The sequence below is a fragment of the Triturus cristatus genome, chromosome 4_1 (assembly GCF_964204655.1).
Source record: "Triturus cristatus chromosome 4_1, aTriCri1.1, whole genome shotgun sequence".
Taxonomy (NCBI): domain Eukaryota; kingdom Metazoa; phylum Chordata; class Amphibia; order Caudata; family Salamandridae; genus Triturus; species Triturus cristatus.
This window is the reverse complement of record NC_140585.1, coordinates 1,101,030,653-1,101,319,010: the sequence shown is the minus strand read 5'-3', so window position 1 is coordinate 1,101,319,010 and position 288,358 is coordinate 1,101,030,653. Positions and strand designations below refer to the sequence as shown.

General features: G+C 44.4%; 1 protein-coding gene and 1 long non-coding RNA gene across 2 annotated transcripts; one reads left to right on the top strand and one right to left on the bottom strand.

The window, feature by feature from the left end:
- The first annotated feature begins 58,874 nt into the window (after positions 1–58,874).
- On the top strand, positions 58,875–224,534 carry ABCD2 (ATP binding cassette subfamily D member 2). The gene is made up of 10 exons (XM_085654102.1): positions 58,875–59,928; positions 85,069–85,249; positions 104,140–104,261; positions 112,101–112,266; positions 147,915–148,009; positions 149,624–149,769; positions 158,841–158,986; positions 178,545–178,629; positions 184,341–184,466; positions 222,231–224,534. The coding sequence occupies exons 1-10, from the start codon at positions 59,017–59,019 to the stop codon at positions 222,439–222,441; spliced, it is 2,190 nt and encodes a 729-aa protein (XP_085510228.1). The 5' UTR covers positions 58,875–59,016; the 3' UTR covers positions 222,442–224,534.
- On the bottom strand, positions 188,262–258,355 carry LOC146856078 (uncharacterized). The gene is made up of 3 exons (XR_014981428.1): positions 258,236–258,355; positions 237,530–237,647; positions 188,262–188,979 (listed from the first exon to the last, which is right to left on the bottom strand). It is a non-coding gene; the product is annotated as an uncharacterized LOC146856078 (long non-coding RNA).
- Positions 258,356–288,358: the final 30,003 nt, after the last annotated feature.

Sequence of the window (288,358 nt, the reverse complement as noted above, 5' to 3'; positions counted from 1 at the left end):
ACATAGGAGAATAGAACCCATCTATACACCGGGGGATAAGGTGTGGCTTTCCACCAAACATTTGACGCTCAGTGGTTCACGCAAGTTCAATCCCAAATTCATAGGCCCTTACTGAGTATTAAAGGTGATAAACCCAGTAGCCCTGAAGTTAGAATTGCCTGCCTCCTTCAGGATTCACCCTGTTTTTCACGTCTCATTGATTAAACCTGTTGAGCCGGGCACTTCAGTACCAAGACGGCCCGCGCCTGTTATCGTTCAGGACAGCGAGGAATATGAAGTGGAAACCATAGTGGATTCTCGTATAGTGGGAAAAGCTCTCCAATACCTGTTGCACTGGAAGGGATATGGGGTGGAAGAACGTACGTGGGAACCGGCTAGCGCAGTGCACGCTCCTCGCTTGATTCGTCAGTTTCACCAGCGATATCCTGATAAACTCAAACAGTCGGGGGGACATTGTGGGGGGAGTGTGCTGTCATGCCCCGCGGTCCGCGAATCCCGACGCTGTAGTATTTAAGGAGCCTCGAGGCAAGGAAACGCGCTTAGCGTTCTTGCCTCGAGATTCACTTCCGTCCCGACGCTCCGCTGCCTGACTTCCGTCAACGTATTTCCTGGTTCCGGCTACGCTTTAAGGAACGAAGCCGGCTTGCTGTATATCGCTGCGTTGTTCAATCTCCGTGGCGTTTCGTTCCTGTCCGCTTCCTCACCACCGCTAGCGGGGCGGACTTTGCCCCTCTTCCCTTCAACCACAAGTGAGAGGTACCCCGGTAATCCTGGCTAGTGAAAGCATTTTAAGGATTGGTATTCTCTTCATTACTTCCTGGCGCTATAGTGGTGCTGAGAATATAAGCGCTTGTTGTCCCTTCACGCCGGGCGGTTCCCAGAGCTTTCCACGTGGTCTGGAGAGTGTCTTGCTCCGCTCATACCGGCTTCTATTGCCCTAGTTCTTCCCCTTCTTATTTTACCCTCATTGTTCCCTCCTTAAGACACGCACTCCATTGGCTGTCACTGCTCCTTCTACCAGCCAGGCGTGGTTTAGGAAAATAGTACCCTGAAGGTGTTCCTTCGAGTGCCCACTCTAGTGGGGTGTTTTCCAGTTCCTCTCCCCCTGCAGTAGTATCCTGTCGCTCCCTGGGGTTATTGCGTGAATCACTGTGCTGACCATCTTCACGACAGAAACACGGTTGTGTCATTCGTTTCAGTAGAACACCTACCTTCCACAGTGGTCACCAGGCAAAATAGAATCCAGTGAGCTGGTAGTTCCTCAGCAACATTACTGGGGGTAAGCAGACAGCAGGTATAGGGTAGACTCTGGGGTTGATTCTTACTCCCTTCTAACTTTGTGCTCTCCTTTACTTAGGATCTTACAGTGAACCCTTGACGCCTTCTCATTACAAGAATAGACTTCCTGACACAGGGGTAGGTGAGGTCAAGAGTTGAGTTTTACAAAAGGGTTGTTCGTATGTGGCAGTGTTTACACAGTCTTTGTTTTACAGGGTGTGTGCCAGGCGTAGATCTTCTTACTTGCTGAACCAGACGCCAGTTACACCATTGAAGTGCGAACACTCCTTCCCTTGTTTTGTTTCCCTGTTTTCCCCTGGCGAGTCTTCCGAGTCTCTAGAGTCTGATAGAGTCGGAAGGCCGCTGGGGAAGGCTGAGGTATTCTCTTCAGGTTCCTGACGCTCCTGCGGAACTTCTGACAGCCCTTACAATATGGAGGTGATAACCTCCCGAACAGTAGACTTGAAGGCTTCCCTACGAACATCCTTAGGAGTATCAGCAAGAGTATTAGTCGCAAAGAAGGATTCAATCTCCTTACGGATGTCCGCCACGTCCACTGGGTCTCGGAGAGCTTGGGGGGGGGGCAACCGCCACCGTGGAAGGGGGTCATCCCGGATAGTGGGAGGCAGAAGCACTTGATCAGAGATAGAGATGTCCGAGATGTCCACCGTGCAGAGGAGGTGGGCCAGGGAAAGCGAAAGAAAAAAGTTATCAATTCGCGAATAGGAACGGTGGACGTGGGATTAAAAAGAATAGTCTCGAGAGTCCGGATGCAGATATCTCCAGGCATCAACCAAACCAAGGTCAGTAATGGCATTCTTCAATTGCGCCGACATCGCCCCAGAGACGTGGTGCGCCTGCGCAGTGCGCTCTCGCTCAGGATCCCAAACCAAATTAAAATCGCATCCAAGGACAATAGGGGTAGAGACCGAGAGTAATAGCGTCCCTAGATGTTGGCGCAAGTACACATCCTGTTTCTGATTGGGGGTGTTTATATTAACGAAATTGCAAGAGCCCCAAACCATGTCAATCTTGAGAAATCTCCCGTCATCGTCAGCTATGCATTGGGAGGAGGTTGCTCGCCAGCCAGGTTTACAAAAAGATCGCCACACCACCAGTCTTATAAGGGGAACTTGCCCAAAATTGGGTGGGGTATTTGCGGTGTGGTACATAAGGTGAGTGTCAGAGGAAAGCAGATGGGTTTCCTGTAGAAAAACCACATCAGGATCATGTTGAGATAGATAGCGCCAAACCTGCCGACGCTTAGTGGGAGAGTTGAGGCCCTTTACATTAAGGGAAAGAAATGTGACGTGTGGGAGGAGGGAGCAGCGCACTTCAGCAGCAACAATGCGCAGGAAGGAGCGAGACCCCCAGTCCTGCCAGGAACATACCCGGGAAGCTAAAGAAGACAGACCCCAGGACTAGGAGCCCAAGAGCCCGCCAGAAACTTGCAGGAGAGGAGTAGAAGCCGGGCGACGGGGGCAGCAGCAGTGAACATAAAGCAAGCACAGGGGCGAAGGCCCAACCGACCCCACATAGTGACCAATAGTTCCTCTCCTCAACCCAAAAGTAACATCGCAGCCCAGCCACTAGAAAAGGCACATCCGGAAAGAGCACAGAGTAGAGGGAGCAGAAAAGAGGAAAGAGAGAGACGAAAAGGAATGAAGAATAAACAGGCCAACTGGGCCAATGCAACGTAGAGTCTAGTCTGGATAGTCCGGGTTCACAAAGGCGGACCTTCACGGTGAAGTCACTCTCCTATAGGACTCCAAAGAGGGGGGCAGCGGGTACTTACGAGGTGGAGAGCCTCTGCCGGGAGCGTCCCTTGCATAGATGTAGGAGAAGCATAATTGAGTCCAGTCACCAGGTCCTAGTCAGGGGATTCCAAAGGGAGGCGCAAGGTGAAAACATTGTCAGGCATGTCGCTTTGTAGAAGGCAACTAGTTCGTGAGAGACGGGGAGGCTCTCAGGGAACGAACTTGGTTGATGACTTCCTGTTTAGCTTGAGACGTTTCAAGATCCCTGGAGAGGCGCCTGGAGCGGGGAGGAGGAACAGTGGACCATTCCGGCCGGAGTGGACCCATAGGACGTGTACGAGAGGACGGGAGGTCATCATTATCAGAATCAACAGGAAGATGGAGAAGACACTGCGCCTCCTGCAGGCACTGGACAACCCCCCTCCTACCCTCCCAGGTAAACATCAAAGCAAAAGGGTGGCCCCATTGATATTTAACCTCAAGGTCTCTTAGTTTGTCTGTCACAGGTTTGAAGCTTTTCCTCCGTCGGAGCGTGGAAGGTGCGAGGTCTTGGAAAATTTGAATAGAGAGTCCACTGTAGGAGATCGTTTGAACTCCCTGTACCTTGCGGAGGATAGCTTCCTTGTCAGCAAAGCAGTGGACCCGCGTGATGATGTCAGGGACAAAATTAGGTTGATTGCGAGGACCAGGTATCTGATGGGCACTATCGAGCATAGGCGGGGAGGAGCCCTCACCTTCAGAAATGGCATGAAGGAGGTCCGCTGTGTATGCCAGGATGTCTTTTCCCTCCGTTCCTAATGAGACACCTCGGATGCGGAGGTTGTTCCGCCTACTGCGGTTTTCTAGGTCCTCCTGCTTCAGCTGAAGGGTGATGTTCTGTTTTTCAAGTTCAGATACCTTTTTCCAGAGTCCGTCGAGATCTTCCGTCCTAGCGTCCATTGTTTGTTCAAGGCCATCAACCCTTTCGCCAATCTCAGTAAACCTCTCTGCGAATATCTTGTAAACCAGCCTTGAAGTCCTGGTGAAGGGAGCCAATCTCAGATTTGATTTCCTGTAGGAATGTCAACATATAGGCCTGGGTGATGGGCCCCCAGAGGAAGGCAACCCAGAGGATGCTAAAGAGGAGGAAGGGTCCTCCTGCGCATGGGGAAGTGTTTTGGACCACAAGGAGGTCAACGGGTTCTTGCGGGAGGCTGCAGCGTCAGGATCCTTAGCGCCTCTGTGCTTAGGAGGCATATCTGCAAAGTTCGGAGGAGCTGGGGGCTCAGTGCTAGGGAGAGAACCACAATACAGTCAGAGAGCGGACCAGGGAAAACCTGAGGAGAATCAGCAAGGCCGCAGAGGATTGCGTGGCACCAAGACGGCGCGGACACTGGCAGCCAGGGCGAAAGCAGGGGCCAGTATCTCCCAGGTGCGTAGGGCAGGCAAGGTGGTAGAGAAGCACAGGCAGACGTGTCCCTGGAGGCCGATGAGAGGTGACCCGTGAGCAGCCAAGCAGAGCCAGCGAAGTAGAGGCCACTCCCAAGGCAGGGCTGCAGGCCCAGAGCAGCGAGGAGGTCGTTGGGCTGAGAAGAGGCGGAATGGGCCGGTAGAGGGGCCACCAGACCAAGGAGAAAGTCTCTAGGAGGAAGCAAGGCCGCACTTGATGCAAAACAGTTCCCCGCAGGATTCAAAGGGTCTCCAGGGGCCACATGAAGCAGGAGCGTGGCAAAGCAGGGCCCAGAGAGCAGGAGAGGCCAAGGCGAGCGAAAGGGAGGGGGGGTGCCGCAGTGCACGTCCCCACTCAAGCCGACCCCCACAGCCAAGGACTCAGGGAACAGACAGGGGCATCAGCGTTGGGCCGGGGGGAGGGAGGGCGCAGGCCGCAGGGAATGGCAAAATGGTAGGCTTGGCGCCAGGGAGAGCACTGAAAGTCACCCGGGCCAACCGCACCTTCAATGGCGCACCCCCCTGTTCCGGTACCTCCTGTCCCAGAGTAGAGTAGCGTAGTCCACTTTGTACGTAGGTCACATCGGTTGGGCCAGGTACTCACGCAGCAAGGCTCAGCAGGCCACAGGAACGGTTGCCGCTCACTCCCATGAGCGTCGGGGTCCAGTTGGGGTAAACAGGCTGCACACAGGGCCCCAGGCAGTGCGGGGTGGGGGCCGGGCCTTCAGGATCTCTCCGCAGCAAAAGCGTCATGGCGGAGCAGCCGGGGAAGGCGTCAGGCACCGCTCAAGGCTCCACCGCAGCCAGCAGGCAAAATGGCGGCGGGAGCAGAGCGGATCGTCGTCGGGCTAGAGCACCTCCAAACAGGGTCCCCAGGCAGCCCCGGCAATGGCAAATGGAAGCAGCAAGTTCCCTCAAAGGAGTCAGGGCTCCACAGGCGGCATATTGGACCCTGTGACCGAAAAAGGCTTATACGGGAAGCGCCGAGGCAGAGACTCGATGACACATGTCTTACTCCATGCGCGCCCAAGCCACACACCCCATTTCACATTAATTTAAGCATGCGTAAAGCTTTTCTCCCCATATTGGTGTCTGGTGCATATTCATTCCATTCCATTCATAGTTTTAACAGTTAGTAAATGTTAACAAGGATTGCTTCAAGCAAGTTTTGTGTTCCTTGCTCCATCAGTACTACCCGACGGACTCAACCATTGATGTAATGGGAGTTCCTATATTAAGCAAGTACTGGTCATGCAGGGAACCAGATGAGTGATAATTAAATATACCTTCAGGTATACCCAAACAATGTGTTTTATTCGGAGGGTACCTGGGTCATGAATAAAAATGTGAATATGTTGGGATTTACTGAATATAATTGTTCAGTTGTACCCCATTTACATTGCCAACATGTTTCGGCCCTCGCTAGGAGCCCACGTCGGTCTGGGGCCTTTGTCAGGGCTATTTATCTACATGCTCTCCCGTGAGGCCTAATGCGCTCACCTGTCTTCCCAGTGTCCTCAGTAGATTTTCAAGCAGGGGGAGAAAAATGGAAGAAGTCAAAATCTTACTTGTGTTAAGGCAGACTTGTTCCATCATGATTTATTCATCCCTATACACTGGACTGTGTTTTCCTAATCTTAACAAATACTTAGTGAATGAAATGAAAATGAAATGAAATGAAAAGGTGATTTGTATAGCGCGGCTGCTGCCCGAGGGCGTTTTAGCGCTGAGTAGAGGGCAAAGTACTCTCAGGAGGGGGTGAGGTGCTTAGTTTCTGAAAAGGAGGGTTTTTAGTTCTTTGCGGAATGAGGAGAGAGTCTGATTGGATCTTAAAGAGGGGGGAAGGGAGTTCCAAAGCTTGGAGGCCTTGAGCTTGAAGGACCTGCCTCCGGCGCTAGATCTTTTGATTCGGGGAACTGTGGCAAGGCAGGCGTTAGATGATCGGAGCTGTTTGCCGGGGTGGTATGGAGTGAGAAGGGGATGGTTGATCTGGGGGCCAGCTTTGTAGAAGGCTTGGTGGGAAATACAGAGGGCCTTGAATTTTATTCTTTCCCTGACAGGGAGCCAGTGGAGAGATCGTATCCCTGCCTTGACTGATTCTCTGCGGGGTATCTGTAATAGTGTCCTGGCTGCACAGTTCGTGGTCCGTTGAAGTTTTTCTAATACATATTCTGGTGCTCCTAGGTAGAGGGCATTGTTGAAATCAAGCCTAGATTGAATGAGGCCCTGAATGACGATTTGTTTGGCTTCGAGGGGTAGGATAGGGAGGATTTTTTTCAGCATCCGAATCAATCCGAAGCAAGTTGCTGAGGTCTTAGTTGCCTGGGTATTAAGAGTCAGGGATTTATCAAGCCAGACTCCTAAGCTCTTGATGTCCTCCTTTGGAGATGGGGGTGGGCCCAAACTGGGGGGCCATAGCTGTGCAATGGTAGTTGGGGAAGGGGGGCCGAGGAGCAGGATCTCGGTTTTGTCCCCATTCAGTTTTAGAGAGGATGCCGTCATCCAGCTTTTTATCTCTTCCATGCAGGATGCCATGTTGACTTGTGGGAGCCTGCTGTTCTTCTGTGCCAGGGAGACCACGAGCTGGGTATCGTCCGCATATGATATGATCTTGATACCATATTGACGAACGATCCCAGCCAGCGGTCTCATGTAGACATTAAACAGCGTGGGGCTCAGGGAGGAGCCCTGTGGCACCCCGCAGCTCAGAGGTTTGCTGGTGGAGCAGGAGTCGCCATCGAAGACCTGGAAGGTTCTTCCACTCAGGAAGGATCTTAACCATGCAAGAGCATTTCCAGAGACTCCAAGATAGAAAAGTCGATGCAATAGAGTTTTGTGGCATACCGTGTCGAATGCGGTGCTGAGGTCGAGGAGGACCACTGCCACTGATCCCCCTCGATCCAGGATCCTTCTTGATTCTTCTACCACGGCTAGGAGAGCTGTTTCCGTGCCATGTTTTGGGCGGAATCCTGTTTGGGTGACATCCAATAGGAGATTTTCTTCGAGGTGTTTGGTTAGGTGGTGATTAAAATACTTTTCCAGTATTTTACTTGCCCAGGGTAACAGAGAAATGGGACGATAGTTGTTAGAATCGTTCACGTTGAGGTTGGGTTTTTTTTAAAAGTGCTTTCACCATGGCCTTTTTCCATATGGGGGGTACTATTCCCTTTTCCAAGGAGCAGTTCAGTAGCTCTAAAAGGGTGGGGAAAATTGTTTGGCTAGCCATGGTCATCGTGAGGGGGGTGCTGGGTCAGAGGGAGAGCCAGATTTTATTTGAAGTGCAAGAATTAGAAGCGATTCCAGGTCTAACGGTGGGATGTCACTCATGGTTGCTAGACGCAGAGGGGTAGTATCTATTGAGAGCTGGGGCTCATTGATGATTGAGTCGGATGCGGAGGTGGTGAAGGAGGAGTATATTTTGTTGATTTTTTGGTGGAAGAAATCGGCTAGATCATTGCATCGGCCGATAGGGTTATCGGCCGGCACTGAAGGGGGGGAGATTTTGGAGAGGGTTTTGACGATTTGGTAGATTTCTTTGGCCTTGGATCTGGCGGAAATAATTTTTCCATTGTAATAGGTGGATTGGGCTTTAGTGATCCCAAGTTTGTATGCTTTTATGTTTTCCTTGTATCTGGCTTTGTCAGTGGTGAAGTATTCAAGGCGCCATTTCCTTTCCATCCTTCTACACTGACGTTTGAGTTCCCTTAGTTCTTCTGAGTACCAGGGAGCAGTTTCCTGGGCTCTTTTTAATACTGTTTTTCTGGCGGGAAGAACGGTGTCAAGGGAATCCTCGATCCATTCATTAAAGATCCCACTATCCAGTAGGGGATCCTGAGTAAATGAGGGTTTCGTGGCCGCAAGTTGGTTGCCCCATTCCTCTAGAGGGATTTTTGACCAGTTCCTCTGTGTGCGTGAGGTGGGGATTTTAAGGGTGGGTTTATGGGTGAACCAGGTGAGTGGGATGAGAAAGTGGTCTGTCCACGGGAGCTGAGTGATGGACCCTACTGAGAGGTTGGGACAGTTACTGAAAACAGGGTCTAGCAGATGACCTTTGTTGTGGGTGGGGTTTTTAATTAGTTGCTCTAGCTGGATGGTGGCTAGGCTTGAGACTAGCTCATTAGTAGTGTTATCAGACCGGTCGTCAAAGTGCAGGTTAAGGTCGCCAAGTATAGTGAAGTTGGCGGAGGACATGGTGGAAATCGCTACTTGCGAGGGAAGTGCCAAGTGAAAGTTGTTCAGAGGTCCTGGGGGGCGGTATATGAGTATACCTGTTAGGCTATCATTAGGAGTGAATATCAAGCAGAAGGACATACTTTCACAGTCCGGGATTGGATCCGGTATGTGGTGACACTGAATTGCGGATTTGTGTATGACAGCGATCCCTCCTCCTTGTCGCCGAATACGGTCTCTACGGGCGATCTGATAGCCGGGAGGGAGTGCTTGGATTACATCTGGGTCGCAGTCAGGAGTTAACCAGGTCTCAGTTAGTAAGACAGCGTCGGGTTTTTTCTCGTCAATTAGTAGAAAGATTTCTGCGCTATGTTTAGGCAGTGATCTACAGTTTAGGAGTAGTATGGTGAAACTTTGTTGCTCCGGGATATGTCGGTACAACTTGAGACTAGAGTTACAATGAGGGCAGGAGGTAGGAAGGGACAGGGGATGGTGGAGGTGGTGACAGCGGGCTTCCTTGGGAGGTTTGAGTTTGAGGAGGTCACTAATGCTATATTGGGTTCTGGTGGAGATGCCAGGGGGGATGGCCCTTGGTCCCTGTCGGTCGCGGACGGGCGCAGACGGGCTTGCCTTTGGCGCGCCTGTGGCGCGCTGGCGGCGCGCCCGCTGCGCGTCCTGGGGAGGCACATTTTTAATGCGGTGTAGGGGGCGTGGCCTCACGTTTGTGGGCGTGGCCTGCGGGCTTTTGGCACAATGGCGGTCGTTCTATCTCCACCCCGTGGCAGCGTTCAGATCGGCTGCTCGGGACTAAGGAGATCGGTGACAAAGGGTGGGAAGTACTCAGGAGAAGAAGTAAGTTTTTTAAAATAAACACACAAGTATTAAAAGCAATTTTTAGAAAATCGCGCTTTTCAGCGTGCTCCCGGCTTCCGCCTCAGGAGTGCAACCAGTCCCTGATAAGCAACAGGGATAAGGCAGAGGACGTGAACTTAAGGTAATCAAAGGTCAAAATCAAGACAGAGGCCAAGAACTCCCACACACAGCGAGGGCCCAGCGAGGTCCCGGTTTTACAAGCAGGTGAACCAGCAGGGGGGCAGCCTGCAGGCAGGATGAGGCTTAGTCTCCCTTAGCTATAAGCCCCCAGATGTCAGCCAACAAGTCCCACAGGACCACAATTCCACAGGTCTCACAATCCCCACGCTGCAGGTTTCTGCCAAGCACACCAGGTGCGAACCCCCCCTTCACCTCTCACCTCCGCGACTCCCCAATTTTTGCCTACGTCACCAGCACACGGCAGGTCGCAGGGGTCCAGTATCGATGTACCAGTGTGATCCGGATCGGAGCTGGACCGGAGCCGGCAAAAGCAGAGGCACCACGTAGGGGGCAGCGGAAGGCGGCAAGAAGTGCCAGGAGGCGGCGAGTCTTAGGGTCTTTGGTCTTTAGTCTTAAGCGGCGGATCTTTGATGGAACAAGCAGGAAAAAGCAGTATCTTTGGTGGAACAAGCAGGGCTCTGGCAGCGTAGCACACTGGGATACAGAGTTGTACGGCAATCCGGCAGCCCTGCCACGGAACAAACATGGAGCACAGAGCAACCAGCAAACAGTCAAGCCGAGCTGCGGCGGCGGCAGGCACTCCGGGCGGCAGGCACTCCGGGATACAGAGCAGTCCAGCCTCGGAGCAAAACAAACAGCAGGCAGTCAATGCGCATCAAGCCGCGGACTGCGGACCGCGAGCAGCAGGGGCAGTGGTGGTGGCGGCGGCCCTTGGGAGCAGCAGCAGTAACGGACGAAATGTGTGGCTCCACCTCTTCCTCTCAGCTCTTCATCTCCTCCTCCTCTACTGGAGAGGTGTAAGATTTCTGCTCCAACTTAGTGTTGTATATTCTAGTGGGCGAGTTCCCTACAAACTCTGTATTAAATATTGTGATCCAGGGAAAAGTACTATTTATGTGATGGGTGATCTGTCTGGGTACTGTTTTGGTTATCTTTCATTAATACCCACACCTGCATAGTTTGTGCACACTACACTAGGTCCAGATGTCAATTCTAGGTGTAGTGATTTGAAATTCTATCCATTCGTGATGTGACTAGCAACCCAACTACACAGTGCAAAAAAGGATGGAGTTACCCTTATTTATCAATCAGGGACAGGGTTAGTAGTTAAAAAAAGAACAAGGAGTCCCAAGTAAAACAGAGGATTGTAACTCAAGCTTTCTAGGGCAGTCTATAAACAGAAGTTGAGTGACAGAGTAGTTTATAGTTGTTACAATATATAACGGAGAACAATTGTAGTGAAACAACCAACTATAGAAAACTAAATACACAAAATATATCAATAAATAAAATGTATTACAAAATGGTGCACATTCAGGATTAAAAACATCACATAGTATAAAAAATCTTTTTAATTAAAACATTTCATTAAAAATTACTATGCAATACAATGTACAGAAAACAAAAAGTCGACGCTGCGTTTCGGTGAGAAGTGGATCGTTCACCTTCCTCAGGACAGTTTTCTAAATAATAGAAACATCATACTGGTATGGTCATTACACTTAATTATTCATTCACTGAACTCCATCACTAGCAATGTATTGTCTTTTTATTTAGGCTATAACATTTGTCACTACTCAACTTTAGAAGAAATGTAATAGAACTACTCATATAATTTCATAAGTTATTGGCATGTAAACTTTATCTATAATATTGCTAAAAGTTTGCAGATAAAGAAATACCATACCTAGATCATTCTTTAGGTCTTTATACAAAATTCAATCAGTTCAAGATGTCCGCATAACATACAATTTTTCGAATTTTGAGGGAATGAGAATGGTCCACTCAACAATAAGCCTACATAAAAAAAGAGAAAAATGGAGTATTATAAGATTATTATCGGTAACTCCAAAAGATCTTTTTTTGTTATTAGAGGGTGAAATCATTTTGAGATGTGTATATATATATATATATATATATATATATATATATAACTGACTCTGCTCCAAATGTATATATATTCTTTGCAAACTCAAGAATTTATGTTTATGTTTAAATTCATGATTGATTGTATGTCAGGGTAATTACCCATGAGATTTACGATGTATACATTTCTTCTATGTCTATGATGACGTATTTTGCTTTAAAATCGGCTGTGTGGAACCAACAGACAACTTGACAAAGGCCGTCTTACGGCTGAAACGCGTTGTTGTTTTGTGAGCGATTAAATACACCTTAAAACACCAGGACGGTGTGCCGCCTCTTTCCTACCTGTGGATCGAATCGTACTCATATATATATATATATATATATATATATATATATATATCATGGACTAAGCACGTATTTAATATCAAATAAAGACAATTTGTAAGCATTGGCGATTGGAGTTGTCCGTTCCTGCTGCTGTGCGCGACTGCACATTTGGGAAGTTTCTTGGATATATATATATATATATATATATATATATATATATATATATATATATATATATATATATATATAATCTACTGGCGGTCGCCAGTAGATAGTTATAGTTAGGACCGTGTTTCCATAGGAAATCTCAAAATTCTATTTTGAATAACTTTGGCGCCGGTTGACGAATCCTCGCGAAATTTTCAAAACTAATGGGGCGCTCCGCTCAGCTCCTGCCCTGAAAGTCTCGGGGTGATTCGTCAAGCGGGGGCCGAGAAAAAAGGGGGGTCCCACAACGCGTTTTCCCCATGCATTTTCCCATAGGACCTTTAGTCGAAGGTACAGCCCGAACGGCTGAACAGAATTACTTGAAATTTGGCAAAAAGGTAGTCCTCAGGTCAGGGATGTGCCTTTTGCATATATGGTGTCAATCTGTTCAGTAGTTCCTGAGAAAATTGCAGTTAAAAGCACATACATATCTATAGCCGCGCACCGTGCGCGCACGGTACACGCACGGTGCCGTGCGCGAGCGTAATTCTGATTGGTGGATTCTTGTCAGTCAACATTCGAATCGGACGAAATCAGGAAGTGTCGACCGCCATTTTGTGTGTTGTGTGTGTGACAGGGAAAAAGAAAGGTGGAGAACGTGAAAAGGGGGCAGGGTAGAGAGTTCCTGACCCCCTAGCCTTTGTCAGCGGGTCCCTGAAGGACCCCGAAGGGTGAAAAAAACATGAAAGATTTTTTTCAAAAAATCGCAGCCGCCATTTTGAGTTTTAGAGGCAGAAGAGAGCTAAAAACACAAGTGGAAAACGTGAAAAGGGGGCAGGGTAGAGTCCCAGACCCCCTAGGCCTTCTCAGGGGGACCATGAAAGACCCCTTAGGTCACAAAAAAAAAAAAAAATGAAAAAATATCGCGGAGTGCGCGTACGGTGCGCGCACAGCGGCAAAAAAATCATAAAAAAATAGAATTAAAAATCAAGTTTAAGTGTTTAGATGTTGGTTGGCTCTAAAAAGAGCCGTTGTGTTCATGGAGTGTTTTTTTGTACCTACAAGTAAGTACCGATGCAGAGTCTAAAGTTCAAGAGGAAGACTCTGTTGCCTTCATCTGTGAAATGAACACCGTCTCGTCTATAAATGCCTTGCATGTTGTAACGCAAGTTGTTGTGGTATATAGAACCCATACCATAGTCTCTGAGAAAAGCAGAAACAGACTTATTGACGTGCTTTCTTGCTTTGTCAATCTGCGGACAATATTGGTTGGACCAGTTCCACTTTTGCCTTTGGCATATATTAGAATATACAAAGGTAGTTTGTGGAAAAAGTGACATCAATTGCACAAAGGTGTCCTTAACAAGCATTTCCAGACCTACCCCAGTTAAAGTGCCTAGGTCATTTCCACCACAGTGCACAATTATAAGGTCAGGCTGTGGGAGATGTAGAAAGGATTTCACCAAAGGCATTAATTGGTGCCACTTTAACCCTCTTTGACCAATCCATTTAATGTCTACATTTGGCAAAGCAAGGTCTTTCAAAATACCTCTTTTTTCTGCATACTTTTCACTCCAGAAGACATAGCTATGACCTACAATCCACACTGTGAACATCTTTCAAGGAGATCTGGATGCACTCAGAAGGTGTCTTTCAGTAGAATGGCAATATGAAAAGAAAGATAGTTGTAAAATGGAGGCTTACATACTTTTTTTTAATATAAAGAGCTCATTGGCTGTTTCAGACCATTCTACACTAAAATCTAGGCTGTATGTTTACATTTGCATGTTTGCATGTTTTGTATTGGTTCAGAAAAATGTGTTCCCACAGAACATTACTATGGATTTTCTGTTAGGTTTGAAAAGTCAAGCACTCTTGCTCTTTGGATTAGAAACATTGTGTGCTGAACTTCTGACCTCTCTGCTCACACCAGTGTTCCATGACCTGTTGCTATGGTAGCAGGCAGAAGTCATGTTGGGGGTAGGGATCATTTGGAAAGGGTTGAAATTTGCAACCAATAGAAATGTATGTTTCAATTTGAAAAAATGTGGGAAGCACTGTGATTTGAAGTTAACATGTATATGTGTGAAACAAGAGAGGGAAAGATTGCCATTTACTGGTTCTGCTGAGAGGTGTACAGTTCAGAGATTCTGGCTCTGATAATCTTCTGTGTGAGTGCCACATTTCTTTCTCAACTAACTACTTTTAAAGGTGAGTTATGAATTTGAGAGGGGATGTATGTGGTGCATTTTGATATAAAAAATATAAACGTGATTCTTGTTTTAAAGTTGTGTTTTACATTTTATGTTTTGGAAGATATTTAACTGCCTTGAACTTGTAAGATATTATGGAGTATGCCTTCACCATAAGTTAAGGTGTACTGGTATCACCCAGGAATACTGTTTTCTGCCTAGAATCACACCATGAGTCTGTGTGCACAAAGGAATTGTTGTCAGAGATTTAATTCGTGGTGGTCTGGTTCTGTAAGACTTGCATTCGTAGGAAAGGGGCAGCTTGTTTTCTTGAAGTGTGATGGCTAGCATTCAGCACAAATCAATATTTCACAAATGAGAGGCAAATGCTAACACATTTGAAATCAACATGGTAGATTTTCCTTCCACTCCTGCAATGGGTGAGGTAGTTCCTACGTGGTACGAACTCCAATTAACCCTTACCACAGGTGATCTTACATACATCTGTGCAGTCTTCATGCAGTTGTGCAAGCGTCCATGCAGATCTCTCTTGCACCTGACAATACACAGTCTCCAGAAGCACGCTCTTAGCACACAGGCAGCTGCTTCTCCTGCACTCCCATGCTAAGTATTCAGCACTGTGTGGTATTTCAGATAACAGTGTGTAACGCTAACACATTCAACATCACCAAGGCTCATTTCCTTTGCTCTAGTCTAATCACTCACCCAGGTTCCACGTGCTTATGCTCCCAAGTAGCTGTTAGGACATGTGCTCTTTTCTGCCTCTCTAAACTATAAGGAAAATGTGTCGGGCTGTTTCAGTAATTATCACTTGCAAAACCACAGTGGTAAATGTGCTTTGAAATTGCCAATCAAATATCGTTTTCTGCCTAGAATCACACCATGAGTCTGTGTGCACACAGGAATTGTTGTCAGACATTTAATTCATGTAGCTTTTATTGTGTAAGACTTGTAGTCGTAGGAAAGGGACAGCTTATATGATAGGTTTTGAAAAGCTCATAAAAAATATAGTAATATATTTAAATTACATAAAGGTATTTTTTTTTAGTTTCTTTCAGGTATTGCTGAACAACACTGAAATAAATTAAAAATGCCTATAAAATCAAGAAAGAGAAAAGAACAGCAACAACATCTATATTTGAAGACAACTGGACAACAAAAATTAGTTGAAGAACCTCATGTTGGAAAAAAGAAAAAGCCTTCTGGTAAGCAGACTAAGGATTTTATAAAAAAAAAGTCCTCAAGCAAAGAAAAATGTAAAAAATATATCCACTGGAAATAGTGTTTCAAGGAGAAAACAACAAGACAATCGACAGAATATACTAAATGCTAATGTACAATCAGAAGTAAGAAAGAATGACTTCGTAGAAAAATGTTTCAGAGAAGAGTGATGTTTAATTTGCTAAAGGATGTGAAAAAATATAGGAAGAAAGCCAAATTTTATAAGAAAAAGAAACCTATTGAATCAATTGTTGCAAAGGCTTTGGAATTAAAAACAAAAATATTAATTTTAATTTTGAACAGGATCCGTACATTAGATAAATTAGTGAATGTAATGAAGTCAAAAAGCAAAAGAAAAAGAGAAGTGAAAAAAACATTTTTGTAAAGTGTTCTTAGGAGAATGGAAGCATAGTTCAAGTACTGAACCATTTTTTAATGAAGAGAGTTATCTTCTAAGTAATAGTTTGCTGCATGCAGTTGACACCAGTGGTCGAGCATATGAAGTGAAAGATGGTTGTGTAATGGAAAAGGAGAAAATGGTTCCAAGAAATGAGGAAGAAGTGTTAGCTGATGAGGTTATGGGGAGACGTCCTAAAGCCCCAGTGTACACTTGGAATTGTAGTAGTATTTGTACTGTCTGACCGGAATCTATTGATAAATTTCGTGACTTTCTAAGAGAATATAGTAAAAGTGTTAAACAGAAGATTAAGGTGCTTCAAAGACTAGATCCATGCAGTGTGAGAAAGAATACTGGTTTGCAAGGACATTCTCTGGCTTGTTTTTTTAGGAAAGTTTGTCAAAGTGTTTTTCACCATTTTAGGATGCTGGCAGTACATCATACTGAAATGAGAAAGTTTGTGAGAAGATTGTATTTTGCTAAAAGTCCAGCACTAAAGTTACATGAGTTGAATAGTGCTCTGTTCCATGGATCTGTATGTGAAGAAGGTTTGTGAGGATATTGAGTTTTGTTACTTTGGTCCAGAGCAAGAAAGTGCAGGAAATGATACAGTTATTGAAGAAAATGTGGAAGAGAATGTAGAACCCACTGTTAGTAAAACATTTGAAGATCAAATGACAAAATTTACTATCATCTCTAATGAAAGACCAAATATTACTTGTATTTGTTGCCGGAGAAGCCATTATAAAACTCAAACAAGGAATGTTGATCTCTATAAAAAAGTGAAAAAGAAAATAATTCTAAGTGGAAGGATTTTGCTACATATTTGTTTCTGGAAAATTGTTTTGAATTGGGTGAAGATCAGCGTATTTGTAAATACTGTTATAACAAGTTAGAAGAAAATAAAATGCCAGCTAGATCTGTACATAATAATTTAGAATTGGTTGATATTCCTGCAGAACTTAGTGATTTAAATACGTATGAGTCTATACTCATTCAATGTGTCCATCCGTTTCAGACTATAGTTCGTATGGAGCCCAAAACAGGTAAATTACCTCCTTCAGATTTACAAAGAGGTTTAAAAGGAAGAGTTGTCTATTTGCCATTAGATTTGAAAAAAAATATTGAAACAATTGATGCAGATAGTTTGGAAACTGAACCATTAGTTATTCTGGTTAATGGTGTACCTACAAAGAATAAGAAAATTTGGCAGGAGCTGGTAGATGTACGAAAAGTACAAAGAGCAAATTAATATTTGAAAAGAAATAATAAATGGTATGAATGAATTTATATGGATGAAGATGAAGAAGTTTTACTAGCAGACACAGGAATACCAACTGGGCAAATTGAAAAAGTGGATAAGTCAAAAGAAGAAGACATTTATGAACATTTCAGCATACATACTCTTCATTCTAAAGAAGTTATGGGAAACACTATTGATCTGTTTCAGATGAAAAAAGCAAAAGGAACTCCCGTGAGTGTATGGGAGGAGAGCTTGGAAGCTTGTTGTTTCCCCCAGCTGTTTCCTACAGGAAAAGGTGGACGATATGATGAACGTCCAGTACAGATTCCTGCTTCTGAGTATCGGACTACAAGATTATATGCAGAAGATCTGCACTATCTTATGCAGTAATTCACATTTTGAAAACTGGAGTACATCTATATAATGTGTCTGCAAAGGATTTTCTGAACAAAGTGCAACAGCGAGATGATCATTTGGAATCTCAATTGATTAATCTGATGGCTTGTCAGCGTGGGACTAATAAATATTGGTCCCGACGCCATGGAGAATTGAAATGTATGTTACGGAATTTAGGAACTCCTACATGGTTCCTTACCCTAAGCTGTGCTGAGTACGCTTGGGATGATTTACTGGATTTTCTTCGAGAGACCAATTCAAATATTGAAAACATCCAATACAAGACAGCAGGAGAATTGTGCTCATTGGATCTGGTTAATGTTTGCAGATATTTCAATCATAGATTTGAGGCTATGATGTCCTTCATCTGCAATAAAAAAAATCCACCTCTTGGAGAAGTTGTGGATTTCTTTTGGAGAAAAGAGTACCAAGCAAGAGGTGCTCCTCATATTCATATGCTGTTGTGGATCAAGGATGCTCCAAAATTTGGAACAGATTCTGATGATGCAGTTTTATCTTTCATTGAAGGGTATGCAACATGTGCTATACCTAAAAGCACAGAAGAAAAAAACTTAAAAGAGCAAGTTTTACGTTTCCAAAGTCATCGGTGTGGAAAATACTGTCGACGAAAGTACAAGAGTAAAGATAAATTCTACACAAAATGTCGATTTGGATTTCCACGACCTGTTCTTTCAAAAGGAAGAGTAAACAGTTTTATGTCAGCTGTGCGACATACTATTACAAGAACATCACCTAAAAATACCTACAACCTAAGAAGAAAAGAAGAGTCAAAATATATAAATGACTACAACCCAGTCATTTTATCCATGTGGAATGCTAACATGGATATTCAGTATGTAGCTGACGATTCTATTGCTGGTGCTCGGTATGTCACATCTTACATCACTAAATCTGAGAAAACGGAATTGAAAGAAATGTGGGAAGAGATTTCTCACGAGAAGACTGTCAGTAAAAAGCTATACAGTTTTAGGTTAAAGATGTTATCGTATCGAGAAATTGGGTCATACGAATGCTCAGATAGGTTATCATCTGCAAGTCTGTACTCCGAATCCAGAAGAATGATTTGGGTAAGTTTAGGCCTTGCAGGAATGCGAAATCGGGTATTGAAATCTATTCGCGAAATTGAATATTTAGCAGAGTACGAACCAGAAAGTACAGACATTTTAAGAACAAACATGTTGGACACATATTACCCAAAGAGAAATCATCATCTTGAGAACATGTGTCTCTATGAAGTGCTGCAGAACTACATTTTTAAACGGAATACCACAGAAGACATCAACAATGGAAAATATAAAGTCATTGGTGAGGAAGGATGTTTGGTAAAACAAACAAAAGGAGGATTGATTAATCACAGAAAGCTGAGTTGCGACACTACTGACAAGAAGGAATTTTACCACTTAGCACTTTTACAGTTGTTTAAACCATGGCGTTCAGAGGATGAATTACTTGGACATTTTCAAAGCTATGAGGATTCCTTTAATGCATGCAAAGATACCATAGAATGCAGTACTTTCACAACTTATGTACAAATGTTAAATGAAGAAATTGAACAAGAAGCAACAATTGCAGCTGAAGTAGCTAGAGACAGTTCTCAAGACAGTCAAAGTTCTGGGACGCTCAGTCAAGATCCCCTAGGACAACCAATCATAGAAAATGAAGCTGCAATAGCCATGACTGAAGTGGAAACAGCTATGAATCAAGCTGAGGAAGATTTAATAAACTTACCAAATTTGGAACAGCAACTGAATGATGAACAACAACAAATTTATGAGGAAGTCACAAAACAAATTGATCATGGATTACTACATGAAAATAAAGAGTGCTCATGCACATCATTTGAACCAATCGGAATGTATGTGAGTGGACAAGCTGGAACTGGAAAAAGTTTCTTAATTAAAGTAATTAGAAGCTACCTACAGAAAAAAACTGATTCAACTTTGTCTTGTGTTGTTACTGCTCCAACTGGGTTAGCAGCATATAACGTAAAAGGAATTACCCTCCATCGTTTGCTAATGTTACCAGTAGAGCATGAGAACAAAATACAATACCACAAGCTAACAGGAGAAGCATGTTTTGAAGTTTCAAGAGTATTGAAAAAAATGAAAGTTCTCATTATTGATGAGGTAAGCATGGTATCAAACTTAATGCTTGCCTTTGTGCATTTAAGAATGCAGCAAATTCTAAAGACAAACTATGACGTGCTGTTTGGAGGAAAACATGTTATAGTTTTTGGGGATCTACTGCAGCTCACTCCAGTTAAAGGACAACTAGTATTTCATACTCTTACACATGAAGACACGAAAAAGTCGTTAGGAAGTATAGGTAATGTGAATATTTGGACATACTTTGAGTACAAAGAACTCATTACCAATATGCGGCAAGCAAATGATGATGATTATGCAAGTATTCTCAAAGATATCAGAATTGGACTACTCACAGAACATGGCAGAAAAGCGTTACAGAGTCGATTGCTATGTAATTTGTTTCCAACAGAACAAATAGTTCCAGAGAAAATATACAAGAACATTGCTGGAAAAAATACTGTAATCTGCTTAATGCCAACACTACATGAATGCTCTATATTCAATCAAGAACTTTTGAAATTGGAAAATGAATTGATTATAAAACTGGAAGCTGTGGATAAAATACAGCATGAAGGAAAAACTGTTATATTGACAAGCAAATTGACAACTAAATTGGATTCTCTAGAGAAAAACATATCAAACAGCTGGTTTAGAAAAGAATCTTTATGTATGTATGAACTGTCGAGTACTTTTAAGATGTAATTTGGATGTAGAAAAAGGTTTAGTGAATGGAGCTATGGGTAAAGTTGTGGGTTTTGTTAATTACCAGAAAAAAGATGGAATTGAATTTTTAAAAATAAAATTTGATCAGATTGAAGAGGTTAAAGACATTAGTCGTTGTTTAGTTTGTTTCTTGCTTGTGAAAGACTTATATGTACGTAGGAAGCAGTTTCCGTTTTCTCTAGCATATGCTGTAACTATTCACAAATCTCAAGGATTAACTGTAGATAGTGCTTTTGTAAACATTGGATCTAGTGTGTTTAAAGAAGGTATGGCATATGTTGCTTTGTCACGCACGAAAAAAATATCTGGTTTATTCATGATAGACTTTGATGAGTCAAAAGTTAGTGCTGATGCAAACTGTGTAAAGGAATATAATAGATTAAGAAAAAGCTATGCTCTTCATTTAGGTCAGTATCCTGTGTTTGAAAAACGTGTTGTTTGTCGGAAAAGGAGAATTGAGAATATCTGTAATGAGGATGTACAGAAGAGTAAACAAATAGAGACTGATGTGATTGTAAGCAAAAAGAAAAAGGACAATGCTGAAGAGGTTGTTGGTTGTCATTTTGAAAATAGCTCTGGTGTCAACTGCTACGCTAATGTAGTGCTTAATGTTGTATTTTATCTTGAAAGTTTGAAAGAGCAGATACTAAATCATGAAAAAAGATTCTGTTCTCTGCTGAGTTTCCTTTATGAGAAGCTGAGTAATGATAAAACTAAAATAGAAAGTGCTTCTGATGTTAGAAATCTTTCAGATGTATGTTCTGGATGTACACAGTTTACTCAATGTCCAGCAAGATGCACAGGAATTCTTAATGTATATGCTTATGGTACTGGAAGATGAAGGGGTAGAAATAGGAAATATGTTTGGTCTCTCTTATAAATGGGAACATAGTTGTGAAAACTGTTTGAACACATGCAGCTCTAATGTTGATTCTGAAAGGTTCATATATTTAACATTACCAGAGAGTAAATCAGTAACTTTTAGTAAATTAGTTAAAGATGCAAATCACAACATGGAATGTTCTCAATGTAAATCAGAAATGTTATCAACGTTATTTTTAAAGAAATGTGGACAGTATGTAATTTTAATGATGCAACGTTGTAGAGCTTATGGAACAAAATTGGACACTTTAATAAAGAAGTTTACAGGAAATCAATTATCAATATCAGGAAAAACTTTTGTTGCAGTTGCAATAATTTTCCATGATGGACCTTCTATAACTTCTGGTCATTACACAGTTTATCTAAAATGTGAAAAAGGCTGGACACTGTGTAATGATTCACAATTGATTTTCAAGCAACGTTTGCCTGCAGAATTACCAAATTCCTACTTAATTTTTCTAAAACCAAAATTTTAGATACAAATTGCAGCATCTGAAGAAACCATTATTTCGATTTTATAGGATTACCATTGGATATTTCACCAAAAAAGAATTTAAAAATTACCATTTGGCCTCATGGAAAGGTAACTGTTTCTATTGTGGACTTCTTTGACAGATATTATTTTGGTGTATGAGCTTAACAACAAGATTTACAGACGTTATTTATTGCAAATAGTTATTGTTCTTAGATGATATTTTTAATATATATGTTACATTTCTATCAAGGTATGTTTAACTGAGGAGAGATTCAGCGCTTTTTTTAAACAATCTTTCAGATTGTAAATTTTTTTGCCCGCTGTTAAGTGATGAATGCAATTGATTTCACAATTTGCAGTGAAATTCAATATATTCTGAAAACAGCAAAAAAAGGGCAAAAAATTACTTTGTTAAATATGAAAATGTGTACTGTATTCTAAAATGTATTGTTAAATATTACTACTTTTTTTCTTTTTTTTCAGATCGAGAAAGAAAGTTTAGGAAATGTAATCCTTTTTTCTAGCAATTAAAAAAAAACATTTATTTATAATTAAGTTATTTTGTTGGTCAGGTAAGTTTGAAATATCTGTATCTCTCGCCCCTTCACTTTCATGCTCCCTTTTCTTCACTTCTCCTCACTCTGCTTTTCTCATTCCCCTTCTCTATCTCTTCTTCCTTTACTGCTCTTTCGTAACTCCCTCACTCCTTCTATACTACTCCCCTAGGTTTACTGCCTCCATCACTACTTTTTCAACCATGTATCTCTCCCTGTCTCCATGTGTCTCAGTCATTCTAACTGCCTTACTCCTTCTCAGTTCCTTGCTCTCTGTCTCTGTTTCTGTCTCTCTCCCTTTGTCTGTCTTACCCTTAATTTGCTTAACATCTCTGGGGAAGATTAACAAGGCCCCTGCGCCACCACTACGTCACTTTTCATAACGTACTGGTGGCGCAAGGAGCACCTCCATATTTACAAGGAGAGGAAAAGCCACCCTGCATGACTTTTCCTCTCCACATAAATACAGCCACTTCACACGCAGCACTGTGCGTTGAAGGGGCGTTCCATGGGTGTTGTTGTGGGTGTTCCCATGCAACACACAAAGAACTAGACACATCTCCAGGTTTACAAGAAATCGTAACTCTGGAGATGCGTGTGAATGCTACGCCACCCTAGAGGTGGTGTTGCGAGGCACAACGAGGAGAAATGTTTTTATTTCTCCTCGTTTTTTCCTCTTTTAGTGCGTCCTCCATTCTACAGCACACATTGAAAGAGGAAAAAGCCTCTTGTGATTGTTTTTGTGCAGGAATGTGTCCCTTCCTGCACAAGAACAATCTCCCCACCACGCAGGCATCCTTGAACCATGGTGCAAGGGAGCCTGCGCATGGCTGCAGTTTGTACGCCTGCGCAGAGGAAGCTTAGAGATGCGACAAAAAAATCGTATTAAAAAATAGAATTAAAAATAAAGTTTAAGTGTTTGGATGTTGGTTGGCTCTAAAAAGAGCCATTGTGTTAATTTCGTGTTTTTTAGTACCTATAAGTAAGTAGCGATGCAGAGTCTAAAGATCAAGAGGAAGACTCTGTTCCCTTCATCTGTGAAATGTACACCGTCTACTCTATAAATGCCTTGCCAATCCCTCACTATTTCTTCTTATTTCGTGGGACAAGGAGCAGAACAGGTATCAATTTTAGTTGTAAATGGCAGAAGAGCACTCTACTTCAGGGGGTGAGGAGGACATCTGGATGCACTCAGAAGCATTGGTTCATAGTAGTTTCTCTTCCAGAATCTTCATACACCATAGCCACTCCCCTCACTATTTCTTCTTATTACCTGGGACAAGGAGCTGAGCAGCAATCAATTTTAATTGAAAATGGTATAACAGCAGTGTATTTCAGGGAGTGATGAGGAGACCTGGATGCACTCTGAAGGTGTCTTTCAGTAGGATGACAAAATGAAAAGAAAGGTAGTTGTAAAATGGAGGCTTATATACTTTTTTTTTTTTAAAAAGAACTCATTGGCTGTTTCAGACCATTTTACAATAAAAACTAGGCTGTATGTTTAAATTTTTAAAAGCATGTTTTGTATTGGTCCAGAAAAATGTGTTCCCACAGAACATTACTTTGGATTTGCTGTTAGGTTTGAAAAGTTAAGCAATCTTACTCTTTGGATTAGAAACATTATGTGCTGAACTTCTGACGTCTCTGCTCACACCAGTGTTCCATGATCTAATGCTATGCTAGCAGGTAGAAGTCATGTTGGGGGTTGAAATCATTTGGAAAGGGTTGAAATATGCAAAAAAAAGAAATGTGTGTTTCCATTTAAAAGAAAGGTGTAGAACGTGAAAAGGGGGCAGGGTACAGAGTTCCTGACCCCCTAGCTTTTGTCAGGGGGTCCATGAAGGACCATGAAGGGTGAAAAAAACATTTTATTATATTTTTAAAAATCGCGGGAAAAAAACCATTAAAAAATAGAATTAAAAAACAAATTTAAGTGTTTAGATGTTAGGTGGCTCTAAAAAGAGCCGTTGTGTTAATTGAGGGACAGAGGAAAAAAAGACATGACAAAAATTATAGGGTGCCGCACGTGTGATGCTGTATCTTGCTCTCTATTATCGGAATGCTGGGGTCCGCATAAGAGAGAAGAGCATTACACGAATTGCACCGTATATGCACCCTCTTATACAGAGGGTGTATATCCAGAGGAACCGAAGAAGGTGAAGCTGCCGCCGCAAAAGAAGTGCTCGGCTGAGCTGCCGATGATTTGCTCGGCTGAGCTGCTGCGGATGTGCTCGGCTGAGCTGCTGGAGGGTTTTCTCTAGCAGCTCGAGCATAAGCCACAGGATGTACATCTCTAATGTGCCTGATCATAGTGAAGATACTAAAAGAGTATTTCTTTTTAGGATCTCCTCTTGATAAGACACGATCACAAAGAGTGCAGGTGACTTTGGGAGCATTCACTTTCTTCTGCCCAGTGGAAATGTAAAAAATTGCCATATAAGAGTCTTTCTGTTTCCTCTGTCTCACAAGGGTCTCCTGCTCACTCCTGGAAGATGACTGCTGCTCTGCCATTCTGAAGTACTGAAGTACTAGAAAAGCTGCTCAGCTCCTTCTCCCAGGGAATCAGAAGTAATAATGAGGGGAGTGGGTGTGGAACTGAAACTGCTATAAACCAATGAAAAGTGTTGTTTCTTGATCACATGACTTGCCGTGCGCGCACCGTGCACGTACGGTGCGCGCACGGTACAAGCACGCATGAGCGTACGGAGCACGCGCGCATGCGCGTACGCAGCATGCGCGTACGGATCACGCACGAAGTACGCATGCGCACACGGAGCACGTACGCATGCGCACACGGAGCACGTACGCATGCAAGCACCGTGCACGTACCGTATGCGTACCGTACACATACGGTGCGCGCACGGTGAAAAACCCTTAAAAAAAAAATATATATATATATATATGTTTAGAGGTTTATAGAAGATATTAACTATGCTGTTCAACTATATCCAAAATAAAAAAAACTGAGCCATTCTATATTGCAGGATACAGTAAATCTATAATTATATACATAGGTAGCTTATTGTAAAATAAATAATTAAAAAATATAATAAAACATTCGGAAATTAGCATTTAAAAAACCTTGCAAATTCACTTAAAAAAACATAGGTTTCACACTCATTAAAGTTAGGAGTTAGCATTTAAAAAAACCTTACAAATTCACTGAAAAAACCATAGGTTTCACACACGTTATAGTTCGGAATTAGCATTTAAAAAACCTTTCAAATTCACTGAAAAAACCATAGGTTTCACACACGTTATAGTTAGGAATTAGCATTTAAAAAACCTTGCAACTTCACTGAAAAAACCATAGATTTCACACACGTTATAGTTAGCTGGACATTTCACTCGAAAACAAACATTGAAATTCCCCTGTTATAGTTAGTTTAGCTAACTATAACTCGCGCGCCTGCAATCCACTGCTGATGACGTCACATTACATCACTCATGACATGGTCAGTGACATCACTGATGACATCACTGATGACATCTCAAATGACATCACTGATGACATCATCAATGTGATACATTACTGCATCTTCTCACACCCTAATTTAACCGATGATACACGAACTCAAAATTTCAGACGTCCATTCTCAAAACCATAGATACTCCAATACCATTAACTACATACCCGCTTATTAACTCTTAGGTTTACATACACCTCCACTCATTCATATGTACAGTCACTCATACTTACAGTCACTCCGTACAAGTCTATCATATGCATTTATGCACCTACACTCACACACCACCAATCATCCATAGAGGTACTGTCACACCTAGTCAGTCATGCAAATAATTAATCACACTCCCATTTACTCACCTATACAGTTATACACACACAAGTTCACTTAATCATAAAAAAGGTACCACATTCTTACGCTCTTATACAATCATTGATACAAGCACACACTCATCCATACAGCCACTCACAATCACACTCTCACATATACCTACTTATATACTCTTACACGCATATATACTGCCTTTCACATATGTAGTTAGTCACAAATGTACCACTGAGATATACATTCAATCCCTAACACACCCATACATACACTCACTCAACCATACAGTCCATCACAGATGCACTGTTAAAACCATGCACCCATGGAATCACCCACTCACACATCTATGCACAGAGTCATACACAGCCTACCCACACAAACACTCAAGCAACCATACAGATACTCAGACAACCAATCGATAACCCATATAGACACTCATTTAGCTATTCACAAAACCATGCAGCCACTTATACACCAACATACAGACATTCACACAGTTTAGTCACTAGTCTACGTTAGATACATTTAATGACTCACTTTTCCAGTCAATTACGCATGTAGAAAATCATCCATTCACACACTTGTACAGCCACTCATTCTTCCACAGGCCTTTCACTATAAATATATAAAACATATTTAAATTTTACAGAAACACAGTCACTGGATGATGTCATTAGTGATGTCATCACTGATGTCACTGACCATGTCATGAGTGATGTAATATGACGTCATCAGCAGTGGATTGCGGGCGCGCGAGTTATAGTTAGCTGAACTAACTATAACGGGGGAATTTCAATGGTTTTTTTTGAGTGAAATGTCCAGCTAACTATAACGTGTGTGAAACCTATGGTTTTTTCAGTGAATATATATATATATATATATATATATATATATATCTCACGATTTCCACAGCGTCTATGCTTTCTTTGCAGCAACACAGGGACACGGACCACGGAATAGTGCCAATAATTGTTTTTTATTTAGATGCCACCATAACGCGTTTCAACTCCTGCGAGTCTTGATCACATGGTAACGGTGTTTAGCGGCAAAGACACTTTTAAACTTGCAACGTGCTCCGTGATTGGTTCGCACAAATCAATGGGCATAGAAGAGGTATTTCACTTCATCATTTTTACAAATTCATTAACTGGAATTGATACTACGTTTTTGCGTTTTTTTGATATTCCAACAATTCAACAATTATTTTTCACCTTAAAGACAATTATATCTATATATCTTAATAACTTGTTGATTAATAATTGCATAAATGCGATTTACATTCTTAAAACATCATCAAAGGCCTACCATTTGTCAGAGTACTGCATCGTGAGTAATGCGTTTTTTTGATATTTCAACTGTTCAACAATTATTTTTCACTTTGAAGACAATTTTATCAATATACCTTAATAGCTAGTTGATTAATAATTGCATAAATGCGGTTTCCTTTTTTTTGCAACATCATCAGAGGCCTACCATTTGTCAGAATACTTCATCAAAAATAATGCCAATTGTTCGAAATAAGAAGCCCAGTGATTACACTTGTGCAAATAGTGCTATAAAGTGCTGTTCTAGTGAAAAGTAAAATGTGTCAGTGCATGTGTAGAATAAAAAATAATAATAAACATAAAATACAAAATTCGAATTTTTCCTTTGTTCTACAAATTTATATATGTATGAAAATTATTCTTAGTTTCACTGATGTCACTATTGGAAGTATTTTCCTTTTGGGTATTATGTCAGAATGATTTTGCTCTGAACTTATCCTGATTAATGTCTAGTACTGGCAGGTTCGAAAAATGCATGGGTTAGTATGTATATAGTTCCCCTATGTAACACTGGTGTGGTACTCGAACATATGTCGCAAATATATGGTGCAAAATTGCGTCTACATAAATATAAACATAAATATATAAATATATAAATAAATATATAATATATAAATATATAAATACATAAATAAACAATATATATACACCAATATTTACAATATCCAAATTTTACACATGTTAAAATTCCTCATAAAATTACGTAAAATTCTATACAATACTAAAGTCATTGTACGGTTTATAGAAGTTCGTGCTGGCCCGATAGGAGGTTTATTTATATACAGGTGTAAAGGTCTTCCGTGATGTTAAGACCACCTGGGGTCTTTGTATCGAGGTTCAGTATGTACTGAGTTTCTAATTTTCTTAATTTAACCTCTCTATTACCACCCCGTCTGCTTGGTGGAATACAGTCTATTAGGAAGAATCTTAAATCCTGACTTTTTGAGTTGTGGTATTCACGGAAATGTCTGGCTACCGGATATGTGTTATCATGATTATTGATGGCTCTAATATGTTGGAGAATCCGTTTGTGTGCTTGTAGCTTGGTGCTACCAATGTATTGTAGCCCACAGGGACATATTAGAACATAAATAACATATTCCGTCTTGCAGGTAAGTAGCTTTTTTATTTTAACCTCCTCCTTGCCGAAGGGTGTTGTGTATGTAGTTTTATTTATGCCTAACTGGCATGCCTTGCACGTTTTACATCTGTAAAAACCATAGTGTGTTTTTAGCCAGCTACACGATTCAATTATTTCCGGGCTTGTGTTTACAAGCTTGTCCCTCATAGACATTCCTCTTCTATATGTGATGGATGCTTTAGTGGGCAAACGCTCACCTAGAACTGGGTCGCTAAGGACGATTGGCCAATTGTTCTTTATGATTTTCCGTAGCTCTTTACGTTGGTTATTGTAGTCTACAATAAAGCGAAATTCACATTTGTCACTGTCCTCTCTGGTGTTTACTGCTAAGAGCTTCGCTTTAGGCCTGATTAAGTCTAGGCGATCACTATTCATAGATTTTGCTATTGCCCCATCTATGGTTTTGTGGGAATATCCCCTGGCAAGGAATCTTTTCTTGGCGAGTGTTTGTTCTTGTCTGAGGACTAACCCGTCACTATTGATACGTCTTAATCTAAGCATTTCCCCATAGGGAATGCTGTTAATTAAGTGTCGAGGGTGGGCACTAGAGTTATGCAGAGTTGAATTACCTGCTGTCTTTTTACGATAAAGTTTAGTTTGAATTATGTTTTCATTAATGTAAACGGTGGTATCTAAAAAATTGACAGTCGAGTTGCTGATAGTGCCTGTGAATTCAAGATTTAAATTGTTGTTGTTAATTAATTTAAGGAATCTTTCTGCCTCACATTGTTCACCCTTCCAAACTATGAACAAATCATCTATAAATCTTAACCAGATGATAATGTTGTTTTTCATATTTTCCTTGAATTCGCTGGCCAAGACCAGCTCCTCCCACCAGCCCATGTGGAGACACGCGTAGCTGGGGGAGAAGCTGGCTCCCATCGCCACTCCTGTCAACTGCTGGTAATGCATGTTGTTGAACATAAATACATTGTTATTCAAACAAAATTCAACCATATCTGTTAGCATTTTGCTATGGTTAGTCAATTCTGCCGTCCCACCACTCAAGTAATATCGGAGTGCCTGTAGTCCATCACTGTGCTTGATACTCGTGTAGAGCGATGTTACATCTAATGCCATCATTAGATAGTCCTCTTGCCATTGAATGTCCTTTAATTTGTGGAGGAAATCACTTGTGTCTCTTACGTAAGATCTTAAACCTTGTACATGACTTTGCAAATAGTAGTCCACATATTGCGAGGTATGTTCCAGTAAACTTCCACGTGCCGATATTATTGGTCTGCCAGGTGGTTGAGTTCTATTCTTGTGGATCTTTGGAATAAAATACATGGCTGCTGTTATTGGACTGTCATTTTTTAGGAAGTTGTATTCATCCTTAGTAATGAGGTCCTTAGTTCTCCAATTTGATAGTTTTACATTGTACTGCTGGTATATCGTTTTCAGATCTGCTCCATTGATTTTAGTGTAACATTTTCCATCATTGAGTTGTGATAATGCTTCCTTATGGTACTCAGTTTTCTTCCAGATTACAATGTTACCCCCCTTGTCTGAGTTTCGTATGACAATAGAGGGTTCATTACTCAGTTTGGACATTAGTTTATTGTAATCCGCTGTACTCTTTTTATATTTCAATTTTTCGTTGCGTACCCTGTGATGTAGTTTTTTGATGGCTCCAATTAAATGTTCATTAAAAACATCAATAGAGTCTCTCTGACTAATTGGTACAAAAGTAGATTTGGGTTTGAAAGGTGATGGGATTTCCGCTCTTTCCCTTCCAATGTTACCAACCAGCTCTGCCATTGTGTCATTATCGGGTTGTACATTGCCCTCACTCCATAAGTCATTGAGGGTATCCAATAGTATGTTTTCATGATCGGTTTCCGTTGCCCTGGTTGTTGTTGTTTTTTCCGGGTTTTCAGGATTTGCTTTTTTTGTTTTTGTTTTCTCTTTTTCTTGTAGCAGAAAGTGTTTTTTTAGTTTTAGTTTTCTGATACTCCTGTAAATATCCATCCTCGTTCTCGAATAATTGAAGTTACTCTCCGGGCAGAAAGATAGGCCTAAGCTTAGAATTTGTTCCTCCGCTTTGGTTAAATCAATGTCAGATAAGTTGATGATTGTTTGCTTAGTTTCATCATTTAAATTCACCTTCTCATCCATCGTCCCCTGCCTCTCCTTCTGGGATTTGATGGCCCGAATTCTCGCCTTGCGCCTCTGCCTTCGTTTGTAATTTCTTGATTTTCCATCGGTTGGGTTCGTGGGCGCAGGGTTTGCCTTCTGTCCATACATAAAAAATTAATTTCATCACCTGGCTCCGGCACCGGTTCAGATATTCCAACCGTTTTGTCTCTTAATTCCGAGTCTGAACCGCTATCAATGGCGGAGCTTAAATCGGAATTGTATGTAGGGGTGACCAGGTTTTCTCTTGTTGTTTTGTCTTTTGTTTGTTTTTCCCTTTGGTTTGCCCTGGTTCTTCTTAGAGAATCGTATTTTCTAGAGAAGGTGAATATCTGACCCAATTCATAGTCTTTCTTATCTCTCATGAATTTATAGGCTTTCCTTTCCTTTATTTTGTCTTCCTCCCTTTTCAGGCGTATTGACATTTCCTTTCGTAATTTATCAGTTAGCGCTTGGTTCGCCTCAGTTTTTTCGTAATTTGAGATTTCCTCATTGAGTTTATCAATCTGTTCCAATAGTGTAGTGCGGTCAATCTCAGCATATTTAATTAAGATTAGGACCAAATTCCTGGATGATTCCAAATTGCATTGTGCCCATTCCTGCATCATTTTCGGGTTTGGATTCTCGTAACTCGGGGCAATGAATATTCTGAGGCCGCGTGGTATACGACCCACATCAATGTAGCCTTGTAGTGATTTTGATTCCCACCACTTGCTCTGCTCCTGGCGCATGCATTTTTCCAACTGTCTGTACTTATCATTGAGCGTATTACCACTTTTACTGTTATCCGCGATGTTGATTTGTGGCATTGCTTCCGTAGTGACTGCATCAGTGAACATATTAAAAGCCGCCGCTTCTCTATCCTTAAACGTGTCACCGGACATCATAATTTCTATGGTATTGTTCACGCGTTCTGGGATTATGCTTTTTTGCTTGTGCAGGTTAGTACCGTCCCATCCGCGTTTAAGGCACACAACCGCTAACCCCTTATTAACGCTCCGCTCGTAGTCTCGCCTACCTTGCCTTTACCGGTTTCCGTCGCGTCCTCCGACTCGGCTTCCTCCGGTGACAGCTCGGTAACGGTTTGACTTGAATCACTCGTTGTAGGGGGGTCAGACAATCCTAGTCCCTCCGGACTCTCCTCGTGTTTCCTTTGCCGAAGCTCCGGATGTGGTTTCTCTTTCCGTTGTCGACCAGTCAATGTAGCGGGGGTCCGTGTAGAGCCGGGTGAAACCTCCCGGTTCACATATCTCACGATTTCCACAGCGTCTATGCTTTCTTTGCAGCAACACAGGGACACGGACCACGGAATAGTGCCAATAATTGTTTTTTATTTAGATGCCACCATAACGCGTTTCAACTCCTGCGAGTCTTGATCACATGGTAACGGTGTTTAGCGGCAAAGACACTTTTAAACTTGCAACGTGCTCCGTGATTGGTTCGCACAAATCAATGGGCATAGAAGAGGTATTTCACTTCATCATTTTTACAAATTCATTAACTGGCATTGATACTACGTTTTTGCGTTTTTTTGATATTCCAACAATTCAACAATTATTTTTCACCTTAAAGACAATTATATCTATATATCTTAATAACTTGTTGATTAATAATTGCATAAATGCGATTTACATTCTTAAAACATCATCAAAGGCCTACCATTTGTCAGAGTACTGCATCGTGAGTAATGCGTTTTTTTGATATTTCAACTGTTCAACAATTATTTTTCACTTTGAAGACAATTTTATCAATATACCTTAATAGCTAGTTGATTAATATATATATATATATATATATATACACCTTAGGTATTGGCAAGTGAATTTGAATATGTTCGTTGGTGCCACCGTTTCGAATTGGGAGTCTCTATTTGACAACTGATAAAGAGACACTATTATTGTTAATTGTACAAGTTCTTTTCTTAAGGGTATAAAGCCAAAATTAATAAAGAAGGCTTACCATAAAAAGGGCAGGTAGGTGTATACACCCCCTGGTACACTTTAGGGTAGGTTTAATAATAGTCACTTGTAGTTTTTCACCCTATTTACCTTAATTTGCATCCTAACCCGGAACTTGTTTGTTGGCTGCAGGGAGGCCGGATCGCTGTGTGTAGGTGAGTAACACTGAAGCGCATGTACAGGGCTTGGAGTAGACCGAGTTGGCTAAGAAGAAACAACTTTGTTCCTTAGATCATGATATTTTCTATATTCAAACCAAGTATAATAACGCTCTTTAATACCGATCTGAGGGTATTGGTCAGCCATAATAATACAGTTTCGGACAAATATTCCTCTCTGATAGTGACTAAATTATCCATCCTGAATTTTGGGTTGTTAGTGTTTAGCCGGTATTTTTGAGGACTTGTTTCCGAAATACTAGCGCATTTTCACGCAACAATTTTTGTAAGTTAATATGACAGGTGATCAGAATCAGAGGATGCACTCCAATATGAGGTTGCCCCATTTTTAACCTGTTCGTCCCTTAAATGGGGAAGAATCCGAACATGAACAAAAGCATAGTTTGTGTAATAATTGAGAATGTGAATAATGAATCACGGATTACATTGTTCTTTTTCGAAATTATAGAGATTCCTTTTGTAAAGGATCGATATCCTCATAATACTATGTTTTTATTATAGGTTTTTAATCTCTGGCAATCGCGGAAATCAAAGCGATCTATTCAGCCCAGGTACCCTATGAATTTTAATTAAATAGGGTGAAAAACTACAAGTGAATATTATAACACCTACCCTAAAGTGTACCAGGGGGTGTATACACCTACCTGCCCTTTTTATGGTAAGCCTTCTTTATTAATTTTGGTTTTATACCCTTAAGAAAAGATCTTGTACAATTAACAATAATAGTGTCTCTTTATCAGTTGTCAAATAGAGACTCCCAATTTGAAACGGGGGCACCAACGAACATATTCAAATTCACTGGCCAATACCTAAGGTGTGTGTATATATATATATATATCAAAATGATGTCACCCTCTAATAACAAAAAAAGATCTTTTGGAGTTACCGATAATAATCTTATAATACTCTATTTTTCTTTTTTTTTATGTAGGCTTATTGTTGAGTGGACTATTCTCATTCCATCAAAATTCGTAAAATTGTATGTTATGTGGACATCTTGAATTGATTGAATTTCGTATAAAGACCTAAATAATGATCTGGGTATGGTATCTCTTTATCTGCAAACTTTTGGTAATATTAGAGATAAAGTTTACATGCCAATAACTTATGAAATTATATGAGTAATTCCTATTACATTTCTTCTGAAGTTGAGTAGTGACAAATGTTGTTATAGCCTATATAAAAAGACAATACATTGCTAGTGATGGAGTTCAGTGAATGAATAATTAAGTGTAATGACCATAACAATATGATTTCTCTATTATTTAGAAAACTGTCCTGAGGAAGGTGAATGATCCACTTCTCACCGAAACGCAGCGTCGACTTTTTTTCTTTACATTGTATTGCACAGTAATTTTTAATGAAATTTTTTTAATTAAAAAGATTTTTTATACCATTTTTTAATACATTTTATTTATTGATATATTTTGTGTATTTAGTTTTCTATAGTTGGTTGTTTCACTACAATTGTTCTCCATTATATATTGTAACAACTATAAACTACTTTGTCACTCAACTTCTGTTCCCAAGGTTCTTTGCATCAGGGAAAGACTAGTTGGAAGAAGAGGTGTTTCTCCATTTTGGCATCAGGCAATTCTAACGATTTTCAGGATCGTATTACCAACCATTAGACCTGTTTGACACTTGGACCCTTTTTCGTCACTGGAATAGAGCGGATTTTTAGAAACTTGGACTGATGAAATTCTCTTAACACTGTTTGGAAATCCTCTCCAAAGAGATAGTCGGACCATATCATCAAAGATTTAGACCAACATCCCCCTCTAGTGGTTGAAAATATTTTCACTGCCTGGCTCATTCGACAAGCTTGTATCAGCTTATTAACATGGCCCATTAACATCCTTCTTTCTGCTTACGCTTGATTGATGATCTCTTCCGGGTATTTTCTTGCTTTGAAACGTTGAACCATTTCTTTGGTGCGTTCAATGCATTTTGGATCTGACACTGTTCTCTTGACTCTCAGCATTTGAGAAAACTATACTGTGTCTACCCTTAACTGGGAAATATCATACAGAGAATCTCGCATAAGGATATTCAACATGATCAAAAACTAATGTGGTCCATATCAGAAAGAATGCATGCTGCTCCTATACCTGTGGGCATATATCAAGAAGAGTGTGCTGAAATAAGCAATTTCGCCCTGAAGAAGTCCGTATGGACGAAACGCGTTGGCTACGCAGATTTTAAGAAGAATATTGAATAAAGAAATTTTAAACGGAACCTGCTGATTGGACTTACTTCTGTTGGAATTCACTTATTGTACTATATATAATTTTTATGGTGTGCTGGGTCATATTTTCTTTGTGTACAACTGAATTGGAGATTTAGAGGTATTGAATCTCAGACCTTTAGTACCCTAAACAAGTAAAAACTTTTTGACTAACTTTAATAATAGGTGCAGATAAAATTGCCTCATACCTCTTCTTTTGTGTCTGATCAACTTCTGTTTATAGACTGCCCTGGAAAGCTTGAGTTATAATCCTCTGTTTTACTTGGGACTCCTTGTTCTTTTTTGAACCCAACTACACATGCATCAGTTCAAACCTCTCTTGCTTACCTACTGTTTGTTTTAGTCAAGTGACGGGCGGATCAGGCGGTTGGTGCTGCCTTATAGTCACACACTTCGGGAGTAATAAAGTTTTATATAAAATGTATCACTTGTAGTTCCACCAATGTGAAATTGGTATGCAAAGTATTGTTGGTTATACATTTGCAGCCTTTCTAAACACTATGTGATAATTATTTAATGCGTGAACTATTGTAATCACTGTTTTCTCAAGGCTTCCGTACTCAGAGCCATATCGGCACATCCTGCATTCACCTTCAAGGGCATAAGGCGGTTCAGTTTCCAAATTTTAAACCCTTAGTGCTTTCTGACCCTTAGAGAATGTTACCCAAAAGTGCTCAATATGTATTTGGCATACAGACAGTTAATGCGGTTTTCTGGTGATCGATTTGCAAGTTACCACGTAAACTTGCAAACCGGCGCCACATCCAATCTTTGTGGTGTAATCTCGCTCACCATACCAGCACGCCCCTTTCATTCCGTTGTGGCGGTGTCCATGGAGACGGCCGTCACAACTATTTCACACACAACCATTCACCCAACTTACTTCGTCACAGTGCTAGCACCGCCGAATACCTCTATTGCCCTGCTCCATCTGACGCTGTGTGCTCAGGCTGGTGGGGCGGGTCTGTTTGTACCCATGGTTCTGCTCATGTGGCGAGCGGCATCAAACGGGGTGAGTTCCAATGACCGCGTGAATGCTGGGAAAGTTAGTTTTTTTGGGGCGGGTGTGAAGTTTTTACGTACATCGGTGTTTGTTTCATTTGAATTTGTTTCAGAGTTTTCCCATAATTGATTTCTTGGACATTGTTCCTTTTTCATACCTCTATTCTCAGTGATATCCTGCCTACTAGTCACGATTTGTGATGTGTGTGTTGTGTTTAACTGCTCACGTGTGAAATTCTGAAATTTTAAATCTAGGCTGTTTATGCAGTTTGTTAACTAGATGATGTATCTCATTCTACACCATAATGGTCTATTGTTGATTTAAGTGTTATTATTGTGCTGTCACCCCCCCCCATTCAGTTTAGATTATTGACTGTGTCTTTGCTGAACCATTTTTGCGTTTCATGATCTCTCACTGTCAAATCTTAAGTCAGGGTTGTACAGGTTATATCTGCGTTCAACCCACTTGTAGAGCTTGAGACGCGATAAATCCACCTCTGTTCCAGTTGTAATACCTGTTTGTCACTGACTGTTGTCGTTAATTTTTCTATCACCGTCCAGGTGATATCATTCTTACTGTGGCCTGATGTCTGAAAATAGCGCATCATTTTAGTGATTGTCTTACCGCATCGGAATCTGCTGCGATGTTTGTTTATCCGCGCTTTTATTTTACGTGTTGTCATGCCAATGTACCTCAGCTGACACTTGCACAGTGTGACATATACCACATTACTGCTATTATAATTTGAATGTTTTTTCTGTTCCCATGGGGTTCCCAGACCCAGGTCGATCTCCTTGCTAGCTTTTGTCAAAGGGCAGACGTTGCAGCTACCGCATGGGAAATGACCTACTACTTCTGGAAGGTTCCACAACCTATGTATTGTGCGGTTCATTCCGTGGTGGCAGTGTCCATAGAGACAGCCGTTGCAACTATTCCACACATAGCCATTCACCCACCTTACTTCGTCAAAGTGCTAGCACTGCCGGAATACCTCTATTGCCCCGCTCTGTCCGCCATTGTGAGCGCAGGCTGGCAGGGCGGGTCTGTTTGTACCCATGGTTCTGCTCACGTGGCGCATGTCATCAAACGACATGAGCGCCAATGACAGCGTAAATGCTGGGAAAGTAAATTTTTGGGGGGCGGGTGTGTAGTTTATACGCACATCGGTGTTTGTTTTATTAGAATTTTTTTCAGTGTTTGCCCATAATTGATTTCTTGGACATTGTTCATTTTTCGTACCACTATTCTCGGTGATTTCCTGCCCATTAATTACGATGAAAGGGGTGTGCTGGGACTGTGAACGAGATTACACCACGAAGATTGGATGCGGCGCCGGTTTGCAAGTTTACGCTGTAACTTGTGGATCGATCACCAGAAAACTGCATTAACTGTCTGTATGTCAAATAAATATTGAGCACGTTTGGGTAACATACTCTAAGGGTCAGAGAGCACGAAGCGGTAAAAATTTGGAAACGGAACCGCTGTATGCCCTTAAAGGTGAATGCATGATGTGCCGATCTGGCTCTGAGTACGGAAGCTTTGAGAAAACCGTGATTACAATAGGTCACGCAATAAATAATCATCTGGTCCTGTTTAGAAAGGCTGTGAGTGTATAACCAACAATACTATGCATACCAATTTCACATTGGTGGAACTACGAGCGATGCATAAAACTCTTCCTCCGCTTGACTAAAACAAACAGTAGGTAAGCAAGGGAGGTTTGAACTGATGCATGTGTGGTTGTGTTGCCAATCACATCACGAATGGATAGAATTTCTAATCACTAGACCTATAATTGACATCTGCACCTAGTGTAGTCTCCACAATCTATGCAGGTGAAGGTATTAGCGAAAGATAACCAAAATAGTACCCAGACAGATCACTCATCACATAAATAGTAATTTTCACAGGATCACAATTATTAATACAGAGTTTGTAGGGAACTCGCCCACTAGAATATACCACAGTAAATATTTGTTAAGATTAGGACAACACTGTCTAGTGTATAGGGATGAATGAATCACGTTGGAACAAGTCTGCCTTAACACAAGTAAGATTTTGACTTCTTCCATTTTTCTCCCCCTGCTAGAAAATCTACTGAGGATACTGTGAAGACAGGTGAGCGCATTAGGCCTCACTGGCGTGCATGGAGTGTGCGCACCCTATAGAAGCAGGGACAATAAGTAGTAGAAAAATAGCCCTAATGAAGGCCCCAGACCCATGTGGGCTCCTAGTGAGGGCTGAAACATGTTGGCACTGTAAAAGGGGCACAACTGAAAAATTGTATTCGGTAAACCCTAAAATATTCACGTTTTTATTCATGCCCCAGGTACCCTCCGAATAAAACACATTGTTTGGTTATACCTGAAGGTATATTTAATTATCACTCATCTGGTTCCCTGCATGACCAGTACTTGCTTTATATAAGAACTCCCATTACATGTATGGTTAAGTCGGCCCGGGTAGTACTACCTCACCCGGGTGTGGGTAGACGCTTATGATGAAGCATGTCACGATAAGTGAGTGAGGCGTCTACTCCAATATCTTTGGATATCCTATCCATCAAAGATAAAGCATAGGGAGAGTATCACATCCTGTCTTTTTCTTTTTTAAAGGCCTGAATTCCCAAGGAGAATTCACATGGCAGTGGTTGCTCGTATGTGATAGGAATGAGCTTGTGACTTCGTATATAACTGTGTGAATTGCAACTCGCTTTTGTTTGGTAATCGACATTTGTGCCAGTGGCTGTTAATGTACTCCTTAGATTTGATTAGAGCCCTTCTGTAGTGTTTGCCTTGATAAGGCGGAGGGCACAAGCGCACTGGTAGGTGCCATATTTCGATGCTGCTGCTCATCCCTGTGGACTGGGTGTGGGATAAACTAAGGCCTGTGGGCTAAAAACTGGGCAGCTAAGAAACTGAGGCTAGGTGGCTGGGGAGTTAGTGGGCTGTAGGCTAGAGGGGCTAAGAAGGTCTGGCTAGAGCCAGAGTGGCTGCTACAGTGTGCTGCAGATGGGAGGAGCTTGCCGGACCGCCGGCCAAACCCAGCCTGGCTGGGCCGCTTCTGCAGACTAGTGGCTTCACCAGGGGCAGTGAGACTAGTCCCATTGCGCCACCTCCAACTAGCCACAGCCCCCCACCACTTACTGTCCTGCCGACCTGCCTTTACTTTGCTTTGTTGCTTCCTGGTCCACTCCTGGTCTGCTCAATCTCAATCCTCAGGGGCACCCTTTCACTTTTCTGCCTTTCCTCCCATATAGTGCCATAGGTGGGAAGTGCTGGATTCTGAGAGTTGGAGACAGGGCATGTCAGTTCGGGCGTGGACCAAGCCACAATTAGTCACAAGTCACAGGCAGGACGAGCTGGAAAAGGATTCAGCGGTGGGTGCCAGGTGCAGAATGCAGTGGTTCCCCCTCCAGGTTTTCCCCATTTCACGGGCCACAGGGGCTTCGGATACAGCTTGCGACTATGACTGCTGAGCAGGGCTGTACAGGCGTCCCAGCCTCATGGCTTCACAGCACACCGCTCGAAGCCTCAGTCTGCAGCAGGGACAGCAGCAAGAACCACTTCTTGGCATCTGCACCAACTAGCTTTCACTCTAGTGAATCCAATCCAATAATGTATGAAATTCAGTTATGTCCTGCTAATAGCTTTTGGCGCCAAAACCAACAACTTCAGCACAAGCTCAATGATGACATATCTGACTTCAAGGGAACCTTGCTGACTTCAGCCTTGGACCTTGCTGTTCTGGAAGATTTTGAGCTGAAGGAAAAAGTAGATGAAAAGTTTGAATGGGAAATGTTTGACCGGTTCTACCCTCTTGGTGTAGCTGACCTCCAACCATTGCTGTTGGCCTGAAATCAAGTCTAGGTCGCGGTCAACCATGAACTCATACTTTATAATGGTGCTTTTCTGTTTTTAGGAGCTTTGTGCCTGAAAACTTCAGCATGCAAATGTCACACTTTAGCCCCCATTGTGTGTGACTGTGAAGAGGGAATGCACAAAGCCCAGCTGTCACCCAACCCAGACGTGTATTCAGAGGTAGCCAGAGGCACAGAATGGTTAAATTAAGATAATGTAAACTTTTTAAAGTGGCATTTTCAGGCTTACTATTTAAAATCTAACATTATCATAAGTTGTGATTTTAAGGTGTGAGCCCAGAGACACCAAACTCCAAATCTCTCTCTTTTGGCAATTGGAAATTACACTGTTTAAGGCAATCCCAATTTTAACATTTGGGAGAGATAGGCCTTGCAGTAGTGAAAAACTAACATAGCAGTTGTTCACTGCCAGGACATGTAAAACTCAAAAGTACATGTCCTACCTTCTAAATACATTGCATCCTCCCCATAGGGCTGCCTAGGGCCTACCTTAAGGGTGAGTTATATGTAATCAAACGGAAGGTTTGTGTCTGGCAAGGAGGTTAACTTGGCAGTTTAAACAGCACACTCAGACTCTGCACTGGCAGGTTTGAGCCATGTTCAAAGGGCTAGTAAGTGGGTGGCACAATAAGTGATGCAAGCCAACTAGTAGCATTTAATTTACAGGCCCTGGGCACATATAGTGCACAGTCAGTTCAGATAACTTTCTTTTGGCCACTAGGGCCATAAAAGTGCAAATGTAAATAAAAAGTATATTAAAAAAAAAAGATGCCACAGTGCAAACAACATGAGAAGAATTCATAATACATACAAGTGTACACCAGAATCGATTGTTAGAACAGTAAATGACAGCGGGCACATACAAAGTACAATTAAAATACAAAGAGGGTGTAAAAAGTGTGTGTAATGAAGTACAGATAAAAACAGATTTATGACACAGAAACCATCCTAGTACTGAGGAAGGGGGAGTATCTTTCTTCTAAGTATCCACATAGCACCCAAGAACTTAGCAACAGGAAATATGTATGTTAAACGGTAGTCTGTTCTCAAAATATGAAGGGCAACATAATGACTACACACACCTAGGATTCTACAGGTGGGTGCTAGACAGGTTCTACAGGGGTGAGCAGAAGCTGGGCAGACAAAGAAGACATGTGAGACACTCCCTACTGAGGGATTATGAACAGGACAGACCTCCTAGCCCCTGCAAGACCATTTTGAGGTAAATGATCTCAGCGGTGAAGCGCCCACTCTGAATTGGAAGTAAAGCGTCCTATCCATGATAACGGTCACAGATCCCAAAATAGCTCGTACCCACAAAAAAGCTTAAAATCTAGAAATTGACTGGACAACTTGGAGGAAACTGCCTTCCTAGAGTCATTGGCTGCTTTGATTGCCAAATTACACTGCTTCAGTCAGTTCTTGGATGGGAAACAGTTGACATCAGGAGACTCCCATAGTTCAGATAGCCCAAGAGAGTAAAGTGACTCCTTAATATTCAAAAGCCAAGGGATCTTAGAGAATTGATCAGCTTTCATTCCATCCTGTAGAACAGTGGCATAGTGGACAAATTCTGGAGTAGTCCATAAACACCTCCAGTAGAGAAGAGGACATAGCCTGGCTTTGCCTGCAAGTCCTCACTCCCAGATTGCTAAGAAGCAGGTACTAGGAGGGAAGAGGGCAAGGTTTTGCAGGAATTTATTTTCCACCCTGGTTAGTACCTCAATGTTGATAAATCCACACAACTCTGCCCCATAAAGGGCCACTCTCAATGCCTTGGACTTGTAACAATGGACCACAGGTGAATGGGTTTGGTATAGGAGGCACAATACTCTGTAAGAATATCCCCTGAGATTTGTTAACATTTTATGGCTGCTTTATTGGCATGGGATTTCCAAGACATACAACCATTAATGTGGCATCCAAACAGGTGAAAGAGTCCACCTTTTCTAAGGGTCCCCCCCCCCCGAAGTTATGTTCTTTTAGTGAGATTTGTAGAGGTTAAACAACATCAGTTTCATTTTAGTAGTGCTGACTTCCATGCCGGGGAGAAGCAGAACTTTTTTTAAATGAGTCAGACGTTTCCGTAGCCTGCTCGGGGTCTTGGAAATGAAGAAGGTGTGATTGGCAAATAAGAGGGTTGGGGTTTTAACCCTGGCCAGTGAGAGCATCTATATCAGCTTGAGATAAAAAAAGGCACAACGGCATTGATATTTATTGAAAAGAGAGTAGGGACCAGTACACAACCTTGGCAAATGCCTCTGAGGATTGCAAGCTACTAGGGACTTATATGTAAAATAAATATGCCAATTGTGCAGACGTCAATGTTATCTTGGTGTGAGTACCTCCCTGTAATGAGTCTGGGGCCAGGGCAGGAAAGGCAGGGACCATGTGATCTTCAAAGGCCTCTATGAAGTTTCCCCACCTCAAAGGCATATTTGGGTATATGTACTGACCTCTGACACCACCATATCAGAAATTAGCTGGAACCAAGGACATTCTGCCTGGAAGAAGAGCTGCTGTGCTGTATGAGGGACTGTTCTTTTCTAACTGCATTGCTGTGTTGGCCTGCTGCCTACTGATTGCTGTGTTGCAAGAGAGACTGCCACTTTGCTACCTGCTCTGCTGTGTTGGCTTCTACCTGGTGCTTTTTGCCTGGGATTGAGAAGAACTGGACTTGTTTTCTACGTCTAAGGTGCTTTCATTTGTGATATTGAAGAATAAGGAGGATCAGTAAAATAATATCTTTGCCTAAGATCACACAATTTGGTTAAGTGGGAAATCAGTAATTAATGCAGGTTATCTAGTTTCATTTTGTGAAAATTAGCGACTAAATATGTATTGGTTTGTCTCGCCTTTTTACCTCAAATGTTAATGCTTTGGTTTTGCCTGTTTGAGCATGAATGTAGAAGTGTGAGGGTGGCAGGCAGCCACATAAAAGCTCGGCTCATCATGTGTTCGAGGTCCAACAAAACCTCTAGCTGAGCCAGGGTCTAGCTCCAGGCCGGACTTCTAATGGCTTGCCCACTTCTAATGCACAAAGAGTGACTGACAGAGATACAAGACCATGAGAAAAAGGGAGATGAAGTTGAGTGGCATATATTGGGTATATTGAGAGGGGTGAGGTAGACAAAGGTGAGGTAGAGAGATGGGATAGAGAGGATGAAGGTACATAGAGAAGGATAGAGAGAGAGCTTAAGAGAGATGGTTAAACTAGAAAAAGTGAAGGATATAGAAATGACACAGAAAGATTATTTTTGTATTTAATTGCTACCAACTGCCTGAGAGTGCAAGGGTTCAGGCCGGGGAAAGCCTAGCATGCACACTAAAGGGCAGATTGATTACGTTTTAGCACAACACCTCTGCATTGCAAAAGAGGGAGAAAGCACTGCAGAGTCATATTTATTGAAAATAGCCTGCTGCTGCTCACTACCCAACCCTGGTGCACAAATCACTGCCTGTTGCCAAGCACAACCGTTGCACCATTGTGCTGCCTAGAATAGGGAAGCATACTCTTCCTGTAAAAAATCATACACCTAGACTTTTCTTCAACATTCCACCCATCGTATGTGGGTTATACAGTGCAGCACAGATCAGTGTGTGGAATCTTTAGAGAAAATAAACCATGTATTCATGTTTGCGCTTACTTCAAGGAAACTTTATTTTTCTCTACAAAGCACAGTTTAGCCATTTCAGTAAATTGGGCTGTGAGTCAAAAACTAAAATCTGTCCAAGTTACACCCAGATAATGCCCCTTTGATGCAAAATAGTGCATAGCAGCGGAAAACACTATTTTCTCTGAGAAAAGGTCACCTTTCCAGCATTAAATAATTTTCGTGCTGCAAAGTGAATACTCTTGCAAACGTTTGCACTGATTTGTATCAATTTGCATACCTTTCATGGGGACTTAAATCCTTAGTAAGTTTGGCCCGAAGTTTCTTTTATGCACTGTTGGACTTGGCCCTTTTTGCAGGGTCATCTCTGAACTATTTGCCTTCCTACTGGTATTTTTCTGACATGGTGTTGGTGGTTTTAAGACTCTGGGCACTTTCTCACTGCTGTTCAGTGTAAAGTGCATGTGCTCTTTATGTTAAAACGTGGTAAGATTGATCTACACCTGTTTGGCTAATTTAATTTATCTATCAGTCCCCAGTAATGTGGTATCTCATATACCCGGGCCAGTACATTAAATGCTACTGGTGGGCTTGCAGCGCTGATTGCCCCACCCACCAAAGTAGCCTTTCAAACCGGTCTCAGGCCTGTGCCATTGCAGTGCCTGCGCGTGCGGTAGACTGCCGCTGTGAAGTGGCACATAAAGCGAGTTCCACAACCGCGACTCCCCTTTTACTACCTATCAGTCACCGCTAAGGTAGGCCTTAGCTAACCCTATGTGCAGGGTGCATTGTAGGTAAAAGGTAGGACATGTGCCCTAACTGTGTGGCATGTCCTGGTAGTGACAAACAGCCATTTTGGTTTCTCACTACTGTGAGGCTGCCCTCTCATAGGAATGCATTGGGGATTCCCTGGTAAGTGTTTCAGTGGTAATTCCTGATATGAGAGGAGCAGCGTGATCAAGTTTGGTATGTTTGGAATAGTGGTAATAAATGCTGCATAAAGGTGTGTGCAGATTTATTGTGGGAGCTCCGCGTGTTGTCCAGAAAGGAGAAGGGATTGGCGGAGACTCCTCTCCGTATTGAGGGACCCCCACATGGCCACAAGAGGAGACGGAGCCTCGCAGGCTTCCTGCGGGAGTCCGTCCTGGTTGCCGGTCGAGGAAGAAAGCAGGACGTCAGGCGTGTGAACACCTGACGGTGGGCAGGGCTCCCTATGCTGAAGAGGAGGCCCGTGTATCGGCATTTGGGAGACGGAGCCCCGCGGCCTCACTGCCGAAGTCCTACTTGTGCCACCAAGGAGACCGGATGAGTCAAGAGAAACCCCGTGAGTGGCCTGAGAATGCACCCGATTGGTGCCTGTTAGTTGCACTGGAAGAGCCCCGTGAGTGGGGCTCACAAGGCACTGTTGGTGCCCACTGTTGTGCCTATTTCTTTTCTGCTAGGAGAAGCCCCGGTGAGGGGTGGCTTAGGAGGCACGCTGTTTTTGCCCGATGGGTATCACAGCTGCGCCGCCAGATTGCGGGCAGCTGCAACGACGGGGGCATTGCTGTTCTGGTCCAGAGGAACAAGGGTGAGTTGCACCCTCGCCCCCATTAGAGCAGGGGCTGGTGGAAGCCACGTGCCCCTGGAGCCCTGACTTTGTGGGACAAAGGGCATACGAGACAGCTGAGACGGGCCACCCCGAGGAAGGCCGGTGTTCCTGGGATCACTTTGCTCCCTGGTGGGGCATAAGGCCCTCAGGCGATGTGGGCACCTAACTAGCGGTACCATGGTGCACTGCTAAATGTGATCTATGCATAATGTGTTTATGAACAGTGTTTAGGCACAATGTGTTTATGCCTGATGTGATAACTGCATAATGTGGGTGATGCCCAATGTGACTGATGAATAATTTGTTTGTGCTAATTAATTACTGGTTGTTTTATTACTTACCAGGTTTGATGGTTCTGACAAGCGGCCCGATTGCCCTGTCCTGTATATAGTCCTCTTTAAAGTATAACCTAGTGCCAGGACACACAGTGTACACTTGTGATTATGATCTAATTTGTTTAAGGAGTAATACAAAGGCTATTTTTACATAAGTGTGTGGAGTTTCTTTTGTGGTGTGCCTAGTGTGTCGCTGATGTGTGTGTGTGTGTGTGTGTATTGTGCAAACGCTTTACACATTGCCTCTGGGATAAGCCTGACTGCTCGTGCCAAGCTACCAAGAAGGTGAGCAGGGGTTATTTTCAGTGTGTAACTCCCTTGCCCTGACTAGAGTGTTGGTTTCTGCCTGGCTTAGGCGCTGTACCTAGCCAACCAGAAATCCCATTTCTAACATTGGTTGTCAGCGATGAGGATAAGACTTGCGTTTGTTCAGTACCACAGCGACAACTGGTTGCACTACAAATTCTGCATTTAGATAATCACATGTTTGAAGCGACGTGGCTTGGACGCCGATGGAGATGGCTGCTTTGCTGTGAGCTCCGTAACGGCGAGGAGGACTTTAGTTTCGTGTCGCGGCAGAAACCCGCCGTGAGCTTTCAAATGTAAAGCATCGCCGTGTGAAGCTGCCTACGTCTGATTTTTGGCATTGATTGTTACCTAGCGGTGAGAAAAAAGCAGTTTCTGGGCATTTCGCTCATGTCGCATTTTCTTAAGGAATGCGGCCGTCATCTTGTTTTTCACCGCTAAAAAGTCTGTTTCTTCAGACATGACTGATAATGAGTTTCCAACCAAGTAAACCATGAAGACTTCATTGTTGGGTTTCCTGCTTACGTTTATTATTCAGAAATGATGCATTTACACTGCAATTACTTTGCTTGTATTTCTTCAGTGGCCCTCAAATATTTTCTTTATTGTTGGACTTGCTCTGGTGAATTTTTCCTTCAACATTGCCTAATTTGCTCTTCTTGGTGACTGTACTTTTTTGGCATAAAGTACCAGTATATCTATTGTTCTGCCTTGTCAAGCCTTTTTCAATTTTTAGACTAAGTGTTTCTTTTTTGATATCTGGTGCATGGGGAGAACAAAACCTACTCGTCGCCCTACCAATACTTCTCCTTACTTTGCGGTTGATTTTAACCCTTTTTCCATTCTGCAAGAGAACATGGCGGACTCCGACCAAGATGCTGCGTCAAATTTCCCGCCTTTCAATATACCTCTTCCAAGTTCTAAAATGATGTCCAAATTACTGAGTTAGTCAGCCCTTTCTTCTGGAAAAAGAGTTAAAAAAGATCCACCTTCGCCAACTAAATCTCCGCCTTCAATCTCTATGGAGACTATTCTTGAGGAAATTCGGGCTCTTAGACCGTACATGGAAGAGACCAATACTCGCCTTCAACAGTTGGAGGATAAATGGTCGCATATGGAATGTAGGGTCGTACACTTGGAAAACAAAGTGGACTCCTTTCACTCTGTTGCACCTCAGGTTCTTTCTATGCAATCCCAAATTTTGCATCTTCAGAAAAAGATTTAGAATCTTGAAAATCGCAACTGAGACAACAACCTACGCATTTACGGCTTGGTGGAAGGTCTTGAAAGTCCTAATCTGCTTTCTTCCTTTCAGTCATTTCTCCCAAAAATTCTTGATCTTCCGGAATCTCCGCCATTAAACATTCAGAGAGCTCATCGTTGAGGTCATGTGACACATTCTGCATCTTTATCCAATAAACCATGAGGAGTTATTTTTTATTTCTTAGAATATACAGACTTGAGGAAGGTCCTGCAAGCAGTCAAGGGTAAAGTCTCCTGGAACGGATCCACCCTTTTCTTTTCCCAGAATTATGCCAAGGCAACTGTGGATCGACTGAAGAAATTTTTGGACATGATGCCAGCACTGAGAAACCTTAATGCCACATTCCGCCTTATCCATCCTTGTTTGTTTAAATGTCACCTATAAGAACAAGACCACGACCTATGAGGACCCTTGTCTTCAACGATTTTTGGACAATTGCAGACTGGAAGATATGGAAGTTTCTCGACCTACTGTTTAAGTTTACTTCAATGATTGTTGGTATTTTGTCATACAGTCTTATTTATATGTCTTATGTGTTGTTTATATTGCGTCATTAGTATGTGTAAAATCGTTTTCTTTTTCTTCCTTTTTTCAGGTGACGCCTCTGTTGTGAATCTACATGTTGACGTCTCTTACATTAGTGATGATATTTCTCCTTCCTCCTGTGCCCATTTCAGAGAGCTCCAGTTGTTGTACGGTTTCCCTTATTTGGCTCCACCACCCTCGAAGTTTGTGTGTCTTTTCTGGTATGTTAGTTTTTATCCTTTTTGTATGGGTTTTGTTTTTCTTTCTCTCTTCTATTTCTTCATGTTCTTTTCCTTCTCCTCTACTTTCACATTCTGGAAAGCTTTTATTAATCTCTTGCTTATTCATAGTTCTCTTTTTTATCTTTCCTCTACTTATTCACTCTTCTTTTTATATCTTCTTATCTCTTCTTTTCTTTTTATCTAATCTCAAGTTATACCTTTTATGCATTTTCAGGTTTATTCTGCAATATTTTTTGTTGTTTGGGTATATGGTTCTCACAATAAGTTAATTTTTGCTACTTGTTATATTTTCTATAAATTTGTTGTCATTTTATAAATGGCTTTAAGATTTATTTAATGGAATGTAAAGGGTTTAGGCTCTCCTATAAAATGCCGAAGGGTTTTGTCTCACATTGCCTATTTAAAAGGTGATATTGTTTTATTAGAAGAAATCCATGTTTCAGACAAAGAAGTGGCTAAACTGAAAAGGCAATAGGTTGGTCATGTTTTCACTTCCCAGGGTTCGGGGAAATGTAATGGTGTAGCTATTATATGTCATAAACGTCTTGCTATTCAAATAGTTTCACGAGATGTTGATTGTGAAGGCAGATGGGTCTCAGTCTCCTTAATTATTGATAAAACTCCTCTCACTATTGTTAATTTGTATGCACCCACCTCTCCAGATAATTCCTTTTTACCAGGGGTTTTGTCCAAGTTGATAACGTTTACTGATGAGTATTTGATTGTTGGAGGTCACTGTAATATGGTTATTGATCCCATCCTAGATATACGCTCCAAATCTAGATTTATACTGTCACGAATTCATTCTCAGTTCAAGTCGATATTACACTAACGATCTCTTACTGATGCCTGGAGATTGTGCAATCCAACACAAAAGGAATACACTTTCTTTTCTCCTGTACATTTTTCCCAATCATGCATAATTATATTTTTATTTCTCATGTTTTAGCCCAACACGTCATTAATTCTGATATAGGTTCCATTTTGATATCTGATCATGCACCAGTTATCTTAGATTTGGATCTCCTTCCTCCCTCCCAGGGAATTAAGAGGTGGAGGTTTAATAATTCTCTTCTCTTGGATTTTCAATTTACACATGCCTTTAAACAGTTTGCTAATACTTTTTTCAAAGAAAACTAATCCCCTGATATATCTCCTCAAGTTATCTGGGACACTTTTAAAACCACTTCTAGAGATTTTATTATTAATTTTGTTTCTCAGAAACAGATATAGCTCTACTAAGTTTAAAGTACTTAACATGTGTATTAAGCAATTGGAGAATTCTTTTTATAATTCTCACTCAGAACAAATCCTAAACAATTTAGTATCTGCTAAATTTGAGTTCAATGCACTTTCCACAGAATGTGCCAATTCTTATTTACTTAAGTCTAGTGCAAAATACTACGATGGTCAAAATAAAGCGGGGAAACTTCTTGCCAATTATCTTAAAATCAAGAAAGAACGTACAAAAATTGAATCTATTCTAACCTCTACTAATCAACATGTACACAAAAATAAGGAGATAATTCTGGAATTTGTCATTTTATCAAGCCCTATACACTCTGGAACCTCAATCTAATCCCCAAGATACTCTTATTTACCTATCAGCCGTTTCCCTGCCTTCGCATCAGGACATTAATTTTTCCGTATTGGAAGAAGGTATTCTAATCCAGGATATTTCGGAGGCTATTCGCCTCATTAAATGTGGCAAAGCCCCCGGACCTGACGGTTTTACCATTTAATTTTATTATCATTTCTCCTCATTTTTATTACCCAAATTATACCAAATCTTTCTTTATTTTATTTGTTCTCAGACATCAGGTGTCTCCTTCAAGAGGCATTGATATGTCTCTTTCCTAAAGATAATAAAGATCTCAAATTGTGTAAAAATGATCGTCCTATGTCCCTTATTAACCTAGATTATAACATTTTTGCAAAAATATTGGCTCCTAGTTTAGATAAACTATTACCCCAGTTAATAGGGAGAGAACAATGCGGTTTTATCAAAGGTAGGCATCTGTCAGATAATACTCTCCTATTTTTTAATGTGCTTAGTAAATCCAAATCCTATAAATCTTCTCTGGCAGCTATCTCAGCTCGGAAAAAGCGTTTGATGGAGTTGGTTGGTCTTATATATTCTCTACGCTTTCTTGTTTCGGTTTTGATCCTAAATGTATTAATTATGTTTCTTTGTTGTACTCTTCTCCTAAATCCTCTATCTTGGTTAATGGCCTTATGTCTCCTTTTTTCCCATTTCATAGAGGTGTCTGTCAAGGTTGTCCGCTTTCCCCTTTATTATTTATACTTGCTTTGGAACCATTATTAATAAGGATTCGCTCTAACTCTTTGATTACAGGATTTTCTTATGGTGACACTCACCTCAAACTCTCTGTTTATACTGATGATATTTTGCTTTTTATCTCAAACCCACAAACTTCTTTAACAGCCTTTTTATTATAAGTGGATAATTTTGCGTCTGTTTCGGACTATAAATTAAATGCGGATAAACGTGAGATCCTTCCTCTAAATAAATTATGTTTTTATGCTGATTTTAATTCATCTTATTTCCATTGGAATCCAGATAAGATTTTATATCCAGGTCTATGATTCTCGGATACAGTTAAAAACACTGTAGCCCTTAATTTGAAATCTCTTCATTCAACTCTCCTTGCACACACATCGCATTGGAATCCTTTGTTTTTATCCTGGTGGGGCCGACGTGATACTATAAAAATAATGTTATTACCCATTATACTGTTTTGTATCTCAAATATGCCAATTAATATCACTCGGTCTCAATTCAAATAGATTAATTCTGTTTTATCTCGTTTTTTTATTGAATAATAAGATAATCACATGTTTGGGGATTTCTCCTGATTTTATTATTGCTCCGCGCAAAAGTCATTTTTATTGTGTACTCCTGTTGCAGCTTTTTACACCTAGGTCTCTTGTGTTGCACTTGTGTCTTAGTGCCTTGCTGTAATCTGCCTTTATTGTAGGTGACCTGTTCAAATACAGTATGTTGGAGTTGAGGGGGTTCTGTGAGGAGAAAGACATAGCAGTGAACGGGTCACACACCTAGCTAAGCCTCCAGAAAGTCCTGCTCCAATGGCAAGAGGATAAATGGAGACATGCCCTGTCCACATACCAAGAGGGTGGTGGGTCTGAGGGTAGCCCTGAAGAGTCCGCACAGGCGGGAGAAAATTACAGGGCAGGGACGCCAGTAGATAGTGAGGACCCCATGGAGAGGGCATCCCTTGCTGGGTCCAGTGCCGGGGTCAGTGCCCCATCCGTTTCCCTGTCCCCAGAAGAGTGGGTGGATAGGAGGGCAGAAAGGGAGCATGAGCTGGCTATGGAGAGGCTCAGGTTAGAGCATGCCAAGGAGATGGCGCAGCTGGTTGTGGAGGAGAAAAAGCTAGAGACTGAGAGGGTCTTAGCGCAGGAGAGGATGGCGGAGGCAGAGAGGGCCTTCGCCAGGGAGAAACTAGCTCTTGAGGAAAGGTTGTACCCTGAGTGTAGTTTCATTGGTCTAGATTCACCAGTGAGTGTGGGGTCCAGTAGTGGCAGCAAAAGAGTGTCCAGTGGGGAAGCGTCACCTCCCAGAGCCCAGAGAATGGTACCTAGTTCCCAGGAAGAGAGTGTCACACCTGAGGGATACAGGTTGAGGTTCAGGGGTGGTAGAAAACTGTCTCACCAGTCTTGGGGGAAGTTTGTGGACGAATGTTGTGATGCACTGGAAGGTTGGGTGATGGGTAGCTTGGCAAACGATTTTGAAGGGCTGTTGAATATGATTGTCAGAGAGCACATGTTCCGTTGTAGTTTTCCAGGGTTACGCCAACACCTGTGGGAGTGTGACTTCTCTGATCCCAGGGAGCTTGCACGGGAGGCAGACCTCTGGATGGGTGCCAGAGGGTCTGAGGAGGCATTGGGGAATGACCCTAAGAGGAGTGGCTCAGGTATTTCCCAGCCCAGGGGGATGGGAAAGGTTCTTAGTAGCCCAGATAGGTCCCGGTGAAGTGGGAGGGGTTTAGGGACTCACGTCCTGTCTCCGTGGAGAAGGGGTGAGAATGGGATGCGTCCCAAGGTGCCCGAAGCCCAGTCTCAGGGCCTGGAGGGTTCCCTAAGGGAACACCAGGTGGGAAGCCTAGGCTGTACTAGTAGGCCCTCCGTTGAGGGGGATTTCCTAGTGTCAGGAGAACTTGGAAAATCTGTAAGCGGGGCTCTATCAGTTCTGGTTTCTGGCGGTGCCACTTCTAAGTGGAGGGTGCAGAAGTCCAGATGGAGGGGTGAGGGGGGAGAGAGCCCTCAGTGGAAGAACCAGTGGGTCAGGGGCCAGCCATAAGGGCTGAGCCTCCTAGGAGTGACCTTAGTGATGCCACTTCTGTTTTGTGGGGTCTTTGTGCACTGTCAGATGGACAGGGGTTGGAAGATCAGCGCCAGGCAGGCAGTCACACAACACATGAGTTATGTGTTACCGTCGGGCATGTGTGCTCCCCAGGAAGTCCTGGTGTGCCAGGCTGGTGCTCAGCCGCAGGGTTTAGTCCCTGGGGTGGGAGGCCCGATCGCGGTTCTGACTTACCTGGAGAGAAGGACATCTGTAAGCAGTGTCCTGACCGGTTTGTCTTCTAGGGGTACCACTCCAGGTGGGAGGGTGCAAAACTCTGGAAGGGGGTGCAGAGGGAGGGAGTCCTCGCCTCTGCCCCCAGTTCAACCTGAGGGTTTAGATCCTAGGTTGGTAGACCAGTTGTAGGGTTAAGGTCCTGAACTGGAGGGAGAATTGTGTAGGAGGGCTGATTCCAGCGCCCTGACAGTTTTTGGTTCTGGGGGTGCTTCTCCTGGGAGGAGAGTGCGGGGCCCCAGGAGGAGAGGTAGGGGAGGAGAGCCTCGCCTGTGACCTCTGGTCAGCCTGAGGGTGCGGACCCTAGGTTGGAGGATCAGTGGCAGTTTAGAACTGCACTGATTAGAGGAAGAGTGGAGAATGGATACTATGTACCAGGGGTACCACTCTGTAAAATGGCAAGGACCAGAGACATCTGGATGGCCTGGTCCTGGCCACGGACAGCTAGGGAGTCCCAGTGGGGTAGCTTAGGAGCCCATCAAGTTAATGATTGGTCTACCCTGGCTTTTGGCTGGAAGAGGGTTGTGTTGGACTTGGCCCTTTTGCAGGGTCATCCTTGAACCTTTTGCAATCCTCCTGGTATTTTTTCAGACATGCTGTTGGTGGTTTTAGAACTCTGGGCACTTTATCACTGCTGTCCAGTGTTAAGTGCATGTGCTCTCTATGGTAGAACGTGGTAAGATTTGTCTACACCTGTTTGGCTAATTTAATTTACCTATGAGTCCCAGTAATGTGGTATCTCGTATACCCTGGGCCAGTAAATTAAATGCTACTGGTGGGCTAGCAGCGCTGATTGCGCCACCCATCAAAGTAGCCTTTCAAACCTGTCTCAGGCCTCTGCCATTGCAAGGCCTGCGCGCGCAGTTTGCTACCGCTGTGACGTGGTACATAAAGTGAGTGCCGTGTCTGTAACTCCCCTTTTACTCCCTATCAGTCACCCCCAGGGTAGGCCCTAGCTAGCTCTATGGGCAGGGTGCATTGTAGGTAAAAGGTAGGACATGTGCCTTAACTGCGTGACATGTCCTGGTAGTGACAAACAGCCATTTTGGTTTCTCACGACTGTGAGGCTGCCCCCTCATAGGAATGCATTAAGGTTTCTCTGCTAATTGTTTCAGTAGTAATTCCTGATATGAGAGGAGCAGCGTGATCAGGTTTGGTATGTTTGGAATAGTGGTAATAAATGCTGTGTAATGGTGTGCGCAGATTTATTGTCACTATTTTAGAAATGCCACTTTTAGAAGTGACCATTTCTATGTGCTATGTGTCTTTGTGCCTGCCTGGTGTGTATTGCATGTCTGGCTCTGGAGTGACAGGGACTGGGGAGGTGCCGTGGCTCCTGAGGGGCTGGGTGAGTCAGCGCTAGGCTGAATAGGCAGATCTGCATTTGGAATAGTTGGAGGAGGAGCCCCTGACCCTGAATAGGTCTGTGTCTGCCTTGTACAATGCTGGCTCCTCCCTCCTGTGGTGTTTCTGGGGCCAGGACCTGTAATGTCCAAAGGAACTGTTGTGCACTGTAAATAAAATATTGAGTGCCCCCCAGAACTGTTTTTGACTGGATCCCCCAGCCCTGTGTGTGGGCAGAACAAAGACCTGGCTATTAGGGCTGTGACCCCGTGTAAGCTGCTATGTGCTGATCTGGAACTGGTGGCTGGCAGGCTGCTGGACTGCCAGGAGAAACCACCGCGGGACCCAGCTGCTGTTCCCTGGGGGTCCCTGCGTGCTGGCCTGCCTAGCTGCACCCTGCTGGTGTGTCCCCAGCACCAAGGACTTTTATTTCTGCTCTGAGCAGCCCTGCCTGGGGCGCAGCTCTGCCCTGTGCGAGTGCGTGGTGAGCGCTCTGTTTCCTGCGGAGTTCGCTGGTCTAGAGAGAGGCGCTTTGTGCCCTGCAGCGTGGGCAATGCCCCCTCTTCTCTGTGGTTGGAGCCCCAGGTGTGGGCATGCACCGTCAAGGCATCAGGAACGTGCCAGGAGTTTTGCGCTTGAAAGCGCTGTGCTGCGCAGCCCGCCCCATCGCGGAATTCCACTGAGGAGGAATCCCGACGTGGGGATTCCTCCGTGCTGCGGCGTACAGGAGGTCAGGTGGACTGCCTGGTTGTGGGTGGGGCCACGCCTCACATGGCAGACCAATCAGGGCGGACGTGACCGCTGAGTGACAGGCAAGATTGTGCCTGGAGGAGGGCAGGGTCCCCGTGTGCTGGTGGGAGCCCCGCGTGTTGCCCAGAAAGGAGAAGGGATCGACGGAGACTCCACTCCTTACTGAGGGATACCCCGCGTGGCCACAAGAGGAGACGAAGCCTTGCAGGCTCCTTGCGGGAGTCCGACCTGGTTGCCGGTCGAGGAAGAAAGAAGGACGTCAGGCGTGTTGACACCTGAAGGTGGGCAGGGCTCCCTGTGCTGAAGAGGAGCCCTGTGTGTGGGCATTTGGGAGACGGAGCCCCAGGGGCACCCCTGCTAAAGTCCTGCTTGTGCCACCAAGGAGAGGGGATGAGTCAAGAGTGAGTGAGTGGGGCTGAAAATGCACCCGGTTGGTGCCTGTTAGTTGCACCGGAAGAGCCCCAGTGAGTGGGGCTCACAAGGCACTGTTGGTGCCTGCTGTTGTGCCTATTTCTTTTCTGCAAGGAGAAGCCCCGGTGAGGGAGGCTGAGGAGGCACGCTGTTTTTGCCCAGTGGGTGTCACAGCTGCGCCACCAGATTGCGGGCAGCTGCAACGATGGGGGCATTTCTGTTCTGGTCCAGAGGAACAAGGGTGAGTTGCACCCTCGCCCCCATTGGAGCATGGGCTGGTGGAAGCCACGTGCTCCTAGAGCCCTGACTTTGTGAGACAAAGGGCATACGGGACAGCCCAGACGGGCCCCCTCCGAGGAAGACCAGTGGGCCTGGGATCACTTTGCATCCTGGTGGGGCGTAAGGCCCTCAGGCGATGTGGGCACCTGACTAGCGGTACCGTGGTGCACTGCTAAATGTGATCTACGCATAATGTGTTTATGCCCAGTGTTTAGGCACAGCGTGTTTATGCCTGATGTGATTACTGTATAATGTGGGTGATGCCCAATGTGACTGATGCATAATGTGTTTGTGCTAAGAAATTACTGGTTGTTTTATTACTTACCAGGTTTGATGGTTCTGACAAGCAGCCCGATTGGCCATTGTCCTGTATATAGTCCCCTGTAAAGTATAACCTAGTGCCAGGTGGCACAGTGTACATTTTTGATTATGATCTAATGGGTTTTAGGAGTAATACAAAGGCTACTTTTACATAACCTTGTGTGAAGTCTCTTTTGTGGTGTGCCTAATGTGTCGCTGATGTGTGTGTGTGTTGCGCAAACGCTTTACACATTGCCTCTGGGATAAGCCTGACTGCTCGTGCCTAGGTACCAAGGGGGTGAACAGGGGTTTTCTTCAGTGTGTAACTCCCTTGCCCTGACTAGAGTGGTGGTTTCTGCCTGGCTTAGGCGCTCGCCCTAGCCAACCAGAAATCCCATTTCTAACATGCACTCTCTATTGTCAGATTAGAAAAATAAGCTGTTTTTTACAAGCAACACTATTATGGCAGGAATTTCGACGTTCCTACCTACTTTACCGGTAGGGGGGCTTTGGAAGGTGGGAGTCCTGTGCAATTTCCTACTTTGCTGATGCCTTAAAACGTCTCTATTACCTTCCAGTAATTTCCCAAAGAATCACTAAAGCAAATACACAACAATGAAAATGGCAGGATGTTCGATAAAAGGTGTGCATATTGCTGTTTGAGAATACACCACTTTGGGTAATGTCAATATTGTTATACCAGTATACAAAGCCGAGGTCTGCGATTCACAATGAATGCACAATTTGTGCTTCAAAAGACTTCTTTTCGAAATCCAAGATGGCGCTGCACGCTACATTGCTGTGTCTGGTTTGAGCGTGTTGTGATGGTGTTGCAGTGACATGAGTCTTGAAGGCACACTACCTGGCAGCTGTTTACTACGATCCTTAAGAGGAGAAGATGTTATATTTGAGTGCCAGCCACAGAACAACAAAGTTTCTTCACGCTCTCAACAGCGGGTAGGTTAATGTCTACTTTCAGCAATGAAAGGTAACCCATTGGTAGAATCGTCATCACTGAAAAGAAGCTACTGCCATACAGCTCCAGGTAAGACTTTTACTACATGGTACACAGCCAACAGGTTCAGCACTGGACAGCAACTGAAGTCATTTCAAGAATAGTCATTCCAGTTTAGCAAGAACATTACACATTCTGATTTCTCATATTTCTCACATACTAACTAACCCCCAGGAGTTAGCCATTGTGCAACAAAGAGAATAGGTGACCGAGCTCCTCGGAGCTGGCGCTGGCTCCGATAGCACCCTGGGTGGAAAAAAATGCACCACCCTCGCTACTGCGGGTGAATAAATGAGGTAGCATCTCCCTTATCAAAGCAGGGACTTGCCTCAAAACACAAATCTCCGCACCGTCCCCAGCTCCCCTTAATCACACGCAAGTTCGCTGCGCCAGTCTGTTTCCAAATTGTTTGTTGTGGAGTATAAGGGGTGTCGATGTGTGGTAGGAGGAGTGAGAGGTAAATGGAAGGGCAAGGTAGGGGTCTGACAGGGTGCTAAAACCAGAGACTGCAGTATGTTAATAAACATTATTAGAAGCACTTTAAGTGGAATCACTGGAGCCAAGACAGAAGGGCGTTGTTGCCTGCAGGACATTTATGTAGACAGTTTGTTTTACCCCTCTTAAAACTGGCGCCCTGGGCCCGAGTCCACCTCACTCGTGACATAAGCCAGCCTTGTATCTCCTCTACCTTCCCGATCAAAATGAAACTTTGCTCGTGCAGGGAGTGGTGTACCCTGCATTGCTCGTGCAGGGAGTGGTGTACCCTGCATTGCTCGTGCAGTGAGTGGTGTACCCTGCATTGCTCGTGCAGGGAGTGGTGTACTCTGCATTGCTCGTGCAGGGAGTGGTGTACCCTGCATTGCTCGTGCAGGGAGTGGTGCACCCTGCATTGCTCGTGCAGGGAGTGGTGTACCCTGCATTGCTCATGCAGGGAGTGGTGTACTCTGCATTGCTCGTGCAGGGAGTGGTGTACCCTGCATTGCTCGTGCAGGGAGTGGTGTACTCTGCATTGCTCGTGCAGGGAGTGGTGCACCCTGCATTGCTCGTGCAGGGAGTGGTGCACCCTGCATTGCTCGTGCAGGGAGTGGTGTACTCTGCATTGCTCGTGCAGGGAGTGGTGCACCCTGCATTGCTCGTGCAGGGAGTGGTGCACCCTGCATTGCTCGTGCAGGGAGTGGTGCACCCTGCATTGCTCGTGTAGGGAGTGGTGTACTCTGCATTGCTCGTGCAGGGAGTGGTGTACCCTGCATTGCTCGTGCAGGGAGTGGTGTACCCTGCATTGCTCGTGCAGGGAGTGGTGTACCCTGCATTGCTCGTGCAGGGAGTGGTGTACTCTGCATTGCTAACTTGCATGTGCAAGATTTACACGCGTTGATCCTTCACTGAAGACGGCATTGGAAAGAAGGGGGACAGACTTTCTATCTGGGTTCACTAACTATAGCAGCGGGGAGACAAACGTTATGAAAAACGAAGAGCATTTTCAGTGACATACCAATATCAGAAAGCGCTGATCGGTTTATTACTGAAAATCTGTAGGGATTTAGACAATCTCTCTCTGGTGGCAGATCAAGAGAAACGCTTGGCGGCCTTGATAAAACTGGCAGAAACTCCAGGAAGGAATAAGAACCAGGAGACTTCCGGGAATGGCAGATCTTTTTATTGAGCCCCGTGTGGAGCAGGCAGGACTTTCATTCTTTCCTTCCTAGAGATATCCTGTATCGAGGTGATGCGCTTAACCTCACAAGTCATGACTGGAACGAAGACCATGGATGTAGAGTTAATGATGAGGTTCTCTTGAGTGAACATTGTTATTAACGGGGCAAATGAGACTGGGGAGTAGAAAATGGAGCTAAAAATTCAGAAAATTACTGTCGAAGCGTGCGTTTTCTGATTTTGTCCAAATTTTAATTGGATCTAGGTTTTTTTTACGTAAAGTCATTGTTTTTGTACGGTTTTTTATAATCTTTAGAGGTTTCATTAGGGCGAATTAAAGAGCTTTAAGCCCTAAGATGATGTGCCCTTTATGGAATAACAGCACAAAACTTGCCATGTCCATGTCCTTGCAGTGGGTATCCGGGTCGCCATAGGCAACGCTGGTGCAGGAGTCGCCAGAGCTCAATGGAGGGGCTTGGGAGGTGGACGCAGGTCACCCACTGCAGCTATAACGCTTGCTTTAGAACTATGCTCTGTAACATCTGTGTTGCAATTATGTCTTCCCGTAATAGGATGTGTGTTTGTTTACTTTGCAAAGTGTTTATTTCTGTGTGAAAGATGGTCCGGGGAGATTGGTACCCAGCAAGGGATAAGGCCTGCATCCCGAACCTCCAATCAGCGGCCGAGGGCGGGGCCAGGGTTGCGGCTCACACAGGACCGAGGAGCCAGTGCGGCTCGGAATCCCTTTCCACAGATGCCTGCCAGTAACTCCGGGTCTGTCCGAGGAGACTGCGTGCCCGGCAGCTCCCGTTCCTCCGAGGCCTACCGGGACATGGGCCCCTAATATTACCGCAGCCGCTGGGCACCATGAGGACGGCGGGGACTTGGAGCCGGGCGAGGGCGGCCCGCAGGGCTGCCTTGTTGCTGGCCGCCGCCTACGGGATCAAGACCCTGTACCCGGTGCTGTACCGCCAGCTGCGTCCCCCGGCGCCAACCGAGGAGCCGGCCGAGGACGAGGAGCAGGGACCCCCGGAGCCCCTGTCAGCAGGACCGGTCGCCCTGAGCGCCTGTCCGGCCGTGAACGCTGACTTCGTGCGGCAGCTGCTGGAGCTCCGGCGCCTGGTCTTCCCGCGCCCCCTGTGCCCCGAGCTGGCGCTCCTCGGCCTGCACTCCGTGGCGCTCGTCTCCCGCACCTTCCTCTCCATCTACGTGGCGCGACTGGACGGTAAGATCGTGAAGAGCATCGTGGAGAAGCGGCCGCGGCACTTCGTGGCGCAGCTGCTCAAGTGGCTTATGATCGCCATCCCGGCCACCTTTGTGAACAGCGCCATTCGCTTCCTGGAGGGCCGGCTAGCGCTGGCGCTGCGCACCCGGCTGGCAGCGCACGCCTACCGCACCTACTTCAGCCGCCAGACCTACTACAAGGTGACGTGCATGGACGGCCGCCTGTCCAACCCCGACCAGTCGCTGACGGAGGACATCATGGTCTTCTCGCAGTCCGTGGCGCACCTGTACTCCAACCTCACCAAGCCCATCCTGGACGTGCTGCTCACCTCCTACACCCTCATCCAGACGGCGCGCTCGCGGGGAGCCGACCCCATGGGGCCCACCCTGCTGGCCGGCCTGGTGGTGGGCGCTACGGCCAAGGTGCTGCGCGCCTGCTCGCCGCGCTTCGGCAAGCTGGTGGCCGAGGAGGCGCAGAGGAAGGGCTACCTGCGCTACGTGCACTCGCGCATCATCGCCAACGTGGAAGAGATCGCCTTCTACCGGGGCCACAAGGTGAGGGGGAGGGGAGCGCACGCCGGCCCGAGGAGCAGCTGCCACTGCGGCATTGATTGTTGATGGTGTCAGCCTCACCCCTCACCCCAGCATCCCCTTCTGCGACCCACCACCCCCTCCTCCTGTGCCCCCTCGCCTAAATTGTCAATTATCTTCTGCTCTCTCCTCCTGCGCTCTCTCCACCCCCATGCTTTTTTGTAACCCTCTCCACCATCTCTCCTATGCATTCAAATCTGCCTCATGATCTATCAAGCTCCCATAACTTCTCTCTTCTTGTATCCCTTTTTTTCCTCCTCATTCCCGCGACATTCAACCCCTTGTATTTCAGTTCACCCCTACCCCAAGAGAAATGCACCTTTCAAGTGACCTTTCACACACAAACGCAGCAAGAGGCTGCAGCTGGGTATCCCCGTAGACATGAAGCCCAGTGTGCGTGTCACTCACATTCACCGGGGGTTTCTGCTAAGTATCTCAGCAGCATTAAAGCACATCAGTGCCATGTGTCTTAATAGACATGATGCAGTGTGCTTGTCAGTCAAACATGCCAGGGGATGCTGCTAAGTATCTCAGCAGTCTTAAAGCGCACCAACGGTGTGAGTATTATCAGATATAAAGCGATGTGCGCGTGTCAGTACCCCATTCAGAGGGTCACGAAACAAGCAGGCGCTACTACGCCCAATAGTGGTGGTTGAGGCCTTTTACTCTTGATGTCTTGGACCCGCCTACTATGGGCTCTGAGTAACTGGGCCAAGAACTCCTTCTGCATTCGACTCTAAGCGGTAGCACTCAGGGCCGGACTGGGAATCAAAACCGGCCCTGGCAAAGTGCTCGCTCCCCCCCCCCCCCCCCCCCTTTTTGCCAGGGCCGATTTTCGGCCGATTTTGTTACAGGGCCGATTATGCTGCAAAAACGGCCCTGTAACAAAAACGGCCCCCAGGGGCCCAAAACCGGCCCCCACCCGTGCGGCGCACCGGGGATTGCCCGGTGCCCGCTACGGCCAGTCCGGCCCTGGTAGCACTCTCTGGGAGGTGGTGGGTGTAGGGTGAACACAGGCTCACAACTCAACGTACATTCAACAATCGCAATAATTGAATGTCCAGTCAAAAGTTGCTTTATTAAAGGCAGTTATATACACACATACACACAAAGTGAAATATGGTACACATTACATAATAACACACTCTTCATAAGGTCTGTATTCTAACACTGTCTGCTCGGACACCAGTGTCCTGTTCTTCTATCTACGGATTAGGGTAATTTCCAATGTACTTGCAGCATCATTCAGGCTAGGCCCCGCTAGAGAATATTAGTCTTAGAAGTACCTAAATGGCTATTCAAAGTTAAAAGTGCCCTGGCACCTTTGGCTCTTCAGTCAGAGCAGGTTCACCCCACAGAGACTCTGCGATTCGAGGTGCGCTCTTACATGTTCTGACTGGAGATGAGACTGAAGGTCCAGGAGCGCTCCTGGGTCTTGGTCCACTTCGGCTTATGTCGGTGATGAGCAGTAGTCTCGTCCTGGCCAGTAATGGGTCTAGACCTTCACAGTGCTCCTCTGTTGTAGTGGGAAGTACTGTCTGGCTCTGATGGCAGACCTGGGATGCTGTTCGAGTTCCAATGACAGTGTAGCAGCTCTAAATTCACAGTTGCACATGGTTCAAGGGCTATGGGCCTCAACTTCCTGCATGGCTCCTACCTGGTATACAGGATTGTGCTCCAAACACTCAAGTTAGGGTCCTGCTTTGGGTCACAACACAGCACAGGGCGACAACCTTCTCTTCACCACATTACTGTACCAGGGCCACAGCCCTCAAAATTCACCACAACCCCCTCCTGGTTTACGGTGGTCAGGAGCCACACACTTAACATGGCATCCCTATTCGAGTTACAGCACTTAACAGGTCAGTGGCCCTCACTCAACAGCACTGCACCAGGGGGATGGCCCTTAAGATTTACTGCTTGCCCCACTTGGCATTCGGGATCATGAACCAAAGTAAAGGCAGCGTCCAACTTCAGGTCACAACATTGCATAGATAGAGCGACAGCTCTCTTCCTGCAGCACTGCCACAGAGCAACATCCTTTGACCTTTACCACTCCCCCTGGCACACAGGGGTCACGAACAACTAACACAGACAGATGGCTTGATTGGTTAAGCAGCTCTGACATGGACCCAAATCTCACACTCTCCTTCAGGGATCCACTCAACTGAATCCCCACTGAACTGCATTCACTCCAAGCTCTCTCCTTCTCCCCACTGGGTCCTCTGGTCTCAGGTCAGGTGGAAGCTGGTGGTCCAGGGTGAGTGGTCATGATTCTCCTGAGAAATTTCCCCTCACCCATTAGGGAGACTGTCAGACTCTTGAGTCCCACTCCTGGTCCAGACAAGCAGAAGTCTTGCAGTGCTTCTCTGTGCTGATGTACAGTTTTAGTTTGCCAATTTGGGAGTCTCTTGCTCCCCTTTTTATAATCCTTTTCCAGACTACTGGGATTTAGTATCTGTTGATGTTCATGCTCTGGGGGTTCCCCACTTTGAAGTGCCCATTCCTCGGTCTTGCTCTTCATCCATAGAGCAGTCTATCACAGCAGGAGTGTCTTCAGATCTGATAACCCCAAACACAGCCCATAGAAGTGACTAGAGTATCACATATGGATGTCAGCCTCCGTGATCTGTGCATTGAAGGGTTACAAAAGGCCCCTGGCCCTACTCTTTATGATTCCCTTATCAGCCCTGTCTCCTTCCAGAGAGGTGTCTAGGCCGCTTTAACCATTGACCCCTCTTTAGAATCAAAGAGCTCCTCTGAAAGTTTACGGAAGAGCCTGACTCCTCCTTCCTCCAGTGTGTATCCCAGCCTGCTCTCAGTAACGCAGCGATCCACAAATCTGTCTGGGTGTGTCCTCTAGCTCCACATGCTCCTCTAGCAAGAGCTGGGTTTTCTAAAATGGAAAATAGAACCCAGATAATTGCATTTATCGACCCCTTCACAAGCACACACAAAGCCCAGCACGCAAATCCGCATGCGCGGATTACCATGTACTGTACCACTCTTCAGGCAGATGAACATCCCAGCGTGCACATGCATTCATGTGAGCGGACTCTCCTGTACTGTACCCCTTCACAGGTACATGTACATCCCAATGAGCACACAGAATCACACACGCTGCTCGTCTGTACATACAATCCAATGAAGGCTACGGTTGAGTTAATGACACTGCAGCAGCATTTTATACGAGTGGGGCATGAGGCACCACTCCAGTGACACTGGTAGGAAACCTGTTGACTCTACAGATTACTGTTATTTTACAGCAAAGTCTGCTGCCACTACCCAGCGTCTGCTGGTTAGTTCATGACGAAGGCACTAGCTTTTCAACACTCAAGGGTAATGCTTTACTTCCGGCCCTTAGCATGACTGCAACCGGTGAGACAAGCCTCAGTCTGTATGTGCACACATGATTCATGTTCACTGATGACCAATACTTTGTTATAAAGGATCTAAATATCACCGTAGCTGTACACTCAGGGCACAGGTATACGTCCATTACCACGCAAAAGACTTTCTGTGCCAACAGTGCGTGTCACTCAAATGTGCTATGGGATGCTGCTAAGTATCTCAGCAGCCTTAATGCACACAGATGGCATGTGTCTCATTAAACATAAATCAGTGTGTTTGCCACTCAAACACACCAGAGGCTGCTGCTATGTATCCCAGCTGCCTTAAAGCACACAGATGCCATGTGATCTATTAGACATAAAAACCAGTGTGCGTTCCACTCACACTCACCAGGGGGTGCTGCTAAGTATTTCACAAGCCTTAACACACACCTATGCCATGTGTCTTATTATTCTAGCGTGCCCAGAAAAATGCCCGGATGGGCATATCTGTTGCATGAGCACCAAAATAAATAACTGAATGAAACATATTGGAGTAGTTGGAATAATCATTTTTGAAATTTGAAAAATGGAAAACATATACGTGTGAGACGTACGTAATACGCTGTGTGCCTGGAAAAGGAGTGTAACTTCGCTTCATTCATATTTATTAAACAAAGAGCAGTATGTGTGCCACTCAAACACGCCAGTGCAGGCTTCTCCAAAAAGTAGTTTGTGTGCCACTGGTACCTCCCCAGCTGCCTATAAGTATGTCTCCTGCGTGCAGCACCAGCTGACTAAATCAGAACCGTTGGCTTAGTTGAATTAATATATGTATGCCAAAATTGTGTATTCAAGGTAAAAAGGTGTGTATTTGCAGAACTCATCAGCTGATGTTCGAAGAAGAAGGGTTGAAATTTAAATATTTATATATAAAGCTGAATTATTGAGTGATAGATCATATGAAGAGGCTTATTACTAATAATATTACTTTCGTGCCGGTGGCATTGCAATTGGGGCTGGCATGTGTTACATATATAGAGGCACCCCAAACTGATAAAGCCTTTTCTACATTACTGCTGGCAACCCAGCCTGATGAACTGTGGTGATCACTGCTAGTAATCTTACATATGGTGGCCACTAATGTAACCTTGTTTGATGTGGTCACTATTCCAACATAAGTAGCTCTTATTACAGAAAAAGTTGGAGATCCCTGCACCAGGGGGTACTACGAAGTATCACAGCATCCTCAAAGGACATTGATTCAATTTGGTTTATTAGACATAAAACATAGTTTGTGTGCTACTCACATTTGCCAGGGGCTGCTGCTAAGCATCTCAGCTGCCTTAGAGCACACTGATGTATCAAGATCAATCAATTAGGGAATTGTGAAGCGCACTACTCACCCTCAAGGGTCTCAAGGCGCCTGGGGGGGGGGGGGGGGAATGGGGTGGGTAGGTGCATCTCTGAGTCAGCTAAAGAGCCAGGCCTTGAGGCTCTTCCTGAAGGTGTGCAGAGTGGGGGAGAGTCTGATGTTGATCAGGAGCTTGTTCCAGGTGTTTGCCGCAATGTAGGAGAAGGATCTTCCACCCACACTGACTCTGCGGATGCGCGGGGTTTCTGCGAGGTCGGGATTGCGGAGGTTTCTCTTGGGTATGTGGAAGGAGACTCTTTTGTTGAGGTATTTGGGTCCGGTGTTGTGGATGGATTTGTAGGCATGGGTGAGTAGCTTGAAGGTTGCTCTCTTCTCGACAGGGAGCCAGTGGAGGTCTCGCAGGTGTTGAGTGATGTGTTCATGTCGTGGGATGCTGAGGACGAGTCTGGCCGCAGTGTTCTGGATGTTTGCGTAGTCCAGTCTGCTTATTATGAGTGCATGGGTGACGGTCTTTCTGGATTCAGGGGGGGATCCATTTTGAAGGTCTTGCAAAGGATGCAGAGGGTGTTGAAGCAGGTGGAGGCGACAGTGTTGATCTGTCGGGTCATGGTGAGGGAGGAGTTGAGTATGATGTCGAGGTTCCAGGGATGGTCCGTGGTGTTGGGGGGGACGCGGTTGGGCCACCAGGTGTTGTCCCATGCTGAGGGGGTGGGCCCGAGGACGAGTACTTCTGTCTTCTCGGAGTTGAGCTTCAGACAGCTGCTGCTCATCCAGGATGCAACGTCTTTAATTTCTTCCTGGAAGCTGAGTCTGGTGGTGTCTGGTTCCTTTGTGAGGGAGAGGATGGGCTGGGTGTCGTTCGCGTAGGATACTATGCTGAGTCCATGCTGTCTGACGATGACGGTCGAGGGTGGGGCATGTAGATGTTGAAGAGCATGGCACTGAGTGATGATCCTTGGGGTACTCCGCAGTTGATCTCAGAAGATTTCACAGGCCCTTCTGCCAGCCTCCTATATCACCCAGCCCTGCTATCAATGTAACTCTAAGCAAACCTTCCACGGCCGCTGAATACCAGGAATAGATCATTTGGTATTTCGAGCCTCAGCTCTTACTAGTAACATATAATTTAAAGTGCCGCTTTTCCAACCGCACCATGGCCCTGTTTCCAGTACACTCAGGCCTGTTCACATACCCCAGAAGATGCTGTGTGCCGAAGCAGAAGACCACCACTTATTGTAACCAGGCCCCAGGTAAAAAAGGGCCAGTAGCCTCTTCTTCCAAAAATTCCTCAGTGCTAACACAAGAATCAAGAACATCCTGCTTTTGAAGAATATATTTTCATCCCTAACTTTTATTTTTTTTAAATATACTGTAAGATATCTCTTAAGAGACAGTACTTTATATCTGTCTAAGAAATCGGTGTTACCATGGCTGGAGATAAAGCGTTGATCTTTGGCAGATCCACTGTTATGAAAAAAGCTGAACTCATACAATGATTTGATAGCGATTTGGACTGCGTAGTAGCCAGGTGGAAAAAAAGCCCCAGATCATATGCTATTTGCACCCGTGAAGAATCGCCAATGTTTTTCACCTGGTTAACACTTTTCGGCTGAAGCTACAGTCGTTGAAATAAAACTTTAGAAGTGTAGGTACTTACTGTCCTAGCTTTCCATGCTTTCTATTGAGATGTGCCGTACTCTCCCAATAAAAGTTTGAACCCCAGCTGAGAAATGCAGACACCCTCCCTTTCAAATGAAAGAAGTGTAGGTGCTAAGTATCTGTGAGTACCTGCCTATTTAAAACATAGGCTAAAAATGCGACTTACTGTGTGCAGACTCTATTTGTTCTCTGTTTTAAGCCTATTATTAAAGCTATAGGCCTGTTTTGGGCCCAGTTTTAAAACCAACATATAGTTGAAGCTAAACCCAGGCCCAAAGTCAGGGTGAGCACTATTAGAAATCTGTTCTAGATCATTCCGGTGCTAAAATCAAGCTCAAACAAGCATACACCAATTTTTTATCATGGAGCTAACCTCTAGATGAGTCCAAATATGGTTTATAAGTGATTATGGTAAGGCAGTTGTATGTCTTCCCTATCAGGTTTAAATAAGGAGTGGAGTAAGTATTGTAATTCACACGGCTGTGGCATTATTAGCAGTAACATTACCTGCGTTAGAGACTGATCCTGATGATGCTTATAGGCCATTTGCAGGTTAAATTGTCTTCACGTAATCACATTTTCTTTACAGCCTCTCCCAGTGTTATGAAGTCCTGTTTGTAACTAAGATGCTTCTTTTTTGGAGATAATGTCTTTACGTGTTACTTGTGATGCAAGGCAAATCACTTTTTAGCTCTCTGCTGCTTTTTTGCACAGATTTACTGTTCATGAGTCGCAGCAACATTTTTTGGGGCTGATTCACTGAACTAATCTGAGATAAAATCCAAAATGTACTAATTTTGGATTTCGCAGTATGCATTTAGTAGTAGTAAAGTTAGACTCCTAACTTTACTACTACTAAACGCCTTTTGTGTATACCAAAAGTCGTAAAGTTAGGATTTTGTCTCAGTTTAGTAGTAGTAAAGTTAGGAGCTCTAACTTTACTACTACTACTAAATGCCTTCTGTGAATACCAAAAGTAGTACGTTTAGGATTCTATCTCAGATTAGTTCTGTGAATCGGCCCCTTAGGTTTTTGATATGGTATATTCTGCTATATTTTATGTGTGGGGAAGTTCTTTTATTTGCTTAATGTAAAAGTTGCCTTTTCCAGAGGACGTTTCCACTGAAATGCCCGCTCAGTACTCGTCTGGGGTATGTGGATTCCTATTTTGTGTTTTGTCACCTTGTAGTTTCCCCTTTGCAGAAAGGTCAAATCTCATTCAATTTGCAGTTTCCCAACCGTTTCCTGCCTTAGCGCCAACTGCAATTCAAAAGTGATAAGTTGGCACTTTCTGTCTACCCAGGGGAACTCAACTGAAACAGAAGATCTCTCCAGGCTGACCTCTAAACGGAGATAGCATCATTCTTATGTTTTAAGGTCCTTACACCCTGCTGCGCTTCGATGTGTGCCTTAAAGTCATCCTTTTGAGCATCTCATTGCGTTTCACGCATTTTCAAATGATGCCCGGTTTAGAGGGAACCAGCCAAGGGCCTGAGTACTTGGCTATTGTGAATTGCTGGTACAAACTGCGACTATACTAATTACCTCAACCGTGTGATGAGATCTTTAGTGGAAGGGCAGTTTGCACCCCTGGAAAGGGGAATTACACAGTGTTTGTTGACATGTGATTTCGTCCGGCCCTCTGGTGCAAACGCCGGAATTGAATGCAGTTTGCACCTGCAATTGTAGCTGGCTTTAACTGCCACAAGTCACATGTACAAACTCCTGCATCAAGAGCAATTTGCACCGGACCTCTTGTAAACCCGTTTTGGGCAGATATGGGATTTTTCATCCCATCTGTGATTACCGGCCCACCTGTAAACCTTGCCTTATGTGCAAAAAAGATTTCACAGCCAACTCCTTTTTAGGTCTTGCCTGGCGTTAGCAGCGTGCATGCGTTGCTCTTGCCATGTGAGGGCTTCTTGGAATCAATGCGATTCCAGAAGCTCGCTTTCTGCTCCGCCCGTGTTTTGCATTGGTGCGTGTCATTTCGTGTCACCAATTATGCAAAACCGGGTGTTGCTTTTGTCCAGGAGGCTTTTTAGTCCCTCCTGATTACCATCCTGTCCACTTTTGGCCTCACCCACCGAGACTGGATCTTTCACTTGCGGCGAGAGACAGTGTCTCTTAATTAGCCGCTCAGCACTTTTTTCTTTTCTTTGAGATCCACTCTCACTGCAGGCACGACGTGCTTTTTTAATATTTATTAACAGCATTGTGCTTTAAATTTTAAATGCATTACTGGGCTGTACAGAGCCCTTATTGCTGTGCGTGCGCTACATGAACGGATATTTGTTTGTTGTGTAGTGTGCCGTACTGGGCTGTACAGAGCCCTCATTGCTGTGCGTGCTCTACATGAACGGATATAATAGGCTCTTTCTCTACAAGGTCTGCTGACTGTTTGTTTAGCAAATTCATACAGCGCAAACTGAACTCCAGAGTAGTAGAGACCTTTACAAGACACCCAGTTACATTACACAATAGCACATTCACACAGGAACACATTGCCTTTAAGAAGGCACAGGAGATTAACTAATTTGCCCAGAATCACACATGGGTAAGCCAATGCCGTGACTCGAACAACACCAGCTTCCGCGCGCGATTATCATGCGTGATTAATCAATTAATCACACGCAATCATCATGCATGATTAATCAATTAATCTCCCATGGTCCCCCTGTTTGCTAAAAACGGGGTGCTAAGGAACATTCACATAAGCTATAAGAAGGGACCACCCCGTTAAATCTGTTTTGTGTTCTATCTACTCGCCGTTTTTTGTTTCTAATATTCGGCCTCTTTCTGCTCTCCCATGTGCCTCCTTCGAGATCCTCCTCTCCTTCCGCATTCTGCCAGCACCCTCCTACCCAATAGTAGTCCACCACGTGCACCTCCACCACCACGTCCACCACCTCCTCCACCACCACCACGTCCACCACCATGTCCACTGCGTCCACCACCATCACATCCACCACCACCACGTCCACCACCACGTCCACCACCACATCCACCACGTCCACCGCCCGTCCACCACGTCCACCACCACCATGTCCACCACCACCATGTCCACCACCATGTCCACCACCACCACCACGTCCACCACCACCAGCACCACCACCACGTCCACCACCCGTAAGAGGTAAAGTGTCACTGGAGGGCAGTGGTAATAGGAGTATCAACGCTGGCTGTACATGGGACATTTAAGGATGCATTGGGTGCGAGAAGACGGCAATAGGGACTAGAACTTCATTAAGTTAAAGCCATTTGCATTAGCAAAGCAAATGGCTTTAACTTAATCAAAGGCGAGACCTAGTGCATTTTCAATGCTTGTTTGGATTTGTGCCCAAAATATAGAATAATATCCTACTAGAGGTTAGAGTAGACCCATCGATTTCCATCCTAAGAAACTGATTTAATGAGCACCCGCTTCTCAAATGCCTGTAAGGGTGAAGTGGCCAGGCAACCCTGCAATATTGTGGACAATCAAATGAGCCTATGGTTCTTTATTCATTTTGGGAATGTCTGCCCTTTTAGCGCTAAGAATTGGCTTTATAAGCCACGACTCTTTCTGTTGCCTATTCTTTTTCACTGATGTGAAAAAGAAAGCATAATATCTTAAGACTCTATAGGTTTACATATTAAAATATACCTGAACTACTTAATTACATCTAATCTAATGCAAGAAAAAACACACAAATTTCATTTTGTCAATATTTATTAAATAAAAAAATCAACTAACGTTCAGTAGCGTTGTGTGAAAAAGTGCACTACATTGATTCAGTCTCCCGTGGTACTCCTTTTAGCAGAAATAACCTTATTTGAATCCTTGAAAAGTTTATCATCCTCTCATTGGCTCAGATTAGTTCTGGACAGCTCCTCCTTGGTAATTAAGGGCATTTGCTTACGCTCAGCTCTACTGATTTCCACCATGGCATCTAAATAGGATTTAAGTATGGACTTGAATTGGCCATTTCAAAATATTGCTTCTTTTATTTTTCAGCTATTTAGTAATGTGTTTTGGATCTCTGTTCTGCTGCATGACCCACTTTCATGTAACTGGCAGGTGTGGACAGATGGTCTCACATTCTCCTATAGAATGTGCTGGTGTAGAGAAGAATTCATGGTGGATTCAATGAATGTGAGGTGTCAAGGTCGAGTGTCTGCAGGCTCAAATCATCACCAGTCCTCCACAATGACTGGCACTTGATATGAGGTTCTTGTAGGGATGTGTGTTTTTTGGTTTTTGTCAAATATCTTGTTGTGCATTGCTGCCAAACAATTTAACTTTGGTCCTATCTGTCCAGTGGATATTGTTCTAGAAGTCCTGTGGTTCATTCAGGGCGGCTTTGGAAACCTATGCCGATCAGCAAAGTTATTTTTTAAGAGTTTGCTTTCCTGGCTGCACTTCCCCGGAAACTGCACTTGTACAGTTTTTCTTAATGGTAGAACCATGAAGTCTAAAGTTTTCCTAATTGCCAGAGGCCTTTAGATCCATGAATGCATCATAAGGATTGTTTGTGATTTCCTGAAGTGGAATGTGGTTTGATCTTGGAGTGAATTTGCTGGATACAAACTTCTAGGTAGATTGGCAACCGTCTTGTACCTTCTCCATTTATAAATAATCATTCCACCTGTGGAAGGATAGACGAGAAGAATTTTTTTTATCTAGGCATAATATGTTACCACAAGCCTGAATTTCCCAGACCAAACTTACAAAGTTTCAGAATTCATATAGAGGTTGTAGCAGTTCTTGTTTATGGTGTAATCATCTGCACTTATTTAGCAGAACCTCATTTTAATTAGGTCTAGACTGATTTGAAAGAAGTAAGAATCAACTTTTTCACACAAGGCGTTTGACGGTTGGCTGATAAATCCATGTATTAATTGATGAGAAAGTGACAATTGTGTGTGTTATTTATCACATGAAGGTAGATTTATCCGTTACGATTTGGTGAGAATTCCATGAACACCAGTTATGTATTAATATGTAAATCTATACAAAACTGAAGAAGGCTTGTACTTTCTTTTTCACATCATTGTATGCTCCTTTCCACCAATATCTCCCCACTTCAATTTTTAGCACTTATCTGTGATAAGTGCACTATACCTTCACAAAGAAACTGGTATCCCTTGAAATGGTATGTCTGTTCCATATAAAAAAGAATTGCCATCACAAACAACAACAAAAGTATTACATCCAAGGGTTTAGCCCAGTGGGGGGTTGGCAGGACCATCTATTTGCCCCCACCCTATTATCTTTGCCCACACCCGAATATCTATGACAGCAGACAAGGCTAACAGGCTGTGCTCTTAGCATCATATCACAACAAGGCTAAAACTGGAGAAAATGAAAGATGCAGTGCTAGACGTGCTCTTCCTTCAAAGATGAACACGAAGAGCCGATAATGTTTTTCTTTCATTAAGTGCAATAAAATCATCAATTAAGGTGCTTTTTGACAATCACCTGTAAAAATGAAAGTGAGTCTGGCACTTGGACATTATATAATGATAAAACTTAAGTGTAATGTGTGCGTCTCTGAAATGTATGTGACCGGCAAAGCTGTACTGAGATCGTAATGGATTCCTAGAAATTATTTTATTAGAACCTCATACAGTATGCAGAAAGCAGGTGTTGCCAGCAAGTCTAATCCTCTCTGAAATGGTTTCAGGTGTTCTACCCCAAGAAAAGGTTTCTAAAAATGTGATTTCATGATAAACTTTATTGCATAGTTTTATCAGCATATTGGCTAGCATGATCAAAAAAGTTACAAAGTTCGTAGAATTTTCCACCAATCTATTTTTTCTTTTCAAATCCTTTTATTGGATTTCCAAGGGTATATAAGCATTCGTAGTATAAACAATGCTAGCATCTTATGCGAGAGAACCTAGATATTTTAATTAAACCCTGGATTATAACATAGGTATGTATGATGGTGAACAAAGTATTATTGATTGCAAACAGTACATAATAGAACAGGGAAGAAAGAGTTATAGGGGAAGGATGAGCGGGGCATGGGAGAGGTGGTATGGGTTGTATTGAGCGGCATGTGAAAGGAAGATGGTAATAATCAGCTTGGTGAGATGCATGGGCTGTGTTGTATCACTTACAGGGATCTCAGTTACAAAAGTGAATTTTAAGGAGGTGTCAAGGTGGTGACTTAGGTGGTCTGAGACTTAGGTGTGGTCTATGTGGGTGCATTGGTGAGGTTGATTATTATAGTGGCTTTACTTTTTGAACATATAAGTCCAGTTTATTAGAGTGTGAGGCCTTTGAATTAAAGAAGTTGTTGAACAATGACATGTCAGCATTTCTTGCAAAGCAGACTCATGCCCACCATGCATGGTGGGATAGATTTCGAAATTATTTCCAGTCTTAGAGGATAATTTTGAATCCTATCATTAATAGAAGGTCTAAAAGACTCAGGTCTTGCGAATTCAGTTTCTGGACAGGTACATGGGACAATGAACCTACGGTTACTGTGTGGAAGTTAAGGTATCTCCATATCGAAGATTTCTTTTATTATGTTTTGGAATTCTTTCCAGGAATGTTTTCAACTTCGTATAGTGAAATAGAGTGTGATTGAGAGAGCCTGGCACAGCGTGACAGTTCCAGCACTTATCGGACTTTAGGAAGCCCATCTTAAAGAGTTTTTCAGGTGCCCATTAGGCCTTATGTAGTGTCCAGAATTTGCATTGGGAGAGAATGGGAGATATTTTGTTCCTTAGGGAGAATTTACAAATGTTTCTCCAGGAGTCGTCCGTTACAACTGTGGTGCAGGTTATTATAGGAGGACATATCCATTTATTTTGGATCTCTGGTGTTAACCTATTATTTGCATTGCTGGAGTTGGATAGCTTTGTGTGGACTTTGATGATGTCTTATTTGTGTGGTCTATTGCATTTATTTATAGCTACTCTAAGCTTTAAGAAGTTGTAAAAACCAATGTTGTTTCAGTTATGGGTGGCATGTAGTTCATCAAACATTTTTGAGTTACCTGATGAACCTGTCTTTGAAATATAGAATGTTCTTATCTGCCCAATTCTCCCAATTGGGCTCTTGCCTTCTATTTTGAATTTTGTGTTGCTCAAGAGGGAGGCATATTCTGATTGTTGAAGAGTTTTTTTGTCGACGACTTTAAAGACCAAGATGGTGTCCATGATAATGAGCTGGGAATTATGTAAATTCAGGGATTTCATTGGTAGTATTGAGATCAGAGAGAATGGTTTTGTGAGATGTTCTTCACTGTGGAGCTAAAAGGGTTTATCGTCAGCATAGGGGCGAGACCACCATATAGCTTGTCTAATTAGAAAATCCAATTGGTATTCGCAAAAGTTATGGATATTTAGACCGCCTTCCAGCTTGCTGATTTTTAATTTGTTGAGGGAGATTCTGCCTCTTATTACTTTTCACAGGAAATCAGATATCAAAGACTCTATATATTTGAAGACGTTGGTTGACAGTTGAAGAGGTAGCATGGCGGTAGGAAAATTAATTTGCGGAGTGAACATCATCTTGATACATTCCACTTGTCCCCACCAGGTCATGTAAAAACGAACTCTTTAACCTTTTGGAGGAAACCATCTTTAGCGTGTTTTCTTGAGGTTCCAGATTGTTCTTCAATTGTATCCCATGGTATTTCATTTGGGATGGTTGCCAGCATCGTTTTTTTATTGTTTAATATTGAGGGTACACATAAATTGTTTAGAGTAAAACTTCTGTCTTGTCAAGAGAGTACACTGATACTTCTGCGTATGATTTAATTTCATCCAATATTACAGGGATAGCAAAACTCTGCTTCTTGTGAAAATATTAGTACGCCGACAAACCGTAAATGCGCCCAGTACACATGTGAGTGCAGCTCTCCCAGAGCTGCTTTTAGACCTTCATGGTTAAGCATCTCTCAGTCCTTTTAGCATGAAAGCATCCACTTGTCCAAACAAATCTGTCTCGAATAGTCAGCCCAACCTCTGGGGTTGATTTAATATGAATGCACCTTCATGTTTTGGAGAAAGTTTTACTCCCACCTTTGCCTGCATAATGTTCACCATAGAAACAAAGTGTGAAACAAATGTGAATTCACCTAAGACGAGTGCACAGTCTCCTCACCCAGTGAGAGCTTTCAACTTAAGTTATACCAGTGGGATGGCCACTCAAACTTAACTTGGTGGTGAATCAAAAACATTTCATAATGCCATTCTCTACACTTTTCAGTGTATGAAAGCTATGGGTGTATATGCTGCTGAACGTCTAATGCACACGTAAATGCTGCTGCTAGTTTAGGAAAGTGTACCAACACCTAGAGGTATGAAATATTGTGAGTATTATCTTCCTAATTTTTGTGCGGCATTTTGAAAAAATGACAATCTTTTAAGTCTTTTATAAAGATTCCAACCTCCACCCCAATAAAAATAACAGTAGAAGACCTACGCTCCAATTAGGATTGTGGCTAAAAGCCTCTCACAAAAAAACTCTTTAGGAACCTATATATAAATAAATTTTTAGTGGATCTATTATATATTTAAACTCTAGGGGAAAAAAGCTATGTCCCTGTTGCCTTATATATTCACTGAAAATACCACAGGGTAAAGTGACGTTATAATTAGCTATGCTAATAAGATATTAGCTTATGTTATAGAACCCTAGACATTCACTGAAAAAATAAAGGTTAAAGTGACATTATAGTTAGGCAATGAGATAAGGTAAAACTAACATTATTATAATATTTTTTTAAACCTGTTTAATTCACCAGTTCTAGTTTACATAGCTAACTATAACTTGTGCCCCACCAACCTCACAAACTACATCACTCATGACCCAGTGGCATTGTTTGGGCCACAAAGAATATGGCCTTGCCCTTTTCAAAGTATTGCAAGCCAGAATAAGGACTAACTGTATTTTTCAAGTAAATGTATTGCATCTGTTGAAAGAAGGGACAGTGCTATTTAATTGAAATCATTAGTCACTGAAAAATGACTGTGCTGCTAAATTTATCGGTTAAAGCCATACAAAGAAGGTAATAAACTTGCGAACACAAGTTACTTATATATTCACAGAGGTGTCAACACAAACACATAATATGATGAGCGTAGCCACTTGGAGAAGAACCTGTCACATTGCTGCACTGATTCCAGTCGTCTATTGAAGGGGAAGCACTGGCTCTCGAAAAGTAATGACTGGCAACAGAAGAAAAGGGACAGTCCTCACTCATTCATATATTACACTCACATAAAATACTTCTAGTTTTAACCTGTGCATAGCAGTCAATTGTATAACACTTTGTAAAATTATGTTTTTCAAAGTATAGTCAAATTATGTTTTTTAAAGTATAGTAATCTGCTGTGTAATCTTTCGATTACCTATTCTCCCCTGAATGTTGACATTTATAGTCGCAGGTATTCCACTCAAGTGTGCTTTCATTGTCTCATAATTATGGGGGTGCTCTAGGTGGTTTATGCACCTGGTTTTGAGTTTTTGAGGTTGAAATGGGAATAACGTGCAGTTGTGGGGTTGCCACATGGTAAAATTCATGTTAAAAATCAATATTTCATCTTTTCTGTCCTGTTTTCCCTGTGCAAGTTCTTCCAGGTAATATGTGAAGAGATTTGCACAGGGAAAACACTAAGGGCCTTATTATGACTTTGGTGGTCTCGGAGCAGGGCTGCCACTCTGCCATCTCGCTTCAACACAGCCAAAGACATTAAAGACCACCCGCCAGAGTACAACTTATTTTTACTCTGGCCGGTGGTTCTCTGGCGGTCCCACTGCTGCACCTTTGAAAAATGCAAAAACAACAATTGATGGACAGAATGCAGAACAATGTCATACATTCACCCCAGTACAGAGATCTGGGCCTAAATCCATCGTTTTTTTGCTCACCATGCCATTCCAGTTTGAACCCAGCCATATGCAAATCAGTCTTGACCCTGTGCCTCATGGGAACAGTCCAGCCCGAACTGCCAAGCCAGGTCCTCCCTGGACTGGAAACAAGCATCCTAGGACCGGTTTCGGGGTTTCACCCCTCTTCAGCCAGGATAGCTTGATTCCAGTGGCATGGAGAGCACGGGACTCACGTCTGAGCATTCCCGTTCCACTCGGGGTGACAAATGCAAAAACAACAATTGATGGACAGAATGCAGAACAATGTCATACATTCACCCCAGTACAGAGATCTGGGCCTAAATCCATAGTTTTTTTGCCATTCCAGTTTGAACCCAGCCATATGCAAATCAGTCTTGACCCTGTGCCTCATGGGAACAGTCCAGCCCGAATTGCATATGTCTGAACTGGGGTGGCGTAGTGGGCAAAAGAACGATGGATTTAACCCAGATCTCTTGACTGGGGGAGAATGTCTGCATTGTCAGCATTCCGTCCATCATTTGTTTGTTGTAACGCTTTTCGCCCTAAGTGGGATGGGTATGCCCAGACGTGGGTCCCGTGCTCACTACGCCACTGGAGTCAAGCTATCCTGGCTGATGACGGCTGATAGCCAGAAACCGGTCCTAGGATGCTTGATTCCGGTCCAGGGAAGACATGGCTTGGCAGTTCGGGCAGGACTGTTCCCATGAGGCACAGGGTCAAGACTGATTTGCATATGGCCATGTCTGAACTGGGGTGGCGTAGTGGGCAAAAGAACGATGGATTTAACCCAGATCTCTTGACTGGGGGAGAATGTCTGCATTGTCAGCATTCCGTCCATCATTTGTTTGTTGTAGCACCTTTGAAAAAGGCACCACAATGAGAGCGTCATAGGTAGTTCCTGCAGGGCATGGACTGTCAAGGCAACAGGGAGCCTTGTAGAGTCCCCTTTGTTTCCTCGCCGCCACATTTTCATGGCGGTCGCACCCCCATGAAAAGTGTGGCAGTGAGGGAGCTCCTAATATGCTTGGTGGTGCCGCAGTGTCACCGCCAGTCTGAGGGATCTCAGACTGCTGCACCACTGCCAGGGATTGTGGATCCCTGACTGCAACAGCAGTCCCATGGCAGTCCAACCACCAGAGTCCTAATTCCGCAGGTGGACCGACCCCCGGGTTCAGCAGTCCGATGGATAAGGGCCTAAGGCTTTGTGCAACTATCACTCAACTCAGAATTTAAAATTGAGTGCAAAATGTACTACTAGTGCTTGATTTTAGATTTGGCGCTGGACTCACAATCGGTTCAATAATAGTAACAGTAAACCCCACTTGTGAAGTTTTAGCTCATGGACAGACTTTCAGCGTTCCAAAAGGCTGTATAACAGCAATGTTCACAATTTGTTAACAGTAACACCTCAGATTGTCCATGTGTCTTTTTGCACTATTTTCTTAATGGAAGATGTTATTCTCATCCAATGCGTTACTCTGTCATTGTAAATACTTTTGCACCCACAGTGCCGCTCTAGACAGACATCTGACTTATGCAAATCAGTCTTGGTCCTGCTCCAATAGGGACAGTCCTTGCTTGAATGGCCAGGCCTTTTCCCCTCCAGATGGGAACACAAGCAACTCTAGTCCTTTTTTCCACCTACTTAAGTCTCATCAGTGTGGTATAACTTGGGTCCTATGGCACAGTGAGCATGGACCCATGTCTGGGTATACCCAATGCACTTAGGATCTCTAGGGCAAAAACAACAAGGGGATGGTAGAAATGGTTACATTAATCTCAGCCATTTGTGATGGCTCTTGCCCACATTCCCGACCATTGATTTTCGCCTACTGTGCCATTCTAGACCGAGATCATAGGGGATGGCTTGGAATGCCACCCGAGCAATTGGTTAGACTTATTGCAAGCAATCTCCCAGCACCCTTTTGTGTTTAATGCACCTCTATCATTGTAGGTATGACCATGTAATTGGGCTTTACTACGTCATGCCATAATGAATTCAGGGTCTCCATGCTTTTTTTTTTAACTTTCTTTATGTTTAAGTTTATTTTTATTTTGCAACAAATCATGATAATATTATGGGCCGGGAGAAAGGCAGTGTTTCTCAAGACATTAATTTGCTTAGTCAAATCTGAAATCGGTATGCTACCTGAATATCGATTTTAGCTCGCATCCTACAGAAATATCTTATGCAGAATATCTATCACTACCGAAAATGGAACCTATAAACACCTTCAAATGAATGAATACAACCTTTTGGACGCATTCTTTATCAATAATAATATATATATACTGTTTGGAACTTAAAGTAATTCTAGACGCTTCGGGATGTTCAGTTTTACACTCCATTTGTAAAAAGGGAGAGGATCCATAAGCCTATAGGCAGATAGCACTACTAGACAGTAAAGCGTAGGTATACGCTAAAAAGCTTTAGTGGGTGAATTGTAACGATGATTGGAAGAGGCCAAACTCTTACAGTTTCACCAGGTGGGCTTTAGGAAAGGTTGTGAGATGCTTGGCAACTTGTCTTAAACACATTGGCTTATTAAGTGGGTATCTCACAAGAAACCAGCCCAAATGTCTGTTTCCTAGTTATTCAGCCGTGTTTAACTTCAAAGTCAACCATGTCTAACTGTGGAGAAACCTCTTGACATGGTGGATTTTATCAACCCAGCACCCAATTACTTACTTCATTTCAACATTTGGGTTAGTGTTAAATTGGTTAATGGATCGTGTATGAACCCACTTATACCTACTGAGGACTGAAGCAATGATATGTGATGTCCCCTCTACTAGTCAATTTAAACACAGCAGACATGGGTCACATGCTGCAGGTAGTTAGGAACTCCACCACTCCCCAAACTGGGAAACCAGATCAGAGCCCCACTTCAGTATGAAGCCTTCACCTGCATTACTTTGTGTCGTCTTGAAGGTTTAAAATATTGACATTAGAATTCCAAATAATATTTACAAGTAAAAATAGTAGAAAAATAATATGCTCAACACTGCGGTGTTAAGACACCGTTCCAGACCTTGTCGGTATCCATGAGCATGCAGTAACGCTTTAGTAACATCTCTGCATCACAACTCAGCTTTACCCTGTGCTAGGTCCCTAACCGCTCCTACGATGGTGGCAATCTGTGCTTTATCTCCATCACCCCTAACATGCAGTATCTTAGCATGACCTTGCATCACGGTCCAAAATGATACACTTGCACTTTCCTCAATACTACTAAGATGGCAGCTTTGCTACAACATCTGAGTCCTACGTAACTTCTTGACGTGGCATGATGTTTCGAACACACTGCATGATGAGGCAGACACTGTGCTCCTCCATGAATGCCTGACACAGCCACATGTTCATCTTTTTAAGGTGACTGTGAACAAAAGGGTGTTACATGGCCGCACACTGGTTCACAGGGCAGCGCACACTTGAACTGTAAAGCTTGCATATTTCACAGAAATATACTGATGGGGTTTTATCCTAGGAGTATTGCTCTATTCAAAACGTTGTCTGAGAGCCATAACTCTTCTCTATCTTAAAATAGTAGCACACTACGACACCAGTTGACGTAAGATGGCAATTCAAGTGTTTTCTACTGGTGAGAAAGAACAGTATGCTCAAGTTTTTACCTCCAGATCTCATGGTTTGGGGGCTTGAGTGAATGGTGGTGCATTGTGTGTGTTGTTTGCAGTGATCATCATGAGGGACTTTCCCAAAACTGTCTTGAATTTTAAGCCTCTTTAAACTAAGTTACCTATACCACAGGAAGAAGGTGTGCAGGATTGGGTACAACTAGACAGTGTGCAATGTAACTCCTAGTTGAATGATTGAGGACTTGAATAAATGATTGTGTTCTCTTTTTTATAACAGTTCATGGAGCCAGATGCTACACTATCTGGGTTCAGTTGTTTCCTTACATTCTTCTCTTCTTTATCAACACACAAGTCGAGGTACCATGGCTAATTGGGGTGGGTTAGGGTAAGAAGTAGGGTGGGACCAGTTGTGATGAATGCACTCTACCTATAGGGCCTTGAACTAGCTGGCAGAATCACGTCGACTCTAGACTAAAGGGCCCAGATTTACTTGCAATTGCGTCAAATCGCTACGTGGGCCAAAGGATGGCATAATGAAGAGAACTTTTTTTTCTCCTTGTTATTTCCTCCTTGTATTGTTTTTGTACAGAAAGATATCATTTTCCCCACAAAAACAATTTGGCTCCTTACACAGGCACCCTTGCACTATGTATGGCACAAGAGAGCCTGCATTTGCGCATGGCAGCACACAGTGGGCCAGCATAAGGAGAGAGCAGAAATGCTCAGAATCTTTGTAAATATTGAACATTTCTGCTCTCTTCCTTTTAAGCAACACAGCTCAACAAGTTCCCTTGCTGCGCTTTTTATTGCATGAAATACTAGTATATACGCGTAAGGGTTTGCATTGCATTAATCTGCACAGGTCTGAAGAAACTCACTGTTAGGGAGGCATATAAACTTGCAAGCTCTATTAAGTGCTATGTGGAGCGACCACCGTGTCTACCTTTCGGGAACTAATGCAGGGGGAAAGATGATGAAGCATGCCACATCTGTGGGTGAGGTCTACCGTCCTTTTTAGGAAACATCCTGAATAGGGCTTAGCAAGTATATTACAAGACTTTCTTCAGTGGTGCAGCCTTGTTAGTTTAACCACTTGTGTATGTGTTATAGTATTTTGTGATAGATAGGACCTTTTCCAACATGTGTGCAATAAGTTAAAGCAAATCCAATATGTGGCTACACCACTTGTAATGCCGCTGTTGTTTTCACCTAGGGCTGACGCCTGTATGGGAACAAATTATGCTATATCCCTTATTCATGTGGATCAAATATTGACTGGTAACGCTGGGCAATCGTCACATAGTATCATACATCACATGATGGCAGCCGGTGTCTTTTAGGGTCTCACTATGTTAAGCAATCACTGTGTACCATTGCTGTAGCTACATAAAGGGGATTGTGCAGGATCTTGGACAAAGGCCTGCCCGTGGTTATGCAAGTGTCTCTGTGTATGAAGTTGCGTGGCACCTCTGCTCTTTGTCTTCTGTCTAGGAGTTGATAAAAAGTGTTATTCTTTACCCAGCGGTGGTCATTGTCACTCAAACAATAATAGGCTAAGTGGACACACTTGGATTCGAACCTGTGACCTTGAGATGGAGTTCTACAGTGGATGCTTTAGTCCACAGGGCTTTCTCAGATGCATTTTAACCTAGATAACTGGCCACTCTGTCGCATGAATAACATTGCAGGGTGGAAGTGTTTACCTCCGCCCCATTAAAATATTGAACTGCTCAAAGAATTAAAAAAAAACACATCACCCCATTTAAAATACCTGCTAAAACTGTTTGTACTACCCAGTTGACCGTATCAGAGACATAAGCAGCAGTGTCCATACTGTACCCATTAAACATCTTGTAACTGTATAAAGACATGTCAGTGGTAAACCATTCAGTGTATTGCTGTAAAATAAAGGAATGCCATTTCTACAACAATATGCATTCTGGGCTACATGTATCAAAATTGTATATAGTGAATACCTAATTGCAAATTTCTGAGAATGGCAATTAGGTAAGCGCAATTTACAATGTATGAAGCTCAGAGTTTCATATAGCGATTCCTAGGGGGTCGCAAATTGCTCTACCTCATTATTATTAATTAGGTAGATTGCAATTTGCGACCCCCTAGGAATCGCTACGATCACGGGGATGGTGGCCTTCTGGAGTCAGCAGACTCCCATGTCTGTGATTGCTTTTAAATAAAGCAATCTTTTTTAAATGCAGCCCGTTTTCCTTAAAGGAAAAAGGGATGCGTTTCCAAAACAAAAATGAAAAGTTTTCTTTTCATTTTTTAAGAGTAGGCAGTGGTCCGTGGGACCACTACCTGCTCTTACAAAATGTTGTAACAAACATTCACAAAGGGGTAGGGGTCCCTTGGGGACCTCTTCCTATTTTCGAATGGGTTACCACCTACTTAAAGTAGGTGGTATAATGCGAATGTTTTGCGACCGCATTTCGGTCACAAAACATTCCTACATATTGAGATGATTTGGTATTAGGAAGGGAAGCCCTAAACACACCCTTTCCTAATAGCGAATCTCAAACCCATTTTGCATTTCGGTTCCAGGTTACCAGTTGCAAAATAGTGTTTGCTGCATCTGAAAATAACTTTTTGCGTTCGCAAACGGGCCGATTCTGCAAAGCGGTCCGTTTGCGAAGACAAAGATGCTTGATGCATGTGCCCCATAATCACTAAACAGCGCATCACATCTACTGTCTCAATAAGATTTCTGCAGTAATACAGACATGACAATTGTATCAAATTAAAAGTGCCACATGCGGTACCATTTCATATTCTTAGAACTAGTGACAAACAGAAGAAATGCAAGTGTTGTTTCATCTCATCTGTTATAGTTACTTTTGACTAGCCCGGTTCAAGTGTCACTCATTCAAGGAGAAGTAAGAACTAAAATGTTCAAAGCAGTGCAGCCTTTCAAAGAAGTATCTATTTTACCCTATCAAATGTTAACATGGTTTGCTAAAGTGCAACATTCAACATATTGCATCCTTGCAACAAAGTGTCTGTACTGGTCCTTAAATAAAATACAAATATGTTGAGCAGCACCTCCACAGTCCTTTAAAGTTATTACACCCATACAGAGAAAGCCTCTGTTATCCTATTTTTAGGTCCAGCCTACCAGACAACATATTCTGTCTGATTGCAACAGACCTGTTGTCATCTGTTGCAAAGCACTCCATGAGAGTGCATGTGTTTTCCAGCTGTCTCCCCGTGTACTTCTCTTCACCGCTCTCTGTGTTGCTCTCTCTTGACCATGTGCTGCTCTCCCCTGCCTTGCTCTCTCTTGCCTGTGTTCTTCTGTCTCCAATGCGCTCCATGTTGTTCTTGACTGTGTGCTTCTCTCTTTGCCCCTGTGTTGTTCTCTCCCTCGTATGCATCTCCCCCCTCCTTGTTGCTCCCTTTTTTTGTGTACTTCTTTTCCCATTCTTCCTACCAATTACTACCCTGACCCACTCCTCACATCCACCCTCAGGCCTATTTTTTTCTTTAATTTGAGTTTTTGTGTTTTTTGACAGCCCATGGAGCAAATTGCATTTTCACAACGCATGCGTGCTCCTACAATATGATGATGCAGTCAGTGGTCACATCATTGCACATTATTTTCCTTTACTCAAACAATACAGTATCAGCACTTTACCAATGACCTAGATTTTGCAAACTATTTCACCCTTCAACCAATATTCATGCTAGGCGCTGCTGGCAAGATTATCGCTGAAATCATTGCTAACCCTTTAATGTCAACCTACGAATCGACACAGACAAAACACTCCAGATAACGCTCAAGAAACCCCTTCAACTATACAACCCACAAACTTTACAGATGTTTCCATTCTTCCCCTTCGCTTCCTGGAAAAAGAGTTCCTCCAACTGTTTGCAGTGTTGTAAGAGGTTCGAGAGCAGTTTGGGGACGTTCACAAACTCTCAGGGGTGTTCACAGATTCTCAAAGCAAACACGCCTTGAACTTCCTACTCTTCCTGCCTTGTGTGGGGTTCGATACTGTGTAATTGCAAGCAGCAGTGGTGCCCAGTTATGCATCAGTAAAACTATTTGTGCCTGACAGGTGTCCATTTAAAAAAAATGTATAACCAACTTTATTGAAAGTTTTGCGACAAACCACAGCATTAAACAGTACGGTATTTGATCTATATACACGTATGGTATAGTAACCAGCTCCAACATCAAAATTGTGTAACAGTTTTTCGTCATATGGATAAGCCATAATAGTCCCACCATTTCCCCCATTTCCGATCATGCTTCTGCGGGCAACCACGGGCCTCAAAGATCGGCTTCTCCTGGTGCGCACACCAGTCCACTCCTGCACGCCAACCTCTAACAGCTGGCGTTTGTTTTTGCTTCCAGACTGGGGCCACTTCCCAACCAATCATGCCGTCCCCAGGAAGTCACAGTCTAACATTGGCCCTCCCACCTCCTCCATAAGCCCTAGTAACGCAACACGGGGCGTCAATTCCAGGGGACGGTTTAAGATGGCAGATAGTGTGTGACCCACCTCATCCCAAAAGGGCCGCAATACCAGGCACTCCCACAGGTGTCCATTTTTTGATAGATCTAGGGTTGCACTGATAGATGGCATTCTACGTTAGGTCCCCAATCTTTATTTGAATGTCTCGTTATGCTGTCAACTATGCAATTTCTGTGCACACTGAGAACATAAGGAGTTTTTAAAAAGGGCATATCTTTTCTAGTAAAGCTTAAATTGCTGCCGATTGGCACATGTGCTGCTACGAAAATATTTCTGTTCACCGGTGAATGTGTCGTTTTGTCAGATGTGCTTACTTAGCTCGCCAAAACCTAGCATACACAGGAGCATGAGAATACATTCCTCAGTTAAAAATTCAAACATACTAGTTGCTACTTAATTTTTCCATGAACAACCGATAAATATGGTTATATACCAGTAAGATCGAAAAAAAGAACATGAATAAGTAGAGAACCAAATAAAAAAAAATGATAATACCATAAAACCAGGAGCCCTAATTATATGTGCTGTTTTTGTATTATTTCAATTTTCTTGCAGACTGAAGAAAATATACTATAAAAATATGAGAAAATTGCAGCCATGTCAACTTTTTAACTGGTATTTTATTCGTTAGTGATAATTGCAATGTCCCACAGGCTTTAAATAAAGGTTGCTAAACTTCCAGCCATTTTCTTGAACTCTGTGCACGACACTGTGTGACCCAAAACGAGTAATACTTTTGAAATAATGCTTTATGCAAAAAAAATACCTATTTACGGTTGCATTTTGCCATAGGTGGAAATGTCAAGACTGCAGAAAAGTTACAGTGCCTTGGCAGACCAGATGAACCTGATTCTGTCCAAGCGCTTGTGGTATGTGATGGTGGAGCAGTTCCTGATGAAGTATGTGTGGAGCGGCAGTGGCCTGATCATGGTGGCGGTGCCCATCATCACGGCGACAGGCTTCGCTGATGGGGGTAAGAGCATCTCTTCCTTTCAAGTGTGTCTTTTATTTGTAAAGTTAAATAGAGCCGCCATTGTTGTTTACGGTTCTTATTCAGTGTCTGGATCCTTGGGCCCAATTCATGAAGATTTCTGGCCACCAAGGTGAAGCTGAAATGCACAAACTCCATAGTTTGAGTGCAACTGGGCAACAGAGTTCAGGGGCAAAGCCAGTGGTGTGGCACTGCTACATTAAGGATAGATAGATTACATGCTGTTATTGATTCACAGAACGTACAGTTGCACTTGTTAATAATGGATTTACACACATTTTCAGTTCTGCAAAACGATTGAACTTTCTCTGTGAGAAATTTTGCTCATGAGAGGGGGTGGGGAAGATTAACAAAAAAGGGGCAAAACACAGGGTAAAGATTGACAAAGTAGGTGCAAAACACAGGGGTAATTTTGACAAAGTAGGTGCAAAACCCAGGGGTAAGATTGACAAAGTAGGTGGAAAACACATCAACATGCTAGTTTGTAAATATTTGTGTTTGGCAGGCACATTCTCAACTTGAAATGTACTCCTGCAAGGGTAGGAGTAACTACATATCTTAGCTGGGACTGGGGAGGGGACACCTCCAGGACAGGGGGGGAGGGGGGGATGCAGGGGAATGGATTTCTCCACATCAACTAGACGCAATAAAACAGAGTTTTAAGCGCACATGTACTTTTGTATTTAATGTCTGCATTCGGAAATATGGACGTGCTCCATTTCCTTACGCAGACATAGATAAGAATGTCAGTATGGTTTTACAGGAGGGCTCCAGGAAAAGTGCATGCAAATCAAAGGCACAAGTCTACTTAGTAAATTTCCTATTTTCAAGTTCGAATAATTTTGAATCGGGCCCTCGTGTCTAAACAGAAATGTTACAGTGAGGTGTACTTGCTCAGCAGTGTCTTTTCGGTGGGATATTTATGTTTCACAGGAACTGATGCTCTAGGCCGATTATGTGACACAGTTTTTTTTAAATGTCTATATTTAAGTATTCATTATGCAATCTTTACATAAAAGGATATCATTTCACTCCACCATATCATTTTACATAGTATCAATTAAAGCGAATGAACCACTTATAAACAGTAGAACTCTAAAACATCCTGTTATCCCCCACCCCCTAAGCTTTCATATAAAGAAGGATCCAAGATTTCTGTACTTTTTTGAAGGTAGGCAGACTGGGCACCCCACTGTGGGATCACCCTAATCTATTCTGTCAAACTGGAGTGTGCCTTACCCTTCACTCGCTGTCCCGCCCGAGTCCCCCTCTTGCACCTAACCATCCATTCGACCAGGTGTGGAACAGTGCAGACCACCTGGGTCCAGTAAGTCTCGCATCATGGCTCCCATGCCAGCAGCACCTGATTATGTGATACAGTTATGATATTCCCACTGCGAACCCGTTCAGGAAATCTGCAGTGTTTTGAGCAGCAATGGGTTCTTTATCTAAAGGAAAACTTATACATGAGTACAGCAGTTTATACATCACACAGACTGTGTACACCTCCATTAGCTAGTGTTAGCAGGCTTTTGAAGCAAGAGGGTTTTTTGTATGGTCATATTTCACAAGACATTTCCCAAAATGTCCTGAATCGCGTGTCAGGAATGGGATTTCTGGTTGGCTAGGGCATGCGCCTAAGCCAGGCAGAAACCACCACTCTAGTCAGGGCAAGGGAGTTACACACCGAAGATAACCCCTGCTCACCCCTTTGTAGCTTGGAGGAGCAGACAGGCTTATCCCGGAGGCAATGTGTAAAGCGTTTGTGCAACACACTCACACAGCAGCGACACACTAAGCACACCACAAAAGGTTATGTAAAAATAGCCTTTCTATTTCTCATAAAACACATTAGAACCTAATCATATATATATATATATATATATATATATATATATATATATATATATATATATATATATATATATATATATACACTGTGCCACCTGGCACTTGGTATGACTTTAAAGGGATTATATACACTACAGGGCCAATCGGGCCACTGTCATAACATCACAACTCGCAGTTAGTGAAGACAGCCAGTAAATACTGGTAAGGGTACACTTAGCATATGCAGAACATAATCGGCAGTAGTGCCCTAGAGTAAAAGCGAACAACTTGCTTACCCTATAAATGCATCAGGCATTAGGCAGAACACAGTGCAGTATGGCATAAACACCATAAACAGTGCACTAGAGTAATTACTAGTAGGTCACCATAGTACAATGGCACCTTCACTGTACCATCCTCCAAGCTGTCGCTCGATATCCTGATTCCCTCCTGGTAGGTTTCTGGGTTTTCTGCCCACCTTTAACCCGGAATGCGGTAATGCTCGTGGGCTCCTTGGCACTCACTCACCAACCCCTCAGGGAATGCAGCACTTGTTATTGTTATATTAGATTTGTATCGCGCCCAATCACCTACAGGTCTCTAGGCGCTCGGAAATCGGTGGTAACAACAATAAACTAGGCAAACACAGAATGAAAGGCACTTCCTGGTCCAATTTACACCCAGGGTTCTTTTAAACAGCAGTGTTTTTAGTATCCTTCTAAACCGCAGGAGGTTCCCCTCCCTGCGCAGCACCTCAGGCAGTGTGTTCCATAGTTGAGGGACTAATACAGAGAAGGCTCTTCCTCCCTTAGTTACAAGTTTGTAGCGGGGGCAGGCCAATAACTGAGAATCTGAGGATCTAAGTGTTCTCACTGGGCTGTACACCGCCAAACGATCTGTGATGTAAGCTGGTGCCTGACCGTAAATTGCCTTATGAGCCGTGCATAAGTTCTTAAATTCCACTCGCTCTTTGATGGGGAGCCAGTGCAGACTGTGGAGCAAAGGAGAGGCCTTAGTTCTCCTTGGGAGTCTAAAAATTAGTCGTGCAGCATCATTCATCACGACCTGCAATCTGTTAGTGAGAGTTTTAGGTAGGCCAAGATAGAGAGCGTTTCCGTAGTCTATCCTTGAGATGACGGTTGCTGCTACGATTGAGCGCATCATTGATTGGGAGAGGACAGGGGTTGGCTTCCGCAACTGTCGGATGATATTTGTACACCTACCCACCACAGAGGAAATTTGACTGGACATTGATAGATCACAATCCAGTTTGATCCCCAAACTTTTTACATTCATACTTGGTTTTGGAGCAGGGCCCAACTCCGCTGGCCAATAGAGGTCACTCCAAGGTGAGGCATTGGATGAGATCACCAATACCTCGGTCTTATCTGGATTAATCTTCAATAGATTTCCAGTCATCCATTGTACAGTGTACCTCAAGATGTTCTGAGCATTGAGTTGCGCGGTCCTTGAATTGTCAACACTCAGCAGCAGCTGTGTATCGTCCGCATAGTTAAAGACTCTACAGCCCCTGCTGGCCAGTGATGCAATCAAAGGTTGTAAGTAGAGATTAAATAGCAGTGGGGACAGGGCTGAACCCTGTGGCACCCCACATTCCAAGGTCCCCACCTCAGATGTTTGATCCCCCAGTTGTATCCTTTGTGTTCTTCGCGAGAGGAAGGATTGCAGCCACTTAAAGGCCAGGCCTTTGATCCCAAAGTCATTCAATCTCTCCAAGAGTAAGGCATGACTGACCGTATCGAACGCCGCTGATAGATCTAACAGGATCAGGGCGCTCGGTTTCTTGCAGTCAGCCATGCCTCTTAATTCATCCAGCACCGAGAGCATCACCAACTCGGTGCTGTGATGAGCTCGGAATCCTGCCTGCCGCTCATGGAGTAGATGGTGAGACTCCAGATACAGGGACAGGGATTTTAATAAATGTTGTTCCAGTATTTTCGAGAGGAAAGGCAATTGGGAAATAGGCCTGTAGTTCTTTAACACTGCAGGATCTGCACCGGGTTTCTTCAGTAGGGGTCTTACCCGTGCCTCCTTGAATTCCACCGGTAGATACCCTGTTTCCAGAGATCTATTGAGGAGGGAAATTATACATTTCTCCAATAAGGGACGAGCTGCACGAAAAACGCTGGGTGGGCACGGATCTGCTGGAGAGCCAGATTTGATTTTTCCCATCAGTTTCTCCAAACTCAGCTCATCCAGCTCTGGAAATGCTGTAATAGTACAATCAACTGGATTATACTGGGCCGAAGTTATGGCAGTTCCATTTGCCATGCCACTCTTTATTTCCGTGATAATGGCCTTCACTTTTTCTAAAAAGTACACCTGAAAGGAGTTACAATTTATAAGGGACTTGGAATTTTCAGGTTTTTCACTTAACTCTGACAGGATTTTAAACGTCTCTTTCTGGATATTGACTGCCTTACTCAGGCGGGACTCATAATATTCCGCTTTAGCTAGGACAATGAGCTTTTTATATAGATTGAGGGAGGCTTTATAGAGATTCCTAGCTGTGTCTTGCTTGGTTTTCCTCCAGCCTCTTTCCAAGGCTCTGAGCTTTCTTTTATGCTCCCTTAATGTTGGCGTAAACCAGGGGGCCCCCTTACCAGGTCCCCTTATCAACTGTGATTTTACTGGCGCTATCTGGTCAATAGCCTGAGCCAGGCTCTGTGTTAGATCCATGTATTCTCGGTCCAGGCTACATTCCAGGTCGGAGGACTGATTCATTGGCGATAGCACCTTAGTCAGAGCTATTAAATCAACCTCAGCCCATTTACGGGTTCTCCTGGTTTCCAGCGATGTGTTATGTATATGGTCATCGATGGGTATCATGCAAGACACTAGATGGTGATCTGACCATATACATTGTGTAACATCTTTAAGAGTGACATTTGTGTCTGTCGTCCACACAAGGTCAAGAACATGGCCTTTAATATGTGTGGGAGCATCCACAAGTTGTATAAAACTCAGGGCAGTCATTATAGTATCCAATTGACGAGTGGCTAAGTCCCAATGGGGGTTATCCCAGTGCAGATTAAAATCTCCTGTCACCAAGATTTTCGTGTATCGGGAACGTAGGTCCGACATAATAGGTCCAAAGAGCTCATAAAAGAGTGGGGTAGATTTTGGTGGGCGGTAGACTGACACAACCACCCAGCAGACATTGTTCGTTGTTATCTTTACCCCAAGCAAGTCAGCTAAGTCCACTGATTCAGATAGCAGTCTCTCAACTGATAGGCTCTTTTTAAAGAGGATTGCTACCCCTCCCCCCCGAGCACCTCCCGGTCGATTCTGCCATATGGCATCATAGCCCCCTGGGAGAGCGGCAATGATGTCAGGCATCGAGTTATCGTCCAACCAGGTCTCTGAGAGGGTCAGGACATTAATGTCATTGTCCTGGAGTAAGTTATATACTTCTACATGATGACAGTGAAGTGATCTAGTGTTTAAGCTAGCAATCCTCAATATAGAGTGCCGGCCTGAGGGGGTAACCTTATGAGGGCGAGATATAGCATGATTCTTAATAGTCATTAGGGTTACGCAGTCCGGACACCTCTCACCTTTATCCAGACTGCGCAACTCCTCTGAGGAGTAGGTAATCCTGTAGCCAGACGTCCGAGCCTCCGGGCCCGTCCGTGCGCGGACAGGCGCAGACGGGCTGGACTCTGCGTGACTCCGGCGATGCTCCGGCGAACCCGCCGCGCGTACCCGCTGCGCGTCAGCATGACCGGCTTAAGTACCGGTCTAGCGTCCTTGTGACGACTAGACCGCACCGATCCTCAGCCCTCACCCAATATGTCCGCCGTTCTGGCAGTGCAGTACAATGCTAATGGGGGAAGGGGCCCGCTCCAAACGCGGTGCTTTCGGGTATTTTAAGTGCAAGTATGTGGCAGTGGCGGTGAAATAACAGATAAAATCAAGGTACAATGATCAACCAATTTTAAATTAAAGAGCAAAAACGGGAGTTTTAAAATATGCAATAATGCTCCTAGTGAGCGCGCTACGCTCTGCAATGATCTAGTGCTTCTCTGTATTGCCGGAAATGATCTCCAAAGCAATTTTGTGGAGACCCTTCCCCCTGTGGGACCCTGGGACCTCCATTGAGGACTTGCCCCGTCCCAGTGCCAAGAGTAAATGCCCCCAGCATCCAATACGGGTGCAGCTGTCCGTGTCCGTGCGGCGCAGCTGCAACAATGCGGAGCATTTCACCACCACGGCGGCGGGTTAGGTTAAGAACATTACCTGGACGCGCTGACCCGCACCGGCCGCGAGAGGGAGGGTGTTGTGACCCCTCTACTCTCCTCTCCCGCTCTTCCTGTAACTGATGAAGGGCTGCTGTGGGAGAATCCGTAGCAAAGTCTCCTTGGGGCCCATGAGGCTCTCCTCTTGCCTGCAGCAGCCGCAGTCACCATGCAGGGCTCTCCTCAGACCTCCTTCTGCCTCTCTTGAGACCCTGCAAAACCCTCAACTTCCGGTGGAGCCCTCACGCTCCGGCAGCACGCGGACTCTCAGCTTCCTGTATGGAGGCCCCACCCACAAGCAGGCAACAGCTGCCTGACTTCCTTGTGCGGCAGGGGCTGCCTTCCTGCTGCGTTGCAGCGAGCCACGGCTCCTGTATTCCAGCTCCACAGGTCTCCCTCCAACAATGGGACAGATTTCCCCGCTACAGCAACACGAGCCCACACCAGGGGCTCCAGCACATTAGGTTAGGGCAAATCGATAAATCTGAAGCGCACCGCCTGTCTCCCACTTGAAGACCGCACAGGGAGCAGGCAGTGCTTGTAGCTTCCCTTGGCAGAAAAGCGCTTCTCCTGTGCTGAGCCTCCTCAAGGCCAGCAGCACCAGCAAGGCGCCAGCGGGTAGGCCAGCACGCAGGGCAGAGCGGGGCCCAGGCAGGCCAGCTCACAGGGCCCTCCAGCAGAGGAGAAGTCCTTTGTGCCGGTTCAACTGGCACCCAGCAGTCCAGCAGCCTGACGGCCACAACTCCCACGTAAGTACACTCACACGGGGTCACAGCCCCAATATTTATATCCATAATGTCTTTGTTCTGCCCTGGCACAGGGCAATGGCCCTAGTCCCCCCAGTTCTAGGGGTAACTTAGCAAGTGCACAACAGTCCCCATTGTTACTGTAGGCTCTGGCCCCAGACACACCACAGGGGGCGGAGCAAGCATTGTGGCAGGTAGGAACAGTCCTATTCAGGTTCAGGTCCTACTCCTCCCACTACTCCAAATGCAGATCAGCCTATTCAGCGTAGCACTGACTCACCTAGCCCCTCCGGAGCCACTGCACCTCCCCAGCCCCTGTCATCCAGAGCCAGACATGCAATACACAACAGGCAGACACTAAGACACATAGCACACAGAAATGCGCATTTCTAAAATAGTGATAATAAATCTGCGAACACCATTACACAGCATTTATTACCACTATTCCAAACATACCAAACTGGATCACGCTACTCCTCTCATGTCGGGAATTACCACTGAAACACATATCAGGAAATCCCCAATTCATTTCAATGAGAGGGAAGCCTCACAGTATTGAGAAACCAAATAGGCTGTTTGTCACTACCAGGAAATGCCACACAGTTAAGGCACATGTCCTACCTTTTACCTGCATTGCACCCTGCCCATAGGGCTAGCTAGGGCCTACCTTAGGGTGGCTAATATGTAATAAAAGGGGAGTCACAGACGTGGCACCCACTTTATGTGCAACGTCGCAGCGGCCGTAAAGTGTGCGCGCAGGCACTGCAATGGCAGAGGCCTAAGACAGGTTTGAAAGGCTACTTTGGTGGGTGGCGTAAGCATCGCTGGATGACCCTGCTAAAAAGGCCTAGTCCAACAACATGTTCAATATTTCAAGTGGGGTAGGAAAGTCCGTTATCTGCTTCCAACCACACTCCCCGATGCCAGGGAAGTGGTGCCAGCTGGGTGCTGAAAAGCAAGTAACGATGCTTGTCACCAGTACTTAATTTGTTTAAAAAAACATAGGTTCAAGTTCCCAAACTATTTCTTAAGAATCCCCTGTACATGTCTGACTTTGACGTTGCCCGCTTCTACCACTGACACTACACACTTCCACCACCGGAGCCTTTCAGAGCTCGGTGTAGAACTTAGGCTGTGATCAAGTCCACCTCCCTGTAAGAAACATTCAGAAGGTTCTCCCCATGAATATTTTGAAGAAATAGGGTTAAATAGGGAAATGGTCCGTGTGAAGGACAAATACAACTAGGGCACAGTTGAAAGCTCGCACCCCAGGGTACCGCTTTCACTGCACCTGCTGCACTAATGTAATTCTTGCACTCCTCAGCCTGAGTGCTAGGAAATCTTGGGCTGCAAATGCAGTGATGGACCTAGTCTCCGTGTAAGGAAAGTTTATAATTTTACTGTCTATGTACAGCTTGAGGCAATCTTCCATTATCCTTAGACAAGCTCAGCATGAAAGTAATGACTTAATTGACATTATACAAATTAAGTACTTTTCTTCTCAGATTTATCAGAGATAGTGCTGCTGCCGACAGTTATACTAGACTCTAGTGGCCTTTTCCATAATGTTCTATTTATTTCAACCTTTGCCTTTTAACATTGGCTGAAATAAATAAAGCAGGGTGGCTAATATCACTGGAATCTGTAGGAATCTGTCGGCATAATCATTACCTCAGCCAATTTTGGTATAATGAGTGCAAGTGTCTTTATTTTATTTTTATTAGGGAGTGAAATAAGTGCCGGTCTCCTGAATTGAGTGCCAGTGGGGCCCACCGGCACAAATACGTGATGCCCATTGTTCACCAAAGGGAGATGATTCAACGTGGAAGTCCATGACGTCCAGATGTCCTCATATTAACGTAATGGAGGCTTACAATGAAGAAATCTTATGGTAGTGAGAATACTCTGGTGATGTGCAGATTCTGCCTACAGTTGAAGCAAGACCCCAGGGACCAGTGTCAACGAACTAGCCTCTCCTGGTTCAGTCGCAGTGCCATGGAGCCTGAGTGTGATTTTTGGTGCAGTGACTATCTAAGGTTTCTCTGCACAGTGCCTCCCGCAAACTAAGGGTGTAGTCTAAATGGTTACACCAGGCAACTGCAGTATACAGATGGATTTGAGATCTTCCTCATTCCAAAAAAACCATAGTTAGCCAAACCTACTAGAGTGGCAGTTATGTCTGTATGAAGCTTTTTGCAGGGGGCTCTGAAAGTATGATAGGGCTGTTGTGTCAACCCTCTTCTGAATGTAATTCTACCCAAGAGATACCACATGATCTCTCTTTTTTAGTCACTGAGGATAACTGAAGGCCTCATCAGTTCAATATGACGTGAAAGGAATGGAATACTATTAATTTAAAGCAAGACATTATTGCACAAACACTTAGTAGAAGAATGAGAAACTTGTAAACTATTACATTCTGCATTTTAAATAATTGTATTACAAATCTAATTTATGGTCAATACATGATTAAAAATGATGTATCGCAATATGGTACTTGCATATTTTCTTCCATCTTACCCTTCGTGCAGTTGCGATGTGCTATTTAATAATAAACTTTCCAATCGAATAATAAATCTTGTCAATCTTCACGACAACAATAACGAGGGTTTAAGGATCAGTATAAGTAATTCCAGCAAAGTAAGACTTCGCCCATGTAGTATTCAAGGAGATGTTATTTGTATTCACTCAGTGGTGTTGCCAATTGAGTATTTATCAACTGTAACCTAGAAAAGGCAGAAATTAATTAATATCTTGCAGCTCCTATTCAGGTCACTTAGTTGTTACTACCAGGTCCACTTGGGCGGTTTATTTTATTATTTTAATTTATTTATGGATTTTTTTAAAATGCTAATATTCACCCACACTTGGTATCTTGAGCTAAAGAAACACATGACTTTAACAAACTCTACTGGTTACTGATCAAGAAAGAGTCAGCTACATAAGTTGTATAAATAAGAACAACGATGTTTTTCACAAATTTTCAGAATTTAAGCTATTAGATTCTTGTTGGAGGTAGAAGGGCATTTTAATCCACCTGCTAGCTGTTGCCACCAAGAAGTCTCGACCACCAACTGACTTTAAACAAGTGTTGGGCACCTCTAGTAAGAATTCATCCCTGGATCTCAGTTCGCGGCTAGGACAATCCCAGCAGACATTTTGGCTGCAAGATAAATGCTTGAAACTGAACATAGTTTTGTACAGCAAACACATGGACTTAAAAACAGTTTGTTCCTTGACAGGAAGCCAATGTAGCATAGGTAGGGTTGGCGTGATGTGACTCATTGGTTGTAGGGCTGGGCATTTTTAAGACATAATTCTGGCCTAACTGCAGATATCAGAAAAAGGTAGATCTTCTCTACCTAAATAGAGACTGTTTGTCTTTCTTGATTTTGTCTACCCTATTAGTAGAAAAGAGCAGTCTAAGAAATAGCAGTGCATTTGATTATCTAGATCTATCATATGATTTTGAGTGGCTTAAGGTTAGTCAGGCTGGAGTCCGATGCCTGGTTCTGGCTCAGCTCAAGGTCCTGTGGGATCATTCTGTCAAAAATGAGTCAAACTTCTCTATCGCTTCTGCAGCTCAACCTCAATCACCCAGCACCCACCATGTCTGATGAGGTGCTGCCCAGTGCTGCACTGTTTGTTTTGCAGATGGGCTGATAGTGAAGCTGCTGCAGAGTGCTGTGAAAGTGTTCACAGAGGGGTACTATGAACAGCCAATTCTGAATATAAGGTGGCTTTTCAGACAAGAATAAGAGAAGGAATTTGTTTTTCTGAGATACAGTTTTAAAGCAAGTGAATGCCTGCTATTTGCTAGGACTTCAGAGCTACCTTCTGTGTTAGGCTGATTAGACACTCAGGGGTATAGCTGGGTGTCATAGGCATATTGATAAATGGAGATGGTAAAGATAGTAGCTAGAGGGTCCATATATAGGTTAAATGGGTGAGGTGAGAACATGGAACAATGTGGCACTCCGTATTTCACTGGAAGCTAAAATTATGAATGCAACCTTATTGCCACCTGCTGAGGCAGCGAGGACATAACAAGGGAGATGGCCTTCAACAACCGGTATAGCCAGAGGCAGAAAGACTACAAGGATAAAAGAACATTCCAACAACTGAGGGTAGAATGTTCTAAACTAAAAAGGGCGAAACAGAAAGTCAAATATTGGGATGTTGGAGCAGAAGGCTTATACCAGCCATTACAAGCCCTGAGCCACATCATTGTCTTCAATGGAACGCCCAACATTCCAATGTTCTAATGTAAGTTAAGTTTCATGAATTGAGATTTTGAAGAAAGTAATGAATTAAACCAGCTCGATACTGTCCCTTCTATTCTCATTAACTTTAGTGATGATCGATAGTCTAGCATATTGAATACTGCAGAGAGGTCTAAAAGAACCATTAGGCATGCATATTGATCATCTATGATTTTAGTGCATCCGTTATTTAAATAATGGGTGTTTCTCTACTACATTTACAGTAAAATATAGATTGAAAAAGATTCAGAAGGATTTTATTTGTGATCTGTTTTAGTACTTGGAATGCAACAGCTCTTTCGATTATATTTTCCATGAATCGTATTTTAGTGACTGGTCTGAAGGTTTCCTGAGTTCAGAATGTGTTTCTTGAGGAGTGGAGTGACTGGGTGGGTTTCAGAGCTATCAATGTTTCAGTTGCTAATCTAACTGTTAACGGCATTGACTACTACAAATATAAAACCACAAATGTACTAATTTCTTACACTCAGATGCTTGCTTTGTAAATTGCAGGCTACTGTACACTATAAAACGTTTGATGCACTTTGTTAATAACTCTCTTTAAAGTACTCTAACATCCTCAGGGATGATATCTGTGGTATAGAAAAACTTGAATAAATACATGAATTAATTGAAAAGGGTCTGTAGTGAGACCTATGCTACCCCTGGCAGTTTGGTGAGTTGACGTCTAAGGATAACTTGCCATTTTGTTCACACTAGTTAGCCTCCAGTAACCACAGGTTCAACCATAAATGTGGTTTTGCTGAATCTTGATGTGTGCATTTCTCAGCAAGAGATGAACAAGTCAGGCTTAACGTCTGTACCTATGTGCTTTGTGACACCGACCTTGAAAACCTTTAATTTTATATCAATAATTATGCACAAATGACTGGATGCAGGTAACTGAAGGTTTCTCATCTGTGTACAAGGTATGAGCAAGGGAAATCAGCTTTACATTTAGGATTTGTGCCAGGCTGAGGTTCTGTAGGGGGCAACTACATAGGCTACTGAGCGTTCTAAATGAGAAATGATTGGGGTCAGTAAGAGTGAGCATTCAAGCTACACAAAGGGCTATTCTCAAAGGTAACACTTGTGAGTACGTTATTTACCATTCACGAGTATAAAGTTACTCAAAAGTGTAATTTGTGAGTGTAAATTACTGCTGCCAAACAGGAGCTGTAGTAAATCCAGTCTCATCCATGGCCAACCATTAATACTGCAACACCCTCCAATGAAAATAATGTAGGCATTGCCTTGTGTACCAACTATAACTGAATAGAAAATAATGTTAAATTAAAATAATTCAGTTTGAATATTTTAACATATATATAAAATTAACCTAGTAGTAAAAAATATATATATAATAAAAAATAAATATACTTTTATGATAACGTATTTTAACAACTTTTTTAAATTTAAAAATTGTGACATTTTTCATAATAATTAAACTATTTTAAATTAATTCCATGCATAACTTTTTGTAAATTCTTATAACATGATAAATAACTATAAACATTTCAAACTAGGTGAGATCTTTGCTTTTAAAAAATCTTTAAAATAATATTCATTTAATTTATATTCATTATTAATTATTTATATAATATTTTTGATACTTTTCCTTATACTTTACCATAGGGAGATCTCTTTCAGTGGTGGAGATCTCGCTATGGTAAAGTGTTGTAGGGAAAAGTAAAAAAGTTTATTAAACTTGAAAACAATTACTGAACCTATTTTTACGTTAAATATTAACTTAAAGTAAGGTTATATATTTATTTTAAATTTAGAACAAAATAAAAGAATACGCCAGCTCTGCCACTTTAATTTTAATAAAAAAATGTAACTAGCTTAAATATATCAAAGTAAATTAAAAACTAAATCCCCAACTAAATTAAAATACGCATACATGTTCTATATAAAATTAATTATACACAAGTTATTATATCTTAATAAATATTGTTACATATTTTAAAATACAATAATAAATATACCGTATTTTTAGATATTTTTCGCATTGAATAAAATTTATTTATATTTTTATCTATTTTGAATAAATACATGTAATTTAAAAAAAAGTTTTATTATGGGGCTTAACTTTGTCTCTACCTCCATTATTTTCTAAGGGAGGGTGTTACAGTACCAGTAGCTGGCCATTTCTGGTACTAGATTTACTCTAGCTCTCAGATGGAGTACATTTACTATGGTTTTGGGTCCTTTTTTGCGGTAGTTATTTTAGAAGTTTAGTTTGTTACTCTTCTGTAGGCGGGACCATGCCCCTCCCTAAATCCCCTACATAGACCTCTTAAACCACTCCCACTTAGTAGTAAGTATGCCTTGTTTTCCAGCCATTCCTTCCAGTCCCTGCCACTTTTACTATTAGATAGTAAATGTACATGTGCGAGAATCAACCTATAGGAAAGATAGGAGTGGTGGGGGGTGAAGATTCACACTCGCTGGTTTGTGAAATGCATTTTGTACAAAGTAAGTAGTACTATTGTAATACTACTTTACGTACTACAAAATGCAGGTTAACAATTATGCCCCACAGTCTGCAACAGACTCTCTGGATGGACATTGTCAGGCAGTCAAAGTTTAGATTTAAGAGAGGCTGTGGGACTGATCAAAAGGCATCAAAATCTTTGATTTGACTACAGCAGAGAACAATAAAGCAGCACAATAACAATCCATATCAGATAAATAAAAACCATCAATACTAAGGCAAGAAACTTTCAAATAATTTAACAAGCCTGTATAAAAATTGAGGACTCGCTTGCAGAGTTGATGTCATATTTTATAAACCGAGAATACATTTAAAAAAATCTGCATTGTGTTTTTAAGGCAATACAGATAAAAACACATGGTTACAGTCCTGGATATTACTTATTCAAAAGGATAAATATGTTCTGCTTCGATAGTACCTGCACAGGCTCCCATATCTAAGTATACAAAAAAGTAGTGGATGGAATGCCTGAATTAATCACAGTCACTGGTAATTACTCAAAGTTCCATCCTAGTCTATCATTAGTGTACACACCATGTCACCTCCATTTGGACCCAGCCATATGCAAATCAGTCTTGACCCTGCTCCAATGGGATCAGTCCAGCCCGAACTGCCAGGCCACGTCCTCTCTGAACTGGAACACAAAGTGTAACACAAGGCAGGGACTTGCGCTTGCTTGCTTTACACCAGATTTACCAAGCCTCGCTGGGGGGGCCTTGCTTGGCTTTGTACAACTGAATCTAAGTTTTATGTCGCCCTGCATGGCCTTGCACGGTGCAAAGGTGACACAAAACTATGATAAATCAGGCTCTAGGTGTTTAACGAGTTCGCGCCCTAAGGATTTATAGTGGTACCCAAATCCCTCTGTGCATGAGCGGGTGGATTATCCCATTACAGGATCATGTGGTGAGCAAAACGTAGGTCGAAGGAAAGAAAAGATCCTTTCTAAGTAAGAATATGATTTCACAATTTTACAATAACTGGGTGCAGTGCAAGAAGCAATCCCAGTAACAACAAAATATTAATGTCCAACTAAGCGTTGTGTGTAGATAAGATTTAAAAAACAAACTCATATATATGTATATATATAAAACTAAAGCCCAAACCGCTGAATGGATTTACACCACATTTGGTCCTGAAAGAGTGCTTTTTGTGATTTGGTATAAATCCGTTTAGTAGTTATTGGGCAATTAATGCTCAAAAACTTTGTATATCTAGGAACGGGGAGCCTCCATGGATCCTGACAGATCTCAACTATAACTTGCACCCTCTGCACTGCTAATTGCCCCACATTTTACATCTTCTATGACACCACTGAAAATATCTCTACAACATTTGCAGTGAAATTATAATGAGAAAACTGTGCATGGCGTGGGTGCGAGTTACAGTTACCTTAGGGCACGAGTTATAGATGCATATATATATATATAGTTACTTGAGATAACTAGAACTATCACTGCTAAGTCTGAGGGGTTCTAGAGTTCAAAATATTACGTTGTTACTGAATATTTCAACTAACTATTACATTACTTTAACCTTTGTTTTTTCAGTAATATATGTTATAAACAGTTCATATAAAAGATCTGTACAACATTGCACCCCAAACTACATAGTAACAAACATAATACTGCTATGCAAAAGGCTACTTCTAGTGAGGTCGTGGATGCAATCAGAGTAGAAAGAAAAAAGACAATATGGTATGACAACCAGCGTCATCGCTTTGCAAACTGTTCAAAGACTGTAAAGCTCAGGTTGTGCCATAAATGGAGAAAGCAAAGAGCAAATGCAAGCAATATCAAACGGTATAAACACGTATATAACAGCTAATGTTCATGAAGCCATACCATAGAGACATAATGTATCAAGATGGACCTATTCAATGATGATCCAAACCCAAATGTTTGCAAGCACCAACATTGAACAGCCGAAAGAAATCAGAATAGTTTCAACAGTGCCAAGAGTGCTTGCAAATCACGGGGACCGTGGCTTGACTTTCATGCCTATAAGCAATGGCAACTGTCTTGAAATGGACCACATAGGTCTCTGGATCCTGCTACCTTGCAAGCTACCTGGGAATGGTTCCTGTGGTTGGCAAGGTCACAGGAGCAGGTGTTTAAAAATGAGTGCTTATTTGGAGTTTTACTGTTTCCCTCTTTTTTTTTCCTTCTGGTTTACAGGATGGCTCTCAAAGGCTTAGTTTTTTGAATATTTTTGTTTTGTTTAATTTTGATGAAATGTTTCCTGATGTGGCTGTTCTGATTGATATAATGCTTTTGTATAATTGTGTATCCCATTCATTTTAATGTTTTGCTGTATAGTTTGAAGGGGTTTCACCCAAAATAAACATGAATGATTAATTGACTGAAGGGAACAAGGAGAAATGGATAAAAATATGAAACATTGGAGCCATTGTGTTATGGTGACATGGTTGAGTTACCACCACTCAGATACACGTGCTTAATCAGTCTCTTATGCAGACTGCTATCTTCACTAGTGAGTTCTTTAGAAGCTCAGACAATGTAAGCAAACATCGGTGTCCAACAAGTTTGAATTCTCAGCAGCCCACCTGTCTTTTGGTGCGGAATAGACTTGGCTGTGGATATCTTTAGGATATTTTGGTGGGCAGAACTTCTTCGGCTTTCTGGAATCCACCACATTGGACAATGCAGGCAAATGTAGCATGGTAGGACAACAGAGCTTCAGAAGGACCTTGGCTTAGATCCAGACCCAAGAAGTATGCAGCACTCTGTCTCCACATGCTGGATACAATTCTACAAGACGAGGCCTCTGCCAGGAACATTTCAGTAAGCTGCCGTAGAACTCAAGCTTATATTCCCAAAGGTGGGCACTTGCTAGAAGTCTAGTGCCCAGTAATAATAAATGTTTTCTTACAATTTTAAAGTGTGAGCTAAACAGGCTGGGGTCAGTTTCATTAGGTCAGATTCAACTGATGAACACGAATGTTCACAAAGTGTTATGCCGGCTATGACTACTTGTAATGTTTGCTAACATTTTATGAAAAAAACAAATATGTATATAACGTCTCCACATTGTTTGCTCTTTCGTCACTTGAATAAAAATGTGTCTCATCTTCAGGTATTGAATTCAGGATATAAATTATGTGTACACAAATAGGCCCTATCTTCCTGTGCCTGGTGGCTTCAGTATTCTGGGGAGGCTAGTAGCCTCTCACCAAAGTGCTCCTGGGTACCACTAAAAACTAAGGGGCCTATTACGATGGCGGGCGGACTTTGTCCACGATCCGCCCGCCACCGTACTGACCGACCGCCATAGGTGCAGCGGTCCCGCCATGGAAATTAGGATGCCACCGCTACGGTGGTGGTGGCATCCCACATATATTGCATTGTGGTGGGCGGTGCTGTAAGCAGCACCCGCCACAATGCAATATATGCATGTCGTGCATTTGCATGCACAATGTGGCAGACACTGCGCAGTGCCTGCCAAATTGTGCATGCAAATGAAGGTGGGTACCATGGGTACCCCAAAGTGCACCCCCAACCCCTGGGGGCCCGCAACGGGCCCCTGAAAACAAACTCCGCCTGGCTTTCCATGGTGGGGTCTCCGCCATAGAACGCCCAGCACCGCCGCCCATCCTAATATGGATGGTGGTGTCTTGCAGACACCACCACCCTTTTGAAGCCCTTTTCCTCACGGTCGCTTGTCTGACCGGCGGAAAACCGGCGGACGATCTTTCCGTCCTCCGGGGTCCCCACCGCCATCGTAATTTGGCAGGGAGAAATGGTAGGCGGGTGGTGGGAAATGGCTGGCGGATCGCCACCGCCAGACGGGTGGTGGCGAGCCGCCCGTTATCATAATGGACCCCTTAGAATCAACAACCATCAGCCACGTCTTGGTCGAAACATCTGACCAGAAAACCCCCGTTGGACTAGCTGTAGGGAGTCTGGTGAAAATCTCCTTTCTTAAGGCTCACCCACAGAAGGACCCTGAGGGAACAAACCTGAAGAGTAGGTGGTCTGTAGGAATTAGGGGTTCCTCAAACTGACTTTTGATTGTGATAGACTAACAAGATATTACAAGAATGAGAAACAATTATCAATTCAGACCTTGTTACACCCAACCTATGCTGTTCATTGATGCAAAGACACTTCCTCAGAGGTCAGAAATGAGATGCAGATTCCTGAAAATGCATAACTCGCAAGTCGAGAGACAGAAACACAGTGTTATACAGTTCAATGTTTGCGGTGAAAGACCATGGACGTCATTTAGGGAGAGCCAGTGGTCAAAGCTGCAACCCATGCCGAGCACTTCCTTTGCGACCCCAGCCCTCAAAGGTGGCAAAAGCAGTGTGAAGGAATTAGGTAAACAATCTCTTTATGAGCACTGTTACAATCTGCTGCTTTCCCCGCGATTCAAATCTTTAAAATAAGTAGATTCACCAGAGGAATAGCACTCTTCTGAATAAACCAAAAAGTGAAAGAAAAGCGCACATTGTTGACCAACTTCTGTTTATTCATTGTGAATACATGAGAAAAATATTAGAACCATACCTCCAGGTTTGTTCTTAGTAATAGGGATCAAGTGATCATAAATGAAAAATGGTTTAACAGTCATAGGAATACTGTAAACCAATACACCAACAGTCTTTGTTTTGTAGAACAATATCCTCCACTAAAAACGAAAAGAAATAAATGTGTAATGGTAACATGTCAGAATTCCAATTAGAATACAGCTGCAAACATAGACATGTATGTGTGTTAGTAACTGCTGTGTTGTATTAACCGTGCACTTATCATGGGGTTCTTAACCTCAGGGGTAAAGATCATATTATGTCACTTCCTATGATTTCACTGAGATCAAAGGATTTGTGATGTCACTTCTGCTACCACTAGCATTTTGGTGAACCAACGTCTATGGGGAATACGCCCTGGTCTCACCGTGTAGAATAGGATTCTAAAACGATTCCTTCTGAATATACTTCTACAGTGTGTTCATAAGGTAAATGAATGCACCACCACCAGTGGACACAAAAGGAGCCGTGTTGCAGCTGGGTTCTACAAATATATCACTTTTTGGGGGTGGCAAGGAGCACCATAGGCTAAAAGCATATTTGCCAGTATACAGTTGATGTTCCTGGCTGTATATTGACGTCAGCACTGTCAGTTGTTATGACTGTGAAAACCAGGTATAATGGGTTGTACCATTCTTTTTGTAATCAAGGGTAGCTATATGTATGCAAATTATACTTTCCCAGCTGCTTTTGAAAACACAAATAATTAGAAATTATTATGATTTCCAGAATTGGAAGATGGACAGAAAAATGGCATGGTCAGCGAACGCACAGAAGCCTTCACTACGGCAAGGAACCTTCTGGCATCTGGAGCAGATGCCATTGAGCGGATTATGTCTTCTTATAAGGAGGTACTGTGCAGGCGTAATGCTTCTGGTGATCAGCTTGAGCTAAACATGATCGTCGTGTTATATGCCCGGTCCAGTCCTATGGTCCTACAGTGGTCTTATGCAGCGCCATTTGTGATATCCGAGTTTCATTCAAGGTCATCTAATTATCCGCACTGGGATTCTGATTATAGTTATATTTGGTTAAGGGTTGAGCAAAGTGAACTTAGTGTTTGAATAAACATATGGCGAAAAGGTATATGTTAGGAATGCCTTATCCTACTTTAAAAAAGTGGTAAAGAAACTGCCTTGAAAGTTGGAGAAATCTGTGAAAAGGACATTGCTTTGAGAACTAAAAAAGATGTGTACAAAATTGTGAACATATCATTGTTCCTCAGATACCGAATACGTTTAACATTAAAGCAATGAAAACTTTGAGCAAAATGCAGCATCGTGTGCTGGAGATGATGGTCATTTACTCACTGAAGTCTCTTGGTTTCGTTCATGGTGGCATGGGGTTATTGTTGGGTTATATGTATCAGTGGGAGAAGCAGATTCACCTCTTAAGGCTAGGGAATACACATTCCTTCATTTCATTGATGACCGGTCTTTTTAAGGTCACTCCTGACTTGCCTCGGTAAGCAGACAATTCTTGGAGTGAGATGTGCCATTATTTGTATTAAAGGTATGTCCTCTGTTTCTCATTCTTTTTTTTGTTTTATACTCTTTTTTCACCATACATTACCATAGGCATTTCCAACAGTGCACAGGAAGGCAAAGACAGTACCTCATCAATGAAATTGTACAGGGTCTTGTCAGGCAGCGGAGACCCCCAATACCACTCAGACGCCCAAGCTCATTCCTCTGAACTTTTGCCAGGGTGTCCATATCTTTTCCCACTTCTTAGCACGCCCCCTACTTTTGTAGACCTTTTCTTCAGCCCGCAGGCACCAATCTAGGTCCCTTTGCCAGTCCTCCAGCATCGGAGGTAGCGGCGCTCCTCATCCCCTGGCAAAGTTTCTCTTTGCTATACCTGCAGCCAATGCCAACCATATTCCCTTGTGTCTGGACCAGTCCAAGTCACCTTTTATCATCAGAAGCAACCATTTCGGTTCCAGTGGGACCTCCCTCCCCACCACCCTAGACATGGTGTCCGTGACTTTGTGCCAGTATCTAGCAATAACTGGGCATTCTCACAAAATGTGCATAAATGTTCCCTCGCCCTGGCATCCCCGTACACAACGCTGTAGGGGTCTTGCTCGATGTATATAAGTGGGTCCTTGGGTAGTCGGTGCGGTGAAGTATCTTGAGTTGCACTAATCTAAATCTGGAGCGGACTGCTATTTCTCTTGGACTATGAATTGCTTCTTGCCAGTCCTCATCATCAATGGGTCCCAGGTCTTCCACCCAGGTGTCTCGGAGGACCCCCAAGGGATCAGGCACGTTATTTATCAGCTTGCGGTAGACCGTAGACTATGGTCGGCTTTTCCTTGATTGGGTCCAGTCTCTGTTTCTCATTCTTCAGCTCGTGGCACGTCCTTCTCACTGGGGAAAGGGAACAAAAGATCCCTGTCATAGGACTGAGGATATTCCGAAAACCGAGTTCATGCGCCCATTTGTTCTCACTTCCTTGTCTTTCGTTGTCCGCTTTGTATTTGTTTTACATTGTTTCTCTTCAGAAACCATTTTACTTGTGTGTACAATTTTGTGTCGTCATTCTCCTCTGCACTTTGCAATGGACAGCAGTCTTTCTCTTTCAAACTCCTAGTTGTCCCATCTAATTATCCTTCCATTCCTGAAATTGCTTAATTATATTCTGCATTGCAGTATCATACCAGGGGCTGTCTTCCAGAGCAACCTTATATTGAGACATCTGGTGGAGCATGTCTCCCCTAGTCTTGATGTTGCATGAATGAGAAGCAGAAAGCAAGAAAACTGGATTGTTATCAGTTCTTTGTGTCTGGAGACCAGTGCTTTCTTGGCACTTGGATAGAAATACATTCTTTCAGTCAGAAACTGAGCTCCTCGGGTAGCCTTTCTACTGCTAGAGACTCCAACATGAAGTCTTTCTTTCATGAAGAACTGCAGCCTCAGAAGAATTTAGTAGTTGCATCTATGAGGTACACACTACTGAGGTACCGGAGTAGAAATCTGCCTCTAACCCTGTTCAGTGCCTGTACTGTGCCACTCATGCATGGAGCTGGACATGCAGCGAAGTGTAGTATTTGTTTCTCCTAAAAGGGTAAGAAAGAAGATTCAGATGCCTCTATATGCCACAGAAATGTCAGTTACAACAAAGGTGTCAAAGATAGGATTTGAGAGGGGGATTTTGGCGACCATTGAGTTAATGTCCTGTGAGTTGCAAAGAAATCCTAGAGGGCGGGAGGTGTGGGACAGCTTCAACAGTGAACGTAGCTGGCGATGGTCCAGAATTTGGTCAAAGGGATTGGTATTTTTATTTTTTTTATGGATGCTGAGAGTCTTAACGGACATGATGCATAGTGTTGAGCAGATAGTAGACCGCGATAGAACCCAGATACACAAGAGGAAGGGCAGCACACTTTCTGAGCTACAAATCCCACAGACATGGTGTAGGCAGGGAGAACTAGTAGTTCTGGTTTCCTACGTGCTGAGAGTAGTGTGCCAGGATTCACTACATGTGAGGGATTTCCAGCCCACATCGTAAGATGATCTATGGACCTTTTGGGGATTCCGGTTGCATTTTCAGGCAGTGTTCAGTAGGAATTCAAACTGGCACTGCCTGTAACTCTTCCCCCCCGAATTCTTCACCTCTGCAGCAGGAGGATGCACTTATATTCATGGGGTAAAGTCAGGGCCGGACTGGCTACCGGGCGTTTTGGTGTGCTGCCAAGCTGGGGGCTGATTTCGTTGATGGGGACCTGCGTGTGCTTAAAACCATTTGTTTTGCTTTGTTTAGTTAATAGCACACGCAGGCCCACATCAACGAAATCAGCCCCCACCGCAGTGAAATCAGCCCCAGCTTGGCAACACACTAAAACGCCCAGTTGCCAGTCCGGCCCTGGGTAAAGTCCCTTCAAGATCATGGATACATGTTTCTCTGAATTGTTTGTGGGGCAGAGGACATTCTCCATGCCTCTATGGTTTGCCAAAACGCTGTTTGTGTCAGTGGCTCTATTTCCAGTGCCTCAGACTCCTCTGCAATAAATGCCTTCTGTGCTCCAAAATATATGGCCTTTTTATGGACCTTTGATTCCCAGAGACGACATAGTTCATTGTTGCTGACAAAGACCCTGAGATGTTGCCCCCTGAAAATTGACACGACTTGCCAGAGACTTCAGGGATTTCATGGGCTTTTTCTGTTTACCCTTCTGCCCCTCAAACACGCATGGATGCAGACCAAGAAAAGCAGGTGTTCAACACACATCAGTGTTTCTTCAGCTGTGTCAATTATACCAAGATAACTGAAAAATGGAAGGGGCAAGAATCCTCCCAAATGGTGAAATGGGTTCTAGCTCTAGATCCCCCCACCAGAAAGAAACAGACGTTCAAAGTGCCATCCTGGGCATTTTAAAAATATTTAGATGTTATTGAGGTCAGGTCAAGGTACAATATATATAGATGCTCATTCGTGGTGATAGTTTTTGAATGCACCCAGCCATTTGTAAAATCTTACGTAGTTTTTGCTTTTCCAGCTTGGGTTGTCGACCTGGTGATCCCAGAAGAATAAACCATTGAGTGGATAAAAAAGGAAGCACAGAAGACCTAAAGTTGAGACCTTTTCAGACAAGACTGGGGCTCAGGATTGTAAGAAGCAGTACCAATTCTGGGTTGAATTTCCTGATCCCCAAGATACATCATTGCGTATATCACATTGACAAAGTCTCTTTTTATGTGCAATCTTGAAAAATGTTTTCAGTTGTTCTTAGACAGGGTCTCTGATTCAGAACCCCTCCTGCCCTTGTATCTTTGTTGAACATTCTCACAATCATCTGGCCTCTTAGACCTCGGGCTGAGGTTAGGAATTGTAGTGGCACATGGCAAGAGAACCATATCATGACTGACAATACTAAGTGAACAAACAAGGCTAAGCATCTCTCCTGCTCTATAAGAAGGTGTTAAATATGTGTTGTTTGACAGCAAGTCAAGGTATCTCTCTTTCTGCTACTCATCCAGCAAGGACTCCCAATATACAGGAGGAAAAGATAATCAAGCTGTGATTTGCACCCTATGAATGAGGCCTACATATCAATGCATTAGATCAACAATTTTAAGAGTAGGATCAGCTCTCGGGGTCCACGTCATTCAGGAGGAGCCCAGGAAGTATATCAGTGACACGTCCTCGAGCAGGAAAGACTGTTCTGCCTCAGTTGACACCACACAGTTCTCTGTGCCAAATCTTTCTGATTCCTCGTACATGTTCTACTAGGTTCTGTGTCATGGCAAGGCATGGAAACAAATGAAGAAAACGTGTCAATGCAACTAACTTGAGAAGCTGCAAGGCCCAGTTGCCTTGAGCAAAACAAATAGTGTTGGGAACTAAAAGGGTAAAAAAAAAACATTAAAAAAGCAGCTCCAGCAGTAGACAAGAGAAGCCACCAGGAGCGGCAAATAAATATAAGGCACCCAAAGGTGAAAAAGATTTTTAGAAATGTTGATTGTCATGTTAGGGTCAGGTTTGCCAGAGAGTGCTGACAACGATAAATCAATGACAAAAACAGGTTGATAAAAATGAGTTCTAGTGTAGTGATGAGAAGCTGCTAGGGGGTTAAATTAATGGTAGAAGCTCTGGGACCAGGCGGCAGTGTGGAAAAGCTACCGGCAGCTGAAAGGTAAAACACACACATGATCGTGACAGCAATGAGGTGAAGCTGCTGCGAGGTTAAAGTTTTTTTATTTTTTATTTAAAGGCTTTGCTCAAGTGGCAAGAAGGAAGAGAAGCCTCAAAGATCTGGAAAAAAGGATATATATAAGTCGGGGCACTGTCATTGTTATCTCCGCCTGACCCGCTTAATTGTGTAGTGTTCTCTCTTCCGTACATTTTATTATCCAGAGAAAGTGCTTAATTACAGGACAATTAGAACTAACGTTAGCTCCAGGCACACAGTGTAAACAGTAAGTAACATTATCTGTATTTTCAAACTTAAGGTATTCATTTAGTGATGTGTTAATTACAGCGAGTGCTTCCTTGCAGTTATGTTTACTAAAGCGCAGAGTGCTGTGGGACACTGTTTACTCGTGGTTGTCTTAGCAATACACTATGGAGGCGTGCTGTATCTAGAAAAAGGGAGTATTTACGTTCAGCTGTAATGTAAATAGGCTATACATGTTTTAGGTGCTCTAATCACATAGCTATAATTTGTTGAATCAAAAAGTATTAGCTACTTTAAAATGTTGTTTTCGTGGACGTGGTAGTATCAGAAGTGACATCATGCACCTCTAGCGACATCACAGTTGACACTTTGACAATAGCTTGACCCCTTAATATCCTATTTCCTGCTGACGAGTCGGTGGAAGGGCATAGAGCGGAAACTAGACAGAGTGAACTGGGTCGCTGCCTTCTTTACTTTGGTTGAGACCGGTGTTACTAAAGGACTGGTCTGGGGTGAGGGGCATAACTCAAGCCATTGTTGCTCAGGGGCCCCAACACATCAGTGGCCCCAACCCTCCAGGGTGCACCCATTCAGTCCAAGACCAAGGAATGTATGGGCACACATGCCTACATTTCAGAACAGAAAAGTGGGAGGTTTTACAAATGTATTTCCCTGCCTTTGATTTCTATTGAAGCAGAGGCAATTTGAGGCGGGAGACAGCTAAAAAAAAAAAAACACTTTTGGTTTAACAATAATAGGGTCTCCCGCCAGAATCGGGTCTATCGGCATGTATGTATGCGATATATGGGCGACTCATGGGGTAGCAGCACGTACGTCATTTAGGTGTCGCCAGGTGTTGCAGCTGCGACAATTGGCTGGCCCTTTGCGACCTCTGGCCCCAGAGAGGGCAGAGGCAAAACCAAGAACAGAAGGTAAAAGGTGCTGTGATGCACACTGTTTACTTTCTCCAACTCTGGCTGTGAACTTAGGCATTCAATTTAAAGTACAGAGCAGTGCAATGTAAACTCTGTTGAATAACATTTCAAAATTAAATAAGAAATTTTCATTTTAAACAAGATGTTGCAGATTTTTATTATTGTGAACATATAGAAAATGTGCTGTAATGAATCACATTAAATTACCTTACCTTTCAAGTGATGCTAACCAAATGCATTAACAATGCTAAGGAAAAAATAATGTGGATAATATTGTTTACATTAGACTGCATAAAGAAATGCAGGTGGACAAAAACACATTTTGTCTTTAAATCTCTTTGTGCTTCTTTTTGTAACTTTCCAAAACAATGTAAGCTTAAGGTATAGCCTAAGGCAACTATTAAATTGGGAGTTTGAGGTAGACATAATTTGGCTTCCCATTGTTAGTTAGTGTTTTAGTGGCAGTATATTTCCTTCTTCTAAAAACACATAGGGGGCAAGTTATTATTTCATACAACACAACACAGCAAGGGAATTTAATGTGCTGTGTTGCGTGAAACGGAGAGAGAGGAAATGCTCTATATTTGCAAAGATATGGAGTGTTTCTGCTCTCTCCTTGCACTGGTGCACTATGTGCTGTCTAGTGCTAACACTGGCACCTTTACACCATGACACAATGGTGGCTGCATTAGGGGCAGGATTATTTTTGTGCAGAAACGTTTCACCTTCCTGCACAAAAACAACCTCCTGCAGAAAAACAACCCTTAGAGGAATATTACTCTTACACTATGTGCTGCATAATGCAGCACATATGTAAAGAGGAAGTAACGAAGATAAATTTAGATATTTCTCCTTGTTACATCCCTGTTCTGTAGGTGCACCCTTTTGGCACAAACCCAGGTTTACGTGTCTTTGAAAATCTGAGGTTGTGCCAGAATTCATGGGTGGATGAATGGGAACGCCCATGCTCCACCCATGTAATGCCTACCAGATGCAAAGTAATGTGAGACAATGTTATGTGCTGTGTTGCATTAATTTGTATTTACTAAACTATGCAAAGTCACACAAAGTAGCTTTGCGTGGGTTAATGAATGCCAAAAATGATTTTGCGTTTGGACTGCACCACAAAGTGAATCAACCCTAACTCAAAATCATAGTAAATGTAGGCCCTTATTTTTTGTGCAATAAAAAAATTGAAATATGTAATGTTCCTATCCTCAGAACTTCATTTTAAATGTAAGTGGTATATAAAATGTACATTTATTTATATTAGTACCTTGTGTTATAATATAATTGTGCATTTAAGAGTCTCTTAACTTCAGCAGTATAAGCTATTGTGATGTAATCGAGATTAATGTAATGTGACATAATTTCCTTGGAGGATTCGGTGTTAGATCATATGATGTCACTTCCTGTGATGGCATTGGGTCAAAGGGAAGTCATATGATCTCACTTCCTTAACACCTGAAATTTTGGTAAATTGACGCCCATGTGTAGCAGTTGCTATCTTGACATGTCGTTGCTCTTTAGCACCCTCTTTCTCTTTGAAACAGACTAGTGCCGGTTAGTGCTGATTAATACCACCTTATCTCTTATATCAGAACAGGAGAAGCTTGTTTTAAAAGGCGAGGGTGGTGTTTCAAAGAAAGAGAATATGTTATTGCACTAGACTGAATGGCCAGGGACTCCACTTTCAAGTCCTGGTATGGATGTTCAGAGAAAGCATTACAAACCCCTAGTGAATTTGAATACTTCTGTAGAGTGCAGCAGTCTGTCTCCTTTAGGTGGATGCACTTGCTTTATTATTGAGAGGTTAGACTTCATATTGCTTGGTAATACCTGATCTATTTCCGCAGGTCACAGAATTGGCTGGCTACACAGCTCGAGTGTACAATATGTTTTTAGTCTTCAATGAAGTACAGAGAGGGATATACAAGAGAGCTGCTATTGAAGAATCCGACAAGGAATCAAAGAATGAAGGCAGAGCAGACCTGCACATTGATGGGCCTTTAGAAATTAAAGGTAAGCAATTATAACAAGTTGTGCCTGACAATCCATTGTTTTACTATGTTCGTCATTCTACGGGATTAGCCCAATACAGGGATCCTCTGATGACATTAGAGGTCATCAGTGATACAATCAACGATGTCATTTAATGTCTCCTAAGTGATGTAATATTTGAGGTCGTACACAGTGCATCGTGGGCATGCAATTATAGTTATCTCAGTAAAACATAACTGGTAAATTTCAGTGTTTTGTTTTTCTTTGTAAATGTTGGTTTTTATCTTATTTCATCACCTAACTTTACCTTTTTCTTTTTTGTGTGAATTTCTAGGATGCTTTTTTAACATAAACTAGACTTGTATACCTAAGTATGATGTCACTCCAACCTTTGTTTTTGCATTGAATTGCTCTTTTTCTTTTAATATAAGGTAAGATCTTTTTACCATACCTAACTATAATGTCCCTTTAACCTTTGGTTTTTAAAGTGAATTTCAGTTTTTTTAATCATATCCAGGCAACTAACATGATTTCGGCCATATGCAGAGGGGGTTTGACTGCTGCATTCAACACCGGCCTGCAGCCACCCCGCTGTGCACGGCAGTAGTGCAAAGTGGTGGGTTGGCTGCAGGGCCTTGGTCTGGACAGGCCCACCAACCCGCTAGACACCTGCATTTCTCTTCACTCGCCCTCACACACCCCCTGCATCCGTCGCAGCCGCAGGGGTAGCCGATCCCTCTCCTACATCACTGCCAAGACTCATAACTACCTTCTCCTCCAGCTACGTACTGCCCCCTTGCTGACAGACTTCAGAAAGAGACTCAAGACCTGGCTTTTCAATGGAGACATATCACCTAGATACCAATAGGGGTGATAGTGCTGCACTCTACAAATGCTGATTGATTGATTGACCTCCCCACAAACAGGCAACTCTAATGTACACACGGTCTTTGGCTGTAAACGGCAGGGGGTTGGCATCAGGGCTTGGCCTTTGTCCACACCCTACATCCAACCCTCCATGAGCAGCCAACCCCCTGACTATGGCCAACTCCACTGTGGGTAGCCAACACCCAATGCAGACATCTAAAGGGGAAGTTTGTGTGGTGCTTCCTATGGGAGACCGTGATACCACTTAGGATGTCCATGCTGGATCCCGCAAGACTACTTCGGTACTTCATGTGAGGGCCACGCAGGTTCCCTCAGGAATACTGTGGGACCTATGACATGAACATTTTTTTTTTTTTATAACCAACTTTGTATTTATCAAGGATGAGGTTAGTTGGGGTACACAGCTACGCGCCTACAACCATCATGGCCGGCAGCGAATAGAGTACAATACCAGCAAATTGGATCAGCACAACAGATCATGTCCCAGCCACCTCCTCGCACAGTCCCACAATATACTCCAAGGCCGGGGTCCACCCCTCATCCTCTGGACCCTACACCCCTCCATTGCCCTGGCTTTGGCTCTCTGAGATGGGCCTGCAATCCTATCCCATCCACTGCACCCCAGCCCAATCCAGCTCACCCAGTGTGACCGCTACCCCAGGTCTCTGCCCCCCGCCACGCTCCCTAGGAAGCGGGGCGGACAGAGCGGGCGCAGCCGGTGATGTATCCTAGCCTCTAGCCTAGGCCCAGGGAGCGGGGCCAGCAGTGCCCAGCTCTAAATCCAGTGTTTGCCATTACCCTGCCCAGGACAAGGATTCATTGCTCTCGAAAGCAAGCCTACAGTCGGGTCGCGTGCCCCAGGCGGGGCACGTAGTGCATTTTAGTGTCCCCAGCCGGACTCGCCTTATGCAGGAGTACTGGGCCAAATGTCGCGGCATGCTGTGGCGCTAATTCGCTACCCCATGGCTTAACCTCTATAGGTCCAGAACAAAGGACGGATAAAACAAGCGAAGGGGGGAAAAGAAGAAAAGAAGAAAAAAAAGAAAAGGGGAGGGCGGGGGGAGGGGAGGGGAGGCGGGGCGCCGCAGGCCAGGGAGGGGAATCTAGTGGGTTCAACAAATCTCGCTTGAGCAGAACCGACTGTCACCCGGGCCCCCCAGCACCCCGAGGTAATGTGCGCCCGTGCAGTGAGGAGGCAAGACCCTGTCATGTTCGCCAAGAGTTAGGAGCCCTCCGGCGGGAAAAGCATCGGCTCCACAGACCGCGCGAGTAGTCCCGGGGTCATCGGGCATACCACATTGTCAAACAGCTTGAGGGCTCGCAGTCGTGGCGGTTGCAATCGTGCATGCTCTATCCTACCCAAGTGTTCCACCAAGGGACTCCAGAGAGCCCGGAATCTAGTCTCCCGAAGCTGTAGGCGGGCCGTGAGCAGTTCCATTGCCACCACCTGCCAGAGGCGGGTGAACCACACATTGACGGAAGGTGTCTCTGCTTTCTTCCAGTATACCGCCACTGTTTGCTTTGCTGCACCCAACATATGGAGGCTCAAATGCCAATCTCGACCCGTCCTGGCCCGCCGTGACGTTGGCCGCAAGCCCAAGATGATCGTGAGCGGGTCCTCCGGCAAGGGGTAACCCAGCACTCGTTTGATGTGACTGAGGACTTCCTTCCAAAAGGTAGTCACACGCGGGCACGTCCACCAAACGTGAATGAAGTCCCCCAACGCCTGCGTGCAACGCCAACAGAGCGGGGATGCCTTAGGGAACATCTTCTGGAGACGGACGGGGGTGTAGTACCACTGGGTCATCACCTTGTAGGCCGACTCCTGCTGGGGGATGCTGCGGAAGGTCCTGGGGATATCGCTCCAAAGTCTTACCCACTGCGCAGGGGTAATCCCGGAGTCGGAGAGGTTCTGCCATCGGACCTGGTACGGGTGGATACCCGATGACTGGGCGTGTTGAAGCACCTTATAGATGCGGGAAATAAGGCCCCCATACGCACCAAACGTGCGCGCCAAATGCTCGAACGGGGTAAGAGGCCGGGTGGCCGCCTGGGCCATCGAGGAGCCCTGTACCCAGTGCCGAAGCTGCGTGTATTGGAATTTGTCCTTGCCCGTCAGTCCAAAGTCCCGTTGGCATTGCGGGAAGGATTTGAATTCCCCCCCCCACAAAGAGGTCCCGGATCGTCCTGCATCCGCTTTCCGTCCAGTTCTCAAAATAGGGTGGGTGACAGGCCGGCGGGAACTGCGGATTGCGAGCTATGGGAGTGTGCGGCGAGGGGAAGGTGGTGAGGCCCCTGCGAACCGCCACCTTGTCCCAGATCTCCAAAACCGTCCTAGTGGGGACCGCCATGTACGCGCTGCGGTGGCGCGCTGCCCGAGGCAGCCAGGCGTGATCCCACAGCGGGCGACAGGAAACTGCCCTATCCATATGGAACCAGATTTTCTCGCTTTCCCACGCCCCCAATTCCAAAATGTAGCGGAGGTGCGAGGCCCAGTAGTACTCCAATAGGTTGGGGCAGCCTAGACCACCCCTATCACGGGGAAGCTTCAGAATTTTGTTAGAAAACCGCGGTTTCTTACCCCCCCAGATAAAGGATACCAGGTCCCGCTGTAGCCCTTGAATACAGTGTTCCGGAATGGGAGTCGGTAGGGTCTGGAACAAGTAGAGAATTTTCGGCAAAACGGACATCTTAATCGCATTCAGGCGACCGAGCCAGGAGAGCGGCAGGGTTCTCCAGGTGCGCAAATCCTCTAAAACCTGAGGCACGCTCGTAGGCCTGAAGCAACGAATGCGCCGCCGGGAGCGAGGTGGAGGGAGCAGACAGCGTGAGGAGCATATCGTCGGCGAAGAGCGCGATCTTGTGGTCTCGGCCCCGGAAGGAAATGCCCGTGGCCTCCGGAGATTGGCGAAGGAGAATAGCAAGGGGCTCCACTATTAAAGCGAAGAGCAGGGGTGACAGGGGGCATCCCTGCCGAGTACCCCTGCAGATGGGGAAGGGCTGCGTAAGCTGGCCGTTCACTCGCACACTAGCCGCGGGGGAGACGTAGGGGGCCATAATGCGCGCCTCCATTTTAGGTCCAAGGCCTATCTTCCGCAAGACTGCCCGGAGGAACGCCCAGTCTACCCGGTCGAACGCCTTTTCAGCATCTAGCGACAACAGGCAAGCCGGGATTCCCCAATGCCTGGCCTTACCCACAATGTGGGCTATGCGACGCACATTGTTCGCGCCCTGCCGTTGGTGTATGAACCCACCTGGTCCGGGTCGACAAGGCGGGGGAGGTGGGCACCGAGGCGTTTGGCGAGGATCTTAGTATACAGTTTAAGGTCCGTATTTAATAAGGCGATGGGCCGGTATGAGGAGCAGAGGGTGTGGTCCTTCCCCGGCTTCGGTATAAGGGCAATCTCGGCCATCGCCATGTCTGGAGACGGCCCTCCCGAGTCAGCGAATGAATTAAAGAGCCGCAAGAGGTACGGTTGGAGCTGCGGCAGGAATGCACGGTAAAATGCCACCGGGAGCCCATCCGGCCCAGGGGTCTTGCCTAATGGGAGATCGCTCAGGGCGCCCGCTATTTCCTCTAGTGTGATAGGCTCCTCCAAGAGTTCAGAACTGAGTTTGCTCAAAGGCTCCCACTCACATTCCCCCAGGGTCTCCGAGATCAATGTGGGGTCCGGCGGATCACTCGCGTACAGCGCGGAGTAGTAGTCGTGGAACTCCCGGAGCTTCGCAGCCTCAGTGGTCGCCCAGGACCCCCCCCGCAGTTTAGCAATGTGGGCCTTGGCCGCCCGTGTACGTAGTCGCCGCGCGAGGACGGTGCCCACCTTGTCCCCTCCGACGTAGAAGCGCTGTCGGAGCGCAAGCAGCGCCCGTTCTGCCCTATTCGTTCTATGCGCCCGTAGCTGACCCCGAAGTACCGCCATGCGCCTCTTATGGGCCGCCAACGGGCGGGCCTGGTCCAGTTTTTCCAGCGCCTTGAGTTCGCGAGCAAGTCTGGCTTCATATAGCTGAGCCTCCCGCGTCCGAGCGACAGCTATCGCCGTGAGGGTGCCCCGTATCGTGGCCTTAAAGGCATCCCACACGAGGGGGAGAGGGGTCTCCGGCAAGGCGTTGTTCTCGAAATATTCCAGTATGGCTGTCTGTATCTCCTCCCTGTCAACCAGGTCCCGTAGGGCATGATCGGGGAACCGCCAGCGGCGCGGGCCGAATGCGTGGGCAAGACGCGCATGGAACAGCACCTCCACATGAGCGTGATCAGAGATGGAGATACTCGAGTGTGAGGCTGAGATGGTGTCCTTAAGCAAGAAGTGGGAGACAAAGAGCATATCGATGCGAGAGTATGATTTATGTGCGTGTGAGTAATAGGTGTAATCTGTCAGCCCCGGGGAGTGGTAGCGCCAGACATCTACTAAATTCAGTGCAGTAAGGGATTTTTTCACTGTGGCCGACAGGGCCCCCACCCCATGCAAGCCTCCCCCGCACCGGTCCAGCCCCGCATCCCATACCAAGTTAAAGTCGCCCCCCCACTATGAGGTCCGAGCTCACCGGCTCGAGATACTCCCGGATGACCCCGCGCAGGAAGGCATCTTGTCCCTGGTTGGGGGCGTAGAGGTTGCAAAGCGTAAGCCGTCTGAGTCCCCTCGTTAGCTCAACCCTCAGGACCCGGCCCTCAGCGTCCCTACGAACCTGCACGTCCCCATGTAAGAATCCCACCCGGCAGAAGATCGCGACCCCTGCGGTCTTAGTGGCTGCAGATGACCAAAACCTATGTGGGAAACGCGGGTGCGCCATCCGTACCACATCAGCTTTGAGGAGGTGCGTCTCCTGTAGAAACACAATGTCAGCGTTCTGTTGTAGCAGATATCTCCAGATCTGATGTCGCTTGCTAGGAGAGTTGAGCCCCTTCACGTTCAGAGAGACAACCTTCCAGCATGGTACAGTAGACATATACCCTGGTCAATTGACACCGCTATTCTCTCCCCCAGGCCCCAGCCCACCCACGGAACGCCCCCGCCAGAGGGTTAGGAAGTAGGGAAGAAAAACAGGGGGAGGGGATGGTGGAAAGGGAGAACATAAACCACAATACGGCCAACAGGGCCAGCAAGTCCTATTCCAGTCTAGGGAGTGGCCAGGCACAACGGCACAGGCTATCCCGGAGAAGTCACTCTCCCAAGAATAGGAGTGGGGGTCCGTCGGCACTTCCGCCATCCACCGAACACATCAGGAGGAGCCCCGGGCCGCCGCCCTGCATCTGGAGCTGTAATGGCGACCGCAGTAAGTAGGCCGCTCTCTCTGTCCCTAACAGGCGAACTTAGCCCCGAAGAGAGCCACCTCGCGTCTCCGAAAAGACAACCAGCGTTGCAAACAAGGAAGTTCACTGGGGAGCGGGCTCCTGTGATCCCACTGGCGATGAGCCGGCCTCCAGGGACCGAATGTGGCGTATGATGTCCTGCTTGTCCCTTGATGAGCGGCTAGCCGCAGGAGAGGGAGATCGCCCCGCCCGGCACACCCTGGACCAGTTAGGCTTGAGCGAGGCGCGAGGCCCCGCGGCACCGCGCACCGGGCTGGCCGGAGGGGAGTCCGGGATCTGAAGCAGCTGCGCCGCCTCCCTGTAGGACCGCAGCACACGCCGTCTGGACTCCCAGTGGAAGATGAGGGCGAATGGATGACCCCATTGATATCGAATGTTGAGTTCTCGCAACTTGTCCGTAACCGGCCGGAAGGCCCTCCGCCGCCGAAGGGTCGTGGGGGCCAGGTCCTGGAACAGTTGGATCGTAGCGCCCTTGTACTTGATATCCGTCTTATCCCTGGTCGCCTTGATGATCGCCTCCTTCTCGACAAAGAAGTGGACCCGCGTCAGGATGTCGGGGACTAGGCCAGGTCTCCCAGGCGGGCCAGAGACTCGGTGGGCCCTATCCAGGGCCGGCGGGGAGGCATCATCATCCCCCCGGAGTTCATGAAGAAGATCCGCCACAAATGTCATGATATCTGCCCCTTCCGCACCAATCGGAACGCCTCGAATGCGGATGTTGTTGCGGCGCCCCCTATTTTCCAGGTCCTGCCGGATCTGCAGCTCGACATTCTGTTCCTCCAGGGCCGCTATCCGTTGCCAAAGGCGCTCCTGGTCCTCCGTGCGCGCATCCAGGGTCTTCTCCATGTCGTCCACCCTGTCCCCGAGTTCCCCCACGTCCCTCCGAAGCTCCTTGACGCAGGCCTGGACCTCCGTGCGCAGCGATCCTATTTCAGACTTGAGGTCCTGCATAAAGAGCGCCATGAAGGACTGCGTCACTGGCTCCGCCGACGCCCCGGTCGCCAACGCCTGGGAGCCCGCTGGCGCCCCTCCAGGCTTACTCCAAAGGTCCTTCACCGTGGCGTCTTTAGTGGGCGCCGATGGCTCCTTTCCCGGCTTGGTGCGCGTCATTGTGCAGTCCCGCGCCGCCTCCACAGAGGGACCCCCACCGCAGATCGGTCAGTCCGCTCGGGGCCACCACCCAACAGGTCAGCCGGCATCCAAGGGCGCACGGGCCAGTCCGCGTCGCGCCCGACCTGAGGCAGCCCCTCACCCCAGGCTGCTCGCCCCAGTCACAGCGCCGCAGTGCAGGTGTTCCAGGTACGGCGGGGGGACAGAGTGCCGAGGACCACACCGACACAGCCCGCCCTCGGAGCAAGGACACCTCCAGTCCCCAAGCCCACAAGGCTCCGACCCAGGGCCTCCCCCGCGCTCTCACAGGCTGCGAATGAAGGTGCGCCGTCTCCTCAGCAACCCTCACGCGGCGCCTCCAGGGGATCCCAATGCGCCAACGCAGACCGTTTAACAGGGGCAGGTGCGTCAATGATGTCCATGCAGGGGGAGCCCAACGGCCAGGAGGTCCCACAGTCCCTGGCCCCACCAGCACCGCACGGCTCAGCCCCTCTCCTTACTAGCGGCCAGCAAAGGAGGTGATCCCAGCTCCGGGCGAAGGCGCGCCCCGACAGGCCTGGGATGAGTTCAGGGGTCAGCCACCAATCCGGCGTACGGCCTCCACCAGTCCGGGGCGCTAGTCCCGCTCCTCGAGGCAAGCCCCTGCACGGGGACTCCGGGCACCTCCACAGCTACCACCGCCCCCGCGCGGGCAGCACTTCCAGGGGTTCTCCGAGGGGCTCCCCCGAGGCCGGGCCCACCTCCACCAGGGCGCCGCACACCACCGCAGTCCGTCCTCCCCCGCAAGAGTCCGAGTGAGCCGTGACTCGGGCCGATGCCGCCAGCCGACCTCCTCACCTCAATTCCGGCCTCCCAGGCTGCTCAGGCTAAGACATCCTCATCACCAGCTCTCGACCGCAGAAGCCGCAGCGTCGGGGGCACAGGGGCACAAAATGGCGGATTCGCCCTCGCCCGCCGGAGCAGCCCCTCCAGCGTCTCCATCTCCGGCCGGCTCCAGGGACCCTCGGCCACCGCTCGTAGACCTCTCCGCTCTCGCCCAGTACGGCGAGGCAGCCCCTCCGGCGGGGTCGGGCACCCAGGCAGCCCGCAGGAGCCCTCCGCCGCCCTCCGATGCAGGACGCCCAAGATGGCGGCCGCCTCCGCTGCTCCCGGGGTCTCTCCCCGATCCGGCCTCCAGTGCTGCCAGCTGCACTCTCCGGGTTCCCCACGCTGTCCAGAGGCAGCCCTCTCACCTCCGCTGGCCTCTCGCCCCCAAAGAAGACCCCGCACCGGCCGCCAAATCGCTGTGGGATGCTCGTTTCCCCAGCGGCAGCCCGGAGCTCCAACGGCCCGCGGCTTACTCCATGAACGGCTCGGCCACGCCCCCCGACATGAACATTTTTAAAAACAATTTTGGCCCCAGCGGGTCCCTGTGAATCCCCCCACATGTGATTGGGTATACCTATGCTGCTCCGTTATAGCTTATTTTTTCAACTTTAACAGGATATGGGTTCCCTGAGTCCTGCAATGGCGACCTCAACCAATAGTTCTGATATGTGGCCAACCAACCTGATCGCTCGGTACTGCCGGACAGAAGAAAGCTCCCTTGGCCAACCAGAAGGCACTATTTTAATTTTTAGTAGTGCGGCGCTCCAGTGGGACCAACCTTCCAGTTATACCTAACTTTTTAACACTTTAATGACCACCCCAGCTCCTCTTTAAACACTAATTTCTCAAAAACGGCTGAGCAGATTTCGACCAAATCACAAAAAGCATGCTTCGGTGTAAAGTTTCATTTCTTTGCAAATTTGGTGTAATTCCATGCATCCGTGTTTTCTCAGCATCGGAGAGCACATTTTACTATGGGAATTAACATGGTAAATCAATGTTTTAGGACCCCCCCCTCTTTTTCTTTGGTCCTGCTTGATGGATACACACAAAACGTTCTATGAAGAAGCTGAGGTGGATAAACTTTTTTTTAATGAAAGATTTGCGCATATTCATAATATGGTGGCAAAGTAATTAGCAAACAAAAAATGCTTTTCCTATTGAAACTTCAGCCACTGTGTAGGTATAGTTAGGACCTAGTTACTATAGGAAATAGATTTTTGGGTGTACTCATAACTTTGGCACTGTTTGACAAATATTCACAAAACGTTCGCAAAAAAGCGTTCATCCACCTTAGCTTTTTCCTTGAAAGGTTTGTAGTGATCCGTCAATGGAGTCCAAGAAATAGGTGTGGTTCCCAAAACCCTATTTCCCATGCAAATCCTATAGGTATTTTAGACAATGCTACAGCCAAAACGCTGAACGACATTACATCAAACTTGGCAGAACGCTAGATCTTTACCCTAAAAGTGTGCTTTGTGATTTGGTGTAAATCCGTTCAGTAATTTTTGAGAAGTTAAGGATCAAAACTTATAGCTATCTGATCGGTTGGGTTTGCTGTACTCTTACGGGAGTCCCACGGGCATGTATCCTTAAATAATAGAGCGGTCTGATTAGCCGAAGTGGCTTATTTTCCCACTGGCCACCTTGCTCTGGCAGGAACTTGTGCTCCGATTGGCTGGTTGCAACATGAATAAAATGTTGCAACTGCCATTACAGGACATGGGACTTGGTCCCCAAGTCCTGAAAATGAATGGAAAAATTAAAAATAAGGGTGCAGGGTAGGGGTATCCTTACCCCCTTTGACCCACATTTTCTCTGCAGTGCTGTTATCCCCCAGGACCTTTTCAGGAGCCAGCGTGGCCCCCTTTGGTCCCTACAGAACCTCGCTGCAGCACAGGCGATGAGGTGACTCCTGCAACAATCCAGCGAGATCAGAAAAACATTTTTTTTAAAAGGGTGGTTGTCTGTGGTAGGTTGGCTGTCTAAGGGTAAGACCATGTGCAGCTGATCATTGCGGGTTGCCCGCAGGGCCTGTCCAGAGGCAAGGCCCTGCAGTCAACCCCTAACTGCACACTGCCGAAGGCCGTGAGCAGTGGGGGTTGGCCAGCTATTGGAGGTTTGGAACAGGGCCTGTCAAAGGCCAGAGTCTGTTGCCGACCCCCCACTACACAGGGCCAAAGGCTGAGTGCATTGAAGTGTTGGCAGACCCGCTGGGAGTAGGTTGCAGGGCTTGACCAGGGCAGGCTCTGTGGCTAAACCCGGCTGCGCACAGTTAAAGACTGTGCAGAATGGGGTGGCTGCTCACCAGGGTTCCAGGGTTGAGCACAGCCATCAAACCCCATCTGCGTTTGGCGAAAGGCAGGGGAGTTGACTGAATATGATTTTAAAAAACTGAAATTCACTGAAAAAGACAAAAGTGAAAGTGATGTTACGGTTAGATATGGTAATAACATCGCACTTTAATTTTTTTTTTTAGAACCTTAGAAATTAAAAACAAAAGTTAAAGTGACGTTATGGTTAGATATTGTATTAACATCTTACTTTACCTTCTTTTTAAAGTTGGAAATTCACTCCAAAAACAAAGGTTAACATGACGTTATAGTTAGATGAAAATGGCAGTTTAAATGTAACTTTTTCAACAACAAAAAACACTGAAACTCACCAGTTTATTGATGCGTTTTTATATAGAATGCACGTACTTTAACCGAAGGTGTCAGAGCCAGTTACATTACATAAGGACTTCAGAGTACATGAATTACATAAAAGATACGACACAGATAAACAACTCCAAAAGAATGGTAGTAAGTGACAATACATATGTCTACTAGTTACTCGTGGTTAGAGTTACAGATATACATGTTGCAAATTCACTCAAGATTACATATTAAGAAAAGTTGAAGCAATTAGGGTTGGACAAATATATATTACATATTTACAGAGCAGGATATTCTCGCCCATTGCCGGGGTTCTTAAGGTGCTTGTTCAGCCAGGCCTTCAGGGTACTGTTGCTCTCACGCGCGGTGCTCTTGGGCGTGGAGGGATCCCCAAATTGGTACTGGCTTTAGGAGTAGAAGGCCAGGTGGTGGTGGGGAAGGCAGTGTGCGGGACCCCGGGACTGTTCCTGAGCTCGTACTTCGCGCCATCTATAGGAAGAGGGGTAGATTGGTGCTGAAGGGCATGAAGGCTCCATAGACAGCATAGGGCAATTCGTATATGGAGGAGAGGTAGTCATTGGCTCACAGGACTACGGTGCTGTGGGAGAGAGACTAGGGTAGTGGGTGCCGGCCAGTCTGTAGTGCGCTGCTTGATGACGTTGATGCAGAGAGATTTGGGCAGCACGAACAGTCGGGCCAGGCAGCCGATAGTATCAGTGGCATGAGGCAGAAGAGACAGCCCTGATAAACTTGCCCAACCGTAGATGAGCCGCAGAGTCACCTTGGGGAACACTGTTTGCTCCGTCAGTCTCCAAGATGGAGGAGTGCAGCGCTGGGCTCACCTCTTGATCCTCCACCCTTCCTGCTTTTCCACTTACTCGCCACCTTGCTGATCCGGGCACTCTGAATTGGTTCAGATGTCCTCCATGCTTGTTGTCCTTGTTGCCTCGGCGCTCCTGGGACCTTGAGATGGGTTTTTGGTGCCTTGGCCAGCTCAGCGTCACAGGAGCCTGGTAGCTGAGGAGTGCGGCGGTGGGAGCATCATGACCTCCTCATTCTCTTTATCCCCGCTCCGACAAGTGGTAGACGGGCAGGGGAGCAACTGGTGCAGCGCCAGGGAACCCCTGCCATTGGTCAAGGATTCAGGCTCGGGTTGCTGTTCCTCCGAGAGGGAACCAACTGCACCGGGACAGCAGGGCGGCTGTCCGCAGGCACCCAGCAGGGAAAATCTCCTGGGCTTTTGCACTACAGACCAGTCTTGACTCCAATCCTCACCATGTTACTGTGTCGCCATGGACACCGTTCTGGGCTCTGTCCGCAGCTGCTTCCAGCAAGGTAGGATCGCAAGATCGCTGCCTTCTATTCCAGGGTGCGGTAGCTCAATCTGAGGGTGGGGCTTCTCTGGGGATTGACACCGATCGGATACCCTAGCCCAGGAGCTTCTGGTGGAAGCTCCTTAGTTAACCTAAGTAACTATAACTTGCACCCACGTTGCGAACCTCTGTACGGCATCAGCTCGATAATTAAAATAATTAAAAAGCAACTTTGGTGTGTCCGGTCACTTATCACCTAGACTCTGGGGTGATACTGTTTGTTTGGATTTTCAGCTGGCAACCATGAGTCCCAGATGGAGCCTTTCCCTCCATGGCGGTGAGCCTCACTTCCTGGATTGGATTGAGTTTGTTTCATACATATCTATGACTTTCCTTAACGATGACTAATTTGGCTCATACCATTTTCTGCTCGTATTGAAATCTGGCAGAACACAAAGATTTCCAAATCTCTAGGAGAAAACTAATTTAAACCTCATTAAATTCTCATTATGTTAAGATTCACTATCTTTTGTATAGATCAGTGTCTTCCATTTGCATGGCCTCTAGATGTTGTTGAGACTTGGGTATGTAGACGGTGTGCTAGTTACTCCCTGTAATGTGTGTTTTGTAATGTGGGCGCGTGATCTGTCCTTCCTCATAACCAGTTTGAGTATGATCAATGGATCTTGTGTTTCAGTTAGTGTGTGTGTGTGTGTGTGTGTGTCACTGTCTGTGTCCCATATGTTTGTGAGTTTTGCTGTCCCACTTTACTCCTTACTACTGTCTCCCTGTCTCAGAGTGCATGTCTGTGTCTTACTGTTTCCGTGACATATTGACCCATTTCCTAAAGAGAAGCTGATTCATGGAGCTGATCTTTGTCCTAGTAGGTGTCGACATAATTACCCTCTGTTCCAGTACTAAACGATATTGGGTGGTTACTAAATAAATAAAAACGTTTGCTGGAGTTTAGAAATCTGCTGTCTTCCTGTGATCCATTATTCTTGGCCCAGCTGGCAGGAAGGGATTCCTGGTCTTTTGCTCTCGCAGTCTGTCTGCTGTGATTGCTTAATTCCTCTCTGCTCTACTTATTGCTTCCTTTCTGCTCGGGCCTTTCAGATTAAACTCATTTTTATCCTCAGTCAATTCTGAAATAAGTACTTCTGTGAAATAGAGACAAGAATGTTTTACAATCTTTGAGAAAGAAACAACAACAATTGCTGGTGCTTTCCACATGAGCTCACTGCCTGCTTTTAGGCGCTCCGGTCGTCTTTATCAGCCTCGCTGTGACAGAGGTGTGAGTCTCCAAAATCAGTCCTTGAGCCAGCGGTGTAACAAAACTTGCGCCCCCCGCAAAGTGCATGGAGGGGGTTCCCCACTCTCCGGACCTAGACAGGAGCTCTCAAGCCAGCCCGTGGACAGTGCTGGAGGGGGATGGGGGGGGGGGGTTGGCATAGAGCTCGAGGGCCTATTGTTCTGCCCAGTGGTTAATTTATAAAAAAATAAGTGCCGGGGCTCTGTCACGAGACAGCTTCGATCAGCCTATTTCTCCTGTTAGTGCTGCCTAACACAGAACCAACAAATCCTACAAGTGGGGAGAGGATGTAGCGTAATGGCCAGAGTTGCCAACTTCGAGGCTGGGGAACCAGGTTTAAATCTCAGCTTTGGTTCAACATCCTGTGATTCTAGGCGAATCACTTAATCTCCCTGTGCCTACCAAGAATGAATGTGTCCTTAACTGGTGCTCAAGCATCGGTGTTGATGATTAAGTGCCGGTGTTGAGCACCAGAAACCACTGGAATCAAATTAAGCACTGGTTAGGCCATTGCCTTGAACCTGTGATCGAATTCATGCAACTGGAGTGTGACATGGTCAGAGACAGCTATTACAGGGCTCCCCAAAGCAGTGCTAGGCCACTCCATTTTGCTATGCTCCATTTCGGACTGAAGTGTTTACATCTGCTTTGGCACTTTGAAAACCCTGAGGAAGTTTCTACCTCTTCTTCCCAGTAGGGCCAGAGAAACAGTGGTCCGTGCCCTGATTTTGACCCGCTTGGACTATGCCAATGCCCTTCTGGTTGGTAGTCTGGGTTTTCTTGCCAAAAAACTGCAAGTTGTCCAAAACTCGGCGGCCAGAATTCTTCTGGGTCTGTCATCAAGGCATAGTGTTCGCACCCACCTGCGCTACTTGCATTGGCTCCCAGTTGAATCTCGTCTGAAATTCAAAATGCTGTCTATCGAGCACCGGGCCCTTTACGGTCTAGGCCCTATTTATTTGCAGAAGAGGTTTGCCTTTTACACACCAGGGAGACGGCTGCGCTCGTCTGCCCAGCTGCTGATACAGACACCTAGGTTTAATCGCCAAAGACTTGGTGGGAATTCCTTTGTGCGCAAACCCGGTCTGGTCTGGAACATGCTGCCCTTGGCTCTTCGTGGCACCTAGGATCCACTGTTGTTTAAGAAAAAATTAAAAACGTTGCTTTTTTAGTCTCTGATCTGTGTGCATTTCGCCTTTTCTGAAGCAGGCGCCGGGACACTTTCGAGTAGCCGTGCGCTGTATAAATTAAATATAATATAATATAACATAACATATTTCACATGTTTGATTTAAAGCAATGATCACATCTACCCCCCTGGTAGGGATAAACACAGTGACGATGTCTGTCCAGACAGCAGGGACAACATTAGCCATCATTGTGCAAACCACTGTGGGGACCACAGCAGCAACCACAGATGTCACCATGACCGGGAAAACAGCAGTTATCACACTAGTAATTGTAGTAGTGACAATAGCAACAACATGTGCCACACTAGCAGGGCCCACCACCATTACAACAGCTTCAAGCACTACAGTGACATTAGCTCTGATGACAGCGGGGTCTACATGAGTGACCATAGATTCCAGCACAGTAGTGACTAGTGCAGTAGCAGCAAGAGTCACAGCATCAACCATAGCTAACACTGCACCAATAACAACAGCAGCAACAAGGGTAACCACAACACTAGCCAGGGGTCTCAGTCAGATGCCTAAATCTTTGTAAAAGGCATGCCTTGATCAGTTGCAAGACCTGATTGAAACCAAAGAGCATTTGAAAGCTTTGCAAACTCTCCTAAAGCCTCACCTCAAGCTAAAGAAAGTACCAAAGGTTCCAAACCAAGCTCCAAATGAAAACTGACAAACAATCATTTGGTCCGACAATTCAAGTACTTGCCACCTAAGGCGCCAGGAATGTGATCCTGATACTATTACCAAGGTCAAAAAATATTGCCTGATATTCATTAATTCAGAGAAGCCTCATCCTGTGCTGCTGACCACACACAGAGCAAACATGGCAGCTTAGCATCATGCAAGACATATCCCTCATTGAAATGCAAGTATCTGAAGAATCAGCAGCCTGCTTTGTTCTAGATATCACTAGGTTCATCCAGCTGAATAAGTTCTCCTTCTGTGAATCGTCACCTTTGCAATTGTAGCTATATGGAAATTAACTTCCTGATAGAAAACAGAGAGATCTAGTCAATTTGGTCTTACAAACACATTCATTCTGACACAGGGTATGGAGAAGTGCATCTGCTGTGTACTTGACTGTAAGCCTTTAACAGATCGAATTCCTTGGACACAAACTGTCTTCCAGATGCTAGCGTCGGTAGAATATATTTAATTACCTCATAATTTTTCTCTTAGTCTTGATAACGTTATCTCTCCAGGACTTTATTCCACCTCATGGTACATTGGTATTATGAAGCAAATGTTGGGGGGATCGGACGACCTCAGCTTCCCTTGATGATGATGATCCACATCCTGACACTAATGACTATAAGAATATAAGTTGCTAACACCTCTACGTAGCCTTATTGTCTCTTGCGTTAAATGTTTTTCAGATAGCCCTCAAACATCTTTTCACAAATTTGTTCTTGCATTTTGTAAGGCTAGTATTCACTTACAAAGGTCATTAGCAGACAGTTCTACCCATTTTCCTGGATCATGCAGCTACTTTAGCATGTCAAGCTGTGTTGGTTAAACCATTCGCTGCTCATCTAGATATCTATGAGAATCTTGAACTGTGGGTTTTTTCTACCTAGGAGGTTGGCTCTTCCCATGGAACAACACTTGTGTTTTGCTGATTCTCATTTAGTGGCCTTAGGGCCCTGTATACTTTCCCACTGTAATTGCATTGTGAAATCAATCAATCAATCAATCATAGCATTTGTAAAGCGCACTACATACCCGTGAGGGTCTGAAGGCGATAGGGGGGGAATGCTGCTACTGTTCGCAGAGCCAGGTTTTGAGGAGTCTCCTGAAGGTTAGAAGCTCTTCGGTCTGCCGTAGGTGGATGGGGCCACGTCTTGGCGGCAAGGTGGGAGAATGATCTGCTGCTGGCGGTCACTCTTCGGATGCAGGGGACGGTGGCGAGGGCGTGGTCTGCGGAGCGAAGCTGGCGGGCAGGGGTGTAGAGGCCGAGTCGTCTGTGGAGGTACGCTGGTCTGGTGTCATGGAGTGGCTTGTGTGCGTGGGTGAGGAGCTTGAAGGTTATCCTCTTGTTGATGGGGAGCCAGTGCAGATCTTTCAGGTGGGGTGTGATGTGGCTGCGGCGGGATGTCGAGGATCAGGCGTGCGGAGGCGTTCTGGATGCGTTGGAGTCGTTTCAGGAGTTTGGCCGGGCTCCTGCGTAGAGTGCGTTGCCGTAGTCCAGTCTACTGCTGACGAGGGCCTGGGTGACCGTCCTTCTAGTTTTGGTGGGGATCCACTTGAAGATCCTGCGAAGCATGTGGAGGGTGTTGAAGCAGGAGGAGGAGACTGCGTTGACTGCTGTGTGTGGAGTCGAGGATGATCCCTAGGTTTCGTGCGTGGTTGGTGGGTGTAGGGGGTGCTCCTAGTGCCGTCGGCCACCAGGAGTCGTCCCAGGCCAAGGGGGTGGAGCCAAGGATGAGGACCTCCGTCTTGTCCGAGTTCAGCTTCAGTCGGCTGTTCCTCATCCAGTCGGCGACGGCCTTCATTCCTTCGTGGAGGTTGGTTTTGGCGGTGTGGGGGTCCTTGGTGAGCGAGAGGATCAGCTGGGTGTCGTCGGCATAGGAGATGATGATTGGGTCGTGCTCTCGGGCGACGTGGGCGAGTGGTGCCATGTAGACATTGAACAACGTTGGGCTGAGAGATGAGCCTTGGGGTACGCCGCAGATGATCTCGGTGGCTTCGGAGCAGAAGGGGGGGAGGCGGACGCTCTGGGTTCTCTCGGAGAGGAAGGATGTGTTCCAGTCCAGGGCCTTCTCTTGGATTCTGGCGTCGTGGAGGTGTGCTCCTAGTGTGCGGTGGCAGACTGTGTCGAAAGCTTCTGACCGGTCCAGGAGGATGAGGGTCGCGGTTTCTCCGTTGCCGAGCATGATCCTGATATCGTCGGTGGCGGCGATGAGGGCAGTTTCGGTGCTGTGGTTGCTACGGAACCTGGACTGGTACGGGTCGAAGATGTTGTTCTCTTCGAGGAAGCTCGTCAGTTGTTTGTTGACGGCCTTTTCAATTACCTTCAACGGGAGCAGGGTGATGGGTCGGAAGTTCTTGAGGTCCTTGGGGTCTGCCTTGGGTTTCATTAGTAAGGCGTTGATCTCTGCGTGCTTCCAGCTCTCCAGGAAGGTCGCTGTCTCGAAGGAGATGTTGATGGTTTTCCGGAGGTGGGGTGCGATGGTGCTGCTGGCTTTGTTGAAGATGTGGTGTGGGCAGGGGTCTTCCAGGGATCCGGAGTGGACGGTGTTCATGATCTAGATGGTGTCGTCGATGTTGGTCGAGGCAAGCAGGCGGTTGGTGCGGGTGGTGGTCATGGGAGCGGGGGTCTCGGCTGTTGCCGGGGTGTTGACGGCATCGAAGCTGTCGTGGATGTCTGTGATCTTGAGATGGAAGAAGGTGGCCAGCGAGTCACACAGGTCTTGTGACGGTGGGATGTCGTTGGTGTTGGAGCTGGGATTGGAGAGTTCCTTCACAATGTTGAAGAGTTCTTTGCTGTTGTGTGCGTTGTTGTCTAGGCGGTCTCTGAAGGTGGTCCTTTTGGCGGATCTGATGAGTTGGTGGTGTCGGCGAGTGGCGCTCCTGTGGGCTGTGTAGCTTTCCGGTGTTCTTTTGCGGGTCCAGTTTTTTTCTAGTTTTTGGCAGGTTCGCTTGGAGACCTGGAGGTCTTCGGTGAACCAGCTGGCTCTCTTGCTGGTGTGGGTGTTGGGGGGCTTCTTGAGCGGGGCGGGGGTGTTGGCGCATTCGTTGATCCATTGTCTGAGGCTGCGGGCTGTGAGGTCGGTCGGGTCTGCGGGTGGGCTCTGGGCGAGGGTGGCGTTAGCTGGTCCTCGGTGATCTTGCCCCAGCTGCGGCAAGGCATCTGTTCGGTGCGTTGGTGTGTGGTGGGTTTCCAGAAGGTGAAGTGGATGCAGCGGTGGTCGGTCCAGTGGAGTTCGGTGGTGCGGTCGAAGGAGATGTGGGTGCTCGCTGAGAAGATGGGGTCAAGCGTGTGGCCGGCGGAGTGAGTGGGTGCTGTGACGAGTTGTCTGAGTCCGAGGTTGTCGATCAGGGTGGAGGAGTTGGCGTCGTTATTGTTCTCGAGGTGGAAGTTCAGGTCCCCGAGGAGGATGTAGTCCGTGGAGGCGAGGGCGTGTGTGCTGACTAGGTCGGTGATGGAGTCGCTGAACTGCGGTCGGGATCCGGGGGGTCTGTAGATGAGGGTGCCTCTGAGGGTGGTGTTGGGTTCAGTGTGGATCTGGAAGTACAGGTGTTCGGTGGTGCTGAGGGTGTCGTCGGCGTGTGTCGAGATTTTGAGAGTGTTTCTGTGGACGATGGCAATTCCTCCTCCTATTCCGTTGGTGCGGTCCTTGCGGGTGATCTTGTAGCCTTCCGGGATGGCTATGGCGATGTCAGGTGCCGAGGAGGGGGTCAGTCAGGTCTCCGTCTGGAAGGCGACGTTTGGGGCGTTGGTGTCGCGTAGGTCGAGTAGGTGTCGAGAAAGTGCGTGCACCCTTCCTACTCGTTAGGAAGTGGTACTTACCTGATGTTTTTTTATTTGCACGGTCTGTGTGTGCGAACTTGCAAGTATGATGTTTTTAAAACCCGTCTCAAGCCTGCCATTGCAGGTCTGTGTGTGCGCACTTGCGCCCATTATGTTTTTAAATGGCTCCAGCTTGCCATTGCAGGCCTGTGTGTGTGCATGTGCACTTATGCTCAGGTTGGCCTTTCTAAACTTTTGGCCACTCCTAAGGGCAACTTTCACTACCACTAGAGCACCTCTCAAGTCTTGAGGGGTGAAGCAAGTGGTAGGTGAAAGTCAGGGCAGGTACACGTATGTTACCTGCACAGGTAGAGAAGAATACCCATATGTGTTTTCACTACCTATGAGGTTTGCGCTTCTCATAGGTTAACATAGGGGAATGGTTGAAATGGCTTCAAGCTGCAGCAGTGGCTTGCAGTGGATCAGCCACATAATGTCTCCTATCACTGGATTCACAATGACAACCCATCTTTTGTGGTAAAGGTGGATTTTTCATTTATAGCTTAGGAATACCACTTCTAGAAAGTGGGCATTTCTCTGCTCAAAAACTCTTTGTGTGCCTTTTAGTTTGATTCCAGTCCATATTGGAGGCTGGGGAGCACATCTGTGCATTCACCAGTGAGAGTCATAAACATTGGGCATGCAACTGTAACGATGGGCCTCTGCCATACGAGATAGTAGATTGGAGGGAGGGTTTTGACAATTGGTCTTTGGGAAGCCAGATCATGGCCCCACTAAAGATTAAGATCTGCTTTCCACACCCTCATGGCAGACAGGACTGAAATTTAGGGGAGACGTGTGGTTCACAGAGAGCTCTCTTAACCGCTCCATACTTCAAAGGCACACTACAGTATAACTGCTGGTGCCATACTTCATCAGGACAGAGAAATATTTGTGGGAATGTGGGACTGAACAGCCTGGAAGTCGGTGGTGAACACTACCGGAGGAATCTGTTGTGCACAAGGAGGATTAATGGCATTGGAAGGAACTGTGCACCCTTCATGAATAGTGGCTTGTCTGGGCTGATTACCTGCTGCTGTATCGCACCCTGCAGTGTGCTCTCCTAGGGTTTGTTGGCTTGCCTCCTGTTCTCTTGTGGAGGTTACAGAGACATCAAAGACTTCCTGCGACAGCCCCACGCCAATTACTTGTGGCACCTGGAGAGTGGTGCCCTCTTAAGCACCCACATCGTCATCTGAATCCTAGCTGGTAGTGCGGAGTGTGCGTGGAACTAAGTATTGGGCCCGGAGACTGGATTGCCTTGTGAAAAGCCCCCAAAGTATTGCCCGCATCTAAGGAGTGTGGCCCCTGCATTGTGGGGGCCTCAACACGCATAAACATCTTGCTGGTGGTGAGCGGATTTACCAGTTGTGGGACCCCACGTGGCCCACTTCGTCAATCATGCTGCATCTCTGTCGTGCAACACGCCGACTGCATGTTCATTGCGTGCAATATCTGATTCTCAGGTTGCAACCTTTGGAAGGAGGGCATACCTATGGTAGTGCCTCATTCTACCTCATGCGGCACTGCTAAACTTGCACCTGTGTGTGACCAGAATTATCTGGGGCGACTCATATCAACGCGCATCTGGCGTTGTGCCAGATATCCATGTAGGTACGGAATCTGCAACTCTTAATTGTGTGTGACCGGTATTGTCTGCTACGACCTGTATCAACGTGCACCAGAAATGGTGCTTTATTTCCAGGGAGCTACAGTGTCATCTACCAATTACGGAGCGGAACCGGATGTTTTATTACGCCGAGGAAGGTTTCCCTGAAAGAATCGCGTAAAAAATATTGGGACATTATTTCGATGAGTGAGGGAGTTACCGCCCCTCTCTTAATAAGGCGGAGGACTGATTAGCCTTTTGTGAGAAGATTGCTACAACTGGAGGGCCATTATACCCAGCAGTCGTTATGGTAAAGGAATGTTGACCCTCAACGATTCATTCTTTGATTAATCAATGATCGTCAAAGTTTGAGAATCTACAACTTTTAACAAACAGAAGATACGATATTCTGATAATGGAAAAAGGATTGAAAATTCATTTCTCCTTGATGGAATGGTGTCATTAAAAGGCATATATGACATTGTGCCAATTTTAGGAGAGCCATTAAAAATAAAAGTCCTGAAGAAGGTGGCTTAGCAAAATATATAGCCCACCGAAACGCATTGACGCCCCCCTTGTATTGTTAAATTCGAGGAACATTTGAGCCTAATCATAAAAGGAATGATAGACTCCAATGCAATTGATTCAATTGAATTAACACTGCTATGATGATTTTTAATGTTTCACTTGTTTTTGTCTCTCGTGTATATTGAAATAATAATTTTTTTTGTCATATGTATGAATCTGTTAGAATACATTTTTAACCATTTCTAATTTGTTCAAATTATGGTTTTAGATATTATTGATTGTGGTTTTAATAAATTAAATTTTGTGATATTCATGAAAGATTTTTTGTGCGGTTATAATTGTCTTATGGGTTCCGAATCGAGAGTGGATTAAGTACTTGAAAGTCCTTTGTATGGTTGAACATGGTGGAATCTGACCCTGTACGAGTCGTTATCCAAGAGAAATCTCTATTTTTACATTGACTGCTAAACTTGCGCCTGTGTGTTACCAGAATTATCTGGTGCGACTCATATCAACACGCACCTGGCGTTGTGCCAGATTTCCATGGAGGTATGGAATCTGCAACTCTTCGTTGTGTGTGACCGGTATTGTCTGGTCTGGCCCGAATCAACGTGCACCAGAAATGGTGCCTCATTTCCAGGGAGGTATGGAATTTGCAACTCTTCGTTGTGTGTGACTGATATAGTCTGGTGCGACCTGTATCAACGTGCTCAAGACATTGTCATTTTCAGGAAGGTACTCAGTTTGCGACTCTTCATTGTGAGTGACCCAACTGTCTGGTGCGACTTGTATCAATGCACAAGAGACATTGTGCCTCATTTCCAGGTAGGTGCAGAGGAGCAGATTCTTGTTCTGTTTTGCCCATATTGCCTGGGTGCTTCTTCTAAGAGGCTCGCCTGCCTCAACCCCAATTCATTAATTGTTCTTGTTGTGCCCTCAGTGTAGCAGATAAGCTGCTCTCTACCCGGTCCGACGCCTCCCTGTTGCCAGGCAGTATTGCCCGGCTTGCGCTTGGGTGGTGGGAGTAATTGACTGGGTTGAGGGACGCTTCAGAGCGTGATCGCAAGTGGGTCAAGAGACTGAGTGACGCCCCTGTGCTTCGCAGAACTGGGCTGGTGCCTTAAGGCCAATTGTGAAACCCTTTGATTGAATGACTATTGTCCTCAGCCCCCTTCTGCTCTGAATACCATGGGTGAACTTCCCGAGTGGGGGCCTAACTCCCATTTGTCATTTGCCGCCTAACAAGCCCTGATGCCTACACCCACCTTCTCCCCTGCGACCCTGACGAAGTGTGACTTCACCCGCAATCAGCCTAGTATCAGAAGGTGGGTTTCTTTATTTCCAACCAGTGGGTATAGGGTAGTTGGGGTTAGCTGAAAGGTGGAGGGGGGGGCTTGAGCCACAGGGTCCGCATTTGTATTATCAACGGACCTGTCGGGTATCAGTTGTACTGCATTACGGTGTTGTGTACGAGTATGCTCCATACGGACCTGCCTGATATCCATTGCACGGCGTTAGTGTGTGGGTATGACAGCATGTGGACTGCCTGTTATTGATTACACCGCACTGTGGTGATGCTTTACTCATTGATTTTTTGCCAAAAGAATACTACATTTGACATTGGTTTTTCCCTGTGCAGCCTTGGCCCGTGGTGCTGTTTAAAAGTGTTGTAATTATTGTGTACACATAACTGATATGGTTGTGATCTTGAGTGCACCCTATAATTGTGTGATATTGAATTGTAATAATTGCCATGGTGGGCCTAGCTCTGACAACATTTTGCACTGGTAAAGGATCCCGTGGGGTGGTAAAGTAGGATCTTTCCCAAGTGTGCATACTACTGATGTCATTTTAACACAGTTGGTCCTAGTACTGCTAGTAATATTTCCAAATGTGATTTGTGTCCAGAAATGCATGTTCACATTGTGTTAATTAATGTTTGTGTTGAATACAAACTTTATTTACATACATCACGTATGAAGTCTCTTTTGTGATGCTCAGTGTATTAATTGTGTGAGACTGCTGTGCCAAAGCTTTACACATTGCCTCTGTGATAAGCCTGACTGCTCAGTGCCAAGCTACACAAGGGTGAGCGAAGGGTATACTGTGAGTGTAATTACCCACACCAGGCCGGAGTGGTAGATTCTGCCTGGGTAGATCCTTGCCTCACCCTACCAGAAAGTGCCAGTTCTAACACCTGGTTGGCATGAGATTCGCACCAGATCTCATACAAATTTGCCTTCCTTGGCGGCGAATAGTAATTCAAGTTAGAAGGTGAAGCAGTACACAAAGCGTCATTCTTCTGTCACCTTTGGCTCTAATGTTAATTCACCTGTCACTAATTGGTCTGTGCTCTTTGATATGGACCCCATCTATCTTTTAAGTGTTCTGACTCTTGCCCCTTTACTTGCGTTCCTGTGCCATCTTTAACGTCTGGCTTCTCCCTTAGGATTAATTCATAAATTGTATCTTGAACAATTCCATGACCAGCGAGTGAGAAGTTGTTTTATGTCTCATTGTTTTTGCCACTTGAATTCCCTGCTCCAGTGGATGTAGATTTAAATACCTTCATTCGTTGTGTCTTTTGCCTTTTGACAACAGTGAATTCTTTAGTATTTTAAAGTACCAAAAGGCAGAGAAAATCAATTTATCGGTAACATCCCAATTCTATTTTCCTTGATGGCATATCATATTGCAGGTGCCCTTTTGTGTATCTGTTTCTGTGCATGATGTGACGTGGGTAGCGATTTGATAAAGTATGTGTATGTATGCTTCCCAAATTTCGACCTATGGTATGGATTTTGTCTGTTTTCATATGGCTGACTTTCCATTTGCCTCTTGCGAAGCACTTGTTTTTGTTTCTGCCTCATTGACAACCATATACGTTTTTAAATTTTTTATTTTAATTGTTTTTGATAAAAAAATATATGTTTTATGTGAAATGTGCTGGCAAAGCAGACATATACCTATTGGGATGCTCACCTGACCACTTAATTTACTTAGTACAGAGCACCCTGCTTGTCTGCAACCAAGTCTGCAACCAGGCCTCTTCTTGCCTACTGCAGGCTTTTCCTCAAGGAACCAACCCTTTGCTTGCCCTGCAGCTAACCCACTTGTTATTTTAACTTTTTAGGTCTCGGCTAGCGTAGGCTGCGCAGACATGCGCAGTCTCGCTGGTGAGATCTTATGTTTTTGGGTAGCTTTCACTAGCGGGGTTTAAGCCCCGCCCCTCTTTTCCATTGGCTGGCGTCACCGTTTATGCTAAACGGTGGCCAGCCATTGGAAAAGAGCTTCCAGTGACGTACACTTTTCTCTTTTAGAGCCGTCCCAGTTGGACTGGCTCGTCTGACTTCCTGCTGGCGTAAAAGGTTTCTTATCTTCTTTATGGGGCCAAACACATGGCCCCATAAAGACAAGAAACCTTTTAGCAGGTGAGGCCGTCCAAGTGGGAAGGCAGAAAAAGGCGACGAAAACGTCATGGCAAGCGCTTGTTATTTTCTTACTGTCACGCGCTATGTCACTGTAATCCGTGATTTATCTGCAGGGAGTCCTTCTATGTCACACACAAGCACCTTCATGGCATTTCGTGCCACAGCAGTCGTTCCTAAACATCTCTAGCTTCCTTGCATGGAGACAGTACAAGCAATTTCCGTGCGTGTAAGATCCGCAGAGCCGTGTTTTTTGTCATGCAGTTTTATATAGCTCGAACTCAACCCGGAGGTATCATGGCGCTTTACACGAGCACCAGCTGTTGCAGACGGGCACATCCATGTTTTGTTAGGCTCGGGGAGATGAAGTGATTTGCCCAGAATCACAAGAGGTTGAACCGCAGATAACCTGGTTACCCAGCTTCGAGATCATATGCTCTAACCATTAGGCCACATCTTAATGAGTCCAGCCTGCAGGGACAGGGGCCCCTGTACTTACACTCCAGAGTGTGTCACTCCTGGGCGTGTCACTCTTAAGTTTGTCAGTCCTGTGTGTCTCTCCTGAGGTTATCACTCCTGGATGTATCACTACTGGGTGTCATTACGGAGGGTGTCACTCCTGAGTGTGTCACTGGGGCGTGGGGGAAAGCAAACAACCCCGTACTGGTCATCATGTTCTATTTGTATGCCGATGCTTATTTAAACCCGAGAGGCACACTTCACACGTACTGTAATGTACAAACTACGCACAATCCGTCATGCTCAGTCTTCTGAATGAAAGGCAGCTACCGTTGAATAAATAAATACTGATCGTGTCTCCCAGCTGTTTCACATGCAGACCCCACAGAGGGCAGTGCTTCGACGCGCACCCTCCGAGCTTTGTAACACTCACGTGCAGCCTCCGACTCTGAACACCTTTAGAGCCACACACCTATTCCTATGTGTACCTCTCCTCTGTCCCCGGCCACACGCTTTCTCGGCGTACTGAAACTCCCCTGGATGTCTAGCTCCTCTTTACTCCTCTTGGCGCTATGCTGTATGCTACAGGAGCAGGCGCAGTGCTGTGAGGTGAACAAGGGAGGGCACCTCATTTCCTCACAGCTGTGATCGGTAGCAGTCTGAGTAAGTCAGGCATGTGAGGAGGGGCACCGACCACCAAAAAATACAATACTTCTGTTTTAAATGCAAGCCTGCAGCTGTTCCACAACTACAACGTGTCAACAACATCGGTAGTCATAGGCGCACTGATGACACATTCTGTAGTGTGCACACCACGCACACACTTGACACGTACTGTAGTGTACACACCACACACACACTTGACACGTACTGTAATGTACAAACTATGCACAATCCGTCACGATCAGTCTTTTGAATGAAAGGCAGCTACCGTTGCATAAATAAACACTGATCGTGTCTCCGAAGTCCACGCTCGGCATTACTTACAGTGAGGACTCTAGAATCTTCCTTTCAGAAACTGTTGCTAAGCTCGAAACTGCATTAAAGGTTTGCAAGATTTGGCTCCCTCTAACCCACGGCTCTTACCTTCATTAGGTACACCTTCTGTGTTGTGTACCGTTCCCATTGTACCCTTCACACTTTGTAGCACACAGTGTAGACAAGGGTATTCATAGACAAGTGTAGACACTTTCTAAACAAAAGGGGTCATATGTGGTTCGACGAAGTGGCAAACCCTCTGCAAGGGTTAACTGGTCACCTTTCAGTTGATGATTGTTGCATTCAGGTTTTAAACTGGTACAAATGAGGTGCAGCTTTGCTCATACATTATTAGTAGTTGTTAAACTGTAAAAAAACTGAAATATTACTGCTACATATTGTGCCACATTATGTTACATATTCGACTTTCCTTGCTGCATAATTGTGTCAACCCTATTCTTCATTGCCACTTAATTCTAGTGGCCGTGCTATAGTGCTTTATAGTGTTTTATTAGCTGATGTAAGAAATACCTAATGGGCAGATATTTCTATTGTTCTGGTGTCAATCTGGCACTGACCAGATGTGGCAACAACACCTTGTCACAGCCTGGAGTGCTGGTCCATTGGCAGAACCCCCAATCTGAAGCGAGAATAAACAGTATACATGGGTGGCGGGTCATTATATCCAATTAAGTTTTTCAGCCCCTATAGATTTTGTTTCCAACTATCGCTATCATGTACTGCTAGTAACTGCGGCCTCCTGGTGGTTCTTTCTGGCTTATCTGTACGTCATAGAAATTTTCACCATTCAGAAATAAATAAATCTAAAGGGAAAGTTGAAAGAAATGAAGGGCGACAGCAGCTCAAGTATTTAGGATTAACAAGTCAGGATTCATGGTGTTACAGTTCGCATGAAGCGCACAACAGGAAGCAGCTACGGATAGGTCACATTATAGTACTTGGTGTCATGTGACACAGAGCGCCAACCTCTAACACAAATGTCACCTGATAAGTAATGTAAACCCTTCTCCCCACCATAATAACAAAAAGATGCAACCAGGTCTGGACTGGCCCAAAAGCAGCAGCAAATGCTGCTCAGTGTGCACATTCCCCCTGCCAATAACAAGGATTACTGCCTTCACTATTGAAAAACATAGCCAATAGGTATCACCTTTGGGCCCTTATAAATATTTAGTTATGCAGCACAATATCCTTGGTGCAATAACATCAACTGTTGCATGGCTAAACACTTATAAGGTCCCGAAGGGAAGACCTATTGGCTATGCCAATGCTTGTTTCTTTGGGCAGGTAGGCCTGTGCTTGTCGGCATGCAGACCTTTGATTTTCAGCCAAAGTGGCCTTCGCTTGCTTGACCCAGCTTGAAGAGAAAGAGCAGAAAGCAGCGATAAACAAAGCCAGGCCTAATATTAACATCCGATTCATCTGTTTGTGAATAAACAGGAGTCGTTTCACATTCAAGGTCATCGAATAAAAACTGATCTATTTTAAGGTAAAACCTGACTAATAATGCAATTACTGGCTTCTGAAGAACCTGATCTTAGACCATTTTACAGTCAGTCTCCCAAAAAGAGCCATACTCAAATCTACAACCTCTATCACCATACTCTATAAGAATACCACGTCATTGGTGGAATCATAACGTAAATACACACGTTAAGTTTGTCAGGAATAGCGAAGCTCACTTTGTTTTTGTTGAGCAGTGCTTGGTGGTCTGCCTCAAGGGGAATCGCCATCACACTGATGGAGCTGCTGTAGAAGCAGTTTTATTGGGGAGATGCACATATCCTCTTTAAAGAGGAATTAAAACTGAAGTAGCCAGCAGGTGTTTATGCACACAAGCCACCACCACAGTATGCAGCATTTTGAATTGACGTGCAGTGGCATCGCCTCTGCAGCAGTGACAGAGAGATTATGCCATGGTAAGGCTCTACATGCTGTCTGATTGCACAGAGCAGACAGGCCTTGAGGAAAACAGAAAATGATGGGTGGCATGCTCGAATGACCCTTAGCCACTGGTAATTATCCAGTGCCACATCCAGGGCCGGCCTTAGAGCTGGTGGCACCCGGTGCAACAATTTTTGTTGGCGCCCCCACCAATGACCACCTCCACGACTGATTCCCTCAGCACCAGCTTTAACAGTGCCAAAGTCTCCATAACCACTCTCTCCCAGATTCCTGTGATTAATGTTCTTCCTGAAGAGAGATCAGAGTTTTGTTTAATTGCGGTTTTGACTCACTATAAAGTAGTGCAGAGGGTTAATTTGCCTGTAGTAGAAAACAAGTACCGAGCAGATTACAAAGTGTATAGAATGTAAATAGGTCGTTTTAAAAGAGACATCATTTTTTTACGTGCAATTTACAGGTGAAAATCCTAATATAGGATTTGAATTTATAAATTGCAAGAAACAAAATGATGTCTCTTTTAAAAGCAGTAACCCATTGACCTATCTATATTCTATGCACTTTGTAATTGTAGTGAACTATCAACGTTTCTCAAAGAACTGCATGCACCCTGCGAAGTATAGATTTGAGCAAAGATTAATGTTGCAAAAAGGATTAATTTAGGCAGAAATCTATTCTCATTATTAAAGAGAACCCCCAACTACGGTGTTCCTTTTTAAATTATGAGTTTGTGCTAATCCAGACCAAGCATTATTAAACTATTCTGCCTACCAGTATGCTTGACATGTGGCTCCTACACCTTGTTGTCCTCTGTCTTATGTAATATTTCCTATACGCTGAGTTACACAAGTAGGATTGATTGTCTTTCTGTAATGTGTGTGTAATGCAAAGTGCTGTGACACCCTACACTGGTTTGAGTGGTGCTATATATGTATCTGAGAGAGTGTGCTATATATGCTTTATCCTGACATATTTGTGTTGCCTGGAAATTGCTGGAGGAAACGAGCGTGGCAGCAGCAGGTGCTTTAAAATAACAATAAACATGCAAACACGGCGCCCCCTGGAAGCCAGCACCCGGTGCGGTGGCACCGGTCGCACCGCCCTAGAGCCGGCCCTGACCACATCGCAGTCCATCTTGTTTTGCCCTTCATGTCATCCCTCATACAGGACCCAGCCATAATCAAATCAGCCTTGGTCCTGCTCCAATGGGAAGAGTCCAGCCAGAACTGCCCGATTCCCCCCCGAACAAGAACAGAAGCAACTGCAGAATAGTTTCAGCATAGTTGGGGTTCATCATTGAGGTACAGGTTGAGTCCTGTGGCATAGAAGGAATGGGATTCATATTTGGGAATACAAATCGCACTTATGGCGTAACACAGAGAAAACAAAAAAGGATGGGTGGAGTGCTTGTATTAACCACATGGTACTTACTTGGACCACTTTCCTGTCCATTGTTTTGTGCCCACCATGCCACCTCAGACAGAAACCATTCATAAGCAAATCCGCATTGGCCCTGCTCGGTTAGGAACCGTTCAGTCAGAACTACTAGGCTTGCTCCCATTGAATGAGAACACAAGCACCCCTCACTGTTTCTGCCTAGTGAGTCTTCATTAGTAAAGTATAGCAAGAGCATGGCTGAACTGGCCAGCTGGGCAAGCAGGCAATCCTCCGGGTGGCTCGGGCTCCTGGAGGCCAGTCTTGACCTTGGAGCCTGGTTTCAGCCTCCCCAGGTTTCTTGGTCCCCTCGAATAGTGAGGGGACTTATGCGGTTCTGCTGTAACTTGCAATTGCTGCCTGTTTTAATTTTTTGGAACGGTTTTAGGGCGCACACACATTCCTGCACATGCACACCAAAAGCAGCTACCTTGGCTCCTGTCCACATTAACTGAGTGACCACAGGAAACAGCAGAAATGAGGAACAAAAGACTATGGCAGTTAAAATAGCCCGGCTCCTGCACTCCCGCATCATTGAGCATAAGGTAGGCCTGTGACTCCAGCACATCGGCAGGCATTGGCCCAAGGCATATTCCTAGCTGGGGATGACTCACGGCATGAGGAGGAGCTCGGAGCAGGATTGCCTGCGAGTGCCAGGACAGTGACAAGTGCATGGCACCCGCACTTTGAAACAAAATGAAAATCCCTTGGTTTAAAGCACAGACGGCCCGTCGCTGTCACTGTGCAGCAGGTGCAGGCTGCTCCAGACTCCTGCGGCGCAGCAGCATCAGGTGCTCTCAGTGCTGGCCTGGTGTTCTCACTAAGGGCTAGTAAAGTGCTTTCAGAGCCACAGGTGAGGACAACCAACTAGCCGTCTGTGCAGCAAAAACACATGGGTAGTCCTTGTTGATTCAGGCATGTTTGTGCAGCCTCCCTCCCACTTGTATGAAAGGGCCTCTCCATACATGGCCTACAATGTAACCAGGCCTCTCGTCTGTGCGACAGGCTCTCAGCAGACCTCAGGCCTTTCTTCTATTCCCTTGAGCAGAACTGGCTTTTTCCCTGGGGCCATGGTACACCATTTTCACAATTATTTCCACATTTTTAAGGGAGAAACACTCCCCAAATCCCATCTTGCAATGGTCGAGCTCACTCATTGGGCTTACTTGCTTCAGGCAGTATGGGGGCTGGTCTGACAAAGGTTTCCAGGCCTGCTTTTGGGTCCCAGTCTGCCCTGAGCATGAGTCCTGTGGTAGAGTGAGCACGTGACCCACATTTGGGCAGATCCATCACGCTTCGGGAGTTGCATTGAGGAAATCAAGATTGGGATGGGTGGAATGCTTAAATTAATCTCAGCCACTAACAATTACTCAGGCTACGGTACAGTTCATAATTTTTTACCCACCGAACCACCTCAGATAGGAACCAGCCATATACAAAAGAGCCTGGGTCCTGCTCCAAGTGGAACACTCCAGCACGAACAGCCGGCCTGATCTGTTCCGGACAGAAACATAAGCAACCCAGGTTTGATTTTGACCAGGAAGGTCTTGTCAGTTTGTTATTGCTTTAGTCATGCTCCACAGTATGCAGGGGACCCTACTCTTAGAATACCTGTCACATTTAAGGCGTCACGTTCAAGAAAGTAAAAAAATGTGAAGTGTGGAATGCTTCAGTTATTCACAAACATTCCCGTCAGGCAGCATGCAGCGTCTTCCAGTGCCAGGATCAGCGGCAGATCTCTCTCGCCCCACTGAGAAGTTCAGACCTGACTTTAAGTGCCTCTCCAAGCTGGGGGTGAGCAGAAGCGGTCTTCCCTCTGTCACCTATGGCATTCATACAAGCTCCATCTAAACACCCAGCTCCATCAAGAGTGATTTTCCTAAACACCCAGCCCTGTTTTCGGAACCCAGATAGATAAGAAGCTGCAGCTTTCTAAGGGATGTGTGATGTGCCTAGACCTTCATGACGGAGTGTTGCCTTCATGTTATGCATCACTAGTGTCCTCTTCTCAATACAGGATCACTGATCTCAGGTTATTTCTATCCAACCTACAGTCTGACATGGCAAGGAGGCTGCAAGGTTTGCTGAAACCTGAGCAAGCGACCACAGCAATGCCGGTGGTGCCACTGGCATATTCTGCGACAGTGCATCAGTAAACAAACTTCTTCACCTGCTGGTACTCACCCCTTGTCAATGTGGACATAAAGTGAATAGGCGAAATGCCGTCACGTAAGATGACACTCCAATTACAGTATTACTGCGATATGGGCTGATCCAAATGTGAATGACACTGCCAACAAAGCAATGGTTGAAGGGAGTTGACTAAATGCCACACTGCATATTATGTGTCCAGCGGCTTGATCCAAAATATGAATGGCACTTCAAGCAAGGAATAGCTAAAGAGACAGAGCCAATGCCTTCTGGGTTATTTTTCTATATATTTCTTCAATGCGGAAAAATCTGACAAGACAGGTAATATTTTGTTTTTTTCACTAGACCTAAATATTATTAGTGATAATAACAATAATAATAATACTTCTCAAACAAGACGCACATCATTTTAACAATTCAATTAATTATACCCAATTGGCATGGGTAGCTCAATACAAGTGAGACAGTGATTTGTGGCAATTTTAGTTAGAAACATCTAATAACAGTTTGGCAGCAGAAACCGTGTAGATTCTCAGAATAAAGGCATTTGAGGAAGAGCAGCTCCAACACAATTGACACCAGGGTAACAATGAGTTTATCTAGCTGATCTTCCATTGGCCACTATAATTAGAATAGCACTACTGCCAGAAAAACAAGAACGCAATGTGTGATCTTGTGCTTCTATGGATTGCCACTTTGCCTTCAGAGCTTCTTGATCTGCTTGTTATCCCGTCTCATCGGCATAAAGCTCTAGAATTCAAAATATTAACCTATGCCAACTTCTAGCCCTGTGTGGGAAAGAAGCTCATTTTATATTTGAGATCAGATTCTATGAGACTATTCCTCATCGTGACACTTCACAGCAGTAGATTTTGCATATAACACCTGCATTTATAGTATTATTTCCTTTTAGCTTAGTCTTCTAGCGCTCCTATAAGGAAATGTACAGTAATTCTGATTTATTCTGAAGAATAGATCAATAGAATTTTTGTTAGTGAATGTGGTATTCACAGACATTAAGTCATATGTTCCAGTTGTTTGTGGACTTGTATAGATTGTGCAATCAACAAAAGTTGATATACAAAAGAGAAACATCTCTGTTGCCATTCCATATATCTTGGGGTGATGGAATCATGCTTAATTTGGGGATGAGCTCAATCCTGAACGGAAGAAAAGTATTAAAAAGTTTGTGTGGGCTGACAGAACTCACACTAAAGCACTGTGTGTTTAAACGCAACCCAACATTTGTAGGTGTGATCGCGATAGCTCCTCGAGGATACATGTTTTCTTAGGGTTTCCCTGAAAATGACTATCTTGTCATGCTGTAGAATGCCCATTTCCAGTAACGATGAAGTACGTTAGCATGTAGAGTAAGCAGAAAGAAACTTTCCACCTACATTGCAAGATTAAAAAAAGAGATCCCCTTTCTAATGTTTGCAGCATGGGTAAAAATAAGAGATCCACCCAGTGTCACTGATAAAGTCATCCCCCATCCTTTACTTGGCTATCAGAGACTTTGTGAGGCACAACAAACCCTCCTGCCCCTCCCTAGTGCAGTCCCAGCCAGTCCAACCAGCTACCTCAGAATGACACAACATATATACACAACAGCATCACAAAATAAAATGGACGGAGTGTTAAAACCTTTTAAACATGCCCTCCACGTCACCTCAGTTTGGACCCAGACATATGCAAATCAGTCTTGACCCTGCACCCCATGGGAACAGTCCATCCCGAACTGCCAGGCCAGGTCCTCCATGGACCGGAAGCAAGCATCCTGTGACCGGTTTCGGGATATCATCCCTCATCAGCCAGGCTAGCTTGACTCCAGTGGCGCAGCTAGCAAGGGACCCATGTCTGGGGCCAGATGGGGATCCTGTGCTCACTGTGCTTACTTTGTAACTTGTAACCATCTATCCATGATTCCCATCCCTAGAAAAATACTGGACATTGGTGTGAAGGAGATAATTCTTAGCAACTTGTGGAAATCCATGGTACACTGTTTGCCTATGGTAAAATTCTGGCCCTAATATGACGGGCCATTTCATTGCACAATATAGCCATCCATGGCATAATGCCCACTCTTACAGTGATGATTCTTGACAAACTGTGGACATCTGTGGAATGATGTTGATCCCACAGGCATATACTGGTTTTGGTACTCCAGTGATTATTTCTGGCATATTGTGGCTATCCACAGTGGTCTTAGCACTATGGTGGTAATTCCTACCAAGATGTGGTCTGATAGTGTCAATCTGAGGCATAATGCTGGCCTAGACATAATGCTGGCAATTTCTATTATATTGTGAGCATCCGTTGAATGATAGTGCATATCTCTGGCATAATGCTGATCATTAAAAATTGTGGTAGTTCTTTACATATTGTGGCCATGTGTACCCTCCGTGTTATAAAGTTGATCCTGGCTGTTTGATGGTGACTCTTGGCAAATTATTGTAATTCATTGCTCAATGGTGCCCATCTCTGACATAATGCTGACCCATCAAAGGGTGTTGATTCAAGGTCTGCTGTCTTTCGCCTCTTCCAGGTGACATAGAGCGGGCTGCAAACAGTCTGCTGTTCTCTCCTGGTTTGACCTGCTTCGACCGCTTGCTGCATTTTAAAGCACATAGAAGATTGCTTTTATGACATAATCACAGCCAGGGCAGAGTCTTGCGACGAGAAGCCGTATCTGTTGCCGCAGTGGGCTAACACATCCTCTCCAGGGATCTGTGTTTAACCTTATGGTTACAGATTCCAATCTTGACCAGTACATGCAGCCTTTCATGGTTCAACGGTCAATAAAATGAGTATCATGGAGATGGGCAGAGTGCAGGAAGTGAGGGGGTATCTAGCTGAATCACAGAGACAATGAACCTTGTCTTTAAGTGTATAAATCAATGTATAGAAAATGTTACACACAGTGGCGTAATGAAACTTGAGGGCCCCCTCACTGGCAAGTATATGCAGGAGGCTCCCAAGCCAGTGACCTGTCAGTGCTGGAGGGGGGGCCCTGGACCCCAGGGCCTGCGGGATGCTTTTGTTACGCCACTGGTTGCACAAGACAATGAGGGTTTCATAGTGTAAAAGTGACATATCTTTTATACTGTTAGCCATTCTCTGTTCAGAGTGCTTTATCAGGAGAAACACAGCTATGATTTATGATGTAATGCAGCAATTGGGGTGGTCTGTACAAATAGGACTTTATTACTACCAAAATAATTCTTTTTAGCATCTTTGGAATGAAGAAAGGTTGAAAAATCAATGTGGTCCTATTCCCATGTCTTGCAGTTTTCATGCAGCTCCTTGATGCTGGTCCATTGCTCACTGTGCTACAGTGGAATGATAGTAACATACAAAAGGGCCTCTGTGACAAAAGCAGCAACCCATTGGCCTATTTCCATAAAATGCAAATCTGTGATTTGCATGTTATACTTTGCAGCAGGCCCATTAAACCTCTGTGCTAACTTATGATGAGTAAAAATTGTGACTACACAAAACACAGATATTTGAAATGTGGGTGGGCCAGCCAAATTGAAAATGGTCTAGTGGACACAATATCCGACCTGGCCTCCCCGTGAGACTCGTCAGCCTTTGTAGACAAAGACTGTGCTTCTGTGCCGGGCTGCCCCATCCACAGCCTCAAAGGTTGAGGTGACAATGGCCCAATTTCCACAATAACACCTACTCCCCCTAGTGATGCTACTGCACTCACCACCCTCCCAGTCCATTATGGTCTAACTGTGACAGCCTGGTGGTGGAGAAATTGGTGAAGGGCACTGCTTCTAAGTTCTAAATCTCAGCTGGGCACACAAGGGCCAAGTTAAAGATGGTCCAAATTCAGCCACAAAAACTGGCCCACAGCCGGCACTCAGGCCCTGACCCAGCGGCCGATGGTGGACTGCCCGCTTTGCCAATCCAACCCCGAGTGTGCATTGTGTTAAGTTATTTTATCTTCCACACTTGTGGCCCTTACCATAAGTTTGTTCATTTTGCTTCATCTGTAGGAAATGTTATTGATGTTGAGCATGGAATCGTTTGTGAAAATGTACCCATCATTACCCCCAACGGAGATGTGGTGGTGTCCAGTCTAAATATTAAGGTATGAGGTTATTGATTCTTCCAATATCTATCTATCTATCTATCTATCTATCTATCTATCTATCTATCTATCTATCTTAGCTACTTACCTTCCTACTCATCTTTAAACTCTATTTGTGAATCTATCTAAGCATCTTTCTATGAATCTGTCTGCCTGCCTGCCTGTCTTTCTCTCTGGATGTTGGTTGCCCCTGGTTGATCTGTCCATTGGTCTTTCAATCTGTCTGCTTGTTTGTATTTCTCCCTTCCTATCACTTAATCCGTAGATATTGTGGTTGATAAGTGTGAGGGTTTGAATTTCCTGGAAAATTGAAAATGCAACAATATCAGACACACATGCTGCTATCCATCCATCCATCTATCTATCTACATATATTTTTTCACCCGTTGTGCGTACCTGACAAAAGTATAACTTGCACTCCCATAGACCGAAGGTCATGCACAATGGAGGTGTTTGGGCACAGGGTCTGGCCTGTGGCCAGATCCTGTGCCTACCCCCATGGGAGGCAGGTCCCCTGCCGCAAACAGCCTATCTATGTTTCACCATGCTGGCCTGGGTCTCCCAAAAGGGAAACCAGGGCCCTACCTTTATTGTACCATCCGCAGGCACACATACACACAGTGCATGTATACAAGCCACACACACTGCTCAGCTTCTTCTGTACCACTCATAGGCACACATACAACCAGCACATTTATTTACTACGCATGCTCTGCACAGCGCTACATACTCCATGTATTGTACCACTCATAGCACATACATTTAACATGCATGACTGCATTGCACTACATCCTTCATGTATTGTACCTCTCATGGGCACACATACAGCCAGCACATGCACTCACCATGTACGCACTGCTCAGTACTGCATTATCCCGGTATTCTACTCTTCCCAGGCCCACATCCTCCCATCACTCATGTGCTGTGTTCACTTCTACTGATCACTACAAGGTATGCAGCCACCACTGCGCTCAGGCTGCTCAACTCTTAGTGAAGGTAGTAGCCTTCCACCACTATAAGGGTAGCACTTTGGGCACCCCTCCCAGTCCAACAAGACCACTGTCCGCGAGACACACCTATATCATGGTGCACATGCATGATCTGTGTTTGCCTATGACAACAAAAATCAGCATTAGGGATTCAGACATTGGTATAAAGTTGGAACGCATCACACTTTGCTCAGCTTACGAACGTTTTCAAGTTTCCTTACTTTGCCGAGCTTTGCTTTTGAAGGACTTTAGCACAAACAAAATCTTTGGTGAAAGAATTTTCTTAATTAAATTAAATACATTTTTATGATAAAATTGTCTGTGTACCAGTGCTTTTTCTTCACAAACACATATTTATCAGAAGCATTCTCTTTTGTTTTAACTTTTGCAAACTTAATAAGTTAATGTAGTAAGATTTTTTAAACAAAATCACAAGGTTGCATGGCAGAAACATGTGTACCTGTGCACATTTTGAAATATGATACTTCAAGGCTGTACATAAGGGAACATAAAAGAAAACATATTGTAATAATGCTAGTCATGTATTGATTTTGGTTCTGTTTCATTGATTTTAATGTTGCACATACGGAAAAAATCGAATAAAGTGTTTAAATGACTGTTTTAGGTAGAGGAAGGAATGCATCTCCTAATAACTGGTCCAAATGGCTGTGGAAAGAGTTCTCTCTTCAGAATTTTAAGTGGCCTGTGGCCAGTATATGAAGGAGTCCTTTACAAGCCACCACCTCAGCACATGTTCTACATCCCCCAGAGGTATGTGTTTTTCATTACTTTTTGATTCTTTGATGTAGCTGCGTAACATGCATAATGCTTTTTCCATCCTTTGGTGCTGTTAAGAATTCACCTTTGCATCTGGTACTCATTTCTTCTTTCTCCTAGATTCTAAGTTGTTGGTATTCCCAACCAGTGATGGCTGGCACAGATCTGGGGTGGCAGGGTGGGGGGGGGGGGGGGGCTAGGGGGCAAGAGGGTGTAAAAAAAGAAAAAGACACTTGCCTCCTCGCAGCTCTCTCCCACTTCGTCTCTCCTCCGCATCAGCCGAACAATAAGCAGCCAGGCTCCCCTAAGCCAATCACAATACTGCAATGCAGCATTGTGATTGGTCTGAGCTCTTTAGTTTGGCACTCAGACACGTACTGGGGGCCTGGGCATGTTCTCCACCCTGGCTGCATTATGCAGCCTGGGTGGAGGACATGTTAAGTGCACATGACTGTTTGGCCGGCTTTAGACGGCCAGCCAAAGTGTCATGCACGCTTCAGTGTGCCCACAACTCCTCCCCTGCCCTGTGACCAGAGCAGCCCCACCCTGCCCCTATGCTGCCACAGCAGGAACAAATAAAATGATAACATCAAGTTATTATGATTGTATTTTTCCTTTCTTTCACTGCTGCAAAGAAGTGGGGCAATGCTCCTCCGCCTTAGTTGAGGAGCTGCCACTGTTCCTAACTCAGTGCGCCAGTGATAGCTTGTACAGCAGGAAAGGGCGGACTTGGAGTTATTCCATCACAAACATGAGGGATATCCTGTCTGCCTTATTACAAGTTCATTATATTCTATTGCATTAAGGCAAGCAGGATATCTATCATGTTTGTGGTGGGATATCCATCTTCAAAACTTGTTCTGCTGGGTAAACAGTAATAAGGGCTGCCAGAATGTTTAACTTAAGGAGTGGAAATTAAAACCCTTGGGGATTCCACTGTGACCTTGGAACGTAGCACCTATCAATCAGCATTTGTACACTCCCCTTGTGGGTAGAATTGTTCTGGTCAATTTGATTACCCCCAGTTCAAACACACATGAATAAATCATGGGATGTTAAATCACCTGAATTGTGTGCATGTTCCTATTCCACTCAGAGGTGGAAGAGGGAAAGCATGGAACAATGCCCCCACCTTCAGAGACTCCACTCTGTCCACTGAGTTGAGGGCACGAGATATGAAGCGACATGCAGTTCTCAGTGAGCTTATTTAAGGGTGCCCTAGGCTTTGTTTTTAGTAGGGCCCCTCACCCTGAGCAAAGGAGCCTAGATACTCATCTTGCAATAACAGAACATAGCTCACCGTCTGCCTGATTGTCAGTTTAGCTCAACTTGTGTCTAAAATGGGATTTGTAGGACCACAAGGGCACCATGGACGCTCCCGGGTATTCTGGGCTTGAAAGCGGCATTGACAGAGAGCACCAGGAGTAACAATAAAATGTTAACTGAAAGGTTAAAAAATGTGTGGAATAGACTCCGACCAGTTGTGATGGAGGCAATCACAGTGATCTAGATAGGAAAAGTAATGAAGAGACAAAAGAATGCTATTGTATTGTAAAAGGAAGGGCAAAGCTATGGAGCATTTAGAGTTGGTGAGTTAAAAAGAATTCACAACAGGTGCAGACATGGACAGTTTAGATGGGCACATCAGTCCGTATCTATGATTGAAATTGTCTTCCTGCACATCTGTTTACAGACCATCGGAGACACGCTTGCTTCTAATTTATAATGACCTGCTAGCGCAATGGACACTGACGTTTGTGGCTCTTTTGAAATAGCTAGTTCAGAGAAGAAACCTTCTTTTCGCATAGGAACAGATTTTTAGAACAGAAGATTTCTTTTACTGAAATGGTCTTTTAGCTGGACTGCTAGGGTGACCAACTGGCATGGGTGCAAATTCAGGACGGTGAGTGTAAACATTCAGGACAAAGGGTCAAAATTCAGGACAAAAATTCAGGGTAAGAGGTCAAAATTCAGGACAAAATTTCGTGACAAAGGGTAAATTTTACAGACACATCAGAGGAGTTCGCCCAATAGTATATAAGTAAGCCCATCCATAGCCAAACATATTCCACCATTTGCAGACCTATCCATCATGCATCCTTCCATCCTTCATTTCACTCATCCATCCCTCCATCCACCCTTTCACTCTTTCACTCATACATCCATCCGCCCTTTCACCCTATCCATCCATACACTCTTCGACCTATCCATCCATCCATTCACTCATCCATCCAGCCGTTTACCCTTTCACCCATCCAGCCTTCCTTTCACTTACTCATCTATCCATCCACCCAGTCACTCATCCTTTCACCCTTTCAGTCATCCATCCATCCATCCATCCATCCATCCTTTCTCTCTCCATCGACCCTTTCACTTAGTCAACCTTCATTCCATCCATCCACCCACCCATCTACTCATACACTCATGAATCCATCTATGGACCCTATCACTCATCCATGCTTTCTCTCATCCATCCACCCTTTCACTCCTTCACTCATCTGTCCATCATTTTGTCTATCTACCCTCCCTTTCACTCACTCATCCATCCTTACATCCACCCTTTCACTCATCCGTCCATCCATTCACCCTTTCACTTATCAATTAATCAATCCATCCATCATTTCACTCATCCACCACCCATTCACTCGCCCATCATCCCCCCTTTCACTCACACATCCATCCATCCATCTATCCTTCCACCCATACATCCATTTATCTTTACCCTCATCCATCCTTCCACTCACTCATCCATCCTTTCTCTCATTATCCATCCATTCACCCTTTCATTTATCCATTCACCCTTTCACCCATCCCTTCACTTACTCACTCGCCCACCTTTTCATATTAATTATGAGCTGAGCCTTTGTCTGCAGAATTACAAACGGAAGAGGCCCATCAAGAATGTTACCCCTGCTGTAGTTCCTAAAGCAAGGGGTAGAGGGAGGATTCACTATACCCCTGCACATAATCAATCTGAAAAAGTGGAAGTCATGAGTCATGCATGATGCACAGTGCCACTGTGACATGGTGTTGGTTGTTTCCAGGGCTTTAAGTGGGATGAAAAAACTGCCTCTTCTGTCATTGTATCCAGATATATAACACAACAAGTAACATTACACCTATAACGAGTCAGAACTATTGGCTTTGTCAATGGTTGTTAGTTGCATAAAATACAGAAGCCACAACCATGGCTTCGTTAAATATAATATTGAAAATGCATCATTTCTAAAATGATGAGACTGTGAAAGAACTCTTTTTTAAACTTCTTTCACCAGCTTCTTTTCTTGAGCTGGATTCTCACCTAGCAGCATTTGCATGTTTGCGCGTTTCTTCCATCAGACAGAATGCTTTGCCCTAGACAGAGGCTGGAGGAGGCCACCCCATGCTGTAACAGCTCAGACTGGCCCATTATCATTCTGTATGTGGCAATCAGCCACAGACAAGGACAATAGGCGGGTGGGGCTGCTCTTGTGTTCCGAGGATGAGTGCAAGGCAGCCCTATCAGGGAGCTGAGGCTTCATGCAGGGAACAGCGTTGCTCCCTGCAATGCCCAAAGTTACGGACAAAAGGCGTCCGTAAAAGGGATCATCATGGACAACGGACGCGAAATCCAAATTATGAACGGTCTGTGAAATTTATGGACGGTTGGTCACCCTATGGACTAACTTTGAGCCAGACTGGAGAGACACCACGATCTGTCTATGGTATAGATTTTGATATTAAGTGATGTTCTTCCTTAATTTACATGACATTTCTTAGTCCGAGCCAACACTTCTTACTTAGGTTCCCTCTATGCTCTTATTCTGTACATGTCATAGGTAATTTACTTCTGCCAATAAGTCACTAAGGAATTCCTGCAGACATAAATGCATTTATTACTGCATATTTCTCCACCATGTGTGTGTAACAATCGACAGCAGTAAATCTCACTCAAGGAGCTGGAAGAGGGTGTTCAAAGATTCGGTTTGCTTTGGAAGCTTGGAATGCACACAAACTTAGATTGTCCCCTTTCCACCCTGAAAATTGTTTGATATTTATGACAGCCTTGTAGTGGAAAAATTGACTAATTTTCCCCTGTGCTTAATTCTGTGCTATGTAAAAATCCACACAACGGTTGCAGCAGTACACAGGACTTGTCACATGGTGTTCCTGGTGGTCTTGTGCTTGCTTTTAAATAACACCCCGGTAGGCCAGGTCCCGGGGCATGTTATAAATATAGGAGGGGGCACATACGGCCCCCTCCTAGGGCTGATCAAAGCCCGGGGACCACCACCTCCCTAGGGCACTTTTCATCATTATTGTGGGCAGGCCGACTGGGCCCGCCCGCAGCCCCAGGGACCGCCACCTCCCCGGGATATTTCCAATTATGTTGGGGTGCCTCGCGGATCCCCCCACCTCCCCTGTGGACAGACACCTCCCCGGTGCTAATTAAAAAATATTGGGGGCCTTGCAGACTGCCACCTCCCTGGGGTTAATTTCAATAATATGGGGGCCTTGTGGACCCCCCTACCCCGGGGACTGCCACCTCCTCTGGGCTAAAATAAATACCAAAGCGTGGGGGTCTCCACCCCGCAATGCAGCCCCTGGGACCACCACCTCCCCGGGGCAAATTTGAATGAAGTAGGGGGGCTGCACAGCCCTTCTCTAGGAGCCCTACATGGCCCTGTGGATGGCCACCCCCCAGGGCCGGCTTCAGCAATGTCCAGGGGTGCCTACCCCTGGGACATTGCAGTTTGCTTGCCATAGCAAACAGTGTGCTGTGCTTTGAGCAAGAGAGAGCATTTTGCTCGCTTGCTCAAAGCGGAGCACACTTTGCTTTTTACACCTAGGGAGCTGCATGTCAGCAGCTTCCTGGGTAGAAAAATGCAATGCCAGCTCTCGCAGGAGGCAGGAGCTGGTCAGGACTGCAGGGGCCTTCAGGTTCCCCCTGCAATCCCCAGCGAGGTGGCCATGCCCCCCAGGATGGGGTCCCCAGGGCCGAAAATGGCCAGGAAGGGGGACCACTCAGCCCCCCTCCCTTTAAGTATTATTTTTCTTTTTTTAAGTAAAGGCCTTGCCCTGGGGGATGGGGTCCCCAGTGCCGAAGTTGGCCTGGGGCTCCCCTTTTTGGTATGAAAAAATGTATAAAGGCCTAGCCCTGGGGGATTGGGTCCCCAGGGCCGAAATCAGCTTTGGGAGGGGTGGCGGGGCACAGCCCCCCTACCTTTTATTTTTAAGAAAAAGGGCAGGCCCCGGGAGATGGGGTCTGCAGGGCCGAAAATGGCCCAGAAGGGGCGCTGCTTAGCCCCCACCCTTTAAATAAAAAAAGGAAATAAATATAGGCCGGGCCCTGGGGGATGAGGTCCCCCGGGGCTGAAATCAGTGATGTCATCAGTGATGTCATGCGGTATGTCACTGACCAAGTCATCAGTGATGTCATATGTGAGGTCATAAGCAGTGCATTGCGGGGCGCGAGTTATAGTTATAACTGCCGAATGTCTTTGGTTTTGTGCGAGTGAAATATCAGTCTAACTATAACGTCCCTGTAACCTTTGTTTTTTTCAGTGGATTTCTAAGGTTTAAAAAGAATTATATTTCCTAACTATACCGTCCCTGTAAACTTTTTGTTTTTCAGTGTGTGTATGTATATATATATATATATATATACACACATATATATATATATATATATATAAAATTCATCACCAGTTTGGCTGCACTGGTAATCGACACGCCCTCTCCTTCAGGTGCTACCCGGTTGCCGTCAGGAGTGGGATGTGTATTGAATGATACACCGCGAGGCCCCCCTGCAGTGAGGTTCGCAATGTTGCATTGGGGAGAGAGGAAGCAGTATTCATTGCGAGAAGGGACACAGACCATAGTGAGCAGACCCTCAGAACGAAATTCGCCGGCGGACATGATTTTGCAGCCTGTAAGCCAACGTCAGTTGGGGCATTATTATGTACATGAGCGTTAGTTGCTTAACTAACGCTCTCTGAATGGATCTGCACTTTATTGTTCAGCAGGTGAATTTGAGACGAGTGCGGCTAGAAAGAAGGGACACTATACCTTTAAGAGACTGATGAGGGATTACCCAGGCTCCAATAGGAGTCAACATTTGTGGATTTAAGGACTCCCAGATAAGGAACCCTTCATGAGAATCCGGCATTGAAAAAGGCGATCATGCCGAAACACGTCTACCAAAGTGTTTCAAGGACTTGCTTAGACATCGCTGTACTCAAGTTCCTGGTGGTTGAATAAACTCGCTGGTTGTGCACCTTAACTGTGTCGAAGCCCCTATATCTATATCTATACCTCCATATCCCATCTTGTGAGATGCACCTCCTGTTCCACCCGCAGTCAATATAAAACAGCAGGCGGCCCGCTTGGGATCTTGCGGTGGTGCTTCTCTCGATCTAGGCGGGCCAAATTATTTATTTGAAAAGGTTTGCCATCTTGTGAGATGCACTCCCAGGCAGTAAGCAGACTCAGGAACTTAAATGTTAAAACACACTGACCAGCAGTTTAATGCGACGCGTTTCAGGCTTATGCCCTTCTTCAAAGCCAACTGCTCTCCAGGACAGCCAAACATTACTGCCAACATTTTCCCTTCATTTATTCAAGTCACGCCCCAAGTGGGCCGGCAAATCACATTGCTCGCAAAGCATGATGGGGCTGGTAGTGCCTTACCCATGTGGGTCTGTTTGTAGCCATCACTGGTTTTCAAAGTTCTGTAAATGGTGCTTTAAAACAAGAAAACACAGCTCTCTTTACAGGCCGCTCCTCCTGTTCCACCCGCAGTCAATATAAAACAGCAGGCGGCCCCGCTAGGGATCTTGCGGTGATGCTTCTCTCGACCTAGGCGGGCCGAATTATTTATTTGAAAAGGTTACTGAGACCAGATTGGAAGGGGAAGCAGAAAGGGTGTGAAGGCAAAGTCTATGATTTTGAGAAAGGCATATGTGATCTCAGAGCTAAGATAGGTAGCTAACTTGTAACTCTGTGCTAACTAATTTAGCTTTGTTGATGGGAAATTAAATTAATAACGTTCAAAGTTATGAACAAAGATCTTCCAACCAATGTTTAAATTTACAAAATTCAAAAGTAACATAAAATAATACTTTCCCTAATTCTTTGACAATCACAACTAAGTCAATGTCATTGAAATTAAAGACATTTATTTCACAGTTAAGGGTCATGTTACAGTTGTAGATTTGTTTGTGAATGATTGCAGTTCTACCTCTGAATCACAAACCTCAACAACCTTCATGATGAAAACTGCTGGGACTCTGGAATTAGCAGAGAATGGCCCATTTGAGTTTGATTTATTCAATGTATTAAGGCAGTCTGCAACAGGAAATGTCGGACGGACTTACTATGAAGATGTTCAGTATCCCATTGTTACTTTATTACAGAGTCTCATAGTGGCCGTCGGAGGTTGGCTTTGGTGACACTGAAACGACAGACGGAAGAGGGGGGACTGGCAGTCCCTGATTTTGTATCGTACTACCTAGCAGGGCAACTGCAATGGTTTACGCAGTGGATAGCGGAGAGACAAACACAGGGAATAGAAATTGGACCTTTTGTCCCTGAGCGAGATGTGCTCTTACGAACGCTACTGAGGGCCGGAGGGCACCAGGGGAATGTACAAATGAATTGCAAGTGATAAGAAGCTGTTGGGGCAGATGCCTCCAAAAGACACACACTCCAGGGCCCTACTCACCAGACCTCCCAATGACGGTTATACAAGTGCTGCCACACGGGGGTCAATGGAGGGGCTTGGAGGACTGGGTACAGGCGGGAGCCACGAAACTGGAAGACCAGTATGGAGAAGGGGAGCTCTGGCTGTTCGAAGCATTCCAGGCAGATTGGGGCATCCCTCAAGGCAAGTTCCTGCTCTACAGAGCGGTAACAGCAGCGATTAGGAGACCTTGGGGGATGGGTACTGTCAAATCCAAAAACCATACTAAAGCAACGGTGGGTGGTAAGATCAAGGTGGTAGCATGCCTATATAGAGCGATTGGCAAGGACTCTTTCCAACCCTTGACAGCACTGAGGGACCGATGGGCGCCAAACTTGGGCATTCCTATTCAAGATAAGGACTGGGTGAAATCACTGGACAGAACCCCCAAGGTTCTCGAGGAATGCCCGATTCAAACTGATTCATTTTTATGTTCTTCATCGGGCCTACCTCACCCCGGAATGCATTAACCGATACTTCTGCAGGGAGGACGCGGGATGCCCACGATGTGAGCAAACTTGGGCGGATATGCTGCACATGTCCTGGAGCTGCCCAACCTCAAACACATACTGTCAGGAGGTCACGGCTGAAGTGGCTAAAATAATTGAACGAGTGATACCCTGTGCGTTGGTGCACTGCCTCCTTAGGCTATTTCCCCACACATCTAAATCAAGGGTCACTGATAGATTCCAAGACCTTGCTTTCATATTGGCCAAGCGTGAAATCACGAGACGCTGGAAGATACCCGGGGGGTGGGGAGGCTGAATAGCTGGGTGGAAAGAGCTCAAAACCTGGACAGGATGTGAGAGCAGGGTGCTACTCAGGAATGCACGCAGAGGGATAGGCGCAATCGAACGGGCTAGAGCATGGGAGGCACTGGTGGAGGGTATGAGACATCCGGAACCAGAATCGGGTGAGTCCTCGACACAATCCCGACAGGGGAGCCCAATACGGCAAGATCCTGAAGGGGTTATCGAGCGGGCACACCTCAATGAGAAAAAATAAAATAATATGAGTAGACTGATGTGGATATACTACGGACCAGGTACAACAGGAGGGGTAGGGCATGTGATCTAATCAGAGATGTGTCACCGCATATAGCTGAACACTAACTGTGAACTGCAGTACTGGTAAGGGTGGGGGGAGTTATGAGGGGAATTGTTCATGAAAGAGATAAACAGTATTTTGATGACATAACTGTTAATATATGGAAAATACGAGATATCAACAAACAACAAAATGACTAACGAAAGCATATGAAATGTTTAAAATGAAAATGAAATAAAATCTGTTTAAAAAAAAAACAATTACAGAGTCTCATAACATTGTTTGCATTGGCTTCCAGGCCCTACATGTCCATCGGAACTCTACGGGATCAAGTTATATATCCAGACTCCGTAGATGACATGCACGAGAAAGGTTGCCGCGATCTGGATTTGGAATGCATTCTACACATTGTGCACCTAAACCACATAGTGCAAAGGGAAGGAGGTAAACACTTGCTTTGTTTAAACTCTGTAATGAATAAATAAATAAGTAAATGTTGATTTCGGATTAAATAATCCGAATCCTTAAACATATCAAAGCACGTGCAAATATATGAAATAATAGAATTCATCTTTTTATCAACAAAGCAAAATCACAGCTTACGAAAAGTAAATAAGTCAATTGAGCTGTAAAAATATGAAATGACTATTACAGGTTTCAAATATATGTGTGATAGGTTGAGACCTGCTCCCAAAAATGAAGTTGCAGGTGTGGCAGATTGTCGAAAGATATAAGTATCAAAATATATGTACTTGTGTTAGGTAGTCTCCCTAGCCTTAAGAAAAATGAGAATTTAATTTTACTAAACCCACCTGATAATAATCTGGGGAGTTCTAAAGGATGGAGAATCCAGATACCAGTGACACGTCAAGCAAATGTGTTTTCCTCTCGGTGCTGTAGTGCTAAAATGTAAGGGTTCACTATAAGTTCACAGATTGGAATTCATCCATACTATCTACTTTCATCACCAATTTCTGCACAAAGGCAAAGGTCTTCACAGCTATCATATTACAGGTGCATATTCCTGAAAAAAACGAGTGCCTAAGATTTAGCTCAGCACCAAGTCACAACGTGGTGTATGGGCCCTAATGTTTGACAGATAGGACACATCTGCATTGGGTTCCCTTCATTCTAATGGTTGCATTGTTGAAAGGCTGTGGCCGTGGAGCTAAAAGGATCTCTATGGAGTCCTTTTCATCCATCAATTTCCAGTAGGTTTGTCGTAGGGATTTTAGGTGTGGTTCGGAAAAGGATCTTGGATAATTCTGTGAATAAGTAGACCTTTGTGGGGTCTTGTAGGAAGCTGGCTCTGTATATACTAAACCAAAGTAAGGTATAGTGTGCCCAGGGTCCAGTGGATCCCCAAAGGCTTACAGAGGTAAAAGTAGATAATACCTTACGCTCTATTTGTGGTAGTGTGGGCGAGCAGTAAGGCTTTATCAGAGGGTAGTTTTAAGCATTTTTTGTACGCACTCAGGCAAGAAATTATGTCACACACTCAAAGACTGAGCTCAAAACAATTGTTTGTATTAAAAATATTTCCTTTTGTATTTTATTTATTGAACCAAGCAAGACTTGGTACAGGTAAATAGATTTGTTCTTTTCAAGACCGATTGTTTATACGCAAGCTGCATAAATAATGACTTTTCTTACAGGTTTGCAAGATATGCAAATACAATTGTTTTTACTTTTTGATTACTTTGGATTACTTTTTAGATTACTTTTTCTACTCAGAGCAATATGCCTAGATATCACACTGGGACATTTCCTAGATAGAAGGTAAGTAAAGTAGTTTTTATCAAGACACAGTTTCTCAGGTTTCCATACAAACATCCTCAACGCAAACGTTTTTCAGAGGAAAACAGTCAATGCAATCCTATGGAGAAAAATGAGGTTATCAGTTTGCAGGTAAGTACACGGCCTTGAGGAGTGAGTTTCTGGTGTTAGAACAAGGGTTCCTTCAGGGTCAAGGATGCACTCAAAAAGCACCCTCAGTGGCACTAGGGCGGCCGGGTGCAGAGTGCTGATGCCCAATGTTAGCCTATGGGGCTAGGTGGGGCAGTCCGTTGGTGGCTGCTCTCGGGCAAGCCACAAGGTTGAGGGAGCAAAGCACCTGGGGTTAAGCTCAGGGAACATGGGGATCCAAGTAAGCACACAAGGTGCACCCACAGCTGCACAGGTTCGGCCAGGAGCAGGGTAGTGGATTGACATTGGGTGCCCTGTTGTTTTCAATGGGGAAGCTTCTGTCAGAACAAACAATGCAGGCTCGGATACGAAGTCTTTCTGGAGGCGACCACCAGTTGGAGAGGTAAGTTGAGATGCTGGGGGTTGCTTGGAAACCATCGGTTGGGCCACCCAAGGCCGTGGGGCATCAGGTGCAGGTGTGTCTTTAAGCGTCTGGCTTCCCTTACCAGCGCCGGTCGTGGTCCTCCAGATACAGGCTGCAGGCGTTGTTGAGAGGCTTGAGGTAGGTTAGGGGTCACCAGATCCCAGGTCAGGACCACCAGGGAGACCTCCTCGTGGTGCGGGCTACTCGAACTCGGGCCGTGGGCATCGTGTGCAGAGTGGTGCAGATTTGGCCAGTCTGGTTCTTGAGCAAGTCAGGTGCTCACAGGAGACAAAGTCTTTGTAGGGAAGGCAGGGCAGGTCCTCCAGGTTCAGGGGGGCTGCTGGCTGCAGGACACACCAGGATACCGCTGGAGCAGGAAAAAGTTGAGACAGGCCTTTAGGGCTGGGGCCAGGCCAGTTGATGTCCTCCTCTTCTTCCTTTTGCACAGCTCTTCAGTCCTTCTTCCTCTTCTTGCTTGTCTGAGGAGGCAAGGTTCAGGGTTGCCCCAAGATACTACATTTAGGGGCATTTCAGGTAGGTATTGGTTGGAACCAATGGGTCCCTTCTTTGGGGTGGGTACACCCCCTATTATGCAACCCTCACTCTGGTTGGCTGGGTCCCCCCATCCTCAAGATGATGGGGACTGAGAGTTGTACTTCGCCTCGCCTCCCCCACCTGATGGGTGGGGTTGGCAAAGGTGGGCACATATCTCCTATCTTGGTTTCTCCTGCTGATTCTCCCTCCTAAGTAGGGGCCAGAACTGGCGGGGACAGTTTTCTGGGAGCAGCAAATGTCTGGGTCAGCTCACAAAGGCGGCAAGCCTTTAAAGTTTCCCCTTCGTGGACCCTGCCCATCCTGAGGAGGAGGCTTGACCCCTCAACCCAGGATGTGCTTTGTTTCCGCACCGCGAGAGTGGGAGGCTCTCGACCTCCGGCTCCAGAAACATGTCTGGTGTCGGCAGCTGGCGAGCAGCCACTCAGCCAGGACGCCAGAGTTAGGTCGTCTTTCAGGGGGCATCTCTAAGATGCCCTCTGAGTGCATTTGGCATCAAATCCCACACTGGCATCAGAGTGGGTTTAATGTGCTGAGACGTTTGATACCAAACTTCCCAGGTTACAGCAAAGCCATTATGGTGCTGTGGAGTTTGTAATGACAAACTCCCAGATCATAGCATAGTGCTTAATGGAGGATGTGAAGTTCTTCTCCCAGTACCAACACTTTTTTTCTTTTACAAATGTGGTCCCTGTATTTGGGTTTTAAGTAGTAAGAAATTATTGAGGGGATGGGGGGGGGTATGAATATGTGACCGCTCTCTGAAAACCATTGATTTTCTGTGGAAATCTGGCATTTTAGTTTGCACAAACCTCAAATATAATATACAGCAAGTCAATGATTGTGGTAAGATGCCAGAGTGTCTCCTCGTGTCAGTCATGACGAAGCCAGCGTTACTCTCTCACAGTCACTATAGCAGCCTAAGGAAAGAGTCCGTCCATGAAGGTCTTTGATGGCATGGGGCATGGGATATGAGTGAATAAAGGAGGTTTATTTAGGAAAAGAGTACTTTATTGCGAACACTGCTGCTCCTCCCCCTATTGAATGATTGGATGAGAAATCATAAAGGACCAGTGCAAGCTCCCTTCCTGGATTCGTTATTTCAATTTTTGTGTAAATGTGTGGAACACCTAGAGTTCTCTGGTTGTAGAGAATCTTTAAATGGGAAATTTCAAGGAAGTAACTTGTTGAGTTTAGGTGAAAATGTAGTTGCTCAAATTATGCTTGATATGGCTGTAAATCTGTTTTTTCTCTTTGCAGTAGTTTAGGTAAACCCAAAGAAGTTGCGTGAATTATGAGAATATATGATGCTATGAAATTTCCTCTCAGAATGGTTTTCAGTTGATTGTCAGTCACACCCCTGGGTCAGAACGTGAGTACACGTGAACTAACAGATCACTCCACTACCTTCAAAATGGAAAGACAATCTTAAATAAACTCCCAGTGGTGTTGAGGCACAAATCTTCTCTTGAATTATTCCTGCAAACTAAATATCAATCAATACAAATTAAACATTGAACCCGAAGAGATGACCCAACGTACATTTGTTTCTGGAATATGTCTTGAATATAAATTCCCAATGAAATTTGGGATCTGGTTTCTTGGCAACCACCAGACATATTAGCTAACAAAACGTACATAAGGTCAAAGGTACAATTTTCAGCCTTGTAAAATTTTAAATCCCTTTCTTCATTAAATTCTTTGATAAAAGGATTGTCTATGCACTCTCTGTATTCACCTTTCCTGAGACACAATGAATAATAGTATGTGTCCTCACACTTTGTTGTGGCTCTTAGGATAACAGGGATGTATGTGCCATGAACAATCACTTAATTTGTATCCATCATGGTTGAACCCCCTTTATCAATATTTTTGTGATGTCAAGGGTTGCCATGCAATTTGGTGTACATTAACCTACCCTCAAAGGTATCCTATAAACTTTAGGTACCACAAAACATAGTAGCTCAAATCATAAGACCATATGAGGTCTGTGTCTTTAGGCTTTTGTTGACTCCCAATAGTTGGCCTTCTTAGTCGAGCCCACAAGACATACCAGAAGCAGGTCTCTGCCAGTCTCAATAGTTTGAGGATTCACCCCTTAAACAGGCACCTGAATGGGATGTAGGTAATGGGAGAAGCCTCCGACTCATATGTGCACAATAGTGTCAAAAATTGTTCAGTTACTTCTTTGGATCATACAAGCTATTGTTTTCAGACAAAACGAAGAAAATAAATATATATAGATTTATAGCCTGCTGCTGAGGGCTATACAGGTTGTGAAAGACCCTGAACCAGAGCTATAGGCCCGAGTTGCAGGTGATGGCCTATAAAGAGGGAGAGGGCCTTTGGCAACAGGTATAGCCCGAGGCAGTAGGGATATAAGACTATTAGAGCATTCCACACACTATGAGTAGAATTTTCGAAATTAAAAAGGGAGAAAAATGAAGATAAACATTGGAATGTTGGAGCTCCGGGCTCATAATAGCTATTATAAGCCTGGGGCTATTCCTTTGTCTTCAATGGAGTTCTTAACATCCCAATGTTCTAATTTAATTTAGGAAACTTTTATATGAATGTGTATTCCGTGTTGTGATTATATGGAATATTTTGTTTTGATAGTTAATTAAAATAGACTAATATCCTGTGGCAAGAAAAGTATGAAACACCAAATAATTTATAGAGCTCAAGAGTTATGCTAACTTAATACTCGTGGTCACCAAGGCACAGCCCTCCTCTCATGCTTTGTCTGGAAGTGATGCTTTACATGGTTGTTTTTCTTGTTAGTAACATGCTTCTTCCTTTTTTAAGAGATGGTTCTACCCTGATTTTCTTTTTAAAACCATTCCCGGTCATTCTGTCCTGGAATGCATTACTTACCTTTTCTTGAGTGCATTAAACTGCTTTCTGTACGCACAATCAAATCCCGAAATAGAAGTTCTTCTCTTCTACTAGCCTGCCAGATCTTTTTTAGATCAATGCCTACCAGACAGCCTGTCTCGTTTGTTTAAGACTTCTTGTGGACATTCTGAAAGCTTAGGAATACACAAATTTCTTACCTTTGTCTTGGTGTTTTGTAACTCTAGTTGTTTACTTTCTAGTTGGCGGTTTTATTTGTTTTAGTCTGCCCAGCATGAGGTAGTATCTCCCATGGAGCATAGCCTATTTATTGTAGTGTTCCATGAGTGCTCGATTTCTGTAAACAGGCATTTAAATATTGGTGTACTCTTGTCATACTTGCTGTGCATTCCAAGACAGAGGTCAAATGTCAGACTTTGTCTTCTGAGGGAGCTTGGTGTTTTCTTTTTCTGACTTCAAGTGAGAGGATTTAAGTGACAGTCTTGCTGTGAAAGGAAAGGCATTTTTCTAGCACACACATTTTAAATGTCTGTAAATAAACTGTGCAGATATTTTCCAATATATCAGAATTCGGAAAGCACAAATGAATCATATTTTTTTTATAATTCTGAAGTGTGGTGAAAACAATTTTTACTATCAAAACAAATCAATACACTAGGTGATGACATTTCCACACATTACCATTTGTGTACTGTATACTTTTATCAGTGAAACTGTATGTCTGTGCAAATGTAAAGTTCATTTCAATTCAAAATGTGTTGTCTGTAATAGCAGTGCACTACCACACCATGCATGCTCTACACTACTCCACTCTACAGAACTCTAATCCACTCTATGCCCCTCCACTCTATGCCAATCTACTTCTCTCTGACATACCACTCCATTCTATGATACTCCGCCCCACTCTATAACATGCCCCTCCACTCTACAACATGCCACTCCACACCATACCACTCCTCACCATGCTACTCTATGCTATGACACGCCACTCCATGCTGCAACACGCCACTTCACTCTGACCTGCCACTCCACTCTAAGACACTCCACTATACTCTATGACATGCCACTCCAAACTATGCCACTCTACGCCATGCCACTCCACGCCCCAACACTCTACTCTACGTCACTCTAGAACACTCTACTCCATTCTTTACACTCTATGCCACAACTTTTATGCCGGACCATGCCACTTTACTCCACTTTACTCCACTCACTGACACGCTACTCCACTCTACGCCACTCTATGCATTCCACTCTACGCCACTTTGTCACCCCACTTTATGACACTCTTCGACACTCTCCACCACTCTACTCTACAACACTCTACTCCAATCTTTGCCACTCTACTCTATGTAACTGCATGACACTCCACTCTACGACAGTCCACTCTACTCTACGACACTCCAAGAGATTCCACTCTGTCACTCCACTCTCCACCACTTCACTCTATGACACTCCACTCTACGATCACTGCCCCACTTTACGACACTCTACTCCCTCTACAACACTCCAAGACACTCGACAGCACTCAATGTCACTTCAATCTATGACACTCTACTCTACTCCACCCCACTCGACCCAATCTAGTTTACTCTACTCCACTCTACAACACTCCACTCTGTGCCATTGTACGACATTCTTTATTACTCCATTTACACCACTCCATGCCACTTTACTCCACTGTACGCCATTCCACTCTGCTGTATGATAATCTACTCCACTGCTTCATTTGTAAAAACATAAGTGCCAAGGTGCTCGTCAGGAGGCCACTGCAGCCTGCACCACACATTGACCCCGACAGCGCTGCTAACGATAGTACCAACACAACTACTAACCATCACAATTCAGACTATTCCATGCCCCTAAAGTTACAAGAATGGCTTGGGCGGCAGGCAACACTAATTTTCATGTATATTGAATTAATAAACAACCGTTGTTGTTCTCATCTCTAAATTATACAGACAGCACTACCATGTGGCAGACTGTCATAAGCTCTGGGGTTGACAATTAAGTTCCAATGCTAAGCACCAGAAACCACTGGTCAAATTAAGCACAGCTCTACGCCTCTCCACTCTTACACACTTTTCCAATCCACTCTGACACTCTACTCTATTCTACGCTGCTCCACTTTACAACATTTCACTCTTTGACAATTTACGCAACTCCATTTATGCCACTCCACTCAACTTTACTCCACTCTATTCAATAATGCACTGCTTCACTCTACTCCACTATGCTTAACTACTTCACTCTATTTCACACCACTCCACTCTATGCTACTCCACGCTACAGCAGTCCATGACATTCTGCTCTACTCCACTCTACAACACTCTATGCCACTTCACTATTCTCAGTTTCTCTGCGACACTTCACGACACTCCACTCCATTCTACGACACTCCACTCTACTTCACTCTAATGTATAACACTCAACTCAACACTCCACTCTACAACACTCCACTCCACTCTACGACAATTGACACCACTCTACTCTACAACACTCTACTCCACTCTACACAACTCCCTCTACGCCACTCCATGCCACTTTAATCCACTCTGCTCCACTCCTCTATGACACTCTACTCCACTCTATGCTACTCAATGATACTCTACTCCACTCTGCGCCCCTCCTATCTACGACCCTCTACTCCCTCAACGACACTAGATGGCACTCTGTGCCACTCCATTCTATGAGACTCTACTCTACTTTATACCACTCCACTCTTTGCCTTTCCACTCTACTCCACTATACTCCCTCCATGACACATCACACCACTGTATGCCACTCCACGACATGCCACTCTACGGCACTCCACTATACTGTATGACACTCTAAACCACTCAATGATACTCTACGCCACTCCATGACACTCTACTCTATGATGCCTCTAACCTTTTATCCATGCTGAACAGCAGCTGCGCTGGCGTACAGGTTGGCCAAAACATATTGGCAAAGCCAACAGCTCCTGCATAGGAGAGAACTATTGGCTTTGACAATGTTTGTTTTATCTCTTGGTACTTTAATTGAGGTGGCTGCTGCTCTTTGTCCACTTTGTGCCATATTGCTCCTGTACAATTGTCCAAATATTGTAAATAACAGAGGAGAGGAAACCCATAAATACATTATTAGTACTCTTTTTCCAAGAATGAGCAATAGCACTTTCCTTGGTGAAAACAAACCTCATTATGCCCTGGAAAAAAAATGAAAGAATGTCAGACATTTTGGAGCCAGAGAGACACCTCCCCATGCAGCATAGATGGTAAAACCCATAAAATGAGCTGTTATCAGATGAGCGAATACAATGAATTCTTAGGTTGGAGAAAGGCAGTGACCTTTCTTGGGAACCCTTACAGGTGAGTAGTTGCTCTTTATAAGAACCCTGATTGATTGATAGGGTATGTCCCATCGAGCTGAGTAACATTTCAGAGGCTCACGCTCAGTTTCTGAGCTATGGCATTATCCTATATCACCATGTTTACGGCTTCTCAATAATGCCTCTGCATCCATAGTTTGCATGTGTGAAAACCATGTGTGTGCGCTGACAAGAGACTAATAGGAGCATTTTCACACAGCAGCGGCGACTCCTGCGCTATGATGGAGGAGCGTCACCCACTCTGCTGAGCCAGCTGAGAGAAACTGGAAAAATAAAATGATAATAAAACCATTTTTATTATCATTTTATTTTTATTTTCCCACTAGAGCCAGCCAAGTCTAGGTGGGGCGGGCCATAATTACAGCAGGGAAGGAGTACACACTGTAAGCGCGTATGGCGGTTTGACCGCTGTCTAAGGCTGACCAAACCATCATGCACTCTTTGATCTCTCTCCACGCTAGCTGTGTTGCACAGCCGCATGGAGAAGAGGCACAGGCTTCTAGGATCTGAGCGAGCGACAAACAAGCCCGCTCAGGCCAATCACGGCGCTGCTCTCATTCTAGTAATTAGTATTACCAGCATCCTGATTGGCGGCTAGGAGCCTGATCAGTGTACACCAGGCACTAGCCCGTGGGAAATCTAAGTCGGGACCGGAGCAGAAGAACGGCGACGGCTTGCAGTTGCAGGTAAATACTTTTTTTGTTGTTATTTTCCTCCCACCCCTTCCCACCACTTGTTAACAAGAGCAGCTGTTACTGTCACACAGTACATAAATTAACCTGCTGCAAGAGCTTTTAAATGTGGACGTGCCCAATACCATGGCTGCGTAGTCTTGAATAGAACTCATGCCTCTTCCATTTACTATCAGACACTTCCTGCCCCTTTAGCTAATTCGTGCAGGTTCCTACTTTCTCTCTTTACAACTTTTTTTCCGTCCCTCTCTTCCTACTTCTTTCAGTGGCGTCTGGCAGGGAACAGTGGCGAGGGATAGGGGTTAAAAACAAAAAGAAGACTTACCTACTCGTCACTGATTGCCAGCCGCTACCTCTCCTCCGTCCCTCTGCTCTTCCTCGATCCCATCGGCACCCAGGCTTCCAGACTTCCCTAAGCCGATAACAAAGCTGCTGTCACCATAACAGCAACGTAGTGATTGGTCTGAGCGTTGTGGTTCGGCTCTCAAACAGGGAGTAGGAGCCTACGCATGTTTTCCACACAGGCTGTGTATTACAGAGAACTTGCTAAGTGCAGTTAGGCGCACCACCCACAACTCCCTCTGGAGGGAGCCCCGCCTGCCCTAACCTGGCTCCAGTCCATTATAGTAAAAATTAAATGATAACTTTTAGTTATTTTTCCTTTACTCTGCTCTTAGAGCAGTGGGGCGATGCTCCTCTGCCTTAGCGGAGGAGCCGCTGCTGACTTTCACTTTCGTGTGTTTCTCCCTCTCTCACGGTCAATGTCTGATGAAAATAAAATGTGCTAGTCTCCGTAAATGAGTTTTGGCATGCCCCACCGGCATCCATCAGCTCAAAGTAAATAGTATTTCACATCTAAACATGTATATTTAGACCACAGTGTCCCCTGGCACCCGATAATGCATTCTAATGAGGAAAGAGCTCCTTCAGAAAGACTTTTTCGTTGCTAATTACGAAAACATAAACCTGCGCAATACTCGTGTAGGCTGATCCACATCAAATACTTTAGTGATGAAATGGCTGAAAGGGCTTACCCAGACCTACCTATGGCTAAAAGACGGTAACCAAACGCAACGAAAATGGCGCTGACCAGGTGCCTCTCTGTTTATTTTTCACAACCAACACTTTGCGCCATGTTTGCATCACAAACGTGACCCAAACCGGTGCAAATGTTGAATTGAGATTTACTTTCTAGCATGAAATGTGTTTTATGCTGGCTGAAAAATAGCCCTGAAGAAAATGCTGAGGAGTGCTATTTGTACTACTTTGAGTAATGAAGGCATACCATGGCTGGTACTTACGTGTTCAAGGTAGACAGTTGCTTTCTTTGCTCATTAGTGAAGCACGCCTCCAATATACATGAGTTACTGTCAGACGAGCAGCTTGATTTACTGTTTGTAACTGAAACATGGCTTGATGAGTCCTCCAATCCAGTTATTGAGTTGGCCATACCTAGAGGGTACAAAATAGCCAGGGCTGACCGTAACGTGGGCAGAGGCGGTGGAATAGCTGTAGTGGGGAGAGAGATGTGGGTACTTACCCTTGAGGACTCCCAGGCTATCAGTGATGGTGAGGTACTGAATTTTTCCATCATCATATCGCCGCACTTTACACTGGGAAGCACTCTGGTGTATAGACCCCTGGGCCCATCGGGAGCCTTCCTGAAAGCTCTGGATGAGGTAATAGTCCCCAGGGCGCTTCGCTGCTCCTTATTCCTCCTCCTCGGTGATTTCAATATCCATTGGGATTGTGGGGAGGCAAGTGATACAAGCGATCTATGGGACTCGCTTAACTTGGCTCAACTCACACAATTGACTGGCTCCCCATCTCATACCGGGGGTCCATCTTAGACTTGATTTGTTCCAACTTTCCACTCAATGTCAAAGAACCCATTCAAACATCCTGGTTGGATCATTATTTGATCCAATTTTCATGGACCATTCAGATGCCGCACTGTAATAAGGGACATCTCCAAAGCAGACCCTCGCCAAGAATTGACCCAACGGCTTTAAGTAGGGTTCTGTTAGACACTCGCCCCCCTACTGCCATAAATTTTGAGGGAGCTCTAGAGAGCCTTTTTATTTGGATTTCGCAGGCAGTTGAATATTTATCTCCACCTCTTGCCAATAGACGAGCTAGAAATTTCCCCTCAAAGCCCTGGTATACTAGTAAGCTGAAGGAGCTAAAACAGTTCTGCAAAAAGTTAGAACATAGCTGGTGACTGGCCTACAGTCCCTTGGCCAAAACTGCGCTGAGTAAGGCCCAGAGAGAGTATTATGCTGCCATTAGGGAGACTAAAGGTAGCTACTTCACGGAACGGATTGCTATGTCCAAAAATAATTCAAAGGAAATCTTTTCTATTGTGCAAAGTTTCTTGACCCCTGAAGCTGAGCGCACGGTTTCACCAGCTTCTGTGACCTGGTGTGAAAAGCTGTCTTGTTTTTTCATCGACAAGATTCAGGCGATTCAGGTCAACTTTGGGTCCAGTTCATCAGGGCAGGATACGGTTTTCGGTAGGAACGATACAGGGTTCAACCTTTGGGTTTACCCCTTGGAGGGGTTCCATCCCATTGACGCGTCAGACTCTCTGGCGCTTCTTCAGTCCCTGAAGTCTGGTTCCCCAGCGGATCCATGTTTAAGAAGGTTGCTTGCTACAGTTGCTGGGGTGGTAATCCTGAAATTAATACCATCGTAAATATGTCACTTCAGACTGCCACAGTTCCACCTGAGTGGAAGCAGGCCAAACTTTTACCTCTACTAAAAAAGGCGTCTCTAGACCCCAACTTGCCAGCAAGTTATCGACCCATATCTCTCCTTCTGGCTGTAGCAAAGGTGTACTAAAAAGCAGTTTGCAAGCAACTGGTCACCTTTGTGGAGACATCCGGTGCCCTTCACCTTGCTCAATCAGGATTTAGGGCAATGTACAGTACGGAGACTGCTTTGGTTGAAATATCGGAGGTGATTTGAGAATGCTTGGATGCAGGCGGTAGAGCGGCCCTCATTCTGTTGGACCTCTCCGCCGCGTTCGATACAGTGCCCCACCGTCAATTACTTGCTCGTCTCTCAACTATTGGCATTTCTGGTCCAGCGTGGGGCTGGATTAAATCATTTCTCGAGGATGGAACTCAGCAGGTATGGATACCGCCGCTCTTCTTGGCCCCCAGAAGGGTGACCACTGGTGTGCCACAGGGCTCTACTTTAAGTCCTCTCCTTTTTAACCTTTGCTACTCCTCTGATTTACCTAGCAAAGGAACTGGGAGTGAAGATCATAGCCTATGCTGATGATACTCAGCTTCTCTTCACTTGGAAGAAAAACGACTTGTCCCCAGATCAAGCTAAGAACTGCATCTCTGCCGTTTTCAAATGGCTTGCACTTTCACAGCTTAAGTGCAATGAGGACAAGTCGGAGATACTGCTGTATGGCTCCTTCCACCCACATTTTAGGGAGTTGATCTGGCCTACAGAGAACCCCATGCGTAAATCTATCGGCAATCCAGTGAAGAATCTGGGGGTGTGGTTCAGCGAGGACCTTCGGTTCTCCCCTCAGGTAAAGGGATTAGCGGGTACGTGCTTCGGCATATTGAAATCTCTCAGAAAACGTTTGCCTCTCCTGCCTAGATCCGTAAAAGAGATGGTGACACAAGCCCTTATTCTATCACGCATAGATTATGCCAATGCACTTTACATTGGCTTGCCGGGCTACCAACTTAAAAAACTACAAACAATACAAAATACGGCTGCGAGACTTCTGCTTGGCATTTCTGGAAGATCTAGTATGAAACAACATCTGAGGGACCTTCACTGGCTTCCTGTGACCAGTCGGGTCTTGTTTAAAGCCCTTACTCTCGCGCATGGAGCGCTGCATGAAACGGGGCCACCATATCTTAGGCGTTTTTGGTTTTACGAGCCTAAGAGACAATTGCGCTCTGCAGCACAACGCTTACTTGTGGTTCCCCGCTTTCGTCTCTCTCGCACGGGGGGCAGCTCTCTTTCTTTTAAGGCCGCTGTAGCCTGGAATGCCCTCCCTTTCGAACTTCGGAACACTCAAGATCTCCGGTTGTTCAAGAAACATTTAAAGACTCTGCTGTTTAATTAAGCTGCGCCTTGCTCAGTTGTATGTTGCTTGTTGGATCCCGCGCCGGGACACTCTTGAGTAGCCGTGCGTGTTACAAAAGCCAAATAACATAACATTTGCACAAGATATTTGCACCTCCTCGAGGCAGGCATAGTGTTGAAGAACAGTTTTCTTTTCTCCAAACATTTCAAACTTTGCGGTACAGCACACATTCAAACTTGGAGAAGTTTTAAACTATGTCTAAACATAGTATTTTTTTTGTAAAGGGAGGCTTCCAGTAAACATCCTACATGTGTGTGTTTGTGTGGCAGAGCCAGTTTAAAGTGCTACAGTGGAGGGGAGAGAGATACACTGCAGTACCTTAGTTAGTACAAAAAGGTGCTGCTCTGTCATCTCTCTTTCATGCAACGCAACGCAGCAATGTTGGCTGCCGTGCTGCATTGCTTGAAAATTAGTACATTTGACTCCAGGTCTTGAGCCTCGTCTATGAACCAGTGGTTATGTGCGACTATGGAGTAGTGGATCTCTTCACCATAGTTGAAATCCATCCAATGCCATCTGGCTCTGGAGACTAGTCAAATACTTATTAAAGCCCAATAGGATCAAAAGCTTGCTACCAAAATCCTTAAATATTTTTAAAACCATTGTTCCCTAAGGCCATTGAGTACCACTGCTCCTGCAGCCCTGGACATCCTACTGTGAGATTGGGCAAATATCCCATTGCTCTCATCTAATATGTTTGCACTGCTCATATTACCTATGAGCCCTTGGTGATGCTCCATGTAGTCAAAATGATATTCATAGCCTACCAACCACCATCAGTATAAATTTTCAAATCGTCATGACTAATGTTAAACCAGTTGTACGTACACGAGTGCTACTGCATCAGTGGCTCAGAACCAGCATTCAGTCACACATTATACCCTATCCATTGCAGTTGTTTTCCACTACTCCAGAGTACGCAATGTATAACAACTGTACTGCTCCCCTTGAACACTAGCCTTTCCTGTTTGACATTGTGCTTGTACTTGGAATGGGTTTGCCCAGTTGTGGGTCCTTTGCTCACTGTGTCATAAGAATCAAGCTATACCTCACTGATATGAGGCCTTACAAAAGGCCTAAACTGGTATGAGGTTGCTTGTGATCCCTTTTGGATGGGACTTTGTTTGCTGTTTGAGCTGGACTGTTCCTATTGAAACAGTAACACAACTGATTTGCATGTGACTGGTCTCCGTCTAGAGTGTTCTAATGTGTAGAAACATGATGGAATGGAATGTAGACCAAATTACTAGTGGATGAGATTTATTTAAGCACTCCAACAATCACTATTTTGTTTACCTTGGTACAACACTATTAGCTTGACAGCTATTTTCAGATGTGTGGCCCATGCTCACTGTGCCATAGGAATCAAGCTATGTATACCTAACTAATAAGACCTAAAATGGTCAAAACTGGTCTGCCGTTGGTTTTACTACCATCTGGAGGCAACCTGGTCCGTCAGTTTGGGCTGGACTGTCCTTAATGCAGGAGTATCAAGGCTGATTTGAATAGGGCAGTCCTCTATCTAGAGTGGAATGGAGGGCAAAAATGTACTGGAACTCTGTCCAGAGTAATTACCAGTGGCTAAGTTCAAATCAAGCATTCCAACCATCTTTTTTTGTTTTCCTCAAAGGCACTATAACAATTAGTTATGGGCTTTGAAAATATGCAGAACTATTATTGGTGGACTCTGTGAAATTGCCCAGGTATTCACTTGTGGAATTTCGAATTCCACTCAACATTGACCTAAGATCTTTATACTCTCTGATAAGCGTGATCAATCCCCAAAACCTAAACAGGCATTGGCAAAGCCAACAGACCTGTCCTTGGCATGCTTTGCATTTTTTTTAAACATGTACAATATGCAAAAAAGATAAATATGAAGGTATGGCCCATCAGCTCAGTCACCAAAGCACTGCCACTGAAATGTACTCCTTTTCAAGTGGCTGCGCAGAGGTCTTCCGGTCCACAGTCTACCCTAGCAGTTCTTGCTGCGAACTACACCAATACATTGAATTCTCATGAACAGTTGCTTTATTGGCATTCTTGTTTGTGCCTGAGAGACTGATGCTGCTACTGACATCAGAGATCACGTTTCATCGCTGATATGGAAGCACTGATCTGTCTCAAGGCCACAATTGCTGGAGACACCCACCCGCTGATGATCAGCTTGGAGACTGCACTGGCCGATCCAAGCACCCCTTGTGCACCTGGCCTGGAAGCCACTACTGCAGAAGATGAGTACTGCTGCCAGAGACTGTCATTGTGATCTCGCTCAGCGGTCACGTTCAGATTGTGGTTGCTGCAGAGGCAACTGCAGTACAAGAGCTGCCGCCACAGTAGCAGGACTGCTGACCTCACATGTCTAGCACTGCCAAAGCTGCATTTACAGTAATGCAAGCTATTGTGGGACCTCATAGTTAGTAGAACCAAAGACGTATGAAGCAGAAAAATTCTACCATATGAATTTAAAATTTTTATCCTGTGAACTTGAATTTGTAAAAGCAAACTGAACTGTTGTGTGCATCTAATCATTGGGATACTTTTGAGTGAAGTACGCCTAAACCCATGCTATACCTATGGAATTTTAGACACTAAGAAACTTTGATAATAGGAGTGTACGGAGGCGTGTAGCACCTTACTGAAGAATGCAAGCAGGATTACAACCATGTAATTGAGAACCCAGATTGCTCTGTGTAGTATTTCGTTTTGCTGTGTGATTAAAGTTCTTTATTTTAACTAAAAGATAAGCACTGGTCTGTACAATACATTATTGTGTCTGTTGGTTCCTGTCCTGATCTCTTGACCTCCACTACTCTCCTGAGAAGACTTTGACTGCTCACCCTTCCTACAATGAGAGTCAAGTGCAGAAAGGTTGTAGTGGGGCCAGTCTGCAGAGTCATATTAAGATGGACTACAGGAAACCAGTGGCAAATTACCTCAACAACCACTATTAGGGCCCAGGAGACTCTGTCTGACCCGTGGCCCCCGAACGGGTTCTAACACCTTCCCTCAGCATCCATTGCAATGAAGGACCCAAACCAGTGATATTACCTTGTCGGCAATTGATGATCCACACCTGGAAATGTTTATTTTTATAGTAATCTTTATAAATGTTTCAACTTGTTTGTTCATTTGTGGAGCCTGTGCAATAGATGGTCGTGATAACAAGCATTGAGAAGTTCAACAAAAGTTAAAGAAATTATTTGTGAGCATCAAAGCCAGATGGGGGGGCAAGACATTCCCTGAAATGTGTAGCTTGTACAGATGCTGTAACTACCAAATAGAGGTTTTCCAAATCCTTCATTACAAAAGCCCTGTTACCATGCGGCCATTACTGCACTTGGTTTATCCTACAGATGCCAAAGTAAAATGGCTGCCTGGTGAACATCTTCAGGGTTGACCTGTTGTGCCTTACTCTAGTGGTCCTTCACATTAAGCACTTTGATAGGGCATGCAAACAGGGGAGTAGCTTAGTCAGAAATATTTGGGTGTGTGAGTCTCAAATTTCCCAACTAAAAAAGTAGTTGACAACAGGATGAAAGTGCAAGGTAACCAAGGATCGGGTGGATTGTTCCCAAGAGGAGCAGGGTCAGAACTGATTTGCATTAGGTGGGCCCCTGGGCTGATTTAGAGTTTGGCAGTCTGTCGCAACTGCGACGCAGTGCCATGTCTGCCAAACTCAAGGTCCGCCCGCACAATTTTGAATCAGACGTACCTCAGTTTTCCCACTGACGGAGTATGATCTACTCTTTCAGTCAAAAAACTTCCTTCAACAGCCTGATGGAGTAGGTGCCTTCAGACCGTATGCTCTAATTAGACTGGATTGCTCAGATGGCTTTTTTTTTACTGTCCCTCACCGCCAGGTATATCCTAGAGGTGAGAGGCAGTCAGAAAATAAAACTGAACCCCACGCCATTGAAGAAAACTGATGTGGTGGTCGTTAGTTTTTTTTTTTTCTTTCAAAATCTAAATACCAGTTTGTTTGTGAATAAAAAACTTTGAAACATTTTGACGGCCTGCTGTGACTTTTTCTACATGGACAGCACGCGCTGGCATTTCCTGCCAATGTACAGAGATGTCTTCTGGGGTGGCAGACATCTCGAATTGTTGTGGATGGAGTAAAGGCAGTAAACACCTCTGCCACCCTGCCTGCCTTTACCCCGCCTGCTAAATCTTAAATCACGCCCACTTTCTACAGTGGAGAAAAAACAATGGTTTGAAGTGCTGCCCTGAGGGATGACTAGTGGTTTTTGCAAGCATTTGTCCCATCACCTTTTGGTTGTTTGATTGCCAGTAGTATGCCTGGAAACCTGAGAGTGGTATTGCTTTCCAAACCTGCTACTGCCAATGATTGTGAATTCTAAAACGCAGTATATTTGCATCCATTCAAGGAGTACTCTATGGGAGCAGATTTTCTACTTTATTGGTAAACCGGTGACTAAGAGGCATATTCACAAAGACGTTGTGCAACATAGTGCAGATAGGAAGCAAAGTTGATGTGCTGTGTTGTCACCTGAAGAGAGCAGAACTGTGCAATACATTGCAAGAAATTGTGCAGTTCTTGCCTCTTCATGTGCTGATGCACTTTGGGGCCAACGCAGGCAGCCTTGCACCATAGTGGAAGGATGTCTGTGTATGGTCAGGATAATTTTTGTTCAGGAAAGGGTACCTTGGAGGTCTTTTCCTCTTTGTATGTGTGCTGCAGAGTGCAGCACATATGCAAAGAAGAAATAACAATGAGAAATAAAGAAATTTCTCCTTCTTACACTAGCGTGAGGCAGGTGCACAATTTAGGTGCCAACCCATGTCAAATATGGGTTTGCAAAAAAATCCATGGGGGAATGCACTGGAATGCCCATGAACCACCCATGGAATGCCTACCTGATGCAAAATAACTCAAAGCAGGTCATTGTGCCACACTGCATTACATTTTCTTAAAAAGCCGATCAAAGCGACATTTACATGGCTTTGTAAATAGCAAACAGGATTTTGTGTCAGGCAGCATCAAAAAAAGTGACGCACCCAACTCAAAATCCTTGTAAATCTGGGCTTAAACATACATAATTCCCGATTCAAAAAATGATCATGTTAAAACAGCTTAGTCAAATCAGGATGATAAGAAAACCTGACACAGACATAGCAGGCCCAACTCAAGGGCCCGGACTCAATTTTCAAGTCAAAAACGTATTTATTTAGGGAATGTCACATCCCATACACCCTCCCCTCCCCCTCTGAAGCTACACCCTTTCATGCAAACATGTCCTCTTTCTTTGCATATATGTATACAGGTGTGCTTAGATTACATAAACCTAGCTACAATGTAACAGTGGAGATACAATACAACTGAGATGGTGGGCAGCATGGTATTGTGCAGTGTGGAGGGTGCACTGGATCAGTGGAAGGATGGGGAGCAGGGTCGCCACAACAGGAGTGGTTGCAGCAAGAGAAGGAGGGATGGGCATGCAGAGTTGGAGAGTAATTGGTTAAGGAGTACCTGGAATAAGAGAGGTGGGACTAAGGGAAGTGAAGCGAGACATGGGGGAAACACAATGTCGAAGCACCAGCAGCTATGATAAACAATGTCTGATGTGTATATCCTTACAAGTGTGTTAGAGCTACATCAGAGCACTGTATACCACTCCTACTCCATATTTAGTTCAGTGTAAACTGAAGCATTCATCAAAACATTCTAACAAGTGTTTTTGTAAATATTCTAGTAGTCACTGAATCAATTTATTATTTCAGATATGTAGTTGGAAAAAATATGTACTTGATGACATCAAAGGTCTGGGGCCATTTTTCATGTTGGAGGAATTTATGTTAAAGAGTAATATTTTTTAAACTCTGAAAAAGATCCAAAGATCTGCACTGCAACCCAAGGTATAAAAAAGAAAGGTGTGCCTAAATATCCGTTGATGATTCTGGAATAGTTTACTGGAGAACAGAGTGCAATCCACAATAAAATCAGTTTTATTCTTTATGATGAGTCTAACAGCCTGACTGTTCTATAAACCTATCAATTGTTGACTACAGTAAAGGATCTCATCAGGCATTTATTGTTTTACATTTCTAATGGCTTCCAGGATGGGATGCTGTCATGGACTGGAAGGATGTATTGTCCGGAGGAGAGAAGCAAAGAATGGGAATGGCACGGATGTTCTATCACAAGTAAGTTTTCCGTGTCAGGCTTTTGATCCTCTGCAAAGAATCTCATTTGTCTCTACAAACAACCCTGTATGGCAGTGACCTTTTAGATAATTAAGTAAGAAAAGTACCCCTAAACACACTATTTAAGGTCTGGGACAAATGGGGAAACAAACCAATGAGATGTGATGTGGGATCCCCCTAGACCTGTATTACTTCATAAAGGGCTACATAGAGCACACAAGGCAGGCCACATGAGAATTACTACTAAATTAAAATAAGTACTCCTTATACTGGGATCATTTGCATTATTTCTTTATTATAAGACTCATTTTTTAACTTATTTTTCCATATACATTTTACATGTTTCTATTGGATTATACACTATACATAATATAGAAACATGTAATTTAAATACACAACACAGTGCATAATTTTATCCAGTATGCAATACTAATACAATGACCATTTTTTGTCACTTATTGTTGAAAAGCACATAGAATGTTCCAACAAAGGCCTTTAGACTAAAATATGAAATAAAAGAAGACAAATCTATTTACAATAGAACATACCTCATTAGTATGCGTATTTCATACTCCCAAGTATAGTGTATAATCCAATTGAAACATCTAAAATTTATAAGGAAGAATAAGTTAAAAAATGAATATTATAATAAAGAAATAAGTAAATGATCCCCGGTATAATGAGTAAATATATGAATTTAGTAGTAATTTAATTTCAGTTCAATAACTTTATTCGATATAGTTAAAAAGTATAGATCATAAAAGTTCATACATTAAGATGAATCTTCTTTCTAAAACATTAAAAACTAGTGCTAGAGCTAGAAAATAAAAGAACCAATAACAACCCCTATTCAGTAGGGCTTTGAATCTAACAATTTTATGGTAAACAAGATTTCTCAATGTGCTCTCAGTGCTTTGTAAAGTGAACATAGTGCAAAATCAAATAACATAATTGGCCCACCTAAATACCAATTAATAAATAACTAATAATTAGTTACAAGTAGAACGTCAATCTCAATCATAAAAAACATTTAAAAATCGCAAAGTTTGAACAAATCCCTATCGTGTCAGACCAGATTCACATACTTAATTTTCTTAAAATTATACAAGCTCAGTAAATAGATAGTTAAAATTTACACAATTCTCTATTATAAAAGATAAACAGCACAATGGTCCAGCACACTTAATTCCGGTCAAAGTTTTACAAAAGTGATTGATCTAATATAAACATTTGTAATTCACATTTCAAAAACAAGAATGGCAATTCAGCAGAGTTGTTCCTTCAAATTCTTTATTGGTGACGATCAATCAGCAGGCATGGTAGCGTGGCGTCCGTGTTCATACGAACACGGACGCCACTCTACCATGCCAGGTTATTGATTGTCAAAACTGCTCATGAAATAACATAGAGGAAGTTACTGACTCGGAACTGGTTGACTACCAACCGTGTCAACATGGCAAAGGAGGATAGACCAATATCCCACACTTTATATGAAATATCAGATAAAATCACATATCACCAGATTTTAGAAGGAGAAACCATATAAGTTAAAGAATACAGTTAGGATTTCTAGACAATGTGTTTTCTGCCCTGAAGAAGTCCGAGAAGACGAAACGCGTTGGCTACGGTCTTTTTAGCTTGTTGAAAAAAAGAAGTCACCAATAAAGAATTTGAAGGAACAACTCTGCTGAATTGCCATTCTTGTTTTTGAAATGTGAATTACAAATGTTTATATAAGATCAATCACTTTTGTAAAACTTTGACCGGAATTAAGTGTGCTGGACCATTGTGCTGTTTATGGAAATTTGAGATACTACGTATCTTAGGAGATTTAGGGGTATTGGATCTCTGGTCCCTAGGACCTTGCATATTTAGATAGAAATTACTCCACTAAGGATGGGTGCAATTTTTCTTTACCTCAATCCTCGTTCTATTTGTATTATAGTCTCCATTATAAAAGATGTCTCCTTCACTTACAGGCCCAAAGAAATGTTACACAGAAAAAAACATAGGGGTCATTGAGCTTCTTCAGAAAAAACAAGGCAATACGACATTGAGCAAAGTTATGCCGCCTTAGAAGAAGGAGGATATATATAGATCTCTGTTCTTTATAGAAGTGACAGAAGATAAAAAGATGGAGGTCAGATTGCATGGATAAATTATCGTATGGGCACGATGGCAATTCATTAAGAGAATACTTTTTGTCAGGAAAGCCCAGCATCAGCGGGATTAAATTGGTACGATACCTCAGAAGGATGAACCTATGCTGTAAGTTTCTTACTCCTTCTAAGTACGAGTATTCACCCTCCGTTAAAGGCGGGATCAGATAACATAATTTTACAGCTGTTTTTGCATGATACCTATCCTTCCTTACATAAGCTGCCTTTGCTAAAAATACTGTCTTAAGCCTCTTTTTTGGGAATGTAGAGCAAGAACTCTGGTTTGTGTATAGTTCGGGTACACCTAGCGAATACAGCATGGATTTAACATACTATAACCAAACAATTTTGTGTGCCTTGTCCAATGACAAACAGTTTTTATAGTCTAGGTAAGGTCCACTGTATCTCTTTTCCATATTGAATGCCATAACATGATCGGGTATAGTCTCACAATGTCAGTCACATAGGGTAAATCCAGTTCTAAGTGGCAGACATAGTTGGAGAATGAGCCAGGGAGGGAAGCTATCCTCTTAGAAAAGCCATCCTCAATGTTCTGGAGGGAGTCCATTAGCACCATTCCCCACAGCCCTGCCCCGTATGTTGTGGTCGGAATTGTGTTAGCACTATAGGTCTTTTTTATAGTAGCTAAAGGCTTTGAATTTGAGCCCAGTTTCTTGCTCCGTGTTTAACGAACGTCTCCCCATTACAAAAGTGAAACTTACTTTTCATCTTTTAGTCTAAAGGCCTTTGTTGGGACATTCTATGTGTTTTTTAACAATAAGTGACAAAAATTGGTCACTGTATTAGTATTGCATACCGGATACAATTATGCACTGTGTTGTGTATTACATTTGAATGTGTTTATATTATGTATAGTGTATTAACCAATTGAAACATGTAAAATGTATATGTAAAAACAGGTTAAAATATTAGTATTATAATAAAAAAATAAGCCAATGATCCCAGTGTAATGAGTACATATTTCAATTTAGTAGTAATTCTCATGTGGCCTGCCTTGTGAGCTCTATGTGGCTCTTTATGAAGTAATACAGGTCTAGAAGGACCTGCATCACATATCTTTAGTAACCTCTCAGATGCCAAACAATGCATAAAGAGTTCAAGCTATCATCCCATCCCCGTCAGTTCAGCAACTCCCCTTGCTTTCAGACCCTCCCTGTAAGGCTCACACCAGCACCTTCACCCTTCCACAGCACAGTTCTTCCCTTAATGCTGCATTCCTCCTCCCCACCTATTTCCCCTTTTACTCTACTAACCAGTGTAAACCCACCATCATGTCCAGTGCCTCCCTGTTTTGTGGGTATGTTTACGCTATAAAACTCAAATATATGTGTGTGTATAACTTACATAGGATGCGGCCATGCCTCTAGGGTGCCTCTGACATGACTGCTATAATGTGATGAGACAGCGTTTAATACAGGGCTGTTTCTTAATTGTAAGATGAAGTAAGCTATGTTTATTCTTGGACTCCTTTAGCATGACTACAAGCTTAATACATTTTGCTCTGGACATAGGCAGGAAACCAAATCCATGTGCTATGAAGTAGAAAGAATGGAGATTGCTGCATTCTGGTGGCCTCCTAAAAATAACAAACAGAGAATCCCAGTAACCCAGTACAGAGCAAAAGTGACAGACCACCGAAAAATACAACAGGCTCTTAGCTAACAAATGGGTTTGGAAATTTGAAGAAATATACTTATTTAGAGACTCTGGGGTTCAGCTATTTCAAGATCCTTGACTGTTAGCACTGGTCTCTGGCAAAATTATGTAGAGCCGGCCTTAGTGTGGACTCTCACTGCTGGAGCTGTGGCATGACGGATTGTGATATAGTCCACATTTTGGGGGAATGCTTCAGACTAAATGTTTTCTGGTAGCAGAATGTGATAATTTGAGGAGGGATTTAAAGGACTCAACACGCCACCACATAGTTCTACACAGCCCCTGAAGTGGCCTAACTGGTGATTTTACACCATTGGAAAATGGCCCAAGTCCCCTTCCTTCAGCCCTGGTTGAACAGCATGTACAACATGGCATGTTTTGAAAGAATTATCCTCAAGCTAAACACTAAGTTACACATTTTCTATGCAGTTTGGGGCACGTTTCTCAAGAGTTGACGATAATTGTGTTACCGACTGGATTGGGGGTGCCCCAAGTCTGCTTCCATCTTTCTATCCTTGAATTGTCCTCCTTACCTGTTTTATTCCCTTGTCTATCTCCTACTCCCATTCCCTGAGTCTTGTATCCTGCTGTTTTCCAATTTATTCCCTGTTATTAATGGACTCCCATTGATGGGCGGGAAATATTTTCCATACTATGGTTCGCAACCATGGTGTTTTTTAATGTTTATCATTGTGACATTTGTGGGCATTCTGTGCTGTTTCTTTGTATTGGACAAACTCAATAAAGAATTGAAAAAGAAATAGAGACTCTGGGGTTGATTTAGAGTTTGGTGGAGAGGGTATTCTGTCACAATTGTGACAGAGGAACCTGTCCGCCAAACTGACGGTCCACCTGCCTCATTCAACAGAAAGCCAACTCCTATGGAGAGATGGAGAAGGGCTGCTGGAGTAAAGACATCACATGGCCCACTCTATTTAGATGGACGGTCTGATGTTTTTTTTATCTGTTGTTTCTAGGTTTCTGGAATAGCCTGGTGGCAAAGGACAGAAACTGAAATAATGACCTCGATATGCAGGCTAGGGGGAAGTTAGGTTTTTGTTTTCAATAATAAATTCCCACTTTGGTTTTGTTTTTGTAAAATAAAACAAAAAATGGCTAATGCTGTGATGGTGGTTCCTTTCAACACCCAGAAAAGACCGATGGGTGGGCCATCATCTCTACATAGAACGTTAAGTCCTCCGTCACCCTGATGGACAGTACTCCGTCCACCTAAGACTCATTATGACCCTCTGTGTGAGACATAAAGAACTAAACTTGGGAACAGTTTACCAGAATGATTGGCAGGATGACATAGAGCAGCATGTTTTGGGAAACAACCTTGACAAGTGAGCATAAGCTTCTAAATCCGCTGCAAACAATGTTTGACAAAGGTCTAAGGAAGGTGAAGAGAGTCACACGGAAGGTGAAGAGAGCCACAAGGAAGGTGAAGAGAGCCACAAGGAAGGTGAAGAGAGCCACAAGGAAGGTGAAGAGAGCCACAAGGAAGGTGAAGAGAGCCACAAGGAAGGTGAAGAGAGTCACAAGGAAGGTGAAGGACTCACAAGGATGGTGAAGACGGTCACAATGAAAACTTACTGAGCAGCAAAGAGCCATCATTTAAACAGGCTCTGGGTCTCGATCCTATCTCAGAAAGGTTTTCTTGTAACTTAAAAGCGAAGAGAGTTTCAGGTGAAAATATGGTCTGCAGTAGAAGTCTTACCAGAGAAGGCGGCAGCAATAAAACAATAAACAGTAAGCTTTTTGTGCACTTAGGAAATTCAACTGTTGTACCATACATATAAGCCCTAGTTTGGAAATTTCAGGATCACATATCCTGGCTAAAATTACTAACTTATTTTTTTCCCCTTTCTGTAGACCAAAATATGCATTGCTAGATGAGTGTACCAGTGCAGTGAGCATCGACGTGGAAGGAAAGATATTTCAAGCCGCAAAGGATGCAGGGATATCCCTGCTTTCCATCACACACCGGCCTTCTCTTTGGTAAGGGGCAACAAAGGTTTCTAGCACTACATTTTTCACACTTGTGCACTGTCTTGACTTTATTGAGACTACTTGAAGTTTATTAACAAAGGGGTTTGGAGTATGTTAAGTAGTCCTCTTGAGCTGCTCTTTCTCGTATTCTTACATGTCTTTCTGAATGGGTCCCAAACACCTAAAATGGGAGTATTCAGTGAATATTCATATCCAGATATTAAAAATAGGAAAAACTGTGCTCCCTGTTCACTTTTACTTAGAGGGCGTTTGATGTTCTGTGGCTGACTCACAGAGGCATGTAGGAGTACGTCAAAGAATATCCCTGTAGTACTGCCTCCAGTACTCAGACATGCTCCAGTGAGTCAGCCCCTTAGCGTTGGAACAATACATGGCCTACTGTTTAGTTCCATTCATAGTGTGGGTTTCAACTTTCCGCGTGTCACATACGTTATTAGTGTACGGAGGATTATGGGCCCTGTACATAATTAAATGTGCCATACTGTGGTGTTAGCATACAGATGCAGACCAGCTCCTTACAGGTGTAGAGATGTGAACTGCACAAGTGGTTAACATCGCAATAAACTTAGACTACAGTTTTTATATTTCGTCCTGTTACATTTGTATGTACTGTGGACTTGATGCCATGTTTCATACCTAAATGTGGTGCACATTCGTAATGCATAAGTATCTGTCAAGTATAGAACACTCATGTGTGGCTTTACATTCCAATACCTACGTGTTTAGGAGTCCTGCAAAGTTTGTGTATATACTAGGAAGTTAAGAGGCAGCATAAGTCTGGTGTAACGGGTCGGTGGCACGATTTAAACTTGCACGTGACTGACTATCAGTGTTCATTTGCTGTAGTGCAATAAATCTCAAATTAAACGCACTTTGCCAGCAACATTCGAGCCAGGCTCATCTTCAACAGTCAGATGCAAATGTAGTATTTATTGACACTGCTGTGTAAAGCGTACACTCGGGTACTATTGCAGTGTTTTGACATTGCCGTGTAAAGCTTATACTCTGGTACTATTGCAGTATTTTGACACTGTCTTGTAAAGCGTACACTCTGGTACTATTGCAGTATTTTGACACTGCTGTGTAAAGAGTACACTCGGATACTATTTCAGTATTTTGACACTGCTGTGTAAAGTGTACACTCGGGTACTATTGCAGGATTTTGACACTGCCATGTAAAGCGTACACTCGGGTACTATTGCAGGATTTTGACACTGCCATGTAAAGCGTACACTCGGGTACTATTGCAGTATTTTGACATTGCCGTGTAAAGCTTATACTCTGGTACTATTACAGTATTTTGATACTGCTGTGTAAAGCGCACACTCGGGTACTATTGCAGTATTGTGACATTGCCGTGTAAAGCTTATACTCTGGTACTATTGCAGTATTTTGACACTGTCTTGTAAAGCGTACACTCTGGTACTATTGCAGTATTTTGACACTGCTGTGTAAAGAGTACACTCGGATACTATTTCAGTATTTTGACACTGCTGTGTAAAGTGTACACTCTGGTACTATTGCAGGATTTTGACACTGCCGTGTGAAGTGTACACTCGGGTACTATTTCAGTATTTTTACACTGTCTTGTAAAGCGCACACTCTGGTACTATTGCAGGATTTTGACACTGCCGTGTGAAGTGTACACTCGGGTACTACTGCAGGATTTTGAAAGCGCAGCAAATGCTACTTGATATATTCAGATTATTTCTGGCCGCGTTGTGAATGACAGCAATGTATACAAGAACCGGGCATTGTTAAGGTAGGGTTGAAACGTAACAAAGAGAATTCTAGCCGGACCAGAAAGAATGAGTCTGATTGGATGTCGACCACAAGCAAGGCCGGACTGGGGAAACCAACTGCATTCGGTGGGGGGGGGGGGGGGGGGGGGGAGTGAATCACAAATGTCCCAACTTTAAACAGTATGCCAAAGGGTGGAGGGATGACCAATGTGTGGGATACACTGTTCCCATGAGGAACAGGCTCAATACTTATTTGCTTTAGGTGAGCCTCTGTTTAAGCTCCTTTAACAACAACAAAAAACTTTTAGTCAAACGAGGATGATGAGACAAAGACAAAACAACACAGCCATAGAAGACCCTACTCGGGGCCCCAAGAGCCAACTCTGAAGCCAAGAATGCATTTAGTTGTGGTGAGGCGGGGGGAGGAGGGGGGTCACACCTCAGTCCCCCCTGAGGCTGTGCCCCTGGGTGCAGCGAGAAATCCGGGGCTGAAAGACTAAGAGGCCGGATGTCTGGCTCAGAGGGAAGTGAGGGAAGTTAGAAATGGTCTGGATCCCCTACAATTGTCACCTAATTTTCATCTAATTTTCATTCTCGATGCCCTCTCCTTTCTTCAAGGGGTGTACTTCGTGTTGCTTTTCCTGCACACTCTTAGGACCTACCACTGTTTGCCAACGTTGCTCTTATTGTCCATGTTTCTGCACATTACTGGCAATAGCCTCTGTCTGTTCACTGTGCCTGCACTAAATGCTGTCTGTGCACACTGGTGACAACTCCTGCTAAGTATTCCACCTTAATATTGACAGCACCAATATTGTGGTACCAGAATATTGTGAGAAAAACAGACATACTTTAGTTAATGTAGAGTTAAATAAACGGGAAGTGAAATAAAGTAAATCAGCACTTATAAACCTCAGCTTCTCGATATATTGGTTCTCAATATTTTTGACATGATAACCTATTACCACAATATTTTTGCTGTTGATATTTTGACATACAACCCCTTCTGCTATCTATGTTATGTTATGATATGCAGATTTGTAGAGCGCACAACTATCCGGATCAGTATCCTAGCGCGGAGCAGTTGTGAGTCAACCCAAACCTAGGGCCTGATGGGGCTACTCGAAAAGCCAGGTCTTCAACTTTTTGCGGAATTCAAAAAGTGAAGAGGAGGCTGTTATGTGTAGCGGCAGGTCATATCATGCTTTAGGAGAAAGCTTGTCTGCTGCGTCTGTTTTTCTATATGCGTGGGATGTGTGCAAGTAGGAGACCAGATGTATGCAGGTGTCTGGAAGGCTTGTGAAAGCAGATGAGATTGCTGAGATATGCTGTGCCGATGTTATATAGTGCCTTGAAAGTTTGGGTTGGGAATTTGAATTATGCTTGTTTGTGCCAGTAGAGCTCCTTCAAGTGTAGTGTGATGTGAGTGTGGCATAAGAGGTTGAGAATAATTTTGGCTGCCAAGTTCTGAATGGTGTGCAGTGTTTTGGTGAGTTTTTGTTGATTCCAGCATTGAGGGTATTCCCGTAGTCTAGCTTACTTGTGACAGAGGTATGCGTGGTTGTTTCCGGATGCTGATTGGGAACCATTTGAAAATCTTCCTCAGCATCTTCAGGGTATGGAAGCATGAGGCAGTGATGGCATTGACTTGGGCAGACATGTTGAGTTTTTTTTCAGTGATGATACTGAGGTTCTCCCCGTGGGTGATGGGGGTTGATGCTAGCTCTGCTGGCCACCAGGTAGAGTTCTAAGGTGATGTGCTCTTCGTGACGATCATGCTTTCAGTCTGGTCAGTGTTTAGCTTTAGAAAGTTGGTCTTCCTCCAGTAGGCAATTTCAGTCATGTAGTGTGAGAAATTAGATTGTTAGGTGAGGGGGATGAAACCCTACTCGTGTAACAGCCACAATCCTTGTCAGGATGAACCACAAAAAGTCACTAATGTAATTTAAGCTAAAGCTTATTTTAGAGGCAATGTGTAAGGTATCTATGCAGCACTTAAACAGTAATAAAGTAAAAATACAACACAAGAGAAAAGCCACATCAGCTTATAAAAATGGAGTACATTTTAATAAATCATTTGACACCAGAATGGCAAAAATTCAATTAGTAGAACCGGAGAAGCAATTTTAAATGTTTAGGTAAAAATAAAGCACAAGGTGCCAACTGTGTTTATCTGTTTGCCCCGGACTGGGACAAAGGCACAAGTTCAAGCCGACTGGATGGAGCATGGTCCATATACAGGGAATGGATTAGGCCCTCTGAGAATTATACATTATGTCCTGGTTGTGGGGCATTACATCATGCAGCAGCAGTTTGAGGAGCGATGTGGGGTCCTGCATTGAGATCCGCCATGCAGCGTTGGTTCCAGAGAGTGAAGTGGGGTCCATGGATTGCAGTGTATCATTCCTGATGGGTAGCACAGCTGGGATGGCAGAGCACCTTTATCCCCAGTTTCAAGGGCCCAGGACTGGGGAGGCACCACTCAAGGGGGGTAGGACTGAAAACGGACAGAGTGCAGGTGCAGGGTTAAAGGGTGTTGGAGCTTGTTATGTCCCTGTAGCTTAGAACAGGAGGCCAGCCAACTCGCCCTTGGAGTCAATCTGGTGGTCCTGGGTACAAGATACAGGTCAAGTCCTTCTTCCTCAGCTAGCAGGGCAGCAGAGCAGTCCTTTTTTTAATAGCATATTTTATTGATTTTCGTGATATGTCAACATTCTTAGTCATTTGATATACAGCATATTACATTGGTGTCTGACAAACTAGGGAAAAAAAGACAAAAAAGAGACGAAAACCATAGTACTACAAATTAGTATAGTGTACCAGTAGTATTATCCATTGGGTTTGGTATTTATGTCGCTTTTACATTACCATGTCCTCAGAAACTTTGACAATCCCTCACCTGCAGTGTGTTATCGCCATGATAATAATCAAAGACAACCCTCCCTCCACCCACAACTAATAACAAACCATCAATGCCCCCCCCCCTTCCTCACAGACTCAGTTCTTCCTTTGTATATATTGGTGACAGTCAGCATAACAGTACATGTCAGTTGTAATTCTGTACACAAATCCAGCAACCAGTTCCTGCAATCTGTTACATTAATACATCCTTTGGACCCATCTCTGTGATACATCCTAATTGCAGTGCAGAGTAAAGTGCATTACCCATCTGATTATGTCGGTATCTCAGTGGCTATAGATTCCTCGAGCATCACATTCCATTCCATCGATATAGGTTTCTTTTGGAGCCCTCTATGTTCCTCACGGTTTAGCTCCGTACTTTCTGCTTTACCCCACCTGACCATTTCGTTATACCATTCTAGCACTGATGGTGCTTTTGCAGCCTTCCATCTCATGGTTATGGTACGCTTATCTAGAACTAGTGCCAAATTAGCAAATCTCGGTTTTGGGTCTCCTTTCTTGCACCTAGGATTTAGCCCCAATATGCAATATTCTAGTGGATCACCCCCTCCCCCTGGGGCGACAGTGCTTAATTTTGCTTGCATGTTGTCCAGTAGTGTATCAATCGTGGGCAGACCCATAACATATGTAGCAAAGTCGCATTGGAGGCGTGACAACGAGGACATGCCTCCACCATATCTGGGAACATGAGGCTTAGTCTGCTGGGGGTTAAATAGGCATGATGCGCTATCATGAGCTGAATGAATTTGAACTTTGGGTTTCGCGATACCTTCCTCGGGTATTCCAAAATAATTCCCCATTCCTTATCCATCAACTCACGGCCTATGTCACTATTCCATTTATCATGTAGTGTCTGTAGTGAGACTGCAGCATGCGTTCGAATCCCCCGATACATCCACTTAGTCAGGTGACTGCCGTTACCCATGAGATATTGCATGTGTACTAACTCAAGTGTTGGGGGATCCGTCCCTTCTGGGGCCCATGTGAGTCGGACATACCTAGTAATGTTAGCATGGAGAAGAAATAGTGTATTTAGTACTCCCTCTTCCCTCACAAATGTGTCTTGATTCATTAAAGTGCTGGCCATAAGTAACATTCCCACTGTGCTTACTCCAGTTTCAACCCAAGTAGATATGCGCTGAAGTGTTATAGGCCCTAGCGGTATAGGGAGTCCTAGTAATGGAATCTTGGTGGCATATGGGACCAGATCCTTTGTATAGCGAAATACCTTTTTCCAGTACATCAATGTAATTTATAGTAGTGGTGGAGCAGTTGGCGGGAGTCTGCTGTTTGACACCAGCAGTGTGTGAAGTGCACCCTTTTCCCATTCGCGCTTAGTCATGCCTATCTCTTGCAGGTTGCGCCCTGTAATCCAATATGCCAGACATTGCAATTGGCCTGCATAGCAGTATGCTTTCAAGTCTGGGACCCCCACTCCCCCATGTTTGGTGTCTAACTGAAGTTTCGATAATCCTGTTCTTCTACGTCCCGTCCCCCATATCAATTTCACCAGTAGGGTATCTAGTGTTTTAAACACATGAGCTGGGACTGTTCAGTAGAGCAGTCCTTCTTGCAACAGGGCAGCAGAGCAGCTGGATAGTCAAGTCAAGTCAAGTCAAAATCCACTTTATTCGATTAATTAAAATCATAAAAGCATACTACAGCAAATATCAAAAGTTCATCTATAAAACAATTGATAAGATTAATACAATATTAAACAGTTTATAGGTTAAAAAGCAGATTAAAAGGGCGATAGATACAAAAAATAGATTAAAAAGCACTCGACTGGGCGATATAGCTGTGTCCAAATTCCTGTTGTTCTTCCAAACTAAGCCTTTTTCTCTTGCATCTCACAGATGCGGCTAAAAAACTAGCAGTGCAATACATAATAAGAGGAGAGAGCAACATTTGCAAATAAAACAGTGCAGGCTTGTACTGGATAAATCCCAAGTCCTTCAGAATAGATTTTAAGTATTTTATACGCGGTTCATAATAGAAGGAACAAAAAAACAAAAAGTGGGCGTTATCCTGAATAGAGAAACCATCACATTTGCATGGGGCCGATTCCTCCAGCTTGCACCAGTCTTTCACATCCCACAGCACTGTATAAATTTGGTTAAACCGAAATTTGGATAAAAGCCATCTATGGAAAGGATTAATTACCATGGTTAAATAAGGGGCCAGCACACAAGAAGGGGATATCAGAACGTGAGCCCTCACAGAGGGTTTGCATAAATCGCGGGCTTCACGCTCAGCTGTGCGAACTCTCAGAAAATTTACTTTCACCCATTGTAAGTCAGCTCTACACAAGGTTTCAGGGCAACTAAAAATTTCAGGGCGACCCAAAAAAGCTGTCATAGTTTCGATATATGACAGCCACTGAATATCCCTTCTGTGATCAAGTTGGAGGCAATCTTTGATGATCCGGTGATTTAGGCTAAGGTTGGGGTTAAGCCAAAGCTTTATCCACATCAAAAGTGGGGCTAGATTTAAAATGTCTAAAATGTAACCCATTCCCAGCTCTAAGTGTACTGAGAAGGTAGCAGTTGACTGGGGTAACCCCAGCAATGAACGAAAAAATGTATTTTCCTCTGTCTGGATATCTATGACGTTAGCGTAACCCCAGACAGCTGCGCCATAACTAGCAATAGCAATTGTCTTGGCTTTATAGATGGCCATAATGGCCTCCATAGGTTTCCCCCCCAATCTCTTTGCAAAACCCAAAATTGCACCGTACGAACTTCTTACCGCATTAATTTTAGATGTTACCTGCGGTGTCCAAGATCCCCTCTGATCAAAGATCACACCCAGATAGGTGAAGACCTTAACACTAGTAATCACCTCTCCGTCACAGAAAAAGGATTTTTCTTTACGCATGCCACGTCCGACAGACATGGTATGTGATTTACTTTTATTAATCACCAGATCGAGACTACTCATAAAATTACAAAAGGCGTCTAATAACTTTTGTAGGGCAACTGGGGTCCTAGCTATGAGTACCGCGTCATCTGCATAGAGGAGCACCGGGATTGGTGCACCCCCCATGCAAGGAAAATCTTTTGTAACAGACGTTAGGTAACCCTCCAAAGAGTTCACATAGAGCGTAAACAACATTGGAGCCAGGATACACCCCTGGCGGACCCCTCTAGTGGATCTAAAACTCTCGGTGCACTGTCCATGGGTGGTCATTCTAATGCGGGCCCTCAGATCTTTGTGAAGCTCCGCTAGAAAGTGCACCAGAGAGCTATCGAGGCCCATCTCCAACAACATTGCCCACAGTTTTGATCTATTAACAAGATCAAAAGCTGTGGACAAGTCCATAAAACCCAGGAATAAGCTGCCCCCTTTTGCTTTAGTGTATTTGGACAATATAAGGTGGAGGTTGAGGCATTGGTCCTCAGTACTCCTCCCTGACCTAAAGCCAAATTGAGCCTCGGATAAGATGTTGTTTCCCCTGGCCCACGCGGAAATCCTCGCCAAAACAACCTTGCCTAAAATTTTGACCGAGGAGTCCAGAAGCGATATGGGTCGATAACATTTTGGGTCTCCTCTCTGCCCTTTTTTAAAAATAGGGACGATTGTAGCGAGGGACCAGGACTCAGGGAAACCCACTATTGCGGCGGCGTTAAAAACTCTAATTAAAATATTTGCCCAAAACAGTGGGTTTGCCCTGTACATATCTGCAGGTACTCCATCTGGGCCGGGTGCCTTACGCCCAGCTGTCTCCTCTATGGCTCTAAGTACCTCACAGGTTTCAAAACTCACAGGTTCCATTAGACTACCAGTTACAGGGATTATAAAAGGGTCCAGCTCTCTGTGGCTGTCATATATTTTTTCAAAGTGAGACAGCCACTCAGCTTCTGAGATGTTTAATTCCTGTACTGAGTTTTGGGCGCCTGTCAGAAATGGAGAATTTATTATTGTCCAGAATTCGGCACTATTTTTTAGGGTAGCTTTGTCCCTTAGGTCCTCCCAAGCTTTACTTTTTAATTCTTTTTTACGTAGAGAAATGACCGTATTATAATCCTTCCTCAGTCGTGCCACAAGCTCCTTGTTCCTTGGGCGGGCACTAAGGGCTTTTTTGAGGCGGTTATGGGCTTTACTACAGTTTTTATCAAACCAGCCTTTTGCCTGATATTGTTTGTCCCCCTGCCCTTTGACTAGAAGACTGCTAGACACAAACCTGCAAATACCTTCAAATGAAGATATAACATCATTGTGCCCGGCTAGAGGAGTAGCACACACCCTTAACTCATCTGCGACTGAATTAGATAAAGTTACAAAAAAAAATTCTGGTACAACCGCCTCCCATTTGAGTCTTCTCCCCTGATCCTTTGCTTTTAAAGGCAAAATAGTCTGCTGGAGAACAACCAATTTTGACAAAAAGGCACTATTAGTTAGCACCAGTCCGACAGGGTTGTGATCACTCATGGGCATATCAATAGCATTATAAGTAATCACATAATTAAGAAAGAATCTCGAAATAAAGATAAAGTCAATAATCGAGTCGCTAGCCCTGCCCGTGTAAGTGGCAACCCGTGTGGTAGTATCAGAAAATTCAGCTTCGAATAACTCATTTAACAGCAATACATTTTCAAGTGCTCGACCATTCAGTGTGTGTTCTAAATGAGGGGGTGACACACTGCCTGGCCCCTCCATATCAACCATAACACATTTAGAACACAAATGAACATTAAAATCACCCATTAAAATGATTCGAAACAAAGTGGTTTGCTTGTCTCCGTAGAGAGTTAAAAAATCTAATAACCAATTAAAATGCGAGGATTCTGGATTACTATTGGGGGCATTGTAACAGTTAACCAACAACAATTTACCATCATCCTCTGTGGTTAACTCCAGAATGATAAAATTATTGGAGGCACAGTCTAACATAATCAGTTTACCTTTTAAATTCACTGAAACCAACATCATAAGGCCTCCTTTGTTCCGGCCAGCTGAGGAAGGCAAGGCAGGGACAAAAAAGGATGTAAAGCCATCTATCCAGTAGTCACATTCCAAGTCCCAAGTCTCTTGCAAGGCAATAACATCGTAACTCTTGATAAAGCTTTCCCAGCTGGGGTCTCCCTTCTTGGCCCGCAAACCAGCAATGTTCCAAGATAGCAGCCTAACCGTTCCCCCAATGTCACTAATAACGATCTCAGGTAAATTGTTCTTGACCACCTCAGAAGAGGGTACGTGGACCATAGATGTTCGGGCCGCAACCGCGGCGACCTCTGTACCCTCTCCCTCTTCCCGTCAATCACAGAGGTCGAGACCTGAGAGCACATCAAACCTGTTGTGCGTAAAAATGGGGGGACCCCATGAGGTGGCATTTTCACGGCACTGCAAAGAACATTGCTGTGCCCGACTAGGCCCCACCGGGGTAAATGGACAAAGTCTTGGTCTCGACGCGGAGGGAAAATTGGCCTTGTTGTAAAAATACCCCAATGGGCGAACACGGATGCTGTCGCTCTCCTCCAGCAGAGATGCTGCCCGCAGGAGGACAGTGGCCACGTGTTGTGGATATTTAAAATTCACAACCACGCAGTCCCCCCTACAGAATTTTCTTGATGGGCCAATCCAGTTCACTCTCCTTGTCGTGATTATATCACCAGCAAGTTTGGAAGGAAAACCACACTTAGCGCCTAACCAGGCCACCACTTTGTTTTTAAGGGATTCGTGCGATTCCACTTGCGGCTCTGAGTTGCTTGGGCCGAGTAGTGGAACGTCTGCAAGTACGATGACGTATGGAGCGCATTCCGGGGGCAAATTAATAGTATTAGCGCGTCTACTTTGTACAGCATTAATGTTAATGCCAGGTCTCTGCAGACCCCTCGCCTGATCGGAATCCACATCTGTTGATGGGGGATGAGTTACTAAGGGGACAGTAAGATTATGGTCTGAACTATCAACAGGACGAATCATAGGTAAAGAGTTGGGAACTTTTGTAACACTACAACCCGTCACCCCGAGGTTTGCTAAACTATTATGAGGGGGTAAGGGATTCGCCTGAGAGGATTTAACCAGCTGTTGATCCAGTAAACCTCCAAGTCTTTTAATTTCCGCATTTGCAGTGTCCAGTTTGGCTGTAAGACGGTCAATACAGGCTTTAAGTTTTAGGTCTACAACAGCCTCAATACGTTCAATTAACAGATCAAACTGTTCTAGGCTCAAAGTAGTCTTGGGATCCTTCATAGGCTCTACAATTAAGTTGGTTTTGGGGGAACTGTGTTTATCTGGCCGTTGAGTTTCCACCCTTCTCCTCTGGGCGGTCTTACCCCCCCTCTTACTTTGAAGCCTTCTGCAAGATCTAACTGGTCTCTTGCCCCTAGTTTCTTCCAATGTTTCTGAATCTACCTCAGAGTCAGGGCGTAACGTGTCATTGATTATGGAGACCATTGCTGCGTTATCCATTTCCTTGACAGTAGGAGCTACTGTATTACAAATTAGTTCGGTCACGTTATGATCTTGTAGAAAACAGTCCGTGATTCTATCGCCATCTGGGACGTCCTCCAATGTAGCGGTTATTGCTAGAGAGGGGGCATGATCCAAATCATCTATTTTACCCAAGGAAGCTCTTCTATCCTCGTTGATCTTAGTTACCCTCTTGACTAGAAAATTGTTCATTGAGCCCGCCCCCGAGACTACCTTATTTTTCTTGGGACCTGACATCATGGAATTGGCAGTCCCCGCAACAGGATCCGGAATATAACCACAAGTCCGTCTCAGCCAATCAGCAGCACGACAATACTCAAGGGGTGCAACCGTAAGTATGGCATTCAACGGTAATACCTGTGGAGCGGCAGGAGATCTGATGTCCGATGTCAGGGGGATGGCCCCGCCCTGCCTCCTCCTGCCCCGGACGGCCACAGACGGCCCGCCCTTTGCCCGGGCTTAGCCCGGCGCGTCCCGCTCGCGTCCCGCGAAGCGGGTCTCCCTGTAATTTATGGCGCCTCCTGGCGTCACTACGTCGCGCCGCCGCTGAGGCTGCCGGGAAATGCAGTCCCGGGGCGGCGACGCGGAAGATGGCGTGTCCTCTGTAGTCTCCTTGACTCTTGGCGGTGTCGGCGGTAATGGCGTGGCGTGGCCCAGCAGGTTACAGGTAAGTTCTGGCAGCTCCCCCCCCCCCCCCCCCCAGCTGGATAGTCCTTCTTGCAGCAGCGCAGTCTTCCTTCTGAGTCTTCCACAGGTCCAGAAGTGATCTGAAGAGTGGGTCTGAGGGACCTCTTCTTATACCTGTTGATCACTTTGAAGGGGAAGAACGTTCTGGAGTTTTCCCTTAAAGATGTGCCTGGAATTTCCTGCCTCTCTGCACTGGTCCCAGTCTGTCTGGGGGCACAATAGGCTAATGTGAAGGGTAATTAGCCTGTCTGCAAAACTCAAAGGATAATTGTTTAATATGTGGCAATTATAATATACATTTCCGGTGGAAAGTGTGTGAAAGAGGTGCACATCTGTTGAAATCTAGACAATACCAAAGGAAATGAAAATGTGTGTGTGTGCGTGCACGTGTGTATGTGTGTGCACGTGTGTGTGTTTGTGTGTGTGGGTGTGTGTGTGTGTGTGTGAGTGAGAGATAAAGAGTGATGTGTGGAGAGAAAGAGTGTATAAGACTAATGCACAGAGGGGGATTTCAGAGGAAAGTGATATAAGGGAGGAATAGTCGTTGGTATTGAATAAAGGTCAGTGCTAACAAGAAAGCATTTGTAATGCCAGTATGTCTGACTTGCTCATGATGTACTTGGATGCGCTAATTGAAAACCCAGGTAGAGGCACCCAAACACTGGTCACTGGTCAGACAGGGATCTAGTTCACATGTTTTAGGCCACACCTATAATTCTTAGGCCATGCCTCTTATAAAGGGTTCCTAGATAGGCATTTTAAGGTAGGCCTCTATCAGAGATACCTCCTCCCCCCACCCTCTTTTTTTCATCCCACTTAAAGCACTGCTAAATCAGAATTTGGCCAAGAAAGACAGAGGAAAAATAACACAGCAGAAAGAGCTTGACATCTATCCCTTTTGTGGGTCTCACTAGTGTGTTGGACTTTATCTATGGGTATCAAATGGCGTGTACAACTCAAACGTTTTGTTTCTCGAAACCCCGACATGGGATAGAACAGGATCTCTTAGGATCTTTGGAAAGAGGCCTAATAACCTGATAACGAAGAATACTTCTTTGAAATCTTTATTTCAGAAAGCAGAGTAATAAAGCATATTGCATATATATTATTAATTCATCTCTCTAGATGAGATTAACAAAGCAAAAACATCATTAAAAAAACATACATTCTGTGCAAATATCCAATAATTGATTTTAAATAAAACCATCACTATCAACGATATTAAAATGAATCATTGCAGTGAAATGACTGACTCACAAATAGTAATACAACCCATCCATTCAGAGCTGCAGCAGAAGTTCATGTCCCAGGCTTCCTGTGTCATTGATTTAAAGTGCCCATTGACTTTCAGAAAGGGGCTGAAGTATTTAATGGAACCTCATACTAATAAAAAAAAAGTAAAAAGAGGGGAATGGAGATTATACGCGTTACCAGGGCTAAAGACACAGTTGAAAACAAATAACTTCTCTTTAAACCGCCACCAGAACAGCAGGCAAGGGGTAGTACCAGGATCACACAGAGCCACAGTGAACTCCTATCTACACATGCAGTGTGTCCTTGTCCTCACTGTATCAGGTTGCTCATACCATCAGTAGCTTGAAAAAAAAAAGTATAGGAACACTGGGTTTACCACAATGGGTGTGTAAGGTTCCGGTTGGGACGGTAATGTCCCCAATGTGGCTGAAAGGAGTGTCACCCTCTACATTGAGTGTCCCAAATATGCTTCTGATTTTTGTTTCAACACAAATGCGAATCATATATGAATTCTGGGGGTTTGTGACAATGGATTCAGAATGAGAAACGTGGTCTGCAAGGGCACACTAAGAGCGCCCTTCTTATAGTTTGACGCTACTATTGTCCTCTCACACGACAGAGCGTGAGAGACCGAGGGAGAGCGAGTGTCTGAGGCTCCAGGGACACAGGAATCCATTTTGAATCTCCTCTATAATAGTGGTTCATAAAATGTAAGATGGAGCGACTCTGGCTGGCTGTTGGATGTAAATTGGTGGTCATCAATAGACAATTAATCAAGGCCTTTGAAGTGGGCTGGGCTCTTGTGAAAGGAAGGCAGGGGACACAAGTCCCTTTGAAATGTACGGACAGTATCTGCCCCTTCCTTTTTCATTCTTTAAAGTTGTTCATGGACAGTTTTTTTGTGTATGAGCCAGGTCAGGGATGCCCAGCTCCTTTCGTGTCATTTGTCTTGCACTCCCCTGTCAGGGAACATTCCTCCCTCCCTCCAGCATCCCTTACAGATTTATGACATGCCACTGAGTAGCTAGGTGCGAACACTCTCCTAACGCAAGACAGCCCACAATAATTCATTCTGGGAGATTACACATTTCTAAGTTACAAACCTTATATAAATATGGGAAGGTGTTCAAGGGCTTTCTCACTGAATGGTGCCTGGCAGTCCACAGCTGTAGACAAGGGAGGTTTTCTGAGTTCCAGTGCTGGGACATTTTGGCAGCCACCTCCCTTCTAAGATCAGGAACACGACCTGGAGTGCTGCTGCAATTTCTCCAGTGGCAGCTCCTTTGCTGAGGCGGAGAAGCGCCTCTCCACTGCACTTTGAGCAGAGAAAAAAATTAAAAATAAAGTGTTAATAACACAATGTTATTATTTTATTTTTCCTTACTTGAAGGAGGTTTACAGGGTGGGACTGGGCTGTCAGCAGAGCCAGCAGGGTAGGGGTGGTTGGGACACTTAAGTGCGCATGGCAGTTTGGACGGCCGTCTTGCACACTTAGCATGTTCTCCACATGGCTGTATTGCACAGGCTCCCACTCCTTGTCTGAGCTCCTAATCACTGTGATCAGACCAATCACGCTGCTGCTAACATGCTGGTGACAGCCGCTTCGTGATTGGCTTAGGGGAGCCTGCGTGTGCTTCCCGCAGGAACAGAAGAGTACAGAGGTGAGACGATGGCATCCCCCCCCCCCCCCCCCGGACCTACCTGTACTTCTCAGTGGCAGCCACCACTGAATTTCTCTAGGAATACTGTGGGGAGGAGGCTTCAAGGAATGACGCCAAGATAGAGGAGGATGGGGGTACTGGAGGTGTGCACACAGTGAAGCACCAGCTAAAAGTACAAACTACACTCCAGCTGCCTTGACAACGTATGAGCTGTGCAAGAAGGATTGAGCCAGAGCATCAAGCATTGACCAAGGTGTGGGAAAGGAGCCATGTTTCCCGAGCTGTGGTGAGCTATGTGTTGTCCCTTGCCCCCATCCATACCTCTGCAACACCTCGAGTGTCACTCAGTAGACTCACAGTCTGTCTTCGTGAAGCACTATTGTGGAAGAAAGACCCTTCAAAATAGAAGCGAAGCGTAAGGGCTCTGTTTTCTATGAGCCGTGACCTTTGGCTATGGGGCTTTAAACTTGAACCGCAGCGTCATCGCTGACATTTCTATAGTCTAAGTAGCAGTCCATGAACCTGCTTTTATTGTTCCTGGTACAATTTGGAGATCCTGATGCATGGATACTGAGTTACATCTCTTGTCCTGTACTGGACTGCTGTAGAAATCTCAGCAAAATATTCAGCGTTAAGGATACTTTGTGTTGGGCTCTTCAATTGTTTGCATGTTATGGATTTGTTTTGGACCGGCATAAATTCCTGCTACTGGCATTCACTCAAGTCACCCAAGGTTGCAAGTAAAAACTGTAATTTGCGAAGTGGCAGAGTAGGCTGAGATTGTGTTCAGCACAAACGGGCTTCAGGCTGAGAGCACACAAAGGACTGAAAAGCACCCCTAAAGAAGACAATCGATACAAAAGTGTTCAGGGAGGGTTCCTAACTGCCAAAGGGATATTGCCTGTACTTTGAGTCCCAAAGGGCACCAGGACAACAAGCCAGAAGGAACTGTTGTAGCAGGAGCTGTATTCACTGTTACATGGCATAACTTCGTGTAGGAAATGACCATCTTTTGTGGGACATCCCTCTAGGTTGTTTTGTCCCATCTGCTTTGCACGCTTTAGAACTCTTTGTACGTTACCCTTTCTAACCAGGAGTAAAGGGCCTGCGCTCCCCCCTTTAAACATGTATAAATTGGCTTATTCCTAATTGGGAATAAGAATTTCCAAACTGCTCTCCTTTTTATGGTTTATCAGTAGTGTACACTTGAGCTTTTTATGTGTACTGCTGTGGATGCTCTTTCTGCTCAACAGTGCTTCTTCAAATGAATATGCGCCTCTAGCTAACTGACCTACGTGTCTCCATTATTGCGGAAATTCATCAATTTGAAGTCTGTTAGATGTTGTGGCCATCATTAACCTTTACAAGTAAAATCTCATGTTGCCAATTTGTATACAAATAATTTGTTGTCTTAAATCCTCATATCTTGTTAGTGGCAGTACATTTTGGATGACAATATCCTTAATGGGGGGATCATTTTACGTAACCTATAAATGCTGAAAACAAAGTCTAATACTGACCGCTTCAGACTTCGCAGTGCACTGTCAGAGATCCCTAGGTCACATAACAAGAGGCACATATTTATTCCGAATTGGCACATTTAACTTGCTTATATGTCCCTAGTATATGGTGGTAGAAAGTGCACCCAGCGCTATGAAGTTAAATGCCACTTGTGAACTGCAGCACCTATTGTTCCATCCACTACAGTGGCAGTCTAAACATGGCTACAGGCCTACCCTATGGTGCTTGGCTGCTGCAGTGTAAAACATGCAGTGTGACCTCTCAAAATAACATTTTTTGATAGGTAAAAACCTCCCTTTTAAATATTAAGTCACTCCAATGTAGGCCTTGTAGCACATAACGCAGGGTCATGGTAAAAGTCTAACAGATAGAAAATGAATCTTACCTTGTCCCTATAGGAAAGGCACACAAATCTTTGTTTATTGTGGCAGGCCTAGCTGTCTTATGTAGAAAACCAGAGCACAGATTACATTACTAATACTGTATCTCAGGATTGGGATCAGCAAGAAAAATATTTAAACAACTATTTCCAAGGGTCAGTTAGCTGGCTATCTGCGTGGCTACAGGCACACAGAAAGCTGCAAAAGTATTTTTTGTTGCAATTCCCAGCTGACCAGCAGTAATTGGAATTTGGACTGGACTTTGCTACTGTTGTCTGCCTTGTACCCGGAGAGACTCGTGGTGCCCTCCCAGAGGTCCTGGTGGGCTTAGAAGTGCCTGGGTGCAAGGAAAGAAGTTGGAAACTTTTGCTCCAGAGCCTAGGAGACTACCACAAAAAGTACCTGAGCAGGTATTCCATGGCGTCTGATTGAATTTCAGATTTATCTCCCTGAAGTGATCCAGCATCTCTGAAAAAACGACAAAGACCCTTTCTGTTTTGGGACTTGGAATATTTTTTAAACAAAAGTCTCAAAATGTTCAAAGCCTTACTGGGACCAACCTGCAGCAGGTGTCAAGTTAACAGTTTCCTTCCTGCGGCTACAATTTCAGATTTGTCCCACGGGGAGACAGCTTTTTCTTTTTTAAAAAATGACAAAGACCCTTCCTGAACTAGGACCTTGAAACTTTTTGGAAGTTTTTGACTTCTAGACTTTCACTGGGCCAAATCCACTTGGTGTGTCCAACCAGGGCTCCATCTGCCTCACATGGCACCTAGTCCCCAGTCTACAGTGACCCTTAACTACCATTGGCCCTTTCCACTTCCCTTATACGATTTTTGTAATTTTGTTCATTGCATTTTTTCTGTTTTTCTATTTAGGTTTCGTATCTTATTGTACAGCATTTTGACCTTCTATTGTTACACATTGCCCTAAAGTAAAGCTGCCTGCTCTATGCCTTTCCTAGAAAGGTGTTGCTGTCAGATAGTTATGTGACTTTGGGGGTCCACCCTGCTAGGGTTATGATTGTTCTTTGGGGTGTGCAGATGCCCACCCCAAATAATAATCAGTTGCCCCCTTATATCTCCTCCTCATCCCAGTCAGAACATGTGCCCCCACCCATAGACAGGCAGATTCACACTTGAGTCCTTTCTACTTTTAGTATTTTGTAGTACAAAAGGACTCCTTCACCTCCTGATTATTTTCTTGCCCTCTTGGTTAGGTAAGATACACGCCTTTGATTGTATTGCTCATTTTATTTAAATTACTGGCTTGCAATTCCTCTTATTGTGGAGCTAGGTGTACGGTTACCATGCTACACCTGCATCCTTGCTCCTGGCTCATGTGTTGGGCTGGGGCGGGGTAGTGTTCTGGATGCGTACTTGTATATTTTGCAACTTGTATATATGCAACTCTAACCACTAGTATCTGTAGTAGACGTATGTACTTAGTACCATTCTTATGTGAATTTAGAGTTTTTCTGTTTGTATCTTTTATGTAACTCATGTACTCCGAAGTCCTTATGAAATGTAACTGGTTCTTTTGTAAAGGGCTCTGACACCTTTGGGTAAAGTTTGCGCTATATAAAATTGCATTAAATAAATAAATAAATAAATAAAAATAAATAAATGCATGCTACAGGCAGCCGTTTCAGTGCCCTGAGTCCTGTGCAATGCTCACCATGTGCTCGTAATACACATGCTAATTTGTAGGTTCTAAATCTCAGCAGTGCAAGATTTGGTAACCTGGAGACTGGTATAAATATGAAGGTGGTGCCTTTAGCATTGTATTTTTTCTGCTAATGCAGATCAGTTGTCCGGAAGCAGAAGCAGCAGGTGTAGAGGTCCTCCAAATGTCAGGAACTGACCGCCAACAATTAATTAAAGAAGCTGTTGATTCTGATTTCAATTAGCCCAAGGCTAAGAGGCAGTAGAGGGGCTTAGCTGATGACCAAGTCAATTTCCCAAGGGGCAAGTATGTCCAGGAAAGAAACTTCAAAGATGTATTGATGCATATTCATGACATCTTGGGATTACAGCAATATACAGCAAGATATCTTGTTATCTGTCATTATATGTATAGTATTGCGCTGAAGGTAAAATAAAGTACTGTTCTTTTGAATGAAGAGACAAGAGTAGTTGGCCATTGATTTATTATGTACTATTAATGTTACTCTGCCCTCTGAGTCTCCATCAACCTACATTAGTAGGCCTCGGCTCTCTCAGCTTCGTTACCCTGAGAATTAAGTACTAAATGCTTTCATCTGTAATCACTTTGGGGTTCATTAGTAGGCAGGCACTGGGAAACCAGTAACTCCTGTGTGACTCAGACGGCCAAACAAGTTCCCACATTTCCCATCTGATTTTTGTAAACTACTAGGTTGTAACATTTCAGTTAATTTCCGACCCCGTTGACAACACCAACTGTATTGCCGTGGCCCTCATTGTCTTCTTTATAATGGAACCAGCCTATTAGCTATGTACAATTTATAGAAATTACCCTCGAAATAGGAATAATGCTTTAAAAACAGGACAGTTTGAATTTACTCTTAGATATTCTTTTTATTAAAAGTGCACAGAAGGAAATCATCTCTGTACATGAGGGCAAGAGGCCCTGCAAAGCACGGTGTTATCTTTAAGAGCAGTCCTGTGGAGAAATGTTTTTCCTATGTGTGCTTTTCTGAGGCTGCCAGCCCCCGACAGAGAGAGCCCACAGTCCGCCATTTGACGACTAAAATGAGCTATAGGTATATTGTTAGATTTGCCTGGTATCGCTCTTACATGCATTAATGATAAAATAAAGTACAATTTGGAAGGTATATATGTATTATCTAACACATGAATGTTAAACACGATCTATGTATTTATATGGAATTATATTTATACAGTGTTTTAAAGCTATAAAGCGAACTTCAGCTACTCGGACTAAATTACACCTTCTTTTGGCTGGAGTGTGACGGATTATTCTTGCCAGACTATCGCACCCAGGAGTGCCCAGAAAGGACCATTGATGCCAGCCGTAATGAGCCCAAGGGACGGATGTATGGATTTCTGTTGAGCAGTCCAAGGCACTACCTGGAAAGCACTCCCGATGGTCTCCTCCCCATACTTTGACTGACAGCGTGCTCTGCCTATGAAGATGCAGAACCAGCAGGTCAAGCTCGTAACATGAAGAAATGGTCTGCCAATATTTTAGTCTTAGGATGTATAGTGTGTGCCACTGGTATTCCGAAGCAGATAGCCCAAAACTTAGACATGCCGCAAAGAAGTGAAATGGGGCCCTTGCCAGCAGTTGAAGGTGCCAACAAGCCTGATAGTTTGTTTTTAGGACTATGCACTTTCTTCAAGAATCCCTCTCTCTCTAGCGTGGGTTTTCATGGTCATTGAAGGGCTGTTCAAGGCTACAGCACACAATTGGTCCAAGGTGGGTGCATGTCCCACCTTCTCTGTCCCCTGGCCTAGGGTGCTCGGGAGCGGGCAGCAGCGCCATCTGTTTCCAATTAATAATTAGAAACAGATGGCGGTCAGCGCTGGTAGCGCTGGTTTTTCGCCTACAGCGGCGGGCACCAATCCCGGGCTTGTTAATGTATAGTGCACCAATTTAAGATGGTGGCCATACGTCATGCCTTATGACATAATTAACGTCATGATGAGGCTGTCTCGTTTCTTTTGCTGTTGCTTGTTTTTTTTAATTTCCATCACGTATGAGACAATGATGAGCCTGCCCACATAAAGTCCTGCTTACAACAATCCAAAAATGTAATCTGACCAATGGGCCGCTACATTTCATTCCATCTTCTATTTGCTGTGTTTACTGCATCCATAGATTTGAGCACCTACTGCTGTCTTGCTTTGGTCAGAATAAATTGTAGATCTGATAGCTGTTTGCGCTTTACACATACACCAATAACGTATAAACCCCAGCTGTTACTTTGCATTAACATTAAAGATTAAAGAACTCCCACAGATGGTTATAGTGTGTCACTTCCTTCTGGGAAATAAAATTCAACCACTGTTGAATTACAAAGCTCAACACACGCTGCAAAACTAACAGTCCCAGAAGCCACAGCGATTATAGCATCCGAAAGTTATTTTCAGCCATTGGTGGTGATGTCGTGCAAAGTGCACTGTGGGAAACATGGTCTATGATGTCTTTAACCACTGTCTGTACAAACTAAAAAGGACTGCATCAGTCAGCCACCTTCCTTCTACGGAATCAGAGCCAGTGCTCTGTGTACGTCATATACTTCACATTTTGTGTGCAGCGGCCTCGGTGGGTGCAGGTAAGTGGATTTCTCTATTCCTGAGGATCTCACACCTCACGGGGCAGATGGCTTACTCTCGGTCCCTCTGGTTTTCCCTCCCCACTCCTTAGCCGTGCCTGGCCTTTCCAAGCTTGCTTTGATGTACTGAGTTGCAATGCATCTCAATTAGGGCCAAATAGTGCTGCTTGTGAGTCTGAGATGCCTCTGTTAATTTTTAGGAGGGATATGGCTGAGGTTTGGGCAAGATCAATCAATCATGGCATTTGTAAAGCGCACTACATACCCGCGAGGGTGTCAAGGCACTGGGGGGGTGGGGAGCTGCTACTGTTCGAAGAGCCAGGTCTTGAGAAATCTTCTGTAGGTCAGATGGTCTTCGATCTGCCGTAGGAGGATGGGGAGGGTGTTCCATGTCTTGGCGGCGAGGTGGGAGAATGATCTGCTGCCGGCAGTCACTCTTCAGATGTGGGGGACGGTGGCGAGGGCGCGGTCTGTGGAGCGGAACTGGCGGGTGGGGGTGTAGAGGCTGAGTCGGCTGTTGAGGTACGTTGGTCAGGTGTTGTGGAGTGCCTTGTGTGCGTGGGTGAGGAGTTTGAAGGTTATCCTCTTGTTGACAGGGAGCCAGTGCAGGTCTCTCAGGTGGGCTGTGATGTGGGTGCGGCGAGGGATGTCAAGGATCAGGCGTGCGGAGGCGTTCTGGATGCGTTGAAGCCGTTTCAGGAGTTTGGCCAGGGCTCCTGCGTAGAGTGCGTTTCCGTAGTCCAGTCTACTGCTGACGAGGGCCTGGGTGACAGTCCTCCTTGTTTCGGTGGGGATCCACTTAAAAGATCCTGCAAAGCATGCGGAGGGTGTTGAAGCAGGAGGAGGAGATGGCGTTGACCTGCTTCGTCATGGAGAGGGTAGAGTCGAGGATGACCCCTAGGTTGCGTGCGTGGTCGGTGGGTGTTGGGGGTGTTCCTAGTGCAGTCGGCCACCAGGAGTTGTCCCAGGCTGAGGGGGTGGATCCGAGGATGAGGACCTCCGTCTTGTCCGAGTTCAGCTTCAGTCGGCTTTTCCTCATCCAGTCGGCGGCGGCCTTCATTCCTTCGTGGAGGTTGGTTTTGGTGGTGTGGGGGTCCTTGGTGAGGAAGAGGATCAGCTGGGCATCGTCGGCGTAGGAGATGATGTTGAGGTCGTGCCGTGGTGCGATGTGGGCGAGTGGTGCCATGTAGACGTTGAACAACGTTGGGCTGGGGGATGAGCCTTGGGGTATGCCGCAGATGATCTCTGTGGCTTCGGAGCGGAACGGGGGGAGGCGGACGCTCTGTGTTCTGCCGGAGAGGAAGGAGGAGGTCTAGTCCAGGGCCTTCTCTTGGATTCCGGCTTCGTAGAGGCGTGTTTGTAGTGTGCGGTGGCAGACTGTGTCGAAGGCGGCTGACGGGTCCAGGAGGATGAGGGCCGCGGTGTCTAGCAGGGTCCTGATGTCATCGGTGGCGGCGATGAGGGCAGTTTCGGTGCTATGGTTGCTGCAGAACCTGAACTGGGACGGGTCCAGGATGCTGTTCTCCTCGAGGAAGCTGGTCAGTTGTTTGTTGATGGCCTTTTCGATGATCTTCGCCGGGAACGGGAGCAGGGAGATGGGCCGGAAGTTCTTGCGGTCCTTGGGGTCCGCCTTTGGTTTCTTGAGTAAGGCGTTGATCTCTGCATGCTCCCAGCTCTCCGGGAAGGTCGCTGTCTCAAAGGAGATGTTGATGGTTTTCCGGAGATTGGGTGCAGTGGTGCTGCTGGCTTTGTTGAAGATGTGGTGTGGGCAGGGGTCTTCCGGGGATCCGGAGTGGACGGTGTTCATGATCTTGACGGTGCCGTCATCGTTGATGTTGGTCCAGGTGATCAGGTGGTTGGTGCGGGTGGTGGTCATGGGAGCGGGGGTCTCAGTGGTTGCCGGGGTGGTGACTGCGTTGAAGCTGTCGTGGATGTCTGCGATCTTGCGATGGAAGAAGGTGGCAAGCGAGTCGCACAGGTCTTGCGAAGGTGAGATGTCATTGGTGTTGGAGCTGGGGTTGGAGAGTTCCTTCACGATGTTGAAGAGCTCTTTGCTGTTGTCTAGGTGGTCTTTGAAGGAGGTCCTTTTGGCGTATCTGATGAGGTAGTGGTGTCTGCGGGTGGCGCTATTGTGGGCTGCATAGCTTTCCGGTGTTCGTTCACAGATCCAGTTTTTTTTAGTTTTCGGCAGGTTCGCTTGGAGGTCTGGAGGTCCTCGGTGAACCAGCTGGCTTTCTTGCTAGTGTGGGTGTTGGAGGGCTTCTTGAGCGGGGCGAGGGTGTTGGCGCAGTTGTTGATCCACTGTTTGAGGTTGCGAGCGGCAGTGTCGGGGTCGGTCGGATCTGCAGGTGGGCTCCGGGCGAGGGTTGTGGAAAGCTGGTCTTCGGTGACTTTGCTCCAGCAGCGGCGCGGCATCTGTTGGATGCGGTGGTGTGTGGTGGGTTTCCGGGAAGGTGAAGTGGATGCAGCGGTGATCGGTCCAGTGGAGCTCGGTGGTGTGGTTGAAGGAGACGTGGGAGCTTGCGGAGAAGATGGGGTCAAGCGTGTGGCCAGCTGAGTGGGTGGGTGTAGCGACGAGTTGTCTGAGTCCGAGGTTGGCGATCAGGGTGGAGGAGTTGGTGTCTTTGTTGCTCTCGAGGTGAAAGTCCAGGTCCCCGAGGAGGATTTAGTCCGTGGAGGCGAGGGCGTGTGTGCTGACGAGGTCGGTGATGGAGTCGCTGAACTGTGCTCGTGGTCCGGGGGGGTCTGTAGATGAGGGTACCTCTGGTTTCTTTTGGGTGTTTTGAGGCTGTTTTTTTGGTCACGTCTGTAAAGATGCAGCAAAGAAAAGCGGAATGAACACGGAGCCATCACCACTGTTTAAGATTAATTCCAGCATAGCAATCACATTTTCATCTTTAACAGTTGAGGCTCTTCAGCAGAGTGTTTCATTTTTGCTAGCCTCATTTATTAAAAAAGAAAAAGAAAAAAATAATATATATATTCAAACATTGATGGGCTTCGTGTCAGCCGTCCTCATCTATCTTTCTATTAGTCTGTCATTTACATTTTGGTTCTGCTCACTGCATATACATGAGACAATACATGAGCCCACTTCTGGTATTGTCTCGCTTGTACAGTGAATGGCAGCAGTTTTCCCACGCACATCCACATAACAAGCTCTTTTTTAGGTTTCACCGACAGCGGAGTTGTACGTGGTTACAGTTGCAGAGACACATTTTCTATTACTTCACAATCCCAGTGGCCCGAGGCAGTAGAACAGAAGAGAGTGTGATCTTTGATAATCTATACCCCGCCCTTATTGCTAACGCAGAATCTGCGAATCACTAAATTGCCCTGATGCGTGTGATCTGCTGCTGGCTGGAACCATTAGTTTTGGGAACCGTGTTTTCAAACCTTCCAACCCTCCCATCATTGTTTTAGTAATACCTCCCACCCGCCCGTCGCTGCTCTCAATTCCCCTTATCCTCCTGTAGTAGCTTTCAGCTCTCTCCCACCCTCCTTTTGTTGCTTTTAATTCCAAAATGCCCAGGACGAAGCATGCGGCAGAGTCAAGCATGTATTCCTGAATTAGACTGCAAGACCCAATGTGTAGTAATTGTATAGCTATCCAATCCCGGCGGCACACTTAGAAGGTACCATAGGCGAGACCTATTGGCTATGCCAATGCTTGTTTATTTACTGCCCACTGCTCTTCTCATTGACTTCCTTGTTTGGTCGCCAGCTTTACTTCCACTTTACCACAGCAACTTCTGGGTAAGGGCAACATACACAAACTCTAAACAGGACACGTCTGAAGGAGCACTGCACACAGATACACTATGTAGGTGTAATCACTGTGCACACAACACCACGAGGAGACAACATTCACTATGTTGCAAAAGAACAAATCAAGTCAGATGAGTCCATTCACAAGCATGCATGTGTATATTCGCTGCTAGATCGATATCTACACTTTTTACTATTCATTATTTCCAAGTGGAGATTTACACATAGGTGCAGATGTTATCAGTGATGTCACTGACCATGTTATGAGTGATCTAATATTTCAGGTCATAAGTAGTGCATTGTGGGGGCGTAAGTTATAGTTAGCTCAGGTAACTATAACTAGTGAATTTCTATGGTTTTTTATGAGTATATTCTGAGCCTAAGTATAAATCACTCTAACCTTCGTTTTTTTCAGTGATTTTCTATGTTTTTTTAAAGGGTATCTTCTAGCTGTAACCCGTAAACTTTGAAAATGGGTGTGTGAGTGAATAGGTCGGTGAGTGGGTGTATGAATGGCTGTATGCGTCTGAGAATGGGTGTGGGAGCGGCTGTATGGTTCTGTGAGTGGATGTGTATGTGGCTGCATGGGTCTGTGAGTGGGTGTGTGAGTGCCTGTGTAAGTCTGTGAATGGGTGTGTGAAGGCCTTTGTGTGTTTGTGACTGGATGCATGAATGGTGCTATGGGTGTGTGGGTGTTTGAGTGGGTGTGTGAGTGCCTGTGTGGGTGTGTGAGTGGTAATATGGGCCTGTGAGTGGCAGTGTGAGTCTGTGATTGGGTGTGTGAGTGCCTGTGTGTGTCTGTGAGTGGGTGTGTGAGTGGTGCTTTGGGTCAGTATGAGGGTTTGTGAGTACCTGTGTAAGTCTGTGAGTGGGTGTGTTGGGTGCATGTGTGGGTCTGTAAGCAGGTGTGTGAGTGTCTGTGTGGGTCTGTGACTTGGTTTGTGAGTGGCACTGTGGATTTGTGAGCGGCTGTGTGGAACTGTGAGTGGGTGTGAGAGTGGTGCTATGGATTTTGGGCATTTGCATGATTAGAGTATCTAAAGGGAGAACCATGGACTCTGCTGTCACCAGGAGACCACAAGAAAGAAACCACTCATAGTCATTACAGATCAGATTGCTCTCAATTAGATGTACAATGCATTTACCTCCATTAAGGATTTCAGATTGTTTTTCAACGTAGGATGCGAGAGGACATGCATTTGATTTGCCTTCGCAAAGCCTACGAAGTTATGAACATCTGTACTTTACTAAAGTGGAGCTTCACCTGGGGCACCTGCTTTGTTTATATTTGTAAGTGCTTCCTGTTGATTTTTAATTTCTGTGAAATGACCATCAGGGCCAGAAAAGCTCCAGGGACCCCATTCTCTGGGGCCCGGTCAAAATTCAATGAGGGAGGGGGACCGAGCGGCACCACTCCTCCATCAAATTTTGACTGATTTTGGCCCAGGGGCCCCAATCCTTCGGGCCCAGCCTTAATTCAATGGGGGAGGGTGGCTGCGCAGCGATTTTGGCCCCAGGGACCCTATCCCCCAGGGCATGGCCATGTCTCTCTGGGTGCCTATTCCCACCCTGGGTATTCAGTGTGCTATGGGACCACGGGAGCTGGCATTGCTCTCACATACAGGGAGGTGCTATAAATGCAGATCCCTGCATGCTGGAACAATTTTTTCATCTGTTTCCCAGCCCACATGACAGCAGGCAGGGGAACAGCTGAAAGGTTCAATCCCAGCAAGCAGGAGCGGTTTGACAGCTCCCACTTGCTGGAAGCAGAGTTACGTTTGCTCTCGCTTGCTAGGAGATGTCACAGCTCCTGTCAAGCAAAAGCAAACCGCTGTATCCCAGGGTTGGTCTCCCTGGGACATAGCAGGATCCAGCCCTGGGGTGTGGTGGTCCCCAGAGGTGTGGTGGTCCCCAGGGCCATATATGGCTCCAGGGGGGGAGCTGTGCAGGGTTTTCCTGGCGGTGACAGGCAGTGAAAACTGACCCGTATGTTTGCCTATCTAAATTTGGTGAGCAGGCAAAGGCAGACATAGAGGTCAACCTCTGGTAACCCTTACTGCATCAGGCTATTGAAGGGGTCTCGCCATGGCTGTAACCATGGCAGAGACAGAGCAGTCTGCCCCAAAAGTCTACCCGCATTTAAGTCGAACGTGTGGACCATTATGTTGTCAGTAAGGAAACTCCTTCGCTGTTGCAACAAAATATCCTAACTGCCAACATATTAATCAGATCCTAAACCTAAGGTGATTGATACTGGCATTGGCCAGCAGGTTTTAGAGGGCATCTTAAATGGTCTTAGTGGAGGCATGAGATTGGCAGTTGAATGTAGTGAGGAAGATGTTGTTCTTGAAGCCATTTGAGGCTTCTGTGGTAAGGTTGGTCAACTCATGGTTAACCATTTGTTTAGTTCTGGGTAATTGGTTAATGGAGTGAGAGGAGACGGTCTTCGAAAATGAAAGTGGGACATGACAAGGAAGTGGAAAGATAGCTGTGGGTGTGAAATGCAGAGCCACATTGATATGTGGATAACCACAATATCTCCTCATAGACTGTCCAGCTTATCAATGCAATATATATGGTAGTTTTGGGGGCTTGAACATCGAAGGATATGGGTGGCAGATGGTGAGGTCTCTGTAATAGAGCTGGCATAAAAGCAGTATGTAGCAATGAGGCACGAAATGCCTGATATATGCATGACTGTGTAAGCACTGATTAGCATGATGTGAAATGTGTGTTGAGTATGTTTACTTTGTGTTGAGGTGAGTAGACTGCTTCTGATCTTCCTGGGATTGGATACCTATGAATAAAATGAGTGGTTATATTGTTTGAATGTCCGTGGAATGGTGCTGATGGTGAATGTTGTGGTGGATACGTTCTAGGTACTGGTTGGTGACTTGTGCTTTTAAACTGTGAGGTAGAAGTGTCCTGGCCCTTAGACTTATCAGGTGGTCACAGGAAACAAAAGGAATTTTCCTGGTCTTCCTCCACCCTTCCTTCGGATGCCAGGGATAGGATGCCCTGATTCATTGTATGAAAAAAGGGAGGTGATGGGAAAGTTTAGTGGACTCTGTTTGGCTATGGGGATGGTATTTGGAGGGGGGGGGGCAGGTTACCTATTCCTTTCATATCACTGCACTTGCATGGCTTTATCTGCGTTTATGAAACTCACTTATACCTCCCTCTTAGCATGAAGGTCTCAGAGCCATTTATCTGGGGTTGAGCAATAGAAGATCATATGATGTATTCCCTACTGCTGTTGCATGCATAGAGTTACCTGATCAGCTTTTTTATTTCTTTTATACTCTCCCTGTGCAAACACTGTCTGGTGTTTTTTTATAAACCTTTTTATTAGGTTTTGCATTATGCCATGACATAAATATAGTGTCAAAACGTGCTGTGTCCCTTGCTCCTGACCTCCCTGTGCCCGCCCTATACATAAGCAGCACAATCATACAAAAGTTAAAGATCGGCACCTTGACCCCATGTATGACCTGATCTCGCTCTCAATGGCTGGAACAACATGGCGTTCACCTGTCAGAAATATGCCTCTATACCCACCCACTCACCTCAAACCTTGCTGTGCTTCTTAGGGCATCCCCTATCTGCCTAAACCTGCTTCTCACTAACCGTGCACAAGGCTTCTCCCAGCTTCCACGCAGCCTCCGACGGCAGAGATTCTGCTTTCCAGTGGCACACCACATCCCTCTTATTCAATGTGAGACCCATCCAGAAATATTTCGTTCTGTATAGAGTCAGTTCTAGGTCTTCAGTGATGTGCAAGAGGACAAGCTTCAGGTCTCGCAGTATTGACTGAGCCAGGATGTGCCCCATGCATGTCAGAACATCCTCCCACAGTGGGTGAAGAATGGTGCATCCCCACGAAGTGTGCTTAAAGGCTCCGGTTTGACTGTGGCACCGCAGGCACAGGATGAGGTAATCACCCCCATGTGGCAAAGCCTGTGGCATGTGTGGTAGGTTCTATGTAGATATTTAATTGAATTAGATGTAGTCTTGCGGAAATCGCTGCACTCCTTGGGGAGGCACAAGGCTCCATCCAGTCATTGTCAAATAAGGCTCCCAAGCGGCTTCTAGCGGATGAAAGTCGGGTAGTTTGTCCAAATCAGTAAGATAAGGCTGGAGGGCATGTCGCAGATATAAATATTGGAGAAATGGACCACAGTGGAGGGTATAGTCCTCCTGCAAGGTTTGATAGGATTTAAGTGTCACACCGTCCAGCACATCTTCCAAGGTGGAGATCCCAATGGTATCCCAGCGGCAAAAATCGCGACAGCCGTATCACCTGTGGAAGAATGGTGCCCACCTACAAGGGCGTCTGGGCCATTAGTCTGTTGTCCCAAGCCAGGGCTTTAAAAGTCGATCGCTACATCAAGATCCTCATCGCCGGAGGAAGAGCCTGCGGAAGCCTCCAGCCATATAGGAGGTGGAGTATGGTCGTGTCTCCAAGAGCCCACTTCTCAGTAGTGTGGGTTGGATCTCCCTGAGTGTCTAACCACCACTCATTGACTTTTACAAGGTGAGTGGCACTATAATAACAAGGCCGAATGTTTTTCCAAAGATCCGTATTTTCAGCATTTGTGGGCCCGAAGTCTCAGGCTGCGTGAAGAAGATTGACGCATTATCTGCATAAAGGGCGATGCAGTCTGACAATACAGGGCTCCAGTTGAACTCTGATATCTGTCTGGTGGGATTTAATTGGATCTGATTGAGTCTCTGGTTGTTTTTGGGAGTAACAGGTGCCATGGTTTGCTTCCTACTGTAGCACTGCAAAGGCTGGATTATCATTTGAGGGATTTTTTCTTCCCTCATGGATGAGGTTGTGAGGACCATGCATTGGATCTGAGGTTTATTGTGGGTAGCACCGGTTGTGTATCCTGTTTTCCACTGATACAATATCCATAGACACTGTACATTTCATGTTTTCTTCTTTGTGTGCATAACTCCTATTTTACAAAAAAGTATGTTTCCAAGTAATCCCTACAATGCTTACCAGTATTGTAAGAAAATGAAAAAATCAATGTACAAATCCTCAATATTATAAATGTAAATGACAAATGTGTTCATGGTACAAAAACTGAGATCACCTGTAGGTCTTGTGAACTTTACAGAAATGATTACAAATTGATCAAGTGGTGCTTTTAAACAGTGGAACAAGTATTGGCTACACAATGATTTAATTATTTAGTTGTAGATTTGTTAGGAATGGGGTCTCTAGTTGGCAGAGGTAGGCACCTTTGTCCAAATAGGGACCCTTGCTTTTAGTCAGGGTAAGGGGGATACACACTCTAGATGACCCCTACTCACCCCCTTGGTAGCTTGGCACGAGCAGACAGACTTATCCCAAAGGCAATGTGTAAAGTATTTGTACCAACACTCACATTATCACAGTGATAACACCACAAATGGACACCACACCGGTTTAGAAAAATAAAGTATCTTTATCTAAACTTAACAAGACCAAAACGACAAAAATCCAACATACAAGTATTAAGAAAAATGACTTTCAAAAAGGTTTTAGCAACTGAGTCCATACAAACCTATGGATGCGTGATTTCTTGCAAAGTACCTGTCGTTGCGACAAAATTCACCAAGCCAAACAGCCTCAGCGATGGGAAGCTTCGAAAAACAATGATGCGTCGGTCTTGAGACCCTCGTGGATGCGATGCGACAGATCCGCTGTACACAGGGGAGCGATGCGTCGGGTCCGGTCTGTAGGGGGAAGCGATGAGTAGATTCTGAGACAACTCCGATCTGCGGGCGATGCATCGGGGAAAAACTTGCCGCACAGGAACGATGCGTGGAAATCCGGACTATGTCGGCGAACAATGCTGCGAGCGGCGCTGCATCGACCTTTTCAGCCGCGATCCTTCAATGTGTCAATTCTTGCCACGGCGACAGGCGCTGCATCGGTTTCGGCAGCGGCGAGGCGATGCGGGGAGATTCTTCTCGCACCATGACGTTGCGTCGGATAACATTTGCAAGAAGATCGATGCGTTGATTTCCTTGTTGTTGCATTGCTTTTACTAGCTCCCTACAGCAGAAACAACCTCCAGAGGCCCAACACAGTCACAGGCACCTCTTGGCAGGTCAGAACTCCCAGCAAGGAAGTTCAGGGGAGCTGGGGGCGAAGTCTTTGTGTTCCTGAGACTTCAAAACAGGAGGCAAGCTCCATTCGAGCCCTTGGAGACTTTTCTCAAGCAGGGGACAAAACACATAGCAAAGTCCTTTTCCTTTCTTTGCCAGAAACAGCAACTGAAAGCCAACCCCAGACACACCAAGGGCAGTACTTCTCCTCAGTTTCTCCAGCTCTTCTCCTCAGCTTCTCCAGCTCTTCTCCTCAGCAAAGGTTCCTCTTGATTCCAGATGTAGTCTAAAGTTTAGGGATTTTATGTCTAATACTTATACCCAAAAATGTCTTTGTTCTCTTTGTGCAAGGGTCTCTGAGCCCAGTAGAAACCAGTGTTGTCCTCTCTTGTGCAGCTGCCCGGTAGGAGGTGGAGACAACATTGTGTAAGGCAAACAGGCCCTATTCAGGTGCAAGGGAAATCTCCTTTCACCACTCTACATGCAGACCGGGCCTATTCAGGTGCTAGTGAGAACTCCTCCCCCTACTCTGAATGCAGCCCAGGTCTATTCAGCTCAGCCCTAACTCATTCAGGAAAGGCAGGACACACATCAACTCTCCCCCCCCCCCCCCCCCCCCCCTTGGTAGCTGTCTGAGAGAATGCACCTCCCCAGCCCCCGTCACTCCAAAACCAGACAGTCAATACAAAAACAGGCAGGGGCACACAGAATGGTTAAACAAGAAAATGCCTACTTAAAGTGGCATTTTCAAACACACAATTTAAAAACAATCTTTAATAAAAGATGTTATTAAATTCTGAGTTCAGAGAGCCTAAACTTTATTTTTCTATCTTATCCCTATACGAAGATATGCTTGTAAAATGTTACAAAGCATTCCCCATTCTTTCCAATGAGACAAGATAGCCTTTCAATAGTGAAAAACGAAATTGGCAGTATTTCACTATCAGGATATGTTACACACATCAGTACATGTCCTACCTTTCACATACACTGCACCCTGCCCAGGGGGGTACCTTGGGCCTACCATAGGCGTGTCCTATATGTAAGAAAAGGGAGGGTTAGGGCCTGGCAAGTGGGTGCACTTGCCAAGTCGACATGGCAGTTGGCAAACTGCGCACAGGCACTGCAGTGGCAGCCCTGAGGCATCCTTTCAGGGCTACTCATGTGGGTTGCACAATCAGTGCTGCAGGCCCACTAGTAGCATTTGGTTTACCAGCCCCGGCACACTTAGTGAATTTTACTAGGGACCTACTAGTAAATCAAATATGCCAATCAGGGAGAACCAATTATAATAACAATTTACACAGAGAGCATATGCACTTTAGCACTGATCAGCAGTGGTAAAGTGCCCAGAGTCCTAAAACCAACAAACACAGGTCACAAAAAAATAGGAGGAAGAAGTAAAATGTTTGGGGATACCCCTGCAAAAAGGGCCAAGTCCAGCAAGATTTATGTAGCTTGAACCCGAACTCTTTGTGAGTGAGAGCGATGTAAAGAAAAATATAGGTTCAGTTATAGACCGTGTGAGAAACGTCCCCATTTTGTGTGGTCTTCTCCATTTCTATGCTGAATTGTATTGCTTTTTTAGATTCTGCACACTAGGGCACTGCTGTCCACTACCCAATGCATGTGCTCTCACCTCTAAAACATGTAACTATTTCCTAATCCGTGATTGAAATATTTAGCTCTCCTTTAAGGGCATATTATTTGACAAGGAAAACATGACTAGAGGCCTACGATCGTAGTGTGGCTGCTGCAGTTTAAACCTGTAGCCTGACATGTCAAATGAACACTATTGACTAGGACAGAACCTTCTTTTTCAATATTAATACGTCACTCTACTGTAGATTTGTAGCCCAAAATGTGGGGTGCATGGAATGCAAAAGTGGGATATGTAGAAATGTAATGTAACCATGGCCATGCAGTAACAAGCTCAAAAAATCTGTTTTCACTGTGGAAGGCTCTGGTTGTCCTATGAGAATACTAGAGTTCAGGTTAAAATAATATTTCTCCTATCATTTTTGGGACAAGCTGGAAAAATGATTCAACAACTATTTTAGTATGTGTTAAAAATCCAATTTAATAGCAGAGTTAGATTATTAATAAATATTTAGGAAAATAAACTTTTGAAAGTTACCATTTCCCTTCTTAAAGCTCTTGGAGGCTAATTTGCTTTAGCCTAGCAGCAACAGCTGTCCAGCTAGTGCTTGAACCTAATGAGGTGCTAAAACTGCAGACCATTGAGACTCAGGAACATCATTAACGTAATAAACGTTTAAAGAGCCTGCCCATTCACAAGCAAATAGAAGGTGAGAACTGAGGAAGAAACACCTGTGTTTCCCCAACCAGGCTGGCTCCAAACCCAATGAAAGGGGAGCTATCCCCAGAACCAGTTTTTAGTGATAACAAAGGAGGTGATTACTTATTTCCCTGGTCAAACATCTAGGTGAGCACACCGGAACTGCAGAGAGGGAGAAAGGGTTTCTGCATCTTTTATTTTAAGAGTTAGGTGCTCTGTGGGATTAGCTGTAGCAGTGCAAACAGGAACTGCTGAAAATGTGGGTATCATTGTCCCTGGGACTTTTTACCCCCTTAGTGAGGGACTAGTCAGGAGCCGCCCCCACCCTCTAGCTACTGCCAATCATAAATTTAACACTGAAAGGCACCCACTTATAACACTTTATGGGCCTGTGAAAGAGCAAGTACTGCATCTGATGTTTGAGAACTGTGAGGAAGCTTGAAGGGCTGGACCTAATTCCACTTGTACCCAGGACAAAAAAGTGAACTCCAGTGACCTGTTTACTGACCTGTGTGTCTACAGGGACATGCCAAGCTGCAAGATGTCTTTTTCTTGAAGTCCCCACCTGACCATTTGGACTGGACCTCAACTGGACTCTGTTTGTGGCCTCTACTAGAGTGAATCTTGACCTCTACGTGTTGTCCCTGAGGTCCTGGGACACTTGCCTGTGGCCAACTGGACTTATCCAACAAACTCTGAAAAGTTGGGACTTAGAAAAATGGGTCACCTTCTCGGACCTTTTCCACAACAGCAACTCTGTTTCATCTGACCCTTGGCGATAAGGTATCTGGCCTCGTGGACCTCATAGTCCGATACAGCCTGCAGCCTTGTTCCGCTGCAAGATTTTGAGCTCTGAAAAACAGACTAAGGCAAAGTAGAAATCTCGACTGCATGTAGGTGCGAAAAGTCTGTCTTCCTTGGCATCAAATTTGAACTTTTCCCACTCTAACTTGTCCCACCAAAACCAACAACTTTAGCAAGACCTCATCAAATTTGAACTTTTCCCACTCTAACTTGTCCCACCAAAACCAACAACTTTAGCAAGACCTCATCAAATGGCTATCCAACTTCAAGAGAACTTCCTTGGATACTCACTGCAACCTAACACCACTGAAGGATTTTGAATTTCTCTCCAGAGGCTAAGATTGAGCCAGATTTATATCTTGGTGGTAAGAATACTCCATTGCAACAGAGTATTCTTACCACCAAGATGATGGTCTGCTCACCCTGACCATAGTTTGGGCACGCTGAAGACTCAGTAAGGGCAGTCGAAAAATTGGCTTTATATCCACCCACCTAACTCAGATGTGTGGACTTCTAGCCATTTTTTGACTCCCCATCACCAGGCACACTCTAGTGGTAAGGGCAGAAAAAAGCTTAACATGCCCCAATCACCATGGGAGATCGCTCCCATTGCAAGGGAGGCATTTGTTTTTAAAAGAAATGTTTCACTTCGAAATTTATTTATTTTTAAATAAGTGAAAAAAAGTTTGATGGAGCTGGGCTTCAAACCTAAAAAACACATTGACAGAAATCACTGTGAAGGTGGTTCATGCCAACGCTTTAGAAATGACAGCTGGCTTTGCGGTCATTTTTTAAATTTGGTAAGTGGGTACTTTGTCAGGGCAACGGAGTAATATACTCCGTTGCCCTGATGGAGTCAACCCCATCTGAAAATAAATAAAGCAGGCCCTATGTCCTTAGATGAAAGATTTGACTGTGAAGATCCTGCTCACATGTTCGACGTGCACTACATCGCACTGGGCCTGAAATAACACATAATGCCAGTCACCCATGAACTGTGAATACTGATTAACAGTTTAATTTTTCTTGGCGTTGTTGGTCTTAAATCATTACTAATTCATATCTGCTCTCCCCTTGTTGGATTTTTGACATTTTGGTGCCATTTTGTTTATGGAACTTTGCCTAGTTTTATACATTCGAGTGGGATTTTTATTGTGTTATGTTTTTTTACTTTTTAACTGTTTTCGTACTTTTAAATGCTTTACACATATTCTCAAAGTTAAAACCCCTGTCTGCCTGTGCCATATCTATCAAGGATTCAGCTCAGGTTTAAATTACTGAGACCTTTGCCTGGACCTAACAGGCTAGTAACTTTATTACTTGTGGTAGTCTACTATCCACCCCAATTAATATTTCTCACCCTATACCTCTCTCAATGTATCCTCTACCTCAACTATTTCACTCATCTCAAACCGCTTTCTACTACTATTTCCAATGCACTACCCTATTTCTCACCCTATGCCTCTCTCAATATCTTTAATCTACATATACTTCTTTCCATTATGCATCTGTATATTTTCCATGTACTTATGGATCTATATATTTATTACTTTTCTTCTAATTCAGCATATCCAATGCACTACCCTATTTCTCACCATATACCTCTATCAATATATCCTCTACCTCCACTTTCTCATTCAACCCCATACCACTACTATGATCCCCAAAATAACCCTTTCTAGACTCTTCCCTACTCTAACCCTCCTTGCATGATCTCATACCTCTTTTACTATACCGATCCCCCAAAACAAGCCTTTCTAAACCCTTGCCTATGACTCTTCCCCTCCACATCCCTTTTACTCACCCCAAGCTTCCTCCTACTGCTATGATCTTCAAAACAAAAAAAAGTCTAAATCCTTCCCTCTTCTATCCTTCCACTATCCTTTTCAATCCAAATCACAGACTAAGATGTCTACTCATATTTCATTATACTAATCCTTTATAGGTTCCAGAGTAGCGTGCTACTTGCCGAAAAAGCACTTCAACACCCCATCAGGGGTAGCAAGCGCTATATAAATGCAAACCTTTTTCCCTCTTCTATTCCTCCGCTATCCTTCTCAATCCAAATAACTGACTAATATCCACCACTCAAATGACTTTCATAGTTCGCTCCACTAATTCATCAATAATCCTTTGATTTCTTGAGTAGCGTGCTAATTGAAAAAAAAACCCTCCAAAACCCCATCAGGGGTACCAGGCATTATATAAATGCAAACCTTTTTTCCCTCTTCTGTCCTTTCGCTATCCTTCTTAAACCAAATAACTGACTAATATCCACCACTCAAATTACTTTCATATTTCACTATACTAATTCAACACTAATCCTTTATAGGTTCCGGAGTAGTGTGCTACTCACCGAAAAAGCACTTCAACACCCCATCAGGGGTAACAAGCACTATATAAATGCAAACCTTTTTCCCTCTTCTATCCCTCCGCTATCCTGCTGAGTCCAAATAACTGACTAATATATCCACCACTCAAATTGCTTTCATATTTCACTATACTAATTCAACACTAATCCTTTATGGTGTCCAGAGTTGTGTGCTACTCACTGAAAAAGCGCTTTGACGCCTCATCAGGGGTAGTAAGCACTATATAAATGCAATTACAATACAATGGCCTCTATCTATGGTGCGCTTGCCCTGGTTTATTTCCTTCAATATTGTTACCAGTAGTTCCATCCATGTTTACTCCAGATCTACTTTACTGGGTGACAAGGTGGAACTTGTGGGGAAGAAAGGAGATCCCTGAAAAGTAGTCAAGAGGGTAAGTGTTTGATTAATTCAGTACCTGATATTTTTAATTTAGTTTTTCATTACACAGAGCCACTAGTGCAATTATGGAGATACAGTCGCAAATATATAGCAATCATGTTACTTTGCTAAACAGTCCGAAACCGGCATTGCTATCCCACCCTCCTTGCACATTTGGTTTATAAGGCTTTCATCAGGGCAGGGTATCAAGCAAGGTAAGAGTTGACACAGAGAGAAAATACATTATAACTGTTATTAACACTCGCAAATATTCCAAATTATTCTAATTCTAGTAATATTACAATAACAATACAATCATCACCAAATTCTTCATTGTATTTTAGTTTATTCTGCAAGAAACCAATAGAAAAAAAATCCTAGGAGACAATTTGTTTTCTACGGCCTACCCAAAACAGAACATCCTCTGATGATCTGCAAAATATCTAGAATTATGGCACGTCTATCCAAACACTGCACCCATTTTCTTTGAGCTCCTACTGAAGCAAAGCCATAATGTTTCAAAGGCGCCATGATAAAAGTATTGGTGGTCTAGCCTTTAACTCTGCCACAGATTTTATTTCTATTAGATAGAGAGGCATTATATATCAATATTTCCCAGTGATTGTTGAATAGAGGTATTACATCAGAGTCTGAATAGACTTCCACTGCTCCTTCAATTTACCTCTGACTTTTTTTGTCCATGAATGGCCTTTTTTTATTAATAAAGTGTACCAAAATGTAATGAAATAGGCATCATCAATGGTTTTCATGATACATAATTTCATTTTTGGGAGTGAAATGTTCTTACAGGAAAAGGGATCCAGCACTGGGGCAAAATTTGCCCCAGGTGTGCTGAAGTGGTTTTTGATGATTGTGAGTCACTTTTTATATAACTGAAGACCCCTTCTTCAAGTAAATTAAGGAATAGGACCATTATGTTGACACCGGGACCAAATTCACATAAGAATTTGAGTATGGAAAGTAGGTTTACTGGAGTGTTGAGGCCTGAACCTACAATGACAATAGCCCCAAGAGGCCAAGTAATTGATCAGTGCTTTCCTATACATTAACATCGGATACGGTGCTGAATATCTTTGTGCGAACCTTACATCATAAAACTTCTCCAATATTACTTTTTCCTGCAGGAAATACCACACACATCTGTTGCAGTTTGATGGTGAAGGAGGCTGGCGCTTTGAGCATCTGGACACTGCTACTCGCTTATCCCTAAGTGATGAAAAACAAAGACTAGAATCGCAACTTGCAGGCATTCCTAAAATGCAAAGGAGGCTTAACGAACTTTGCAAAATACTTGGAGAAGATTCGGTGCTGAAAACAGTCGACAATGAAGAGTAAATATCTGAATGTGCGCAAAGAGACCCTTACTATATTTTTTTAGTTAAGAACTAAAAATGTGTTCAATGAGGCAACCGGATTGTATTGTGCGCATGTTTCGATATTCAATCTTAATGCTGTAAAGTGTGATCTGCAAACCTCAGTGTTATGGAATGATAGAAGATAGGAGTGATTCTAAGTGACAAAATAACCAAACATGCAGTATGGCCAACGAGGCACAATGAAGAAGCAATCCTGTGAGTACAAGCGCGCATGAGTTTACTGCTGTCAAAAAGAATGCTGATTGGACATGAGAACCCTGATACAAGTGTAGACCAAAATCTCAGGTACACACTAATGCAAGAGAAATTAAGAAAATATAACATGCCCGTAGAATTAAGTTTAGTTCTGAAATTACCGATATAGGCCATTTGCAGGTGAGTTCTATGCTACTTGAGTTGGCATTTTGCCTAGTTACTATACTCAGTAAAAAATACAATTTACATACCCGTCATTTTAAACTATTTTGCCTGAGAATGCAATTCCCTTTCAGATTTTTGGCCGAGAGGACTGTCACTTTTAAAAACACAGATCCATGTTTAGTTTAATTTAATTGAATATGTTTCCAATGATTCTGTTGACGTGATGAATGTGAATATTATGGTTGCTTGACACTTAAATGTAGGCTTAAATGTAGGCTGGCCTTTGCACTTGTGCAATATCATCAATGTTAGGCGACTGCAGCATGAGTTACTCATTCATGCATGTGAGTGAATTGCGTATGCATGGAAGTCATTTGTTTTAAAGAAGAGAAATCGCACTGAACAATTTAAAAGTCAAAAAGTCTTGAATTCTTTTTTTCTTTAAATTGATGCAGACAGCTGTGTCAAACAATAGAACAAAACCATGAGATAATATTGTTATTTTTAATAAATATTCAAAGTACTTTAAGATCAATATTCAATATTTTGTGTGTGCATAGGTAATCAATTATAGAGTTAAACTTTGTCGTACCTTCAATTTATGTTGTAAGATATCTCAGGTCGGAAACAAGTAGGCTGATGTTTATACTTTGGTATACTGTATAGCGGAGTAGCAATAGTCATGAAACAAAGATTTTATACCTCTCCCAAAAATGTATTTTCATCGCATAAAGCCGCAAGCAGGTCACCATCTAAAGTGAACAGTGGGCGATGTTGTCTCATATCATGGTGGTAGCCTATGACCAACAACATACTCTCCTGCTGCCTTTGTTAGGCAATCACGAACTATAGAGCTGTAATTTTGCCCCAAGCATTCGGGGGAGGCCAAACATCATTGTATGATGGGCCAAGGAGAACATTTTGGAAACAATGTTGTAAAATAGTGGACTTTCAGTATGGACACATGCTACTAAAATCTGAGGGGGATATTCAGTCATATCCCCCTGCCCTAATGCACATGGTATAATGGTAATCTAGCAATTATTTTGAGTGTTTTTGTTCCTTTTTTAATTCTAATATATGTATTCCCAATCCTAATTTTAAAGTCCGAAAACTGTACATAATAGATTTGTGGAATTCCGCCAATGGTTCTGTGCTTGCTTTCTGAGCCTTAAAGATGTGACTATATTTCAGGAGAACCAAAAATTGTGGTAGTTTACGCGGAACTGTATAGACTGTAAATTACATACCAAAAGGGCTGACTTTTGGTTTATTTTTTACAACTGCAAAACATATGTTTCGTGAAGTCTGTTGTAAAACTCATATGGAATCGTTACTAAATTCATCATTTTTAAAAGTTTTTATTTCGGAGTTTGTTTGAAATCATGACAATTTTAAAAATAGCTGTTCCCTCAGCACAAATGACTTCCCTTCGTATCATTCCTTATTTATTTAAAATGTGTCTTTTAAACAGGTGCTTGTGAATACGGTAGTTACAAACTGTTAATTAGACAAACCTTGTCCAATCAAATAACTGTATTGTTTTGGTCTTTTAAATTCAAAATGGAACCAACAATTGAATTCCACTGGACTTTGTTCTGTTTCATGTTAGTTTCATAAAGATGGTTGTTCTCAAAAGCAATATACATTGCTTTGCTTTTGTCATTTCAAAAGAGAATAAAGGTCTGGTATTTACAATTTTCTGTACTGTGTTTCATGAAGATAGTGCAAATTCATACTAGCTTTTTGTCTTAAGTGAGGTCCAGAAATATCGCTGTTAAACTACCAGCCAGGGCCAAAACCCAGAAGAAGAGCTTAGTGAAGTTCCAAGTTTAGACTCTGTCTCTTATTTATTATTGCTCGATTACCGTTTTCATCCGTTTCCTCAGCCAAAGTAAGTTTCCAGTCCTGTTGAGGATTTGTATTTGCAACAGCTATAGACGTGTGTTTTTTTCTGGCTTCTCTAGGTCCACCATCATCAGGGTTTACTGAAGACAAGAACAAAGCCGTGATGTTTTTGTTTAAAATGTTCTAACATTCCTCTGGTTCAAGATTGTCCATCAATTTATACTGAATGTCAGGCTTCAGTGTATTTGCTCTGCTGAAAATAGTTACTTCTTGTTTGTGTTTCAATGTGTGAAGGGACTCAGCTTGAAAGGGCAATTGCCATGTTATTTACTTAGGCAATCTCTGGATCTGGTTTGTTAAAATGGTTAATGCTCCAGTTGGCATACGTTGCCTACATTTGATAGACTGTATTGCTGATTCAGTGCCCGGTAGAATATTGTTTTGCAGCGCAGGCAGAGGACCGCAGTTTCTTTGAACCATCTACTGATCAGTATAGAGTTTGTTTCTTGAGGATGAATGTTCTGAAAGCAATACTTTGGACTGTAAACTTTTTAGGCTGTCCTATAATCGAGAATAGAACGAGCAACGACCTCAGCCCGGATGTTTTAGTATTTTAACAAATGCCTCTGTCCCAACACCCCCACACCAAAGTTGTTATTTTGTTTCTGGGACCAGTCTTTTAGCTTACAAATGACTGCCGCACTGAGTCTCTCTAGTAGTAAGAAAATCCTTCTTTTGTGCCACGTTCATTCCATCTATTAGCTCCCGACGTCTGTTATTGTGACCATTACAGTGTCTGTAGCCTACTGATCATACCCATCTACATGTACTGTGTTTAAAAGAATAGGCATTCCTGCTTCCACATTGTCATGACTGTTACTCTAGTTAGGAAATATTTGTGTTGAGGTCCTCTGCACAACTGCAAAGAGTACAGGCATGGAAAGTAGGAGTGAGGGGCATATTTGACTGACTACTTCTAAAACATAGCATGTGATTTAGTATATTTACTATCAACCCTGCTGCAGGGTATACTCCTGCTGTATAAAATGTAATGTAACTTTTGATTGGAAAGTGGTATTGGGACCAAATGCACAGCATGCAAGACCCCTAGGCCTAAAACTCCAGCTGTAAAGTTATATATTTATAACCTTTAACCTATTGCAATAATGTTTTTTTTTAAACTGTATTCTGCTTAAGCTCAGTTGAAGCACTTGGCAAAACACATGCAGTTGAGTGTGAAAGACTAATATGGTGCACTACATGCCAGGGCATCTTGAGGTACAGAGGCTCAGTAAAATGAGTGATATACTGAAGTAAAAGAGTGATCTTGGGGTCTGATATGATTTTATTAAAGGAGGCTGCATGTCCAAGGATCCCCGGAGGAGAATTCCAGGAACCTGATGTAGTGATTCAATCTGCCACCTTTCACAGGTGTGAGATGACAAGAAGAGGGCCTGAGCAGTCCCTCAGCTTCTCCAACTAGGAGAGAACGTAACTATTTCAGATTTGTTTGTGGTCTGACACTTGTACACAATGCTGGAACAGACTGAGGAATTTAAATTGCATCTGGTTTCCACCTGGAGCCACTATAACGTCTCCTTGGCTGTTGCTACATGGCCAACATGATTTATTTCTGCCACAGGTGGTATGCCAGAGTTTTGGCCACTTGAAGCTTTCCTTGGTGCGTCCTATTTTATCCAAAATAAAGCAGGTTGGTGAGATTGGCAGTATAAGTATGGAATGCCTTATGCAAGGAGACTTGTAACAGCAGCTCCCAGGAATTCATTAACTCTCATAAATGCTCCAATTTATAGCAATAAGATTGCAGATAACATTGCTGCAAAGACTCAATCAATTCATTTCATAGGCAATTCAAGTGAAATTGAGTAAGCAGCAGGCTCCAAAATTGGTTTCAATTTCACGTTTTGGTGACAGAAAACCCTCAAACGCTCAGGCAGCTCAGTGCTCTGTGAAAAGTGAGGCACAAGAAGGAATAATCACAGAAAGCTAAATATGTCTGAGCTGTCACACATTTCCTTTTGTAGAGAGGAGAACGTTTCGGCCTATTGGAATGAATCAAAGGATCTCTGAAGTGATACTGTCTGACCCACTCATGAAGTATAGGCAAGATAGCTGAAAACGAGTCACAAAGGTTAGCCCCTACATACCAGTCTTAAAATTCTCTATGTTCTTTCTAGGTTCATTGGGTTTAATTATCTCTGCAGCGCCATTTTGGCACAAAGCAATACCTTTAAATGCCATGGTGCTCAAAAGCAGCATTGCTTCTTGAAATAAATTTATTAGGCAAATTTCTATGCAAGTGTTCTACTGCAAATGTATAGTAGTTTTCTTAAAAATAATGGTGCTGCGGCTTTGTTTGTAAAAATACTATGCTTCTGATTTCTATTAATAAAGAGCGGATTTTAGACAAATAAGAACAGAGCAAACCCCACCAGCCACATTAATACAAAATTATTTAACTGTCAATTTCTTTCAGATTTACTGTTTATTTGGTTCCGAAATTTTGTTTTCTCTGACGATCAGCCCAGTAGTTAAAGGAAAAAGCATCCAACTAAACAGGCTGAGAAAGGCCCCTCTCCCTTTTCAATATAGCTGCCTAGCGCCAACGCAGGCACTCTTTCACCCTGGTGCAAGAGTGTCTGTGTTGTCGGCAGTATTGTTTTTGTGCAGAAAGGGACACCTTCTTTAACAAAAACAATCTTCTGGGACATTTTCCTCTTTCTATCTTTGCTGCAGAATGCAGCACAGATAGAAAGAGAAAGTAACAAGGAGAATAAAGATATTTCTTCTTGTTACGCCTCACCTGGGGAGTCATACCATTTTGACGCATTCCCAGGTCTACCAGTAGTGGTAAATATGGGAATGTGCGAAAATCCTTGGATGGATGCGTAGGAACACCCGTGCTTCACCCATGGAACGCCTCGCCAGGGCAGAGTAACGCGTGCAGTGATTTGCGCTGCATTGCGTTACTCTAGGTTTATCAAGCCATGCAGGGCCATGCAAGATGACCTTGTGTGGCTTGATAAATCTTACTTATATATTTGCATCACCCATGTGCCCCATTGCGTGGCGAAAGTACTTGATAACTACTTGATGAATATGCTCCTATGAATGTTGGCTACGTGCTGCCTCATCAGCATGAAGTCTCCCATCCAGTCATACCTTAAATATCTGCCAGACCAATTTTCAGAAGACACTCATACCATCACAAGAATGCTTAAACGACTGAACCCCGTATATACAAGAGTTTCATCCGACTTGTGGAACATTGGTTGTAGAAATCTGATTTGTCCTATTTTTTACCTGCGGTGTTGATTGATCACATGTCATATATGGCTGTTCTGACGCAAACAATAGCTTGTAACGCAGTATTGGTGTTTCTTATGTTTGAAATGCAAATAAAAAGATATAAAAAATAAATTAAAAAAAGAATGCTTAAACGAAATTTCACTACTTTTTCTACCCTGCCTCCTGACCATATCGGACATGCCACTTGACTCTGGTGTCTTCCTAACAATGAGAAACTAGGGATCGCCTGATGGAAACTCTTAGCAACCAACTCCAGCCCAAGAAAAACCTGGAGTGGAATTCTATTCCTATACCGGGCAGTGTACACCCGTGATGCTGACAGCCCCATCGCTACCGATACCCTACCTAACACTGATTCACATTGTGCCCTCATAGTGTAAAGATACCGTAAACTGAGCAAGTGTCATGTACCCAGGCTCACTGGAATTATGGAACAATGGAGACCAAATTATATGGCCGGGTAGGCTAAATTTTAAGGCAAGAAAGGCCGAAGTATAGGGTATAATGCAGCACATTCTCTAGCAGTATTATTGCACAATTTTATATTTTAGCACACATTAATACTGTCTCGGCAGACATATCCTCTCATTAGTAAATGTTCAGTGTCTGAATACAGCAATCAGCAACTGATAGCTGCCCAGTTAACCTTTGCAAAGGACCTGCTACCACGCAGCTCCACACCTGGCCCTATGTTTAGTAACTTTTTAAGCTAGAAACTTTTTTTTAATAAAATCTGCAAACCATGCCACAGGTGTTGGATTAAGTGGCAAGTGCAGTAAATCCATAACCTGAAAATCTCACAGGTGCAGAATTTCAGCGGCCCTGCTTATGCTACCACATTAAATGTGAATGAAGGATGTATGTACAGATTTGAGTGGTAATTAGTCTTTTCATGAGCATGAACAAAACCTTTTGTCTCGAGCAGAGGCGCGGCCATTGCCACCTTTAGGCGAGTGAAGTGTAAATGTCCTGGAAGGAGTATAATATTTCAGATTGGTATTTGAGTGCTTCCATACATCCATAAAACCAACATGATGGCAGGACTTGAAAGGAAAGGGCGATTTGTGGCAGCCACACTATCTATAGACTCTTCTCAATGACATAGCTTAGTTTGTTGAGCACATGGTGGGTACAACACTTGAGGAAACCTTATAAACCTTCTGTGTAAGGAAATTGAGAAGCTGTGATCAAACACTTCTAAATTATTTGTGTTGAAAAATATCTTAAATCATCAAAGTAACCACGTGTCGGTGCCACAGTGGGTGTTACAACAAAGGGCCTTTTTCAGTAAGTCTGAACAATACTGCTGGCGAGGTGACACCTGGAAAATAAGATAAGAATATTATATGCTATTTTAGCAGCGGTCGTAAGGTTGTGGTAAAAGCTAGTAATAAACTGCCAGGCTATTTCGTCTTCGCCTACATCTGGTTCCCCAAGGATTTGCTTAGAATGTTTTGATAAACTGGTTTGTTTTTTATTTTAATGGTTGCTGGAGTTAATGAGCTTTGGCTGACTTCAGGAGTGTGTTATAATTCTCTAATTAGGAGCCCGTCTTAGTCCCAAGTGCGAAGGCTCATAAGTGAGAGGTAGGAGAAAGCTAGCGATTGCTTGGATCAATTGTTTCACCTGCTTGTATGGTTGCCATCTAACTCTAGGTCACAGCTACGCCATGTTTCTAGTTCTGGGCTTTCATTTAACAGCTACCTAGCTACAGATGTGTTGATCCAATTGAAGCTAACCAAGACTATAACTCCCAGAATGCATTTTTTCTTACTAATGAATGGAAGCATCGTGTCCAGGAGACATGGAGTCTTCTAGTGACCCTGCCTGTAATGGGTTAATGGCTTGATCAAACCATATGAATTTCATTCACCAGATTTGATTCATATCCAGCAGAAGGAACAGCATGGTAGCATGTTGCTGGAAACTGTATATTATGCTGCATATTCTGTGGCAGTGTTTCCCAAACTGCGAGTTGGTCAGAAGCCGAAAAGTCCAGGCAATAAATAAAGATGCCTTTAAATTCTGTATTTATCATGTTACATTTGCTGCCCTTCAAGGACAGAGGTCAAGTGTCAGACAATGTCTTCTGCTAACTTTTTTTTTTAACACAGGACTGAGTTTTACAAAGTCCTCTCACTTTGCAGTCAGAAAAAGAAAGTAAAGTGAATTATGTGACAATTCGGCTGGGGTACATGAAGTGTAAAAAGGAAAGCTGAAGGATGTAATTATTTCCTAATACACAACAAGTTGAAATACCTGTAAATTAACTGAACACATTCAGCAGTTGCGAAAGCAAAATGGAGCACACTTTTGTGTAATTCAGAAGTGTGATGGATACAAAGATTTTAGTAGGCCTAGAAAAAATGTAAACACTTTACTGGGTGATGCACTAATAATAAATATTTACTGACACATGATTCCCACACATTAGCATTTGTGTGCAGTATAGTTTTATCTATAAAACTGTGTCTGTGCAAATGTTATAACAATTTCAAACCAAAATGAGCTGTCTGAAATAACTATGTGCTACCTTAGGATGCTTTATTACTTTAAAAAATTGCCTGCCTCATGTCCATTAAAGCTAGGTGGGTCGCAAAAGATTGTCGTACTAAAAAGCAGGATGTGGTCCTAAAACGTTTAGGAAACACTGTTCTATGGCATGATTACCTAAGCATTATGATTATCTAAGCACTATGTTATTTAAAGATACACCCAAACAGTGAGACATAATAAACCTCATATTTTTTTAAAGAAGCGAATCTATTTCCGTATAGTATATAAATATATATATATATTTATTAATATATTAATTACTCAATCACTCTTCCTTTGTGACAGAAAGAACTGGGCCGCACTCCAAGAGATTGTATAATTCTTCTTTTACTAACAATAAATTTAACAAATTAAGATAAAGCAGTCCATGGAACCACAGGACCAACGCGTTTCGGTCTCGCAGAGACCTTGATCACGGCAACACCCCCTTGTGTACTCACACCAGATATACATTAATCTCGTAATTTCCTGTTTACACAACTGTGGCATTATGGGAGTTGTGGTTTTCACAAAGAATTACTTATGAGGACTGAGTCGCAAAATCATAAATGCAATGAAATAATAGTTTTCTCATCACAGTTTAAATAATTAAATACAAGATACAAAACATAAATATAGATAAAGTAAAATGAAGAAAAATAAAGTCAAGTCAAATACATTTCATAATTTCAATTATTTCATTTTCAAAATGCATTTATCGAGCTTATACATTCATTACTATCTGAGTCAGATGATTAATTCTCATTAATCTCCCTGATTGGTCATTCATGATCATTTTTTCCAATATTCTCATGATCAGGGTAGCCTCAAAATATCCCCCCCCCAGTGAGCAATTTGATTACTTGCACTTTATTACCGATCAGGAGTCCAAAATCAATATACAATCGACATTCGCCAAGCAGATAGATGTTCCTCCTTTACCTTATAGTGAATGCTCACATTTATACTGCATATACATCCCCAATATATTCTTGAGCATAGGATCATGTTTTAACTTTACTCACGATGTTATGTATCTGTCCGATCATTTTATAAATGCTGTTTTTTTTTTTATTATTTACACACACGAGAAGCAAGTTGAGTCAGTGGCTAAGTTCACAAATGTACATACAATTCTTTGCTTTGATTCAGCCCATATGGATTGAAGGACCTGAAATCTAATATGTAGCGGGATTCTTTCTATCGTAATCGTCTCTCACGATCTCCGTCTCTCTCTAAGCGGCTCATGGTTTCTATGGCAAAGAATCTCAATTTCTTCCAGTCACTTCCGTGGGGCGTTTCCATGTGTTTGGCTACTGCGTTAGTCCGATGTTTGTTGTAGCCCTGACGTGTTCCAGAATACGTTTTTTAAGTTCACAAATGGTGCTTCCCACATACTTTAATGAGCACGGACATTCGATCACATATATCACGTACTGGCTTTTACACGTAATAAATTCCTCAATTTTCCAAATTCTTCAGTTTTGCTAGTTGCACTAATTGGACATTTTTAGCAATTTGGTACACCTTGCAATTCTGGCATTTAATTAATCCTTTTGTTTTGAACCATCGCATAGATTTGTTCTTATTTTTTCGAAAGTGGCTGTGAACTAAACGGCCCTTTAAATTAGTTGCTCTTCTGTAAGTTATATTAGGATATTTTCCCACAATTTTAGCAGCTATTGGGTCCAATTGGAGAATTTTCCAATTCTTCAGGAGTATTTCTTTCATTGCCTTTGACTCATTCGAATATGTTGTAATAAATCGAATCGTTTCTGATTTCTCTTCCTGTATTGGTGTTACTTTGGTGTTACTTTTGGTTTCAAGAGTGAATCCCTTTCTTTTTGGTCACTTTTACTCCAACCCTTTGCAATTCGTTTTGCCGAATAGCCCCTTTTCTCAAATCTTTGTGTCGTGAAATTGCTATGTTTTTCCCATTCCGAGTTTTTGGGACATATTCTGCGTATCCGAAGAAACTCGCCATACGGAATGTTTTGGATTGATGATTGTTAGTGAAAGCTTTCCGCATGCAATGTCGCATTTGTTGCTGTTGCTTTTCTGTGAAGAGTGGTATGAATAGGATTATTCTGGATATAAATCTCTGTATCTAGGAATGTTAACCTTGTCTGGCTGATGTCATAAGTGAATTTGAAATTTGTTGGTGTGGAGTTCAGAATGTTAAAATATTCAGTGAAGTCCTCATTTGATCCATCCCAGAGGATAATCTATGAATCTGAGCCGCAATATTGTTTTGTTGACAAATTGATCATTATCTAATCTCCAGGACCATTTTTGCTCCCACCAGCCCATCGCTAGACAGGCATAGCTCGGACTAACTGAAAAGCCCATCACTGTGCCTTTTACTTGTCTGTAGATCTCTTCACCTTCTCAGTCAGACACATCCAGATAATATCGAGGAACATCTCATTGTGTTGCACATAATGAATGTTTCTATCCTTCAGGAAGTACTCATGCTGTAATTCCCACATTGTGTTCAATGTTTGTATAGATTGACACCACGTCCATGGTGATTAATTTATAAGATTCCTGCCATGGAATTCCATCGAGGTGTCTCAAGAGGTCACTCGTGTCTCTAATGTAGGAACTGAGGTTTAGGACAAATGGCATTAAGAAGTGATCTACATAATTTGCTACTGCTTCAAATAGTGAGCCCTTTGCAGAAACGATAGGACGTCCCGGTGGCTTTGTGCGATTTTTGTGTATCTTTGGTAAAAAATACATAGCACCCATTATAGGAAATGTTGTTGTCAAATATTTACATTCTTCCATATCAATTAGGTTCATGTTTAGCCATTTCTGCAATTTTTTGTCCAATTCTATTCTCATGTTCGCTGTCAGATTTGTATGTAGTTTTTCATAATGCTCACTGTTCCTCAATTGGTTATGGGCTTCTTTAATGTAGTCCTTTTTAGCCCATATAATGATGTTCCCTCCTTTGTCCGCTATTTTTATTTCAATCTCATCATCCTGGGTCAATTCCTGAAAGGCTTTTCTCTCTTTTGGTTTCAAGTTGTCACTGTATCTCATTTTCTTTGTTTTATACATATCATGTATTATTGCTTCATGAACTATATCAATTTTATTACCGGCTGGTAATTGCGGATAAAACTTAGATTTTTTTTTCTCACTCAGATCTGCGCCAATCTGTGGGCAGGCTTCCTCCAGATTCAGGTTGTCAGATTCAGTTGTTGTATCTAGATTGATTAATGTCATTAAACTAGTCGCATCCTGTGCCAATAGCTCCGAGCTGGGTTGTGTAGTTATCCTTTGAGTTTTCATTTGTTGATTTTCCATGAATACTTTGGCCAATTTGATTTTTCGCATATATTGATATAAATCAATTCTGGTTTGTGCCAGGTCCATATGCATGATTGGGCAGAAATTCAGGCCGCATTTTAGCAAGGATAACTCCGGTTTCATCATTTGTCTTTCTGACGTTGATGATCGCAAGTTCCTGATGCGATTCTAAAAGGTTTTCTTTGACCTCATACTCCTTGTTGTTGTTCCCACTTTTTCTGTTGTACTGGTTCCTTTTTCCTCTTCTGGTGTGTTGCCGTGGGCACGGGGTTTGCCTCTGCTTCGTCCTCTGTAAATCGGCGACTGTGTACCCATGCTCTGCTCCCATTGTCGTTGCTGGAGTACCAGCTGCATATCCCCTAAAATAGACCGTTGTGTTCCCCTCCCCTTGGGGTCCGTCTCGCCCTCACTTGCATCTGTTGAGGTCAAGGATGACATGCTGCTTGAAATATTGCTGGTCTCATTTGTTTTATCCTGTTGTTTTAGAAGATCAAATTTCCTGGCATAAGTACATATCCTTCCGTTTGTATAATCATCTTTGTCACGCTGGAATTTCGTGGGTTTCCGTAGTTGGACTGATTCTTCATGGCTCTCAATCTGCTTTTCCAACTCCAACTTGAATTTACTCATTTCTGGATTTAATTCAATTCTATAAACATATATATATATATGTGTGTATATATATATATATATATATATATATATATATATATATAGTAGAAAATTAGTCAAAAGCAGGTAATGATTTTGTTCTTTCATGGAAACTCAAGAACATTTTACTTCTGTCCTTTGTGTATCTGATAGTGAATTCGTTTTTTGAAAGCTATGCAATGTTGCATCCAGTGGCTCTCGGACAATTCTTGCAATAAAAGGGGTCTCTCTTGTATTATGCGGTTGGCAGCTAATCTTTAAAACCGTTCTCCTGAGGTAACTGTGGTGTTTTATTCGGGTTCAGTTTATGGGACTCCCGAGGCACCTCTTTCTAACAAGACACAGTAAAAAATGTTCTGTGATTCTGTCACTGAGGGGCACTTTCAAATCAGAGATATTACACCTTATAAATATAAGTAAAATATTTGGGACTCTGCTATATACAGACTGGGTATCTGAGGAAACAGTTGTTCTGTTAATAGCATGATGCAGACATGATGCAAACACGATTTAGCGTCAGCATTCACACAAAAGTTTTAAAGGTCAATAAAACATAAATTAAAACTTGTAGTTTACGCTTAAATCCAGCCATGATGTGGATATGTAGATGTATTTGCATTGTGATGTGAAATGCACAAGAAGTCTCTAATATTTTGTAGATATCCAGTTGGGTGAACAGAAGCACTCCACCTGAGTGGTCCATGATCTCATTTACGAGGTTTTGGCGCAGAGCAGTGCCGCAAGAAATCTTTCTGCGCTGCCCTGCGTCAAAAGGACAGGGATGCGCTGTATCTATGAGATATGAGGCATTCCTGTCCTTTCCCCCTGCACTGGTGCACAATGGGCTGCCATGCACCAACGCAGGCACCTATGCATCATGATGCTAGGGTGTCTGCTTTGTAGGGGTGATCACGAGAGGTGTTGTCCTCTTTCTAGGTGTGCTACAAAATGCAGCACACATAGAAAGAGGAAAAACAAGGAAAAATAAGGATATTTCTCCTCGTCGCGCCTCCCTAACGCCACCCCTGGGATGGTGTTAGAATTAGATGCATTGCCAAGGTTACGATTCCACCTAAATCTGGGAGCAGCAGCAGTCTGTGCAGGTAAGTGCGGGAGGGCGGGGAGATGTTGACAGACGACAGAATAGGATTTATTTATTTAATTTTCCCTATTCAGTCATTTGTCGACTTCTCCCCCCTACCTCCCTGCCCTGGCCCCACCGTCCCACAGTGCTTACCTGCACGGGCCGCCGCTGTCTGGGAATGGTTCAGATTTCACGGGTGTGCCTGGGAACACCCACAGCAACACCCATGAAACACCCCTTTCACACAGTTTTCTGCGTGAAAGGGGAACATATTTACAAGGCCATGAACAGCCATACAAAGTGGCTTTGCATGGCCTTGTAAATATGCTGCGGCATTGAAGCGTCTAAAAAGGGACACTCCGGCAGTGCAAAAGTGCCACTAGGGACCTCGTAAATGAGGCCCCCAGAACTTGTACTATATCAATATCAAATGTACTCTTTGTAGGATGCCGGGTGCTGAGCTGTGAACATCTGCAATACTTTTGGCCTGGGGTGAATGGGCCAAAACTGGTGTTTAAGGACAATGCCTTCAAAATTATCTATTGGCATCGGTTGTACGGTAGACACTAGAAACCCAATCATAATTTGCACTTAATTACAAGGGAAGGATTGAAAAACAGTGCATGTTATTCCCGATGCCTGTAAGTATAAAATATTATTTCTATACTTATTTCTATACTTTCAAGATAACTGCTGCTGCGTCCTTTTACATCAAGTTGCGTTGCACAAAGCTATGGTTATGGAAACATTTTCTATACTTTCAAGATGGGTGCCATTTCGTGTCCCGCCATGTTGCATTGTGTAATGTGACGGCCATTTTGAATGTATAGGAAATAGACTTTCAAGATGGCTGGTGCATCTCTCAGCTTTGCTGGTGCCGGCGGGCCTTAAAAGCATCTGGGATTGGTAAAGTTGATAGAAGTGATCACTAAAACATTGACTAATTGAGATCCGCTTTGCCAAACCTTGGTCCACACCTTGTGCGTATCCCACGCATGTGACACAATCGCTAGTTGTGTTTCCTTCACTATTATGCAGTTTTGTGCAAATACATAGCTGTGAGCATCAATATTGGTCACACTGCTGTTCCTCAATAATAAGATAAAAGTATGTCAGAATTTCAATGTTTTAAAAACAAAAAAAAGAAAACAGTGAAATAAGAAGAGAAAGCATTTTCCCCCAAAGTTACAGCACTGAAGCAGTCGAAAACAAGATGGAAACAATATACATCGTTTCCTAGACTGGAAGTTTTCAGCCCTGAACTGTCCTTCTCCTTGTACACGCTGGAAGGCTTGCCACTGCTTGTGACCTGTTTTCAGAAGCCAGATACCTGAGGAAGAATTCCGAAGATGACCCCGAAATGACATCACTGACCGAGGTACAGGTGTCTCACATTTAAAAATTAACCGTGTAACAAATCCTCCCAGCAGTCTGCATTATGCATTACGGTTCGTCACTGTTCGGGTCACTGTTCTCAGCATTCCCGAGGCAAGGCACAGCTCACAACCTGCCAGAAAGAATTATTTATGGTAACTGCATATTGTTTGCAAATGCACGACACTACTGAGAAACGACGGCCCTGGAAAGCAGACGTTCACGCGCTGCACTTGTGCGCAAAGCGCATTGCCTTTTCAGGTCAGCTGGTGACCGAGGAAGGGGGTCAAAGGTCACCGTGTGAGTACAAAAGCCTTACGCATTTACCATAGCCACATAATAGGTTCAGTCGTTCTGCTTGTCAAGTGTGAGTCTGAGCGAGAGGCTGGCAGGGTGATTCCTCACTGACTATGCTAAAATTACATGTTCATTCCCTTGTGTACTGGCTAGTAGCCGGTGGGAAAAAGACGTTCCTTGATGTAACTGGCTACAAATGGGATTATCTATTTCTATTCATTGCACGACAAGCGAACTACAATGAACTCACCCCTGAGCCAGGCATACTGGGCACTCCATTTCATGTAAAGTAGCACAAAGACGCCTCTTTTGTTTTTCCAGTGCTGACCATTTTGCACTTCCCATCACATAAAATGTGTTATCATATTCTGAAAAAAGAGATATAGAAAATATGGTTATTGTTTACTCGTACTACGTTTCCGATCTATCAAATGCAAAGACCTCACTATAAGCAGGGCTTTAAGTGGGATGAAAAAACAGGGGCTCTCTCAAAGGGGCGGGCCGATGTTATTTAGGGCGTGGCTTAAAAACACGAAGGCTAAAAATCTGTGCTTAGCATAGTGTCCCGCCCGACTGGTATTTTGCTGCTTCTGTCATTGCATCCAGCTGTGCCAAACTGGCTGTAGCGTGCACCCATCATGTCCCCGGTGGGGTGGGGGACGTTTTTTTGGCCGTGGGGGCTGTTTTTGTCACTGGGGGCTGGTTTTGCAGCAGTGCGGCAATATCTGCCCCCTGTAACAAAAGTGGGAGCAGTGTGTCTTGCTAGCACCCCCCCCCCCTCCCCCCCCCACCCAAGGCCGGTTGGGCACCAATCTGCCAGGGCTGGTGGTTGTTCCCAGTCCGTCCCTGGCATCCAGATATATAATAGAATTAACATTACACCTACAACCAGGGCTTTAAGTGGCTTTAAGTGGGCCGGGTCCTGCCTGTGCTCAGCACCGTCAGTTCTAAAAAGCAGGTGCTGAGATGGGTCCCTATCAGGATTTCCATTTTTGCCCTCGCACTCAGGGTGAAAATAAAATCTTAACTCTGCAGCAGTGCCACCCTTCACTGCCTTTGATGTAACTTCAAAGAGGACTTGTTATAGTTCTTTCACAGTCTCATCATTTCAGAACTGAAGCATTTTCAATATTATATAAGACAATGCCATAGTTGCTGCTTATTTATATTATGCAACTAAAAACCATTGACAAAGCCAGTAGTCCTGGATTGTTGTAGGTGTAATGTTACTTGCATTATATATCTGGATGCAATGACAGAAGCCAGCAGCAAAATACCAGATGGGTGGCTAACTCTGCTAAGCACAGATTTTTAACATAAGTGTTTTTAAGCCATGCCCTAAATTACATTGGACCGTCCCTTTCAGAGATCCTCCATTTTTTTCATCCCACTTAAAGCCCTGCCTACAACAATCAAGGACTACTGGCTTTGCCAATGATTGTTAGTTGTGTGTGATAAATGAGCAGCAACTATGGCTCCGTCGTATATATAACATTGAAAAACACACCAGTCACTATTTCCCACTGCACCAACAAGAAAGCAATTATCTGGCTCTTTGGTTACACACACGCATATATCTGCAGTGATTACTTTAACTAATAGCGTAAAATGGTACATCTCTCACTGATTATTTTAACTTACAATTATTTTTCATTTAAGGTGTGTGGTATTTTACATGCAGTTATTCGAAGATGAAAGACAAACAAAATAGTGGCAGAATATTTTGTTGTTGTCAGCCATGCCTTTGATCCTGCTGACCCCGGCCCATTGGATTCAGGATCAATTTTCTCATACTTTTTTTATGCACTTCGACCGCTGCTAGTGTAGAATTAGGATTTACTTTTCAGCACAAAGCATATTTTGTTCTTTAAGTAGCCCTAAAGTAACACAAAAATATTGCTATCAACGACTTTGCTTAATGGGGGCATGTCTAGTGCTTAATTTAAGCCTGTGTTTGCCCGTGCCCTGCACTGGCACTTAATTCTAAACGATGCACACGGAAAAGACACAAGGAGGTTTAACGACCTGCAGGGGGCGACTCCCCTCATAACAAATATGGAAACACAAAATAGCCACCCTGGGTCAAAATAGTAACCTTCTTTTAGTCCTGACCCCTGGATGTTTTATTAAAATTAATTTTTAACATACCAGGTAGTTAGTTTTAATCTCACTTTCACCGCCCTCACATACTCCCTCCACGCCCGGCTCATTTGAAGGTTTTAGTATACCTCTCTAAAAATCACAATTAAAACAGCCCTGAGCTCCTTCCTCACAGTGAGAGGGTTGTAGCCCGCACTGCGACCAGGCTCGCGGTGCGAGGAGGTTCCAGATGATGAAGCATGCCACCTACGGATGGGTGAGGGAATTTGTCCTATAAAAAGGACTCTGCTGTCAATGTTTTGACCCAGGGTGGCTATTTTGTGTTGCCATACTCAATTCTCAACACCAGCATTTATGGCAGTCCACATGGTGGCACTGTTTATCGAATTTGGAAGTGAACACATCAGCAGAGTGTTTAACAAATTTACGTACAAAATTTAATGATACCAGTGTGTCGCAGGCTATTCTTACAACTTTGGGTGGCCTGGAGAATTGTAAATTGTTGCACTTTTAGGAGTCTGATGATTAGTAGTTGTGTTGGTACTGCAATTTGGCAGCACTGGCAGTGGCAGTGGATGGTGCACACTGGCGTGGCATCAAGAGAAATACTTTGGGTCCTGCAACTTCCTTTTTTACAAACTAACCTTTGGGCATACCATGAGTGGTACATGAGTGTTCCCATACAATCACCCATGGAATTTGCTCAAAACCTATCTACTAAAAAAGGTAGATAGGGTTTTGTGCTGGAAGGTTACCCTTGCAGTACAAAACCTATACTTGACACACCCTTGCATTATTGTTCAACAGTGTGTGCTTTGGTGACAGGCAGCAAAACGTGTATCGGCACAGGAAGAGGGAGAAAGAGCCCCATATCTTTGTAGATATAGTGCTATTTTGCTCTTTCTCTTTCATGCAACGGAGTGCAACAACTGTTGTTTCTGAGCATTGTTGCGTGAAAACATAGCAAATCTATGTGTGCCAGATCCTGACTGCCCAGGGATGTGGCATGCTGAGAGCCCTCTACCCCCACACCCTCTTGGGCTCCTGAAATAGAATCTTGAGTATCCCACTGGAGCAGCGCAAATTAGACTCCACCCTTACACGTCACAGAAATGCAATTATATACATGCATTTGACATTATTTTCACTGTCTTAATTCATTTATGTGTTTGAAGAATTTAAACGTAAAAATGAAATGTAACCACTGTAGAGACTAGAGATTTATAAACATTACACATGTGCACAAATGTTCAGTTAAATCATGAAGGCATGTATTCTTTAATCATGTTTTACACTTACACTTCAAGATATATTTGCATTTATTTGAGTTATATTTGTATATGTAAACATGTACTCCTTTATTCTCGTTTTTCATTCATTCTGAAAGCTAAATGTGCACATGTATAACCGTGTATTTGAAGTGCATATTAAATGCTCAGTTATATTAGCCTGACCTCAGGCTCCAGTTGAAATGCATTTTTCTTTGCCAGCACCTTCTTCCTTTCTTTGCAGATTTATTATCACGATTCACTTTAGTTAGAGAAAGGCTCATTGTTTGTATAAGGCTGCTAATAGAGGGTCCTGGAGGGAAAAACTTGCCAGTGAACGTGTAGAATTCATCATGTACCAGGACGGAGAGATGTTCAAGGTTACAAATCACAGTCTCATTTCGATGGGATGTTGCAGATGCACTCGCAAAATGATTTGATTGGTCCCTGTTGGTGTGAAAGGCGATAAGACATTTTCTAAATCTCCTGTTACTTTTAAATTGGTGTTCTCATAGTTGGCGTTAGAGTAGATTCCCTTTAGACCTAGAGAGGTACAGACCTCTCTGCTCGCCTTATTCTTGCAAGCATAAAGCTTTGTTGAACACTTATTTCTTTTTTTCAAGATTCTACTGAAGTCTGATTATGTTGACACCTACCAACTCTTGGTAGATGACCCTATGAATGACTTATGTTTATAAGAGAGAAGGGGTGTTTCGTTATGGAACACCACCTGTTTGCATTAATATGTTTCTTTATTGTGGTGGCTATTGCAATGCTGTAGCTCATTATTGCGACCAAATCTAGTGAGATATTTTAGATTCTGATTTATTGCTGTACTTATTGAATTTATTAGTGGTTTGTTAATATACTGGATTGATTGATAATCCAAATTAAAACCCTTTAACTATATTTGGCAACTCTCGCTCCTTATTGTGGAGGTACATTGGCTTCACAATTCAGAAATGGGTTAATAATGTTCACCCCCTTTCAATGCTTCACGTCAACTAATAAAGGACCATACGACCAATGGGGGGAAATCCTTGATGATCTGACTAAGAGATTACGTTGTAAGTCCCAGCGTTCTTTCACCACAAAGTGAGGACGAAGATAGGGTAAAGGGAAGAAGCACAAGGACTCTTGAAACCCTACAGTCACATGCATCTGTCAGATGGTGCTGTTTATCACTAAGGATAAAACACATTGACAAACCGCCATATAGCTGTAATGACAGGAGAACCTCAATATTTATACTCTGCTGGTACATTATTCTTACTAGACCAATAATAGGCATTGTTGTACTTCAAAAGTCCAAGGAAAAAGAAGGATGCAACAAGATGTTGTGGAAACCGACAGAAATTGCTGTTCGCTTGAGTCATCAACTATAATTAACTTCTTCAGTGCTGAGCCAGAGCCTTGTGCATGCTCAGAAAGGCCTGTAGCTGCTAGAATGCACCTGTCTTAGTTTGTAAATGACAGGCTGTTTTAACTGATGCAAACAGAAATGTCTCCCCTCCCACTTTGCTGACCAAGATATGTTTGTATGCCCATGTTAGTCAATAGCTATTCTTGTATGTGCCAGTACCTCCCCTTGGTCTCATGCTGACAATGCAACTAATGCATATAAAAGACCCCTGGTTTCTGTACTCCGTGTACTGCCTTATACATTGCCTGAGGGTTCTGTATCGATGTAGTCCCACTCATGAGTGATAATAAACTATTGTTTTGATATTACAGCTTCCGTGCCAATCTCTATTTTGTTGGTCTAAGGACAAAAGGACAAAGAAGGGCAAACCCTTGCACTGGTGGGCCCCTGAAAAGGCTCACTTCCACAATGCAGCAGAGGAAGATCTCCGAACTTGAGAGCAAATACCAGAGAGCAGTGAAAAAAACATAGAAAAGGTATTTGGAGAGGAGATGAGCCAGACCGAGGATAAAAGCGGTCAGCAAAAAAAAAACTTGCACAGTTGACATTGCACAAATGCTCAAGACACGGTGTGTACTGCTTGCATGGATGGTGCCCTAGAAGCCTTTCTGTTTATGCAAGAAGTGTTATATGGACTAACCAGCATTTATTGGGATCATGTTGGGATGCACCTTACAATATAGTGTACTGCATCATCCTGGTCCACCTTCTTGAAAGTGGAAGTTTAAACCCACAGATTGCCAGCTGCCCCGCGGGTAACAGAATGACAAGGCTCAGACAATAGCCACTCCTCCTCAAATAAATTAGGTTCGTAAATAAGCTACCTCTGACACTTGACGTGATGTAATTTGTTGAGGCCATTAAGAAGGCCCTGCCGTTACAGAAGCTCTATCTCCTTGTGTAACAGCTATGTCAGCTTTGTACAGTCCAGAGCAGGCTATCAGACTATTCAAAGAATACCTGCTCAGATATGCCCAAATATCTACTGAAGGTTCTAACAAGGCTTCAAAGTGCTGCAGCCAAGTTGTTGCTAAACGAAAAACTCCGGGATCATACATCTCCTGCCATTAGATCGCTACACTCGCTGCTTATACAAGAAAGAGTTGGATTTAAGGTTGCGTATATAATTAATTGAGCAACTCATTCGCAGGGACCACTCTTTCATTGGAATATATATTCAAGTTCTAGCATCCAGCAAGATCCCTCTACTTGACCAAAATCCAGCTGGTCACGGTAAAGAGATTTACGAAAGGCAGGTTTAGGAGGTCAAACATGCATGATTTTTGATGCCCCGCACTGAAAATCCTTGCCTAGACATCCGAGAAAAATTCGATATAAATTTGCTTTCAAATCCATCTCTTTTTTGCATATATGCCAAAAGTACCTCAACAGCTTTCGTTGGACATTTTATCTGCTCATTAGAAACAGAAGCCTCCGGAAGCAGGAGCGCCACTATCCTGTCTCCTGCCCCACTTGAAGCAGAGTGTAATTAAACTCGATAATAAGACTATTCAAAGTACCTGCTCAGATATGCCCAAATATCTACTGAAGTTTCTAAAAAGGCTTCAAAGTGCTGCAGGTCTTTCACCACAAAGTAAGGACGAACATAGGGTAAAGGCAAGAAGCACAAGGACTCTTGAAACCCTATGGCCACATGAAGCTGTCAGATGCTGCTGTTTATCTCTAAGGATAAAACACATTGACAAACCGCCATATATCAATCAACAAGCTTTATTTCGACATGTAATATCATAAAAGCACATTTACACATAAGAACACAATTCAGTGAAATACATTAAAAACAAGTCGTAAAAGAAGTTTTGTGTACAATAAATAGTTAAAAGGTATATTAAACTTGAGCAGCTTTGTGGATATTATAAAATGTTTAAATAAATTTGATGGCCTTCTGCCTGATCAGCCATGCCCAGCCGAGGAATTTAGCCACCCCGCATGCTATAGTAGTGTTGGGATCAGTCTTAAGAATTCTGAGTGCTACCGAGTGGTCCCTCGTACCCAGCTGCAGGCACAGTGGTTTAAGCCATTTCAGTCTGGGATTTAGATAGGCTGGGCGTACAAAGAAGAAATGAGCAATATTCTCAATTGCGCCTGAACAATTTGGACAGTTGTGGAAATATGGATTTTTATGATCAGTTATGTCCCCTATCTTGGACCCCAACGGTTTCATGTATGAATCACAAGTACATGTATGTTCCCTCCAGTTCCAGTTATGAAGACGCAAATACATGTGCGTCCACCGTTAACATGTCCTCTTTCAGATCCGCCATGAATGGGCTGGATATTCCATTCCTAAGTACGAAAGGCCACCGGCTTTATATGGTTCACTTATGCCATTTTACAGTCCAGGCAAATAGGCCCTGATTCTGCCATCAAGCTTTTCCTGCCTTCTGCCTCTGAGAGCTCCAGTCTGAGCCTGCATCTGTATCCATGAACTTTGTCCTCATTCTCTGCGCAGCTAACGGTGCCTGACATCAGCTTGTAGCCTGCCAAAAACTGTATTTCACCTTCGAAATTATCTGCTCCGCTCCCTGCCCAATGCATTCCTGTCTGGTAGTTTAAGTAAACATTCTTCCAGCTACCGAGCAGAGGCCCGGCTTCTCTGTCTTTATGCAAGTAATTCATAGCCCTATTATTATGGAAGACTTCTGCCCTCGCATCTAGTGTAGACACTTAGACGCTTGTACACGCACTAACAGTCAGTATAGTCAGTATAGAATAAGATTCTACTCTAAGAAACCTCTCTTTTGGATAACATAGTTCTTTAAACATAGGATGTTAGATATGATTTGGGATTAGGTTGACTTGACCCTTCAGACATCTGTCGCCACATGTAGAGTTAAATGTCAAATCCCCTTCACCCCCTAGTCGCACGTCAATCATACGTCATGCTGCTGCGCGCGCATTTCTGTCAAGTATTTCTGCTGACATTGCGAAATTCTTTCATGGAATCACCCCATTATGACATCATACCTGATGACGTTCTTTAGTTACACCCAGTCACGCCTACTTTTGCTACGCATGTATGTTTTATCTTCACTATCAATTGTTACGCCTCCTGCATTTGCTTCACTGTAATGCCTATTGTATAAAAGTGATTACTTATCAATAAAATATGTACTTCACTTCCTGAACCTCCGTGGTGATGGAACCTGGAGTCAGCGATTCGAATCGTCCATTGGAATAAAGCCCATTCCGAACCTCTAATATCACGGATTCTGCCTCTTATTTTACTGAGCTATATTTATTATTTTTCTGTATCAAATTAAGTCCCGGTAATTAAATTATTTACCACACAGTGAGCGGGGGTTTTGTACGGAGGATTCCACCTGCTAGTACGGTCACGAAGGGGAAGGGTCCCAAACCTGAACTGGACAAAGAGCGATCTATCCCTAGGTTTTGTGATAAAATCTAAGTAAGGTTCCAGGCGAAACTCCTCAGTTAGTCTACCTGGATTTAGATCCCTCTGCTCCTCGAGATTGACCCATAACCAAAAGGCTCTCTTGATGGCTTCTTTCGATAGCGGTGCCCCGGGGTCCCAAGCAGTTGTGAGGTCTATTGCCACCAGAAGCTTCTTAATATTAGTAAGCCCAAACTATTTTGTGGGCTCCCTGAAGGTTCATGACCTCTCTTAGGCCATCAGCATATCTGGAGAGCTCAGGGGTGCGCCATATCCGTGCCCAATATAAAAGAGGGCGCAGGGTGACTAAATCTTTGATGGATCGCCGTCCCAAGTCACTCAATAGTGGCTTGGTTGGGGTGCCCCTTGGTAGCGACACAAGCTCCCTGAAGAACTTATTTTCTCCAGTAATAAGTGCATCAACACAACCAAAACCCCATAGTTCTGCACCGTAAAGGGCACAGCCTACAGCTTTGGCAGCGTATATTTCCAAAGCTGGGGCGATGGGTTTAGTGGTGGAGGCACGGAATTCCCTCCCTATAGCCCCCATTACCCGCCTATGGTTTAGGACCATTTTGTCAATGTGAGGCTGCCATTTGAGGTTGTCAGAGATTCTAATCCCCAAATAGTCAAACTCTCTTACACGCTCCAATGGCTTCCCTTCAAGAGTCAAGGTGGATCTAGATGATCTGCTTGGGTTAAAATAGAGGAGTTTAGTTTTAGCAGTGTTAATAACGTGGCCCCTCAACTTGCAAAACAAGGAGAAGCGGTCCAATAGTTTCTGTAATCCTGCTGGTGTTTTGATATTAGAAGTGTGTCGTCTGCAAAAAGTAGTGCGGGGACTTTATCCCCCGCCAGAACAGGGACATCGCGTTAACTTCTAGCAGGAAAGAGACAACCCCATTCACAAAAAGTGTGAAAAGTGTGGGGGCCAGTACACAGCCCTGGCGAACCCCCCTGTTCACCGGGATTTTGCAAGTTTTTTGCTCCTGAGACCCCCATCTAATACAAGCATAGTTGCCTTCATGCATCCATGTCAAAAGATTCAGGATGTATGAAGGAATCCCCATCTCCTTCAAAATCAACCACAGACGGTCACGAGGGACCAGGTCAAAGGCGGTCTTTAGGTCGATGAACGCCAAATACAGGCCGCCCTTACCGATGGTGACCACCTTCCAATATAGAAGCACCAACCTGAATGCCTGGTCGATCGTGCTTGTGCAAGTCCTAAAACCCGCCTGGAACTGTGAGATTATATCATTGTCATCGGCCCAAGCGTGAATCCTCTCCAGGAGGACCCTACCGGCCAGCTTTTGACCAGTGTCAATAAGACTAATTGGGCGGTAATTCGCTGGGTCCCCCCTTGGACCCCTCTTATAAATGGGAATTACCTCGGCTCCCTTCCAAGAGTTCGGTACCGGCGAGCCCTCCAACAGGGCATTAATAAGAAGCTCAAAGTAAGAGGCCCATCCCTCGACATTGGCTTTAAATAGGTCGCCCGGGATGCCATCTGGACCCGGGGCCTTTGCCGAGACAATCTTGTTAATTGCTGCCTCGACCTCCCTTTTCTCTATCTTAATGAATGCGGCCTGAGCAGGATCAATACCTATGGGCACAACTCGGGGACATGGGTCACTCGTTTGCTCGTCCCCTACGTATAATTTCCGGAAGTGCTCAAACCATTCCCTATCTATTATATGGTTGGGAATTTGGTCCTGCTCACAACTATTAGATCTTCTCACTGTAGACCAGAAGAGCTCAGCATTTTTTGAATGGCACGCAATTTTTAGGCTGTTCCAACACAGCTCTTCCCATTCTTTCTTTGCAGCTGTGAGGGCCTGCCTATAAAGCAGTCTTGCCAGCCGAACATCACCCGGGTGGTTGGATTTAATGGCAAGGACCAAGCTATCTTTCTTCAGTCTACAATCCCTATTAAACCACTTCTGCGCTGGCTTGGCACTCGGCTGACACTTTTTTCTATGATCTAGAAATAAAGTGCCGATCGAGTCAATGGTTTCCACATAAACTTTCGCTGCAGCAGCAGGGCCAACCTCATCCCTGCAAACTGCAGAAAGCTTAAGAGTCTGATCAGCAAGAATTTCTTTAAGAGTGATTAATTTTACGTCACTCAAAATACATTTAGGCCATTTGAGAAACCTTTTACAGTTAGATGTTAATACTGTCTTGGTCAGCATTCGTGATTCGGGAATGGGGGTGCGCTCTTTCCCATGCCATACGTCTAGCATTTTAAGGGACAAAACATTGTGATCGCTATTAATTGTTGGTACAATAACCATGTCTACCACAAATTTCCATGCCCTCCTGTCGACCAAGATGTAATCTATTCTGCTTTGGGAGGGGACCCTGTTAAAGGTATTGGCTCCCAGTGCATCAGAGACTGTACGCCCGTTGGCAGCTCTTAGCCCAAATTCTAACACTAGAGCATTTATTTGGATAACGACTGGTGACCATCTCTTCACTGGCGTGAGTGACAATGATGGAATTCCCCATCTAACATCCTCATCGTAGATTCCTAGGATATCATCAGTTGCAAGGGGCTCAAAAGAACAATTAAAATCACCGGCAACTAGGAGAAGGGAGTCAGAGGGGCAACTGTGGAGAAGATCTGAAAGGGCTGAAATATTACGAGATTTGGCACCCCCTTGTGTTACTCGTGCATATACGTTAAAGAGTTCCCAATTAAGGTTGCTCTTAGGACACTTAATGGAGAGTCTCATTACATCTAGTATTGGACAAGTGTGCTGAATGATTTTAAGATTAAGTTCAGCCCTAATCCATACCATGAGTCCGCCTGATGGGCGGCCTCGACCTTTCGAGGTGGCTGGGAGAAAAAAACATGAAAAGCCCGGCTTGTACAGTGGCTCAAGGCTCCAGGTTTCCTGGAACATACAAAGGTCATAACCATCAATAAAAACATTCCAATCCGGAAGAGAAAGCTTGCTGCGCAGACCTGCCACATTCCACGAAGCAAGCTTAAGGTGGCTAGAAGAACCAGCACAAGGAATTGGAATACTTGGGGGATGATCCAAATGAAGAGCAGTGTGCCTCTTTATTGGTTCAATGGGGATAGGTAGTTCTGAACCCGGAGATTTTAATGATATTATAGAACCAGAGCGACAGCAGCCTGGGGGGGGCAAAAGACTAGATGATGCTCCCCCTTTGCCCTGGAGTCAATCGACAGCCTCCAAGCTGCTGAAGCGATTTTGGGTGACAATAGGACCTAAAGATGATATGGGTCTGGACCAGCCCCCTTGTGGGAACCCCCTCCCATTCCGTTGGACTAATGTCCACCCATCCATTCGTGGAGTAAAATGACCAGGGGGATAAAAATAGGTCAGAGGAAGAGGACGTATGGTTGTTCCTGAGCTAGGGTATCTCCAGTTACAAATATACTCCACAATTTTGGGGTCGTTAAAGTTGATTAAGATACAATCTCCCGTTATATTTTTAGCCAAATGGCCTACCCATGGGACCCTCCTAACCATGAGTATCTTACACACAGTGTGCATTGGGAGTGGTCTATTTTTATTGAGTCAATGCACAACCCTTTTCTTTAAAGTTGTAGGGGATTCAACTTCATGGTTGCCCAGTTCGGGGACCCCTGATAAGTTTACCACAAAAGGAGAAACCTCCGGGGGCCGATTTGGAATGTTTTCCCCCCTAGAGATCTGGGAGGAAAGAATCCTCCCGTCCTCCTTAGGCTGGGGTATATCATGCTGGGAAGGAATAAAAGCTGGGGGCATAGCTGGACCCTTAGTAACTTCAGTAGGGGCCTCATGATCTACAAACAATGCTGCAGGTTTATTCAAGGAAGAGGGAACATTTTCTACTCTGGCAGTATCCAATAATTTAGAAACCCTAGGGTGGGGAGTGTACTTTAAACAATCATCAATTCTCCCAAGACCTTGTTCAATCCTGGATAAGTGTTGCTCAATCTTAGTAATTCTGTCCTCCATAGGACGGAGGAGAAGCCTAAATGTATCATAGATATTGGGCATCTCAGTAGCTCCCTCTACCTTATCAACTACACTCGTCCCCCCACTTGCAACTTGATGTGCCATTCTGGTGGATAGTAGATGATCTAAGGGTGCAACTTTATTTGATATAAAAGCAGTAGCAGATTGATCCTGTAAAGGAGGGGGTATTCCGGAGTTTCTAACGTGGGTTACAGCTTTCTGTTTCTTTCTGCCAGTTTTGCTCTTCCCCCCATTGTTAATAAGGGGCCCTTGCTTGTTTTTAGGAATAGTGCCAGGGTTCCTCTCTCGTAATTGCCTGGTGCTGGGCTCTGGCACTAGACTGGAGGCAAACGGCATCAAACAGGGAGATAACAACAATGAGTCTGAAACCCTAGACTGATCCCCTACAGAAACAGCGGTTGTGCCACTAGGTGCTAAATCTATGGTCAGGGAATCAAGGTGTAAGCAGGTAGCATCATCACCATTTGGGGCTTGATGAACAGGGGATTGCACATTAGCGATATGACCCATTGAGGACCTCCTTGCCATCGCAAGGTCCTGTGAGACTCTGCGTTCCAACAACGTAATCTCTTGGTCAATGACACAGTTTACCTTAGTGATAAACTGGTCCATAGTTCCAGTGAGATGAACGTTGGCCCCTCTACCTCTAGAGCCTTTGGGGGGCATGGCAGAGCCAGTAGATCAATCAGAATAGTATGCTTACAAGTCAAACAGGCCCCAGAGTTAGAAAAAAAAAAGTCCCGGCTTTTACTGGTGTGAGGTATGTCCACCCTTGGTCTTAATGGGTGACCCTGTGCGCTTGTATCAGTTCCACGGCGCTGGGAGATGACGCTATTGCCAGACGCTGTGGCTTCAAGAAGTTGAGAGCAGGATATTATTGAGGGGCCAATCCCAATCCCCTCGCGGTGGGCACAATACTACGTCAACAACTCCCAGTGAGTGTCATCACATAGAAAATGGGCAACACAGGACCAGGCACTGTCAAAGATATGAGCCCCCACGAATGCACAGCACAGGAAATACACACCCAGCACTAACCACGAAGGAATACGCACATCTGTACCTTCTCTTCTTTGGGCAGCGATGAGTTCTTGGGGGGGTGGCCCAGCCCAGCCAGTTCCTGTCAGTGACGGGCAAGGACGGGCCCGCCCTTGGCCCGGGCGAGCCCGCGCGCGTCCCGCGCAGCGGGAGGCGCTCTTCGTATATATGGCCCTTGGCGCCCTGTTGTGACGCTCTTCGTGCGCCTCGCACTGCCCCCTGGGTGATGCAGTCCCAAGGCAAGCCGTTCCCCTCACGGCGCTGGCGCTGGCGATTGAATGTAGGTAACACGAGACCCACAGCAGCAGGGCGGATCTCCAGCCGTTCCCCTCACGGCGTTTCCGGATTCAGAAATCAGGTAAGGCGCTTCCCGCACAGCGGGAGGCGCTCTTCGTATATATGGCCCTTGGCGCCCTGTTGTGACGCTCTTCGTGCGCCTCGCACTGCCCCCTGGGTGATGCAGTCCCAAGGCAAGCCGTTCCCCTCACGGCGGTGGCGCTGGCGATTGAATGTAGGTAACACGGGACCCACAGAAGCAGGGCGGATCTCCAGCCGTTCCCCTCACTGCGTTTCCGGATTCAGAAATCAGGTAAGGCGCTTCCCGAGCAGCGGGAGGCGCTCTTCGTATATATGGCCCTTGGCGCCCTGTTGTGACGCTCTTCGTGCGCCTCGCACTGCCCCCTGGGTGATGCAGTCCCAAGGCAAGCCGTTCCCCTCACGGCGCTGGCGATTGAATGTAGGTAACACGAGACCCACAGCAGCAGGGCGGATCTCCGGCCGTTCCCCTCACGGCGTTTCTGGATTCAGAAATCAGGTAAGGCGCTACCGCCATATAACTGTAATGACAGGAGAACCTCAATAGTTATATTCACCTACTTTATTGTTACTGTCATGTAAGGTGGATTTGTAGAGCGCTACCTGTCACCCTTGAGGGTATCCAGGCTCTGTTAATTATTTCATTCCTTTTCTAGATCTCAATAGTTGTGGAATGTGATTGAGCAAGTGAATTCCCTTGCATCAATCACCGAATTTCTGCTCAGGACGCCTCTAAAAGCCACTGACTCTCACACTGAGCTGTAAAACGCCAGAGGTGTACTGCATCTGCAGAAGCTTTCAACAAACATCTCTAGTAGATCTACAGGTTCTCTGGTCACTCACTCAGACTAGGGCTCCTTCCGTGCACTCTAAGCCTAGATTGATCCCAGACAACCAACAACTGGTATATCCACAAACCTACAAGTAGGACTACAATTTTGCAATAAAAACACAAAGAGACACTAAGGGCATTTACATTAACTTTTGCAGACAGTACCATCGGTGTTAATTATATTGTTGCTGACTAGTTCTGCATTGGAACACACAAAAACGTGTTTCCCTCTGAGTTTAGTCGATCCTCTCGGAAAAGTTGGAAATGTCCTACATTTACAGAATTGTTCCAGGACAGGTGATGAAAAACTCTGACTTTCCTGGCAAAATCCAGAACAACTGATCACCCCATTTAAAGCACAGATAACTTCAAATTGGCAAAAATGTGTCTTCAGTGCTGTAAAGTTAACTGGTTATCCTGCATAGTGCGTCCGAGGTATTCACAGTACAGTGACATCATTAACAGTTTCTCTGGCTCAAAACACAGCTGTGCACCTGTTTCTATGGTTTGCACTCTCAAAGTGCGCACTTGTAACTCGGGGGCCCTGATTTACTCAAGTCGAGGCAATGCAGCGCAGTGTCAGAAGGAAAGATACGCTGTAGTAGAGTGACCAGACGTCCCGGTTTTCCCCGGACGATCTCTGTTTTCGGAGCAGTGTCCCCGTGTCCCGACACTTTGATCCTAATTACAGAAATGTCCTGGTTTTTGTGCAGTGCCGGGAGAAATGTCCCGGTTTTTCAATTGTGTCTCGCACTGAAACACTATTTAAAAACCGGGACATTTCTCTGCTTACTTAGCACAGGTGCTGAGACGGGTCTCTATTGGGATGTCCATTTTTGCCCTCAGGATGAAAAAACAGTCTTACTGCTGCGGCAATACCACCCTTCACTGCCTTCAAAGAGACCCGTTACAGTTCTTTCACAGTCTCATCATCGCAGAACGGAAGCATTTTCAATGTTCTGTACAACGAAGCCCAAGTTTGTTGCTTATTTATCTTATGCAGCTAAGAACTGACAAAGCGAATAGTCCTGGCTTGTTGTAGGTATAATGTTACATGCATAGCTGCCAAGGTTTCAGATTTCTATGTGTGACATTTTAATAATTTAAGAGTAATTATATGTCAATATCAGATATGACACCCATTTGAGCAACTAGAAACTCTACGTTAGCTGCGGCAAAGCGTAAGAAATAATGGTTAAACAACTTTCATTTATACTCATGTCTAAGTAAATATACTTAGAAGCGTACAAATATCATGAAACTCCCTTGCAACATATTAAATCAAGGCTTTCTCTGCACACTAAGTCAGGAGCTGTTTTTTTATTTTTTTGTGGTTGTTTGTTTTTTTGAGGCTTGTACCTTCAGACTTTGCTGACTTATACTGGACCCTCTTGTTCCTCCCTCGTAATTAATGATGCTGCGCAGAGAGCATCACTCAGTCCAGGGCCTCTCTCCAAGGTGGGACTCAGCCCAAACAGGATGTGCGAGGCCCTGCTAACAACACTCTGGTGGCTACAGTTGTTGGATAGGCCAGCAGAGAAACAACATAAAGATTGCCAGCCTTTGTGGTGGCCCCCCTCCTTCCCTGCAAACTAAAGTCAGAAGAACATCAGGACTCTGTGCCACCCTCTGACGTCACATGAGTGAGCCTGTGCCTCTCTCCAAGGTGGGACCCAACCCAAAAAAAAGTGTACGAGACCCTAACAACACTCTGGTGGCTACTGTTGTTGGATGGGCCAGCAGAAAAATCAACATAAAGATTGCCAGCCTTTGCGGTGCCCCCCTCCTTCCCATCAAACTGAAGTCAGGAGAACATCAGGACTCGGGGCCACTCTCTGACGTCATGTGAGTGACACGGCCCAACAGCGAACCTATGTCAGAGAGGCCCCAACAACATAAAACACACTTCACACGGCGCCAGGCTTGCAGCCCATTTCACCGTTTTGAGTAACACCGCAGGCGCTGCGCTACCTGATCGCGCGCTACCATTGGCACCCAGGCTTAAAACTTAAACTTACTTGGGCTGTAACACACTCTGCCAAGGCTGGCCAGGCTGCAGGCACTGGTAGGCTCAGGCCGCGAGCCACTGCGAGCCCTGGCAATTCGGGTTTGCTGCTCAATCCGCGCCTCAAGCCCGTGTTGTTCAGGCTGTGCAGCGAGTCATACTTTGCAATCCACAGGGAGCCATGAGTGTCACCAAGTAAGAATATCACACCGTGCAATTAGCGGGTCACCCGGGTGATGGTCACTGAAACCTCGACGTCTGTCTCGGCGAAGTCTGTGTCACACATATGATTTGTCTGTAATTCTTCATCTGTGTCTGTTGAGGTGGCTGTCATTTTAGTTCCTTTTCCATGTCTATGACAGCTGTCAAATAGTCCTACTTTTATGTCGACCGTTACTGCAAACTGTAGTCCTACTTCTATGTCTAGGAACTGTCCCCGTTTTTAGGTCTCGCCTGACCCAGCGCATGCGCTGGGTCAGGCAAGACTTTTAGTAAGGGCTTCAAAAAATGTTACCATGGCCGTCCAACAGCTTGCGTGCATGTGCGCGGGCGCGCGCTTACGAGCAGAGGCGCCATATGGCCTTCCTCGTCATGCTCATTAAGCGCATCGCTTGCCGTGCTTGATCGCGATCACTTTCAATCCGCGCGTCCGCTTTGCTGTTCTCAGTGAGCCAGTATTTTCGTGGCCACGTTACTTTTACGGCTGTGCGCCTTCTTCTCGTGTTATCTGTGCCTCTTCTCCTGTTATCACTGGCGCGAGCGGCACCCCGTTTCTTCTAGTCTTTCTATTCTCCGTCCTCTTTGGTTCTCTGTATCTCTCCTAACCTGCGATTTTTTTTCCCTCTCTCTCACCTTTATCCCACCCCCTGCACTTTCTTCCTGCACGCCGTCTTTCATAACATTTTAGCGTCTCTCAGCTGCTTTGTGAACCTTCCCCTCTTCACCACGTCCCTCCCCTTTACCTCCTTTTTGCACTTCTTATCTCACTTTTCTTTCATGGCTCCGTTGTGATCCCTTCTTCCTCCCTCATTTTCGTCCACCTCTCCTCCCCTTCCTCCACACCTCTTTCCTTTTGATCCCTGTCTTCCCTTCAACCCCGTCTCACCCCGCGCTTCTCTACATCGGTCGTTCTTTCCCTCCAGCATCAGATTTCCTTGAGTTCCTTTTTTTTCCACCTGTGCTCCTTTCCGCCGCTTCCCCTTCCACCTTATCCCCTTTTCGCCCACTCACTTAGCCCCCCCTCTCTTTTGCCTCCTCGCTCCTCTGATATCCCCTTCTCTCCTGCTCGTCAGCCTCTCCTTGTCCGCCTCTATATATTCCTGTTCCCCTTCGCCCCCACCTGTTTCCCCGCTGCTGACCCGCTCTCATCTCGCCCAGCACCCCCTTCTCGCGGCCTCCCTGCACACCTGGCCTCTTCCTTCCAGTCACATATGCTCCCTCCGGCCTCTCTTTTTCCTTGTTCCTCGATATCTCTACAAGGCCTTTCGCTCACCCTCTTCCTTCTTCCCCATACCTCATTTACCCACCTGCTCACTGTCTCACTCCCTGTCTGCATCAGTTTCATCCTCAGTCACTTTCTCTCACGTCTCCCCTTTTCACAAGCCCCATCCCTGTCTCTCTCTCTCTCGCTCCCTAATGCCTTCTTTTTCTAATATATTTACATCTCTTACTCACCTGGCTCCTCTCTTTACTTCGTTTTGCTACCTCCCCTCCCCACTCCTTTACACCCTTCTCACCTGTATCCCTCCCTGTGCTGCCTTCCCCCGTGAACACCTGTCGTCTCCTGTTTCGCTTCCCCTCTCTGCTACATTCACCCCTCTCTACCTTGAAACCCTCCTGCTCGCGCCTTTTCACCAGATCCCCCTTTTGAATCTCTCTGTGCCCTCCCTCCTTTCGTGCCCACTCTCACCCCATTCTCACCTTCTGTCCCTTCTATCCCTCCACACTCTCCCCCCTCACCTGTATCCCTCGCTGTGCACCCCCACCCCACACCTCTTGCTACTAGCAGAAGTTGCTGCCCTCATAAGGGCCCCTCTGACTTTAGCCCTGTGCGGCCGCCCCTCGGGCCCCCACCAGCTCGGGATCGGCTACTTCCCTAGTGAGACCTGCAGAGAATGAATTTGGGGCCAGTGGTTGCCAAGGACACGTCTCCTTGGTAAACACGCTGGCTGTGATGAGAAGCTTCCAGCCCCAGCCGTGTCTGGCCCGCGCAGCTTTGATAAGAACGGGTCCACTGTGCTTGTGCTATAAAATCTATGCATAGGTTTTGAAGCTAGCATTTTGTGTTTTTTCATGTCAGCTGATGCATTTGAAATCATTAGTTGGTGGCGGAGACTGGAGCTACTGTGTTTTCTCTTTCCCATAAGACTTTATTTTTAAACTTCGAAACAGGCGCATGTGACTTGGGGCCCTGCATAGTTGTTTGTATAGGAGTGCGTAAAAACTGCTGACAGGCCTGGTGCTGCTAGACACTCCTCATGCTCTGCCTTGCACCCTTCTACCCCTCTGCCTTGCACCCTTTTACCCCTCTACCTTGCACCCTTCTCCATGTCTGCCTTGCACCCTTCTCTCCCTCCGCCTTGCACCCTTCTCCCCCTCCGCCTTGCACCCTTCTCCCCCCTCCGCCTTGCACCCTTCTCCCCCTCCACCTTGCACCCTTCTCCCCCTCCGCCTTGCACCCTTCTCCCCCTCTGCCTTGCACCCTTCTCCACCTTGCGCCCTTCTCCCCCTCCGCTTTGCACCCTTCTCCCCCAGCCTTGCACCCTTCTCCCCCTCCGCCTTGCACCCTTCTCCACATCCGCCTTGCACCCATCTCCACATCTGCCTTGCACCCTTCTCCCCTTCCGCCTTCCACCCTTCTCCACCTTGAACCCATCTCCCCCTTCACCCTTCTCCCCCTCTGCCTTGCACCCTTCTCCTCTTCCCCCTTGCACCCTTCTCCCCCTCTGACTTGCACACTTCTCTACCTTGCACCCTTCTCCTCTCCGCCTTTTATCCTTCTCCCCTCTTCCTTTCACCCTTCTCGCCCGCCCCCTTGCACCCTTCTCCCCCTCTGCCTTGTACCCTTCTCCACCTCCGCCTTGCACCCTTCTCCCCTCTGCCTTGCACCCTTCTCCCCTCTGCCTTGCACCCTTCTCCCCTCTGCCTTGCACCCTTCTCCCCTCTGCCTTGCACCCTTCTCCCCTCTGCCTTGCACCCTTCTCCCCTTCGCCTTGCACCCTTCTCCCCTCCGCCTTGCATCCAAGCATTGGCATAGCCAATAGGTATCGCTTTTGGGACCTTATAAGTATTTAGTTAAGCAGCACAATATCTTTGGTGCAACAACACCAACTGTTGCATGGCTAAACACTTATAAGGTCCCAAAGGCGAGACCTATTGGCTATGCCAATGCTTGTTTGTTTTGAGACACGTATGATCTGATGGCGCGCTATGACGCATAAACTCAAAGCATAGCAACAAGACAGCATCTGAATTTTTGAAAACTTTAAGACGCCACTCATAGCTGCAAAAACACATGCAAACAGGCGCAAAATCATATAAACCATTGAGGAGAGGAGGAGGACATTGGCAAGCGGTGAGAGGCGGGTGGAACCAGCAGTGAGCTCTGCAGGGAACCCTTGAGTGAACTCAACAGGGAAATCAGTGGAGAGCTCCGAACCAAACCTAGAGGCGGGTCGAAAAAAGAAAGCAATGTTTACGCGGGAACAGGTGGAGCTATTAATTTCAGAAAGTGACAAGGCAGGAAAATTAACTTTTCGCCACACCCAAGCTTCCCCCAGGAAAAAAACGGCACCCTTGACAAGATAATTGCAGTGGCGCTAACAAAGACAAGCTGGCATGATTACAAACGGCGAACAAAGGAAAAGTTAACACACACAACAGGAGGGCGACAATTTCAACAGGGGTGGACTTGAATCACACATGCCCCTGACTGACACGTCACGCGAGGAGCGAGTCGCAGCAGTGATTGGGCCCGAGCTTGTCGGTAACACGAAATACCCGCTGCGGCTTGCATGGAAGATACCCTATCTCAGGGCACGCTAAGTTACACAGCAATACATCTGAATGAACAAAGGTTTGTGTATTGTATGTTATGTGACAAACATATTTATATATTGAAAGTATATATACTCTGCATTTATTAAATAAAAATACCCACATATTAAGGGACGCGTGAACTGGCTCTATTTAAAAGTAAGCTTTCACACACTCGAATCCCAGCATGGAGTGTCTTGGCTAAAAATCGTATACTGGCTGCAGAACTCAGAAGTTACACATGACATGTTTTTTCGAAAGTATGCATCAGCAATCTTTACCTTCTGTCTTGCAGAAAGGATTATAAGAGGCAAGCTCATTTCTGTATTTATTTGCTTGAGTTCATCTATAATTTACAAGCATTAAAAAAAGTTTATAGACATAGGCTGTATCTGCACTTTTAAGCATCACAGCCGTGGTTTGTTTATCTAGCTGTGTATTGCACGCGTGCATACATACATACATTTTTAATTAATACAATATTTCATACATAACATTTTGTTTCTATCGCGTGTCCTACCACTGACCCTCATCTGCAGTCTCAGAATGTGTTATTCATGCTCTTGGTAAGATAGGAAATGTATTATAAAAATGGTAATCAAAATTATTAGGTTATTAGATTGGGGTACAAGTCTTCAATTATCTTTGCACTAGGAACCAGGTACCCCATAGTAGCACTTAGCTCTTTTAGAGTTGTGAAGCAGAGCAGTCCAAGGGCTCCCCAGGGGAAGTGATGTGGTCTGGTAACTCCAACTTGCTGGCATACTCCAACACTCAATAAATCATTGTCCAGTTAGTGTTTTTTCTCTTTAAAAGGAAAAATATTATTATTACACACACTACTAGTTGCTATGCATTCAATTACAAATATGTACATCTGGTGACACCCTCATTTGAAGTTACACCTCTAGTGGATCCTGCAGTACCCCCACATATACCAGATGCAGCACACAGTACAAGGGGTGGCTTTATCATAAGGCAAGCCTACTGGCTTTGTCAGGGTGTCACCACATTAGTAAAATCAGCCATATGTTATAATTCAATATTGCAACACCAATGAAATAAATAGAGACAGTACCTATAGTGTTAGACTTGGCATCTTTTGGCGTGTTTCCCCTGAGTTTTTGCTTTCTGCCCTCCCGGCTTTGACTCTGTTTTTGCTAGCATAGTGTTTCTGTGCACTTTTCACACTGCTGATCACTGGTAAAGTGCAAGTGCTATTGTGGTAAAGTATGTTATTGATTGGTGTTTCCATGATTGGCTGTTTGGTTTTCTTGTCAGCCCCTAGTAAAGTGCACTGAGTGTGCCAGGGCCTGGGAATCAAATGCTACGCGTGGGCCTGCAGCACGGATTGTGCCACCCACGTGAGTAGTCCGGAAAAGGTACCTCAGACCTGCCATTGCAGAGTCTGCACACAGTTTGTAACTGTCATGTCGACTTGGCCTGTGAACACACTGGCCAGTCCCTAACCTTCCCTTTTCTTACATGTCAGGCACCCCTAAGGTAGGCCCAAAGTACCCCTTTGGGCAGTGCGCAGTGTGTGTGAAAGGTAGGACATGCCCTGGTGTGTGTGGCAGGTCCTGATAGTGAATTACAGCCCATTTCGTTTTTCACTATTGCAAGGCAATATGTTCCCCATAGGACAGAATGGGAAGTTTGTTTATAACTTCTTATAAACATAACTGGCCCTGTCCTGGGAACTAGGTGGGAAAATGAAATTTAGTGTGCCTGAATTCAGAATCTAACGATGCATCTTTTAGTAAAGGTGATTTTTACATTCTGTGTTTGAAAATAGCACTTTTAGGAAGTAGGTATTTTCTTGCTCAGTCATCCCTTACGCCTCTGCTGGAATGTGGATTGCCTGTCTGGGTTTTGGACGACAGATGGCTAGGAAGCAAGGGTGGCTCCCGATAGTCTAGGTAGGTCAGGAAAGGGCTGACTAGACCTGGGCTGCAATGGGGCAAGATGGAGGAGATTTCCTTGCACCTCATAGGGCCTGGTCTGCCTCTGACAATGCCGTCTCCACCCCCTGCCGGGATATAAGACCAGAGAAGGCAGAACTGGTTCTGGCTGGGCACATACACCCTCTGCCTAGAGGATCAAAGGATTTTTGGATACAAATACTGGGGCCCAGACCCCTGTACTTTAGAACTCTTTTGGATCAAGAAGACTGCCAAGAAGAAGAGCTGGAGAAGCTGTGAGGAGGGACTACCACTTTGCTGTGTGCTTTGCTGTGTTGGCCTACAGTGGCTGCTTCTGTCTTGGGCAGTGAAAGGACTGGACTGAACTTTCTGGAATCTGCTTTGTGAGTTTCTCCAAGGGCTTGAGGTAGAGCTTGCCCCCTGTTCAAGAAGTCTCAGGAACAGCAAAGACTTCAAGCTCTTCTCCCCTCAGCACTGGGGACTGTGTGTTTTGTGCTGCGACAGAAAAAAAGCAACTCGACGACGTATACGATGCCGCTGCCGACTCCGTGTCCTGAAGGCACCGCAGAGGGCACGGTTGCAATGCCGCACCGCGATCCTGGTCTCACCGACGACGCCTGCTGATGTCGCCACCAAGCCGCTGCTCGCACCTCGACATGTGGGCACCGCACTCTGCACAGCCTCGCTTCACGCCGAAGCCTGGGCACCGCAGAGAGCACGGCTGCAATGCCGCACCGCGACCCTGGTCTCACTGATGACGCCTGCTGACGCCGCCACTGAGTCGTTGCTCGCACTGCGACCTGTGGGCATTACACTCCGCAGTGCCTCGCTTCACGACGATGCCTTGGCCTCCCCGACGCCGCCGCTCCACACCAAAATCGACACCGCTGCTTGCATAGTGGTTGTAGGGCACCGCTCGTAGAGTTACACGAGGCACCGCCCTCATCCCGCACCGCAGCCTTGGCCTACCGACGCCGGCAACATCAACTCCCGTTCGTCAGCCTACGACAGCGCTTCAGCAACGACGACGACGCTGCTTGCACCGTGACATGCCAGCACCGTGATGAGCACCGCCTTCACCTCGCACCGCGACCCTGGTCTCACTGACGACGCCATCTGACGCCGCCACCGAGCCGCTGCTCGCGCCGCACCTGAGGGCACCGCACGCCGCACCGCTGCACTTCGGACCTGACACCTGCTGACGCCAGCGGTCCTGATCCCACCAGAGAGGAGCTCGACCTGCAACGCGAGTGACTTCAAGGGCCTCGGTGCCCTGCATCTCTAACAGGTACTGTTTGCAGGTCTTCCCGACACCGTAGCTGGTCCGCAACGCCGCGACCAGCCTGAACTGTTTGGATTTGTTTGCTCCCGACGTGATAGCCATGGACGGAGCTATCAACATCAAGGAACTGTTTTTAAAGCGTATTTTGATAACCATAGATTTTTAAGTACTGTATTGTGGATTCTTATTGTTTTTGGTCTTGTATATAAAAATATTGGCTATTTTTCTAAACTGGTGTGGTGTCCTTTTGTAGTGCTTACACTGTATTACTGTCGGTTATGTGCAAATGCTTTAAACACTGCCTCTAAGATAAGCCTGACTGCTCGTGCCAAGCTACCAAGGGGGTGAGCAGGGGTTATTTTAGGAGTGTAACTCCCTTATCCTGACTAGGAAGAAGGGTCCCTACTTGGACAAAGGTGCAAGCCCTTGCCAACTAGAGACCCCCATTTCTAACATATAGGTAATACGTTATGACCCACCATTGAAGTCAATGGGGCTAGTACCAAAACTAAAACCTTGTATTGTCTAGCACCAACATTACCAATAAAGCATTGAATTGCATTACATGCGTGTCATAGTCTTTATTTTATTTTCACCAGGCCACAAATAAAGAAAAGCCTTAGCATCCACCACTAGGAGTCTCTGTCCCCCGAAGCCTATGTACAAAAATCAGGGCGAGCTTAAAAATTACTGAACAGTCTCCATAGGCCATGTATCTTGCGACCTGGGTAGGGTGACCAACCGTCCGTAAATTTCACAGACCGCCCGTAATTTGTACCTCGCGTCCGTTGATCCCTTTAATGGATGCCTTTTGTCCATAATTTTGGGCTTGCAGGGAGAAGAGCTGTTCCCCTAGGAGAGGCCTCAGCTCCCTGATGGGACCACCTCGCACTCGTTCTTGAGCACAAGAGCAGTTCCACCCTGCCCATTGTCATTCTGTATGCCGGCTGATTGCCACATACAGAAAGACAATGGGCCAGTTTGGGTTGGTACAGCATGTGGTGGGCTTCCACCTGCCATGGCCTAGGGCATTCTGTTAGGATTAGATGGAAGAAATGTACAAAACAAATGTAAGTTAAAAAGAAGAGGTTATAGTTGTTACACAGTCTCATCATTTCGGAGCGGAAGCATTTTTAATATTATATACAACCAGGCGCGCAAGGCCCATTGGACTTAAAGGGCTTCAGCCTCCCCCCTAACCCCCCCTACCCCCCCCCCCCCAGTCGTGTGTGTCAGCCCGGACTGAGAGAGCTTCCCGGCACACACAATGCCGCACCCGAGTACTTCACAGGTCTTTAATAGACCATTTACTTGTTAACAAGGCTTTGTTGCTCTTTCAACCCTTCTTAGAGCCCCTGCATCTTCACTCTGCCGATTGCGGAAAGAATTAGCACCCGCCCTGAAATTTTTAGTAGCCCCCCGAAATTTGACTCTAGTTGCGCATCTGTATATAACGAAGCCATAGTTGCTGCTTTTTTTATTTATTTTATGCAACTAACCAACTGACAAAGCCAATAGTCATGGCTTGTTGTTGGTCTAATGTTACTGGATGCAATGATAGAAACTGCAAAATACCAGTCGGGCGGCACATTATGCTCACCACCTATTTTTAGGTTAGGTGTTTTAAGCCACACTCTTAATTACATCAGACACGCCCCTTGGAGAGGCCCCTACTTTTTTCATCCCACTTAAAGCCATGTCACAGTCACCTCTCGTCCTGGCACTGTACATCATGCATGACTCATGACTTCCAAGTTTTCAGATTGCCTATGTGCAGGGGTATAGTGAACCCTCCCCCACCTCTTGCTTTATGAACTACAGCAAGGGTGAAGTACTTGATGGGTTCTTCTGTCTGCAACTGGATGGGTGGGTGGATGGGTGAAGGGTGGATGGAAGGATGGGTGGCTACGTGAAAGGGAAATGGATAAAGGGAGGATGGATGGATGGATGGATGAGTGGCAGAATGGATGAGTGAATTGGCGCATGGATGAGTGAAAAAAAGAATGTAAAGATGGATGAGTGGAAGAATGCATACATGAGTGAAAGGGAGGGTCGAGAGCTGGAAGAAAGGATGGATGGACGAGTGAGTGAAAGGGTAAATAGGTGGATGGATGAGTGATTGGGTGGATGGACGAGTAAATGAAAGGATGGCTGAATGGGTGAAAGGGTAAATGGTTTGATGGATGAGTGGATGGATGGGTAGAAGAGTGGATGGATGAGTGAAAGGATGGCTTGGGTGAAAAGGTGGATGGATGAATGATGGATGGATGAGTGAAATGGTGGATGAAGGGATAGATGAGTGAAATGATGGATGGATGGAAGGATAGAGGATGGATAGGTTTGCAAATGGTTGAAAGGGTTTGGATATGGATGGGCACACATATGTAAGAACAGAATGAATGGTGAAAGACTGAATGATGGATGAAATAATTAATAGATTACAGAATGTCTATGTCTATGTCTATGTATTGGCATTTGTAAGGCGCATATATCACCCGAAGGTCTCATAGCGCCAGCAGATACTCAGATGATAGGCAAGAGTCACGCAGAATTAGAAAAGCCATGTTTTCAGGAGTTTGCGAAATTTCTGATGGCTCGGTTCCAGTCTGATGTATAGTGGGAGAGCGTTCCAGCTTTCGGGGGCAATTTTGGAGAAGGATCTATCTCCATTTCTGACAGTTCGTACTTTGGGGACCGTGAGGAGATGCAAGCTGGAGGATCTGAGTGTTCTGGCCGGGCAGTAGTCTGTCAGTTTATTAGCTAGGTAGACTGGGCCTTTGCCGTTCAGAGATTTATGGACTAAACAGCACATTTTAAACTTAATGCGCTTTCTGATGGGAAGCCAGTGAAGCGACTTCAGACAAGGGGCGGAAGAGGTGCGAGCGGGGAGATCAAGAGCCATCCTGGCTACGGTATTTTGAAGGACCTGGAGTTTGTTCAAGAGATTCTCATTTATGGAGGCGAAAAGAGCATTGCCATAGTCCAGGCGACTAATAATTAGTCCCTGGATAAGAGGCAAGCGAGAGGAAAGGGGAATCCACTTGAAAATTTTCTTTAGGTTGCGCATGAGCCCAAAGCTGGTATGAGAGATATTATTGATATGGTCAGCCAAGGTGAGTTTATTGTCGAGCATTATCCCTAAGTTGAGGGTTGCTGCCTTGGGAGGAGGGCAAGCACCCAGCGATGCTGGCCACCACTCCTCTGACCAATGCCTATGAGCGTTTCCGAACAGCAAGATCTCTGTCTTGGCCGCATTGAGTAAAAGATAGTTGTTTGATATCCAGTCCTTTACTGCTAGCATGCATTTTTGGAACCTCAGTTTAGTGTTAGTGGGGTTGGGTCCCAGGGTGATAAGGATTTGAGTGTCGTCTGCATAGGACACGGTTTCAAATCCGTAAGCTTTGATTAATCTTGAAAGAGGAGAGACGTAGAGATTAAAAAGCGTGGGGCTCAAAATAGAGCCTTGCGGTACACCTTTATCTACTTCCTGATTTACTGTCGAGAATTTGCCAATCTGGACCCTAGAGCTCCGTCCAGTCAGGTAGCTTTTAATCCATGCTAAAGCTGGGCCTTCGACACCAAACTCTGACAACCGTTCTATCAGAATGCTGTGTGAGATGGTGTCGAAGGCAGCGGATAGGTCAAGTAATATTAAAATGGCTGGCTGTTTAGCATCCAGAGCTAACCTGATGTTGTCGACCATTTCAAGTAGGGCTGTTTTGGTGCTATGGAATGCCCTAAATCCTGACTGAGATGGGTCTAATAATTTATTCGACTCAAGATGTTTGGTGAGTTGGGAGTTGATTAGTGATTCCATGACCTTGCCGAACATCGGGAGAAGAGAAATGGGCCTATAATTCAGAGGTTGGGATGGGTCAGCAGAGGGCTTCTTCAGGATGGGTCTGACGATGGCTTCTTTCCAGTGTGAGGGGACCGCTGAGTGAGCAAGTGAGAGATTAAAAATTTTAGTCAAGTGAGGGATCAAAATAGGCGCAATTTTGGACAGAATTAGAGAAGAGGCTGGGTCAATAGGGGAGCCTGACTTGATTCTATTCATGGTGAGAGTTACTTCATCTTCCGTGAATGAGTGAAATTGATTTAAGATGGTAATGGGAGCGGGAAGGGCAATATTGATGGACAGCTCAAGAGATGGAGCAGAAACAGTGAATTTGGTGAATGACTTGTAGATATCGTTTATTTTATTGTAAAAAAAAGACGAGAGGGTGTCAACCCATTCACGGGACGCATTTGTAACGGGCTGGCAAGCCGAGGGGTTGGAGAACTCTTTAACTATTTTGTAGAGTTCTCTGTGTGAATTAGCAGCCTGGTCTATCCTATTCCCCAGGTAGACTTTTTTGGCTAGAGCTATGTCGTTCATATATTGGTGGTGAAATTTTTTGTAGTGAGACCTGTCATTAGGATCTTTAGTGTGACGCCATTTGCGTTCGTAGGCTCTTACAGCCAGTTTCATAGAGTCTTAAGTTCCACCGTAAACCACGGGGACAGTTTGTTGGGACATCTATTTAGTTTACTGGGAGCAATAGTGTTGAGGGTGGTAGTGATAGCTTGATCTAAGTTGATTGCTGCCAGGTTAGGATCATTGAACGATTCGATGGGTGAGGGGAAAAAGTGAGAGGAAAATGCTTCAGGACTAATCTTATTCCATGATCTACTCATGTTGGGATCTTTCGTGGATTGCAATGGAGGTAAATTTAGTTGAATATGAAAATTGATCTTGAAATGGTCGGACCAGAGAACAGGTACAGAACAGTCAATAGTTATTTTATTGGAATTTGTGAATAAAAGATCCAGGGTATGACCGGCAGAATGGGTGGGGCCGGTCACTAACTGGTCAAGACCTAACGCGCTCATACTGGTGATAAGTTCGGCAGTGTGTGGGTCTTGTGCAAGTTCAATATGATGGTTAAAATCGCCTAATAGGAAGAAATTTGTCGAGGAAAGAGAATGCGAGGCGATAGTTTCAGTAAGTTTATTTACAAAGTTGGTTTTGGTTCCTGGGGGTCTATATAAAAGGGCTCCTTTCCAAGATTCTTTGTTCCCCAGTGTTACTGTGAAAGTACAGATTTCACCCCAGTCTTCAAGAAGGGAGTTAACAAGATGGAGCTTGATGTTAGCTCTGTACACAATGGCAATTCCTCCACCTCTTTTATCTGTCCTGTCCAGTCTTATCATTTTATAATCCTGGGGAAGGGCGATTGCGATATCTGGTAATGAGGATTCCGATAGCCAAGTTTCGGTGATAAAGAAAAGGTCGGGCTTGTCAGAATCTAAGAGTGACCAGATTTCAAGAGAATGTTTCGGAAGGGATCGAACATTGCAGTATGAGCAGGTAAGGTGCCTAGATGTGGTGGGTAGGGGTTTGCTGTTAGTGGATGAACTAGGAGGGTGTCTTCTCAGAGACGATGATCCAATTGGTACGTGGTTCCTGGTGTGGGGGGAGGTGTTATCCGGTACATTTGAAATGTACATTTGAAATGGTGGATATCTGTGGTTTGATGGAAGGATGAATGGCTGGATCCTTGGACAAGAGAGTTCTTCTGGGGAGGTTTGTGATGACTTACTTTGCTTTCTTGGTGCCGTAAGAGCTTTAGTTCAAAGTGGGAGGTATTTACATTTTCTGGCTACTCCCTTCCTTATGTGTTACTATTCTGTATTTGCTGTGTGCCTATGTGTTGGATCTATACGTAATGCATATGACATTTTGAGTGACACCCAACTGCAACTTGAATGTTACACTAGAAATTGTAAATGTTTGCATGTTTTGTTAGGTGTATGGTTTTAGAGAGAGAGCCCCATAGTGCCATGAGCTGTGCTTGAGATGTATATTGTGTTTGTAGCAATAGGCAAGGCATCAAAAAAAAACTATGTAATAGTGTATAGACAGTGCCTTCTCTAAGAAAGCTGCAGGGAAAAGCACATTTGTGACCTCTGTCAGCTTGTGCAACTCTCTGCTAAGCCCCCATAAGCAAAGTCAGATTCCATATTTTAAGTTCCACTTGCAGAAACACCCATAATGCGTTCCCTATAGTGGGTTCATCACAGCAATCCTCCCTTTAGTTCACCTGTGTGTGCTGCTTTACATCTCACGATGGCACTCAGATATGAGATGCTAGTAACAAAGTCTATCCAAGCAGATCTTCCTGACCATTTCTCTCACCAAACCTGCCTGCTCAGGACCATGAGTTGTGAGCAAAATATCAGACTGGACAACCCAGTGCATTAACCATAAAAATAGAATATTATCATATGAAATACCACAAAAACACCTGCACAGTTGCACAAAGCTGCACGCATACCTAAAAAACATGAAGTGCATAATTGCCTCAACCTAATATAAACTTATTTTGACGTACTTAAGTAGTTGTCTATTTACTTGCTTTTATACTATTGCGCAACTTCCTCTGATGTGTCTGTAAAATGTACCTTTTTTCCTGAAGTTTTGTCCTGAATTTTGACCTTTTTTTTTCACTTATCCTGAATTTGCACCCATGCCAGTTGGTCACCCTAGACCTGGGAGACTTGCGGTGAGTTTTGAGACACTCCGTGGAGGGTGCTGCACTCCTGGCAGCGTTCCATGCACTACACAAATACATTGGTGGTGGCACTGCCCCTCTTGGCACCGCATGAAGTAATTAGGCCAGTTTGTGGAGCGTTCCAGAGGATTGTAGGGTGCAACTTGCATTAAAGCAGTGGCCCTTTTATAAGCGGGTTTCTCCGCTCTGCTTTATTTTTGAGGCAGCCTTGCACTGCACTTTTCTCTTTTAAATGTCTTTAAATTCTGGGTGCCCATACCCAGAGGGCACCGGGTGCTTTTGTTGGATGGGGACAGCATAGGATCTCACTCCTGCATTGCCCCAGTAGGCTCCCTTGCTGGAAACTTTCTTTCTGTTACTACCAGTACTCAAACCAGTTTTTCTACTGCTCCCTCCACGGGTAGGCGCTGTGCACTTTCCGCTACCCACAATGAGGACAAGCAAGAAGATGAGAGGTCAGGTGACCCCTCCCCCAGTCATGGGCGCAAAGCTGGATATCATGCCCTGCTAGTCTCCTTGCTGGTCCCGGGAAAGGGGTCGGCAGGGCTTTTACTGTGCAGCAGCCTCTGGGTATATGGGGTCCTCCAGGGGCAGAAATAAATTCACGGGAAGGGACCACATGCACGCCTCTTTACGCCTGGGGGGGATAAAAAACAAAAACAGTTGCGTCGACCTCGGAGGCTTGGCCTTCTCCTGGGAATCGGCCGAAAGATTGGTGGAGCTCCATGTCCTTCGTTCTCTGGGGGATGAGTTTAAAGGGTGATCTCTGGCCTTGTAGGGCCACTTTTATCAAACAGAGGTTGCTTCAAGGGGTGGAAGGTGAAGTTTGGTCTGTCAGGGCCTTGATCATGTTTTCAATGAGCTGTAGGTTCTGATGATGTCCTGGTGAAATTGGTAAAAGGAGGATATGACCCTCAATCTGAATATGTTTCCTTCCTCTGCATTCTGCTGCTAACTTCATTGCTCCCTGTGTAGGGATTATTGCTGTATGCTCACTTTTTTAGTGCTGATAATATGATCGGTCTCTTGCACCTACTTATATATGGACTTTTTTGGCGCAAAATGCGTTAGCGCTACTTAGTGAGACTTTACACCACTTTGATGGGTAGCTATAGCATGCCTTATAGTTTCCCAATAGTTTCCCAAAATAGTATTTTTGGAGACATGCTTGTGCTGCTTAGTGTAGCATCAGCACAAAAGTTTAGTAACATCGGGGTTTAATTGTTCTATGTGTTAATGCATGAACTGCAGAGAGCACAGCTGTGGCGTTGAACAGGCCGGGGTCATCTGTGTTCATTGGTTCGGACTTGTGCTGTCTGCAGTTCATGCATTCACGGGCTTTAGAAAGTGCACGTCTGCTCTGACCCAGCGCATCATTGTCCAGAGTAAGGCCCCTACTAGCTCTAGAGGGGGTCTGCACACCCTTTGTGATGTGTTTTACAGTGCAGGAATTCCAATGTGAAGGTGTGACAGGGAAAGACAGATATTTGTGCTCTGGGGAAGTGCAGTGAAAGGGAGGGATAGAGGGTTGGGGGGAGTAATTCCAGGTCGTCGATAGCATGAGAATGCTTTTCTTGTCCTTTGGGCATTTCTTGCCTGGCATTATTGTGTGTTTTGTTGCACTGACATTTTGTGATGATGAGTTTTTTGTGTCTAGGTTAGGTGGTGTACTGAATATTAGCGGTGCATAGAAGGTGCTGCAGGTCTTGCCGTTGCAGTAACTCACTCACTCATTCACAACAACTCTGGGGTTAACTTCTTTTTTTCACATGAGGAAAGAGAAAGGGTAGGCCTATAGCACTCCAAAATTAAATGTGCTGTCTTCCAGTGTAGCAAAGAATAAAGGTATCAGTGGCGGCTCCTCCGCTAAGGCGGGGGGTGTCGCCCCACTGCGACGCAGCAGTAAAATAAAGAAAACAGAAAATGATCATAACTCAATGTTATCATTTAATATTTTCCTGCTGCAGCAGCTTTGCGGATGGGGCAGGGTTAGGCTGCTCACACAGGAGCAGGGGAAAGAGTGGTATGCCCACTCCAGGTGCGCATGAATGTTTGGCCGGCCGTCTCCGGCTGGCCAAACATTCATGCGCACTTTGCATGTTCTCAATGCAGACTGCATTACAGCCTGGGTGGAGAACATGCCCAGGCTCCCACTGCCTGTCTGAGTGCCATGCGAACCATAGCGCTCAGATCAATCACAACGCTGATTAGCTATGGAGAGCATGGTGCTTTCTGCTTCCTGTTCTGGCCGAGAGAGACGTTGGAGGAGACGCGGCTATCAGGCATGTTTTTTCTTTTTTACGTCTCCTAATGACCCCCCCACCCCCACCGCCCACGCACCCATTCGGTGCTGGCCGCCACTGAATGGTATCCGTTATTGCTGCAGCTCTGCAGGCCTCCTTTGGCTTTTCTTCAGGGCTCCAAAAAACCCTCTTTTGGGATCTTCTGCTTCATGGAAGGTACATCTTTGCCATACTGTACCATATAAACATATTTAACCATAAATATGAAAAATGTAACTCATTCAGTTCTATCAGCCATTTCAGATCTGAATTTCTGATGACTTCCCATTAGGTTTGGGGATTGCTTCGCGTATTGTGGTCATGACGACTCCCAGCGTCTGTGTTGGTGGTGTGTGCTAGGCCTGTGTTTCGGGTGCTGAGTGGGTCATATGAAGGTGATTTCCTGCTCGGTGGCATGCATCGCTGGCGGTACTCAAGATCCGCCCCAGGATGCTGAAACCCGCCCTTGCCTCTGGGACACAGCGGAGGGACTGATGTTACAGGCCTGCTCATCTGCACACAATGCAGGGGAATACATATCCATGCCTCACTCTGGCAGTGTGATGCTGCTGTGCTCCCAGCAGAGCGCCGGGCCTCAGATAACCACAAGGAGACAGCAATAAGCAGGGAAAGCTGCCATTGGATGAGATGTCACTGAATACCTCCCGAGACAATTTTAGCAATCTCAGTTCAGCACTTTCTTTCTTCCAAAAATAAACTACGGATCAATTTCACCGATCAAAGGAAGATGTAAGCAGCGTGAAGACGGTGGAGGGGGCAGAAGAGGCCTGGGTCCGATTAGTATCACTGTTATGATGCAACCTTTCATACAACGCTCAAGCAAGGTCTCTTGGGGCTGTTTATCTGCAGGTGCAGTGGACTTGTGCTGCAGTGAAGCCCCTAAATTGTGTATGAAGCAAAGACGAATTCTGTGGCAGTAATATCTCACTGGTGTGTCATTTTGAAACACATTGATACTAAAGAGATTCTAAATGCTGGGTAACATTTTAAGGTTTCTTAAAAAAGGAAAGTACACACATTCACCAAATTCTATTGAACATGTTGTTCACCAAAAATAATGGTTTTGCCTTTAGTAACCGAGTACCTTTGAGCTCTCTGGGTTAGCTAGTGTGTGCTATAAAAAGTGTGAACACTTAGGCTTGTTTTCTGCTGAATGCACCATTCATGAGAAAACAATGTTAATTATGATCACTTCTTGTATTAAAAGGTGCGCCTCTTTGCAAAACACAAGCAGCTTGTCACATCACCCAAACTACCAACACCATCAACGAAGCAGCCACCAGAAGCACAGCACTCTCAACCAAGCACTTCACCAGTCCCCCGCCAGAGCCACCTATGCCACACTCCATCAGTGGATCAAATGCAGGTGCTCCAACAGCACATCAGCAGCATCAAGCCTACACCTCTCCGTGCTGCCGCCCCCAATGGTCACCCTTCAAATCCATCTGTCTCTGACCTTGAGGACATCCTCAACTCACTAAAAGACCCCTCCAACGAAGAGGATACTTTCCCCTTGTCATTCATCAAAGCCCTCTCTGGACAGTCACAAAGAACGAGTGCACATCAGATCTGACTGCAAACAGAACAAAATGTGCTCAGCCAGGGGGAACTGATAAAACATTCATTAAGGGTATTCTGGGCAAACAATCCTTTGACACCACCACAAATTAAAAATCATAACGTGGAACCTTGAAAAGGAATAGAACATCATCTTTCCTACCTGCTTGTGGCTTGACACCAGGCAATAAAAAGAGTGGTGGCCGGCATGGCTCGTGGGTGGTGAGGCGGGCGGCACACGGGTCGCATGCAGGGGTGGTCGCATGCTGGGGGGGGGGGGGGGGGGGGTATCCTGCATATTTTTTTAAGAACTTACCTTTGCACCTAGTTCGGCGTCTCCACTCCTGCTCTTCTCCGTTTCAACGGAAGCACAGCCAGGCCCCATGGACCAATCACAACGCTGCAGAGCAGTGTTGTGATTGGTTCTGAGCGTCCTAGTTCGGCGCTCAACCAGGGAATGGGGGCCTGGGCTTGTTCTCCATGGAGGCTCTAATGCAGGCTGCATGGAGAATAGGGAAAGTGCACATGACTGGTATGGGCAGCCCGAGAAGGCCGACCAAATAGACAGTGCACACTTAGGAGTAGGCAAACTACTCCTCCCCTGCCCTGCTCTGAAAGCAGAGCAGCCACGTAAACCCGCCCGCCCGCAAAGCAGCACAAAGCATAAAATGATAATAATTTAAAGTTATTATCATTTTTTGCTACTTCTTCGCACTGCTTAAAAGCAGTGGGGCGACGCTTCTCCGCCATAGCCGCCCCTGAAAAAAAGCAAAATACAGCGAGGCTTATTTACAAGCCTCCTGCGCTGCTGGTGCATCACTTTTTCCCATGTTAAAAGTGACATACCAGCAGCACAAGTGGCTTGTAAATAAGCTCCAGCATATCTGCCTCTTCCAGTCACTTTCGGTTTCAAATAATACTTAACTTTTCTGTGAAAAATGTCTTACCTCTTTGTGTGTGAAAGATTTATGTTTCTTCCCACACATTTGCGTCCCCACACTTTCTCCTGCTTTCTACCTTGGAGTGGTTGTAATTAGTGTATTACTGTTTGGCTCTGAATACCGAGGAAGTATTTATTAGTGGTGGTTGGTTTTAGTTTTAGAAGGCATTGGAGCCATTGGGGACTTGTGATGTTGAATAAAGTTGAAATAAACTACATCTGAACTGAACAATGTGGACAAACGCTGCATGGTTCTTTAATTACGTTAAGTGATGCAGTAGCATCGGGCGCGCATCAATCATTGTTCTAAAAAGACCCTACCAACCCCCTCTTCTCCCACCCCCCCTGCCCCCCCTCTCCATTCAGCCGTGTATCATAGCCCAGGTCGCTGCAACTTAATACATAAGACTCGAGCTGAAGTGTGCACTGGGGCCTCAAGGCCTCACCAGGCCCATAACCATTTTGGGGGGCTTTTGAGGGCCAGTACAACCCATACTAATCTATGCCCCCACCCCAAATAACCCAAGCAGCTGGAACAGTATTTGTCAAAAACGCAGATTAAACTCCATTTATCTTAAGCTGTTTTACATTCACATTTGCGTACATATAGTCGAACGAAAAAAGACATGCTGGATTTCTTAAGGTGAATGAGCAATAAAAATGCTTATTTTCTCAAGTTACATACACTGCACATTCAAAGACAGAGGTTACATGTCAAGCTATGTCTTCTGACAAATTGCTGCTTGCGCTTTTCAAGTGGAGATGTTGTTTACTTTTATTTCTCTGACTGAAAATTGAGAGGATTATGTAAAGTGAACTATTTGACAATCGTGCTAGGGTTCAGGCAGGGACACTAGAATTCTCTGCCAGGGAAGGCCCAAATTATGTGGCAAGGTTGACTAAGTTATGCAGCAAGAAACGCAAATTATATGGTTCAATGCGGCCCATTTTGTAATACTTCATTGTTTTTGTCATTTTTACATATTTTAGCGTTGTCTGGGTAAAGGTTTTACGTCATTAGTACTAGTTCCACATCAAATACACCTATAAGGCAACCTTTTGCGAAGGACCTTCCACTGCACAGCAGCAGGCAATGAAGTGTTTTTAGTAACTTTTAATCAGTTTGTGCTAGAAACAATTTTGTTTGTTAAAATCTGCAGATAACGGATTATGTAACAAAGGCAGCATTTTCACAATTTTCATAATTATGCGGAAAATGCCATGACAACAGAATCACACCATTCCAGTGGCCCTGCTTAGAGGAAGTGCGAAAAGAAAGACTGTAGGTTATCAATTTGTTTCTACTGCACAAAAAATGTAAATACCTGGGGCCCGGTTCACAGAACTAACTTTAGACAACATCCTAAACTTACTACCATTTTGGTATTCACAGAAGGCACTTACTCATTTCGGTATTCACAGAAGTTAGGAGTCCAAACTTTAGGACTCCTAAATGCCTTCTGTGAATACCGAAAGTCTTAAAATTAGGATTTTTCTCAGTTTAGTAGTAGTAAAGTTAGGACTCCTAACTTTAGGACTCCTAAATGCCTTCTGTGAATACCAAAAGCCTTAAAATTAGGATTTTTCTCAGTTTAGTAGTAGTATAGTTAGGACTCCTAACTTTAGGACTCCTAAATGCCTTCTGTGAATACCGAAAGTCTTAAAATTAGGCTTTTTCTCAATTTAGTAGTAGTAAAGTTAGGACTCTTAACTTTAGGACTCCTAAATGCCTTCTGTGAATACCGAAAGCCTTAAAATTTGGATTTTTCTCAGTTTAGTAGTAGTAAAGTTAGGAGTCCTAACTTAAGGACTCCTAAACTGAGAAAAATCCTAATTTTAAGACTTTCGGTATTCACAGAAGGCATTTAGGAGTCCTAAAGTTAGGACTCCTAACTTCTGTGAATACCGAAGTGAGTAAGTGTCTTCTGTGAATACCAAAATGAGTAAGTGCCTTCTGTGAATACCAAAATGGTAGTAAGTTTAGGATTTTTTCTTAAGTTAGTTCTGTGAATCGGGCCCCTGTAATTTATCTGAACAAATATTTCAATATGTATCCCAAGTTATGAAGCACAATTTGTTTTGGATTTCTGAAGTGTTATGGAAACAAAGATGTTTTATTAGGATCTTGGCGATGCACGAATGTGAAATATTTTATTGTATTGCAGCATTCGTATAGCATTTAGTCCCCCTGTGCTGTCACATTGCTAGTTTAGGCCCGGCAAGAACACTACCATTTTACACTTACACGTTTCTTAAGTTGCCTTCTTTTCGACATAATGACATTTGACACACATTTGCATGCGTGACAGTGCAGGATTAGTTTCTGTGAAACAACATTGCTTGCAATTCCACTTCATAAGTACACTATCAAGACAACTTGAATATTTAGTAAAAGGCCTAGACACACATTGTGAAAATGTTGTTGTTTGTTATTCATCCATGAGGCGACAGAGCTATGAAAGACAATAACCAATGTCAGCTCGGCTGAAGTCGCGACACAGAACTATGGATGATGTTATCATCAATACACAGGCATCTCCATGCTCAAATTAGAGGAGCACTCTGTTGTGATTGCGAGGTTGTCTCCCTGTCGGTGTCTCTGCCCAGCGGATTCCTGTTTTCACTCTGGCAGGAAGGATGTCCAACTTGTGACCAACTTGCCGTCAGGTAATGGGGACTTAGCTCATCCAGCAGGGGAAATCTTTGGTAAAATACCCACCCTGGACAGCTAGTTTAGGGAGCAAATAGAAGGAGTACACTATAACCAGTACTTATATACCAGCATATATTTATTCACAGTAATAGCACAATGGTGGAATCGTTCATTCGTTTCACTGTCCTTATATTGCTAATCACTTTTATCTGCTTCTGTCTATCAATCATTGCAGCAATTCATGCAGGACTCACAATGGTTCAATGAATATTAAAAGTGCCCTTTGTGTATCTCTTGTGTATCTCTCGGAGTCAGCACGAGTGACTGAGTGAAAAGGTTCTAGTTCTGATACCATGATTCTTTGGGGGAGTCAGGGTTGTCATGTTCTGAGGTTTCCCAAACCATTTGTTACCTTGCCAGGATTAGGGGTACTTATGGTGGCACTATGAGCTAGCTGGTCTATAGGCCAACATATCCTGAGGGGGCATGGAATCAGTCTAGCACCAATCCAACCTTTATGTTGTCCAACAAATGAACAGTTCCTACTGAAAAGTGGAAACTGTACAACAATGTGTGGCACTGAAGCACTTACATAGATAGGCAACAAGCTATACCATATCGGGTAGTGTATAGTTGGAAGGGTGTTGTCTTTGTTTTGTGATCCTATGTTTCCATGCTGTGCATGATGACGAACAAGGTATGGTTATCAAATTATAGAATGTAGCGCTAAGCAGCATGGTAGATGAGATGTGAGAGACAGATGCACAGTTTGTTTTTTCTATACGCTGGAAGCTTTGAACAGCTCTGCAGGTTCCTTCATGGCATTTTTTATGATCATAGTCTGCTGAGCTGGACACTGCACTGGGTTGTCCAATCAGAAATGTTATGTATGTTTGTGGGCCTTTGCTGGCATGGCTGGAGGAAGAGAGAAGTGGATAAATCTGCTGGGATGTACATTGTTACTATCATCCATGTTTGATTACATTGCGAGGTGTAAAGAAGTGGCCATAGCGTATAGATATTTAGGACCTGCAGTCTTGGACTTGACAGTTCTCTGGTTGACTTGCAGTGTGTGACAGATCTCTTCAGTTATTCCATGCCTGTTTATTTAGTGATGGCTGCACAGTAGTGGTATTGGACAACCTTCATTGTAGATAGGTCTAATGTGACTGTAATAGGAGTAAGTTACAGTTGGCTGCCGACCACAGAGGGCTATGCTATTAGTATTTGTGTGTGCCAGAAATGTTATATATGAAATTACATGGCTATATATAGTACCCCTGCAAACCATAGGTCAGCCTTCCTCAGCTTACCTGCCTCTCAAAAGTAGTTTGCTGGTTGGGTTGTTTCCAATCTGTGGATTGTAAACTGAAGATTGAGCTTGAGGATGTGCCTGTCTTTCCAGGTTCTGTTGCCGGAATGTGTGGTGGTGTAGTTGTCTTTAAAATAGTCATGTTATTTTCAACTATCTTTTGAAGTGTATGTTCTGGATGCTTTGAATGCTGGCTGTTTGTGAGTTACGGGGCTTGGAGGCTTGTACTGAGAAAGCAGTGCTTCCTACGGATTTCTTAAAGTAAGGTAGTATGATGATAAGTGGTGCAAGCTTCAAGTGCAGTTTCCTGTTCTGTTTGTATTGCTTGAATTTAGTTTGTAGGTATAGCAGTAATTTTCCTTGGAGACTCTATGGAAAATGGACAATGCAAAGTGCCTTGTACATTGCCCTTGTTGCTATATATAGGTAGCTAGTACAGTGATTGCAAGACTGTGTTAGATAAAAAAAATTATGCCTTCGTATTGTTTCACATAAGTTAGCATTCGCGGCGAAATTTTGTGTACCGGCGCCATTTTATAATATAATCGAAATTAACTCTCTTCCATTTCTCTGAAATTACCTTCTCTAGATTGTTTCTCAGGAGCTGAGTTTTGCTACCCTAATGAATGTACTGTTCTTATTAGTGCATACCTTTCTTCTGTATGTAACCCTCTCCCACTTGTTTTGTGGCGCGCACAGGCAGAGTAACCTTGTAGGATAGAAATGTGTGCCCGGTCTCTGGAATTGAAACTTATTCCTTTGCAATTGACTGTCCAGCTGCGTCCCTTTGGAAAATCACATGGTGGGCGGGTTTTCATTGGTTCTGAAATGTACATAATGTATTGTTATGCTTGTTGAAGTCAGACTCTCTCTGCAGCACAATTAGCGACTTGCCAGACAGGGCTCAGCTCTGAGCGAACTTTGAATAAACTGTTATTGGTTTGTATTCTCTAATGTCTGACCGACTCTTCATTTTGTAGAAAGTAGAGAGGTGGTCGTGAGTGGCCTGGGTGACCAGAATCGGGCCATTTCCTTCAACTGGAGTCGCATGCTCTCTTTGGTGAATGTGGAGAAGAAGTCTTGCAGCAGCATTTTGGGTGAGTTGTATTTTGCATATGATGAATGAGGGTGCACCAAGGTATAGGCTGTTGGCATAGTCCAGTTTAGAGATTAAGAGTGTGAAGATAGCTTGCAGGTTTTGTTGGCATGCAAGGTATGGGAGGATGCCACTCATTGTTTTTAATATGTAGAAGGCACCGTGTTTAGACGTTATTATCATGTGGTATCAAATATAGGTCTGAATCCATGTTTACCCTTAGGTTTGTGACTCCTCTTGATATTATTCGAGGGGACCCTTGTTCCTTCGGCCATCTGCTGGTAGGTCAGTATTTTACTGTTGTCCGCAGTTCATAATCTGTCTTTGTGGTATTTAGCTTTAGATGGTTATTCGTCATTCCTGTGTTTTTGACCCAAAAGCAGTCATCAAGATTTGAACTGTAGAGGTCCTCCAGACCATCCACGTTTAAAATGATTTGGGTGTCATCTGCATAGTTGTAATGGGTGAGGTTGAATGTCCTAATCAGGGTTGGTATGGGGGTTAGGTAGATGTTGAACAATAGAGGGGATATGATAGACCCCTGAGGGATACCACAGTGTTTTATGTGTGTAGCTGATGTGAAAGGTGGCACCAGCACTAGTTAAGTCACAGCTAGCTGAGAAGCCAGGAATTTGATGGGCATTAGCTGAATTCCCATCTCAGCTTTTACATATGGTATGTCAAACAAGAATTTGCTGTGTGAAAAGCTGCACAGCTGTACAGGTAATTGAGTTATGTTGCTTTGAAGGCAGCAACTTTCATAAGCATCCCTATTCCAGATACATATGAGGTTGTCATTACCTAAACCTACCAGCCATTTAGAAGCAATGTTCAATCAGGAAATCTTCAGATTCCAACATGGCACAGAGCTTTGATTAGCCTATTGGGCTGGGGCAGAGTAATCACAAGACAGGTACAACTTACATGTTTCTGACATTGCTCTAGCCTACAGCCTTTCTTAGGGCACTAGCCTGTAAAATAGAGCCTGGTGAGATAATGTACCTGCTCTAGAGACCTTTATCTTGTTTGCAGGAGCCAGATAGTTTGTTTGGTTAACACACCTATTGCAGAGAGCTGCACATACCCTACCTAGCAGTAGTGTGAATCTGAAATGACCCAAAAAATGGTTTAACATCTAGATAACACTGCTAGGGTCAACACAATGAGGATTCATCTCTTGAAGCAACTATTCTGGAAACCGTACACAGGGTATCTGAGGCTGAAAGCATTTGTATTATAATTGACCTGTCTAGACATCTCCACAGAACATCGACTAACATTTTCTGACTTTCATCTATTGTAATTTAAGCTCTGTGTATTATGATTCTGCATTTTGAAATATATTGACACCTTAGGAATTCTGCTTTATTTTCATCTAATGTATGGTCGCACCAAATGACTACTGTTATGACAATCAATGTAATTGATGCAGCGGAAGCGTTGGGGGATTTTTCTGTTAGCTGTCTATCAACACCAACCATTATATCATAATCAGAAGTGTAACTTTAATAACAGGCCCATAAGTCATTCGTCTCACACCTAGAAATAACAAAGGTCCTCCGATGAATCTTTGGTAGAGCTAAAAGGGACTAAGTAATAAAAGATGGATGCTATTTCTTAATGAGGACCGATAATGATGAAATACGCTAAACATTTGTCATTATAAACATATTCAAATAACTCAATAATTCTGGAATAAAGACAGACTCTATTCTTTTCTATTAGTTTCTTATTATTTCATGATATGAAAGGTCAAACACAAACACAATACATTTCGAATGTCATAAATTGTTTCATAAAATACAGACTAGGTTCACAATAATCATCACAGACCATTCAATAAGCATCAGGAAATCAGGTATAGGGGAGTGAGAGGAGAAGAACAAACATCAGTGAAACAACAGCTCACTTACAGATGAGATACTAATGCAGAATGTGCAATTAGTACGAAAGGCTAACTCCACGACCGTTAGAGTAAAGCAAGGGCAGCCCCATCAGCCGATGATGTGCAAAGTCTCTGAAAAGTCTCTTAGGAGCTGTAGGATCTGTCAGCCAGAGAATCAGGAATCAGCACGGCATGCAGCATACCACAAATGTCGGACAGGTCACAGATCTTGTGAACAAGCCGAGGAGCATTTTCCCACAGGTATCTTTATAGTAAGCTACTTCCTTTCCTTAGCTAAAATGTTACTTTCTCTATTCTCTACACACATTTTCATTGGCTAAACACAATGGTGTGGCTGTCCTCTGACAATGACCCAAGTAATTTTTCTGAACACTCTTTGTCTAAAGAGAGGACGAAGGAAGAACCTAGATACATTTGTATATTAAATCTAGCAGTAGTTACATACAATCCTCACCTAGACAGGAAAGAACTATTCAGCTTCTTTATTCTGAGGAACTATTAGTTACATTTTCGTCAAGGGCAGAAAGCACAGGAGCACGGCAGCACATCCCCTAACAAACATTTGCTGAGGCCTACATTTATTTTACCAAGAAAGGGAATTATTTCTAAAAACCCTGTACTACTTTCATGAAGAATTAAACGCAGAATCATTGTCATTTATTTTCTGCAGTTAGGAAGACAGAAATAACACTCAGCAATACATTATTTCAGCAGAAAAGATTAACCATCGTGCCTTGTGCACATTTCTCATGTTATACACTCTGATGTATATTAGTAATTTCACGCATGTTATTAAAATACATGCAAATGAAGGAAATTCAACATGCAGATTTTATATTCAGAAATCGTGTGCCTTCATTATTAATGTATCACTGACAGAATATCAACATTGAAAATATCGAGGTACAAAAATATCGAAGCAAAAATATCGTTGTCCAGATTATCGAAGTCCTAACTACATGATGGTAAGTACAAACATATCGAGAAAAAAAATATTGTTGTTAAAAATATCATTTTTTAAAATGTTTAATAAATAATGTAAAATAAAGTAAATAATATATATAATTAAAAAAACTTAGTTAGACTTATTAGAAAATGTTTAAAATTATAAGTAATTTTATTTATTTATTTTATCTTGAAGGTATTATATAGCGCGAACATGACCTCTGCGGGTATCAGAGCGCTTTACAAGTAAGGTAGTTGAACAAAAAGAACACTGTATTTCCAAAAGTGATGTCCTGCAAAACAGCTAGTTATGCTTAGAGTTCGATACAGTGATCATGTGAGTTTCATCATGAGAAGAGATTTAACTTCTCTCTTGAACGAGGCAGTAGAGGGGTTTAGTCTGGTTTCTGGGGGTAGTGCATTCCAAATCCTTGGAGCAATTCCAGAGAAGGCGTGGTTATAAGTTTACTTTTTGGCAAATCTTTGTGGCTTCAGAAGAAGGTTGCTGGCGCTCCTGGCTGATCTGTTGCTGCATGAGAGCACCAGTTTCTGTGCCAGATTTGCATGAAATTAATTACGTAATCATTCTAAAAATTAATTTACATAACATGTTTGCAGTAGAAGTAGTATTAATCAATATTTGCACCTTGATAAACATGTATACACCTGGGACTAAATTGCAAACGGCATGGCTAAATTAAATAATTAACAATGGTACGCAAACTAACCTTAGATTGTGGTGACATAGTAAAATTGCATGATTTATATTGCTTTGTGATTGTATTGTGGCTTAAAGTTATTGTATGGTAAGTATTATCGCTTTAAATGTCGCTGCAGCTAGGAAAATACTAAAATATATTGGGATTAGTGTGGGTTGAACATTAGAATCTTTATTTCTACATATTAATTGCTGCTATGCCTATCTTTGCTTAGTTAATGTTCAGGCCTACTAGGCCTCAGTACTCAAGATGGCGTTCTCTGAAGCAGATGCCACCCTGTACGCGCGATGATCTGCGCATGCCCAGATAGCTTTGGGGGCCACTAGGCGACATGAACTCCTGACATTGTGTTCCTTGCCAAGGTCAATGTGTTGGGGATTTGACCGCAAGCCAGAAGATGACCACATGTGAACCGAAGAAAAGACAAAAAATGAACCTGTCAATAGGACCCTTTTTTTTTCCTTGAAAAGTTACATCTACTGTTCCATGTTTGTGAATTGAAGGTAAAGTGACAATTTATGAACTTTGTGCAAAGTCACTATGTAGAACCAGTTTGCTCTGGGAAGAGGGCAATGAACTATTGATAACCTCGAACTGTTCAATCAGAACATTCGGTCTGCCCCTAAAGTTGCCATATTTTGTATGAAGTAAGAGACAAGAGGATATAATAACCCCTCATCAGTTTCGTGGGGAGATGGGTCTTCTAGGATAAGTTTGGAGTTCAGAGCTCAGTCCGGTGTTGGGGTTTTTCCAGAAGCCGCAGTTGCAGTGGGTTGGAGTTAGTGGGCTCAGAGGAGTTTGAGAGCTGCAGTTTGGAGTTGCGGCTACGTTTGTCTTTGGGTTATATCCCATGTGGTCAACTTGAAGCTATTCGACAACTATTATTGGTAAATGATTTACTGAGAATTTGATAAAAATTCATGCATTAATGAGATTACTAAATGTTTAATTAGTCTTTATTAAATTTGAATTAAAATTATGAGCTGTAGTATATAAATGTATGGTTAAAAGAATTGCTAAAAGATTGCTAGATAAAACAAAATTGAACTAACAAGAAATGAGATTGTGGTTCTTGAATTAATCACTGAAGATATCAAATGTTTCCCAGACTTGAATTGTGTTTTAACTGGTTCTAATTCACCATCAACCAGTCCAACTAGTTGGTCCATCGACCAAACAGTGGAGTGCCTTGATGACAAAGTCAGGATTTGAAAACTGTATATAGAAGGTATATATATATAATTTAGTAGAGAATTAGTCCTGATAGATAATAAGGTACCCACTTGGTCCAGCAGCCTTTCTCCTGTGTGCAGATTCGAGTGAGTCGTGTGGATGAGAAGCGTGTTGGTGTTATGGGCCCCACCAATGAATGAATGTGTGAATGAACCGTTGTGAATAGGGATCTGTGACATACGGAGATTATGTAAATGTTGTCCTCCGCGCTGGATCACGGCATGAGAGCACCAGTTTCTGGGCCAGATACCTCGGGGTGCTGTGATGTAGGGCTTTGTGGGTCATTCATGCTGCTTCGAAAGGTAGCCAGTTGAGAGCTTTGAAGTTGGGGGAAATGTGGCAATTTGTTTTGGAACCTGTAATGAGCTTGGCCGCTGAGTTGATTGATGCTCTTAGAGGGGCAGTTGTGGATCTGGGGAGAACACAGAGAGTTGCACTACCATATTCTAGTCTAGGGATTACTAGTGCTTGGACTGCCAGTTTAAAGTCATTTGCTTGAAGGAATGGTTTTAATTTTTTCAAGGTGAAAATTTGCTCCTTTTGTTGCGGCACTGATGTGCTTCTGCATGTTTAAATTTTTGTCCAGAGTTACTCCCAGCGATTTTGCTGAATCGATTATAAGAGGTTGGCAGTTGAGCGCTGTTAGTTGTTTAAGCCATTCTTGTGTGATGGATGATTGGTTAGGTGGAGCTATTAGTAGAAATTGAGTCTTGAGGGTGTTTAGCTTTAGGTGGTTTTCAGTCAGCCGGGACTGAGTTTTTAGTAGCGTTAGAGTGAGAGATTTGATGTCTTCAGGAGAGTTTATCTTTAAGTATAGTTGTGTGTCATCAGCATAAATGTGAAATTGTATATTTGATGAGCTGAGGATATCAGTGAGTGGCACCATGAATAGGTTGAATAGTGTAGGTGAGAGGGAAGAGCCCTGCGGTACTCCTAAAGTGACTGGGACAGCCATGGACAGGGACTATTTGACCTTGAAACTTTGGGATCTATTATGGAGGAAAGATGTGAACCAATTTAGCACTGATCCTGCTAAGCCCCTTCTATATTTCAAGAGGTCTGGGAGATTCTCATGTTTGACAGTGTCAAAGGCCGAGGATAAGTCAAGCAGGATTAGCAGGCAGGCTTCGTTCTGGTCTAGGATTTTTAGTGCGTCATCTACTGTGTGGGTCATAGCCGATTCAGTACTGTGCCCTGCACAGAAGCCCAATTGGTATTCATTGAGCAGGTTGAAATTGGCGATGTGGTTGACGAGTACACATTTTTCTAGGAGTTTAGCCAGAGTTGGGATGTTGGAAATTGGGTGGTAATTATTTAAGTCCGTGGGGTCCGCCGTCGTTCTTTTTAGGATGGGGGATACTTGTCCAGATTTGAGAATTTCAGGAATGATTCCCTGGAGTAGAGAGGCATTCATAATCTTTGTCCAAAGTGGCAGTAGTAGCGGTATGAAGTCTTTTAGGTAGTTTACAGGAAGGGGGTCAGAGAAGTGGTTGGAGGGGTTCAAGGACATGAACGCTTTTAGAATTGCTTCTTCACTGTACGTTGTGAAGGATGACCATGCTGCGTTATTTTTGGGGGCGAGCTTAGATGTGCAAGTGATTGGGGTTGTTAGAGTGGGAAATGGTGTGTCCTTCTGAGTGTCAGTCTGAGCTACTAGGGCATTAATTAGGTTCCGTTTTCAAGTGTTCCGTCTTCATCATGAAGGAGGCGGCAAATTCTTTGCAACTGGGTGGTGTGCATTGACCAGTTTGGGGTGGGGGTGAGATAAGCCAATAGATTGAGTTTTGACTAGTTCAAATAGTTTTTTGGGTCAATTCTTGGCTTGGTCTACTTGATTTTGTGAAGAAGTTTGCCTTTGAATGTCAGATCTTTCGTAGGAGTTTCTGGTGGCTCTAAGCAGTTTGAGGTATTCAGGGGATGGTGAGGACCTCCATCGCTGTTCAACTAGTCTTGGGGCTTGTCTGTCCACATTGAGTCTACCGTCGTACCAGGGTTAAGAGTCTTTTGTGGAGAGCCTCGTCAGTTGTAACAGAGCGGTTGTGCCGAGTATCGTGGTTATAGAGTTAAAGTAGTGGTTTTTCAAAGCGTGAACATCAGATAGGTCTTCCGGGTGGAGCAGCAGGAGGTTGACAGTGGTGGATGTGGGTATGTCTGTGATGGAGATTTTTAGGTACCTCTTCCGTATTTTAGGTGTCGTAGCTTGTGCTGAGCACAGTTTAACTGATTCTTTGATGAAGTATGTGATGGAATGATGGTCAGACCAGTCACATGGGAGGATCGTGTTAAGCTGAATGACCTCTGGATTGGCAATAACCAGTTCAAGGATTGATTCTTTGTCATGTGTAGGGCTATTGCAGATTTGGATAAGGTCAAGATCTGAGAGGAATGTTTTGAGACTATTTACCACGGGGTCGTTAAGGTCGTTCCAGGGGAGATTGAGATCTCCAAGGAATATTTGGGTATTTTGTTGACCAGTGTTTGAAGCCACGATATCCATGAATTGTTCGATAAAGGCAAGATTATCACCTGGCGGGTGGTAGAATGTTTGCAAGGAACAGATTGGTTTGTTGTTACTTGTGATCTCTAAACAGAGGTATTCACATGATGATAAAACCGGGGAGAGTGAGCGTTTCACTGAGAGACTGTTTCGGTGAATGCAGGCAATACCACCACCAGGTCTATCGGGTCTGTCCAGTCTGGTGATGTCATGATTGGGGGGAACCAGAATGTCGAGGATAGGCGAGGATGACTCATTTAACCATGTTCTGGTTAGGATTAGGAGGTCAGGTTCGTGAGTAAGTATTAGATCAGCTATGTCAGCTACGTGTTTTGAAGCTGATCTACAGTTTAGTGGTATACATTTGAGATGTGGTTTGGTGGTGGTAGGAGGATCCTGTGTTAGCAGAACTTGCATAAGATTCTCTAGGGTTATACCTCTAGTTTTGTGATTGGGGGCTCTTTGAGTATTGGCGTGGATGGTTTCGATTGAGGAGAGTTTCATCAGATTATTGGAGAACTCTGTGTTCTGGCTGGGATGAGGAGGATCGTAGGAAAGGGTTGTGGTATTGAGGTGAGGAACAGTTTTCCATCTTGAGGGTTGATGGTAAGGGGAATGTGATTGCAGCTGGTACTGGTATGTGGGGCTATTGCTGTGAAGGTGAAGGAGCAGGGCGTAAAAAGATTTCCTCCATTGGTCTCTTCTCTTTGTATAAAAAATGTAATTGGTTATAGAGCCCTTGTTTGTAGAGAAATAGGGGTCTGATATTAGGGTCTCTGGTATATGTTTTAGAAGCGAATGTTTAAAACGTTTGGCTGCTTTTTTTTTTTTTAGAGGTTAGGTGGGTACTTGATGGTTTATGTATGTTGACCTGAGCGCCTCATGGTGATATTTACACTTATATGCAGGGGTAGACAGGTAGGAGGAGTGAACTAGTGCTGGAGGGGTGTTGTCGGGCATGAGGAGGGAGGGATTATGATCGGTCGTAATTTCTGGCCAGTAACGGGGCAGGTCCTGTGCAATCAGGGGTGTGAAATGTTAGGTGCTGTGGTAGGGGGAGAGGAAACAGGAAGGGGGGATGAGGTGGGAGGAGTTTGGAGCAGTCGTGCCTATTGGCCGGTAAAGTGGGCAGTCCTGTGTAAGCAGGGATGCGATTATATAAGGTGTTGTGGTATGGGGAGAGGTAGTGAGAGGGGGGATGAGGGCGGACAAACGTGATGGGTGGTGCGGGCAGGGGGGAAGCCCCTGATTGGCCAGGATGGTGTAGGTGCAACGAAGGTGTAGGAGTGGGTAGTTTTTTAAATTATATTATTTCAATGTCTGCTTGGGAGAAACCCCTTCCTATGGACACTGAGGCCAGTCCAAGATGGCCGCCTGATTTGCAGAGGATATCTGGAGCTCTACGATGTAGTCCTATCACTCTTTCTGTGTATGGGGCAGCTTTGGGGGCGAAGTCCTATGTCCCTCTCTGTATGAGCTGAGATAGAATGGTCCTTTCTTCCTTTCCGAGAAGGGTTGTGAGGCACAATCCTATGTCTCTCTCCGTTGTTTTTCTGGAGTGTGGTGATTAGTCCTATCACTCTCTCTGTGGCAGAATGAGTGCCTTTTTGCCTGCTAAGGGGATCTGGAGAAATCGCCGTTATAGGTTCCAAAATTAGAGCCCTGCAATGCCCCTCTTGAGTTTACAAAATATGTGTGGGGCGTTCCATGAGCAGGAGGTAACTTGGGCGAAAAGGAAGCAGTAGAAAAAATAAAGTTAATAAAAGTAGTTCTGTGAGCTATGCTATCCTTCTTGGTGAGCTCGAGTTCGAGGTGGGACCCGTTAAGGATGGGTGGGGATCCACATGAGTTTATAACCTCTCGCCCAGGAGGATCAGCAGAACATGTGGGCTGACCTCGACCAAAGCGAGCCTGTGGCCGTTCGATCTCCCGCATTGGGCGCTCGTGTCGAGGGCGGGTCCACACAGCCTCCGAGCACCGTCACTGCCCCTATGTGCTCAACATGTTCGCGCATTGGCAAGGGGGTGCTGCGTGTAAGGGAAAACTGCTCCGTAATCTACCCCCGGTGATGGAAAGGGGTCTGAGAAAGAGGGTGCCATCTCCAGTACCCTTTATGCCTGCCTCTATTATGAGCAGGGAACTCGCAACAGACGCCTGGGTCTGCTCTGAGCCGGTGAGCGAGCACCCATTTTTGGCAAGTCTATGAGGCTAAAGCCCTCCTCACCTCCTATCGAGACTGCTCCGGTCAACCTGCTCCGCAAGGAGAAATCCAGTCCCAATGATGCCAGCAGGTTCTTGCAGATCCTCCACAACATGGCTGCGATCCTGCATGAGGGTGAGTAGTGCCGATCGATCCGTTTTTGTTGTAGCCTTTTCTGTTGTAGTCTGGTTGCATTATCTGTGCAAATAATGTAAAAATAAATTAAACATACATATATATTAAATATAATATTTATATTTACTTAATAATATTGTTAAATAAGTATTTTAATAAATTATAAATTGTTAGAAACGTTAAAAAAATTAAATACATATAAATACACATACACCAATAACATAAAAATGAAATATATATATATAATAAATTAAAATATTTGTAATCTTTTTAAAATAAAGTTTACACTACATTAACTGAAAGAGTAGAGAAAATATTGGATAGAGAAGGGGTAAAAATTACTATTCCTACTCAAGAGAGTGCAAGAGTAGGGAAAGTGTTGGATAGCGGAAGGCAATAATTTATTATTCCCACTCCAGTGAGTGCAACAGTAGGGAAAGTGTTGGATAGCGAAGGGTAAACAATTACTATTCCCACTCCAGTGAGTGCAACAGTAGGGAAAGTATTGGATAGCGAAGGGGTAAAAATTACTATTCCCACTCCAGTGAGTGCAACAGTAGGGAAATTGTTGGATAGCGTAGGGGTAAAAATTACTATTCCCACTCCAGTGAGTGAAACAGTAGGGAAAGTGTTAGATAGCAGAGTGTTAAAATTAATATTTCCCAAAAATTAAAATAAAAAAATAAAAAAATTGCAACTACAATACAAAAATTGTTAATAACACAAAAATGAAAACCATATAAAAAATAGTAAAATATTCCAAAAGATAGAAAAATAATGTTGTTAAAAACTAAAAATTAACTAGAAACATTAAGTTTAAAAACATTTTACAAACAAGTAACTATCTTTAAAATAAATTGATTATAATCAAAAACATTATTAATAATTTTTAAATGAATAACTTCACACCATATTCCCCTATAAACACACAAACAACTCGACAGATTTGACACAATTAACATATTTAACAATTCATAATTTACAAACAATAACTATTTAACAATCAATAAATTACCAAAAACAACACTATAAAATGGAAATATAAAACTAATACTAATAAATGAAAAATATTAATTACTTTATTTTAATTAAATTACTTCCCACCCTATTCCCCTATCAACTTACAACCCGCTTCTGGAAAAAAAGACACTAGTGACATAATTATCGATTAAATTATTATTAAAAAATAATAACCAATAATAATGAATAATACATTTATTATAAATACTAATAAATAAAAAGTATTAATTACTTTATTATACTTAAATTACTTCCCACCCTATTCCCCTATAAACCCACAACCCGCTCCTGAAAAAACCACAATATAATTATTAATTGATCAATTAATAAAAATCAACAACCAATTAATAATTATTTAGTAATAAATTAATTATAA

Coding starts and splice junctions, on each gene's coding strand:
- ABCD2 (XM_085654102.1), top strand. CDS start 59,017: ATGAGGACGGCGGGGACTTGGAGCCGGGCGAGGGCGGCCCGCAGGGCT. Junction 85,250..104,139: donor GACAGGCTTCGCTGATGGGG/GTAAGAGCATCT, acceptor TATGATTTCCAG/AATTGGAAGATGGACAGAAA. Junction 104,262..112,100: donor TTATGTCTTCTTATAAGGAG/GTACTGTGCAGG, acceptor CTATTTCCGCAG/GTCACAGAATTGGCTGGCTA.